The 274,340-nt window shown below is 36.1% G+C and overlaps 1 protein-coding gene across 1 annotated transcript; it reads left to right on the top strand.

The window, feature by feature from the left end:
- Positions 1-58,965: 58,965 nt before the first annotated feature.
- Positions 58,966-211,665, top strand: COBLL1 (cordon-bleu WH2 repeat protein like 1; the record flags this gene model as incomplete). The annotated part of the gene is given in 17 exon segments (XM_081050687.1): positions 58,966-58,980; positions 58,982-59,054; positions 59,725-59,842; positions 154,520-154,708; positions 164,805-165,006; positions 165,238-165,466; positions 166,290-166,328; positions 170,768-170,865; positions 170,961-171,197; positions 188,318-188,471; positions 188,942-189,016; positions 190,216-190,323; positions 194,644-194,878; positions 196,400-196,494; positions 199,867-201,434; positions 203,502-203,678; positions 209,815-211,665. Coding segments are annotated over 17 exon segments (3,699 nt in total). The 3' UTR covers positions 209,902-211,665.
- Between the last annotated feature and the right edge of the window lie 62,675 nt (positions 211,666-274,340).

The raw sequence follows: 274,340 nt of genomic DNA, 5'->3' as shown, positions 1-274,340 counted from the left end.
GAGGCATTCTCACTCCTTGGGGCGGGGTGGGAAGGGGGCAGTCCTCAGAGAGATTCTTGGGAGCTCTTGTTGACTATTCTCCAGAAGCAGATACTAAGATGGAGTTTGGCATGCATGGTATTTATTAGGGATCATAACAATGGGAGAGGGAAGGAAAGCCTGATTGGGAGGGAAAAGTGGAACTGCAGTGTAAGCCAACAAAGCCTCAGCCAAGTCCACAGGGAGTCTGGCGTGTATGCGGCCCATGAGAGTTGTCCGCGTTCAGGAGAAATATGAGGAATCATCACCACTGCCTGCATCAGTCCTTGAAGTTGGGCACCTGTGGAAGGACACACACTTGGGCTTGGCAGCTCTTTGCAGCAGAGCAAACCCTAAAAGAACTGAGACCTCGAGGCTGTCTGCTGGTAGCTGGGGCACCACCTGCTTCCTTGTAGGGGATTTCAGGGGTACAGCTGTGTCCACCACAGTTGCCTTCAGTTTTTAATGAGGGTTTCTTATATCTCTTAATGAGGATTTCATGTCTTCATATCTATGACAATCTTTAAAAGTGACAAGAAAATTTGGGACTATCTGGGTGGCAACCTTATATCAAGTATCACCCAAGATTTTATTTCTTTCCTTTTCATTTGTATATCCATCAAGTTGACAATCCATAGTATTATATAAATTATTGCCAAATAGTGAGACAATATCACAATCAGACTTAATACACACATGATGTGTTTCTACAAATCACAGGCAAAAAAATGAAAAAATCTCACAGAAAGTATATAAAGGATAAGGCAAAAAAAAAAAAAAAAGACCTCACGGGAAGTATAGTATAAAGGATAGTTTTACAGTAGTGTGAATAAAGAAGTGGTGAAAGCTGAGTCATTATGTCTTGAATAGTAAGAAAAGCCTACTGACAACAAAGGAAACTGCACCTTAGCAGACAGAACCATGCTGAGGCTCTGAGTGACTTTTGTGCTTCAATAAAATATCATCCATGACACTAAAGTAATTTAAATTCTATTGTCTGTGTAGATTTTCTGTATTTGTAGATTTGATTTTATGATTTTTTAAAAATCATAAGGTTAAGTGGTTTGTGCCTGATGTTTTAGTAAAATAATAATTCTTTCATTCCATACTGAGGGAATGTAAGAAAATTTTGCAACAGTCTAGCCCTACATTACTCAAGACTGAGAAACACTGACCTACATAGTTATTAGATAAAGTCATGAGAGATGAGACTTCCAAGAGTGTACACAGAGAAGTACGTCAAGGATAACGTAAGTTAGCACTTAACCATCTATTATCTGATACTTTGGGTATTGCTTCAGATATGTTAACCTTGACTCTTCAAGTAAGTGAAAAGCCCCTGGTAGGAACTGAGCACTGCCTTAATGTCTAAAAAAGTATTTGTTCTGGGTTTTTTCCCCCCCAAATCAACTGTAGAACAAGGTTTCCTTGGACCCAGTTATTAAATGCATGGATTACCAACATGTTTCAAATCGTGATAGACTAAATCTTAGAAACTAACATCTTTTGCAAGAATACTTTATTTTGCCACCATTCAGAATTTTAAGAACACCACCATCTAGTTTTGGCCTCAATTTAATGAGAAATTTCCACTGAAACTCATTCCCTTCCTGCCAGTGTTTGCCCCTAACAAAGCAATTTGAAGATTTAAAACCAATTTTTGAAGTTGTCACTACATTTTAACCTATAAAGTGCTGATTTATTTTTTTAAAAAAGAGGGGAGGGAATAGTATCTGTGGGGACAGTCCCAGAGAGCAGTTTCCAGGCTCTCGGCCTCACATGGAAAGGTGCTGGCTCGGTTATTAGATGGCCATCAGCTGTAATCAGATGGCCATCCACTGTGGCTGGGTGGCCATCAGCTATTATTGGTTAGCCATTAACCACTGATATAACTGCCGTGGCTACACTAGAGGGTGGGTTGATTGGTTGGCAGAGAAGCGGAGGGCAGTTTGCGGCAGCTGCTTCCTGTGTCTCCAGCCCAGTCGCCAGCGAGAATATAGTGGTATGAACCCCCTATCTATGGCTCCGTTGGTATCCATTTTTGGCCTCACCATATCCTGCATTCTTGGTCGGGGAGTGGGAGCTAACACCCTGCATTACACTCTCCAACATGTGGCGCAATTGGCAGGGGCAGCTCGTCCAGGGCGAATCCACACACACTTGTAGGTCTCTTTCCTTTTCCTTCACAAGTCTCTCTCGGATCCCCCACGGATTAGGTGGGAACTGATGGTCCCTGATTGGGGCTACTCTCCAGTGGGACTGAAAGGCCAACATCCTCTCCAAAGGGAATCCCAAGGCCAAATGGTGTGAGGCTCCCCTTTTACTCTCTCAATCCCTATCTCCTCTACTTTTGCCTTTTATTGGATCTTCTGGGGAAGCACCTCCAGTGACTCACCAGGTCATCAGTTGGTAAGTGGATATGCCTAAGGATGTCCGGGAATTCCACAGGCTGGTCCACGACCCACTTCCTTAGTACAGGGGATGCTCTCGTAACTACCGGTCAGTTTCTCTCGTTCGCTTCCCCTTGGGTATGCGGTAAAGCACTGGTTAAGTCAGTAACCAGAGTGGGAGGAGCCCTTCAGAGATTCAGGTGGACACTCCTCAATCTCCTGCCCAGCCATTATGAACCCCTGGCCCTGCAGTCATGAGAGGAAGCCCCTCTATTCTCCAAGATTCTCCTCTCGCTGTCTTCTAATTTGACCTCTCTTCTCTAATAATCTTTTTTCTGTAATGTTGCCTGGCCGCAATATAAGTTAAATGTCAGGAGGTCTGGCCAGCCAACGGAACTCTTAACTTTAACACCAGGCCTCTTCCACTCAGGTGGACAAACATAGTCCGAGGCCTTCTGTGTCCAAGACTTAACAGTCGTAACTCAAGAGCTGGACCTCTAGAGACAATGCTACATGTGCTTGGCTACATTTCTTCAGACCCTCCTCCCCCAACCTCCTTGATCTTCTTATCCCACGTTCCCCCACAGCCTGAACAGCCTCTGAACTTTCCTCCTCCCCAGGCTTCAGCAGGCTTCAGCACCCCCTCCTTCCTCTCCCTTCCATTCTTCCGCCCCATCCCTTTCTCAGTCTCTTTGGACCATTTCCCCTCACTGTGCTGCTCCTGTTCTAAATCCTACAGGGACTACCCACGGTGGGATTCATTGTAAGGGAGATGGTCTTTGGACAGGATTCTGCCATCCTCCCAGAGTATTGGCATTCTAAATAAGCCTGCTTTTAAAATCATGCTATCTACATAACACATGCAAAGGTTGCAATAATCAGCTTTACTGCACCTTTCCCCACCCCCAACTACAGGAAAACTTAAAACTTGAGACCAGACTCAGTGCAGTAGTTTGCAGCAGTTTCCGGCAGAGTCTGCCCAGCCAACTCTCTTTAATAAATCTATATTTCTATCTGATTCGTGAATTCTTTCATGGCACACAACTGAGCAGACACAACAGATTGGATGACATCTGTATAATTTGTGAATTGGGTCCTTGTCCATGTCACTTATAATAGAATCTTCTATCTCAACCCTAACTTGAACTGTCTTCAAATATCAGAACAAGTAGACTGCCTTGCCTCTGTTTCCAGTGGTGTCAAGCAATAATTGTTGCCTCCTATCTTTCCTAAAAGGACTCTGAAAGCCAGGTTATTCAACCAAGAAAACCCTGACTAATCCTCTGCTGGAGTCATACTGTACACAGCTACTCAATCAAAGATTAATGTATTGGACAGAAACAGGCATCCTTCTGGTTTATCTGCTGCAATCTCAGAAAAGCAGTACTAGTCTGTTTTTCAGTAGAGCTGGCCATTGACAGGACCCGGTGTTGTCTGGTATGCCAAGAGTCGCTCCAGCAATGACCTGCCAATGACCATGAGGTAGGGTATCTATAAATGCTTCACTGACTGGTGGGATAAAAATTAGCTACACTAATAGATAAGCTCCGTTAAGAATGTATAGTTATTCTAAAAGTATATAAAGGATTTGCCAGAATAACAGAGCAAATATGCAGAGTAGGGATAAAGACACCATGAGCTAGAAAGAGAACACACAGACTGGGCGAGAAAGACAAGATTACATCATTCTGTCAAACTTCAACACATGTCAAAATCACCTTGTTAAAACACAGATTGCTGGACCCCACCTCCTGAGTTTCTGGTGCTGTACTCTGGGATGAGGCCCAAGAATTTGCATTTCTGGAAAATTCCCAGGTGCTGCTGTTGTTTTCAATTCAAAGATCACATTTAAATAAAGTAGAAGGTTGGATGTAAGAGATGCTAGCTGGAACCATCTGTGCAGGTAGAGGATGGGTGAAATACAAGCAAAATGTAGAATGCTGTGCTGGAGCTCAGGGAAGAAGAGGGCTGGCGACAGGAGGGAAAGCTACTTATTAAATGCACTTTTATTAAATGTACTTTTAAATTATTAAATGTACTTTTCCTTTGTCTCTTTGAAAATCATTTGGAGAGGAGAGGAGAAACCTAGACAGTAGGATTAGTGAAGAGTAAGGGGAGGAACATTAACAACAAAGGAGAAAACAGAGATTACGGTCTAAAGTCAACACAGCTGCAGTGGTTAAACTGAAAGCCTGGTTTGGAACTGACAGGCATTCAGGGAAGATTGCCCGCGCTTCTTAGCTCTTAATTATGAGGGAGAAGATATGAGCAAGGTTCCTCAAAAGTACACCAAGGTTTCCTGGGACCAAACCCTCAACGGAACGTCTTAACTTGGAAGTGTAGGGAACATAAGTAACACTGGGTTATCCTCAGAATAAGACCATTCAGATAAAGAATTCGTGTAGCTATCTTTTATAGGTCACTGTGATAGTCATTCCACTAATGTTTGCTCATCAGCAATGGAAATTATCAATAAATTTATCTTTGGAATTTTTATCATATTCATTTATAGCAAAATACTAAAGGCTCCATTAAAAAAACACACATACAGTTTTGGTCTGTCCTTCATTCCTAACTCCCACTGATTCTGGTCTTTATCAACTCACACCCAGACTAATGCCATGATGTCTTAACTAAACATTGTGCCTTCAGCCCCTTCTCCCTTCAAGATGATGTGTGCATAATTCCAAGAATCATCTAATGAAACGGATGCTTTCATAACACCACTTGCTTGCTCAAAAGTTTTCCATAAAATTCTTGTGCTTATAAGATAAAGTGCAAATGCCAAAGCCTTTATTCAAAGCTTTCATAATACGGCCTCAACATTTCATTCTTGCCTTATCTCCCATGACTGCAGGAAGGAACGCCTTACTTTTTTTTTTTTCAATTAAAGTTTATTGGGGTGACAATGGTTAGTAAAGTCACATAATTTTCAAGTGTACAATTCTGTATTACACCATCTATATATCCCATTTTGTGTTCACCCCCCAGAGTCAGTTCTCCTTCCATCACCATATATTTGATCCCCCTTACCCTCACCTCCCATCCCCCACCCCCTGACGCTCTGGTAACCACTAAACTATTGTCTGTGTCTATGAGTTTTTGTTTCTTTGTCTTGTTCCTTTGTTGCTTTCAGTTTTACATCCCACATATCAGTAAAATCATATGGTTCTTGACTTTTTCTGTCTTATTTCGCTTAGTGTAATAATCTCAAGATCCACCCATGTTGTCGCAAATGGCACTGTTTCATCTTTTCCTATGGCAGAACAGTATTCCATTGTGTATATATACCATGTCTTGGCCACTGTAAATAAAGCTGCAATGAACATCGGAGCACATATATCTTTACGGATAAATGTTTTCAGACTTTTGGGGTACATATCCAGGAGAGGGATTGCTGGGTCGTATGGTAATTCTATTCTTAATTTACTTCTTATTATTCCCTTATCTGAAATGTACAAACTACCACCCCACCCCTGTCAAAATTCTACCAATCCTTTAATCTCCCTGTGCCATTCTTGACAACTCTAGCTGCCAGTTAGTTCTTCCTCCTTTAGAATTCTGTAATTCTTATATGAAGAAACCTTGTCTGACCAACAAGACTAAAAGTTCCTTGAGGACAGACGGTGCATATTAAAGCTTCTTTCCACTCTTCATAGCCCATGGCATGGTGCTCTGAACGTAGTAAACACTTGGTTAATTGTACCGATAGCCATATTTCACTGTCTGATCTTTCCAGCTATAATGATTATCATTCAGTAAAGTAGCAATTTAATGTGATGCATTCACGCCAACAAGCTGGTTTAGCTCATTAAGATGGATTTCTTATTTTGCTTGATTATGCATAGAGCCTCAGAGAAATTTTGTGGAATATTCTTAAAAGGACTTGTCAAGTACATAGCAATCAGCACATATCTTTTCACTTGTTTTGACTGCAAAATGTTTACTTGTGTCTTAATTATAAGCTTCTTGAGACCTGAGACTATGTCATATTTAGTTTTGTTTTTTGCCAGTGGATGCTCAGATAGTTTACTCATTTGAGGTGCTTGATACACACTTAATGACTTAAACTTATCTAATTTAGGTGTAATTGACTAAAATTTATAACCCACCAAGAAAACTTACATCAACCCCTTCATTTAATATTGCTAAAGAAACAGAGTCAAAACTTTAAACTGAAATGTGTTTATGGTTTAGATACAATTATTGCCTTGCTTAATCTCAGCAGATAGGTCAGTAATTGGACAGAGCAGGGAAAACAAGAGGAATATAAGAAAACCACCTCAGCAACATACCAGTTAGCAGTTTAAAATTAGAAAGACTTTGGAAATTTTTATTTCCAAGACACAGTGACAGTTACGTATATATAATTTTTAATTTTTGTCTTGCTGGAGGGCAACAAGACAGTTTTAGAAAAATGAATCCAATCCAGCCTTTTTATAGTCAGGACCCATCACATAACCACATTGTTCTTTAATTCTTTAGGTTCTGAGAGAGAAAGTTACAAAAAATATTCTAAGAAAAAAACGAAAAATTATTTTATCCCAGTACGGCAGCCTTTGGGTGACTTCTGACTTTTTTTTTACACAATTTTGCATTCTTATAAAGTCCTAATTTTTTTTTTCTTTTAAGTTACACCTTTTAGTAACTATTGTTTATCCATCTGGAAAATGTAGACAAACTGGTAGTTAAATAATATGACCTTGGGTTTTATATGCTCTATGTATCAAAGCATTTCAAAATGAATTTAGATTTGTTTAAAAAACTAAGAATAGACAAGGGAAGATAATTGACTTTAAACATTTAGAAAAGTAGGGCTTAGAAAACTCTTAGTTTTTGTAGAAGGAGCTACTCTATTGCACAAACACAGTGGGTGATTTTATATGTGTAACTTCAATGCCAGCTGGGCAGGATGCCTTGCCCCCAAGTGATCTGGTTAAACTTGATCTTAAACCCTATTCCACAGTCAGGAGCCTATTCCATAATTTTGGCAAATTCTTCTGGCTTCTCTATGCCACTATAAACCAGTGTTCTTTTGCTCTTTATCTTAAAACTCCATGATAATCCAGATGTAAAATACAATCCCTTCATTTCCCATAAAAATCCACTCAAATCATGCATTGTGTAGAGTTTTTGTGGCTGTGTCTTTTGAAGATTTAGAGTGGTTACAAGGAAGGGTCACATCCTGGAATATGGCTTTCAACTAGTCTTCAGGCTTCACCATCTAAGCTCTTCATTTACTCCTCTCATTTTCCATCTCCTCCAGATTCAGAAGCAAATCACAAGCAAAGGAAGTCCCTCAGACTTCCTCAGTGATGTCCCAGCACCTCCAGGCCTTAGAAGACCCCTCTCGCATGTTACCCCACACCTTATCATTGTGTTTTTCCAACACAAATATTATTTTCTTCCTAAGAAGAATTCAGATGGTAGCTGTCAACACATTCATAATTTTCCACTTTCTTACATACACATGTATTTACTGTCTCATTTTCTGAGTAGCTTTTTTGGTGACTTTGCTCTCCATAAAAAGAGAGCTGTTCTACCCAATGGTAACAGAAGGTTGACCAGCTCACACTGTGGTTTCCCATCACAGTGAACCTACATGGCTTAAAGCTGTGCTCCCACAGGTCCCTATTGCATATTTTCAGCCATTGTAATTTTTCCACCTCAATATCTATACTATTCTCCAAACACCATCTATGTAACTGCCTATTACTTTTGCACTCTGGATAAATCTGGTCTTTTCAGAATTAGATTAGAGCAGGCCTAGCTGTAGTGAGTAGATAATCTTCTGCTTTATAAGTGAGGGTGTTATTGGAGATCAAGTCCTTGTATCCTCTCAGGAAGGCATTGCAGGATGTACAGATATTAATCTATGCAAACAAAGCCAAGCAAGCCATGGATTTATTAAAAGAAAGGAAATATTATCATACTCTCTCAAGATGGCGTGAGAGTGGACAGGCCCAGGAGAAAGGGCAACTCCACTAAAGAACAAAGAAATTTAGGATTATATTTGAATGAGATCATGAAATATGCAGAGTGGTGTTACAAGCACTCTCCGGGCATTCCCAGGGCAGGTTCTCGCTGTCAATGACCACTCCCATGGACAGGTGGGATTCCCTTGCAGGAACTGTCAGGTGACACAGGGTAGAGATTTTTCCTTACGTGCAATGCTAATAGTGTTATAATCCATCACGATTAGCTGGAGCTGCACTTCAGGAATGATCTCATCTCCTCTTTTCTTTGTTTCCCTCACTTCCTTCTTCCCTTCTTTCCCCTTCTCTCCCCACTGCCTACAGTAACAAGGGGAATCCTAAAATGTCCCGACTTATTTTCTCAGATATATTCTATGGCATGATACCAATGATATCTGACATATTGTTGATTGCTCTTCAGTATTTAGAATAAAGACATCTTTTAACACTGGAACATGAAGGATCCAGATTAACAATTAAGAAGTGTAACTGTAAAAGGATGGTGATGTTGCCTTCCCCACTTCTTTCCACCTCCCTATATTCTAGCAGAACTTAAGATTGCTAAGGCCAATGCCTCCTCCTCTGAAAGGTACCCCCAGCCTTCTCCAGCAGACCATAACTTTTCTTCTTCTGCAAAACTAAGGGTCTGAAAGTTTATAGAAGGAACGATCCAGTATAAATATGAACTTTTTAACAATTAGAGCTGGCCGATGTTGGCATGGGCTACTCTTGGACCTACTGAGCCTTCCGTGCCTGGAACAACGTAGAGGTTGGACAGACATGACCCACATGTCGTAGTGGCAGTTTATGTGCTACATAAAAATGTAACTTGGTGATCTTTAAAGGTCTTCCCTAATGCTGAGCCTCTATGTACTTCCTAGTGAGATCTGATGAGGTAAAATACGGAGCTGTTATGGAACTCCTTCATTATCTACTTTTGCATGTCTTTTTATTTTTTTCTAAGTAAATATTAAACAGCATAAGAGCAGTAGTCATTCCTTTTCAATGTTTAGACCACCTTGCACAAAATAAATATTCAAAAAAATGTATGGATTGAACCATGACAGCCTGTTTTGAAGGGAGGTTAAGAAAGGGAAGGGAGGACCAATCTGAGACCATAAAGCAGATATGGCGCAGTCCCACAAAGCATCAGATTTCAAAGGGTTATGTCACGTGGAAGGATAAGTGCTCACAGGGATTTAGCGGGATCCTTCAACAACTGCACTTACTCTGTAAAAAATAATATAAACAGAGCCACTTCAAAAAGGAGTTGGAGCTGTCATCCCAGAGGAACTGCTTTGCATGTCTTACTCTTCAAAACTTTGGAATATTTAAACTGGGCAAAGTAACCTTTGGGCTGGGCTGAACCGACTTTGTATCCCAAACAACTGTTGGCAAAAGCTAACAAGAAAGCAGACATTCTGACTACCAGACTGAAAATTAAAGACATTCTTTAGGATTAGCACCACCATGTACAGCTAGAGCATAACTTAGTTTATTTGCACCAACAGAAATTCCTTCCTTCTATTCATGTAATTATTCCCATTCCCTTTCTCATAAAACCCCCTAGCCTTCACCTGCTTATGAGAATACTACTTGGGTTTCTGCCTGAACCATGGCTTCCTGAATAGCTCTTCTTCTTCTTGTTTGTTTGTTTGTTTGTTTTTTATCTCAAACAAATGCTTGTTGCTTCTCATTTTGGGCTTTTATTTTTAGGTCGACACTACCATTGGGTGTCGCAGGCATCATTGCTGCCCCTGCTGACCCACATGCAAGATTAGTTCTCACTCTCCTCCGTGTCACCCTTCCTGAGTTTCTACTTTTAAGGGAAAGATATTTGCAGGAAAACCAAACAAACTGTTTAATAATTGTGGCAAATAGATCCATACATTCTTTAATTGCCCCTATTGATTGGAGGAAATTGCCTAAAAGCAGAACAGAACCCCAGCACAGACAAGATAAAAACAAATGCCTCACACCCATATTTGGGTTCACAGATGTGCAGCATGCGTTGGTGATGAGGAGCTGGGAGATGGTTTTGCAGCCGTTACCCAAAAGGTAAGATCGGTGGGCCATCAGCCCTGGCTTCCCCTGGGAGCTCTTTAGAAATGCAGAATCTCAGGCCCCAGGGCAAACCTACTGAAACAGAATCTGCATTACTAACAAGAGCCCCAGGTAGTTAGTATTCAAGTTTGAGAAGCACCAACACACTGGGGGCCTTGGCCTTTGGAAGGGGGCTTATCAGAATCTGCTAGGAAACTTAGTTAAACAAGGAACCACCTGCTGGAGAGTTGATTATGCCTTCACTGGGGCTTCTGCTACTGGTGAGAATGTGTGATAACATTTCTGGGGATTTCTGGAGGAAAAACGATTGTCAATCATTGATTCCTGGCTATAACATTTAAGCCCATTTCTGTTTGTTAAGTCTTTTTCCAGAATGATCATGCAATCAAAAAAATTATTATTTTTTTCAACATTGTCTAAAAGTGAAACACATTGGCCATACCTTTTCTTTCGATCATAATGGCAATTTCTTTTTAACTAGGAAGCAGTGCTACAAATGAAGAAAACTTTTAAGACATCTTATTGACTTCTAGTTTGTATATAAAAAGCCCTAATGAGTAAATCAGAAAGTTTTTAGCATGGCAATGTGCTTTGAATTTATGATCTTATCTGTCATCAAACAAATAGCCTGCGGAGGGTGGAGAGGAGTATCACTGCAATAAATGTTTAAAGCCTGAACATAGTATTTATATTTGAATGCATCAAGAGGATACAACTTAATAGATAAATGTATGAAAGTCATTAAAAATACTCTATGTTATTTCTAGATTAAGTGGTTGATTATACAAAATATCCAATGTCATAAGACATGCTTTCCAGTTAAATTGAATACGGCTTAAAATACATTTTAGTTTAATAAAGAGGAACGTGTAATTACATTGTTAACATTGAAAGCTTAATGAAAGAAGTATGCTCTATAAAGAACCAAACAATAACTGATTCATACAGTTTAATTTAAATTTAGTGAGGGTCTGGTATTCAAAGAAGGAAGAATATCTCTCATTCAAGCATCAAGAACTCTTAAACTCTAAGAGTGAGCCACAAAAAGTCATATTTAGGTAAGGGCCACATGGATTTCCTCATCAATGTGACAGGGCATGAGACCTGAGTCCAAAGTTAGAAGGACAAATCTCAACTTTGTCCTTATTCATGTAAGCAAGTGATTTAACTTTCTGATCCTCACTTTTCTATATAAAGAAGAAATCGTTGTATACTAGGTTTCTGTGAGAGTTTTTCCATGCTTATTGATAATTTGAATTATTATGTACTGGATTCCATTTACTTATTTTCTTCCATTGGGGATTTTGCTCTTTTTTTTCCTTCCCATTTTTTAATGAGTTAATGATATCATGTCTTATAAATAATGTATGAAGTAACTTTTAAAAATTTGTATTTACCTTTTAATTTTGTTAATGGTTATTTTATCTACTGAAGTTTTTCATTTTATATAGCCAAATACATTGCTGTTAACATTTTTTAAGTTTTAATAAAAGTTGTTGTTCAACTCAAAGGTAGATAATATTTGACAGAAATTACCTTCTAGTTTTGAATTAACAATTTACTCATGTCTTTTCAATTAGCAATAATCGCGTCTCGGATAAATCTCATTCGCTACGATACTGCCACTGTGTAAAGCTACTCATGTCTTTTAAAATATTTTTATTATAAAAATATAATGTGCACATTATAAATAAAAATGGAACATAGCATGAAAGGAAAATTAAAATCACCACACTGTTAATATTTTGATTTACTACCTTCCAGTCATCTTTCTATATATGTTTTCTCCAAAATTGGGTTAATGCTGTTGTGTGACATAATAAGAAACATATATTTTTGTCTCTGCCTCCAGTTCCTGACACAGATCTCCTAAAACCCTTGGAACTTTATAAGTGATAGGGCTGATAGGAGCATGATTTGTTCTAAGATGTGATCTTGGACCCAAATTCTTGACACAAGACCTTCTAAGACCCTTGGAATCTCTGGAGTAATTAAGCGTCTTTTTGTATGCTAATCAGATGACTGGGGGCTCGAGGACCCTAGATAATTTCAAGTTGGGAGTTAGTTGCCAGAAAGACCAAGACCTGATTAGAAAGTTGAACTTTTATCCTCACCTTCAACATCTGGGGAAGGAGTGAGAGCCTGGAGATTGAGTTAATCACTCATGGCCAATGATTTAATCAATCGTTCCTAAGTAATGGAATCTCCATAAAAACTCTAAACAGAGTTTGGAGAGCTTCCTGGTTGGTGAACGCATTGAGGTGCTGGAAGGGTGGTGTGCCTGTAGAGGGTCTGAAAGTTCTGTGCCACCCATCACCCCCAATACCTTGCCCTGTGCATCTCTTCCATGTTGCTGTTCCTTAGTTTTATCCTTCATAATAAACCAGTGACAGAGAGTAAACAGTTTTCCTGAGTTCTGTGAGCTGTTCTAGCTGATTATCTCTTGCGAAAGGGATTGTGAGAACCCCTAATGTATAGCTAGCTGGTCAGTTAGAAATATGAGAGGCCTGGACTTCCATCTGGCATCTGAAGTAAGGGAAGCTTTGGGGGATTGAGCCCTTAATTTGTTGGAGCTGATGCTAACTCCAGATAGATAGTGTCAGAATTGAATTTTAGGACACCCAGCTGGCATCAGAGAATTGGTCAGTGTGGGGGGAAAAAAACCCACACATTTGGTGACAGAAGAAGTGTTGTGATGTCAGAGAAATAGGTTTTCTTTTAGCTATATATAAAATTTGGGTTGAAGTTTTAAAATATATAATATGAGCATTTCCCTTGTTATTAAAAGTCTTCAGGTAGTTATGATGTTAAGTAGTTGCATAACATTCCACTTTTCATGTTCTGTAATTATTCTCCTGTTTCGTTTTCAGGATATTTTTCATTTTTGTTGTAAATAACATTAATGAACATTTTTTAATGTGAAACTTTGTACATATTTCATTATTTCCATAAGATAAATTCCTAGGAATAGAATTATTGAATTAAAGAATATAGGGGGCCGGCCCGGTGGCTCAGGCGGTTAGAGCTCCGTGCTCCTAACTCCGAAGGCTGCCGGTTCGATTCCCACATGGGCCAGTGGGCTCTCAACTACAAGGTTGCCAGTTCAATTCCTCGACTCCTGCAAGGGATGGTGGGCAGCGCACCCTGCAACTAAGATTGAACACAGCACCTTGAGCTGAGCTGCAGCTGAGCTCCCGGATGGCTCAGTTGGTTAGCTGGATGGCTCAGTTGGTTGGAGCGTGTCCTCTCAACCACAAGGTTGCCGGTTTGACTCCCACAAGGGATGGTGGGCTGCGCCCACTGCAACTATAAAAAAATGGCAACTGGACTGGGAGCTGAGCTTCGCCCTCCACAACTAAGACTGAAAGGACACAACTTGACTTGGAAAAAAGCTCTGGAAGTACACACTGTTCCCTAATCAAGTCCTATTAAAAAAAAATAAAAAATGAAGCAATCTTTTAAAAAAAAAAGAATATAGAAACATGTAAGGTGCCTTTTTTGTTGTTGTTGCTGTTGCTGCAAAACCAAAATCTAAGTAAGTTATACTAATTTAAAATTTCACAAGTATACATATGTGAAGGCCAATTTTACCACACATTAATACCATGTATTACAATTTAAACATATTAACCATCAGAGAGGAGCTATTCCACGTGAATTTAAAACACAGTATTTTGTCTATACATCCCTAGAAAGATATACTTTAAGGACAAAAAGAACATTTAAAAGACTCCACACTTTGATACAATCTTATGTATGATATGTGTGATGGTGGAGACATTTTTATTCTAAGGCTACTATGTGGACATTGTGGCTCAAGGCAAATGAGCAATTATAATGATATCCCTAAAAATCAGGATTTTGGACATGGGATGCAGATATAACGTCAATACAATTTAGTAAAAATTCCTATAGTGTTAAAATTGAATTGAAAGTATCTGTGTGGATTCAAAAAGTATTTTGTCGTCAAAGAATTAAAAACTTACTTCCTAGCGCTGTCCACTACAAAGGCCTAGAGGCAATAAGCAGTGCATAGCATACTGAGCATAGCAATGCCAAACCTGTGGTTTCCAAATACTTTCTCCACTAAAAGGAACCCGGCTCCTTAGAGAAATGGCTTAATGAAGAAGTGGAACAGCAAATATGTGAGGTAAGAATGGAACATCATTTAATGACAGAAAACAAAGAAGCAGAACCATCAAAAGAACTTGGACGAAGGGGTTTGCTCCCATTGGTCAAAGATGGGACAATCTGAGTGCCAATCAGAGTAATAATAGCAGTGATATAAAATAAATCCTGTATGTGTTTAAAAAATCAAAAATCTTATTCATCATCTTTGGGGGATTCAATAGAACCAAAACATTATTCGAAAACTAGTAAACAAGGAGAAAATCAAACATATTTGTAGTCTTTTCTTTACAAGCTGTACTACTGGGTAACCAAAGAATTGATGAAAGAAAGTTCCTCTTTATTAAAGCATTCTAAATAATAAATGAAAAGGGAATAATCGAATTCAAATATCACCATTTTGCAACTTTTTTTTTGATGATCTTTTTTTTTTTTTAAGATTTTATTGGGGAAGGGGAACAGGACTTTATTGAGGAACAGTGTGTACTTCCAGGACTTTTTTCCAAGTCAAGTTGTCCTTTCAGTCTTAGTTGTGGAGGGCGCAGCTCAGCTCCAGGTTCAGTTGCCGTTGCTAGTTGCAGGGGGCGCAGCCCACCATCCCTTGCGGGACTGAAGGAATTGAACTAGCAACCTTATGGTTGAGAGCCCACTGGCCCATGTGGGAATCGAACAGACAACCTTCGGAGTTAGGAGCTTGGAACTCTAACTGCCTGAGCCACAAGGCTGGCCCCCATTTTGTAACTCTTAATGAATGGATGAATGTAAGCATTGATTATCAATAGCTGCTGACACTGCAAAAAAGAGATAACCTGGTATTTCTTGTCATCAGTGGAAAACTGCAACCCCATCTATCTAATAGTCTGGGGGTGGGGGATCAAACATGAATTGTCAAGCCTCTAATTTTTAGAAAAGAAAGAGGACAAAGGAACCTATTATGTAACACCACTGGAATGCAATTAGTGAAATTCAGACTGGAAAATTCTACGGAGCAAATGACTCAGTTTCTTCAAAAACAACAACAAAGGCAGGGAGTGGAGGGAGGAGATGGGAAGAAAGGAGAGGGGAAGGGAAAAGAAGGGAAGGAAATGAAACCCACTGAAAGAAACCTAAGAGACATGTGATGTACCTTATTTTTATACATATACACTCAACTATTTATGGGTGAAATAATGTGATATAATCCATCAGGTATAAATGGAAGTGGATGAAGGTAAAAATGAAACAAGATTGTCCATAAGGTGATTAATTTTTATATAACTGGATGACAGGAACATGGGCATTGATTATACCATTCTTTTTATATGGGTTTGAAATTTTCCACAATAAAAATACTTTTGAAAAGAACAAAACACTTTGGGAGTATCCCCCGTGCCCGTGAGGGGAGAAGAGGGAGTGAATCTAATCATAAATAACCTTCCAGGCCTACAGGGAGAAAATTGCATAGTCTGAACCTCTTTTTTTTTTTTTTTATTTTTTTATTTTGCATTAAAAAATGTGTGAGCTCATACTATTCTGGTCCTTGGGAAGGAAATGTTGTCCTTGCACCAACATCTGTGCCCACTGCCCAACTAAAAGAATAGTATAAAACGATGGAAATGACTCTTGGAACTCAAGTGATACTTATTAATGATACTTATTTTCTTGGGTGCAAAAATGAAATAGAAGTCAAAATACTATCATCAAGTATTCTCCTTTCTTAGCTTTCTATTATTTCTTTTTTAGTGTTAAAAATGTAGCTCGCTAGAATACATACAAAACAAGCTTATCCTTTAACTGTGTTGAAGACTTATCTGCTGCAAATGTTTTTTTTATAAACAGTTTACCACTATCCAAATACAGCTAAAAGACATAGAGTTTCCAAATGGGGCACTCAAATTTAAGGCATGAATAAAAGACTCCTCAATGGTTTCCCCCCCACACTTGTTTTGGACAGGTTTCTGGGTAATCACAAAGCAGGATAGCTTTCCCCAAGACCACACAGGGAGGATTCACTATCTGTCTTTTTTCATTTTTTCCCCAGTAATAACAAACTGTTGTGCTGTCCACAGAAACACAGCACCTTCAGCATGCATTAATATGTACAATTCGCTTAGGATATCAGAATCATAGATTAAAACGTTTGAAAAGGCTCAGAATCTCTATGACAGTATGAGAAAATTTCAGAATACAAATGATATAGCACTGAGGTAATGTGCAAGTACACAGTCTCACATTCCTCACTAAACTTGGCACCAGTTTAAAGCCTTAATCTGTTCTTGGATGGCTTTACTTTTATTCCCCTTGGAGGCAGCTGGCCCCTCCTTTGGCCTTGACCCAGGGTCACTGTCCTTTCTTGCTAGGCCTATCATCATCCCAGGCCTCCTCTGAGTTTTACGTCTACAGATTTCCTAGGCCCCTAGAGTGCCCGGCTCCTTTCCAGCCTGGGGCCTGAGTCAAGTTCTCTGCACTCACATCTCATGGAAACTGTTCAGGTAGCTCCATATGTGAGCTGAGAATTTTCTGAGCAACCGTCCTCTGGAGTCTAGGCAATGATACAGTTTACCTGACTAAGCATTCTCTCATAACAAGTATGTTCTGGGTTTCTCTTAATTATTTTACTTTTCTCCTCTGTCCATCCTATGTTTCACATTTTTAAAGAACTTGTCTTACCCTCTTCGTTTCACTCCTGATCACATACACCACCCTCCAATCCGTTTCCATAAATATGCCCATCTCTAAACGTAGCCTTGGACTTGTAAATTCTGCCTGACAGTTGAACCCTTATCACAGATGCTTTGGTCCAACAAAATATAGAGAATCACATTTCCCAACTTAAATGCGAATTTATGGCAGATTTGTGACAGCCTTGTATAACCAACATCCCGGAGATCACCCAGACCCACTTGGACCCTACTTCAGAGGACTGACCTTGAGCTGCCGGAGCCCCTTCTGCTCTAATTCTTTGTACAGAGAACCAGAAGTGCCCGAGAGGCACTGCATTCCTGGGAAACCCATGGCCAAGTTCTGACTTGTGTGAGAGTTTGACAGCCCCACTTTTAGCCTCGGAGTGAAACAAATCTTAGATATATCTTCCAGAGTCCCATGCAGACTCAGTCTGAGGCTGAGAAGTCACATGCAATTTCTTTCTTGCTTCTTTTCTCCTTTTCAGTCCTGCTTCCTCCATTTCCTTACCTGCTTCTCCAGGAGCATTTCCCTAATAAATCTCAAATAATTCATACATGAAACCTCATCTCAGGCTCAGCTTCTGGAGAATTTAACTGAAGAGTCCATGACATACAAATGGCAATGTTAATTACAATCAATCCCCTGAATTCTGCAAAACTGATCATTCCAGATTTACCAAAATTTGAGAGGAGAAAGCTTGAGCTTCATTCTAGCCCCCAAAATCTGGAGATAAAATTCTCCCCTGCTAATTTTTTATATTGTATTATTTTCTTGGGTGCTAGCATCTTTTATTTATTCATTTACAGATTAATGTTTTACAATTAACATACAATAAACTGCACAGGTTTCAAGAATGCAGTTTGACAAGTTTTAACATGTATGTATCTGTGAAACCATCACCACAATCAAGAAAAGGAACATTTAGTTGTCCTGTCTTCTTAGTCTCCTCCATTCTGTGACAGTTCCTCATGTTTTTCATGACATTGACTTATTTTTTTTTAATATTTGATATTATTTGATATTAATTTCAGGTGTACGGCATAGTTGTCAGACATTTGCATAATTTAAGAAGTGACTCCCCTGACTAGTCTAGTACTTACCTGGCACTATACATAGTTATTACCATATTATTGACTATATTCCCTATGCTATACCCTACATCCCCATGACTATTTTCTAACTACCAATTTGTACTTCTTAATGCCTTCACCTTTTTCACCCAAAACCCCAACCCGCCTCCCATCTGGCAACCTCAAAATGTTCTGTGTCTATGAGTGTGTTTCTGTTTTGTTTATTTTGTTCTTTAGCTTCCACATGTAAGTGAATTCACATGGCATCTGTCTTTCTCTGTCTGACATACTCCATTCAGCACAATACCCTCCAAGTCCATTCATACTGCTGCAGATGGCAAGAACCCAGTCCCTTCCATGGCTGAGCAATATTCCATTGCATATATGTACCACCTCCTCTTTATCCGTTCATCCATCGATGGACACCCAGGCTGCCTCCACATCTTGGCCATTGTAATCAATGTCGCAATGAACGTAAGGATGCACACATCCCCTTTAAGTAGGATTTTGGGTTTCTTCAGATAAATACCCAGAAGTAGGATTACTGGGTCCTTCTTGGTCACTTGTTAAAGCCTTTGTTTTAAAGTCTATTTTGTCTGGTATAAGCATTGCTACTCCAGTTTTGTTTTTTTTCATGTCCATTTTCATGAAATACCTTTTTTCATTCCTTTACTTTCTGTCTGTATGGGTCTTTCAAACTAAAGTGAGTTTCTTGTAGGCAGCATATGTAAGGGTTTTGTTTTCTTATCCATTCAGCCACCCTATGTTTTTAATCAGAGCATCTAATCCATTTACATTGAAAGTAATTGTTGATTGATATGTAGTTATTACCATTTTATTATTCACATTTTTATTTTTTTGTGTGTGTGTGTTAAAGAAGTCCCTCTAACATATCTTGTGATACTGGTTTGGTGGTGATGAACTCCTTTAGCTTTTTCTTGTTTGGGAAGCTCTTTATCTGTCCTTTGATTTTGAATGGTAGTCTTGCTGGGTAGAGTAATCTTGGTTGTAGGTCCTTGTTTTTCATCACTTTGAATACTTTGTGTCAAAATATTCTGGCCTGCAAAGTTCCTGTTGAGAAATCAGCTTACAATCTTATGGGAGCTCTCTTGTAGATAACTAACTGCTTTTCTCTCGCTGCTGTCAGGATTCTCTCTTTGTCTTTAAACTGCCGTTCTAATTATGATGTGTCTTGGTATGGCTTGTTCGGGTTTATCTTGTTTGGGACTCTGCATTTCCTGGACTTGTATATCTATTTCCTTCACCAGGTTAGGAAAGTTTTCAGTCATTATTTCTTCACATAGGTTCTCAATCCCTTGCTTTCTCTTCTCCTTCCGGTACCCCTAGGATGTGAATGTTATTATGCTTGATGTTGTCCCAGCGGTCTCTTAAACTATCCTCATTTTTTAAAATTCTTTTTTATTTTTACTGTTCTGATTGGGTGTTTTCAGCTACTTGTCTTCCAAATCATTGATTCGATCCTCTGCTTCACCTAGTCTGCTGATGATTCCTTTAAGTGCATTCTTCATTTCAGTTATTGTATTCGTCTCTTCTGACTAGTTCCTTTTAATGGTTCCTACATCTCTTTTTATGGTTGCTATTTCTTTGTTGAAGTACTAAGTTCCTTGAGTATCCTCATAACCAGTGTTCTGAACTCTGTCTCTGGTAGGTTGCTTGCCTCCATTTCACTTAGTTCTTTTTCTGGAGTTTTTTTCCTATCCTTTCATTTAGGATGTATTTTGTTGTTTCTTCGCTTTGGCTGTCTCTGTCTCTGTCTCTTGCTGGGTAGCCATATGTACTTGGTACTGTGTGGGGCCCTGGCACAGTCTCCTTGATCACCAGTTCTGGGTGCTCCATGAATGTTCCTTGTGTGGATTGTGTGTGCCCTTCTATTATAGTTGAGCCTTGATTGCTATTAGCATGTCAGTGGGTGAGATTGTCCCTCAGGCTGAATGACTGTGGGGTTTGGCCACGTTCACACCTTGTGGGCTGCTATGCTGGGGAGATTACCACAAAGAGCAGAATATGCCCCAGTGGGCTCTGGTGCCTGTTGAGACCACCCTTTGGGTGTGCCATTTGTGGGGCTAATTGTGCAGTGCTCTGCTGTGGTCTGAAGCCGACTTCCAAGTATGTTGTTTCTGGAGCCTCTTGGGAAGGGCTCTGGTACAGGTCCATGTCACCCACTGGGGAATACCTGGTAAAAGCTAAAAAGCAATCTGCAGTTTGTCGCTGCCTGTGCTGGGACCTGGAAATGTGTGGGAGAGGCCACTCTGTGAACCATGGACATCTGCCACTGTTACCAGGCCTGGTGTAGCTCCACAAAAAGCCAGGACATCCCAAGGCCTGCTTCTGATTGCCAGCTCGGGTAAGGTTCAGACCCCTTAAAGCCTCCTACAGTGGGGAGATGGGTGTGGCGGGGTCTCAGTGAGTCAGCAAGGCAGAGCTGCAAAGCTCATCAGGCCATCAGATTCATATGTGGCTGTAAGTGTAGGAGGGCTTAACCCAGGAAAGATGGAGTCTGCCGGCTGGCTGCTTGGGAGAAGGACCCCACACAGGGAAAATGGTGACTATCTTCTAGCTCACACTCCAAAGCCACACGTCTCAGTCTGCCCCCTCATCTGTCTCTGACACTGCCTGAGTCACTGTGCATCTTCCAGAGACTGGGGTGAGTACCTACAAGTGAGTGAGTCTGTGTACAGGCCATTTAAGAGGATGCCTCGGTTTACCACAACCTTCCATCGCACCCAGATGGTCAGAATCCCCACTGTTTGTTTTTTTGTGTTTTTTTTATTTATTGGGGTGACAATTGTTACTGAAATTACATAGATTTCAGGTGTACAATTCTGCATTACATCATCTATAAATCCCATCGTGTGTTCACCACCCAGAGTCAGTTCTCCTTCCATCACCATATATTTGATCCCCCTTACCCTCATCTCCCACCCCCTACCCCCCTTACTTTATGGTAAGAATCCACACTGTTTTTAACAGCCAGATGTTATGGGGGACTCCTCTTCCCGGCACCAGTACTGGTTGAGGAGCCTAGTGTGAAGCTGGGGCCCATTGTTTCTCTGTGGGGAACCTCTCGTGTGATAGCTTCTTTTAACACTTGTGTCCAATTACATATTTTTAAGAATCAAAACTTACTTGTGTGAGTTTTATTATTTTTTTTAAGTATAAATTGTCAACGAAAAGGAAGGATTTAATTTATACATATAGTAACCTGAACACAATCTTTTGACCTGAATCTTTGCTCTCAAATATTCTGGATTATTTTCCTTTATACTACATGGTTCAGAAATATGATCAGTTCCAGAAGCCATTTCAAAGAAATGGCTTTGGTTTAAGTCAAACTCTAAAAGTTTCCAAATTTGTTATATAATATTTAAATATAACTATAAAATTTCATATTTTGCAGGTTTTCACTTACTATTATATACTTAAACTGTGTTCATGTTATGAACTCATTTTCAAATTATCAAAATCAATTGACACACATTTTCATGGTGAATAAATTCACTTTAATTTTATTTTTTCCCAAGTTTTCTAAACTATGACTATAAAACATTATAAACATTTTAAAACTATGTATAAAATATCTGAAAGGAAATACACCAAAATATTATATTTATGTTGGAATTTTTTCTACTTCTCTATATTTTCTTAGATTATTATTATGAGAATATTCTATTTTCATAATGATAAATTTTAAACACAATAAAATTAAAGAAAATAGAAATGTTTAAAAGCAAAACTTCTTAAACTATGTAAGCTTGCATAATTTTTTTAGATTATTTTTCAAGACATCTCTTACATAAGCCTATAAAGAAAAAATTCTGGATTGTGGTTGTTTATATTGAAAATCACAAGCTATGCTTCCTTCAACTAGTAGATTGTCTAATATGGAGCATAATACATGTGTGCTAAATAAATGGTATTTTATAGTAAAAAATATACGTTTATTTAACTTTGTGTTCATTAACTACTTAAGCAAGATATTTCACAATGAACATCACTAGGCCATGAGAAAGATTTTTCGGTACTTATATTACATGTAGAAATTCAAAATTCATATTCACATGAAAAACCCTCCAATCAAAAAAGGAATATCTATTTATATAAGCAGATTGAACTTTAAACAAAAAATATAAAAACTTAATATTTGTCTTCCCTAAAAGCAAACATCAATATAGTAATGATTTATGTTTGAGATTTATACTTACAATATTATCATAATCTGGCCATCATTTTACATATTTAGTCACTGCTTTTAATATCACAGATCTAAGGAAAGCCTTTAGTGTAGAAAGTGCTTTACATACTGTTGAGTACATTTGACTTCAATTCCACATTCCTCATATTTCAAATGCGAACATATCTTAATCTATTGGAAAGAATGTAGAGACTTATGGGGCTAATTTAAGAAATAGAGCACTTCTGAGAAAAAAGTTGAGTTCTCATATCAACACTAGATAAATAATGACTTAGTGTTGATGTAAAAATTTTAGTCATTTGCAGAAAAGGTTCCACAATTATTCTTTTTCTACATTTTTTAAAGTAAATTAAACATGTGGTATCTCTATATCAACACTCAAAAAACACTAAAATATCAAAAATAGCAAAACATCACCAAACCTTAGCTCCCATTCAATTTTCACTCAGTAATCATTATCACTTTTGTCCAGCTATTCTGTCTCCCAAGAGCAAAACCATAGCAAGAATGGGCAGAATTCTTAGTAACAGAAATGAGACATCAGCTAAAGTTTATAGAACAAACAACAACAGGATGATTTAACATGAGACTGGCTACCAGAGAAGGAGGTTCTGGATAGTCTATCTCAGAGGTTCTGAACAAGAGAATCTGTCAGTGTGTAGTGGACCCATCTGGATTCAGGCTGAACTTTATTATTGTTTCAAGACCTTTCCAATCACATGAGCTTGTAATTGTTCATGGAGGAAAGTCTTTTGTATCATCTACAAAATTTGACCTCTACAACTTTAGGTTTATAGAAAATGTGAGACAAACTTACTTTCCAGGCAATGATTTAAGAAGGAAAAATATTTCTGAGGTACTAGATTGTGATGTCTTGCAATGCAAAGTACAATAAAACAAATGAGTTTTTCTTTACCTAAGAGCTAGTTTATATTTATTCATATTAATATATGTTATATATGTATAATGTATATAAATAATATATATTACTACATATATATTATATGTAACAATATTTATGTGTGTATGTATATATATACACATATACAGTTAAATACACATATACACATTAATGAGTATTTGAAGGGAGAGTTAACATTTTAATAGCACGTGTAATTAATGATGTCTTGCATGAAGTCAAAGCAAGAAAAATCAGTATGAATGAACTTTGAACTGAAAAAAAGCAGATTGAAATGTCTTTAATAATTATTTTGGCTGCATAAAGTCTGAAGCAATGAAAGTTCTTTTACAGAACCCACAGGACTCAATATTAATTCACTAACAGTGAAGTCTGAGAAAGAACTATGGCCACTTATTTAGACTAAACTATGGAAACAAATATTAATAATAACACAATTCTAATTGTAGTCATCATGCATAGCCCACCTTCACCAGCTTCGTGAAGAAATTAAAAACAAAAACAAAACCTTGTTCTAGTAATTTTGATCACTTATAACTAGTCCATGAAAACATCAATTTTTCCTAAGATATTTTTTCGTGCCCTTTATTTAGTAACATTCCTTAGATTTACATATTAATTAATCTTCTTTCTTATTTCTCAGAAACATGAATGCAACTAGATGGGCCAAAGACAGTGCCAAGCTCTTCATACTGCCCCATATTTATTAATCACATATACGAAACACCTAAGATAGTTTGCTACTTAACAGCAGCACTTAGGGTGAAATCCTGATGTGGTTGAATGCCACAGGTATGAAATGTAGAGCGAGCACCTGGGAGACCATGCATTTCTCCCAGCATGTTAAGGCCTGCTATAGCATTCTTTCAGTTTTTGCTGTTTGTTCAAATATAAGCACGCAAGTTGTGACTTTTAGCTCATATATATCCTTGGCCAGTTTCCTTTGCCCTACACTCCTCTCTACTGCGTAGAGATTCACCCTAGCTGCCTCTCCCAACTCTAATAGGAGGAGTACCCTTTATTGCTCTGGCTGCCCACCAAATTTACCCAGGAAAAGCCAAAACAAATAGCACCATTGACAGACATTACAAAATGTCTGTCACTGTGCCAGACCCTCCAGCAGGGGGTCTCGAGGGGTGAGCTGAGTCTAATATACAAGAGGTTCTGGAGATTTCCACTGCCTAAAGATCAATGCTCTTCTCGTAAGCAGGAGGTGAGAATAATTTTAGGATGACTTTTCTGTCTCACAGAGTTTGCCTATGGCCTCTGCATATCAGAGAAGTGAAGACAATGTGCCTTCAAGAAGAGACTGATAGGTAAATAAATGGCTGCCTAGTTATACAAGGAAAGCAAAAGCATTCCAAACACACTGGGTTATTCCTATCTACTAAAAACCTGTGGCACAAAATTTTTCAGTAGTTTAGGACTTTACCAACTAGCAATGGAAAACCACTGGAGGTCTTTGAGAAATGAAGCTGTGCTTTTAAAAGGTTAATCTAAAAGCTCTGCAGAGGACAAAAATGGGAATGAGGAAATGAGTCCAGATTCCACTGGTGCAATTAAAAGAAGATGGCAGCTTGGTTTAAGGCGCTGGTATGTGGGCAGTGGCTATAAGAAAACAGTGTTTCTAGAAGAGTTTAATCTGAGGACCTTCTTTGTAGCAATAATCACGTGGTAGAGCTGATTACAAAGGCCACTTTTAGTACCCCAAAATACAACCGTGTCATCTATATTTAACAGTGTGCCTATAAGCTAACCTCTCTGTACTTCAACTGTGTCTTCCATAAAATGGGCTAAGAGTAGCACTTAACCTTATGAGGTTGTTTTGAGAATTAAAAGCATTAATACATGTAAAGCTCTTAGAGTTTTACACACAGAAAGTATAAATACAGCTGTTATTAACTTTCTATTTTCTATGTTACAGAGTGGAAAATGGGAGTGCATAAGTCAAAGTCTTTCAGAATTCAAATTATATTGGTACATTTTACATTATAATGTAAAAATAAGGTAAAAAAGATGACCTTGCTTTACTTTTACTGGTAAATATTATCTGATCTATGATGAGCCAGTTGTTCTACTTACTGACTCTGGTTTTATGCCACTATGAATGTCTGTGTTAAACAAAATTCAGTTCAGCTCATGGCTGATACCTGCCGGCTGAATCAAAACACAGAAGGAGCCTTTGAAAGACACAAGCCAGATTTTTTTTTTATCCTAACAGAGTGTTCTGTGGGGACAGAGTCCCAGAGAGCAGTTTCCAGGTTCTGGGCCTTACGTGGAAAGGTGCTGGCTCAGTCATTAGATGGCCATCAGCTGTAATTAGATGGCCATCCACTGTGGCTGGGTAGCCATCAGCTGTTACCAGTTGGCCATTAGCCATTAATATAACTGCCGTGGCTATGCTAATGGGGTTGGTTGGTTGTCAGAGAAGCAGACAGCGGGTTGTGCATCATGTGGAGCCTGCTTCCTGTATCTCCCACACAGCTGCTATCAAGAATATAGTGGTATGACTCCCCTATCTATGGCTCTGTTGTTGTTCTTTTTTGGCCTCACCATGTTCTGCGTTCTTGTGTAGAGAGCGGGAGCTGAGTCCCTGAATGACAGTTCCTTACAGGGAGAAGAAGTTAGGATACTTTTCCCCTTCTCTCCTTGTGTCCTTGGGAATCTCTGACAGTGCCCATGTCACCTCCATGGTTCCAGTTCTTGCTAGATTGCACTCCACCCCCACTCCTTGCTCCCAGCAATTACTGGCCCATCTCTCATGGTGCGAGCTCCAATCTGAGTCCAGCTTCTGATTTCTGGTCAGCACACATTCCACCTTTTGTCCTTCCAGTCTGAGGGTGTTTAGAGCTTCTTTGGGTTGCCTTGATGAACACTTTTTTAGCTTCTGTTTTCCATCACCTGGCTGAGCAACTCTGTGTATTAATTCCCTCTATTTGAAAGATTGGGGGTAGTTTCTGTTTTCCCAGCCAGATGCCGAATGATAGAATATTCATAGAGTAGATACAGTGGAACAAATCAGCAAAGATTAGAGTGAACTAGTCACTGAATTATATGAACACTTGGAAGCAGGGCATTTTGGGCAATACTTTATTTCCATGAGCTTTCAAAATAATTTTAAATAATACTTAAAGTTTTGTTATAAAGATAATAGCTGCTTATGTTAGGAAAAACAGAGAAGTGTCAAAAATACAATTTTTTCTATTAGGTTCTAATAATACACCTCTCCTACGGTATATTGCACTTGTGTACTTCACAGCAGTATTTGGGGTGGGGGACGGGGAAGCAGTATTTACATTTAACCAACTAAAGTTCAGCTGGTAAGATTTGAGCTATTTAAGATAGCATAGATACCAATTTAGCATTAATTCTATGATAGCAGAGCTTGAGAGGTGGGGAGGAAAGGAATAGGAATCTATTAACCAAGGCTCACTTGACCACTTTCCTGCTAAAAGAAGGACTCTCAGAAAGCACTGACAGTTGCTAAGGCATAACAACAGACTTTGCAATAATCCAGGGTTTTCTGCTAGCATGGAAGAAGAAAACAGAGGGAGAGAGACAAAATGGTTCCTTCCATGGGCAGAAAGCGTATATTCCTTTGATATACACTAAGGCATTCAACTGCATATTCCACTTTAATTCCCAAATAATTTCTCTTCAGAGACATATCTCTTGAGCTTTCTCTTTTTATCAATGAGCACAGAGCAGTCTGCACACAGCATTCAAGAATACCAGGATGCGCTCATATGACTTTAATTAAATTTTACAAATCAAGTATATTCTTCATGGCAATTGATACATTCCAAAGACCTCAAAAATATAAATTAAATATTTAAGAATCACTCAATTTGAAATAACTTAGCTCCAAAAACATAAGATATTCTAGGATTTGAAAGAATGTAGAGTTTATCACATCTATTATTTAGGGAACCAAGAAAGTCTACTTGCCAACTATCATTATGAATTCATCTAGTAAAATCATCATTAAAAAGTATTACTCAATTTATCTTCTTTACTTGCTTCCTTGTTAGTGTCTATTTGATCACCTAAGATTTCAAGAAGTAACCCAATATCTAATGACGATCTTGTTCTCAAAGGGAAGAACTACCTTAAGTATTACAGAGGCCGCAGACAGTCTCTCCTTTGTGCTGGAAGCCAGTAAAGAGTGAAGCAAACACGCTCTCCTGTTGCTTACTCAGTTGGCAGCTCTCTCTTAATGACTGAGTCCCAAGGCCAAATCGCTCTGCATCTTCCTACTGTATTGGTCTCAGTGCTGTGGAGCCCATGTGTAGTGTTCCATTTTTTAAAAAGATGTAAAATAACACATTTTACATCTTCTATAGTAGTTTAAAATCAGAATATGTTACCAAAGGCTATCTCAGTTTGGTAATAAAGCATCATAAAACATTACAAAATTATAAAGCTGACCAACAGATTATTGAGAAGATACATGGTGTAGGCCATGTTTAAAAGAACCTGGTTTAATTATATTGCTCTTGTGCTTAAAGAGATACTTGATTTTAAATGTTTTCCACCTTAATTCCTAAATAATTTCTCTTCAAAGACATATCTCTTGAACTTTCTTTTCTTATTCATGAGCACAGATCACCGCTTGTACACTGCATATAAGAATACCAGGATATTACACACGTGACATATTAAATCTTGCCAAAATCAATTGTAATTGTTAATATTTTCTACTGGAAGGTCTTTATATTGTTTTCTGCTTCTCTTTCTTCTCCTTTCTCTCTTTTATTGTACTTCTCTTCCTTTCATCTTCCTTTCTTCATGTTTGTATAGCATAAACCTGGTCCCTCAAGTTCTAACTCTAGTCCTGATACCCATTCCTTTCCTGCTCTACAAATTACATAAAATTTATTTGTATTCACTTCCTAGTTCCTTAAATCACTTGAAATCAAGACTTGATCACCACACTCTAAAATTTCAATTCTTATTTGTGGAAATTAGTGACAATATCCCAGTGTCACCAGCAATTGAAAAAAATTGACAACAATGTTAGAGTATTCTTAAGAAAGTTTAATAGCTTTGGAAACTAATTATAATGTACAATATCCAAAATATAATCTATCCACGAAACTCAGACTATGATCAAGTTGTATTCACATGTCGTTTCTGCAGATTATCAGAATAACTCAAATCAAACCAAATTTGAGTTATTCTGTGATAAAATAGGACCACAGTCTCACTGTGGTAAGGCATGGGTGACCCTTAAAATAAATGAATATTTCCGCTGTCAATCATGGGAAATGAGGGAAAAAAGTGTAGAGGAAGGAGGTCTTATGATGAGGTGAGAAAAAAAAAAAGATGTTTGTTTTTTCTCTGTGGTCGGTGGTCTGTTTGGACTCTCAGCCTTACAGAGCCATGGACATTTTGGTAGCAGGTGGGAGAGGCCGGTAAACTGCCCTGGTCATGTGGAGGCCAGGAAAGAAAAAGCTGGAAACCAATGGGTCTGGACCTAGAATAGTTGTAAATATTCTGTTTTCCTTCAATTGTATTATTCTCTACTCTTTTGATCTTTCCTTTAAAGTAATAGCCTGGTCTCAGTTGTGTAATGAGTAATTAGAAAAAGATCTGTCCACCGTATGGAGTAAGGGAGTAGTGAAAGCAGCATTTCCTCCCCCAAATCTGAATAGGAAGAGTGGCATTCTCAGAAGTATCCTCATTTTCCTCAAGGGGAAAATGAGATGGCCAAGCAAAAGAGCCCATCACCAACTGGAGGGCCTTGTTTATAAGCACCCCAGAGGCAATGAACCAAGAAACTTGCAGAAAGAGCTGAAGATGCTGATTTCTACTAGATTCAATGGGAGCTCAAACCAGTGTGGTTTGGGTTACATTTATGTTCACATCAAATTTAAAGAAGATTAAAAATAATTCATAGAAGAATCAGATAATAGAAAACTATGCAGTGAATTTTATGAATTTTAATTCAATGTAGTAAACATTCATAGATTTTTTTTTTTTAATGTACTCATATAGAGAGGGACGAAATTTATAGGCTGTTCTTAAGGAATTTACAACCTACAATAAAAATTCTAATTACAAAGAGGAAGTCATAGGGCCTTAAAAGTATCCCAGAATTTTATGGGAGTACAGAAAACAGAAAAATTTATTTCTGAACATTCAGGTAAGGTTTAATTTGCTCCATGAAGGAGGCAGTGATGATAGTCTAAAGAAGAATCCAGGTGACACAGATGTAGGTAGTAAAGCCATTTCCATCACGCACCAATTAGGGATTGTGCTCAGCTATGAGCAACAGAAAACTCAACGTATAAGTTATCAAAATTTAGTCTCTCTAGCCAACAAGAATTTCTGGATGAGTGACAGTGCAGTAGCTACTAGTACCATCAATATCTCAGGTTCTTTCATCTTTTTGTTCTACCTTCCTTAGTGCTGATCTCTCAACCTGACAGTCCCAAGAGAGTTCCTCTTTACCAGCATCTCAGCCCTAGTAAGAAGGAAGGAAGAGACACGGTACAGACAAACAAAACCAAACAAAAAGTTGTCAAAATCCCTAGCAGACTCCTATTTATGTCTTTTTGGTTAGAATAATGTTAAAAGGCTCACTCCTTGCTATAAGGGAAGTTGGAATATGCAGGTTTTTTTTGTTTTCTTTTTTCTTTTAGCTTGTCATATTGTTAAATCCCTTCCAAAATAATAATAATAATAATAATAATAATAATAATAATAACAATAACAATAATAATCAGGGTTCTGTTAAAGGGAAAACAAGGAAGAAAGAATATTAGGTTGGTAATTACCAGAAGGTGCCACATACCACTTAGTAGCTGTGAAGCCTAGAGTAGAAATCACCAACATTCTTAAATGTCAGTTTCTTCACCTGTGATACAGTTATAATAATATCTTCCTAGTAGGTGGGTAGGGATTAGAAATTATGTACTTAGGATGTTCAGTGTGGCCCTGACATGCTGGGAGTACCCAGTAAACTGTAGCCATTATTATAGTTTGGTTGGTCGGCTGGTTGGTTAGTTAGTTGGTTGATTAGCAATTGAAGAGGGAATCAGAGTTCAATAGGTAAATATTAGAAGAATAAAATTTTAGATGAAGGAAAGAAGATTGCAAAGACATGGAATTGGGAAAAAAACATACAAGAAAATTTAGAGTGTGTTCAGGAAATGTATAGTATAAGAAGACTCTCGTCCAAGTGAAAGAGAAAAATTCGGTAGTAAAGCCAAAAAGTTCTGCTGGAGCTGGGTGTTGAATGTTGGTAATGGGAGCATAGAGAGGTGTAAAAGCCAGGTCAAGGTTGTCGAAAGCCTCCGCTGATAGCGTGGAACCACTGAAGGTTTTGATGCAGGATTAAGTCCGAGCTGTGCTTTATGATGACCAGTTCAGCAGCACTGCATAAGATATACTTGGGAGCTGGAGAGGAACCAAAACAAGGAGAAGGGTAGGAAGACTAATTTAAGCACAACATAATAAAAAATAGAAGTAAGATAGTAGCAACAGATGGAAAAGAGAGAGCAATTCAGAAGCTATTTTTTTGAGGCATTAATTACAGAATTTGGCAGCCAATAGAATATCAAAGGTCAGGGGAAAGATGTTGCCAGGTAGTGAGCTAAACTTTAGGTTTAGCCAGGGAGAAAGAGGACCAAATGAAAAAGAGAGAGGAAAGAATGAAAAGGGAAGTTGACGGCGGTGGTGATGGGGAGATGGAAAAATACTGAGATTAGGAATGTTTATACACGTAAAATAAGATGTATAAAAATGGTCTATTCTATGGGGTTGTTTAATCCATAAAAGGAATTTTCTCAGGCAAATTAATGAATCTGTAACAGCGAGATGCCTAATCCTTGTCATGTGCTACTCTGGCTGTGCCGGGAAGATAGCACCCTTGTACACTGACTGCATTAGCATAGAAATAGTCCAAAAGTATGCAAAGTAGTTTCTGAAGGAAATTCCCACTCCTTAGTTTTCACTCATTAGGATGCAAAATTGTTCCTCTGGAAATATTTGGGCACTGTTTGCCCTTCCTAGAGGCAGAGGGAGAAATTAACTTACCTCTTTGGTATCTCTTGCAATGTTTAAATCATGTGATCATTCACTCTGGGCTCAGTTTCAGCAGTTAACGGTCACAATGGAAACCAAATGCCAAAGCAGACTGGGGAATCGCTGCTGGAATCAAGGCACTTTGTCACCTTGAGAAGAATGGAGTAAGGAACATAAGCAGTCTATTGACGAATTGTTGCTTATCGTTTTTAGCACCAGACATTTAAAACTGGGCAGGAAACACCTTGAAGAATGATAATCCCAAGCACTTTAGAATTAATACTTTCATCTCCATTTCTGGGATTTTTGGTCATTTAGATGTTAACATTGCATATAGCCTCAAATTACCTAAATACATTCTTAAGGTGGCAGAAAGGAATAATTAGATTCTAGAATCATCGTTTTAAAGAATTATTCTGAAAATGATTTTAGTGAAATCTTTTATACAGACACAATTTTCAGTAATTATTAGTATTATTTCAAGTAAACTATTTCAGTAAAATGTTGGTTCATTTTAAGCTTCGGAAACACCTTTTAAAAATGTTGCATGTGTTTTCTTCTAGTATTTTGGTTTACCTTAGAGCTAATCATTTCTCCCTAAATGAAGTCACAGGAATTTACTAGAGTAGTTAATTAGGTACCTGCTCTGCCCCAGGCACTTAATTAACACTGATGTAAAAAGGCACAAGTTTATTATGAATTCTTTTGAGTTCCTCAATTTATTATGCTAAATTATCTCACTTGTAATATGTGACTAGGACTAAATGGTTTCAGGAGTCAAAGTGGTTATAAATAAATTCATATTAGACAGCTGAATGGTAGGAAATCATGTTTTTCTCATTTTTTGAATTTTATTATATGTGAGGTTACAGACCCCATGAGCTCCTGGCACTTAACTTAGAAGCAGTAAAAGTGCGAAGCTGGGTATATAACAATGTTCATAAATCACCAAAGACTATTTGTGACACATCCTCAAGTTGGCAGCTGTCTGGAGTAAAACTAGTCCTCTTGCCTCCTTCATATTCACGGAAGTACTGTTAGTCTGACTCTCACTCTGAGGTTCCCAGCTGCTAAAGTAATAATGTCTCAAATGTATATAGGACCTTCCTTGTAGAGTGTTTTTGACATAAATACCAATGAGGAAATAGGAGATACTTGCTATAACCTCCTCTACATTCTCATAATCACATATTTTATTGATGTAAAAAGTGAGGATTAAGTCTAGATCATTCAGTCAGAGATTCATTTTTTAACACAAAGTCTAGTGTTCCATTCATTACCTTATAGTTATTACCTTAAAATCACACTCGGCATATAAGTTTAAACTTTCTAAAACACAGGTTAGTGTTCGTCTCTGAATCAAGGTAACATGGGTTATAAGCCGCTTGCTTAATAACCCCATTTACTCAGCACATAGCACCCAGTTAAAAGAATTCAAAGAACTCAGATTAGGTTGCTTTTAGTAATTCTCATTATGACCCACTAAATTAAATTGTACATTAAAATGCAGCTGAAATAACTTTGTAACTGGTGATGTTATGGCTAACGAAAACGTTTCAATGCCTAACATCCATTGCCAGGACATTTATTTTTATGAAAGTGAGTTCCACGTGCCAAGTACTAACAAGACATTTGTAGGGCTAAAACATTGTGTTTGAATTCTTCTAAAGAAAAATCACAGCGCCAGGCTCGGAGAAGTGCAGGATATGGATAGGATTTCAATTAGTGCCATTCCAATTAGCACTAATTTCAATTAATGGTATTGCCCTTCAAGTACATGCCAGAACATCTGCTAGGCACCCTTCATGATCATTATGCTATTTAATTCTATCTCAAACATGGTGGGGTAGGCATGGCAATCCCCTCTTCACACATGATGAGATTTCAGAATTCTGACACTTAGTTTGATGGTTTTCGACAAGCTGAAGAGGAGCAAAATAAGTTGATATTGTCTGCTCCTTGTGTCGAAGTCCAAAGATAAGCTAGGATATAATGACATTTTAATATTGATCATGAATTAGTGCATTTACAAATTTGGCTGAAAAAATGAACAAAATGACACCTTATCTGGACTGCGGTAATGGAACAGATTATGGAACTTTATTTCTATAGTGTTCAAATGTTTATTAGAATAAACATTAATGGAAAGTAAAAATAGTGAAAATATGAGAAAATGGAAAATTTTGGTTAGATTTCTTTAAAATCAGGCAACGTCCACTTATTTTAGTTTTATGCTGAGTCTCCAAAATATATGTGGTGGAAATCAATAATATAATAATAACAGCAGCAAACATGTATATTGTACTTACTACATGCCATTTCTGTCCTATGTTTAACCCTCACAAGAACTTTGTGAGCTAGAGATTATTATTATCCCCATATTAGACAGGAGGAAACTGCAGGTAGCAACCGACACACAGCCCAAACAGTATGCCTCCTGCAATAGGCTCTTTCAGCTTTGTTCTCTATTGCCAGACAGGTTTGAACTCCCCTCTAATCTATTTAGTGGTCTGTGGGGTATGTATCATTCTGATAGTTACACTTTGGCATTGAAGTCCCAAATTCGTAATCCTTACCTGATTTAGTAATTGGAAAACCAAATTATATTCAATTTAACACATATTTATTGAAAGTTTGTCATATGCCAAACAATCTTCTGGATGCTTAAGATATATCAGCTTGGGCAGCTGAAGTTGTGAAAAACAGGGGAAAAAAAATTCTTGGCCTGAATTCTCCATAAAGCAGAGCCCGTGATCAGGGCTTAATTAAGTGTAAGTGGTTAATTTAGGAATGTGATCTCAGTAGTTAGGAAAGGGGGGATGAAAGAAGGATAGTGGAAAAATTAATTAATGGATACAATCAGTTGGTCACTACTCTGGTTGACTAAGTGCCCTATCCCACTGGATGCTTTGTGAAAAGCATCCAGGAATATCTGTCTGAGGGGAAAAAACGCCCACCTCCCACTGGCCAAGGGGAGCCTGGCAGGATTAATTCCCGCACTCTCAGGTTACACTGATTTTGTATCCAAAGGCAGGAATTTAAGAGGTGGGTCTGAGATGAAGTGCTGTCAGGTTGCAACTGAATGAAGCTGGTCAGAGCTGTCAGGGAACAAGTGACTGCTGGAATCACAGGTGCGGTCAGCAGGATTGAAAGCTGTGCACAAGCTGTGTTCAGTGCAACAATGAATAGACATAAATAAGTACATCATATAAGTACATCATATGTATTTGAGAAAATGGTAAAAACTATTGGTAAACAAAAAATAAAATAAAGCCGTTTAAGGAGACTTAGTGTGGGGGAGAGAAGAAGAAGGTGGAAGCTTAACTACAGAGTAGCCTCATTAAGAAGGAAATATTTGAGCAATGACTTGAAGGAGGTGAAAGAACAAGCCATGCAGATAACTGAAACTTAAAAATAACCTGAATACTATCAATTATTAAGAACTATTGAATAATTTTCTTCTGTAACCTTTTTACTTCAACATTTGGAGTTGGGGAAGGATTTTGAGTGTTCATTAAAATCTACTACCTAGATTTTAGGTTTGTTTTTCAGGCACTCCATTGACTTCTTTCAATTTGTTCTTTTTTTGTTTCCTTCCTGTCAAATAAAGTAGCTTTCATTACATTTAGGTAAGAAATTAAGACCAACATTGTAGTACTGTAAAGACTATGTTTCCAACCCAGATTTCTCCCTTGGATTCCAAATCTACAGACTGAATTGCAGATTTAGCATCTCCACTTGGATGTCTAATAGACTTTTCAAGCTTACCATGTCCAGATAGCCCTGCCACCTCAAAGGTACTCATTTTACTGTCCAGTTCAGTACAAATCCATTTTTCAGGAGTTCAGTACCAAAATCTTGATGGCATCCTTGATTCTTTCCTTTCTCTTACTTTCCACTTCTGTTTTCTGTTTGTTTATTTGTTTTTGTTTCATTTGTTTGTTTATTTTTAAATTAAATCCTGATGTCTCTAACTTCAAAATATATCTAGAATTAGCCATTTTCTTACAGCCAGAGGGTTGTGTTAAGCTGCCATCATCCCTCACCTGTAATGCTACAATAACTTCCAATGTTTTTCTTACCCCCGCCCTCATGCTCTCCTCCTACAGACTGTTAAAACTTACTTCACATTGTCATTCCTCACTTAAAAGCCTCCAATGGCTTCCTGACCCACCCAGAATAAAAACCAAAGTCCAGCTCTAACCTGCAAGGCCCTGCATGTTTTGACACCTTATTACCTGCCTGACCTCATCTCCTATTCCTTTCCTGTTCCAAGCAGACCCACTCACTTCCTGCTCTTAAGCCTTTGAACTTGCTGTTTTTCTCTGCCTGAAATGGTCTTTTTCCGACATATAGGATGAATCATTCAGATTTTTCTCAAAAGTCACATTCTCAATGAGGCCTCCCCACCCCCACCCCCATGCAGAATAGCCAATTTCCCACCTCCAAAAATTCCAGTTGCTCTTCTTTGTTTCATTCTTCTCCTTCCTTCCTTTCTTCCTTCCTTATCTCTGTCATTTATTGTCTGCTTCTACCACTACCATATAACCACCTGAAACTGTGCCAAGTACATAATATATGCTCAATAAATTTTTGCTGAATGAAGGAATAAACACAGGGTTTCAGAGGCATCTACTTGCCTTCTGGACAGTTTTGATGATTCAATAGAAATCCAAAGGAAAAGAAAATGTTCAGCTTTTGACAACCAAAATGTAATTTTTCAGCTACTCAATAGGCTTAAGTATCAACATTTGTTGGGAAAAAATATTTTCCAAGTTTCTTTAGCTCCTATTAATGTACTAAGAACAAGGTTGAGCAAAGTGGGTGGCAGGGTTTTATTATAGATCATAGAGAAGAGGAAACCCATGATCTGATATCAGCAAGTTTCTTTTGGAAAGGAAGAAAGAGCAGAAGCCTTTCTCTTTGGAGTGGTGATACTGGGAAGGAAAGAGAGGCAAAGAAAACAACCCTTCAGACATATATTAGGATCTGCCCACGCCTCTCAGGATTAAAATCATGGAAGGTGGGATGTTAGTTATGTTGAAAGGAGAGCCAAAAGCAGAAGAGCTTCACCCCATCTCCTGCTTGGCATCCTGGGAATAGGTTACCATGAGCCAGATTCACACGGATACTGGGGAAAAGAGAAGAGAGTTGTAACAGCACTGGAGCAGTGGAGGGAAGTGGTTACACTAGTAGTTACAAAGAGGAAACCAAAGCACTCCTGTAGCAAAGAATTTTGAGGTGGGCACCCAGACCAGGGAGACACCCAGAACAAATGGGGGATCTGCAGTGCCAAGTAGGATCAAGGTAGGATATAGTTAATGGAGAAATAATTAGGTCCTAAGTTAGTCAAGGTAGACAAACCATAATTTTTAGCCATGGATTTCATTGATTATGACATTCCTCACTTAAAACCTCCAGCAAGACTCTCATTGACTGGACCAGACTAACCACATGCTCAAGGATATCAGCTATAGCAAATCCAAGAGCCACACCAGCACAAAGACCATCATGAGGCACTCCACCTCCTCCAATGAGGATCCTAAACTTTCCCGTCATCTAGATGTTCTCGTATAAATGGTGCAAGCATAGGACAAATAGTCTGATAAACAGCTGACCTTAGAATTGACCAAGTGTTTACCTGATCAAATTGTCTTAACTAGAAAGAAACTAAACTGGAATAAAAGCTATACCTTGAACTGGCAAATTGAAGTTTTGATCCCTACCCCCACTGAGTGAATTGAGTGCTTAGGAAAATTTTACCAGGTATAAGTAAATAAAAAGCCACAGTCTTTGCACATCTGTACAATAATGAATTTTCCACCCCACAGCCATAGCAAATACATCTTTCCCTCACTAACAGTTCTGAATTAAAATACTATGGTCCATCCCAAACCAACTAAATCAATCAGTTCTTCATGTGTTAGTTCAGACTGACCACTGTAGACACAGAATTTCAACCTTGTCCAGGGTCGTAGAGTCTACACTTGTGAGAAATGATATATAGACAGGAAAAATGAGCTTTTATAGTGATGGAAATGTTAGCTCTCAACATAGTCAGGGGTGTATTAAATATGAACATTTATATGTAGAAAACAGATATACCTATAGTTTAGTCTACTTCTCCCGTGGTTCCATGGATATTCAGGACATACTTTCCTCTACTTTAATCATGCAGTCTACCAATATATAAAGCAGAAACTGACACCCTAAAGTGTTTTCATATGGAACCCTGACCAAATAAATGGTTGTGTGACTTCAGGTAAAAAGAATGAATCAGAATATCCCTTAATACATGTAATACTTCTAAATGAAATTATTTCCTTTGAAAACAATGTAAAATATCTTGTTTTTATGTAATGGCAGTTTCTTTATGTTTATCTGGCAAAGACTAGTTCATTGTCATCTGTACCAAGAATCTCAGCTTTTGATCATTTGATAAAGGATTTTAACCTGTCATTTGCTGAATCTAATTGCTACTTTTAGAATGAAAACAAGGAGTCATATCCTGTTGTTGTTTTTGTTTGTCAGTAACTGATTAGGAAGAGTTTCCTGTCTAAGTAAGCTAATGCCATAGTAATTACTTAAATTATAGATTGGTGTCTAAGATTCACTGGAGAAAATGGATGGCCATGAAGAGTTATGGACTAACCGAGAACAACTATTTTATCCATCTCATAAAATCTCTCTCCAGAATGAGACAGGCAAGAAAAATTGGAATATACTTTGACAAAATATAATTTGATCTAGGTATTCAACTCATTTGAAATACTGTAACATCACTTGATGTACACATCAAAATGAAAAACATTCTATAAGAAATCCAAAGGTAAAGTGAAATATATACATGTCGCTGTTTTTCCCATCTACAATTTACTAAAAATAGCTCATTTCCCCATAAAAAATAAATTAAAAATAATTCTATTCACTGCTAATACTTCTATTTACCTATTGCTCCTACTGACCACATTTTACACTCAAATCATTCATAATTTGTTCCCCTTTCACTAAAACCAGCTGTCACTTACCTATTTACAGTTGCTCCTAAAGAGTAGCATACCATACTCAAAAAGCATACTCCCCTGGGCTTCTCTAATGTAAAAATGATTAGAAGTGAATGGAGATATCACAGTTAGCAATGAATTTACTGGTTGGAAAAAACTGTTGCAAAATTAAGACAAGAAAAGAAATGATAAATTATCAAGAAACAGATCTGGTGATTTTATGTTAGAACAGACTAACAACTAACTCAACCAGTAGATTTAGAGAAAAGTAATATTTTACTTTTAATTAACGTTACAGAAATGTCAAAGACCAAGAGTAAGGTAATTATAGTGTCTCCTTTAGGATTTAAAAGACAGTGGTTTAAAAAGAAAAGTTAAACTATCTTTATGTTGTAGTAAAATCCCAAAGTTAAAATTTATCAATTACAATAAAATTATAAAAAGTTAGTGAGGCCGGTTGGTTAGCTCAGTTGGTTAGAGTGCAGTGCTCTTAACAACAAGATTGCCGATTTGATCCCCACATGGGCCATTGTGAGCTGCGCCCTCCACAACGAGATTGAAACAACTACTTGACTTGGAAAAATATTTGAAAAACACACTTAAAATAAGTAAATGTTAAAAAAAAAGTTAGTGAAACCTAAAGTAGATTTAATTATATTTTTGATAATGTATCATTTTCAAAAAGTTGAAAACATAACTCTAATACAAATATAGAATAAACATGTGTCAATGATTTATTTCGCTCACTACTGAGGGAAACATGATACTAAATCTGGTTCCAGAGGTAGAAATAGCAAAAATTACCAGTCCAGATCTCAAAAACGTGTTCTTTTCAGGGAACAGAAAATATTTTCCAATTCACTTGAATTCACAAATATACAAATAATCCCCAAAGTTTCTTCTTGGAAACAAAAAGGCTGGTCTCATGTAATCTTGACGTGTGGGTGTAGCATGAGGTGTTAATAACCATGAGGTGTTAATAAACCTCCTTTCTGGGATCAGCTAATCTAGAGCCAAATAGTGTTGAACAAGTAACCAGACCAGAAAATTAATTTCTGTGAAAATTTTTTTAAAGAATCTCAGATTTCATTTTCAATAGTCTCTATTGTTCCATATATATATATATATATATATATATATATATATATATATATATATGTATATATATATATATTTTTTAATTGTTCTTATTGACTGTTTTATTCTGAGGCTAAGAAACTAAACCCCAAAAATTCATCTCAGCAAAGTTCACCTGTAGGAGCTATAAATTTGGGTATATTATTTTCTCCTCAAGGTCCCTAAAACACAATGAGCTCTCTGGCCTGACAAGGAGTGACATTATTTACAGCCTGTAGGCTCTAGAATGCGTATCAGACCAATTTTCTGGTACTGTTTTATGGGCCTTTGTTTCACCTACAAAATACAACCTTTGTTCCTTAATGGTGGACTTATCAGAACTAATGAAATGAGATTTATTCTCATACAAGACACTTTCAGGTGTCGTCTTGATTGCACAACCAATTTATCCAATGATGTCCAGGTAAAAAGGAGGACAGATTCTTATTAAACTGATGCAATGAACAATACTGCCATAAGAAAGCTAAAAGACTCAGGAAAGTTCTCCCTGATGCCTCAGGGGGAATAAATTACCATTTAAAGAATGGTTCATTTCCATTTGCAGAAGCATAGTACACTAAATTTGAGAGCTAGAGAGAAATCAAGAAAAAAGAAAAATATTTTATTCTATTCCCAATCAGAATAAAAGAACATTAAAAATAATATCAACAATTAGATTTCCCTTATATTTGAATCTTAGACATTAGGTCAGCAGTCTGCTTTCATGCGGTTGTCCCCCTCAGAACTCAAAAGAGTTTTGTAAAGTATTGAAAATCCTGATGTGGTCTTTTAGTACCATCTGACAGTTGTCTATGTGGTGACACTTTAAATCCACATCCTGCACCCATAGGTCTATAATCTTGATATATCAATAGTTAAGAGTACGTGGTTCAGTCTGCATTCATTTCCTGGTGCTGCATCACAAATTAGCACATATTTGGCAGCTTAAAACAACATTCACTTACGAGTATTGTCTTACAGTTCTGTGGGTCAAAAGTCCTGGTGGGCTCAACCGGATATAACACTCTCAGGTTCAATGCTGAAATCAATGCTTTGGCTGGATAAAGAATCCCACTTCCAAACTCCTTTAGGTTGTTGACAGAATGCAGTTCCCTGCCTTTTGTAGGTCCGAGGTCTTCTTCGAGGTTGTCAGTTGGGGCCCACTCTGCTCTTAGAGGCTGCCCGTATTCCTTCTCACCTCACTCCTCCATCTTCAAAGCAGCAACAGTGAGTTGAATCCTTCTCACACTAAACCTATCCGGGCTTTGACTTCTGCTACCAGATAGAGAAAGCTTTTTGCTTTTGAAGAGCACTTGTGATTCAATTGGACCCAAATAGATATTTTCCCTAATTTAGGTTAAGTGATCTTAACCTAAAAAAGCTGATTAGTAACCTTAATTACTTTTGCAAAATTCCATTTGTTGTGTAACATAACAGAATCACAGACCTGAGAGCTCATCATAACCATAGTCCTGAGGCTTAAGAGGGAAACCTTGGGGGTTGGGGGGAAGTTAGGAAGCACTTCAAGATTCTGCCTACCACATCATCCTTTTCACAAGGCTCTGAGACGGTCTTTTTTTCTAGCCTGTAGTTTAAAACACAGCCTTCAGAGAAGGAAGAGAGGAAAGGAGAAGCCACTAGTTGATGATATGACTGAACGTTTGAGGTTTAATTTATTATGATAACTAACGATATCAGAATGGATAAGAGTAAAATCCTCTACTGGGGTGCCATGTATAGCTATTTCATATGGATTTGTTGAGTGTTTCTCTTAAGAAAAAGAACATATGGACAATGTGGAATTGACGATTCTACCTAGAAATATTCTGAGTCTTACAAATAAACTACTACTTCATAATTTCCCACTCAATACTCCTTATCTATAAGTGACATTTTCAGACCAGTTAGAGTCATTAAAAACATATTAGTGTGGGAGATTTTTACACATTTTCATACTATTCTTAAACTTCTTTTGACCATATGGAAGATGCTGGGTTTGAACAACCTCTTTGCCAATCCGCATCTTCCTTTCTCCAGCCTCTTTTCTGCCACCCCCACAGAAGATTTTAAAGAAGAAAAAGCAGTTAAAATTTAGCTACATTCCATTTTCTTTTTCTTTGAATTCTTGCTATTACAGTCACACCAAGTCATTCTTTTCTTTTGAAAAAAAAAAAACCAACCAGGTAATAACAATTTCTGTGCTGGAATAGCTTCTTTGTTAAAAGGAAATGTCGCCCCCTCCCCCAACTCCTATTTATTAGTCCTTTGCCCTCCTTTTCTTATCTGTGCCTCTCATTTTTAATTCACAATAATATTATCCTTCCACATCATCCACAGAGCACAAAATGCCCCACACTAGAATAGAACAAATACTGTTGTATTATTTTTAAGGCCTTTAAAAATGTTTAAAATACTCATATTTATTGAGAACCCACAAGGGAAGAGGTGCTTCAAAAATGGTGTCGGATTTGTTTTCAAGATGATGCTAATTATTACTCTCTGTAGGACAGTGAACAGTAAATTATCACTCAAGCAGTGCTGATGAAATCACATACATGCAGTTTTGCACCTTATTTTTTTATGATTGCTGTCCAGAATGCACTGTGACTTTAGAGGTCATGAAACAAAGTGATCCATAAGGTAGGCACTGTAGTCTAGTACAAGAATACGCAGCACTAGACGTTCATTGTCCTTTCCCAGAAATGTTTATTCTAAACCATGTGCCTAGGAGATTTTTATCAGATTTACAGAATATAAATGTTGAAAGAGAAAATATGACACGGCATATTGACTTGATAATTCACTATCTAGGGACTGGCAAACTTACCTGTAAAAAGCCAGATAGTGAATATGCTTTAGGAGTCAAACAGTTTCTATAGTAGCAACTGCTTAATTCTGTTGTCCCATAAATATAGCCATAGACAATACACAAATAAATGAATGTAGCTGTGTTCCAAAAATATCTTTCTTTATGGACACTGAAATTTTAACTTCATATAATGTTCATATATCACACATTATTATTATTATTGCTAGTTTTCAACCATTAAAAAATGTACAAACCTCTCTTAGCTGGCAGTTTATTGAGCCCTCCACCACGCCACGTATTAGGCAAACTCTAAGAGTGCTTTTTAAGCTTGCAGCTCAGAGTTGTGGGGACAGTGGATGCCCTCATGGAAAAGTGCAGCAACAAAACTGGACAACTTTTTGGGATTGATAAGAATGAACAGTCGGAAGTCTGTCATCTCAATTTATTGTATTTTTTTTTTCTTATAGGAAAAAAGTCGGTATATGTTAGTAATTGCCATTATTATATTTGTTTGTCACTCATTCCCAAATGCTGTTGGTACTTATTATGTCACTAGGATAGGTACTTTGAGTGCCTGACATCAAAAGTTTATATATCAAAAAGGAATAAGGGAAGTATGAATACAGACAGTACAAGATATAATAAACTAAAAGATAATTCAGCTAACATCATGAAAAGAGCTTTTCTGTTAGGGGATGGGGAGTGGATTTTAAGGAAGACTTTCTGACGGAGGTACAATTTGACCTAGACTTATAGAAGGGGTACATTATTGATATTGAATATTGAAAAAGGGCATTCTACTTATAATTTAGCTAATTAATTTGCATAGAAAGCTCCGTGCACATGTCCAAATCTCGTCTTAACAACTGATACTTATCCACTAACATTCTGTGAATTCAAATATTTGGAAGCACAGAGAAATACTTCAGGCACCCTAAAACCCCCAAAAGCCTCTGCATAGTCACCAAAATTACCAGTATTAATTAATTGTTAAACCCAGAAAAATCCATCCATCTCTCCATTTAGTTCAATTCAGTGTCTAAACCAGTGAATTTCCATTTTGTGTCTATCTGCATACTACCAGTTTTCGATTTGTGCTGTAAATTTAGTATGTAAATAGTACTGGCTACAAGGGGATATTTGTACCAAACAATAATAGTAAACTACATGCTGTGTAAATAGGTAGGGTTTTTCATTTGTGTATTGTGTACTTGACTTTGCTTTATGCATGAGATATATTCCATTCCATGCTATTACAAAAAACAAACCTTGGGATATATCACAATTTTTCTTAACAATTGTTAATTGACTTAGCAATGTTTCAGAGGTACTTAAGTTCTATTCCACATATTGTTACATTTAATCCTAGCACTTATTTTAAAAGTCCCTCTTACATGCATATTGCTTACATTCTCAAGATTTGCCTGCATTTCCACTGACATTTTTCTCTACATTAGAGGAAGTAGTGAACCTTTGAAAAATCTGATTCAAATCAGTTACCCTAAGTTATGCAACAGTCAGTAGTGATGTGAATTTCCTGTAAGCACTTCTTTAGCTACATTCAACAAATTTTCATTATACATTTTCATTAACATAAAGTTTGAATATTTTCTAATTTCCCTTGTGATTTCTCTTTTCATCCATGAACTATTTAGAAGTGTGTTAATTTTCAAATACTTAAGATTTTCTCCAAACATCTTATTGTTACTAATTTCTAGTTTGAGTCCATTGCAGTTAGAAAATATACTTTGTGTGATTTCAAATCTTTTAAATGTACTGAGGTTTATTTTATAGCTCAGCATATGGTCTATACTGGTGAATATACCATGAACACTTGTATATTCTGCAGCTTGGGGGTATATTGGGTTATAAATGTCAATTAGGTCTTAATGGTTTACAGTGTTGTACAAATCATCTATTTCTTTACTAATTTTTTCTCTAGTAAATTAGAACTAAATGTAATATATCTCCCTTCTTTTGCCCCAGTCAAATTTTTATAGGTGCCATGTTAAAAAAAAAAGAAAAAGAAAGATAGAAAGCAATACAAGCAAGCAGTAACAAGGTTTAGAAGAAGTTTAGAGTAAAAAGGAAAAAGGAAATTCATACAGTTGTTGAAAATGGCATTTTGGTTTTGTGGTTTGTTTTTTTGGTAAGAATCAGGCAGCTGCTGCAGTGTTGCTTAACAAAAAAACTTCAACAATCAAAGACAACAGAGAGCCACTCTTGCATTCTCAAACTTCTCTCAGTTTGCAGCCAGTCAAACCTTGTCAAGTTGAAAGAGGACAGTTTTAAAAAGGAGTGCGAGGATGGAAACAGCTCCACAGAATCAGAAGATTGGGTACCAGCTTCTTTGTTCTTTTTTCTCTCTCCCGACTGAAGCAAGCGGTGGTTGCTGGTCCCTGTCTTTGCCTTGTCAAGAATAAGCACATTCTGCTTGATGCCTCTGTGTGCTTAATGTGTGCTTACTGGAGGATGGCTGAGTCATTCTAATCCTCATGAGGTCCCACCAGTGAGTGACATGGCAGGGATCTGATGAAGTAATCTTGCTGCTCCTTGTATCACTCTTAAATGATTCAGTCTTTTGCAAGGTAATGTCCAGTTTTTCAGATTTCTGTCTCTACAGTGTGGCCTCTGGGCATATGGGGGCTTATGTGAGCTCATGGAGGGAAGGGATGATGGTGCCAAAGATGCACACAGTGCTGTCCTCTGGATCCTGGTGGGCCAGATTGGTGCCTGTACTGATTACCACTATGATACAACAAGACGTTTATTGCAGTTGAGACATCCTCATACACTTGTACTCTTTGTCCTGACTCCAGCCCAGCCTATATTAGTCCCCTGGCTCTTTCAACATCTTCTAAGAGCTTCTGGCCAAGGAAGACTACATGAGGGCAGGAGCACTGCGTGGAGCTTACTTATCTCACCAATCTCTTTCACTAAGGCCAGGCCATTGCACCTCATTGGTATGTCGCCAAGCTGGCTCCTTCCAGAGGCCTCAGAATACAGGCCATGTGCTTTAGTGTTCTCAGTGTTATCTGAGCATTTCTAACACATTTGCCTTTCTGGAATTTCCACCTTTGAAGAGGGGAGATGAGGACACACATATCTGACCATCTCTCTCTGCTTCTATCAGTTATCATGCTCCCTTAGGCGGTGAAAGCTAAGTTTTCTACTTCTTATTCCTCTCTGGCAAGCACTTCAATTTAGTCACAACCTCTTTCTTCAAGGAACACTTAGTCTGTTAGCTTAGCCTTAATGGTAGGTGTTGTGTTTCTCTACTTAGTGCAAGAAACCCTAAAATCGAGGCATATTAGGCATGTGCTCAAAACACAAGCTGCTGCATCAATAGGATTCCGGAATGACTAAGCATGAAGACACATTGGTTTATATTATGAAGACACATTGGAAGTATATTATGACAAATATACTTCCATTACAGATGTTTAAAAGTTTCCAGCATCTGGGAACACAGTTACTTTTTTAAGCAGGATGAAAATATTTGTGGGGGAGACCATGCAATTGATTGTTTTCCTCTTAAAACATGAATGAGGTTGTGGATTACATGAGAATGGGAACTATTTAGTAAGTAGTATTAATATGCCACAGATAATTAAATTATATGTAATAGATCATACTCACATTTAATCAGTCACTTATCAAATACTTATTGAACACCTATGAATTACAAGAAAATTTACATTTGTTTCATTTTTATGAATTGAATTGAATCACTGCCAACCTTCCCCAGCCCAACTAGAGGGAACCCCATCACTAGCCAATTGTTGGATTACTCTCGTGCCATCCCCCATTAATTAGAGCACAACACGTGGATTTAAGCAACCCAGGGAATTAGAGAAGGTCCATTCTTGGTTTGCTTTGGTCAGTGGTGCTTCTCTCTTCTTTCTGCTCAGGCTCCTTCTGCTGTAGAGGATAGTGGTTCCCCAGTGTGAGCCAAGGGACAGATACACAGGTTTTTTCCAGGAACTATTTAAAGTGCGAGAGATAGAGGAGTGTAAAAAGCAATTAGAGTTGCCACCCTTATGGAACTTTCTGGTAAACCAGGAAGGTGTATGAGTACGTCGGACAAGCATAGAAATATAAAATGTATCCTCAGAATTTCATTATGCTACTTAATGAGAATCACGTAGAGATGATTTCCAAGGCAACATTATTACATTGCCTTATAGGAGACACAGTGATCATTTTAGTGGAGTGAAGTTGCTATCAAGAAATATTCCTTGATTTCCTGCCTTATTGGGAATGAAGATACTAAAATGTGTTTCCTGACCACTGTAATGATTATAAAGTTTTTCCCCGCCCCCCAGTGAAGAGGTTGGCGATATGTTTTCCTAATTTTTTAAAATTGGGGAATATTGGGGGACAGTATGTTTTTCCAGGGCGCATCAGCTCCAAGTCGTTGTCCTTCAATCTAATTGTGGAGGGCGCAGCTCAGCTCCAAGTCTGGTCGCCGTTTTCAATCTTTAGTTGCAGGGGGCGCAGCCCACCATCCCATGTGGGAATTGAACAACCTTGTTGTTAAGAGCTCGCGCTCTAACCACCTGAGCCATCCAGCAGCCCCTGTGACAGCTCAGTGGCAGCTCATTGTCTTCAAGGTAATTGTGGAGGGCACAGCTCACTGGCCTATGTGGGAATTGAACTGGCAACCCTGTCGTTCAGAGCTTGCGCTCTAACCAACTGAGCCACCTGTTTTCCTAATTTTAAAATTAATTTTGATGAGTCGTACCCTACTACTGCAATAATGAATGCTTGCTAAACATTAGCTTTATTTGTTCATTGCCATTATATGCAAGGTGATTTGAACCAAATACTAATATATTTAAGGATGGAAAGCTTGAAGTATTTCTGAAAATTGGGAAGAATCAGTAAAAGTTGACAGAAGATTGGAAGGAGGAATGAAGACATCAATTTCAAAAGATGGAGGTCTATGTTATTCAAAAGATAATGACTTATTAGTAATAGGAAAAGTGTGAAACTAGTGATGCACTCAGATTTCAACTTGTGAACTTTCATAATTTAAATTCTCTAACATATTAGACAATTTAAAGGAGTTATTCAAGAAAGGAGAGGGCATAGATACTGGTCCCCTGAATTGAAGTAGGTGAGTAGCCCAAGCCCATTGATATCTAAACTGGAAGAGGGATTGGGATTTTGAGATTTTTTTTCAGGTGGCAGAAGCCTGTGAGTCACTGACAAATATGATGAAATAATACGAAAAAGCTTCCCAGAGGAAGCCTTTGAGAGCGGATAGTGCATCAGACTTGCTAACAATGGAAAGAACCTGTGGGCCTATCCCTGGCTCACACGGAGGAACCACTGTCCTCGATAACAGAAGGAGCCTGGGCAGAAAGAAGCTCTAGGCACACCACTGACCAAAGACGGCCAAAGATGGCCCTTCCCTAATTCCTTGGGTTGCTTAAATCCATGTGTTGTGCTCCAACTAATGGGAGATGTCCTGGAGGTAACCCAACATTTGGCTGGTGATGGGTTTCCCTCCAGGTGGGCTGGAGAAAGTTGGCAGAGATTCAATTTAGTTCATAAAATTTTGTTTAATGTAAATTTTTCCTTAAATTTATAGCAGCTACACAACATGAATTAAGATACAATCTCTGCCTTCAGACAAATATGGTGTCTAGACAAGTATGATGTGATAAATGGAGAATGTCATAGCTTAAGAAAAGCACCCTAAAAAATGTCAAACACCAAAAATGATGACTGTTAACATTTTGATAATATTTGATTTTTAAAGAGGAATCTGCTCTTTTTGTTCTACTCACCCTATAGTCTTCTTGCCCACAATAGTAATGGGAGCTAAGGAGACAGGAAATTGTGTTGCAACCATACATGCTGTTTGTAATTTAGAAATTTGTAGTAACTCAGAGCACAGACAAAATGAGAACTCACCTGTTCTGAATCACGTCATGTTGTTTAAGGGGATAAAAAGTTCACTTTGAATAAGATTCTAAAGTTGGACCAGCATTTTATTTGTATCTTTCACACTGGAGAACCATAAAATTTTCACATCTAACTTATGACTGCAAGCCCTAAAGCAAGGGATAAAAATAAGAGGAAAATCCTGGAAAGAAAATTCACCAAAGACATTTGTGTAATGCCATAAAAAAAGAAAATATGCAAGTTGTATATTTGCATTGAAAAATGCAGTAAATTGCACAGAGCACATATTGACTCCTTTATAGTGTAATAGGGATTAAATTTAGGCCCCCATAGATGAAGAGATTGAAATGAAGCTGAAATGAAAGAGATAAAATGAAGCAGAGGGAGACTAAAGAAAGGAAAGTATGGAAAGGAGTGAGTTCTTAGAAATACAAAATTGATTTGTCTCCTTTGTATCCTAGAATATGAATACTTCTACCCCATCAAGGCCAGGTCTGGGATCATGGAACAAAAGCAGAAAATTTCAGAATTTCAGGAGACATTAAATTTATGAGAGTAATTAATTCCTACTGCAATTAGGCTTATTTTATACTTATTTTCATATTAATGTGCAATAATTATCATTAAAAAAACCCTGAGACATATGATAATTTTTAAGTCATCTGATCCTAAAGACAATTTCCCAATGCCACTAGCTGTTTTTGTTTCATTGATTTGTTGTATATTTCATCTTTATACACAATTACATACTCAACTAGTCCTAAGAGATATCAGTTACCTACATTGTAAGTCACCTCCTCATGCTGTTTGCTCTTGTCATTGTTACAAGATAGAATAAAAAACTGAGCTTAAACCAGGGTAAAGGATCTAAAAAGTTGCAGGTATGCTTATATGCTATGTAGTCTATATATACACACATATTATACAAGCTAGGTCCATGGTTTTGGCTGATGAGAATCTCCAGTTTTTTCCTGCAAGAAGTAAGTTAATAACTAAACCACATGGATAATTGTTATGGGGTAGTGTTTGGCTGTATTAGAGTCATTTAGCGAGTAAGCATTTTCATAACCAGTAGACAAACAAAAAACTGGTTGTCTTGGTTACACATGGTGCATATAAGAATCGGCCTGTTTTCCTTGTGTGGCTTTTTACATTCTGAGTCATAATTATGTTAAGAAAAAGTAATCATAAATGGCAGGTACAAATCAGTAATGGTGTGACTATGATTCATTTTCACGTGTACCTTGCATAAGCAAGAATCTTTAAAGGAACTTTAGAGTCAGAAACATACCTGAATTTATCACTAACTTAACTTTGTTTTTAATTTTATAATGACTGAGGAATTAGACAGGTTTGCTTATTTATTCAGTGTACAACAGTAAATATAAAACAATATTTGCACAACTTTGGTCTCTTAAGTAGATACATACCTCAGGTGTTTCAGTACTACACAAAGAAAAGTTATAATTTCTCTCAGAAGGAAAACTTTTGTCTCGTATGTATATAAAATAGTTGTACAAGTATAGTCATTTATGTCTTTTTTGTTGAATGTTACTTTCTCTTAATGAAAAGAATGATTAACATTACATATTTCCTTACTGAGAAAAATAACAATTATGAAGAAATCTTTAAGTATAGCTACAAAATAAAGTAACATAATTTCTTATAATTGTACCAGTCCAGTACTGGGACTAGTGGATGGAATTTAGACTTCTTGTTAATAGAAGTCCCTATTTTACGGGGTAGTTGAAAAGGACAAGGCCTCTCTCCAATAAAGATCAATAGTTTTGTTAATAAATCAATGCAAATAGAGACCTCTCTGAAAAAAAAAAATTTATAAACTTTAAACTTACCACACAGTAAAAGAGTGGGGTTTGTCCAGTAAAAAAGGGACAGCCATAGAACTCATCTGAGGCACTAAATTCAGATTATACAATAAAAGTTCAGATTATACAATAAAAGTTCAATTACATATTTAACTTAATTACAATTGGAAGTTGGAAAAGAATAAACCTCATTTGTTTCCATTATGTCCGACCAAAGCTTCCTTTATTTAAATATCTTATGTAAAGGCAATCATAGATATTTAATAAAAATACATTTGAATGAGTGTGGGACAGAAATGAAAAAAGCTGGTGAGGGACCTGTCTTTTATTTGTCTGTCATGGGCCATGGCCTTTTCTTGGACATGAAATGCTATGAGTTAGTATTTACACAGAAAATCAATAGCATCTTCCAGTAAGAGCCTATTATAGTGCTGTGCTAACCACCTTACATTTGTGAAAAAGATACCATTGGCTCATTTTCATTATACTATAATATTCTGAAGTGCTTTTTACAGTAGTGATTATGAGTTTTCTCATCATTAAAAGTATTATTTTATAATATTAACCATACTGTGTGTGTGTTTTTTGACTATTAGATAATGTCTAAAAGGCTCTTTATACAGTACCTGGAACCCAATAAGTTTTAACTATCTGATAATTAGTTGCTACTGTGAAAAAGGAAACTTCATTTAAAATGGAGTCAGGAAGCCCTGAAGGGGGAGCTCCCATGCACTACCACTCACCACACCTTCCAGACTTCAACAGGAAGAGTACCCTCAACAGGAAAAAGCTTCTTTTACTACTCGACTAAAAAGGGAGATTTTCTCTTTGCCTAGCAACAGACTCAGCCAATGGGAAGTCACTACACTTCAACCCCCTTGTTTCCCCCAGTGGACATTTTGTTTATAACAGCTCTTTCCAACTTCCCCCTTTTATGAATAAAAGCTTGCTCCTCCATTTTGTTCTCTAGACTTGTCTATGATGTTGCTAGATCCTGCTGTCCCGAATTACAATTCTCTGCTGTTTCTGAATAAACTCATTTTACTGGTAAACAACTGGCTATTTCATTTTTTAAGGATGAGGCTATTATTTTCTTGGCTTCTGTGCAGAAGACAGATGACTTAAAATTGTTTAAAGACATCCAAAGGACTGCTTAAAAAATGACTGCAAAGAAGCCAAGTTGGAAGATTTCAATAACCATTTTAGAGTCTCGTCCTCCCCAGCACTGGCTGACACAAGCCACTACAACTCTCTGTGCATTTGCATTGTTGGTGGCTGCATCAGAGCTCTGTTTCCACACGCATCTCTTTCAAGTGCCTAGAGTTTTCTTTCTGAGCAGAGGTATCAGAGTGCAGCCATAATCTTCATCTTCGAGCTGGCCAAGGTGGACAAGTCTGAGTTCTTTAACGCAGTCACAAAATTAGTTTAACTTAAATGGAAATGTAAATAATATTTCTCCATCATCAGGTTTTCAAACATGATAAGGCAGTGATAGCAAAGAAATAAGACTTTTCTGAAAATGAGTTTGCTTTTATTCCCTAAATGTTCTCCCCCCTTGGAATTGTAAATGTATAATTTTGGTCAGAAACTAATATACACAGGCAACTGCCGGTCTTAGCCTCACACTAAGTTCATTTCAATTTCAAAAGAGAAAATCTTTGCAGAGTCTGCATAGCTAGTTTTTACTGTCGTGTCAGAAAGCAAATTTGAGTTTGTGCCTTCTGAGGGTCATCTTATTGAGTATTTAGCTTAGGTAGCAGTCAATGGTGACCCAGAGATGAGAGGTGAAATGGTGGATGTCAAAACTGGAAGAGACATTGAGATGAAGAAACACCCAGAGAGTGTGAGATTCAAAAACATTACAGAGCACATCAATTTGTATTTTAAGACACTTTAACTTCTTTTCATTTCAACAAAGACATCCATAGCAATGAAAATTCATTAGAAATAACATAATTCTGAACTTTGTCTCAAATTACATACGTAAAACGGATTACATTATTTCAATCTCCAAAAAAGCCTGCTTTGGGAAGCTAGCAATTTCCCTTTGGCCGCTCTTGGGTATATGTGAAATTCTCAAGGCTGCCTCCTAAATATTTGCTCAGTTACTCATTTCCAAAATTATCACTTAAAAAAATGAACTTAGCCTTTTATATGATATACACATCCCACCCTCAAATTCAAATTTCTGCCTGTTTTGACAATATTTCGTTCTTCAGTTTTCTAACAACAAATGCCTTCTAACAACAGATGCCCAGTCCCTTTAGACTGGGTCTATGTTGTCTCTCAAATTGGGAATTCACTTCTATCACTGCTCATTAGGCTTAGCTGTTTCCACAGTTAGGCATGCTTTTTCATCTGCATTTTATGTGTCCAAATTTACATCTGTCAAGGCCTTCCACAGATTTCTAACTCAAACTTGTGCAACACTTGCTCTCTGAGTCACCTGTTGCACTTAAGGATACATTTGTGTACTGCCTATACGTCTCACCATGTCCAGGAAAGGAAGCAAGCTACTAAAAGGCAGGAACCTTATTTTATCTTTTTAGTTTTTTTACTTCACTTTATCAATTCAATATATAATGGACGTTATGCACACGAAACTTTGTGCTAAGCAATGGGAATATGTAAGACCCGGTATTATATTATATTATATTATATTATATTATATTATATTATATTATATTATGTTAGATTATATTATATTACATTATATTATATAAGACCCGGTCTTATATTATAGTAAAATAAGACCGGGTCTTATATTAATTTTTGTTCCAAAAGACACATTAGAGCTGATGGTCCGGCTAGGTCTTATTTTTGGAGAAACACGGTAGTTACCCTTCAGGATTTTTGCCAAGATTATATTTAAATCTTGACATATTTATTGGTGTAAATCATTATAGCAGGCATTTATCAAGTGCCAAATAGTATATTTTGTTTAGATCTGGATATTAATTTTTATTAATATATTTTTATTAAATGCATGAATAGTGCATATTGTGAATAACATGGATAAATAATAACTATAAATAAATAGTAACTGTATAATACTAAATAGTAAATATATAATATTTACTATTTTTACACTAATTATCAATTATGATAACCTTAACCCAATATTAAAATAACTGAAAATATTATATTCCTTAAGTAATTTAAAAATAGTTCCTGGTAATGAGCTAATGTACTGTGTTCTTTACTAAAAATGTGGAGACATCAGCACTACTCCAGTAATTTGAGTGTTCTTGGAGTAATCCTATAGTTGAGCTGCATTTTATTCATCTTTGAAATAAGAATAATTATGCCTTTTCTTTGCCTTATAAGCCTGTCACAAGAATTAATTACATCTTTAAAATACAGAAAACTCTTTGCCACCTTACAAGTAAATATAACAAATGTAAAACATATTATTACTATCACATTAGGAAAAGATTTCCTCTTTCTTTATGGCTTGCCAGAAGGCATCATGTATTGTAGTTTGCATTCTTAACAAAGTCTCTTTTATAGATTTTAAGACCTTTTATTATCATGTTTTCTAATTTCATATTTCAAAGGAGTACTTTTATAAAAGAAAGTTACAATTGGAGTTAGCTGCAACTACTACTCTTGCTAAATAACACTGCTCTCAGAAACAATGATTCTTAGTTTTGGAGGGTATCTAAAACGTTGGTTCAACTTCTGACTCAGGGCAGGTATCATCTTTATAACTTGCTTGATAAATTGACTTTTAACCACAATTTGATGTGTTGCTAGGGAATACTTCATAGGACTGCATTTTAGAAATTTGGAAATAAATAGGCAGTGGATCTCAACAAAGCCAAAAGTTGGATTATTACAAAAAGTCTTATAAAACTGACATACCTCTGGCAAGACTACAAATAATAAAAGAAAGACATGAATGCCTTTGGAATGAAAAGTGCCACATAATTAGAGCTTTCTTAAAGACTAAACAAATAGGATATTATTACCAACTTTATGTGAATAATTTTGAAGACGTATAAATTATTAAATTAGAAATTTATGTGAAAAGATGATAAATGTACTCAAGGAGAAATGGAGAAGCCTAAGAACTTTGGTGACTTCACTAGTTAAGAACAACTCGCGCCCCTGCCTCTGTTTCCAGGAAGCCCCTAAGTGAGTCTGATTAATACACTATTAATAGCACTTCAGTGCTAAAGTCTTGGATTTGTTTAAGCTATACACAAAAATGAATAAGACAGCTCTGGTAACAATAATATAAAATAAGTGACAACAATCTAAAAGATCAAGTTTAGATCAGAATATAGTATAAGATGATTCTAAAGGATTCTAATTTTTATTTTTTCTTAGCTAAAATTTTATTACGCTAAAAAACGACTTTAATTATTGACTAAAAGTATTCAGAAAACATGCCTTGAGGAATAGCTGCTATTCAGTTCTGACTAACAGTGCTGACCACTTGAGCTACTCATGTTTTACCAAAATAAAAAAAGAAACTGAGTTTTCAATATGAGCAGTTTTCAAATTCTGAGAGGATAAAGTAATTCAGCGCTTGGAAACTAGGGTGAATAGATTCAAAGGTCTCCATTTTATATGCTTAGACTGCTTTCAGGTTCTTAGGAAATTATGGTTATGAAATATGGCTATTTTGCTTTTCTAAAACATACTACTATAGAACTTAATCCTTTGTAGGAGTGATCTCTAAACTCCTTAATTGTTCAGATTCTATTCCTGCATCAGCATATTGTTAGCTGCATGCCCTTTGAAAAGAATTATGATATCTCTATGGGTAAGGTTGCCAGACAAAACACAGGATACCCAGTTAAATTTGAATTTCAGATAGACAAATAATTATTTAATATAATTAAATATTGCATGGTACATACTAATGCCAAAAAACATTCATTGTTTACCTGAAATGCAAATTTAACTGGGCATCCTGTACTTTTATTTACTAAATCTGATAATCCTGTTTATACTTCTCAGTTTTATAATAAATGTAATGGATGGTTTGAGCAGATGACCTCTAAGGTCTTTCTCAGAGTTAACGTTGTGTGATATGTATCTGCTAGACTTTCAGATACTAGAAAGTTAGACTAGAAGTGAAAGTTAGACTTTCTTTATAGAGTACAATCATTTGTTATATTTATTCATAATTCAAACCCTGCACATAGAATATACTAATTTATCCCCATCTTAGTGATGAATTAAAAGTTACAAAGTTACTTTCCAAATTTTCCTTCAAATATGGGATTACGAATTCCCACAAATAAACCTATGATAATTGTAAAATAGCTAGCTTCACTGAATTGACTTGACTTTGAAGTTTAAAGAATTTTAATGCTGAAACAACTAGGCAATTTATTGTTTTTGTTTGTTTGTCTATTTTTTATTTTTTGCTAGACTTAGGTAGCCAACTTCAACTGAAACACAGAACTCAAAAATGGAAGAACTATATTCCAAAACTACCATTAGCATGTTCCACCGACTTCTCAAATTCCTCAACTTCCTGTAACATTGGGGGGGGAAAAAGAGTGAGATATTTCAGAAAGAATTGGAAAGAAATTCTTGGGTGTTGAAATAGTGTTAGCAATAGCTCAGCTTGTTCTATAGCATTGACAGATTGTAAAATTTATAAACTGCATAAGAATCAAGCCTGGAGCTAGTGTGAAGCAATACTTAATCCCAATCAAAATATATAGAGAGGAAAGTAGCCTTATATTTGCCAGATATAAAACTATGTTCTAGTGATATTCTAAATAAAAGGTCACTGATTATTGTAAATAGTTCCTATGCTATTTACAATAGGGAGTTCAGAGTTTAAAACTGATATGGTTATGCAGCAGTCCCCCCTTAATCACGAGGGATACCAAGACCCCCAGTGGATGCCTGAAATTGCAGATAGAACCAAACTCTCTCTATATTATGTTTTTGCCTATACATAGGAGGTGTGATCAAAAGATACAATTGATGTTTAGATAAAAAATGTTTATCACAGTGAAAGACACATTGTCATTAATCCCCCTCAAAATATTCCCCCTCACTTTGAACACAGTTATTCTACCATTCTTGCCACTTTGTGAAGCAGTTCTGGAAGTCCTTTTTCCTGAGTGTCTTTATTTCTTCCTCCACCATGACAAACGCGCCATGTCATATCGCATCTGGTATGGCAATTCTTTTAAATAAAAATATTACAGTGTGTCCTCATCTAACTTATTCACTGAATCTGGGACCATGCGATTTCTGACTCTTCCCCAAAGTCAAAATGTCCATGAAAGGTAAACTTTTTGAATCGATTCAGGACATGGAGGCAGCCACGACAGCACAACTAAAGACACTCACAAAAGAGGACTTCCAGAGCTGCTTCAGAAGCGTCAAGAACAACGGGATAACTGTGTTGGAGGAGGAGTATTTAGAGTATTTTAATGCAATGTGTCTTTAACTGTGATAATTTTTTTAAAAAATTAAGCATTCATCATATTTTTGGTCATACCTCATACATACCTTTTCACCTAAAGAAAGCACTATACATTTTTTATTTGGCATATCCGAATTGCCAGCATCACTACTCTTGTACTTTGGGTCCATTATTAAGTAAAAAAAGGGTTACTTGAACACAAGCACTGCCATATTGTGACACTCTGATAACCCTAGACAGCTACTACGTGACTAATGGACAGGGAGGGTATATAGCCTCCAGTGGATACACTGGACAAAGAGATGATTCGAGTCAGGGGTGCAATGGAGCGGGACTCATGAGATTTCATCACACAACTCGTAATGTTGCTTAATTGAAAACTTATGAATTGTTTCTTTCTAGAATTTTCCACTTAGTATTTTTTAACTGTAGTTGACCATGGGTAACTGAAACTGCAGAAAGCAAAACCGTGGATAAGGGGGGGACTACTTGTATACCTAAGGTAGGCCAATTAGTGTGGGCAACACGCCACTCCAATAACCCGACGTAAGTTTATTTCTTGCTTAGGCAGAATCTGTTTTAGGTCCTGGGGCTCTCCAGGACAGCTGTGCTCCAGGTTAATAGTTTAGCATTCTAGGATCCATCTTAATACATACTTCCATGATTTCAATAGCAAGGGAAGAGAGCATAGTCGAGCGTTGACCCTCAAGTGAATCCACCAGGAAATAAAACATATCACATCTGCTCACCTTTACCTACCAAATGCAAGTTACATCACCATATCTAATTTCAGCAGAGTGTAAAGTGTAATCCTTCTCTATATCTAAAACGAGAAGGACGACAGGAAAAATTGGTGAGTACTGAAAATGCTTTTCAGCAGTATGAAATGTTATGAAAACGTATTGTTTCAGATTAGACTAATGGAGTCAATAATATTACTACTATGTCATAAAGTTGAAACTAAACTTTAATCTTGATCTTGTGATTGAAAGTTACAGACGTTAAGTAGTTTCACTGTTACTCAATGTTTGCATTATTGTCTGTGCAAGCAACTACTCATTTAGAGGCAAAACTGATTCATGAAATTATTTAACCTGAGTTGTTTAAAGATTAAAAGTCAGATACATTTAAATGAATCGATTCGATTAATATTAGACAAAATATTAAAACAACTTTTTTCAGATGGTTCCAATATCGTAATCTCAATAAACACCACTTTTTTTCTTGTCATATGTAAAGATATACTGAAAGGATATATCATACACAGGAAGGAATAAATACTAATGATTGCCCATTATAGACAAGTAACATATTATTAGGTATTTAATATGTTACTTAGTTTCAGCAATCTTCTTGGTTGCTACAATAATGCATAAATAACTAAAGGAGCATTTAGTCACGCATTGGTTCTAAATGTCAATTAAGTTTTTACCACCTACCAGATGTTATCCTATCAGTGGGCTGAAGTGGTTAACACAGATTTGTTACTTGATGCTAATACCACATAGAGGCCTCCTGCAGGCTGCGTTTTTACCTAACCTCTCTACAACAGCTTGTTGAAAGATTTTTATTTTTTTTTAGTATATGTGCTGCCAAAGCGAGCACGAAAGATTTTTATTTTTAAACTGTAGTTTAAAATCAATTTCTTAATTCCAAGCTATTTTTCTGAAAGTAAGCTTTTGGACTCGTCAAAATCGTCTTGCCCCTTACAACAATTGGCACTTATGATAATTTAAAGATATCAAATGCACCTGTTTGCCAGGTGTAAAGAATCATCTAAAGAGCAGGCATGCACGAGGGAACTAAAACTTACAGACAGGCATGCAGCTGTGTCTATATGATTCCTTTATTCTTAATTTCCAAGAGGTGAACAAAATCTATCATTTCATTCTCAGTTTATAGAGGCCCTCAGACATACTGCTGTCCAGTCCTCACGTCACGGGAAGAAAATAAATTAATTAATTAATTAACGAAGCAAGCACGCCTCTAAAGACAGGGCAAGCTTAAACATGCCACCGATTAGAAAGATCAGTGTCACAGGTACGCTTCTAACAGAATAGCAATCTGAGAAGTCAGGTTGAAAAACAAAAAAACACCCTGGAGTGAAAGGTCAGACCACAGGGAGGGCAAGCTGCAGACCCCGTTCTGCAAGTTTCTCCCCGCACTTCCACTTCCGCGGCTGACACCGGGATCCTCCCCTCCTGTCTTCGCAGGGCAGGTACCCTCCCTTCTTCCCCACCTGTCCTATTGGGGAGCACCGCGCTTTCCTAAGCGACACCCTAGCGGTGGGAATGGGAACACCCCGCCTGGGAGCTTCCCCAGCCGGACCCCTCGTAAGACCCGAAGGCCTGGGGGAAGGAAATTCCAACTGGGTCCTCGTCCATCCCCGCCCCGTTTCTCTCTCCGGCTGGCTGCCCCTCTCGCGCCGATGCCACCGAGTCTCATCGCCACTTCTGGGTGGCAGTCCAGCGGAGGTGGCGGCGAGCTCCGGGGCTCTGGGCAGGGATATGGGGCAGGGTGAGTGAACCGGTTTGGGGAGAGGCCCCGGAGCGCCCAGCGAGCGCCCGGCCCCCGGCCCGCGGGGCAGGGGGCGGCGCTGCCTCGGCCCGGCCTGCGCTGGGCTGAGCCTCCGGAGGCTGCCGCTTTCTCCTCCCTTCAAGTCCTGGCTTGAGAGCCCAGCTGCGAGCGCGTGGCCCTGGGGGAGGGAAGAGTGGGGAAGGAAGCCGCGGGAGAGAACAGGCGAGCCACTGTCTCCCGAAAAGAAAGTATGAGCCCTGGGTGGGAAAAAAGAAACGAGCCCTCCCCACTTTCCTTCGCGAAAAGTTTTCCCAGGGCGTTTGGTGTGTGAGCCCGGGGGTGCGCCGCAGGCCTGGCGGCCGTGCCTGTACCCCTTACCCCTTGCCCCGCTCCTCCTCCTCCCACCCAGGGCAGCTCCCCTGCCTCCCGGAGCGGCGCCAAAGGGCTACCTAGTCATCCCCGCGGGGCGGGGGCTGCAGCGCCGCCTCCTACCGCCGCAGCTCCGGGCGCCCGCGGGCTGGGAGCCGGGGACCGCAGGTGGAAGCGCACTCGGGAGGCGGGCGGGCCCGGGCTGGGGTGGCTCGGGCGGTCTCCGGACGCGCGGCCAGCCCCCCTAAGGCCTCGAGAAGGCGCGCGTCCCGCCCTGACCGGCTGGCCTCTCCCACCCCAGCAGTGACGCGCCGCCTGGGAGCTGGAGCCCGCGCAGCGGTCCGCAGGGCGATGGACGGCCGAGCCCCGCACGCGCAGGACACCCCGGCGGCGACCACGCCGCCCGCCGCCCCAGCCGGGTAAGCCGAGGGTGCCGTGCGGCGGATCGTCGGGGAGGGCGAGGGCAGCGAGGCCTCCCCCCGTTTCACCTGGCCGGCAACTCACTGCCCTGCCAGCGGCCTCTCTGGCTCACCGACACGCGGCCGAGGGGGCTGCTCCCTCCAGCCTCCTCGGAGACCGCCGGGGTGGGGGCTTGGTAGTTTGTCATTGTTTTCCTACTGGGGCTGCTCTGAGCTGCCGAAGAGCAGCTGAATGCCAGGAATTGGGTGAGGAGTCCGGGAGCAGAAATTGTAACAAAGGGCTCCTTGTTGGGGCCCTGGAAGAGCGGCGGGTGATACCTGTAAGTGAGCTCCTGGGAAGGGGAAAAAAAGTTTCCTTAGTCGAGGGCTGAAGCCAGGCAGGTGAGTAACGTCAAGGTGACTAAGGAAGGGGCTTTCTGCGAGCGGGTGGAGGGCGACGGGAGAACGTGCCAGCTGTCAGCCCGCCTGACAGTTCCAGGACCGGGCGGGGTGCGCGCCTCTGATTGGGGGTGTGTGTGCCTGTGACCAATTGCTGGTGCCAAAGCCTAGCGCGAAGTCAGACTGCAAACAACCATTATTTCCTTTGTATCCTCACGTGTTTGAGGAGAGATTGGAGGGGAAGGGGCTGTCACATGGTGAGTTAATATTAAATGAAGCATGTCTTCCTGCCAGATATGCTAATATCACCTTGCTAAGCCATTGGGTAAACAGTAATGAGAACAGGTAGTTCTGCAAGAGATGGGGGGAGCCTCACAATAACCTTCATCTTGGTTAACAGGGAAAGCTTAGCACGGGTGCTAGTTTAGCTTCTGAAGTGGGAAACCTCTTTGATGTAGTGTAACTGTTTGCTATGAGTGAGTGTTCCCCCAACTCAGTGTCTTTTCTGGAAATCTGATTGCAGAAAAGCCCTAAAGAGAATAGAAACATTCCAGAAATTAAACGTTAAGGAAAAGTCGACTTTGTCACTAATGAATGGGAGCTGTACAGTTTTCCTGATTTAAGAGTAGAGAAGTCATTTTTCCCTGGAACATGACAGGCGTTTCCTTAGAAGCAAGTCACAGCACGTTTACTCATCAGAGACCATGCGAACATTGGCAGTTGTCTAGGGGAAACATGGAAAAGTCTCAAAGCAACATGACTAATATAAAAGATATGTAGTATAATGGGTACATAGAGGAAACTTTGTAGTGTATGAATTAATTCTTTCATTTTGTCACAAATACCCTAGTTATCTTCTCTCCTCTGCAATAGCCCGATTTCTATTGATTTCCGTTGCTATTCTTTCCCCCGTGCTTTCATTGTTTAGATATTATCTTAAATTCTTCCTTCCATTCTCAAATTAGTTTGTATGAGTAAAGAAATACATTGGTAGAAAGATTAATCATAAAAGCATGAGCCTCTAAATGGAGCTGCAGAGTTATGTACATTGAAGATGAGACAGCTTCCAGGAATACTGAAATGTATTCGGGCACTACAAAAGAAGATAGAATTAAATAGGTTGATTTGAAAATTGATTAGGTCAAAATACTAAACAACAAAACAAAACAAAACAACGAACCAAGTATGTGCACATACACAAGATACACTTATGGGTGTTCATTCAGAAATCAGTTAATACTTTTGAGTAAAATAGCCAGGTGAGACCAGATAGCTCTGAGATGAAGGTATGGTAAGCACTTTGTAGTGACAAGCACAATCATAGTTAAGATACGTCAGATTTACTTTTGAGAATTTAAAGATTAAACTAGTAAGTTTTTTGCTTCAAAAGAATGTACAAAGCAAAATTGCTTTATCTCATTTCTCAAATATGAAGAAAATATTTTTAAGGAATTTTGCCCCCCCCTTTCAAATTTAAGAAGGGACATCTGGCATAATACTTCAACATCTTATCTAAAAAACCTACCGTATCGTTTTACTTTACATTCTACTCAGAGAAGGTAATCAATATTTGAAAGCTGTAAGCCAAAAAAAATCACTTCTCTACTTTGTCTTTTTTCACTTGTCTGTCTTGTCCCTTAGTGTATTCCAAGTGCCTATTACATAATATTTATTGAATATTCACTATTGCTTTTGTTCTTTTTCTCAAAAATCCAGAACAGTAAAAAGGTTTTAATTGTGAAAAAATGATCCTAGATGCAGGTATTTGGGAGGTGGCAGGAAGCAATCTCAATACAATCAATCAACATGTTATACTAAATTGTTAGGTTTGGGAAGTAAAATCCTTACTATGAAAGTATCTAAATCATGACTCACTCCTCTAACAGCCTATGAGGCCTACTTTCTTTCATCCTTATCCTTGTATATTACTGCTCTAAAGAATCCCTGTAATTTTCCAAGTCTTAACATTGTTGTAACAGGTCATTTTAAAGAAATTTAGTGAAACTCCCTATTGTACAAATGACAGTCTGGAGCCCAGAGACACTGATTTTGCTGAAGTCCCATAGCAAATTAGGGACAAAACCTGACGGAAAACGTAGGACTCGTTCATTGTATTAATTGCATTTAATCCCGTTCTAACCACAATATGATATATTTAAATTTTAGAGTCCTCTTGGGTACCTTAGCTTTAGAGCTAAGTGCTTGTGTTTTTCACTTGCCCATTCAGATATGCTAAAAAACAACAAAAAAAAACACACACGTGCAAAAAAACCCCAAAACCTCTGAAATTTAAACGTTAACAGTGTAGTTGACCTTGCTTTGAGGGACCTTAATGTTTTGATTCAACAATTTTCAGGAATGGTCAGGAGAAAAAAAGCCTACTACATAATTTTGGAGGGATGGAGTTAATTTAAAGTGTAATAAAAATTAAGGAATGATTTAGCAGCTGTTTTCTTAAGCTTTTATTTCGATGCTTTATTGGGTCTAAAGTTCACTGATTGTATAAAGGGAGTTCTTGGTAGCTAAAATTTATTGACTACTTGGAAGTTGAATGCCTTAGTTGAGGTTTCAACATGAAATTTACCTGGAGATCTTTAATACAAATACCTGTGCTATCGCATGCCCTACCTATTCTGATTTTACCTGGCATGGGACAAGGGCATGGAGAGTTTTACGGTGCTGCTCAGGTGATTCTAATATGCAACCACATCAGAGAACCTTTGATTACATAGATATCAACAGGTGAGATGAAGGTGAAGCCATAAATGGAATGGAGGCTACTATTAATCATTTTTAGGGAACTCAAGATCCTAACTTCCAGTGTTATTTTGACTTTTTAAATTAAAGATCCTTTGATGTGCTTTACAGTATTATTATTTAAAAATATTTTTTGCTACTCCTTTCTGAGGAAGTATATTAACTCTGTGATACAATCGTGGAAACTGAGGCTGAAAGAACGTAATTAAAATACTCAAGGCCACACAACTCTAAGGGATGAAAGAGTAATAGAAACTAGGCCTGTTGTCACCCAGTGTGTTTGGTACCATGGATTATACGAAGAGCTGAAGAATGTTTTTATTTAAAGTGGCTTTACAAATGCCTTGATTTTATAAATGACTTCATTTTTAAAAAAATCATGTTTATATTTTTGAAAAAACTCCTACAGATTTCTAACGCATATGAAGAAACCCAAAACCTAGCATTTAAAAGGAACTTCAATATTTAGTTTATTTCTTCAAGATAATATTTAACATTTTTATGCGTTTGGGATGATTTAATAAGCATAGTAAACTGAAAGCCTTCTTTTGTCATATGACAGTCTATATTCATTTTTGCTATTAGGCAGCTATTAAAGTTATTTATAGTGTAATTTCAAAAAATGTTAATTACCAAATAAGAAAAATAAACTTGTTAAGATGCTGAACTTTTTGAAAAGTCTTATTTTCTCTGAGTGTGTTAGAGGGCAATTGAATAACATTATGACCTTACTTTATTGTTGAAATACCCAGTTTATTTATATAATAATAAATGCCAAGATTCATGTTATTGATACAACTGCTTTCATTTAATTATTAGTCAAAACTTGTGAGTCCTTATTTTGTGTAAAATGTGCTTTTCTAGGTACTAGGAGATTGGCTTCTGATCTTGAGAGCTTTACTAAAATTATCTGTAACTATGCAGGAAAAAAAACTAAGGAATGTGATATTAGTGTAGAAATGGGACTTTGACGCTAACTTTAAAACATTATGATTGTGCTTAGAATTTAAAATGCAATAGTCTACTTCACTGGTAAGCAAACTATGACGAGAAGGTCGAAATGGGCCCTCTACCTGCTTTTTTTTTCTTCAATTTTTTTTCTGTGGTAAATACACATAATGTAAAATTTACCATCTTAACCATTTTTAAATGTACAGTAGAGTAGTATTAAGTACATTTATATTATTATGCAACTATAACCACCATCTATCTCCAGAACGCTTTTCATCTTGCAAAACTGAAACTCTGTACCCATTAAACATAACTTCCCTTCTCCTCTACCCCCAACCCCTGGAAATCAGCATTCTACTTTCTATCTCTATGATTTCGACCACTCTAGGTACCTCAGATAAATGGAATCAAATAGCCTTTGTCTTTTTGTGACTGGCTTATTTTACTTAGCATAATGTCCTCAAGGTTCATCCATGTTGTATCATATATCAAAATTTCCTTCCATTTTAACGCTGAACAATAATATTTGATTGCATGAATACATCACATTTTGCTTATCCATTTGTCTGTCACATGGGTTGCTTCTGTATTTTGGCTATTGTGAAAAATGCTGTTAGAAACACGGGTGTACAAATATCTCTTTGAGAACTTGCTTTCAATTCTTTTGGGTATATAGCAAGAAGTGGAATTGCTGGATCATATGGTTGTTCTATTTTTAATTTTTTGAGGATCGCCATACTGTTTTCCACAGCAGCTAGACTGTTTTACAGTCCTAAGAACGGTGCACAAGGGTTACAATTCTACACATCCTCACCAGCCCTTGTTATTTCTGTTTTTTTTTCTTTCTTTTTTTGATAGTACCCATCCTAATGAGTGTGAGGTGGGATCTCATTGTAGTTTTGATTTTCACTTCCTTAATGATTAGTGATGTTGAGCATCATTTCATGTCCTTATTGTCCATTCATATATCTTCTTTTGAGAAATGTCTATTCAAGTTCTTTGCCTATTTTTCAATCGAGTTGTTAGCTTTTTTGGTTGAATTTCAGGAGTTCTTCATATATTCTGGATATTAATCTCTTATCCTCTACTGTTTTTGCAAAGAGTTTTATTGGCATGTAGCTATAACTGCTCATTTGCATGTTGTCTAAGGCTGCTTTCACATTATAATTAAGTAGGCCAGATGGAGAATATATGGCCTGCGAAGCTAAAAATATTTGCCCTCTGCTCATGTACAGAAAAAGTTGGCTGACCCCCTGGCCTAACTTATGAAATTGGTAAATGATGTAGTGCTTATTTAATTCAAATATATGTATTGGGGGATGTGGGGGAACATCTAAGTATTGAACTTAAAAATAAATTGGGACAAAATGTTTGATATTGTTTACATAAAGCATTATATCTTACAGTGAGAAATTTTGCTCAAGGGTGATTAGTAATATATATTTTTTCAAGTGAATGCTTAGGCTTGACCTTTTGGTAACCACTGTAACATTTATAAGATATTGGAATATATTTTAAAGAGAAGTTGTAAACTTCTGTGCTGGAGAAACTTTCATGAAAAATGATATATGTAAGATGTTTAGAAACAGACGTGCCTAGGATCTGGACCAAAGGTGGAAGGAGTTCCTATTCAGTTTTTTGAGTCCGTACCTATTTTATGAGTTAAGTCAAACTGTCTTTCCAGCAAGCATTTTAGTTGTTGTTAAAGATATTTCATATCTTTAAGCTTCTAGTGCACTGTTAGTATGATAGTTATTATAAGACCTGCTTTTTTGATGACTGCTTTGCTAAATTTTTTTCCCATCTGTTATAGTAAAAACAAACTCAAAGTATGGGAGAAAGAAGTTTCCCATGACTATTTATAAAGGACCAAATGTCTTCAGTTTTCCATACAAACTTCATAGCTGAGAAATGAATCCCTTGGAAAAGGCTCTCAAAGAGTGACTAGCTTTTACAAAAATTCTAGAGTAAACTTTTTTGTTTTCTTTCTTTCCCCCATGTAGTTTAAGTTCTCAGTTCTGTTTATAAATTTCAGTAAGTTAAAACTATTTCTTGACTTTAGACATAAACATGTTATAGAATTAAATTGTAGCGTCGTTTGAGAAAGAAAGTGCTTTGATTGGGAGTCTCACTGTTAAGACAGCAAAAAATGCAAAGGCAAGAAAAATAGTTTAAGCTCAACTCATAGAAATCTGAAAACTTATGATTGCTATTTGTAACTTTTAACACATTTTAAATAGTTATAAACCTTTACAAAGATCAGAATTTCCAAGTTCCATAGGAAACGAGTGAAGGCATTTGAGATTCCAACACGCGTGGTGCCCTGTGATAGGCAATAGCCCATTGCATCTGTGTCTCTTCATACTATGTCGCTCAGGGATACACCTCAGAGGCAGACCTTCAGGAATTTAGTGGGAAGAAACTGAGTCAGTTTTTAAACTGCCTACTCACTAGAAAAAAAAGATGTAGCCCTGTTAAGGCTTTCAGGTTTGTGGTTGTGAGGTAGTGAGAATGGAGATGCTAGGAGAGCAGGGAGAATTATCTCTGAATCCCTCATTTTAATTTCCTCTCATTATTCTTGTTCCTTCCCTATTGCCCCCCCCCCCCCCAATGGCATCAGAGCTTTGGAAATAATATAGACAATTACTTAAAAAAAAAAAAGAAGTATGGAAAGTATGGGTTAATAGGACAGAGGGTTGCCTTTGTAAAATTGCCTCATACTTGTAGAAAATTACTTTGTATAGAATTAAGAGTGAAAAGACCAAAATTTGTGGGGTTTTATTTTTGAAAATACTGGTACTCATAGTAGTCAGAGACAAGCCTCTGAAATGGGGTTAAAAAAAGAACTTGAGTTATAATAGTTTAGGTCCAAAATATGGTTTTGCCTATAAAATAATGATTCTGATTTTCTTGTATGGTGTATAGGTTGACTTTTACATAGGGTTGAATGCCAAAAGCATCAGAATATCTTTTTTAAATGATAGGATTATTGGGAAAAGCGCATTATTTCTCAATGTAGTAACTACTTTGAGGGATTAACACCAAGCACTATGTATGTATTCTGGTGTGTTTGTTAAAATTAAATATACTGTTTCACTTTGTAGCCTAACATTACATTTTCTGTACTTACACCAAGATATATTTGTAAGAAAGTAGAGTCTAGATAACTCAAACCTAGGTGGGACCTTTATCACCAGTCTTTGAGAATTTTTGTCTCTTTAACCTGCACACATGCTATTATTTCTGGAGAAATGGAAGTGAGGAAGTATTAGTTGAGCCCAAAGGGAGTTGTGTGACAGGAGCCAGAGTGTTAACAGCTGCTACAGTCATGTATCAGTTCAGATGTGCTGGAAAAACAGGAAATTGAGTTGTTACATCTGAAAATGGCAACCACCCTTCCATTTGCAGGTCTGATGGATGTGCCTTAGTTTCTTGGCCAATTGAGACTAAGATAATTACAACAGCCATTGAATTTATTTTCTCCTTTGTGCTAAAGTGATGTAAATTATATACAAAGTGGAAATGTCAGAGAGAGGAGCAACCATTTGCTTCTCTTTCATGCCTATTAGTCAAGTATCATTGCTTTAATAGAACTAGGAAAGAGACAGGGTCACTGTCTTAAATAACGTACCTGTATGTTATGATCTGAAGTAGTTCCCATTATTCTCAGGTGTGCATTATTCAGTTGTTAGTTGACAGTACAATTCCTGCGCCAAGTGGTGAAGGGTCTTTTAATTTTCACAGAAGTGGTGTGCCAGGTTATGGGAGTGGTTTCTTCCCATCTTTTGTTCCTACATAATATGCCCACTCACAGGGAGCAGAGAGAGGCTTTAATTTAAAGCAAAAATTATTTTTGCTATGCTTCAGAAGAGCAAAGCTGAAAATGTGAAGAGAAGGATGTTAGCAGGTGAAAAGAAACTAATTTTTAAATTTTCTGTTGTGATCCTACGCTGTCAGCCTTCTAGCTTCAGTTTTCTCTTTCTCTAAAAGAAGGCAAGTTTTACTGACATAGTTTATTGCCTGTGAACTTTTTTAGCCCTTTTAGGAAATTCTTGTGAAAACTATTTAACAATAGTGACCCGAAAGGGAAAATATACTGATTTTTAACCCCCTTACATTTTAACTGAGGCAATTTTTGTATTTAGAACCTATTAGAACCTGTCTAAAAAGAGCAATATCTGAAAATAATTCATACCATCTGTGATCCTACATGTGTGTAGAAGTACATAGGAAATTCATTCTTAGATGATGGTAAGAAAATTAATTCACAAAGTTTGTGCTGGTATGGTGAAGCCTAGAAACATGTTTCTGAAAAACTTACTTCCCTGGTTATAAGTGGTTAGCCTTGACTTTATTTAGAGGTGTTTTTAGAATTTTCTAATCAAATTTAGTATTTCATATACATAGTTAGGGTTGTAACACTTTGGAATTTTCAGTTTTTGTGTGATCACAATTATTTAGGACAATAAGCAGGTTTTGCAAGCTTGAATTAGTAGCATTCTAAAAATTATCCGAAAGTGTTGAGTGAATATTTGCTATAATTTTTGGTAACCCAAATCCATTTTTTTGTATTTTATCTTCCAGATATTAGTATCTTCCAGATATTAAGCAGATGAAAAGTTGAAGTTGGCAGTAATGAATATTTAAAGATCATTACACATTTTGGGGCATTCGCAATTTCCTTTTGTTATGGTAAAACCTAGGCAAGGTAGAGACCAAATTTCTGGAACCCCACAGATAATGGTTTGAATCCAGAGATACCCCAAATACCATTGGTATTAAAGGACCAGCCTTGGAGCTCCAAGAAACGATGTGCCACGCTGAAGGCATAGACAGTATGGGAGGCAGGGAGCGATGTTTACTGAATTTCCAGTGGCCATCTTTTACCACCTATTGGTTTTCACAGGGTATTTCATAAGATTTCCTGTCAAGAAGCAATTTTTTAAAATCCTGGCACTTAGTCATTTTGTTTTAATAGTTAAAGGCTGTCTAGAATGCCTTCCTCTCTGGATCAAACCTAGTCAAAGTCTCTTTATTGTGATGATCGCATGATTATGTGACTGGGGAGGAACCTGTCTCACTCAGGGGCTGAGCCTGTTGTGCATGGCTTTCCACACATTATCTCTTTGACACTAGGAATGTTTCTTCAGAATGATACTCCCAACACAGCTCTATAGTAAACATTCTCGTAGAAATGGAAAGAGAGTGAGAAAAAGAGGGGAGAGCTTAGGAGTTGAGAATGGAGGTTTTTATATACCTTAATCCTAGAGAACCAAGCAATTTAAATGTAACACTGCTAATGAGAAACAGCTTTCACTGATATATGAGCATTTGCATTTTAAATTCTAAAATTGGCTATGCCACGGCAGAAAAATGTTTTGAAATGTTGTTTTAAAAGTAAAATGGGAAAATTGGGAGAAATGGTAATACGCTGAAGATATGCAATTTAATTATTTTGTTTTATATTTAAATACATTAAGTATATCTCAGTTGTGTATATAATATTCATTTACTCCCTTTCATTGAGCCCTGTGTGATCTGCTTATGTTTTTACATTACTGCTTCATGGAAAAAAAAAAAAGATTAATTTCATAGGTTGTGAAGGGGAAATTTTTCCTGGATTTTTTTTCTTTTTTTGGTTAGCCAAATAGATGCGTGCTGTGCTAAATGTAGAGATAATTAAATGTTTTATTTGGGGATATAGATGAAAAAAGGAACAAGAAAATGGGCAAAATATATTCAATGAATGGAAGAATGAAAAACAACAGTCTCTGATGGTGGAAGAAAAGGTGGGCGGTGCTAACTGCTAGACTGGGATGGCACTAAACTAGCATTTTGAGGTCTGAAGACTTTAAATTTTATGTTCAATTGGTAACTCTGATACCATTAGTTTGTGAAATACTTCTGTGATCTTAGGTTATTAGAAGTATTTTATACTAAAGTCCATGTATCATCACTTCAAAAGTACTATATTGCTTTTTGGGGGGAACAACTCCATCCAAAATTAAATTGATAATAATTTTAATGGCAATAATTCTTTGCAGTGGTGTTTATAGGTGACATCATTTATTCATTATTTTAAAATAGTCAATATATTCAAATTGCACAAAATTCAAAAGAGAAACATGACAAAATAGTGAGAGATTACACTTCTGTCCCCCGGTTACTGTCACGCAGGTTTTCTCCCTTGGGGCAATCAGTGTAACCAATTCTTAAAAATTCTGCTAGGATAGTTTTACCCATGCTGTCCAATGGAAATACAATGCAAACTACAAATGTGATTTTAAATTTTCTAGGAGCTACTCCGAAAATTTCAATTTAAATAAAATAGTGAATGATGCAATGGGTAATGTGATTCTAGTTCTACAAAACAAGGATGTTGTTTTTAATAGAAAATATGTTGCATTGAGTCATATTTGAAATTTAAATTAATTACATAATATTTAAATTTAAATTCTTAATCATACTAGCCACCTCTCCTGTGCTGAAGAGCCTTAGGTAGCTATTGGCTACCATACTGGACAGTGTATTTCCTTAAACTCAGGAGCAAGTAGCTGTATGCATGTATATAATTTCTCCTTCTTTTATACCCAGTTAGTGCTGCTGCTGCTTTGTATCGTGCTTTTCTACTTAACATAATGTAACACAATGTTACTTAATGTATTTTATTACATAAAGGGCTCTATTTTTTCCCTGGTTTGTATTGTCTTTGTAGGGTTGAATCATGATTTATATAACCAGTCCCCTGTTGTTGGATACTTGAATTTATCTCCCCTCCCCCTTTTTGCTATTTATTAAGTGGTCATTTTTAGCATCTTTCATGCAATTTATAATCTGTGCTAATAGTCTTTCCTGGTATGTTTGATTAAATTAAGTAGATTGTGAAATCCTGAAAAGCAGAGACCATATTCTTGACTACTACTTCTGTGTGTACTGCTGGGTTTAATTTAATTTCCTGCACATACTTAGATACATAATGATCAATTAGTGGATAGGTATTATTTGAATTTGTGTGAACTTGAGCAAGAGGTTAGAGTTGGGAATGGAGACGAGCACATTACTTGTCCTCTAGAGTAGAAGAAGCTCTAGAAGTGGTTGGCCAAAGTATTGAACTGAGTATTTAGAATTCATTTTTGCAGCCATTTCCCAATGAATTGTTGTTAAGCCACTATTTACTACTACACCATTAAAAGGCTTGTATTAAATCTCTCAGCACTCTATTATGAAATTCCATTCTTGGTTTGAAACTTTCCTTTAGCATATTCTCCGCAGTGGTTTTTATAAAAAGAATATGCATTTCATTAGTAATATAAGTGAAAATTCTGAGTAATGTAATTTCCATCTCAAACTTAGAGAAAAAAAGAAGTCTGGCCATCATGGGCATGGTTTTTAACAGGACACAAGTGCTATATTATTATTTATAACCTAAATATTCCTATTTGAATAATGATAGAGAAACATAATTTATCGAATAAGTTACAGGTTTGGAGAGTGAAGCAGTTATTCATTAGTTAATGCATATGAATTCTACTCATTTGTGTCAACCCCCTGAAATCTAAATTGTCAAGAGTCTTGCATTTTGATTGGGTCCTCCTATTGGTAGAAGAAATTAGCCTTTTGATGTGAACAATAATGGCTGAAGAATAAGGCCGAATAATAAAGTGTATTTTCTTCCAGCTCATGAAAGAGAAGATTGAGAACTTAGAGTTATCAGGAATGGAAGAAATTAAACTGTCGAATAGACACCTAGGAAAGAAAAATCAGTAAGCATGCTCCTTCTCTCAACTGTTTTTCTTTTGGGGGGGAGTTACACTTCATATTGGGTACAGAACTGCACATATTATTGTAGAAAACAAGTTTGTCCAATTTTTTGAAGAATGTTTTTGACAACAGTTGAGATTTTACATTGTCCCCAAATAAGATGAAATTCCAAGCCACAATTCATCAGGAGGAACAAAAAAACCTTAAAAAAATGATCGTTTAATGTATGGGCAGGTGATATAGCATTCCAGAAAACATTTTAAGTGAGCCAAACACTCTTCATTTAATTCTGCAGTCTACCTTACAATTGTCGGATGTGATGAATCAGTACATTTGGCTCTTGGGCATTTAACAGCATTGGTTTTGGTTTCAAATAAAACTGGTCCAGCCAGAAGTCAAAATAGCACTCAACAGGCAGTTGTTGCAGAAGGGACTTGGAGACAGAAAACCTGGAATTGAATCTCTGCTCTGCCTTTCGCTGGCTTAGGTGCTTTCTTTCCCCTTATTAGGCCTTGGTTTTCTCTGTGGTGGAAGAAGATAATTATACAGAATGAAAGTGTGGAAATAATAGCAACAGGTATTAGGCATTCAGTTTATGTTAGGTAAAATTTAAACATTATTTACTTTGTTAGAAAACTGCCTTTTGTAATGCTGGCATCATTATTATACTAATTGGAAACCAAGGAATGAGGGAACACACACCCTGTTCTCATTTTTCTCTCCCAGGAAATGGAAGATGGGGTTGGTTTTCTTCATAAGTCCATTGTGAAAGTCCCCTGTGCCAGATGCAGGGAAAGTTGTTCCTAGAACGCTGAATACAAAAATGGGTACTAATCTTAATGAAAATCGCATTTCCTTTTTAGGGGAGAAAAATGCCCCCTCTGAAGTTAGGAATATGCTACCAAGGTGATTGCAATTATGATGGTTTCCTCACTTCTCCAATTGTGGAGACTGCCTTACCTTTTAATATTCCACTTTTCTGTACAGTGAGAGTAACTAACTGAATTTCTTTGATTTTTGTTAGGACTGATATTCATTGACTGAAAATTTTCCATTGTAATGTCATGCACAATAACATTATTATTCAGGAGAGGGAGTGGGAATTTGAGACACTATTCTAATCATGGGCTATCATATATTGAAGAAAACTTTTCTTTTTAACATGTAGATTAAAATCAAATCTTCCACCCCTTGTAATAAAAAAATGAGACATTATATTTTACCGTGAATACTGTAGAATTAAGTGGCAATCTAGAAACTAATTTTAATTATTTATAAGAGGAAGAGGAATCTATAATTCTTTTTTTTTTTTCCATTAATGTTTAGCCTCTGGTGCACAACGCCACGATCAGGCATCCACACCATCCCTGAGGTGGTCTCTCAAATAGGACGCATGCCCATCGGATACCCAACAAAACCCCTACAACATTATTGAATAAGTTCCCCAAATTAATTTCCAGAAAACCCTGAGGCCATCTTGCGGCCACCAGCCGCCTCCCAATCCCTTCACCTTTCCCCTTATCCCCAACCCACCCCCCACCCCCCGCCCATCTAACAACTCTCGGTTTTTTCTTTGTGTCCTCAAAACTGTCTCTGATTAGTTCATTCACCTATTCTTTTCTTTAGATTCCGCATATAAGTGAGATCATATGGTTCTTGTCTTTCTCTTTCTGACTTATTTCACTTAACATAATGTTCTCTAGATCCATCCATGGAATCTATAATTCTTGACTCCTTCATCCTTAAGGGTGACTGTGACTGTATCATTTAATACAGGGGAGATGAGTGGGCAGCAGCAATTGTCCCAGGCTATGTGAGCTGTAACTCTTTTGGTCTGGTGGCACATGATGGCATAGCCTAAAAATTAACCCTGCACACCCTCCACTGCCAGCCTTTATTAGAGCAAATACAGTTAGTCTTGTTTATTTGTGTTTTCCTGGATTCTCTCTCTCTCTCTCTTTTGTTTTTTTTTTGTAATATGGGAACATTTTCTATATTCTTGCAGGTAAGTTTTGGTGTCAAAAAAAGAAAAGACTAATTTAAGATGTCTTAACAAAATTAAAATCTACTTTTGGTTAGTAAGTATAAGGAAAATTTTCAGGCAGAATGTGTACATACAGACTTTGCATTTGGTGGTTTTTTTTTTTTTTTTGAGCATGAAAGTATTCTTAGTAAATTTACTTTTAAATAATGCGTTTTATGAAATAGTGTGTAAAATAATATGGAGCCTAATTGTTTCAGAGGTTGAATGAATATTTGTAAATTCATTCAAATTTCCACTAATTAAAAAGTTCTGGGTCACAGTAATTTAAGAACAGTGGGCGGTGGTGGCTTGTATGACTGGACAGACAGGTGATGAGCGTTTATTGAACACTGGCAATTCACCAGGTGCTGTGTTAAATGGGTGACATGTGCTACTGCATTTACTAGTCAAAGACCGCTCTGTAAAGTAGATGTGGTTGTTATCCCCATTGTGCATAAGAGGAAACTGAGGCTTAGAGTGTAAGTTGTCCAGCATCACATGGCCAGGCGTCCACAGGTCTGAGAGTGGAACCCAGATGTCATTTAAAATCCCTTTGACCACTTTGCATTCTGCTCCGCCCTCCCCCCCAACTCCCAGGTGTAGCAAAGCCAATATAATAATAAATAGTAGGAGTGACATTAAATAGGACTAAACTTTTTGCTGTTTTTTATTTTATTTTCTTATTTTACAAAATTGATATGCTTATGACAAAGTACTTGAAAGCAATAGGCATTATAAAGAAAAGTAATCATTGTCTAGGCTACTTGGAGATTAACAATGGTTAGTTAACATGATTTGCATTTTAGCGTTTACCGAGGTGCGTTCTGAATAAGATACAAGTTAATGTTTTCTATAAGAACAACTTTCATGGTCAAATAATATTTGGGAAGGTCTAGGTTAAATAAATTAAACTGTTATCTTCTCTTAAGGTCTTCTCAGGGATTTTAGTATACTACTATGCATGACTTCAAAAATGGAAACATGGAAAGTAACATTTTCCCAATTTATTTATTTATATTTTAAAACCAGTGTTCTTTCAGATATAGTTTAGGTAATGCCATGGATAGAATGTATCCTAGACTTTTAAATAGCATTTCAGTTTTTAATTACATGTACTATTTTTATATTCCTTTTATCCAGGATTATATTATACGTTGATTCAGTTATTTAAATCTCGTTTAAAAATGCTTTTTGAAATAGTTGTGTAACAAACCATATGAGTATCTTTGTTTGTGTTTCCTTTTTTTTTTTTTCCCTAACCTTTCATCTGGTTGTTAAACATTTGTTCTGTTTCCAGTGAAATCATTAACCATGATAGGGTAGGAGTTTTAGGTTTGAGTGAATGTGATTCCAGAACTGAAAGACTGCAAAATCTGCAGCAGTGAGGAAACCAGCCCCAGTGTTTGTTACAGCTAGAAACTGTGAAAGCCATTACAAGTTTCAAAGAAATGTGTGTGGGATGGCTCAGTGACTTGCCATCAGGGAGACACATGCCAAAGAAAAGGACATTCTTAGGGGAAATAGGAGTAGCCAGCTATTAGAATGAGCTGAGAAGTTAGGTGTCTGAGTGTGTAATTACCTGCTTGGTTTGGAAGTATACATTTCCTCACGTGCAGCCTGTATGGTCCCCAGGCCAGGCCTGCCTCCTCGCAGAAGCACTGGGGAAGCCTGGAGGCCTGCGGAGTTCTGGTTATTAATCTTTGCTGCGGTCAAGGAAAGTAAGAGAGGGCTGGGATTCCCAGGCTCTGTTGAGCGGTGAAGAAACTGGGCTTGTGGATAGGTATGGGTTTTGAGAAGGAGTTTTAAACTTGGATTAGCTGAGGAAAATTGGGTTTGAAGCTACTTAATAGATAACCCATTGTAACAAGAACAAGATATCTTCCTGGAAGAAGCAATAGTTCCTTAATTTTTTTCTTCATTCAACAGATACTTACTGAAAACTAACTATGTACTGGGCTGGGCAGTGGCAGCTAATTGTATTGAAAATATTACTGTACAGTACGTGGAAATTATATTCATGGAATAAAATCACTTTGGCTGGAATGAAAACATGATTCAATCTTATTAAAAATACACATCTTTGAACAACCTCCAAGGCAGTGTAAACAATACTCTCTCTGTTTTAAAATAAGGACAGTCCAAATCTCTGAAATGCCAGTTACTATGCAGTTTTGAATACTTTTTTTTTTGTCTTGGTTAACATTACGTCTAGTTCCTCAGATGTCTTAATGAACCTTTTCAGAATGTCTATGTGCATATAGAACTTGTAAATGTGGATGTGCCCTCTCCCTAACCTCCTTGAACTTTTCCCTGAGATTAGTTCTTCTCATTGGACTATAGGAAGTTGTTAGCATTGACTTAGTTAGAACCGAGTGTCAAAACTATCTTTCTGAGCCTGGACTTATTTATGGCAAGACTAGAGAATGCTGCCCTCACTGGGGCAGTGGATTGCGAGGTCTGGTGAGGTGCCAAAAGGAAAATTCCTAAAGGGAATATCCAGCCCAGGAGGCCTGAGGATCATTGCTATAGCAGCAAGAGGTGGTTGGCTCTGGTCTGTTCCTTCTGTGTCTGGGGCTCCCAGGGCCCCAAGCTCAGCAGGAACAGGGCAGAGCTGCCAGTTTGACAGCAGGCAGTAGTAGAGGTTATTCTTCATTTCTCCAGACTCCAGCAGTCACCGTTGTTGCATTACATTTGTGACCTACCTACATGAAGTGATGGGAATAGTCTAAGGCACAGGCTTGGCGTTGCAGGCAGACCTGGTATTGAATCCTGGCTCAGCCATTGTACAGTTAGGAAATTTTGGACAAATTAACCTCTTTGCATCTGTTTTCTCTTGTCTTTCTTTTTTTTAAATCTGAAAATGAAGGTATCTGTCTCATAGGCTCATGCCTGGGATTAATTGGAAGTACTTATATGTAAAACATCGAAATATTGGCAGAGTAGTAAAACCCATTGACTATGATATTAATTTCACAATTAAATGTCTGTAGCTAAATTATTAAAGTTTTTGAATATCAGTCATATGAAAAGTTCACAAGCTTGATTTAAGCTGCCCACTCTCGGTTTCTGTGATAGTAGTTGATATTTGGTTAAGGATCATTGTTTCCCAAATATAAATAATGCTGTTTTGTAACTCATTAGTTCATAGAATGTGATTCTCCATAAGCAGGTTTTCTGGCCCTTTACAATCATTGGAAAAGGCTCTGTCTACCCGGTAAGATGTGGAGATAGTGAACATACAATGTGTATATTGTCAACCTTTATTCCTTTTTCCTCTAGGAAAGAAAATAACCAACTAGCCAAATTTGTTCTTTCACTGGACTTTATTGTTGGCAATGGTTCCTAATGAAAACACCTTATCTTTGAGACTACAAGACAATCCCCTCATGTATAAGAAGACTAGATTTTTGTTTCGTACCTTCCCTATTCACCGCTCGGGTTACATCCCTTTTTTCAGGAAACTGTAGTAGCAGAATACAGATGGGAACCTCGGTGTATGACCACTATGTGGTCTCATACTTCCCACATCTGTAAACCATAGATAGGCCCTTTATGTAAAATATTATGTGTAAGATGAGAACCACTTACAAATTGTTTGTTGCTAATACATGAAGTGATTCGGTTGAATAGATTATGTATTTCTTTTCGCAATTCTTGATGAGGTTAGTTCTTTTGACAGCACAAATTCTCTTGGGTATGGAACATGAGGTGACATCTGCATGAAGGTGTTCTTTCTCATCGAGCCTGTTGGTGCCATTTTCACTTCACGCCAGTTTCATTTCCACATGGATACTTATCCAATTAAAAATTGTCAGTTCCATTTCTGAAGGAAGCCAGATTATTACCTTGGTTATAAGGCAAACAGCTGCATTTTTTTTTCTTGTTAAGGTGTCCCAACCAGGTTACCACTGGTCATAAATTTTTGGAAATTGGAGAGAACCCTCAAGTTAATGGAGAAAGCAGGTATGATCGTGAAGAGGGTAGCCCACTGTTGTGTGTTCACATTTTGAACTGGTGTATTTTCTAATTAATGCAACCATTCTTATTCAAACTAGCCGTTATTTGAACAGTATGAATACTTGTCACACATTATTATTTTGTGATTTCAGAGAAATAGGCAATTTTAAAGATTTGTCAAGCATCATTGAGTTTCCTGACAATACTTGTATATTTTATGAAAATAACAGCATCTTGCTCTTTGCACTAAGCTTTTCCAAATAGAGAGTTTATGAAATTAAAAATATATTAAAATATAAAAATATATAAAAATATTTAATTATGAAATGAAAATATATACATATACATATATATATATATATATATATCAAGAGCAAAACGAACTATTTCTCCTTTTCTACCTCCCCTGATAATTAAACAAAAACCTTTAAAAATCTTCCATTTTTTAAAGTCAAGGATGCACTTCAAATGAGAGTCAGTGAAAACCTGGCCTCTGGCTTATAAACAGTAGAAACATATCAAGTTTATGAACAGTTGTTTTCTTCTCTACTCAATATTCACTTTCTGTTTGACACTTTGGCACATTTCTTGACCTTGCTGAGTCTTCATTGCATTTTTCAGCTTTCAGTTTGATTAAAAAAAAAATCACTTTCTACATTGTCAAACCTTGATGGCTCCCAGTCGATGGGGGAAAATGATTGTGATTATTTTAAATTTGTGTTTATTAGCTCATTCATGATGTTTGGAAAATGCTTCAAATGTTTGGTTTTCATTTGCATTTCTCTTAAAAATTAACTTCATGCTCTTTTTTAAATTTTTAAATATTTCTTTTTTAAAATTACAATTGACATACAATATTATATTAGTTTCAGGTATATAACAAACAGTGATTAAATTCATACCCTTAATCTTTGTTTCTATAGTCATCTTTCTCTTACAGATTTTTGTAAAATACTCTTAATATGTATTTTGCTTTTACTATATAAAACATACTGACTTTTTATGTCTTATGTTCTAAATATTTTCCTAGTTTTATTATTTATCATACAGCTTTATTTATGAAAGTATTTTTAACATTCTAGTTTCAGCAGTATCAGTATCAACTGGGAACTTGCTAGAAATGTATATTCTCAGACCCACTCCAGACCTAATTAATCAGAATGTCTAAAAATGGAGCCAAGCCGTCCTTTTTAATATGCCGTCCAGGTGATTCTGATTCATGGGAATGGCCGAGAACCACTGGTCTAGTGGATGAAGATCGGTTTGGAATCATACAGTTTAAAATTCCACATTAGCTCTTTACTCCAGTGAGATTTTGGGTTAGTTCCATATATATTTAAGTCTAGATATCCTCATCTGTAATATGAACTGTTATGAGAATGATCTGTATTATAAGCAAATGGTGTAGATTCTAAGTAGCTATTATATTATTACATTGCTTTCTAATAAGCAAGGGCTGAAGAAGTATACAGTGTGAGTACTAGATAGTAGTGGTGGTGTCTGGGGGAATGGAAGGAAAGTAAGGGGTATTACTGGTTTTGATGGGTTCTACGTAATGGATGATACCAAGAAGGGCATAAAAATTCCTTGTGTGGGATGGCAAGGATAAACACTTTCAGTCTTGTTCAGGTTGGTACCTTTCAGGTGGGGAGACACAATAGCCTATTCATAGGGAAATCCCTGAATTCCATCTTGACAATATGTGTAGAATTAAATCATTACAGTTCCATTGTTATATTGAATGAAATAAAAATTTCTGTCATGTTTCTCTAATTTAAAAAAAATCTCACAGCAGCGTTCTAAGAAATTGAGGGAAGGATAACTAGACTATAAAAGTGATATAAGGATTAATATCTTCATTCAGATGGTAAAGGTTAATTTGTGTATGACACAGAAGTAAATAAATACATAAAACTTTATCAGTTGTTGGGAAACTGGAAAAATGTTAATTTGCTCAACCTATTGATAAATTACTTTGTGCCAGAAAAACTAGGCTAAGTAGTGGGCACAAAATGATGAATAAGATGTTGATATGGCTCATGAGCAGTTCACGATTGGGTGGTAGAAATAGCCACGTGATGTGATCCTATCGATGACCAGGCTAGGAATAAAGGCAGATGTGAATGACTGTGAGACCCCCAAGGCTCCAGGGGGGAGAGAACTCTTGAGCTGTTCTTGAAGGACAAGTGTCCAGCTCCAGGGGAGGTATGTATGAAATGCTGTAAGAGCTTACTCTGTGATTAGTTCTGCTTGAATGCACCAGGCATCTTACAGTGAAGGTGACTTGAAGGATGAGTGGAAGTTGCCACACCAGGAAAGGAAGACGAATATTATAAATAGAGGCATAAACACACCACAGTGCCCTGAGTATTGGAGAATGTGGAGTAGTCAGTCCAGTGTGAGTGAAGCACGTACGTAGGTTGGGCAGGGGCAGGTGAGGCTATAGATGAAGCGGGGCCCAATTGTGTAAGTTCTCCTAATATTATGGTGAACTGAAATATTTTTTTAAGAAGATATTTTGTTTTGCTTTTGCATAAAAGTATTTTATGTCAGTTGGTGCTAGGTCTTTAGCTCTTTTCTCTCTCTCTCTCTCTCTCTCCCCATATCTCCCTTCCTCCCTCTTTCATAACCTATGCCATTACAGTCATATCAGGTAAGGAATTTAGGTTAGGAGATCAGAAAAATGTTCATGTTACAAGTTCATGTTCCTATAACACCATTTTAGTTGTGGTCCTATTCAGCCTTTCTCTGCATTAAACACTTTCAACCTGTAGGTTCAAAAGGTGGTTAGTTGATCCTAACAGAGCCTCTTCTACCAGTGGGGGTGGCCTGGAATTATTCTTGCTGCCTGAAGCTCCCTTGCTAAGTGTGCTCTCAACATCCACATACCCAGGTCTTCCCCCACTGAGCCCGTACATTTTTCTTATGCCTCACTGGAGTCCTGCCCTGAATTTCTGGTAGTTTGGCTGGATCCTGACTCATGGCTAGCTAATCTTTTCTTTGTGGGCCTGGATTTCTGTGGTCTCAGTAACCAGCTGTGAACCTGTTATGGATCAGAGAGACCAAACTGGGAACCCTGACCACGTCCCTAACCTGATTTCGACACATACCACAAGTGGCTTGAGACGTTGGCTATTGTGTTTTATCTACCAGGTGATATCCCTCTATTACAGTATAGATACCCTTTAGAACTGATATTGAACCTATGCTTAGCAAGTTTTGGGGGTTGTTTTCACTTTTGGTCACATGCTGGTCAGCCTTTTTTGTGCCAGTAACATTCAGCCTGCTATTGACTTTTACCCTGAGAGGAATATTTGTGTATTACAAGGATTATAAATTGTTAAATCCTGTGGGCTCTTACAATATAACATCTTTTAAAATGTCCATTTCTTGGTGTTCTAGTTTAGGCCTGGGCTATTTCAATAACCCCTTGTTGCCCCTAGGTTTCATTTTTTAAGATTTAATATACTACATGGATATTTCTAAACGTTGAGTCAATTCATATCAAACTCCCCTGCTCTCCCAAAAAAGTCTTAGCTGACTGTGCAGTAAAGCCAGACTCTAACTGGCATTGGAAATGCATGGATGCCTGGCCCTAACTTTCCTATCTGGCCTCATCACTCGCCATCTCTTTCCACCTACATTTTATTTCACACCTGGGAGACAGACTGGCGTTTCATGAATATTGGAGAATTTCATCCTCCTTGCTTTGGTCTAATGTTTCTTCAGTGTGGAATTCTACTGGCCCAACTCACTGCCCAGAGGAATCCACACATTTTTCAAGGCCTAGTTCCAAATTCCACCTTCTCCTTGAACCTTTTATAGATCCTTGAGCCAGACATATCTTTTCTTTCCTTTTGCTTTTATGGTACTTTGCCTCTAACTGTGTCTGAGCATGCATTACTGTCTGTCTGCTGTTTTTCGTTTTGTTTTTATAAGCTGTTTTCTCACTAAGTTGTTAGTGTCTTAAGAGCAAAATTTGTTCTTTTTATCCACAGTAGCACTTGCTCACATGTTTTTTTCATACGGGTTTTCAGTGATTGCTTTGTCCGTGTTAGGATTTTGATGGCCTAGGAAACTGCTTCTTGCAAAGAGAGGCACAGTGGAGGAATTTGTGTTTGTCTAATAGTTGCCTATTTCTTCTAGCTCTTTCTTTCTCTTCCTCTTGTACACGTCCGAGGCATCTGGGTAGATGCTTGTGAATGCTTAAGGCTGTGTCAAAAGGAATGGTTTAGGAGTGGGAACGTTTCTCATGGGCCTTTAACTAATTAGGGTGGTTAGTAATGCGTTGTTTGAAATTTGATTGAAAATAGATGACAATCCTTATCATTTCTTGATATTATTAGTACCAAGTATTGTGACAGCACTTTTACATACACTGGCCCAGCTAATCCTCCCAATAACCCCATGGGGTTCATGTTTTACTCCTTTTTACACAGGAGGAAACAATGAGGCTCATATAATTGTTTTGTTTTTTTTAAGGGATAGAACCAGGTTCTTAAAGCAGGTCTGTCTGATTGCAAAGCTCACATTCTTCATCACTGTGCTCTCCTTTACCTGAACATTTTGGAAAGGATCCATTTCTGACCATACCTTCCTACTACGGAGATGAAATCAAGTTCAGCTTCAAAATCAGCTTACAGTAGACAAACTGATATCAGTGTGTACTCTTCTTCAAACCAGTGCTTATCAGCTTGTAGGTAATGAAGATATCACTGGGGTAAATTAACCTATCAAATTGAATTGTAAATAAGAGAAAGAAGTTAAAAATGCAAATATTTGTTTAAAGACATGTATATCGTGTGTAGTCAGTCAATGGACATACACAAAGAATTAATTGATTCTGGCGCTTCCTCTTTGTTGTATGATTAGAGGACGGTAATTAAGAGAGCCGGTTGCAGGGTGGTGGAAGATTTCAGGGGACAAGGAGAATTCATAGTTTTCTAGAGTTGGGGGTGATTTACTTTCAAATGAAGAAAAAGCTGTGAACTGAGATAATTTTTGCATGCATGTATGCCTAGTTTTTCTTCACATGCTGTTTGGAAGTTTTTGTTGTTTGTTTTTTGTTGTTGTTTGTTTTGTTTTTTCCTCTTTCTCTTTAACCAGGTGAAGGATCTTTTGTGCTCAGAACTTTTGAATCAAGGCATCATTGTGGGAAAAATAGGATCAGCAAAAGGGATACCTGTTTTCATTCCATTGAGATAAAAGTGAATGGAGAATTGTTAGATGTTATTTATTCAATGAACATTTGATGAGCACTTACTGTATTCCTGACTCTCTGTTAGGACTGAGGATAAGACAAACCCAGTGACTTTCTCAGAGACATGTCAGCAGATAGTAAAGACCTTTGAATTTTACATATGACAACAAGAGTAATAATACAGAAATTGACTGTTTATTAAGACCTCATCAGATGCTAGGTCTTATGCTAAGTGTGTTAAACATAGTAGAGCATTTTGTCTTTATGACAACTTTTGTGAGAATTATTATCTTTGTCCTTGTTTACCAGATGGAAAGAAAAAGCCAAAAACCTGAGACAATGAGAGATGAAGCAAATTCTCCAAGATCATACTTGGTACCTTATTTCTGCGATTCATCCATTCAAAATATCCATGATTTTAGTGTGGACCATGTGAAAGACTTTCTTTAGAGATTAGTTTTCTAAAATTTCTTTAAAAATATCATTCCATCAGCCTGTTCTGATTTTGCCACATAGACTTTGCTCTGAATCCAAGAAGTGCCAGTTTTTTATTGGGTAACCTTGGGCAAATTACTTAACTTCTCAGAGCCTCTGTTTCCTTGACCATAAAATGTGGATTAAGACACATTTTGCATGGGTGTGTAAAGCATACTGTAGTTGGGCCCTAAAATTTTAGTACCCATTCTTTTTCCTCTTTTCTCCATAAAATGACTCAAAATAAACGTGTGATCACATTTAAAAAGATAGTTCTGAATTTTTCAGGTTGAGCACTAACAATTTTCTTCTAAACAACTTGAGGAGGTACCAGCAGCCCAGTAAGTTCAGTTATAGCATTGCCAAGTAAACGTTGGACTTGGAATTGGAAGTTCTGTGCTTAGTTTGCTGCTTTGTTGTCTATTTCTTATTTTAAGAGGAATGAAAATGGTTTTATTTAATAATTAGCTTATGATTTTTTACAACTTGATATTTCAACGGGCTACCAGTTTTGCAGTCAGGCAAAGAGAAATAACACCCTCGATGTTCCATTTGGATGATGGGAGTCGGTTACATAATAGGAATAAAGCTGTTCTATCTCTTTAGCTAAACTAAGCAAGCATGACTGTAGATAAAATATTTCTTCACTGATAAGCTGCTTTACTGCCAGTTTGACTTTATAATTTTGTAACATTTGGTTACCCCCATGAAGTCTTTTGAAAGTTCACGGTTGTTTATCCAGTAGTTAGAGTAAATGGATGACTACAAAACCTTTCTTGTTGATTAAACAATGTCATATAACAGTGTGGATTTTCTTTAGGGTACTACTCTGTTTAGCTGTGCTGAAAAACCAGATTTAAAGTAGCAACTGACTATATATGTGTAACACTGTATTAAATTAACGTTTCCATGTACGTCAATACATTTGATGATATACCTGTTGAATCCTAATTAAAAGTGTATGTTACTTTCTAAAATACAATTCTGGGAAAGTTGTTTAAAACTCAGTTTTTAAAGTTTGGAAATTTAATTTTTGGTCTTATGTACTGAAAGAAATTGCCTTTTAAAGGAATCATGGGTGAAACCTTTGGTGGGTGACTAATCAAGCTCTAATTTATTTGACTTTGCATAAATGAACTTTATTTGGTTTTGCCATATTTATGATGAAAATGCAAAAAATAGACTGGTTCTATCTATCTTAGTATACAACAGGTTGCAACTGCATAATGATACTGAATCAATGATTTTCTTTTTATAAGGTTCATTCTATATTAGAATAAAATCAAGGCCATACTTTTTAACAAAATCAACAAAAAATTTCAAGTGTTTACTATAAGCTAACCATTGCATCAAGAGCGTAACCAACTCAGAGATGGGTGCTATGATGCTTGTTTCGCTATGGGAGAAATTCAGGCAAGAGAGCGATTTGGAAGGTGGTGGGAGCAGCAGTATGGACCCGTTCACATTTACTTAATCACTAGTGTACCATTGCTTCTATAGTATTACGAAATGTTCACCTTTTATTAAGAGGTTTTTTTTGTTTAAATGAAATATACATTTAAGATTTTATTCTAGAATATAAGGAGATAATAGACATAAAGTAAGTAGATTATACAACCTTAGGAAGATAGGGATGATGTATGCCTTACCTACTTTTCTACGTATATGACAAATGCCTAGCACACAGTAGGCCAGTTAATTCATTTTTTAAAATGGAATCACTTAAAATAGTTTTGGTAGAACAGTGATATGGAAAAAGTCATATATATAATTTGAATTTTGTCTATAAAATGCATTCACGATTGAAAGGCATTCAAGTGTTCTGCACTAATTTTGTTTCTTGTATAACACAACAAATGTCAGAAATTAAAATGATTTTTGTTTTATTTGTGGTGGCTGGATTTGGTGGAAATAAGCCTCAAAACACATCTAACTCTTTTTGATGTCTGACAAAAATGCTACCACAGAGAATTATGAATTTATATTAGTACTTGTAAGTAGATGTGTCTGGAGTTTAACTTGGAGAATATAAATGAAAAGTTTTTCCCCCCTGGACTTGTGCAGACTGTTGTTTAAGGTTCTTGATTTATTCTTAGTCTTTACTTGATGACAGGAAGCTGGAGGTACTTTTTGGGTGTGCCATTTTAAAAGCTTATCTAGTATTGACTCTATCCTTAGTGTCTTTCAGGCAGGGATTTTTAGAATGTAACTTTGATTTTTTTTTTTTTCTTTCTGTAAGCGAGAGTACCTTTTTAAAATCAGTAGTCATAGAGCCAAGAAAACCGAGAGAGAAACTGATGCACTTATTTGCATTTGGGTGTGGAAAGTCTAACCAAATATGGAACACTGGTCACACATGATGTATTCTAGCCTTCTAATAGAGTGTCTTTTTATTTGTTTTTTTTTCTGTTTGTTTTGTTTTGTTTTGGGGAATCACACCATTTTGTTGAGTGCCTTCATCGGAGGCTCGGAGGGTTAGAGAGGTAAAGGAGATCCGAATTCTGTCTTATATCTTTGGCCCCTCAGGGATCTCTCCTGCTTCACACCTGACAACAAGCAAGTCCATCTTTAGATACATTGTATTTCACTGAATCTAAGAAGCCATCAAATTTTAGATTCACCTTTTTTTTTTTTTTTTACTATGAAAAGAAAAAACACTGCTAGTTAAACTGGTACATTGTTCTTGACATTATTTTATTAAGGCATAATTTACGTATGCTAAAAATTTTAATTGACCCAGTTTAATATTTAATTCTGCAAGTTTTGACACACACAAGCACCATCAAAATTGAGATATAGAACAATTCCATGCACAATATAGTAACACTTAGTTTTAATGTTATATTTAATGAAATTGAAAGGGCTTTTAATTTGATATATTTTCATCATACCATTCTTGCGCATTAACAAAAAGGAACATACAAAGAAAATAATTTTAAAAATGCCTTACACTTCTCCATATTCAGAGTTTGACTCTTCTTTCGAACTCAGAGTTAATGGTTACTGTTTCACTCAGTCTTGTTCTTAGCAATCAAGAACCTGAAAGAGGATTCAGCACTTCTAGAAATATGTTCTATTGCACCTGGGACTTTCTTTCAAGTTCCTTATGTTTGTTACAACTTGCAGCTACCGTTTTCTTTCTCTGGCTAACTCTAGGTTTTATTTTTTTCTCCACTGAGTAACATGTCTCTGGAAGTTAAACAACTTCTGTTTAAAGTCAGTCAGTACTTCCTGACCAATTGATTCTTGAAGCCTTAATGTTATTCTTGCTGGATGCATGAAGTCATTGGTCTCATCAGCTGTTTGTTGCTTTCAAATATCCTTGTCTTCTCCAAGGTATTTGGCAACTTCTTTGCCTCCTTGTCATTTCGCTTGTTTGGCAGTACCAACATGTGTAGCATAAGGAAGCACATAATTCCCCAAGGATTATGTGGGCATCTGGGACCACATGTGGGCATACCTGCATCATAACTATCACCTGGCCAACATCGATTAAAAAAATGCCACTGAGTATAAGATACAATTAGACATCACACTTGATTAGCAAGTGAAAAAAGTGTGCATTAGAATTTGTAAAATATGGTATTATGTCCACCACTGCACACTTATATGCACAAGTAGATTGAGGTACAATTAGTTTAGCATCATAGAGCTACTTAGGAGCAAAGCTGGGGCCACTCGGCTTTCGTCTGTGCTAGTTTGAAGTTCTTTTTATAATACTGTAGGAGAGATGTTTCGATGTAACGAGATTGGTGTGGTAGCAAAAGTATTGGCCTGGTGGTCAGACATTCTGGTTCTTCACTTACAAACCTGTGACTCTGGAAGTAATTTATATTCCCTGCATCTCATTTTTCTCACTTGAGAAATGGGATGATGATGATACCTACTTCTGAGGATTGTTGCAATGATTTTGTTTAACTTTTATATGGTACATGCTTCATTATCTAATTACTATTAGATTACTTTCTAATAACTTGGATTTTTAGAAATTAAGCTTTTTAAAAAAACAGTTTCCTGATAAATATTTGCTCTGGAAATATGACATATAACACATACTTATATTTTTAGAACGTAACTCTCCCAAATCTAATTTGCAAATTTTTTTTTAAGAAAAAAAAGATCTTGAATTGAATATATCTCAAATACCAGAAGGAAAATATTCCACCAGCAAGCATACAGAGATGTTTGCTTTCATTAGAAATAGAGGTAATGAAAATCTTAAGATTATAGAATAATATAGATTCAGGTTGAGATCTATAAAAGTAAATGATTCATTTTTTTCTTATCCAAATATATTTTTCTCTTTCATACATATGAAAATATATCTAGTGATAAGAATTTAATGTTTTACCTTTTCTGAGATAAGTAACATTTTCTAAACATCTCAAAGTGAGATACATGATTTTTAATGAACTATTGGGCATATATTTTGAAGACTTGACTTTTTAAAATTCTTTGTTAGAAAGTTTAAATGAACGTTACTAGAATTATATGATGCTTTAAATTTAAAAAATCCAGTTATAGTATGTATATGTCATGTGAATATATTTATTGTATGAAATTTTGAGCTGAAGTTTTATAGACATGCTTTTGTTTGAAAGATTAAATATGATCAGAGCAACTGAAAGATGCTTACTCTGGGTGTTTCAAAAATAATAAATAATCTTGTGTTATATTTAATGAAAATGACTGAGTATTATAGTCTGTAATTGAATGATTTATTCAGATACTTTAAAATGAGATTTGTATATAATGTTGAAGCTCAATTCTATAATAGTCCAAGACTATGCTGTGTCCTATTATAGGTACATCAATACATTTCTGTCTATAATTGATAAGTGACAGATTTTTAATGAAAGAACTGAAAGTTTGTTTTGTCACTATTTGTGTTCTTCAGAGCCAAAAATGTGAAGTTTACTAAATGATAAAATCAGTTACTTAGAGGTTAAATGTCATCTTGTCATTGCCATCATTGGGTTTTTTAATGCTCTGAGACTTGGCTATTAGTTTTTGAAGACCAATTCTTTAATTTTGAGCTATTTTACATTTAACCTAGGAAACTAATGCTGTAGAATTTTAGACCACAACACTATTTTTATATTAATCTTCTGATCTTACAGATGAAGAATAGGGACCTCCCCCCAAAGCATGACCTCCTTAGAAACAAGGATTTTGCTGTCTAGAGAAATTTTATTATATAATGTACAAGTGATTCATCATGTTTGTTATTTAATAGAGAATATTTATTTTCTTTGTACTTGGGATTTTATTCCAAAATGGTTTATATGAATGTTCTTAAACACACCTACCAGAATATTAAAATACATAAACTGCATAAATCTTTCAACTTTGTAGCTTCAACAGAAATGTGGGAATAGATTGGTGAAGTTTAATTCTTTTCTTAAAATTTATCAAATATAAATTTTATTCATATCCAATTAAAATGATAGGACTTACATCCTAAGTCAACAAAATATTGTTTTAGACAAGAATGGGAATAATTGAGCTCCTGAATGTAGTGGTACTTTATGATGGCCAGTATAGTCTAATGATTAAAGAATTACAAGTGTGATCTAGTGCTGTTCCTAACATACATTGAGACTATTGAGTGAATGTTGTAGAAAGTACCACATTGTTTAGCTATAAAGAGAAACATTGTTCTTACTTTTTAATACTGTGAATGGGGCTACAAACCAGCTATTTCTGGTAGAAACAGTTTCACTTTACTTAGTGATTGTCTGCTTCAAATGCAGTAATATAGAATACACTATACTTTAAAATACTGTGGACTTTTGTGCTCTATACTTCACCCAAAATTTCAAACTTAAAAAAGACAATGTGGTATTTTTATTTTCTAACTTACTTAAGTACATTACAATTTTTTTTACATAAAGGACTTATGTATTTTGCTAATCTTTACTAAATTTACACAGTACATTGGAAAACTGAACTGAGAATAAGGAAGTAAGTAAATAATGTAAGGTCAGAATAGCCAAAGCAGATGTCACAAAGTTCAAGCATTTTTCTTGAAGGGCATGAACAGATTCCTCACTCAAAACTTACCAAATTTTTAAAAAAACATTTAATCCTAACAGATATGACTGATTTCAAAACTAAAGTCAGATTTTAGAAGTAGTGATGAAGAAAAAATGGAGATGAACTATGACAAATGTGACACACTAATAGCAAGTAGTGATGGCTGAAAGAGAGGAGACAGAAAAGCTATTAGAACTAGACTCAAGAACTCTACGTGAGGGCCCATACATACAAGTAAGGTCACAAGATATTATATAATCCAGCAAGGACATAGCATTAAAAATAATATTTACCAAGATAAGAGCTCAGAGACATCAAACTAAGGTTAAATGTGCTGAGTATATTTTAAAAGGTTGTAAAACTAATTAAAGACTGGGCCAGACGAAAACCTAGTTTATTTCCACAAGTATGAATTGTACAGAGACATTCATTGACTCAAGGATATTATTTAGAATAAAGTTAAAAACCACTCGACCATATGGAAATAATAATTGAATTCTCCTAAATGTTAAGGTAACAAAGAAGGAATCAAAATAACAATTATAGACTATTTAGAAAACCATGCTTATATGATAATAAGCTGTACCCAGAAGCAAATATGTAAGCACACATACTGTACTTTCATTATAAAGGTGGAAAATGAGAACATGAACTAAGAAATTCAACTTATGATGGTAAAACAAAGCAAATGAAAGGAGGAGGTAATGACTAATTCATATATAAGCAGGAATTAATGATTTAACTAACATACAATTAAAAATGATGTCTTTTTTTTTTTTGAGGGGGAGGACAACACAGATCTCTTGCAAATTAAAAAAAAAAAAAGACCAAAAATGTAATGAATTCCAAAGTTTATATGTTACAAGAATACTAGATATAACTTATGATGATAGGCTCAAAATTTCAAACAAAACGGATGACTGTCTAGAAAATATATAAAGTAAAAATTTGAATCAATCAATTATAAAAAAATATATGAAAAATGTTATCAGAAGGCTGTCCTCCAGAAGGCTCTGGAATTAGTCATGGAGCCAACCTTCTTTGGTCTCCTAAGGAATAGATAACAATTAATAGCTTTATGAGCATAGAAAAAGCTAGGAAGTTTCTTAGTTTATTTTACATAGTGAGCACATCTTTACTGACATTTTACAAAGAAATTGCACAAAATGAAATAAGCCATCCTCTCTTATGAGAATAGAGCTGTAAAAATGCAAAACTAAAAATGCAACACAAAGTCCAATTTATCAGCATATTACTGTGTCCTTGAATAGGATTGTTACAGGAATTCAAAAATGGCTTAATAGTCGAAAACTCTTCATGTATCACTTCAATGAATCAAAGAAAAAAAATTGTGCTCAAGAGTACATAGTTTGTAAGAGGCAGATGTAGGTGTCATACTGTTTTATGATGTACCTACAGTTAGCTAGGCACGATCCATGCCTGGAAAGTCACTTTTAGTTCTCCTTACAATTGAAAATACTTAAACTGTAGACTTCTCTGAGGTTGTCTACCCTGCCCTAGCTCCCAGTTTTAGGAAATACCCATCTCACTCATTCAAAGGGCTCACAACCTTCTGAGCCAATCTAGGTCCATGAGTTTATGGTTGTCATTAGTCCGGTGACTTTGCTGGGTGCCTGCTCAGGTATCTGGGGAGACAGGTCAGTAAGAGATGGTTTCTGCCTGGAAAAGCTCCTGCTCTATCAGTACTTCTCAATTCTGTAGAAAACTGTTTTTGAGAATATGTAAGGTTTTTTTTTTCCCCTTTTAATGGTCATTTTTTATTCAACTCTATTAGAAAACAATATCGATTCATTGGTTTGATGTTATTGCTTAAAAGATGTTCAGTTGATTAAAATATATCAGTAACACATTTATGATGCACTAATATGGAGGAAACCTTGAAAGGAAACAAAGATTGAGAAAGATCATGTGGTATAACAGGAGAACTCAGACAGTGAGAGAACTATTCTTTATGTAACTGAAGTGTGCATTCTTATAACTTCTGCTCTATAGTTATATAGGTATAGTTATCTACATATAGGTATATATAACTTTGTCCTCTAGAGAGACAAAACATTAAGTGGTCTTTCCACCATGAAACAGCTCTTCTCAAAAGATGGATAGCTATTCTCAAAAGATGATGGAAAATTAGAAACTTAGAAATGGAAGGATATTGATTAAACAATTGATTAAACAATATGTGGGGCCAATAGAAAATATTATAGTTAATGAAAAGTTAGCGGCTTTATCATTGAAATCAGAAATGAGTCAAAGATACCTGCCATTCATCATTACTGTATAACTTTTTTCCTGAAAGTTTTAGGTGGTGCTATTATATAAGAAATGGCAACGTGAGGTATACAAATTTTAAGGGAGTATCTGTTTCCCCTTCCCCCTTTTCGGGCTCTCTCTCTCTCTCTCTCTCTCCCCCTCTCCCCTCCTTCCCACCCCCTCTCTCTCTCCCTCCCTCTTTTGGTAAATAAGCTACCTAATACCGAAGAGAATCAAGGGAAAACATTTAAAACAAATGAAAAGGTCTAGAAAGTTGTCTGGATATAAAAGTTAACTTGCACACGCTTATTAGAATGGCTAAAAGTCGAAACACAACACCAACTGCTGAAAAGGATACAGAGCAACAGGAACTCTCATTTATTGCTGGTGGGGATGCAAAATAGTACAGCCACTTTGGAATAGAGTTGGGCAGTTTCTTACAAAATCAAACAAACATATGCTTAACCATACAATCCAGCCGTCATAGTCCTTCATAGATTCCCAGAGGAGCTAAAATCTTAAATCCACACAAAAACCTGCACAAGAGTATATGTGCCAGCTTTACTCATAATTGCCCAAACTTGGAAGCAAGCAAGATGTCCTTCAGTAGGTGAATGGATACATAAACCATGGTGTACCTGTACAATGAAATATTATTCAATGATACAAGTGAGTTATCCTCATTTAGTCAGGAACAGATATAGAGGAAATTTAAATGTATGTTGCTAAGTGAAAGAAGCCAATGTGCAAGGCTGACTACTGTATGATTCCAACTCTGACATTCTGGAAAAGGCAGAACTATGGAGACAGTAAAAAAAAAATCAGTTGCTAGAAGCTTAGGATGGAGGACGGAGGAATGAATAAGTGGAGTATGGGATTGTAGGGCAGCGAGCTATTCAGTATGATACAGTAATGATGAACACATCATTACATGTTCGAAACCCATAGAACTGTACAACACAAAGCGTGAACCCCAATGTTAACTATGGACTTTCATAATAATGTATTAATATTGGTTCCTCGGTTGTAAAAAATGTCCCACACTATACAGCATGTAAATAATAGGGGAAACCTGGGGGTGGGCAGGGTACATGAGAACTCTGTACTTTCTGATCAATGTTTCAGTAATCCTCAAAATGGCTCTTGAAAAAGCCTGTTAATTTAAAAATATTAATGTAGAAATGTTTACATCTTTGCCCCTAGGCCATTTTAGGCCATCATCATTTACTTCCTAGTCAGTGGGATCAACAGGGGAGGGGAGAATATGAGATGATGTGAGAAAGAAAATATTAGCCCTTCTATTAATACTGGTAAGTAATATAAAAAAAACCCAGAAGTTAGACTTCATTGATATTTAAAATGTGCATAGGCACTGAGGAGGTCACTGAGTTTGTAGCTCAGTCTCTGTGTAGTTGTGCCATGGGAGGAGAGGTCAGTGTGCAGTGCTGGGGGCGCCGTGCTAGACTCACGTGGTTATTACCTGTCAGCATATTGTCGTTTATGTGTCCCTGATAAGAATTTTACACGTCACATTATTTATAAACTAATCTACATGATGGACAGGTATGCATGTCTGCAAAGAAATCACACACTTAACGTGATAAGAATACAAGCCCAGTGAACTACGAGAAAAGAGTAACGCTGGCGGTTGTGATCACAATATAAGCTTTCTGTCAGCTGTGTTATAAAAGCAGTCAGATTTGATAAGAATTGGAGCTTAAACAAACAGTTATCAGACCATTTGAAATAAAGATTTACATCTACTTTTACTAATATACTATTAATAAATATTTCATTTTATCATATTTTTCAATTTCACTTTAAAAATAAATTTTTCCCATTACGGTTGACATTCAATATTATTTTCATTAGTTTCAGGTTTATAGCATAGTGGTTAGACATTTGTATAATTTAAGAAATGATCCCCCGACTAACTTAGTACTCACCTGGCACTATCCATTATTACCATATTATTGACTATATTCCCTATGCTGTACTTTATGTCCACATGACTATTTTGTAGCTGCCAATTTGTATTTCTTAATCTCTTCACCTTTTTCACCCACCACCTCAATCCTCGTCTCATCTGGCAACCATCAGTTTGTTCTCTGTATCTATGAGTCTGTTTCTGTTTTGTTTGTTCATTTGTTTTGTTCTTCAGATTCCACATATACGGGAGATCATACGGTATTTGTATTTCTCAGTCCGACTTATTTCACTTAGCATAATACCCTCTATGTCCATTTATGTTGTTGCAGATGGTAAGATTTCATTCCTTTCTTGTGGCTGAGAAATATTCCAGTGTATGTGTACCACATCTTCTTTATCCAATTGTCTGTTGATGGGCACTTAGGTTGCTCCATGTCTTTGGCTATTGTAAATAGTGCTGCAGTGAATATAGGAGTGCATATATATTTTCAAATTAGTGTTTTGCATTTCTTTGGATAAATACCCAAGAGTGCAATTGCTGGGTCATAAAGTAGTTCTGTTTTTAATTTTTGAGGAACCTCCATACTGTTTTCCATAGTGGCTGCACCAATTTGCAGTCCCACTAAGAATACACGAGGGTTCCCTTTTCTCCAAATTCTCGCTAACATTTTTTTGTTGATTTATTGATGATAGCCATTCTGACATGTGTGAGGTGATATCTCATTGTGGTTTTAATTTGCATTTCCTTGATGCAAATTTATTTTTATATGTCTGTTGGCCATCTGTATGTCCTCTGGAGAAATGTCTATTCTGGTCCTCTGCCCATTTTTTTAATTGGATGGTTTGGGGATTATTTTGGTGTTTAAATTGTGTGAGTTCTTTATAAATTTTGGATATTAACCCCATATTGGATATATTATTGTGACTATCTTCTCTTATCCAGTAGATTGTCTTTTCATTTTGTTGATGGTTTCCTTTGCTGTGCAAAACGTTTTTAGTTTGATATAGTTCTATTTGTTTATTTCTTTCTTTTGTTTCCCTTGCCCAAGATCAGAAAAATATTACTAAGAGCAATGTCTGAGAGTTTACTGCCTATGTTTTCTTCTAGGAGTTTTATGGTTTCAGGTCTTACGTTTAAGTCTTTAATCCATTTTGAGTTTATTCTTGTATGTGGTGTAAGAAGGTGTCTAATTTTATTTAGTTTTTTGCATATATCCAGTTTTTCCAGCACCATTTATTGAATAGTAGATGGTCTTCACCCCATTGTATATTCTTGGATTCTTTAATCATAGATTAAATGACCATATAGATGTGGGCTTATTTCTGGGCTCTCTATTCTGTTCCATTGGTCTATGTATCTGTTTCTATACCAGTACCATGCTGTTTTTATCACTATAGTCTTGTAGAATAGTTTGGTACCAAATAGCGTGATACCTCCAACTTTGTTCTTTTTTTTCTTAAGATTGCTGTGACTGCTCGGAGTCTTTTGTGGGTTTTATACAAATTTTAGGATTCTTTGTTCTAGTCCTGTGAAAAATGTCATCGGTATTTTGATAGGGATTGCATTAAATCTATAAAATGCTTTGGGTAATATGGACATTTTAATGATGTTAATTCTTCCTACGCATGAGAACAGTATATGCTTCTATTACTTGTACCTTCTTCAAATTCTTTCTTCAATGCCTTATAATTTTCTGAGTTTAGGTCATTATATCCTTTCCTGTCACTGATAGAGTTTTCTGGTCAAATAATATTGGAGAATGCTGGTCTGGTTTACTCCACCTGGCTTTCCTGCCTCTTGTCTAGCTAGCTTTCCTCCAGTTGATTCTCCATGTTAGCAGGGAAAGCACTCTTAAATGTAACCCTGATTCTGTCACTTTCTTGCTTAAACACTTCCTTTCTATTTTTCTTTTCTTTTTTTTATGCTAAGAGCCAAATTCAGTTCTATAAAATACACTGGTGGGAGTCCTGCCTTCTTCTCCAGCCTTACCTTTCCTATCTCAGTCCCTAACTTAGCTCTCTCTCTCTCTCTTACCTGTGCCTAAAGGACTTTCATCTCTTCCGTCACTAGGCTGTGTTTTTCTCATTATTTGGTTATATTGTGCTGTTATTTCTTCCAAAAGACCTTTTCTACCTCTAACCCTGGTGAGGTGTGCCTTTAAGCAGGCATTGACAAGTCAGCTTGGCCAAGACTATTGCTATTTCCTTGTCTCTATTGTGACAAACTTCAGCAAATATCTTTAGGACTTACCACCACAACTTCCCTAGTGTTTGTAATACAAATTTATAATTAGGTAAGTTGATTAAAACCATATTTTGGAAGGAAAATACATGGGAAAAGAACCCTGTACAATGTTGGTTAATAAAAGATATATTATAAACATGTTTATCTCAAAATACATTAGATAAAAGATTATAAATAGTGCTAGTTTTGTTTTTCAGACTTTGTTCTTAACTCTTTTATCACTTTTTAAAGGCAGCATCACATATTATTACTAATGATACATTTATTGAAAGACAAGGAAATGTGCAATATCTAACTTACTTAATGTAAAATAGTTAAAAAATAAGTGTTACTTTCTAACTTATCCAAAAGTTTTGGTTTTTATTCTACGACCAGGTTTACAACCTATGATAAGATCACCAAGGCTTGAGATAGAAAACATATTCTTGTATTTAAGAAAATATTTAGATTATAAAAATTAAATTAAAACTATATTGCAACCTCTCATCCTTGACTGAAGTGGCAATTTCTGTTCTTCAGAAAGAGAAGGACCATTTAACAGTATTATGTCGCGTGGTTATTTGATTTTGGACAATTTCTAGTCATATCTTCCCTTAATTATTCATTTCTGTTTGCCTCCCTCTCTCCTTTCCTCCCTTCCTTCCTTCTTCACACCCTTATTTTAGGTTCGAGTGTGATTTTCAAATGTTACCCCCAATTTATTGGTAGTAAATCTCATTGGATGTTTCTCAGAGAATTTTAGATTTTTAAAAAGTTATGTATCAAACTACTGGTGTTTCAAAGAATAAAACCTGCTAGAATTAAAGTATCTCAGAATGCTATCTTAATTTTGTCGCAAATTTCCAATAGCCTACATCCCTGAACATAATTTGAGCTCTGACTTCCTTCATCACATCATCCAGTGGACCTTACTTGGAAAGTAAAGCAACACTGTCTGATGAATGATGCAATGGAAGCTGGGCACACAACCTCTCTTGCTTTTAGTAACCCCCATCCTGTGCTTTTTCCTGCTGGACTAGGCCAAGTGAACTCAATTTTTCCACATTTAGATCACTCCCTGCCATACAATTCATTAGTGGCAGGTACGTGCACATGTTTGCGTGTATGAATTGTTAAGCTTAGCCTTTAATATTGAGGTAAATGTTTGATCTGTGTCTGGGCATTATGCTGGATATTACTGCTTCACATTATTAGATGATACCTTATATCATTATGACGAGTGCTTCCTATGTGCCAGCTATACTATGCTGAATGCTGTGAGGTCTACAAAAATACAAATCTTTTATTTGTGTTTTGTTTTTTGCAGATTCTTAACTTTAATTCCCTACAAATAATACTTTTGGTTTTGTTACTAGCATTTATGTGTGAAGGTTGATCCGCTACTAGATAACTGAGAGTTGACTCTACCTAAATAGCAAATATAAAAGATGGTAAATATCTTACATCTTTTTTGGCATACATTTTTAATCTGTTTGCTAAACTGTATTTCTGTGTACTAAGCTAAAATGAACTTTCAAATACACTTCATGTGTAAAAATAAAGAATCAGGAAATACATTATTATGTTCTTTTTTTTCTTTTCCTTTTGAATACTCAAGAAATAAAACATATTATTCAAATGATGAGCTGTGTCTGTAGGAGTTTGTACTATAACCCAATGTCCCTTCAGCCTCTGGAGCCCATCATTCTGCTGGAAATATACAGCATATTCACAGGTAATGGAAATAAATGTATTATTTACTTGTGCAGTTGCCGCCTCCTGTCATGGACATTTTTCTTTAAAGTGCAGTAGAGGCAGGAACAAACAGAAAATTATGTGGCAGTCTGGATATTGGTAAAGGTCATTCTATTAAAATATTTCATTACTGTAGTAAAATTGACTTTTACTGGGTGTACAGTTGTAATAATTTTGACCCACGCACAGATTAATGAAAACTCCACCAGGATCAGGACACAGAACAATTGTATCCCTCCAAAAAATATTCCCTCTTGTGATTTCTTTGTTAGACCCTCCACCACTAACACCTGGTGATTACTGATAGATTCTCCACCACTATAGCTTGGCTTTTTCAGAATGTCATAAAAAGGGAATCATAACCTTTTGAGACCACTTTTTTTCACTTTAGTAGAATGACTTTTACGTATATCAGTGGTTCCTTTTTATTGCATAGTGTAGTATTCCATAGTATGGGTGTACTGCAGTGTGTTTATCCATTCACTCATTGGATGCTCCTTGTTTTTCCAGTTTTGAGTCATTATGGATAGAACATCCACATCCACATTTTCGTTTAAACATTAAGTTTTCATTTCTTTTGTGGATAGGAAAGGGATTGCAGAATCATGATAAGTATAGGTTTTCTGCGTAAGATATTTCCAAATGATTTAATAGAGTGGCTGTACCATTTTGCGTCCCATTGACAGTGCATGAGAGTTTTATTTGCCCTGCATTCTTACCAGCGCTTGGTATTATTCATATTTATTTTAGCCATTCTAATAGGTGTGTAGTGATAACTCATTTTGTTTTTAATCTACATTTCTATAATCGTGCTAATTGTTAAAGAGCTTTTCATGTGTTTGTCTGCCATCTTGATATCTTCTTTAGTAAACTATCTAAGTCCTTTCCTGATTTTTAAATTGGGTGGTTTTCTTGCTGAATATTCAGTTACTTATATATTTTGGATATAAATTCTTTGTCTAATGTGACTTGTAATTATTTCTTCCCAGGCTGAGGCTTACCTTTCATTCTCTTAACTGTGTATTTTATAGAGTAAAAGTTTTTAATTTTGATAAGCTCGAATTTATAAAAAATTTTTCTGTTATGGATTGTTCTTTGGTGTTTTATCTAAGAACTCGTAACCAAATCCCAGATCATGAAGATATTCTCCTATGGGTTTTTAAAATGTTTTAAAGCTTTTCATTTGTATTTACATCTGTAATTAACTTTGACTTCATTTTTATTACAGGTATAAAATTTAGAACTAGGTTCGCCCACCTTTTTTTCTAGCATACTGATGTTCAATTATTCCAACATCATTTGTTGAAAAGACTATCCTTTCCCTGTTGATTTTGAAACTTTGCCAAAAATAAGTTTTTTTTGTATCTGTATGGCTCTGTTTCTGAACTCTGTATTGTGTTCCGTTTGATCTATGTGTCTGTTTGTCAGTACCACACTGTTTTGTTACTGTAGCCTTATAGTAAGTCTTGAAATTGAGTAGTGTGGGTTCTCCAGCTTGTTGTTCTTGTTCAAAATTGTTTTTTATTCTCATTCCTTTGCCTTACTGTATATTTTAGAATCAGCTTGTCCAAATCTACAAAATCCTGCTGGGGTTTTGACTGGAATTTTGTTAAATGTATAGGTTAATTTGGAAAGAATTGACCTCTTTACTGTGTTGTGTCCTCTAATTCATGAACATTGTATGTCCTTCCAGTTAGATCGTCTTTGATTTCTTTTACCAGTGTCATGTAGGTTTCAGAATACAGATCCTGTATACATTTTGATGGAGTTATACCCAAGTAGTTTCATTTTTGTATTATTTTAAAAGTGTTCATTGCTATATATAGAAATACTTTTACTTTTTAAAAAAAGAAATAAAAATGCATTTTTCTTCTTTCTCTGGGTTAAGAGACCCCCTTCCTGCTCCTTGACCCTAAACTGCAGGGTTTTTCCTTTCATTCTTTCTTTGCATCCATTATCTGCTTCTGAGTGTTGGGCCGCCTTGAGTCCTGGCTTTATAGTGGAGGGAAAATTGGTTAACTCACTGTTAATTCAGTGGCACTTTGAATTATGGTCTTCTCCAGTCCACTGCTCCAATTTAATTTTAGAGTCCTCAAATTACTGCTTCCTGAATTCTGAGTTTTATAACTGTATTCTGTTCGAGAGACAGGGTAAAGTATGCTTACTCTATCTTTCCTAAAACTAGAACCAAGACCAATCTTTTTTGGAGGACTGAAATTATTTTAAGTCACATTTCAAATATTGTTTGCTACTAGCAGGCAATTCACCTATGTGTTGAGATTTTGCAACATTTCGCCTTTTTTCTGCTGCCTGTCAAGAAAATTACATTATAGCCCATTTCCCAACTGTGAACACCTCCGATCCTGTTTATAGTCTTAAAGTATTTATTAGGGGAAAATAAAACATTTTTGGCTTGAGTAATTGAATATGTGATGTCAGAATAACACATCTCTGACAGTTTGCTTTAAAAGTTATAGTTGTATCTGAAAAATTGTTTGAGTTATTTAATTTAAGACTGCTTCTGCTGGCAGCTTTGACAAACTTTAGAAAGAATTAAAGGATATATATTTTAAAAACAACTTTGAGTGTGTAAAATGTGTGAAATTTGATATTACACACTTAAAAAATTTTATATAAATGATGAAATGTGGAGGCAGATATTTTAGAGGAGGAATAAACTTTTTTAATTTTGATAGGAATCTCAGATTTTATTTTTTATTCTCTACTTTAAAAACTGCTGATTTATCTAGCAAGAAATCCTGCAGAGAGAACATTGACAATTTTAGTGTTGAAATTAGGGCAGATACACTTTCTTTTAAACTTATCGGCCACTTGTGTTTTAGGTATGCCAAGCACAAGCCAGTATGATCATGGATTTCGGACTTCATTGCCAGTAATAACTGATCCTTTCAATGTAAATTTTAATGATTCTATAGTCCAGCATAATAAGTTAGGGGGTAGAGCTATATAATTTCAGTTTTAGTATGAAATGGAACATTTTTAGTAACATTTGTGTCTGCTATAACATGTTCTTTCATAGGGAAAAATAAAGCAAAGAAAAGGTTATTTCTGGGGGAGGGGGAAAAGTACTCACCTGCTTTTTCAAAAATGGGTAAAAAGTGTTCTATATTCCCGCTTGCTTTTTTTGAAGGAAAAATGTACCATGGTCCAAAAAAAATATAATCAGAACTACTTGAAAAGACTAGATGGCAAAACAGTTCAGTTATGCGTTATTTGATGAAGGACAGGAGTCTGAAGGAGGAATGAGTGCATGGTCATGATGAAAGCAAAGAGCATAGACTTTGTAATCAGAAAGATCTGGGTTTGGATCTAAGTTCTGTTCCTAAAATGGTGGATATATTGCTTATAACTGAGTTTCTACTCTTAGGTACAATTGATTTACCTACTTAATTTGTAGGCTCGTTTGATGAATTCCAAGTACATTTGTAAAGGAGCTCAAAATTCACTAGGAAATAGTGCCTTTATTGTACAATTGCTAGAACAAAAGAGTAAACTGTGTAGTAAGTAGCTCTGAGCTCTCTGAAAGATGACTTGCTAATGTACTACCTTGATGAAAAACAAGAAAATGGATTAGTTTATTTAACAGGGTGCCTAGTTTTGGGCCAACGAACTCAGGTTTGCTTACATTCTTTAAGGCTAAGACAGAGAATAATAATGGATTTAGAGCAAGGTTTGGGTGGGTAGTAAGTTTGCATCTCTTGGTTAACAGGCTCTTCATTTTTTATCCTGTAAGATTACTGTTCTGTGAGTACGTGAATGCCATCTCGGAAACACAAATGTTCCCATCTTACCTGTATCACATGATGGTATGATTAGAGACCCACAGAAGATTAATTTAGACATTTTAATTTTTAAGGTGAGCTTGTGAAGATATTAGACTGATAGGAGGTGGCAGAATAAAAAGTAGTAGGGAAGATGGTGATTATGTGAATTTCTCACTTGCATGTGCCTGAGAAAACTGACCATATTATTTGGTATCTCTAGCTGTAATACAAGGTCCAAGAAGGACATAGAGACCACAGTGTAGGTTAAATGGGAAATTAATATAAGAAATTATTAGCTAGGATAAAAGAGTTACCATAGTATATAAGGAAACACTATATCGTACTCTAGGCCGAGGGAGAGTCACGAAGGATGGACAAACTGGCTCAGGGTTCAGACCTCCTTGGAGGAGGTGTAATTCAGCCCCCAGACAGCAGAGAAGCGTGCTGCTTTCGACAGGCTGGAGCTGGTCTGGTGTTGTTGGGCAAATACTTCACCTTCTGCAGTGCAGGTGGGGAACAAGGGTGGATATACAGTGAGCGTCCGAGCCCTGGAAAGGGGCAGAAGTTTTTCCCAATGAATTGGAACAGTAATCACGGATGGGAAGGGTGGCGGTGGAGAAGGGTTAGGGAGCTGTAAAAGCAGCTGCTTCTTTCAGTGTGACTTTCTGGGCCACAGGTGACTATGTGCAGGTGAGAGGGGCCCTGCCCCGAGAATACAGACACCAGCATAGGCAAGAGTCCTGCAGAGCATTCAGTCTGTGTGGGAGCTCTGGAAGGCTTCGGAAAGGTTATTTCCAGGAGGAGGCAGCAAAATCACAGGGGGATGATGTTCTGTGTTCATACGTGGGGCTGGCCCTACCACGTCTTCACCCTCATACTCCCAACCCCTCAGCCCAGACCTGATATTCCAGCCCTGTCCTCTGCAGTGTCCCTCCAGTGCCCTCTGGGTAAAAGCTTAATATAGTGTCTAGTTTAAAGAGATTTGCTTAAAGGAATGCCATTGTTTATCACACAGCCTAATTAAAGGGTACATTTGGAACTAAGGCAGTAAATGTATAACTCACACACAGCATCTTTCATTTTGAAAAGGGGAGGTGTTATGTATCAAATCCATAAACTATGCAAAATGTGAACTTGATACTCATTTGCCTTGCATACAACTTCCTATCTTCTGGAGGAATGATTTATAAAACTAATGAGAATGTAAATCATACCAGTGGTACATGAAAGACTTACTAAACTTTGATCGTAACATCCTTCAAATCTGCTGGAAGCTGTTTAGGTTTGCAGCAGATGGTCTCAAGTATTGGTGGCAGAGGGTGTTTTGGGTTGTAGTTCAAGGGGGGATGCTGCAGTCCCTCTTTGCCTCTCTTTTACCCCTTAACACCACCCCGCCTCCCATCTCCCTCTGTGCCTTGCAGATTTCACCCAGCAGGGACCTCCCAGAGCCCAGCTTGGTAAAGCCTGCACATGAAAGGACTGTCAGTTACATTGACATTTTTACCTATAACTGATGACATCAATACAATTCCTAGAAGTAATGCCTCACTTTTTACTTGTACCCTTGTGAAGAGCATTGACTTTTAGAAGCTTTATATGAAATGATTTCAATGACTTTTTTTTTTCCATCAGACAGTTTTATTACTAAATCCCTTCCCCTTCTTTTTGGAAGGCTAGCAACTCCATCTGTCATCATGCACTGTAAAATTTTATAAGTGGTTGGCTGCCTGGACAGAAACCCACCCTCTTTTTAAGGTTTTTATGAATTATAATACATTTCTATTGCTATTACTTTATTATAAACAACATATACCCACTATAAAAAGTTAAAATATATTAAGAAGCAAAAGGAGGATAAAACACAATTCTCTTGTCTAGATTTATCCTATTTATACTTCAATGTATAGAATTCTAGAGTCATTTATTTCCACATAATGTTTATTTTCACCAAAATGAAATGCTATCTTGGTCATGCTGGTCTTTCAGCTGCTTTTTTCTGCTACTGCTCTTCACCTTGCCATGTCAATACATGTTGATTTGATGCAATACCCAGGCTATTCTCACATTGGCTTCATTGCCACCGAAGACATTTATAGGTACTTTGTCCTAATTAGGATCTAATCTGTGACTTTGCTTTGAATCTGGTTATGTCTGTCCTGTCAACTTCCTTACGTAATTACAATGACATTTTGAAGAGACAAAGCCAGTTGCCCTATAAAATGCTGTGCTTTCTTCATTTTTCAGTTGCTTCCTTTCGGTAATGTTAGCTTGTTCTTAAATTCCTGTACGTGGAAAATTTGGATCTAGGCAACATGGATTCAAGTGAAATGATTTTTGACTAGGATATATTATAGGTAGTGTTATATATATCATAATGTCATATCAGGAAGCACAGTCCAGAGGGACCACCATTCACGTGGCACACTCTTTAAACCATGGTGTCAACTGCTTCTTTCTAAGCCTGTCAAGCTTCTGTTTCTTGTAATTGGTTGAAGGTCATACTTTTTCAGCCTGGTAAAGACCTAACACATTTCCTCTTAAAGTTTTTGTTTGTTTGTTTTTAGTGTCTCTTGAGTGAAACACTGAAATAATTTTTAAAGAAAATGTACATTTTGAGGTTGTAAATACACTCTTTACTTATCAGAGCTTTCTCAAAGATTAAGCGTGTATTATTTTAGACTTCATAATGTATAGCTCTTTGGTCTCAAGAAAATACTGAAGTAACTTAGTTGTATTAGATGTATGTTCTATATGATTTAAAAAAAGAAGACATAGTATGGCAATGTAAGGCCTGTAAGAGGCTGTCACGAAGATGCTGTGTACATTCCTGGAGAAAGTTAATTTAGCTGGGATGGTTCTTGGTCAGTCTATCTACTCCAGGGGGAGGCAGGTTTAGAAGACATGTGCAATGGTAAGTTTAATGAAACATAATAGATAAGTGGAAATAATTAGCGGTAATGCCATGAAAACAAATTTCAGTGGCATTTAATTTTCTAATTCTTGAAGAAGTTGCATATATAATAAAAATAAAAGGTATTTTTCCATTGCAATTTCTTCTGTCTCGGTCTTTTTCCCTCGCTACATATATATGCGTATATCATCACATTGCTCTTCTGCTGAAGAATTTTCAGTTTATATCTTTTTGGGCTTGTGAGTGCTTCAAAACTCTATTGCTTTTTTAAAAAACAATATTTTAAAGGATCTCCTTTTAAAATGCTGTTATAAAGGAGTAACTTTAAAAGAAACATCTAGGGTAGTTTCCCTTTCAAAATAAACATATTTGATTACTTGATATGTGGAAGCAACTTTTCCCTAGAGATGAAGATGAGAAGAGTCCTAGAAGGAAGTGGGGTTAGTGAAGACTGGTAACTGTGATAAGTATTTCTCACAATTCACTTTTGTTTGAGTTGGCGCTTGCTGTTGGCATTGCTTTAGAAGGCTTAACAATTCATATTCTTTGCTTTTCTTCACAATAGTATGTCTTAAATACTAGTAGTTGTTTGGTGGGGAAAAGATTTGTGAGTTTAACAATGTCTTTTGCTCTTATATGTAAATCGTATTGACTCAATAAAAAGAACACTAGCGCAATCAAAGGTAGGGGTAGGAGGTGGGCGTGGGGTATCTGTCTTTGAACCATCAGCCTTTGTGTAGGGGATTGGAATTGCCTTGTGATACCTGGGAAGTTCAAGTACTTGTGCCATATATATACTGAGCCCCAATTAGTCCTGTTCTTTCTCCTCCCTTCTGCTCTCACAACATTGTTTTCAGAAGTGTGTACCTGACTTGACAGTGGAATTTGCCAGATGGTATGACATTTGCTGAGCCATCACTGTGCCTAGTAAAGAGTCTGAAATGTCAGAATTTTAAATATGGCATTGAGTAATCCTTCAGGGTGTGTTGGCAATTTCCCTCATCTGATTTTCGTCTTTTCTACCTGCCTCACCCCAGCCCTCCCCCAAATCACCTGAAATGAACTTTCATTTGTATACTTCTGAAAATTCTTACCAGGACCTCTCTCAGGTATAAAATACCTCTTAAACTCAAGGACATTCTTTTTACCCTTCGTAGGTAGCATTAAGATAAGTTCAGTTTTCTTTGATCTTATATCTATGGAATGATTTACAGTATGCATAATTTAAGCCCCAACAATAGCCCTGTAAGAATAGGCACTGCTATCACCAGGATACAGATGAGAAGGCTGTGGCTTGGCTTCCACCCCTTCAGTTTTGAGGTTCGGATTTTTCCTTTGAAAGAGACTGGCCCATTAAAAAGGCAGACTATTCATTTGCTTAACACAGAGAGCGCTGCTGTTACTGCCCTCAAATTCATTCTTCCTCTTCTATGTATGACTTTGTGCTTATAAATAGAAAACCATATCATTTCGGGTGGGGGATGCTAATGATGATTAAATAATTAAATAACACGTAAAAGTTGTTTTAATCATCTGGCAAAACTTTGCAAAGTGAATTTTAAGACACACACACACATCTCAATCTGTAATTGAAAATTGAAAATTTCTAATAATTTTCGTACGCCATAACAAAGGAAAATATTTATTGTCTCTTTAGTTTTCCGAATAAGCAAAATGATACTAATCTCAGCCTACTATAAAATAGGCAGTTTTGCTTTGTTTTGAATTGTTGAATGGTTCCTCATACAAATATCTTTCTTATTCTATGACATAGTATTAAGATGATTGTGTGTGTGTGTGTGTGTGTGTGTGTGTGTGTGTGTGTGTGTGTCTTGTTTCTTTTTGTGTGTAGACCCATCAACACTGGAAGGGAATTTTACATAGAACTTAATATGAAAACTATTAAAACAAAAGTATCTCAAAGTGTATGTTTCCAGTATTTCCACTAATGATTTCAGTCATAAGGATCTATGCAAAAATTAGGGCAAAATATTATCCTAATAATATCTCATTTGTTTTTCTTCTAGCATTTTCCAGCAAAATAAAATGTATGTCAAAATTACACGCAAAAATACTTGAAATTAAGTTTTCTTAACTAAAAAATATCACATTTGTAAAAGGTTTAGTTGTGGTATTGTTGGAAATCTAAGATGGTATGAAGTCCCCTCTTATTTATTTATTTATTTATTTATTTATTTATTTACTTATTTATTTATTTTTAAAGGAAGACTGAAACCTTTGTTAAAAGGTTTTATAAATCACTGTCATATAGCAGAGTTTGGTCCAGCTGGAAAAAAAATTTTTTTTTTTCTTTTCTACAATTTAAATAGTGTGGAAGTCGCCCTAGAAGGAATAAATTAGGTGTTTTAGAATACATGTACATACAAACTTGTAGTTGACATTCATTATTGTTCAGCTTCAGGTGTACAGTGCAGTGATCAGGCATCTACATCATCCCTGAGGTGGTCTCCCTAATGAGACAGGTGTCCATCGGATACCCTACAAAATCTTTACAACATTATTGATTACATTCCCCAAATTAATTTTCAGACCCCCGTGGCCCTCTTGTGGTTACTGACTGTTTTCTAATCCCCTCACCTTCCCCCTTATCCCCACCCACCTCCCATCTAGCAACCCTCAGTTTTTCCTCTCTGTTTCCAAAACAGTTTCTGATTAGTTCATTGACTTATTCTTTTCTTTAGATTCCACATATAAGTGAGATAATATGGTATTTGTCTTTCTCTGTCTGACTTATTTCACTTAACATAATGTTCTCTAGGTCCATCCATGTTGTTGTAAATGGTAAGATTTCTTTCTTCTTGATGGCTGCATAATACTCCATTGTATAAATGTACCACAGTTTCTTAATCCAGTCATCTACTGATGGGCATTTTGGTTGTTTCCATGTCTTGGCTATTCTGTATAGTGCTGCAATAAACATAGGAGTGCATACAGTTTTTTGAATTAGAGTTTTGGATTTCTCCGGATAGGTACCTACGAATAGAATTGCTGGATCATAAGGTAGTTCCATTTTCAGATTTTTGAGATACCTCCATACTGTTTTCCATAGTGGCTGAACCAATCTGCAGTCCCACCAACAGTGCACAAGGGTACCCTTTTGTCCACATCCACCCCAACACTTGTTGTTTGTTGATTTATTGATGATAGACATTTTTACTGGGGTGAGGTGGTATCTCATTGTGGTTTTTATTTGCATTTCTCTAATGATTAGTGAGTTTGAGCATTGTTTTCATATGTCTGTTTGCCATCTGTATGTCCTTTTTAGAAAAATGTCTCTTCATGTCCTCTGCCCTTTTTTGGAGTTGAGTGAGTTTTTATAAATTTGTGATATTAACCCCTTATCAGATATGTCATTGGCAAATATCTTTTCCCATTCAGTAGGGTCTCTTTGTTTTATTGATGGTTTCCTTTGCTGTGAAAAAGCTTTTTAGTTTGATGTAATCCCACATGTTTATTTTTTCTCTTACTTCCCTTATGCGAGGGGATATATCAGTAAAAATCTTATTCCGGGTAATGTCTGTGAAGTTTCTTCCTATATTTTCTTCTGGGAATTTTATGGTTTCAGATCTTACATTTAAGTCTTTAAGCCATTTTGAATTTATTTTTGTATATGGTGTAAGGAGGTGGTCCAGCTTCATTTTTTTGCATGTGTCTGTCCAGGTTGCCCAGCACCGTTTATTGAATAGACTGTCTTTACCCCACCATACATTCTTGATTCCATTGTTGTAGGTTAAATGGCCATATAGGCATGGATTTATTTCTGGACTCTGTATTCTGTTCCATTGATCTATGTGTCTGTTTTTATGCCAGTACCATGCTATTTTGATTACTGTAGCCGTGTAGTATAATTTGATGTCAGGTATTGTTATACCTCCCACTTTGTTCTTAGTTCTCAAGATTGCTGAGGCTATCCGGGGTCTTTTATGGTCCCATATAAATTTCAGGATTATATGTTCAATTTCTGTGAAAAATGTCGTTGGTAGTTTGATAGGAATTGTGTTGAATATGTATATTGCCTTAGGCAGTATGGACATTTTAACTATATTAATTCTTCCTATCCATGAACATGGTGTTTCCATCTATTTATATCTTTCATTTCTTTCTTCAGTGTCTTATAATTTTCTGAGTACAGATCTTTTACCTCTTTGGTTAAATTTATTCCGAGGTATTTTATAGTCTTTGAAGCAATTGTAAATGGGATTGTTTTTTTAATTTCTCCTTCTGATGTTTTATTATTGGTATATACAAATACAACTGATTTCTGAATATTAATTTTGTATCCTGCTACTTTACTAAATTCATCTATCAGCTCTAACAGTTTCTTGGTGGAGTCTTTAGGGTTCTCTATATATAGTATCATGTCATCTGCATATAATGACAATTTTACTTCCTCCTTACCGATTTGGATGCCTTTTATTTCTTTTTCTTGTCTGATTGCTGTGGCTAGAACTTTCAGCACTATGTTGAATAGAAGTGGAGAAAGTGGGCAACCTTGCCTTGATCCTGATCTTAGGGGGAATGGTTTTAGCTTTTCCCCATTGAGTATGATGTTAGCTGTGGGTTTATCATATATGGCCTTTATTATGTTGACATATGATCCCTTTATTCCCGCTTTCTTAAGGGTTTTTATCATAAATGACTGCTGTATTTTATCAAATGCTTTTTCTGCATCTATTGATATGATCATGTGATTTTTATTTTTCAATTTGTTAATGTGGTGTATCACATTAATTGATTTGTGGATGTTGAACCACCATTGCATACCAGGGATGAATCCCACTTGATCATGGTGTATGATCTTTTTAATGTATTGCTGAATTCTGTTCGCTAATATTTTGTTGAGGATTTTTGTGTCTGTTCATTAGAGATATCGGCCTGTAGTTTTCTTTTTTTGTGCTGTCTTTGTCTGATTTGGGGATCAGGGTGATAGTGGCTTCATAAAAAGTGTTTGGGAGTCTTCCCTCCTTCTGGATTTTTTGGAAGAGTTGAGAATAGATGATAATTCTTTTTTGAACGTTTTGTAAAATTCACTTGTAAAACCCAGGGCTTTTGTGTGTTGGGAGATTGTTGATTACTGATTCAATTTTCCTGATGGTAATCAGTCTATTCAGGTTTTCTATTTCTTCTTGAGTTAGCCTTGGAAGGTTGTACGCCTCTAGAAAATTGTCCATTTCTTCCAGATTGTCAAATTTGTTGGCATATAGTTGCTCATAGTAATTTCTTAAAATTTTTTGTATTTCTGCGGTGTCTGTTGTCACGTCTCCTTTTTCATTTCTGATTTTATTAATTTGGGTTCTCTCTCTCTCTTTTTTTAATGAGTCTGGCTAAAGGTTTGTCGATTTTGTTTATCTTCTCTAAGAACCAACTCTTGGCTTCATTGATCTTTTGTATTGTTTTTCTGGTTTCTATTTCATTTATTTCTGCTCTGATCTTTATTATCTCCTTCCTTGTACTCCCTTTGGGCTTATTTTGCTGTTCTTTTTCCAGATCACTTAAGTGTGAAGATAAACTGTTGATTAGTAATTTTCTTGTTTCTTTAGGTAGGCCTGCAGTGCTATGAACTTCCCTCTGCTTTCGCAGCATCCTATAGATTTTGGGTCATCGTGTTTTTATTTTCGTTTGTCTCAAGATATCTTTTGATTTCTTCCTTGCTCTCCTGGTTGACCCATTCATTATTTAGTAACATGTTATTCAGCCTCCATGAATTGGTGTGTCTTCCAGTTTTTTTTTTTTTTTCTGTAGTTCATTTTTAATTTCATAGCACTGTGGTCAGAGAAGACAATTGGTATGATTTCAATTTTCTTAAATTTATCAAGTCTTGTTTTGTGGCCTATATGGTCTATCTTGGAAAATGTACCATGTGCACTTGAGAAGAACATATATTTGTAGCATCGTGGTGAAATGCTCTGAAAATATTGATTAAATCCAAGTGGTCCAATGTGTCATTTAAGGCTGTGGTTTCCATGTTGATTTTTTGTCTGGAAGACCTGTCCCTTGTTGTCAGTGGTGTGTTGAAGTCCCCCACTATGATAGTGTTACTGTTGATCTCTGTCTTTATGTCAGTCAATATCTTTTATATATTTAGGTGCTCCTATGCTGGGTGCATATATGTTTACTAGGGTTATGTCGTCTTGTCGGATCGATACCTTCATTATTATATAGTGCCCATCTTTGTCTTTTAATATATTCTTCATTTTAAAGTCTATTTTGTCAGATATAAGAATTGAAACTCCAGCTTTTATCTCATTTCCATTTGCATGAAATATCTTACTCCAACCCTTCACTTTCAGCCTGTGTTTGTCTTGTGATCTGAGGTGAGTCTTCTTGTATACAGCATATACAAGGGTCTTGCTTTCTTATCCACTCAGCCACCCTATGTCTCTTGATTGGAGCATTTAATCCATTCACATTTAAAGTGATTATTGATAGGTACATAATTATTGCCATTTTAAAATTTTAGTTAGATTGTTTTCATCTTTCTTCTATTTACAGAAGTTATTTTAGTATTTCTTGCAATGCTGGCTTGGTGGTCATAAATTCCTTTAGCTTATTCTTTTCTGGGATGCTCTTTATCTCTCCATCAACTTTAAATGATAGCCTTGCTGGATAAAGCCATCTAGGTTGTAGGCCTTTGTTTTCCATCACTTTGAGTATCTCCTGCCACTCCCTCCTGACCTTCAATGTTTCTGTATAAAAGTCAATTTGATAGTCTTATGGGAGTTCACTTGTATGTAACCCTGTGTCTTTCTCTTGTTGCTTTTAGGATTCTTTCTTTATCTCTAAGCTTTGCCATTTTAATTATAATGTGTCTTGGTGTGGACCTGTTTGGGTTTATCCTGGTTGGAATTCTCTGCACTTCCTGAGTTTGTATGTTGGTTTCCTTCATCAGGTTAGGGAAGTTTTCGGACATTATTACTTCAAATATGTTCTCAATCTTTTGCTTCTTCTCTTCACCTTCTGATATTCCTATGATGCACATGTTGTTGAGCTTGATGTTATCCCAGAGGTCTCTTAAACCATCTTCACTGTTTTTTATTCTTTTTTCTTTCTGTTGTTCTGTTTGGGTGATCTCTGCTAACTTGTCTTCTAAGTCGCTGATTTGATCCTCTGCTTCATCTAACCTGCTGTTAATTCCTTCAAGTGAGTTCTTTATTTCAGTAGTTGTGTTCTTTAGTTCTAACTGATTGTTCGTTATGATTTCTACATCCTTATTTATGTTGTCTCTAACCTCCTTAAACATTCTTATCATCAGTGTTCTGAACTCTGTCTGTGATAGGTTGGTTACCTCTGTTTCATTTGGTTCCATTTCTGGAGGTTTCTTCTGTTCTTTTATTTGGGACATGTTTCTTTGTTTTCCCATTATGGCCAACTCTCTGTGTTTGCTTTGATGTATTAGGTAGATCCCCTAGAGTTCTTAGTTCTTCCTGGGTTATTCTATGTAGTATGTGTCCTTTATATTTGACTTGCACTACTTTGTTCTTCTCTGCGTGTGCTCCAATGGTGACTCTTGCGATGTGTATATTGTCCTGTTAAAGAAGATCTTTAATTGCTTTTCGCTTGTGAGTAGGTGGGGTTAACTCCTAGGCTAACTAGTTGTGAGACTAGTTAGAACACTACAAGGTGTTCTGTTGCGTGAGGATTGACCACTTAAATGTGGTTTGGCCTCTATGGGCTCTTGCACCTCTAGAGAATTCCCTCTGGGTGTGTGACTTGTAGGTCAAACACGGTAGTACTCTGGTTTTGTCTGGAGTTGGCCTCCGGGTGTGTTGAATCTTGTTCCTGTTATGTTAAGCTGGACCCTGGTAGGGCAATTTCAGAACAAAGCAAATTACCAAGCACAACAACAACAACAAAGAAAGAATCAAATACATTCACATGTAAAAACAACGGACAACCCACACTCAACACAGGCAAAGATATCAAAGATATAAAGACAAAACAAAACAAAAAACAAAAAACAAAACAAAGGAAAAAAAGCAGCACCAGTCTTGGCTTAAGCCCACCAAGTAATCTCCAGGTTGTCCTCTGCTGTACCAAAGAGTCCTTTGTGTGTTGTGCCAGCAGAGCCGGGTGCCCAGAGAGATGTTGGGACTGCAGATTTAGATGCGTGGGGCTGAGGGGTCTGGGTGTTAGTTTCTACAAAGTCAGTGCAGTTTCTGCCCTTGCCTGCGCATATGTGTACTGAGAGTAGCATCACCAGCCCTGTGTCCAGTTCTCCTGAGTCTTAGGGCACTTTTTCTGTGTGTGTGTGGTGGGCGGGAGATTTCTAAGCTGCTGAAAGCCCAGAGCTGCGTCTGCCGCCTACTGCTGATCCTTGGGTGTGCCTCCACAGTTGTAATTGCCCTGCCCTAGGCAGGCCAGAAAGGGTGGGGGCTGGGGGTGGAGGAGTCTCTTCTCTCCTAGCCCAGCAAAAATCACACTCTTCGCAGCCTCTTCCCTGGGTCAGAGCTGCACGCAGGTCTTCCCAGAGCCTGAGCACTAAGGCTCCTCTTTAATCTGACACTCCTCCTCAGTTCAGGGGCCAGTTTAAGTCTCTGGAAGGGTGGGGTGTAGGATTGGAAGAACGGGGGGCAGGGGCCCAGGTATGGAGTTTGTGTTCTTTGTCCGATCTAGGGCCCAACTGGCTGCCCCCTGGGTGGGAGAGATCAGCTGTGGGACGCGGGGAAAGAGCCCACTTCCTGGCTTTTGTGTTCTCTGTTCCGTCCTGGGATCCCCTGTGTCTCTGCAGCTGCGGATGCCGTAGGTGTTTCCACCGCTGCAGGTGTGGGCCACATCTCCACTCCACTCCCTTCTCTCTTCCCCTGCTCGCCCAATTTGCCCACCTTCAAGTAATTCTTGCAGGAGTCTCTTAGCTGTTCTGCGTGTTGAGCAGAGAGTGCTTTGATGGATTATATGTCCCGTTTGTGATAAGATCCAGAGGAGAACTCAAAAAGTGCGCCCCGCTGCCGCCATTCCTATGATGTCACGCCCTTTGCTTTTTTTCTACATTCATGAAATTAGTGAGTGGACAATGGAGTGCTGCTGCAACAAAACCCAATGTCTTCATGACCCTGCTTAGCTCACTTTTTCCTTCCTAACTTTATGCTTGTTTATCTAATTAGCAGACCTCTGGTTGAAAGGGAGTCTGGAAAAAGAAGTATTTAAGGTTTGGGCCCCTGTCCTACCTGAAGACACACAAGAAACAAATAGGTATGGAGACTGAGCACTGGCCCAGCGTGTCCACCATACCATTAAAAAGAATCACAGCTATGGGTGAGACTTTACTGTGTTTCCATGGCCACGTTTCCTGACCTTCCTCACCCCTAGCCTTCATTAAAATGTCACCTTTGGCCTTTCTGGTCATGTGTCCTGTGTTAAGACTTTTTTTGACGTTTCCTTCCCAGTGTTTTGAGTGGGTAGATATATAGGTGACAAAGCAAAACAAAACAAAACAAAGCAAAACCTATTAGAGGCTTTCTCAGTGAAGAAACACTTTAAAAATAAATGTTTGCGTAATCTATGCAGTTATACCCTTTTTTTTTAATTTTGAGAAATTGGATACTATAACAGGTGGGGCAAGCATGCTAGAGCTAAGCTCTATCTCTTAATCCCAAAATATCAGAAAAAAGTAGTTAGCACAGATAACTCTAGGAAAGTGTTCTAAATCTATGATATGTCTGGGGGAGTATTCTGCAGTATACTTTTTCAAAGGTAAGCTGCAGAGAATCAGGTGTGTGTATGCAATATAAACGTATACACACACACACACACACACACACACACACACACACACACATATGTTTCCAAATGAAAAGTAATTAAGATGTGGATTTTCCTGGATAGTTCTGATGGGAGCTATCCTTTGTAGGTGATAGTTCAAGTTATGCAGAAGTGTGGAAAAAAGGTAGTTATTTTTAAGCTAGAGTTGTGTCTTTTGGCATTGTTTTTAGGTCAGGTGCGTAAAATTGTCAAAAATGTAATTAGTTTCTAGAAAGAAGTAGAGTATCCTCCAAAGTACTTTTTCTCATCGATTGAGTGATGCTGTATTACATCAACTGTGTTTTCTTTTCTTCCTTGTGTAGTCTTTCCATCAGTTCTTTATTTATTTTCTTAAAAGCTTTTATATTTACGAGCAAATATAAGGTACTAATTTACAAGTTAAAGGAAAAAATTTAATAAGTCTCTTTGTTCATGTTTAGTTACAAACAGTATTTATACTTCATGTTTTTACTTTGATATTTATATTTTTATCTCCTTCACCTGTTTCCTCTCAATGAATTTATGTGTAAGGAGAAAAAAAACAACTGGTAAGCTGAAAAAAAAAACCCACAACCAAACAGCTTGCTGTTTTGGAAGTATTCAGTTATATAATCGGCCCAATATGTGTAAAACATCCATCAACTTAAAAGCAGGAAAGTAAGTAGTAATCTTAGCTGAGAATTATCCAGTTGTACTCAGTTATTACTTATTTTTGAAAATGTGCTATAAAAGGGGTAGTTGCAGAGAGAATATCTGCAACTACAATCTAGATTTTGATATGAGAGAGGCTTGTTGATCATAGGTTTTCAGATAGATATTTAAGTAGTAATTAATCTTATATTCTCACCTGTTCAGAAATCTGAACAGACATTATGCAATGCTAAAACTATAGACATTGGGGAATTAAAGGACTAGCTACACACTCAGCAGTACCCTCTCAACCTCCATGACAAACACATCTTCAGCTTCACACCTCCCTCTGCTTCCCCACTTGTTCTGCAAGAACATTGCATTTCCTTTGGAAGATGCTCATCCTCCTGATCACAGAGGTGATATTAGTATTGCCTTTTCTCTATGCCCTGTTTTTGCTTCGTGTTCTTCTTTGCTCTTGCAAGGGAAAATATAAACAATCAAGAATTGTCACTACCTTGGAGGTTCATACCATCTGGCCAAACTCTACCACCTTTATAGCTGCCCCATTCCCTACCAGGTTTTCTCAGCCCCTGCTGACCTGTCATCAAGATCTCCATTAGGATGGGGTATCTGACTCCTCCAGTATCATCCTATCTTAATGTTTGTTTTGTTTATTAAAATACACACACACACACACACACACACACACACACAACTTCTATTGTACTCCTGCAAACCATCTCCCTTGTTACTAACTGGAATTAACATACCTCTGAAATGATACATTCCACTTACTCTACAACTTCTTATCTTCCTCCCTTTCTTACTAAACCTATTCTACTGCTCTTTACATCTCTTTAACATTTAAAAAAATTTTTTCTAGTTTTCTGGCTTCGCATGCTCTTATTTCTTTGTGCTATGTAAGCTCAGGGTCAGTCATTTTGACTCCCTTTCAGAGCTGGCTCAATTTCAAGCTTTCTCTTTTCCCTAGACAAACTTTTGCTCAACATGCTACCCACTATAAAACGGAATAAGCCTAAATTATAGTTTTTCCAAGGTCAGTTCTCCAGCTGATGGGTTCCTTTGGAGGGAGAAAGAGGGCCTGGATCACCCGGTGAGAGATTCTTTGCATGTATCTCATGTAAATTTTCATAACTTTCGTGGAAGCTATTGCTATCACCTTTCTCTAGATTTAAAAATAAAAAAATAAGGTACAAAGTTGGGTTTCTGATGCATGATAGCACAGCGTTTTCAAATGTCACATCTGCATGTCCATCTTTCTTGGAAAAGAAAGTTTCTCTCCCTGGTTGTTCAAAGAGACTCCTGGGCTTCATTCTGGACCAGCTTTAAGCCAGTCTTCATAGCAATTCATATGGCCCGAGTATTGCCAGCAGCCTCTAGTTGGTTTGGGCTTGAGGTATTGCCAATCACAGTGTAAGGTTGTGAGATTTTGTTACTTGCTTTAGCCAGTTAGGGCCCATGTATATAGGTAGCTTATGGAAATCGACCCTATGTAGTCACCAGGTCTGCTGAACTGCAAGAAGTATGAAATGGATGCTGGGGAAGCAACTGACAAGACTCTATTACAGTGGCTGCTATTTTATTCAATATATAAAGACCGTCTCACATTTTCAAATTCTAATAGTTTATTTCAGGTTTGGTTACAGAAATTTAGAAAACTAAATCATAAGAGAAGGCAGTCTGAAATCAGTAATGGAACATTTTGCAGGTTTCCTTTCTTTAGAAGTCTCATGTGGTAGTAGGGAAGGTTTTATTATAGTGATTCCAAGTTGGGGTTTTATGAGCCATGTAAGCTGGGAGATCAACTATGCAAAGTAATTGAGACTGTAGGTGAAAATGGAGCTCAGGTGATTCACCACATAGGCTGTAGTGGATGGCGAGGGTACGAGGCTAAGATATTTATTTGAGGGGTCAAGTTCACAGAGCTGAGGATGCTGGACTGAACAGGTACAAGAAGTTATAATCAGAAGATGGGATATTAAAGTTTGGTCTTTCTGGTCTGGTGATGTTTCAAGCAATGACCAAGTCCTGCAGTGGCTGAGTACAGGTGTGAAGTGGACATGAACTAGGTAGGATGTTGAATGGACCATCAACAATGCCGAGGAAGGGTCAGTTTACTACTACGAGCCAGTTGTCAAATTCGTCAATATGGAAAGCAACTTGGAGTTCAGTGATTAACATGGATAAAGTGGCAATATACCTAGCTGGTGAGACCCTTGGAGGAAGAGGAGTGGTTGTTAATGAACTAGAGTAATACGTTAGTGTGGAAGGTGAAGACGGGATTCAGGACAATGCTGACTCTGCTCCATTTCCCTGATATGCAGAGGCAAGAGGAGAACGAACAGGCTCCATTTGAGAAATTTATGATAGAGATGGCATAATCGAGGAAAAGGCAGTATACATAAGCTTCCTGGGAATAGGTTAGCAGTTTCAGAAGTGTGATAGGAAGGGGGACAGGGAGGGGTTGGTGAGAAAGAACCTGAGAGAGTGACACTTAAGTGCTCTGGGTAGTGATGATGGATTGTGGACCTGAGAGAGATGGAGTTGCGAGATAGACTCTTCATTTAGGCACTCTCTGGTGTGATTTGAGATGATGGTGATGATGATGATGATGATGATTATTGTTGTTGTTATTTAAAGTTATCACTGGTTATTGCATGAGCTATTCCTCCTAGACCATACCATAAACTAAGCTGCTTTCTATTCTCTAAGACCCAGTTATGCCTGTCTGCTCATACTTACATCTAGTACATAATGCAGTTTTCCAGAAATGTCTCTTTTAGTCCATCTCAATGTCTAATATTCACATTCCGTAAGACATGTCAACCCTCACCTTCTCTAGGATGTTTTTCTTCATACATCTGCCCAGGTATATACTCTTTGTTTTATTTGGCATGACTTTTAATGTGCTTTGTACCTGTGTTAGTTTGTGTCTTTTTATGGTAGGAGTGCATATTTCCTGTACTATCTAACTTGATGCCTTTTCTTTGCATGTGTAAAATACTTTGTTGAGTATGGCAGTCAGAGGGACTCCAAATGTAATGTAGGAAGAGACCTCCAGATTCCTGGAGTTTTAACCCACATGTTGAAATATTCCTGGTTCACTTCTTCATGCATCAGGTTCAACTTTGTTAACCAGAATTATTTTTATACTTAGTAAAACTACAAATTGAACTTAAGACATATTCATCTGAAAAGTTAGCTTTATTATCCTTTTTCAAATGTCACTGCTTGATTTCAGTCTCTTTATCACCTTAGCTGCCTATTTTATACCTGTCTGGCATAAAACTCCCTCCCCTCCACCCCCTTTGGGAAGGAGTGCGGATTTCCTTTAGCTATTGTTTTAATCAAAGTAGAGCTCAGCTATAGCTCATGTATCAGCTTCCTATTTTCTTCCTGGAGAATAAGCTTTAGATATTACTTTTTCTTTCTTGGGTTCAAACACCGTTGAAACTACCCAGCAAATAAAAAGCACAGTTAAATGATGACTGGAATATCTGCATAAAGTTTATATTTGCTACCATAGCAACTACTAGTAGTTACATTGTCTCCCACTGTGGAGGTTCTAGTTCACATGAAAATATTTGGTGTAACTTTCCATATTAACCCCTGTTGGAAGTTGTGGCTCTCTCCCTCTTTTGTCATAAAGAGTTTTGCCGATTATTATTTTTGCTTTAAAAATACCCAAACAAACAAAAATCAAAACAAACAAAAATCCCCAACTCTTAAATCTCAGACTACTGCAATTCATTTGTGGGATTCTCTAGAGTATTAGCGTGAGTGTCCATATACCCTTCCTTTTGTATCCATTTACTGTTATAGTCACCATTTTAAAAATTATTTATTGACTCTTTTACTGTCAATGGAATTGAAAAATGGAAATGACAAATTGCCTGCCCTAAAGGAATCCACAGTGTAGGAAGGGAAATCGAAAGATGCATAAATATCATAGAGCTTTTATAGTCTGCCTACCCGTGAGTGGCCTCCTCTAACAGCTTCCTGCACACAGGACAGGGGACTAGAGTGTTCCAGTGGGAGGAAGGGGGAGAGACTTAGTGATATGTTCTTAGAGGAATTAACATTAGGCTGGTCTGTAAGAGACAACCAGTACTTTGGACAGTGGATAAGCACACATCACCAAGGAATTCACGGAAGTAGCCGTGTGAAACAGTGATGTTTGTGGATTGAGCACTTTCTCTATGCATCAGCAGTGTATAAGGAGTTTGGGGGACAAAAGAAATATCTATGAATTATTCTTTAAAGGAAGGAACTTTAATTAGAGATACAAACTGCAGGCACCAAAAAGAACAATAAGGCAATCCTGGATTATGAGCAAAGCAAGTGTTTATCAAGTGACTTCTGCATGTTTCGCCCGTGGTGATGGCAGCTCCCTTCTTCGAGGATCTTAGTCTATTGGAGAATATGAAACAGGCATAAATGAAAGCTTAGTATTTTAGTCAGTCCATAAAATGAATATGAATGAAGTTAAGAGGTAAGTGCTGTAAACACTATGAAATGAGAGAAATCTCCATGAGTTGAGGAGAGAAAGGAAGTGTGAGAAGGTAACAGTGGTCCGCTTGGACCTGCTCCTTCCTCTGTCTGGACCCTGGTCTTGCCATCTCTTCCTCATGGCCTGGCTTGGCACCTGCACAGATAGTGTGACAATAGCCACGCCCATCAGGAATGTTTGAGGGTTTTAACTTCATGCTTACCTCTTGCTTTAACGGATGTGTTTGGAATGTCTGGGATGGAGGAGGAGATTTTGGTGTTTGGTTCCGGCCAGCCCACCCAGGGCATGTGTTTCTGACACAGCTCATTGACTGAATGGCCTTTGTCAGGGCCACATCCCACAACCCGAGAGGCATGCTTCCGGCCTTTCTGAAAGGCCATTGGGATTTCGGCATTTATCATTAGATTATTGCTGTGGAAGTCCAAAAACAACATAGCTATCATAATCATATAATAAAGGCTTGTAAGGAAAAAGAATGTTGGAAAGCTAGACAATCTACTGAACTATTGATGTATTTTAAACATAAACCATTTTATTTTACATGTAGTATCCTTCCTTGGGGAAGTTATAATTTTTTTGGTGGTAAAACTCTACTTGCAATGACTTTAAAATATTTCAAACAGCTAATACTTTAAACTCTTGTTAAACTTTAATAATTGATGTTAATAGACATGTTACTTTTCTATTGTAATTGTTATTATGAAGTATAAATCTTTCCTCAGAAATCTAGTTGTTATACTAACAGCAGTCTTAAAATATTTGTGTTTTTCTAAATTGTAGCATAATAAACATAAAGTAAAATTTACAGTTTTAACCATTTTAATGTATATAATACAGTGGCATTTAATACATGTACAGTGTTGTGCAACCATCAACACTGTTCAGTTACAGAACATTTTTGTCATCCCCTAAAAAACCCCACACTCACTAAGCAGTTATTCTGTATCTCATCTCTCCCAGCCCATGGCAACCACTAATCTGCTTTTTGATGCGAATACTTCGATGTCATAGTTTGCAAAATAATGGAAATACGCTGGTTTGATTTTTATTGCTCGGTTTATGTAGTGGTGTAATAATTTTTCTCTACTATTTGTTAGACTCATTTTCTGGCCAGTTGAATATTTAAAAAAAATTACATTAAACAACAGAGTGTTTATTTAGGGATGAGCGCCTCTACTTTAGACATTTTTATTTAATATTAAAACATTAGTAATTTTATTGAGGAAGTAAACAAAACTCACAAAATTAAAAACGAGTAGCAATAGTATAATATCGGTCAGGCATTTTCATAAGCTTTCATAATACTGAGAATTAACTGCTCTAATCACTCTCGCCATCAGGATTATTCGTACCTTTGTTATCTGTGGAAATCTCAAATTATAAACCCTAAAAGTAAAAGGCAATGCAAAGTAACAGGGTGATTAAAAGCATTTCTAGATGAAAAATGTCCTAAATTACAAGGATAAAAAAATTCCCTTATTTACTGAATAGTCTTCTCTGAGGTTAAAGAAATGACACCATTAAAAATAATGCATGGCTTTGTTCAGTTTTAAAAGTTACATATATTGATAATAATGTTATCTGTTATTTCAGAAAGCATTTTTACATTTTCTCTAAACAGCAGTAGTTTGAATACCTTGTTATGCTTTTGTTATCTGTTAAAAAATAGGTCTATTTTATTGGTTTTCTGTTTGCATGTAGTTCTCTTTGCTTTTTTTTTTTTTTTTTTTTGACTTGAGTACAGAGTACATATAGATAAGCCCTTTCACAGATAAGACCTTTGAAACAAAATCAGGTTGGAAGATTTAATTTGGAGCACTTTTGGAATTAAATTTGACTTTAATGGATAAGAGTGCAGGTCTGGAGTCAGACCACCTGGGATCAAATCCTGTCCCCCGGGTATACTATGTCATTGACTAACCCTCTGAATAGTTCTTATCCTTAAGTGTCTTTCACACGAGCAGAGTACCTGTTCTTTTTTCTTTTTTTTTTTTTTGGATACAAGTTTAATATATATAAAAAATTAGAAAATATAAGAAGCAATGTCACTTGCAATAGGAACAAAAACTTCAAGACACTGAAAATACAGAGTGCAAGGTAGTTGCCATCAGCGTCCAGACACTTCTGATTACGGCGAACATTGTTTGGTAGACTTCTGTGGCGAGTGTGTAAACTGTTCCAACACCATCGCACAAGAAGCAGGACTTGCTGCTGTGCGAAACCTCCCTGATCTTCTCTTGTGCACATCACACAGCACCCTGCGTCTCAAACTTATCACGAATGCATGCAGTTGTTAGGTGTGTTGGAGGTTCTGTTGCAAGAGTACCTGTTTATGTGTTGTCGTGAGAGAAGGAAACAGCCTGAGAAGCCCTTTGCACTGAGCCTGTGCAGTGATCCTGGTCTGCAGTCAGTACACAGTGAACTTAAGCAAACGAGGATGCCAAAGCCTTCTTTTATCTAAAAAATTAAAATGTTAGTCCAACATTACTCCAACTTGTTATTAGCAATTTTATTTTTAGAGATCTTTACGAAATCCATCCTCTCTCCATAAGTATCTGTGCTTTTCGCGGGGGATGTTGGCCATTATTGTGCTGTTTCTGTCATATGCGTCTGAGGCACCTAAAAAATATAAGCATTTTTGATAAAAATTGTCTAATAAATCAATGCAAAGAAGCTAAATTTCTGTATTTCTCTATGTAGTATTCATTGTGGTCTACATAAAATGGTGTTGAATCTTATTTTTGTGCTTTTGATTTTTAAAGTGGTGAAAATTAAATAATTAAATGGCAACATTATGACATTCAGAGGGAAACTCATTACTCATTGCTGGTGCAATTCTAGAGGGGTGTGTGTGTATTTTAAATTCTCCCAGGGAGAAGGAAACGCCCAAGGGAAAATATGCAGGTCACAGGCAAGGTATTCTTAAAGGGTGTCTGTCTGTTCTAGAGTTTGACTAAATGGAAGAGCAAATTATTGACTGAGAATTATATTTACTCCTTGCCCAGAGACCTCACAAGGCGACAGCAAGTCTTCATGAAAACACAGCATCTCCACTGTGTGTGCTGCTTACTCTGCCTTTTGGATTTCCATCTTGTGGGTCAGAGACCCTGGCAGCACCGCCCAGGGCAAACATCATTTGGTTTCTAAATAAGGCGCAAAGCTGCAAATGCTCGGAAGTGGAGTGGCTGCTAAAGACACAGGAGTATTGTGGCTCCTGCCCATACTCTGTAGTGAAATGTCTGTGCTTTTAAAGGGCTCATAACCCAATATCATGGGAGCCAAGGAAAATAATCCTTTGCTCTTCAGTTAATGTTTGATTATTCATTATTGGCCAAGAGGAAGCCACACTAAAAGAAGTTTGGTCTACACAAAGCCCTCATGAAAAATCTCAGAACTTTTCCATTTGACTCAATCAGAGCCTTAAAAAATATGTGTGTGTGTATCTTTAAGTTTAAATGGACTGATAACTTGACATTTTTAACTGATTTTTTTTTTTTAAGGGGAGATTGCATAGAATTAATATGACGGTCAAAAATATTTACTACAAAGGCCTGCTTGGGATCGCTTTGGGGGCGTTGGAACATTTAATAATTGTTAGCTATTTCTAGGCTGCAGGAACTGCGCTGATGACTTTTTATATATTAACTTTCTAATTTTTACAGTAACCCCCTGAGTAGGCATTCTTGCTACCCTATTTTACAGATCAGGATCTGAGAGTGAGGGGAAGATCCTTGCCTTACATCACACAGCCAATTAATAAGCAAAGCTGGGAATCAGTGCAGATAGTTGGTCCTGTCTTGCTAGATTGCCTCACATTTAGCAAAATTAGTACTTTGCTTGGATTGTAGGATAGAGGAGAGATGTTGTAATCATCTTTTAAACTACAAAAGGAATCAGAGTAATCATGTCATGTTTTACCTTTTAAAACAGCAGAAGTGCATGAGGTAAATTTGTTTTCTGGAGGTCTCATTTCGGGCCTCTGTGCAACATGAGAATGCTCCCACACATGGAGTCCTAACATCTATGTCCTAGTTGTATATCTCTTACTCTCCCGTTAGTTTTACAGCTACACTAATGGAGCTCTATCACCCTAACTCCTCTGCTATCCTCGTACGATGAATTATTGGGGCAGTCGCTGGTGGAGGGACCCTGGTCTCTGGTCTCTGCTGCAGGAGCGGAATAACCTTGGTGGCAGAGGGGCTTGCAGTGGACCCTCCTGCAGTGAAGAGACAGCCCTGCCTGGCCCTGAGTGTCTGTGGGAGGCTGAGAGGGATCCTGCAATGAAAAGACTGACAAGCTATCTCTTCTCAAAATTTAGATTCTGAGGAGGGGCAGGTTTGGGGAGGATAGCCAGACAACAATCAATCAGTTAGTCTATCAATCCATAAAAGAAAAAGAATCACACTAAATGCTCTGAAGAGAATGAAAATAGGATGATGTGATAGCAACTGGTTTGTTGCTTTAGACAAGATCCCTGAAAGTCTATATGGGAAGGTAACATTTACACTGAAATCAAAGAATTCCAGGTCTAGGGACAACGAAAGGCGAAGTCTTTAAGACTGGGAGGGCTTATGGGTAACAGACCTACGAGAAAGTCAGTGATGCTACGAATACAGTGGGCTGATGAAAGGGGTGTGAGAGATAGGTAGGTCCAAGCTAGTTGGGCTTTATTCACCAGGATGAGGCTTTTGGAGTTCATTCTTAGTGCTATAGGAAGCCTTTGAATTGAGAGTTTGTGTTTTAAAATGATCACCATTGAAAGTTTGGGAAGAGATTGGATTGCAGTGAAAGAGCAGAGGCAGGATGACTGTAATGATGGGATAGGAGGGAGGGAATGGTGGGTTGTAGTGGAGATTAAGTGTATGGATTCAGCATTTACTATGGACTGAATGTGGGCAGTGAGGGAAAGAGGAATTGAGGTTTGTGTGGGCTGTTTTTTGTGATTGGGGAGACTAAGGGAGGAGAGGTCACTTTTGGCATTGTTAAGTTTGAGATGCCTAATAGACAGCCAAGAGGAACTCTGGAGAAAATGGAGAGTAAATCCCAGGTAGGGTGACTGTGTAATTGATTATACCACCTAGGACACTTTTGAGAGCAAAAGGGGGGTTGGCGAGATTTGGGTTTTAAATACTAAAACAAGGATAACAGAGGTTAATTGGGACTCTCTTGGCAAACTGGAATGATTACATGTAAGAGTCTCATTCCAAGCAAAGCTTTCGGAATTGGTATAATAATATCAGATGTTTAGAGTACTGATAAGAAGTCAAGTGAGATAATAACAGAGAGGAGGTCTGTTTTTCAATATCCAGAGCAACATGAGTGTCATTGGTGATAATAAAAAAATAAAAATAAAACACAGTCTACACGATGTTAGCAGGTGGCAGCCAGATCGTAGTGGAGTTTTGAGCAGATATGAGGGAAGGAATATGAGGTAAGAAGTAGAGATGGAAACTGTAGACACCCTTTTAAAGAGGTTTTGCTGTAGAGAGGGGTGTAAGTGAAAAACAGTTACAGCTCTATAAAAGACCAGTGAGTCTTGTCACGACTGGAAAGGAAATTCCAGTGGAAGCTGTTTTATTTTAGGCTATAGCTGTATCAGAGTCAATGCTACATGCGTGAAAGAAGAAATAATGCTTCCATTATTGAAAATAATGTATCGTGTAATTTTGGATCAAAGTTTCTATTGCTGTTATTTGAATCTGTGTTTCATTTTGAACATACTTAAAAAAAATCTGAATTGTTGCAGAGATGATCTTTGATTTATAAAAAGACTGACTATAATATCTAGGTTTTCAGATTCCACTCCATTCACTTCAGGGTCATATCCTTCTTAGCTAGTAGGGGTGAAGCCATGTAACTCCAGTATCAGCTTCCACTGGCTGTACTGGGGTTTTGATGGTGAAAAATGGTGTTTGCCTTGAACCAACTGGAAAAATTCTTAGGGAACTTGCATGGAATTTACCTGTTTGCTTTTCCTTTTTACAAATATAAATGCCTGATGCTCTTCTCTGAATTTTATTTTCATATATCCAGTTTTTTTCAAATGTCATCTTAAAAATAATTTTGATTTTTCTTTAATGTTATATAGATGTGTTTCTTAACACTAACATTTAATGATTAAATTATATAGTGAGGTTGCTCAAAAATTTCTTTAAACTTTTTTGTGTGTTAAGAATCTGCAAACATTTATAACTTTATAAAGGAGACAAAAACATTAAATTCTCTATTTTTTTAAATTTTTGATAAGGAGCGGCTTTTTAAAAAGCTATCTAAAACTCATCCTCTAGAAAAAGGACCTGTGAAAATCTTACATGATCATTCCTGGAATGATTTTGTAAGACTGGTGAATTCCTTCTTTCATGTATTTACCAGTGGTAAGAAGTGCCTGGCGCTAACATACGATAAGCAGTATAGTTCGTAACAAGAGGACAGTTGGTTTAGCTTTCCATTAAGAGTAAATAGCTAATGGAACATTACCACTTTAGAGAGACTCTGAAAGAATTGTAAGTATGTATGACGCGTAAACTTAAAATCATTTAACGTTTTCTAATTATCTACTCTTTTAAATGGTCTAAAATTTTCTTTGGAACGTTATTACTCTTAAACATTTTAATATGTTTGAGGACTCTTTCAGTCAGAATTTTTACAGACAAAGCTGAAGAATGTATGACTTTGTGAATTGATGTTTTAGAGAGTGAATTACATAATTTATTTTCCTTGACATATTAAATGTATACGTAATAATGTAATTTTTGCTTGTTAGAGAAGAAAAAAATTTAAACTCTATACATATATAAAATTAATTATTGCTGTTTATTGCTGTTTAATCAATTTTCAAGCTTTAAGATGTGGTGAAGTTCCTTTCAGATTACCATGAACATTTCAAAAACAATATGATAATTACACTGATTTAGGGCATTCACTTTTACCAAGTACTAATCACTATCCTTTTTAAATACTCACAAGAACACTGTTAAAGCAGACTGGATATTTTCTTCATTCAATATCAGAAATAAGTAAACTGAGATCCAGAGGTTAAGTTACTTCATAGAGAAAGTGAAACTAAATTTAAGCATTTTTATCCCTAGGTTGATGCTCTTTTCCCCTAAAACATCCCGGCATAGGGCCTCTCTGTGTTAACACCCCTTAAGGTAGTGAGTAAAAAAAAACGACATTTATTCAAATTTACCTGAATTAAACAAAACAACAAACCCAACCTTAACCCTTAACACGTTACTACTAGGGCAGACCGTGAATGTAGTATTAACTCTGTCAGCGTGAATCGTGACTAGAAGGTTGCTACTGGAAATTCTGGCTTGGCGGGTACTTGATTACATATGGCTTTGCTCAATTAACTAACCAAAGAACATAGCCTGACTCACCACTGTGCTTATAGTGCTGTACTTCTTTTGTAAAAATATGTGTGCAAGAACTTCATTACCTTTTTAAAGACCACATAACTTAATCCCTTAAATAAATGCCTGGCATTATGTAATCTTAGATGAAATGTGAAAATGAGTCTTTTTGTACATGCCAAAATTTTGGGTCGAGTGTCTGGATAATCAAAATTCTCCCTTTACTTGAAATTCAGTTGGTTTCCGTTGGATGTTTGATGACTTGAAAGAAGTAATGAGATGAAGAAAAATGTCAGCTAATGTTGTCCCTAGAGTAGAAGGAACTTTTTTTCCAGTTTTATTGAGATGTAATTGACATGTAACATTTGGTAAGTTTAGGGTACACAGCCTGTTGATTTGATACACTTATATATTGCAAAATGATTACCACCATAGCTTTAGCTAACACCTGCTTCACATCACATATCACCTTTTTTTTTTTATGGTGAGAACATTTAAAATCTATTCTCTTAGCACTTTTCAAGTATATAGTACAGTATTATTAACTATAATCACCATGCTGTAGCTTAAATTCCCAGAATTTATACATCTTATAACTGAAAGTCTGTACTCTTTGACCAGTGTCTCCCGATTTCTCCTACCCCTTAGCCCCTGGTAGCCCCATTCTATTCTCTGTTTCTATGAGTTTGGCTCGTTCAGATTTCATATATACTGTGTTCCTAAAAATAAGACCTCACCGGACAGTCAGCTCTAATGCATCTTTTGGAGCAAAAATTAATATAAGATCCAGTCTTTATAGTAAAATAAGACCGGGTCTTATATATTATAGTAAAATAAAACTGGGTCTTATATTAATTTTTGCTCCAAAAGATTCATTAGAGCTGATTGTCCGGCTAGGTCTTATTTTCGGGGAAACACGGTAAGTGATATCATACAGTATTTGTATTTCTCTGACTTATTTCACTTAATATAATGCCCTCAAAGTCCAACCATATTGTCACAAATGGCAGGATTTCCCTCTTATGACTGAATAGTTTGTGTGTTCCATATACAAGTATATACTATAATTTGAACACTTAGAATCTTTGCTACCTATAATCAATTGTTGCTTCTCTTCTACGTTCTAAAGTTTTTATAATCTTGTCACTTCTAAATAGACTTCTTTAAATATTAAACAGCTATGTTATAAGCTACTGTCATACATTGTTGGCAGGAAGGTAAATTGATACAGATACTATGGAAAATAATATGGAGGTTACTAAACAAATTAAAAATAGAACTACCATATGATCCAGCAGTCCCAATTCTGGGTATATATCCAAAGGAAATGAAAAGAGAATATCAAAGAGATATCTGCATTACCATGTTCATTACAGCATTATTCACAATAGCCAAGATATGGAAACAACCTAAGTATCCAACAACGAAAAATAAATGAATGAATAACAAAGATGGGACATCTATCTCTCTATATATCTATATAGACATATATATAGACATATATATATAGATATATATCTCTTATTCACGCTGTAGTAGTATTCAAATTAGTGTTAGTACATATAAGACTGGAATACATAGAGAATATACAAGGCTGGACAATTAAGTTCATGAACTTGTTCCAATGATGTTGCTAACCTTTTTTAATATCAGAGAAAGGGATTATTCATTATGAATTTGTACCAACTGGACAAAACAAGTTTACTATTTGGAAGTGCTGAAAAGGTTGCATGTAAAAGTTAGACAACCTGAACTTTTCACCAACAATTCATGGCTCTTGCATCACAACAATGAACCAGCTCACACGGCACTGTCTATGAGGAAGTTTTTAGCCAGTAAACAAATAACTATTGCAACACCTTCCCTACTCACCTGATTTGGCCCCCAATGACTTCCTTCTTTACCTGAAAAAGGAACTATTGAAAGGAAGACATTTGATGACATTCAGGACATCAAGGGTAATATGACGACAGCTCTGATGGCCATTGCAGCAAGAGTTCCAAAATTGCTTTGAAGGGTGGACTGGGCACTGACGTCGGTGCATAGCTTCCCAAGGGGAGTACTTTGAAGATGACCACAGTGATATTCAGCAGTGAAATCTGAATCCTTTTTCTAGGATGATTTTGCGAACTTAATTGTCAGACCTCATATATCAACTTGCTATTGTTATAAAATATGTCTAAAGCCTGGGAAATAATTAGTTCAATAGAATCAGAGTGTTTACATTTTTAAAGAAGGGTAGTGTTTCTGAATACCTTATAGAAATCTGACTTGCATAATTAAAATATAGTTTTCCCACAGAAATAAATACATGAGCTATTTTTCAAATTTCCCTCACAAAGAAACCTTATGACATTTAAGTTTCACATAAATTATAACAACAAAAAATGCAGTTTCACCATATTTTATATTAATGATCAAAAAGATGTATCAAGTTATTATCTGTCTCTGGTTAATTGCTGCTAAGCACACATGGAGGATTAAAAACTAAATAAATCCAGTTATCCATGTAGGCCATGAGGTCAGATAGTTGAGACTACAAATAGGCAGGTTTAATGATGTCGTTAATAAGGAAGAGGAGGATGTGCCTCTGGGTCTTGTTTACTCCCACTGAGCATAGATTCTTTAGAAAGCAAATTACTGCACCGGATGGAATAAGGGAAAAACTAAGGTGTGTAATAAAAGTATTTAACACAAACTCATTATACATTCAACATTAAGTATAATTATATTCCATTTTCACATTTGAAATGATTATATATTAATCTTTATAATTAAATTTGAGTGTTTAATACACAGTTTTGGAATTATATAGCTATCAGTTTAAATGGAGTGTTTGGAAGCCTTTCTATCACTCTAACCTTATAAAAGGAAAAACGGGTAACTATTCATACAAAGACAAATTAAGTGGTTTGTTCATAAACCATATACATACAGATTTACAACTAGAAACACATTCTTTTTTTAAAAAAAAAACTTTAGCCTATTGTCAATTATGTCATATGGATAGCCCACTGATGATTCTAATCAGTGATTGTTGGGATAACTTGTTAAAAGTTTTCACTTTTTGTAAAAATGTACCTAAGTTAATTTTTTTTCAAAAGAAAAACTCTAGAAAGCAGTTAAAACTTGTTTAAACAACAACAACAAAAAATTGGATGCAGTATTAAATCGATGACTGGTTACATTTTGGTTGTTTGTTTTTGAAAATTGTTCTTATGGAATCACATAGAGATGATTTTTTATGAATTGGGAAAAGGTTAAGTTGTTGGTCAAAGTTAGCTGTCATTTCTTGAAGTGCACATGTATTATATTTCATCAAATTCATCAAAAAAAGCAATAGTTCGTCAAAGAGAAAATGGGTAGAATAAAGGATTATTTTTGCTTTTGAGATACAATATAAATAGCATTCTTTATCTTTTCTAGTTTTTATTTTTTCTCTTTTAGTTTTCCTTAAGAAAAGCAGTAGAAGATTAAGAAAACAGTAAAAAAAAAAAAAAAACCAAAAAACAAAAGACATATGAATTATGTTTATGAAATGGTCAGGACAAAAAGTAGAATGTAATGATCTTTTTGTGATATCATTGCAATAAATATATCCTATTGGTTTTTATTTTAGTTACCCTAAAAGCAAATGTGTCAGTTATTATTTTATTTGAGCTCCTTTTTCTTGGCACTCATAATAGCAGGACCGCACCTATTACACCAGAATTCTTGTGCTAAAAAAGTTGTTCTAATGGCTTTGCTATTCTAAGAGCTATTTTTGAACAAAATCTTTGCTAAGATTTTGTGCTGTGTTGCCACCGGTAGTTGGCGTGTTACAAATGCCTTTGTTTCTAGGCCCACCTATTTCCTCAGGAAAAGTTTACATAAATGAGACTACTGTATATTTCTTTGTCATTTCCTTCTGTTGTTTCTTAGGGGGAAGAATTCAATGGATTTTACGGTATTTCTGCACTAAGTAGTTACCTTTCTGTGGAACTGAAATAAATGGTAGTTGGGAGGGCCAGGAATAATATTTTAGGTTGCTTAAACCAGGCAGATGATACATAATTTACTTTTTTAGAACATGGGTGATTTTCTTTGTTTAAAAAGGCTACAGTTTTATAGATCTTAAAAGCATAATTCTGATGAATTAGTCTTTAGCGTACAGATGTCTCATGGTTTTCTTCTGGTGAGTCAGTGCTTTTTTTTAGGTGTTGTTTCAGAGAAAATAATACTATTGTATTTATTGGATAGTTCACGCAATGGTATTTTTTTTTGTTGTTTGTTTGTTTTTAATTTGTCACTCCAAATAGAATTTTAACCTCTGGGATTGTTGCTTCATCCGTGCTGGAAATTCAGTAATAGAATGCCATGCGGGAAAGGAAATGTGAGCTTGGAAATGAACTACCTTGGGTTTAAAGCCTAGATCTGCAATTTACTAAGTGTGACTGAGGACAAGTTAATTATCTTCTCAAGAGTTGGTGCCTTATGCTATGAAATACAGGTAACAGCATCTCACAAGGTTGTTGTAAGAATTAACTGTAAGGTATGCATAACTTTGCGCCCATTGTAACTTTTAGTTAAGGCACTATTGATGTTATTATGGGTGCTTCACCAGTGCTCATTGATCAGTCAAACTGAACAGAAAGGGAGAACAAGGTAACATTTGGGGCTTTTTATGTGTAGGTGAGTAAAATTGTATAATAATTAACTATTAATTTTTTGAGTTCAGGAACTGTTGTATTTATCCCTCTACCCAAAGCCAGTGTAGGTGCTTAATAAGTGTTTGTTGTGTGGGAGTGTGTGTGGGAAAACTCATGTTTTTTCACCTCCTGGTTCAGAGTTCTTTATCATTCCCTTTAACTGTGCACAATTACTCTATTAAGTGAACTCATTTTAATTAATCTATAATTTGACCTTTTTCACAAACAAATATAAAATATATTCTTATTTGCTGATGATTGAGAGAGAGAGAGAGAGAGAGTGTGTGTGTGTGTGTGTGTAGTATATATATACATATATACATATATATATTATTTCTTTGGGAGAGTTGTCAAACTAACAATGTGAGAAAATATTAATAAAAGATAAATGACTGAAAGATTGAGGAGGAAGAGAAAACTTTTAAAGAGATATAGGTGTTAGGAATGGTAATGGTGGGTTGGTTATTTTTATACATTGCTTAATGACAACCAGATTTCTGTACGACTGAAAATAATTTATTACTTATGCAAGTTCTTGTTTTCTGTGAATCAGGGTCAAATGCTAAAAAGAAACTGTCATTTTACGCCAAATACATCAAATGCCCTATTCCAGAGTGCTTTTAAGAAATTAAGCTTTTGTTTTGTTTGTTTATTTTTTAATTGGGAAAACATCTGAGCACCTGATGTGTGTGTATGTCTGAGAGAAAAAATTTACTTATCCAACAATATTTTGTTAAGTATCTTCTTTGTACCAAAAAGTATTCTAGATCCTTCAGGGTATAGTACTAAATCAGAGAGTTAAAATTCCTGGACTCAGCAAGCTTCCATTCCTTGATTAGAACTAATCAGAACTAATCAATAGTCAGAATTGTGAACATTTACAATAAATCGTTTGAACTTTGTTGTCACTGTATGAAAAGTATATTGTGTGTAAACAGAGATTTCTTTGCTTACTATATGTCATGTGCTTGCAATAAATAAGAAATATGTATAAATATTTAAGGAAATGGGAATGCCATCTCTTTCAGAGATGTTTTATCTGTTTGTCAATATTCTTTGTCAATAAATATTATTTGGTTTTCAATTTCATTGTGACTTCAGTTCTGATAGCACAAGTAACATTTTTTAACATATTTTTAAAACTTTTTATTAAGTTAATTTATATATTATGGGATTGAAAATAGTAATGAAAGCATTTAATTAATAGAAATGGGACAATTCCAGATCATTTCTCCCCCAGATAAAAGGGATTATTTCTACAGAAAGATACAAATGATGGTTTCTGAAGAGCTATACATATGTATTTGTATCTTAATACTGCTTAGATGATGATTCTACAGAAAGAATTATTAATATAATTTCTAAATGTGTGATCTTGATCCAGGATATTCTCATTTTTTTGCTATCTTTCTTACAGAATTAAGAGGTAGCTGGTGTGCTTGTCCTTCAGGTATTTGGATGAAATTTTAAAAAATCAAGTTTGGGACCACAATTTCTTAAAAGATTTGTCAATGTATGGACAAAGTTCTCCAGCAATCTGATGTCTAGTAATACTGTAGAAGCTCTTAAACTTCTGTCAACTAACTTACTAGGCCAAGTAGTATTTCCAGTTTCTTAGTAAAACATGCACAATGGCTGGTTGTCCTTGGCACGATGAAGTTCCAAAGTCATTTTCTAGATGCCAGCTCCTGCCTTTTATTACAGTTTATCAAAAATTGGTTTTGACTATTTCCTAACCTGTTAAGGCCTGTTTTTAAATTACTTATTGTAATAATTTAAATATTATAAACATATGATTTGAATTCAATAAGAGAGTTGTTTCTATAAGAGTAAAGTTAGATACTTCATCAGAAAGAATATTTGGTGAGCTACATGCCCCCCAGCCCCCAAAAACAGTACTGTTGAACTCTGTGTAAATGAGATACCTTAAACAATAAAATGAAATTATAAAAATCAAATTGCTTGCAGGTGTCTTGAAATCCTTGGCTTACTTTAAAAAATTGGAAGTAAACAATCAGTGGGTACATTTGCAAATATAAAGCTTTCTCTTAACATCAATGATGAATGAATGAATGAATGAATTGAATTTACATTTGTGTATTTTAATAAAATGTTTAAGGTTTACATGAACTTTTGATGTCTTACTTTAAATGACTTTTTAAATAAACTTCTGATCAGAAATATTAGTGGGTTTTTGTAAAGTTGCCTTCCTTTTCTGATAATGTTCTTAAATCATTTTTCTCAAAGTTTTCTGTGAGATACTGTTAATGTCAATTCTATTTATATCCTATTAAGAACTCAATCTCAAATGAATTTATTTAAATACAAAAGAAAAATACTGAAAACGTTGATGCAGTTTTAAGTGTGAGCTTAAAAGTACACTTTTGAACTTTGCATTGTTGCGTTAAGTATCCCTTTTGATGGAATCCCATCTTTTCTGCGTTTTGGTAGTGAAAATAGCACATAAGTTAAATGCAGTTGTGTTGTGTTTTCATTACACAAACTACCTCTTTCTTTGTTATATATGTTGTTTATTCAATAAGTGCTATTTTGTATATTGTCTTAAATATGTTTGATTATATTTCTTGTATATTTAATGTATATACTAATCCATTGGTCTGTATTTGAAAGAAGAATGGCTTAATGGGAAAGCAGTCTTAATGGGTCTCAAGCTGTTTTAATCATAATCGTATGTTTCTTGGATAATTTGTGTCTGAGGTTGATTTTGTATAATTTGTGTGACTTATAATTCTTGAATATCTATTGGTCTTTCATGAGTATGTTGTAATTTTAAATGTCAGTGGCTTCAAAACAAGTTTGGGGAATTATGGCTTTAAACTATTTCCATGTGTTTGGATGGAAGTGGGAAGAATTACCCTGAATACTGGGAACACGTTGTATTAGTTTTGTTGTGAAGTCTTAATAAGAATGACATACCAAAAATGTGTGTGTGCAGAGACTTTCATGTGAATATTTGTAGTAGCATTATTCACAGTAGCCAAAAAGTGGAAACAACGCCAGTGTCCATCAACTGCTGAATGGATAAATGAAAGGTGATTTAGTCACATACAATGGAATACTATTGGGTAATAGAAAGTAACAAAGTACAGATACATGCTACAACATAGATGAAACTCAAAAGCATAATGGTCCCTTAGAGAATCCAGGCACAAAAGGACATATGTTGTATGACTCCATTTATATGAAATGTCCAAATAGGCACATCTATAGAGACAGAAAGTAAATTAATGATTGTCTAGGGATGGAGATCTGTTAAGGTTAGGGCAAAGATATTAGAAAGAAAAATGATGATCTTTTCTTATTTGAAGCACTTACTAGTAATATTAGAGTGGAAGAAACTTCACAAATATTTCCGCACAAACCCTCATTTTACATATGAAAAGCAGAAGTGACCTTCATTTAGGAGATCAATGTATATTTGATCTTAAATGTATTTATTCTAAATATATATTTTTGATTAGCCTTAGTAGGTTCTTTTGTGTCAATTATTGTTCTATTGATATGTAGCATAGAACATAAGATTTTTTTTACATTAGTAGTCTCAGTGTTTCTCAGTATTTGTTACTCATCACCCAGCTTCAAAACACACTAACCATTGTCAGTCTTGCTTTACATATCTGCTTCCCTCCCTTTATTTTCTTTCCCTTTTTACTTTTTAAGAAAAATCTCACTTATAGCCATTTTACTCATAAAAATTTTTTGTCATATGTCTGTAACTGATAAGTACTTTTGTTCTGAAATGTACCTTCTGTGGTATTATATCTAACAAACTTAACAGTTCCTTCTAAATATCATCTAGTACCCAGTTTTTGTTTCAGTTTCTCAGTCACTATACAAATTGGATTCCGTTTCACGCATTACTTTGGTGATTATGCCACTTATATTGCTCATTCTATATTAGTTCTTGACCCACTTCCACCTCCCACCCCCTTTTCCAAAACCACATTGTCAATTTGTTGAATTGACTAGGTTATTAGTTTTGTAGACTATCTACATTCTGGATTTTGCTAATTACTTTCTTGTGGTGGTATTTATATTGTTTTTCAATTCCCCATAGTTCCTTTATTAGAATCAGATTAAATGTTTTAGACAAGAATCCTTCATAAGTGGTACTGTGTACTTTTTGTCGCAGCACATCACAAAGCACGGGATACCTGTCCAATATTTAGTAATGCTAAATTTGAAAGGTACGTTCAGGTGGTGTCCATCTGATGCTTCCAAAATTACATTCTCCAACAGCTTTTTACCTCTTAGTTTAGAGACCATTGATGAATAGTTGCTTAAAGCCATTTTTGATTATGAGTTGAAATCAATAATTATCTAATTCTTTTATTCCTCCTGTATTTTGTTAGCTGGAACTCTTAAACATTTTGCTTATCAAATATTTTATTTCTGTAGGAACTCTGTATCAGTCAGCACAGAGGCTTGATTCTTTCCCTAAATTTTCAGAGTACTAAGTGGTGTCCTGACAATATTCAATGGTGGCTGTTTATTTTATTATTATCATTAAGACCTCATGGATGTTTTACAAATTTTATGTATTTCAATGTAGTTATTCTTTTGATGTTCAAATTGTTTCATGTCAGGCTGGTGAGAACCCCTTCCAACTGCCTCCTGAGTCCTTTTGATTTGACTTCATTAGTCTGTGGTAGCTCCTCTGATCCTAGAACATCCCGTTTGCTAGAAAGATCTTTTATGCTCCCTGGCCCACACCTGGAGTCAGCCATTTTCCCAAAGCACCCTGGTTTCTTTGGTGGAACATGTATTTACACACCATAAATACATGCTCATTGCTAATTGATGATTACTTTTCAGAGGACAACTGGATAATGTACATTTTTGAAAGAAAATCATGTTATACAAATATTGTCAATCAAATTTAAGATCACAGGGTTTTTATTTAACTCCTTTGATCTTATACATGTATCTCTTTTCATGTAAAAAAATGTTGGTTTATAATGGTATAAATATACTTATTTGTTTTATCTTACCATGAACCCATAATAGTTTCAAAATAAACTGTTAATATTACTACTAATTGTAAGACCACTGGATACAGTTTTCAAAATCAAAATACAGAATTCTTTGTATTTCTATTTGTCTTATCCCACTAGGGATGTACAAAACAGAAAACCTCTTTGAAAAACATTTACATGGTTTAAAGACAAAACTATATTACATAGTGCACAAAAATCTCACTTCTCATTCTTTTTCATGCCTGTAATATTCCATTTATGCAGTAGATATATTATACTATAATTTGACATAGTTCATAATTCATTGATATTTTCTTTATTTCTTATCTTCTGCTATTAAAAATAATGTTACAAGGAGTAATGTTACGTATAACTCTAATAGTTTTAGCTGCTGTGTCTTTGGGATAGCTACCCAGTAGTATTACTAGGTTACAGGGTAATGAAATATTTGATTTTGTTAGATACTGGCAAATTTTTCCCCCATCGGGAAAATTCCTCCTTTTTGCCCTCCCACCTAAAATGTATGAGAATGCTTATTTTCCCTTTCTCACCAATACAGTATGTTGTCAAACTTTGATGGTTTTTTTCAAATAGGGTAGGTGAGAAATGTATCTCTTTATATTATCAAGGATTTTTAAATTGCCTACTTTGTCATCAGAGCTCTGACCCTTTATGCCAGCGATCAGCTAGCTTTTCCTGTAAAGAGTCAGATAATACATGTTTTAGACTTTGTGGATCCTACAATCTCTGTCACAACTGTTCAAACTCTGCTGTTGCTGCATGAAAGCATCTGTAGATAATACATAAACAAAGGAGTGAACCAGTATTCCAGTAAAACTTTCTTTTAAAAATGAGTGATGGGCTGAATTTAGCCCGCAGGCCGTAGATAGCTGACCCCTGCTTTATGCCATCTTCATAAATGTAGACAGTTTAAAACAACCAGGTACTTTTACCAAGCTAGCTGTTTTGTTCTTATGTAATAGACTATGCATTTAGCATATTAATTAAGTGAGATAGCTGAGATTCAGCGTGTGCTGGGTTGATACTGCAAGGCAAGTCTACTGTCTCATGATGTAATCCTCTTTCCCTGGCTCCCCACTTCCCCTCCTGCTTTGCTCAGGATACTGTATATTGGATTGGGTTTCATCCATGGTAGAGGATATGGCAATACTGGCCAAACTTACATTGAAAGTACTTTTTAAGTTGTCATTGTTCACACTTGTTAGCTTGTCCTTGTTGAAACATGCATACTTTTTTGGCTTTTATTTTGCCCAGTGATGCTCGTTTTTGCCAGCTGGGTGGTTTACATTGTCACCTGCAGCCAAGGAGCGTGGATGGTCAGGTTAGAAAGCCCTATAGGAAAGGATTAAGCCTATGATCAAGGATTCCCTTGAAGCTATTATATATATTGAACAGCTTAACTATTTGAGCCTAATCAGAAAATGACTGTAATTTTTCATCCAAAAGAATTTATTTTTCCACAGAGCAGAGAGAAATTGAGCTACCATTTAAGAGCTTGTAGCAACTGTTTAAGATAGAGATTAGCAGACTTTCGGAAATGGTGTTCTAAGACTTGAATTATTTTCTGTTATATTGCTACATTTTTTTCTAGTAATAAGATGGATTGGAGACAGTGGGAAACTGATTCATTCCTCTCTGAGCAAAGGTGAACAAGACCTAGTAGGTGCTTGACATAGAGACACCCAACATAAATGTGAAACCATGGGCTTGGGGTTTAAAATGGGCCATTCTTAGCTATTTCTGTGAATGGTTTCTTAGTCGGGAATAATTGAGGGAAGTCTTTGTGGACTTCTTGGGTTTTAACTCTTACTATGTTGTGTGTGGAATAATATCTAGGTTGACCTTTAAATTACCTTTTTCTAACCAAAGAAGTTAAATCAAATGCCTTGATGGTATATATGTGTGGGGGGCGGGGCAGAGAGAGAGAGAGAGAGAGAGAGAGAGCGAGATTTGTCAACAATAATTCTTTTACATAGAAGCACAGGTGAGGACCTTTAGTAGACATTTAAAAATGTGACCCTTGATTCTCATTGAGGATATGTTTTCCCTACGAGCCTTTGTTTTAATCACATAGGTGTTTTTCTTATATCAGCATTTTCACTGTGTACTGATATATTACGAATAAAGGCATTCGCATTTTTTAAATAGATCAAGGATTTATTTGCATGCCTTTCACTGTGTATATAAATGAGCACCTCTTGGCTCAGTTATGTAGTCTGTAAATGAGGTTTTATGTAGGTAGGACTTCTTTAGTAACTAGCCATTAAGTAGAACAATACATACTAATGGGGATAATCATTTTTCCTTCTAATACCTTGCCTTTATTTTACTTCAGTGTTTCTCAAACTGTAATGTACTGGATCACCAGTATATATCACCTGGACCCCATACGCTGATTCTATTTAAATAGGTACAACATGGAGCCAACCCAGGTAAATCTGGATTAGAAACGAGTCCTATAGGTGTCTCTAATACCCGTCGAATTTTGAGAATCGCTACGTTAGATATGTTTTTATTGTAATTTTGAAATTTTTAAATAGTTTGATTTGGAAGAAGTTGCAAAAATAGTGCACAGTTTCCCTGTGCCATTCCCCCAGGCTTTCCCCGATAGTACTGTCTTACATAACCGTAGCATTATTAAAACCAGTGACTTGACGTTCGTACAATACTATATACAGTCACGTACAGACCTTTCCAGCTTTTGCCAGGTTTTGCATGTATTCTTTACTATTGTTATTATTTGTCTGTGTAGATTTACAATTCTGTGAAAGTTTGTTACCTGTGCAGATTTGGGTGACAGCACCATAATCATAATACAAAACTATTGTATCACCACAAAGGGACGCCCTTACTCGTCACACCCTGCCTCCAACCCTGCAGCCAGTGGTCTGTTTTCTGACTATAAATTTGTCACTTTGGGACTCTTATACAAATAGAGCCATACAGTATGTAACCCTTTGAGATGGGCTTTTATTCTTCACACATCATTCCCTTGAGATCATCCAAGATGTGATGTCAACATTCCATTGCTTTTTATGGCTAATACTCCCACTGTATGGATGCACCACAGTTTGTTTATTCATTCTTCCATTGAAGCACATGTGGCTTGTTTCCAGTTTGTGGTCATTATGAAGAATATATTCATGTACAGGTTTTATGTGCACATAAGTTTTCATTTCTGTCACGTAAATACCCAGAAGTAGACTGCTGGGTCATATGGTATGTACATGTTTAGCTTTCTATTACACTGCCAAACTGTTTCCCAAAGTGGCTGTACCATTCTGCATTCTCATACAGAAAGCCACATATGGTAGATCCAGTTCCTCCACATTCTCCTCAGAACTTGATATTATCAGTAGGTTTTGATTGAGCTGTGTTGTGGTATCTTATCATAGCTCTAGTTTACATTTTCCTAATGAATAATGATGCGGAACATCTTTTCATGGGCCTGTTTGCCATTCTTATATCCTCTTTGGTAAAGTTTCAAGCCTTTTGCCTGTTTTATAATTGGATGCTTTATTTTCTTACTGTTTAGAGGACTCTGTATATTCTGGATATAAGTCTTTGTTGGATATGTGACCTGCAAATATTTTTTTTTCCCCAGTCTGTGGTTTGTCTTTTCATTCTCTTAGGAGGATCTTCCACAGAGCAAAAATATTTAATTTTTGATGAAGTCCAATTTTTCAGTATTTTAAAAATCTTTTCTGGATTGTGTCTTTGATGTCATGTATAAGAATCTTTTGCCTAACCCTTGTCCTAAGGATTTTCTCCTGTTTTGATCTAAACATTTTATTACTATGAGTTTATGTTTAACATTTAGATCAATTTTAGGTTTTAGTATTTCTAAACTTGGAGATGCTATTTCCAAGTAGTTATTCTAGCCCAATATTTGATAAAATCTGTTGCTAGGAAAGTTAGTTTGGAAAATTAATTTCAAGGGCATTTCTTTATCAGTGTAGAGTGAATGTTATGCTTGAATATGGTTTACTCCAACATACACCACTCTCCAACATAGATTTAAGACTTTAACAGAGACTAATGATTAAATTCTGTGTAATATTTACCAAAGTACATATTTGAGAGTAGATTATTGAGATCGTGACTTGAAAGCAACTTTTGCTTTCTTTTATTGTTGGTTAATCAACCAGTGGGCTTGCTTGGCTGACATATACATACCCACTATTTAGTATGAATATATACATATATTTTAATAATTATAATATCCACATTTAATGATTTTTAGTTTCTAATCAAGTATGCTTTAGAAAATTGAAAAACAATTCGACTGAAAAACAATTTTTTAAAGACAGTTTTTTAAAGAGCAGTTTTAGATTCACAGCAAAATTAAGTAGAAGGCATGGAGATTTTCCTTATGCACCCTGGGCCCCTCCCATGCATAAGCCTCTACCATTATCTCATCCCCCACCAGAGTGGTGCATTTGTCACAACTGATGAACCTACATTGACATGTCATAATCACCCAAAGTTCATAGTATGCAGTAGGAATCACACTTGCTGTTGTACATTCTATGGGTTTGGACAAATGTGTAAGGTCACGTGTTAATCATTATAGTATCATGTTGAGTATTTTCACTGCTCTAAAAATCCTCTGTGCTACACTGATTCATCCCTCTTCCCACCACCTCAACTCTTGGCAACCACTGATCTTTTTATTGTTGCCCAAGTTTTGCCTTTTCCAGAATATAGTGGGAATAATATAGTATAATACAATATGTAGCATTTTCAGACTGGCTTCTTGCATTTAATAATATGCATTTGAGTTTCCTCCACGGTTTTTCATGGGTTGATAGCTCATTTCTTTTTAGCACTGAAAAGTATGCCATTGTCTGGATGTACCGTAGTTCATTTGTTCATTTACCTACTGAAGAACATTTTGGTTGCAAATACTAACTTCTAAACTTCCCTTGTGATGAAAATATATTTTTCATATTTGTTATTTTAGTGTTTCAGAGACATAATATAAAACAATCTATGGATAACTTTTGTCTTAAATTTAGTTAGTAGGGGTGGCCGGTTAGCTCAGTTGGTTAGACCATGGTGCTAATAACAGCAAGGTTACTGGTTCGATCCCCGCATGGGCCATGGTGAGCTGCGTCCTCCTTAAAAAATAAAATAAAGTAAAGTAAAAGTAAAAGTAAAGTAAAAGTAAAAAGTAAAAGTAAAAATAAAAAGTAAAAGTAAAGTAAAAGTAAAAAGTAAAGTAAAAAGTAAAGTAAAATAATAAAATAAAATCTAAACAGTTTAAAAATATATATTTAAAAAAATTAAGCAGTAACTTTTTATGTGAATGTTTGTAAGTATTTGACCTCTTGAAAAAGCAGAACTATAACTTCTTTACAATTAGGTTTATATTACTTAATTTTTATGTGATAAAGGAGAAAGAGCTCTAAGAAGTTTTTCACAGTTCTCTCTCCCCATGTTTTTGTTAATCATTTTTGAATTTTTAAATTGTAGTGTCAGTCAAATTTTTATTGCCCTTTTGGACTAATTTTCATAAACTCCTCTGACTCTTCCATACACATTACCTGCAGGCAACAAATACAAAGTGAAAAGGAAGTTTTCAGTAGGTGATTCTGAGCCCAAAGGCTGATGACATTTATTACTTACTGGGGAGAGGTCTGTGCACAGAGTGAATGGAGCAGCCAGTGAGTCCTGGGCATGGTTTTGGAGTTTCAATTTGTTTTTGAGATAAATTATTTGGTAATTTCTATAAATGTATGAGTTCATAGAAAGTATTCCAAAAAAGAATAGTATTTTTAGGTGATTGCCTACGTTAAACACTTGCACACTTATTGATAACTAGGTAAGCATTCAGTTAATTTAAATTTTTGTGTAGGGTCCATTTAGGGTATCTTTGAAATTGTTTGGTTGGATTCATCTCATTTTTAAGTTACTGCGTATCTGTGGACCTCAGATGGTAGGTATTCTGTAATCTACCCAGTTTCTTCCTGTACAACTGAGCACACACTTGGTGCCCAATAAATGTTGTTGACTGTCTTGGGACTCATTGTTTATATTGTTTTCAAGCCTGTTTTTTCAACTTTGTCATTTGTTTTGAATAATTTTTTTTATCTCGTCCTTTGGTATACCCATTTCTACTGGAAGCTTTCTTTATCTTTTCTCTTGCTGATGTTTGACTTTCTTAACTATGCATAAAATAAATATCCCATATAATAAGATATTTAGGAAAACCCAGAGACAAATTGACATTGCAGTGACATTTATGGGACAAATATGAAAAAATAAATATTTAATTTCGGTTTCATAGATACATTTTCCTAGTCTATCTCTTAGTCTCTGTAATAGTTCCTTGAGTGTATATATATGTTTATTTATATTTATACATTGATCTGTATATGAAATATACCTCAATGAAAAATATCAGGGAAATTTATGTTTTCCTTTCTTTCATAAGAATTTCCTTCTTTGATAAAAGGAAGCCAAAATACAATGGGAAAATTTGGACTTGGAAAAATTATTGCTAAACTTTTGGACTACTTTTAAGATTTGTTTTATTCGGTGGTTCAGAGATCCTCCTGAATTTACATGAACTAAATTGACCTAAGTAGCAACCTCCAGGTAGTGTTTCTGAGTTTACAAAGTTCCTATGAAAGTATATCATTAACTCTAATTGAATACCTACTATGTGTCTGGCATTATTATAGACCAATGGTTTTCAAACTTGTCTGTCCTTTAGGATCGCTTTGGGAGATTTAAAAAAAAAAAATCCCCACCAGCCAATTAAATCAGATTTCTGGGAGTGGGATCTAGGCCTCCGCATTTCCTAAAACTCCTCAGATGAGTTGCTGTGTAACCAAGTTTGAGGACCACTGGGGCTAGACGGTGAATATATATTACTCATTTTACCTTCTCAGGAACGCTGTGAGGCAGGCTATGTTATCCAATTCTGCAACTGAAGAAATCTTTCCAGAGAGATTAAATGACCTAATAACTAAATGCAGTCCCAAGCCAAATCCAAGATCTCTTGACTCAATTCCAAATCTTGAACTTTGTCAGCAACTCTTGGTGATTAGTATGTAGGTTTTTTTCCCCTTCATTTGCACGTATATAGTTTTTTTTTCTATCACCTTGTGCCTTTCTGGAATGTCTTAATGTCGTCACTGGAAGATAATACTGTATGTATCTAGTGAGCTAGATATTTTTGTTTTCCCTGATAACCTGCCTCCCCACACCCACCCACAAGAAAAAGGTGAAAGTCAAATTACGCATTTATTTTCTAAAGCACTGTGTGTGTGTGTGTGTGTGTGTGTGTGTGTGTGTGTGTGTGTAAGAGTTTGGCTTGGAATTGCTCAGGTGTAAACTGTTAGCCTATCAACTTTCATAAATGTGATATATTGTGTAGTTATTTCTTCTGTTAGAGTAGATAACTGGTTAAAATAGGAGAAGGGAGCATCTTATGTCTTTCTGGGTGTATGGCAACTAAATCACAGGAAAAACCATCTACTCATACAGACTTCTCCTGGAGCCCCTAGTATTTCAAAGAGATTCGGTTGTGTCCCTGGACCTCACTCTACATAATTGCTAAGCTCCTAAAAATAGTGAAAAATAGAGGGATGTAACAAAAAGTGAATAAACCTAATGAAAACTATTGTTAAGTAGCTTTGTTATGAAAAAAATTGAGCATGCTCTGAAAAAGGTGATGTGTTCATCGGAAATTCAAAAAATGACCTTCAAACTTTCTGGCAGATAAAGTGATGTACATTGAAAACTATGCTATAAGGTACAAGGGAACCTGGAGTACTTTATTTCCAGCACTGCATTTGCTATTTGGCACTTCGTTGCTTTTTTTTTTTACCATACTCTTAAGTGCTGCAGGGCAAGGCCTGCGTCTTGTCTTTCGATTTGCCCCACATAATCTACACAGTGTGCTGAGTGCGATCAATGTTCATGGCTACTTATTAAACAAAAAAATCTATACAGGTGTCCCACTATAAATGCAAACGAGATACTGAAAGATTTTAAAGTAGAAGGACGTCTATGCGTAAAGCAAGAAAAGTTCTTAAAAGAGGAGATGTCCAAAGAGAGGATCTTCACCGGGAGATTCCAAAGAGGGTGTTCTCTATGTGCAGGTAATGGCATGAGCAGAGCGTGCTTTACAGCACAGTGAGTATGTGAAGTTACCGGAACCCGAAACTGACGCATAGGGTTTATGTAGAATCCTACTCCTAGCTTGCTGGTCCAGGAGGGGAGGATGCGATCAAGATGTCAGCTGGGGCTCAAGTCTCAGCTGGGGTGGGATCTGCTTCCAAGCCAACTCTTACAGCTGTCGGTGTGCATCACATCCTGGATGGCTGTTGGCCAGACACATAGTGCAGCTGGTAACATGGCAGCAGGCTTCCATGACAGCAAGCAAAAGAGTGCGCAAAACTGGTGCCACCATTTTGTGGTAACTTAATCTCAGAAGTGATTTCCCATTACCTTTGCTGTATTCTGTTCACTAAATCTAGTAAGTCACTCAATCTAGCCCACACAAAGACATGGGATTACACAAGGAGGCAGGGTCACTGCGGACTGTCTTAGAGGCTGCCTAACTCAGTAATAGATTGCATTTAACCCAGTATATAAACATGATTATAATTGAATATGTAATCAGTATATCAAAATTACTAATAGATATTTAATATTTTGGTACTAAGTCTACAACATACAGTGTGTATTTTATACTTATAGCACGTCTCAGATGCTGAGATGCTGAGATGCAATAGAGTTCAGATACTCTATTTTCATTAGACATACTTGATTTGTATTTAGATGCCATAAATTCAGTTGAAATTACAGCCACATACCCAAGCTGTTTCAAGTATGTGTGTTTGTTTGTTTCAAGTATGTGTGTGTGACATGGCATTGAGTCTGCTCTGACTACTGGTGACCCTGTGAATGAGTGATGTCCACAGTGTCCTGTCCTCGGCAGCCCTGCTCAGCTCCTGTAGATGCATGCCTATGGCTTCCTTTATGGAAGGTACGTTCCAAATATACATAAATGTTTTCTAATAAATGAATCAAGTATCAGTTAAAAAATACACAGTAACATTAAGCAAACTAAGACTATAGTCCCTCAGTCACACGACTCATATTACAAGTGCTCAGTAACCACATGGCTACCATATTGGACAGAAGAATTCTAGAAGTTTGGCTGTAAAAGGAAGGAGTGAAATAAAATGGTACTTGGAAGGAGCAGGGAGGTGGAAATACAGATAATAGAAATCTGTGCATTTTGTGTGTGTCCTGGGGAAAAGGAAAGAAATCAAAGATGACAGAAACATACGGTATAATTAAGGCGGTTTTGGATTATTGGTCAGATTTGAGTGGGGGTGTAATAGGGGCAAAAAAGTTGAATGGATGACTTGTGATAGAGACCTTCTGTTCCAGGTGTTCAAATACAAACAGAGTGTGGGAGAATGAAACCAGAAGCTTTTTAAATTTTTTTTTGAGTTGTCACTCTCTTCATCATTTTTTCCGAGTATGTATGCCAAGAGAGAGAAAGGTGTTTGGAAATGGAACCATTTCCTGTGAGCCTCAGAGGAGACCCTTTCCTGACCAGAAGTGTTCTCAGCAGAGGACGAGCTCCCTGGGAATAGAAGTCCTATCTATGTCTCTCTTCCAACCTAATGTTATTTGTAAATTAGCTCAACCCCCTTGCCCTGCCCCCAGTCCTAAAATGTGTATCAGATCTGAGGCCCCCATTTTCAGTTTCTAAACAAAATTATTATGCAAAATCTTTGTTACGTTAGAGGTGGAAGGGACCTGGGATCATCTAGTCCCATATCTGTATTTTGTAAATTAGGAAATGGAGGACCAGAGAAATCAAGTGATTAATTTAAGGTAGTGAAAGTGGCCATTTAGGACACTGCAATGCCTTTTAATAAAAAATGCATTGTTTCCACAACTCTACCTGGGGAAGTAGCAGCCTGTGTTGTTGTGACTGGGGCATTTGCACACCTGGCACCTGCATTTCTATTTAAATACTGTCAGAGATTATATAGATGGCTCGAGTTATGGTTATCTGGAGGGTTTGGTACTGTGTTCTGTGTGCTCTGGGGCAAATTTCTTAACCTTTGTAAAGCCCAGTTAAACGGCAATGGTAACTTCTTCGTGAACTTAAATGCAGAACAAAAGCAACTGCACAGTGCTTAGAAGTCGATGTACAGTAACTGCTCAAGTTTTTCTCTTCTACCACTTGGCTTTTGCTCATTCATTTTTGTTGTTGTTAACTTATTTTGTATGACTGTTTCAGCTCCTAAAGGGACTGATACGGTACTAATCAGTAGTTAAGAGGCTCTAGACTTGACCCCTTGGGTTTAAATCTGCACTCCATCACTTAGAGCTAAATTCCTAAAGCTGTGCTTCAATGTCCTCATGGAACACGGGACGGTAGCACTTCCCTCATACAGCGCTGTGAAGATGAGGTTGTTAGTACTTGCCAAATAGGACAATTTTCAACACACAGGCAGCACTCAAGGGTTGGCTGTTGTTGATAATGTGATAGTGAAATATAATAGGGTACAAGCTATTTTGTGTGTGTGTCCCCAAGGGGACATAAAGGCATCATATTTAATAAATACTTAGTTGTATGTGAAGAATACCCACTGCCTCTTCATATGGTAAATTATACCAAATGTACCTGAAAGATGATTTCCATTCTTAAAAGTGAAAAGGTAACACAGAATTAGGTTATTCTTTCCTCATAGTAATCATAATCCTCATTGGTCAAGGGAAGCTACAGCCAGGACATCTGAGTTCTGATCCACAGATTGGTTACGTGGCCTAAGGAAAGTTACTGAACATCTGGGCAAAATGAAGGTTTCTTTCCACTCCAGAATTCACTCTATCCCAGTTTAATCCCTCATCCTCTTGTCCCCCCCACAAATGCGGAAAGGATTTAGAATCTTCCTGAGGATTGACTGTTTTTACCCAGGTGGGTCTCTTCGGATTTACTATATCTCTGACTGGTCACAAAATATAGTTTGTGTTACAAAACAGTTTGACACATAGCAACATACCAAGCTGTTACTGTCCTATGAATGCATGGAACTGATATAACCCTCCATCTCTTCCTCTCTCATTTAAACCAACAAACACATATAGAGCACCCTATCTTGTGCCAGTTAAAATTCTACATGCTAGCATAGAATGAGATAGGATAGGTCCCAACATTTACGGAATTTTCATTCTAGAGGTTCAGACCAAATAATAAATAAAGCAGTGAGCAGGATGTTATTAGATAGTGATAGATGTGATGAAGAAAAAATAGGGTTATGTGAAGGGTGTGCTGAGATGAGTGGCACTTCTTTTGATTGGTTAGAGAATATCTCTATGAGGAAGACATATTTGATCTGAGATTTGAATGAGCTCAAGGAGCAGGCAATTTGAAGTTCTGAGGTTAAACTCAATTTGGGCAGAGGGAACAGATGTGCAAGTCCCTCAGATGTAAAGGGCCTGTACTATTTCACAGGGAATTGAAATAGTAATGGAAGGGGAGGCTGAGAGGTGGCAGAGGCAAGCTCAATGGTTTTGTAGACCTTAGCATGCATGGCAATTAATTGGAGGGTTGGCAATGTGGATCACAGAGCCCCACCACCAGTATTTTTGATGATGTAGGTCTGGGTTTAGGGCCTGAGAATGTGCATTTCTAACAGGTTCTAAGGTGGTGCTGCTACTGCTCTGAAATCATACTGAGACCCACTAAACTAGCTCATCTGGGGCCTTATAAGCCAAGAAAAGGTATTTGGGTTTTATTGTCAATGTACTGGGCAGCCAGTGAAGAATCCGAGATGTTATGTGATCTGATTAACATATTTAAAAGATCACTCTGAGGAATATAGAGAAGAATAGATTTTAAGGGAGAAAGTGAGAAAGAGGAGAGAGCAGTCAGGAGGTTATTGGAGCAGTCCAAGCCCCAGATGTCTTAATTGCCAGGGTGGTAGAGGAGCTGCTGAAAAGTACACTGATTGCAGATATGTTTTAGAGTTAAGATCCCACAAGACTTGATAATGTATTGGAACTAGGAGACGGGCAAAAAGGAATCAAAATAGGCCTAAGATTTTTGCCTGAGTTAATAGGGTGGTTAGGGTGGTGTCATTTGCAGAGATGGGGAAGTTACTAGGGGAGGTTTGGATGGACTAGGAATTGGGATTGAAGAGGAAAATCAAGAGTTTTGGTTATGAGATACTTATGGGACATCAAAATGGAGATGACCATGAGATTATTGGGCATATAAGTCAGAGCTCAATAAATAGGTCAGGATTTGAGGTGTGAATGTAAGAGTCATCAACTTGTAGATGGTATTTAATGCCATGGAGTTTGAGGTAACCACATGGTGGTGAAGACTGTAGAAAGAGAAAAGGAGCCCTGGGGTGCGCCAACATTTAGAATTGAGGCAAAGAGATGAGAGTATTGGAGACTGAAGAATGGCAGTGAAGAAAAAGGCAACTATGTTGTCACACAAAGAAGCCAAGGGAAGAAAATCCCAAGCAGGATTTGGCAGCTGTGAAGTATGTTCTTGTTGGAATTTAGGAACTTACTTGAACATGACCAAGATTAGATAGATATTTGTCTATTAGATTTGGACACACACGTAGGTGGTTGATGACCTTGGCAAGAGAAATGTCTGTCAAGAGTTATATGATGCCTTGTGTCTCTCCTTGTTGTCTTTCATTATTGCTTTTGAAGTGGCTCTGATGTATTCACTCTGATTTGATATTAGGATCATCAAGAAAAGGGACCTTTTGTTGTTCCTACTAATTTCATTCCCTCAAGCACATAGCACAATGTTATGCCTACCATTGGAGCAAATGTTTAATAAAATATTCTCTTGTTTCATTAAACCCAAAGAGAGGCACAGAGAAATTGTTTTGAGGAATTGGCCTACACTTTACAGTTGAAATGCACAAGTTAGGGGCCATCAAGACATTGTCAATTATTTTGAAGGACTGCCTCATCAACACTTATCAAAAAGCATCTTCTGTTTGATAGTCCTCTATCAAAGGCAGCTGTTAAATTTCCTTTTGGTCATTAAAATGTAACATTTAAAAGGCCTATTTTAAGATTTACAATTCCATTCTTATATTGTATCTTTAATATTGAAGCTGTATTTTTGTATAGTACTTTCCTGAGTGAATCTCTAAGAATACTATATAAACACAGTAAACACGCGAGATCCCATTGGACTTCAGTAGCTTATTAAGGATGTAAGTATATCTTACATACAATTTAAAGCTGTTTTTTCCCCCAAACCAAGAAGAGGTATTTGAGTAGATTTGCTGTTTTTATTCCTTTTTTTCATTTATTTTAAGATATTAATATTGACAAGGATGAAGTAATGATTACCATGGACAAATGATTTTTGAAGTGCTTTGTAAATCAAATGATAAAAAGACCAGTAGTAACAGCAGTAACTAAATTCTGTGTTAAAATAAGTTTTGATATTTTCTAAACATATTATTGCATAATGTGAAATTGTACCCCAATTTCATTATGAAAATCGAGTGTAATATTGAGATCTTTAATGAATAAAGCAGTATTTACTTAAGCAGTAATTTACTGTGGCTTGTTATTTTTAAGTCTTGATTAATGAATTTTTGCCCTGATCTAGAGAAGTTTTCTGTCTCAAATGTCTTTTCAGTGTAACCTCTTCTCCACCCATCCTTGTGTGCGATTTGCTATTGTTTAATGTTAAGGGTAAGAGCCCCTGAGGAGTAGCAACTGATAGTCAAACTAGGCCACTGGTGAAGGAGAGTTTATGTGAAAATCGCTTGGGTAAGAAAACAGGCTCAAGCATTCCTGTTTAAAAGGGAAGGGAGGATTTAAATGGCAGTTACTGCGATTTAAAAATATTAATGAAAACTAGTGTTGTTAAGCAGTAAATTACAGTTGTTAATGCATTTTTTTGGCATTAACAGAATTTTGATGTTACTTTTTTTGTCATTACCAGAATTTCTTACACTTAGGTTATAAGCTTTGGTTATTTTCACTGTATCTTTGGGTGACATTTAGTTTAATTTTGTTATTGCTTCAAAGCATCTCAACCAAAAGATTAAGAACATTGGCAGAGATGTGAGTAGGTCAAAGGTATGTTAAAAATTTTGCTGGTGAATAAAAGGTCAAATAAGTTAACGAAGTTTTAAAGCTACTTAGAATTCAGGCCAAATGCCGGCCTCTAGCTCGTATTCTTTTCACTAGACTACATTATGTAGTCAACAAACTTTAAATAGAAAGACACATTCTTAAGTTTAATGTAAATAGATCACAATTGGGAAGTAACATATAATTGATCTTACAGGCTCTGCTTGTCTAAATTCTACTTTTTTTTTTAAGAACTTAGTCACTCATGTCTTCTCTTTGAAGTATACCTTGATACCTGTCTGCCGCCACACTCCCACAGAGCTTGTTTCAACTTGCTCTCATTGCTCTGAATTTTCAAGATTACCCATCTGATTTATGACACTACTTCTTCGCTTTGTTTTTGTTATTTAATTCCTTACACATTGTATCTTCCCTATGGGATTTCTAGTTTAGTGTGGAAAGATCTGGGTCTGATTTAGAGATGCTTTCCAATTTCCAGGCCCAAAGGTGACAAATGCTTTATTTGAAGTAATGCTAGAGAACACTGAGATGCTTTTCATTGAAGTTCTGTATAAATAATATGCAACTAGTGCTCTGCTTTTCTTCCTTTTTTTTTTTAAAGGTAAGCTTATCTCTCATAATTAGAGATGGGTTTCCATCACAGACTCAAAGACCCTTAGGAAATAAGGGTCCCACATACACAGAACATAAAACTGTGAGTCAGAGGAGTTATTGCAGTGTGCGGTAGACCGGTAACACATCCCAAGAAGTTGCTATTCAGTCTGGACCTTGAAGGGTAGATAATAGGTGTCAAAGCAGAGAGGATGGAGAGGACATTCAAATGGAGACCAAATGAGCAACACCTGGAGATGGGGAAGTATTCGGAATGATGAAAGCAGGGGATGGGAAGATCAGGGTGGCAGCAGGGTGTACCTGTCAGACCTTCATTCCCGGCCATTCCCCTTGAAAGCCAAGTCCACTGTGGACAAAGTTGTTCCTGCGGCTTTGTCTCCTTGCCTGTGGCAGTGGACTTCTCTATTGGCCTTCCTGATAAAACTCTTATAAAACCCTCAAGTTCCCAGTTATCTCTTGCTAATAAATCTAGCGTGTATTTTTCAATACTTCAAAAAAAAATGTAATCAATTTTTAGAAAATCTAACACAGGTAATCCTGATCTAAAAAATTCACTTTCTTTTTTGATGGTAAGAACTTTTTTCCTTCTCAATGATATGCATAGATACGTCATGTTTTGTGGGAAGTATTCATTGAATTCTTTCATTCAATAAATATGAGTGCCTACTATGTGGCAGGCATTGTTCCAGAGATTCTGTACATTTGCAAACTTGTGATACAGGACAGTGGAGACAAGTCCTTAATCACATGAAATTAATGACTCTTTAATGGGAGAAGATATAGGAAACAAGGATGTGAGTTGCTGCTAAGCCCTAAGGCAAAAAGTAAAGCAGAGAAATAGAGGTGTGATTTTAAGGTCAGGAAGAGACCCTGTAGAGGGTCCTGAGTCAAGAATGTTCTAGGTGTGTTCAGGACGAGACAATAGTCATATGATTGGAGTGCAGTGCCTGGGGGAAAGTGGGAGAGAGTTGATTGGTGAAGCTAGAGGTAAGGAGGACAGATTCTAGGACTCTAGATGTTACTCTAGGTGAGGTCAGAAGCCATTGGAGGGTGTGAGAGGAAGTGCAGTGATCTGACTTATGTTTTAAAAGGATCGCTCCAGCTACTAGGTTGGGACATTGATAATAGAATGCAGAGTGACAATATTGGGACTAGGGAGACCAGTTAGCAGCTTGAACAGAGGTGTTTGGTGAACAAGGCTGTTTGGTAGATTCTAGGTTTATTTATAATACAGTATAGAGCTCGCAGAGTTTGTCAATGGATTACATTGTGTGTGTCTGAGAGGGGATTTTTGGCTCCAGCCATTGAAAGAATTGTGATGTACTGCGATGGGGATACTTGGAGAGGAAAAGATTTGGTTTGGATAAACTGGGGAGAGGAATTGTAAATTCAGTTAAGTTGGAGATTCCAGTTAGTCACTGGAATCCAGATGTCAGGCGTTGGGTTTGCAAATCTGTAGTCAAAGGGAGAGATTTAAGCTAAATATTTGGCATATAAGATTTTCATCCTGTAGATTTTGTAAAATTCTTGTTAAATATTTATTGTACGAAATTTTAAAAATTTGTTTTTTGTTGCTATTACAAAAGAAGGTGTTTTTCTTCCATTATGGTTTCTGACTAGTTTTTGCTTATGTTCTCATAGGTTATTGACTTTAGCACGTTAACTTTGTACCGAGCCACCTTCCTGAATTGTCTTATTTGTAAAAGTTTTTTAGTTGATTCGTTGATTTCTCCTCTCTGACTTCTCTGTGGAATTTTACCAAACTGTTCAATTCTGAGAAGTACTACTTTCTTTCATGGTTCCATTTGCTTTCCTTTGTCTGAAATATCAATTATCGCTTCTCTTTTCCTGTGAGTTTCTATTCATTCTCCCAAACCCAACTTACATTTCCCATCTGTAAAACATTTCTGAATTCCTAGGAAAGCTTCCCTTAGTATGAGCTTCAGCTCTACCACCTGCATCCCTAGATTAGAGCAATCATTAAACTTCATTGTAATTTTGTATGTGTCAGTCCTTTTGGAGTACAAACCCAAACGGGTTGGATCTGGGTCATGGCTTTACATCCCCAGTGTTTAGCTGAATCTGTCACATGATTGTTATAGGATAAATGTTTATTGAACACCTGAGGCGGTCAATTTCTGCATACTAAAAATGTTTTGAAATTGGAGAAAATTTTTTATATGGATTTTATGAACTTGTTATATTTATTTTAACACTTTTAAATATTTATTTTTGTAACTATTGTAAAGGAAATCTTTTCTAATGTGCAATACATAATGAAGTGAAATTCTACTCCTAAAAATTAAAAGACTATTATTTTAGAAAATTGATATGCAATGTAGGAACTTTGCTTCTGTTTTTTCCGTGATGCTTGAGTGCATAAAGGTGCTTAGATTTGTGAGATCTTAAAGTTTAAAAAAGTAAATGGCCAGATGTTACATATTTATTTACAAAGAAGCCCTTTTACTTATTTGGATTTGATTTTTGCCTAGGAAATGGGGAGAGGGAGGAATTAGATTTTCTATTTTTCTCAATGGAAAGCAGTATATTTGTTTTAACAAAGGCAATCAGCCTTTCATAAAGGTAACATTTTCAAAAGCTCTAATTTGTAGCACTTTAAAAAAAAATCTATGCATAATTGCATGTAGTTACTTTATATTTATTTTCATGTTTAATTATTTTCAAATCAAATCATTGAATTGGTTCATGTGAACCTTTTCAGGATGTCTACTACTGTTTCTGTTATAAATCAGTTAAGAGATTGTTCTAATAAATGACATTGAAATATATTTACTATAATTATTTGTAACATTTTTCATTGAAACAAAAATATAATTTATCAAATAACCAATCACAGATCATTGTTCATTGCTAAGTGCAGTAGGAAATACAACATGCTACTTTTTTGCAGGGAGTTATAAATGTAGGCGGAGAGCTGAAACTCGGACTCAGAAAAAAAATGTTAGGAGAGCTGAAACTTGTATTCAGAAAAAAAAAGTTACATTTATGGAATCTGTTGTATGTGCTATGTAGGTGGAGACTGTAAGTAGTAGGAGTGCGGGGGAGGGGTGAGGGTAGTTTCAGCTAGACTTTGAAGGATAGATGGCAGGGTTTATCTGGATAGAGAGGCAGAAGGCATTAGATTGGAAACAAATAAAATGAAAGGCACAAAGGTAAGAGCTACTATGAGGTGTGAGAATGAGATACTGATCTCCATCCTGAACCAGTAAGGATTTTATAATTTATCCCATCAAAGAAAATGTTATACTTTCACATTGCTATAGTGAACACACTTGAACTGAACTTAATGGAGGCAAATGTCAAATTTCTTTGTTATTATGTTTCTTCGTATTACCAAATAATGTAGACATATGGTTGAAAACAAACAAAAGAATGCTGATAAAACAGTTAACATTTTGATGCATTTTTTTCTGTATGTCAAAAACATATACACAAAGATTTTTTGTTTTCATTAAATTAGATCATATTAGAAAGTTACTTTAAAATACATATATTTTATTTTCTGTCTTTTGTTTTTCTTTTAGGAAAAAAACAAAAGCCAAGGCACCACTTCCTCCCGCTGAGACCAAATACCTTGATTCCGCTTCAGTTAATGATTCTGTAGAATCCTCTGCTTTCATCATGGAACAGAAAGAAAGCATGGTAGATAAAGACATTGAACTCTCAGTTGTTCTACCTGGGGATGTTATCAAATCTACTACGGTTCATGGAAGGTATGACGGAGCGAATGAAATACCAGAACTACCCTTTCTTCTGTCATTGAAACTCTCTGTTTTATACTTCTTGATTTTTTCTTTGACAAAATACTTCATTCATCACTCAGTTTAGTTAACTATTAAAAAAATGCTAAAAACTATTAGTTTTCTAACAATGTTTTAATATTAGTACAATGAATTCCATAACCCCAGTGCAGTGACTCTTGAAATTTAGAACTATTTTATATTTTGTTCATCATTTAATATATTTTTTAAAAAATAGTCTTTCCCAGAGGAACAGTCATCAGTTATATTGATTTTGTAAGTCAAAATTACAAAAGCAAGCCAGTGACCCATAAGAAAACCCTCCCCTTTCTCTCCAAATTACTCTTTTTCTCTTAAGCTGTTTCCCGAAATTTGGTTTTCCAGAAGTTACTAACTACTCTTAAAATGTTATGCTTCTTTATGTATCAAAACAGATAAATGTCTATTAAACTTGCTGGATTTTTCACATCATTGAATGATTTAATTAATTTACTAACAATGTGGATAAGTTAATGGAAATGCAAACTTAAATGTTAACCCAGCAAGAAAAAGTGAAGATGTGATTTAAGAGACCAATATTTTTAATACTTGTATGAAAATTGGAAAACTTTAGTAAAGCCAAGTGTAATTTTCCACTTCATTTTGAAGTGGAAAATTATATGAGTTGTATACTTGGTTTTATTCCACCTTTCACCTCCAACCACCCGTTTGTTATCAGGAGCCCTGTTTTAGAAATTTAAGCTGTTTTGACCTTAGTATAGTGTGTGTGTGTGTGTGTGTGTGTGTGTAGACCAACAGAATAAGTAAGCAACATATTGGGTATTATGTTCTTACAATGTGGTTTTGTCTAGAAGAAACTCAACATAACCTTAATCTTAAAATTTATCATTAAGATTATGTGTAGCTTTACAAATTATTGGAAGTACATGAAAATAAAAAAGTTCAGCATTAGCAAACAATAGATAGTATTATTAAATTCTCATGAAATTTAAGTAAAGTTGGATTTTGCCATTTATTTTGTATTGAAATAGTTTGGGCGATCACACTTTGTGTGATTTATGAGGCTGAGACACCTGTGATGGCCCTGGGTGGGCTTCTGCCTCGGGTGCAGGTAATCACCTGAGTCATGTCTCTTCAGGGTGAGGAAGGCATCTTGTAAGTTAGAGACCATGGCCATCATATTCAATCTTTGAAATAATACTATTACCCTGGTTTAGAAAGAATAATGATGATGGGTGTGGCTTGGCACAATAAAGGCAATTCCTTTTCTTTTCCCTCAATTCAAAGTAAGTTAAAAGATAAAGTCAGCATTTTTTTTCAGTTCTTCACTGATGCTGACAAGTAACAATGGTTTCATTATCCGTACTCTAAAATTTCTTCTTGGATGTACCAGTCATCTGTTTATATTGCCGTCTTCTCTGCTATTAGTCTTCTGGGTTCTTCAGATTTTTTTTAACCTCAGTGACTTCAGTATTAGAGTTATGGATTTCCTCTCAACCCTGTCTGCCATCTCAATTATTTTAGACTTTTCCACATGCTACCCTAAGCTAACTTTTCTTCTGTTTCCTTAATTCTGGGAACCTGTATCCGTAGTGCTTCCACTCTCCACCAGGATGGTGGTATCTCATCACTGAAAGCTGCCCCATTACTGAGATCTTAGGGTGCCCTCTTTGCACACAACCTTTGTGACGTCTGATTTATGACTGCTCTTCTGTTTGTTGCATTTTTCTTCATATTGGATTCAACTTGGATTTTCCTCAACTTGGATTCTGCATCAATCATTTCTGCTATGTTTGTACTTACAGGACCCTAGGTTTTCCTCACCCTTTTGACCTTCCAGCATGTTTGCCTCCCAGGTCCTTAAACCTGAGTAATTTTCTATTAATCGGCTTTTTGTTTCTGGGCTGCCCACTCTTGTTGAATTGTCCCAGTTTTCTTATCTATAAAAATGTCTTATAACCGAACTGTTGTTAGGATTAAATGAAATACTATCAGTGCCTGGCACATATTGACTTCTTCCATTTCCTATTCAGAACTTCTTTCCTTAACCCTGTGCTCTCTCCATTTACTGTCTACCCTCAGATTAATCTATAACACCCCTCTGTTTGTGGCACTATTTTGATTAAAACAAACAAACAAAAAACTTCAGGGACAATTCAATACCAAATTGAGGAAATCCAAGCTACCAAGCCTGGAGATTGGCACACCTTATTTTCTTCTCCGATATTAAGTAGGTTTTTCCTTCTCCACTTCCCTTTGAATACCGTTAGCTTCAACCCCATGATTCTCTTGTTCTACAGATACTCTACTTTTCCCAGCGCCACACTTTAATGAAAGATTTTCCATGGGGAGTACCCTGCCACCCACATTTTCTCCAGTTAGTTTCCTTAACTGACGTGACATTTTTCATATAAAGGCTCCTTGATCTCCCCAGAATGAATTATTACCTATGACTTCCAAACTCTTCTGACACTTTATACTGTTGATGGTTACCATCTGCTGTCCTATGCTATAATTTATATGTATGCCTTAGCTTTTTAAATAAACCATAAGATCCATGTGGGCATCGTTGCTTTTCTTCCTAGTGCTTAACACAGTTTGGTGCAATGCAATAGGCATTTAATAAATTCATTACAATGCATATCGTCTCCCTAAACCCTTATATGTAGATGGAGATAGCAACTTAAATGATGTGCTTTGAGAGATATTTGGATGGGCCCTGGTTGCTTTCCCAGCATCTTTTAAAGGAAGATATTTTCTCCAGGTAGATAGCAAGGCAAGAATTACCCAGACTGGGAATGCTCCAAATTCTGATTGCTTTTTAAATTTTGTATAGGGCTGGACATGTTTTCTGAGAGTAGAATTCATTTCATATCATTATTTTTACTAGGGGGTTTGATTTAGGGACTCTGTTCCCAATAGTTTTATCACTCAGGAAACACTCAATTTGCAGATGCTATGACTAATATTTTTATATTGTTTATGATTTAAAGTGGTTGTGTGATTCTAAATATCGTAGGAGTTTGATTCTGGATATCTTTGGGGTGATTCTAGATATTTTAGAGTACAATTTAGGATAACTTAAGAGTGTGATTTGGGGTAGCTTGAATGCTGTAGCTATTGTTGGCCTATTGTTTTTTTTAAAAAAACTATATTTAATGATGACAGCAAAAATGTTCAAATAGAAAAAATATATTCTATTTCTGAACAATGTTAGCTATCTAATATGAAGACCTGTGACACAGATTATAACTTAAATTTCTTCATGGATTGGTTACTAGAATAGGAAAAGTTTCAATAAAATTATAAAGGAATTTGGTAGGGGACTAGGGAAGAGTAATTTTAAATAAGTTGTAGTACATAGGGTTTTCTTAGATAAATCAGAGTTCTATATGTCACTGTGAAGGGTCTCTAATGTAATTTTTGACACCATTTTTTCTTAATTCATCAAAATATTCCTTATATGTTATGTTTGTTTTGATAGTATTATTTTTATACATTTCCTTTGAAGAATAATACTAATATTATACTAAAATAAATGGTTATAAAACTTACATGATTCATTTAACTTTTTAGATTTATTTTTTTCCAAAATATATTCTTGGGGGAAATTTTTAGAATATTCCCTCCCCTCTGTCATCTTATGTAACTCATGGAGAGGTATGCTAGAATGTTCCATTTGAGAGAATGTCTATGTACAGCTTTATCGTCAGAAGAATGCGCTTACTTGTACATAGATTTTTCACCAAAGAGCTTATTCAGATTAGGAAACACAATAAGGTTGGAGGTGGTACTAGACTTCATGCTCAGGGGAAAACTAAAATCTTGTTATCCTAAATTAGGTTGATAGCCTTGTGCTGGCTTAACAATCTTTTGGTACCAGAGCTTAGTGATACTAACTTTTTAATGACCAAAAGTCACCCCAAGTCTTCCATCTTGCTTTTGCAATCCTTTGCTTACATTGAGGGTAGCTGCAGTGCCAGCCTGAAAACTTAGGCATTTCTGTGTATCCTGACATCATGTATAATTGGATTGAAGAAAGGAGGCATTAGAATATTTTATGTATACATACTCATACAGGACACTGTAGTAGAGGTATATATGTGTCTGTATATATGTGTGTATGTGTATATGCATACACGTATCTATATATGTGTGTGTGGTGCTGGTAGAGTGAAGGACCTTTTTCACCAGACGGAGCAGTTCTGTTCCTTACTAACAGTGAACGTTAAAGGGGACTGCTGTTAGAGACAAGCTGCCTAGGGGCTGTCCCCATCAGGAAATGTTACACCATACAACAGCATAAGGGGTGGTATCCACCAGTATTGGGAAAAGTTAATTTTTAATGAAAATGAGCTTATAGGCTAAACTGTTACAGACAGACCCTACATAGAATAAGGAAATGTGTGGGTACATTTGTACATCACTCTAGGTCCTTACCTTATAGTCACGTATCTGCCCAGTATATGGTTTTTCCTTGCTGAAGAAGTATTTGTTCCTTTTTTCTCTTTTCTCTTTCTCTGGGACAATTTTAAATAACTTTCAAATTGGAAAACTTGGTAAAAGACTGCCAGTGAACCTCTTTGTTACCCTATCAGGGGAGCACCTTGTATGTTAATATGGCCATCCTGGTACACTCTCTCTTATAAGAGGGAAGAGTGGAGTCAACATCCTGTCTAACAGGAGATTTCACTTTTTTCTGCCCCTACCATAAATGGGAATTTGTTTTGATTTGAGCAAATCTGCGAATGCCACGAAGGAAAACACAAATAAAGAAAGCATAGAACTTGAAGTTAGAAATGTCAGGCCCTATCGTTGACTCCATAGCTTGCTCTGTGACCTCAAGCAAGTTGCCTTACGGTCTGACTTTTGGCTATAAAATAACCCAAAGACATGTTGCACATGATCTGTGGTCTGATTTGCCTGTCCAGTAGCACCAATTTATAGCAGAGTTAAGACTAACTCTCCCAAGGTTTTGACTGGCACTGGATAGGTGAGGTAATGATCTCAAGAACTTTTTACATGGAGTACAGTGCCACCTGTTGGAATATAGTAGACTCTGAAAAATGGCAAGATACTGAGTCATTTCTGTTAAACACCCTCCGAATTCATTACTGAATTAGGTGAGTTAACTAATGTAAGATGGATAAATTTCAGTAACAATAGGGAATGTTCTCAAAATCCCCATACTATTATTGGTAAATCTAATTGGGTTATTGGTGTGCATTTTCATGGGACAGCTAGAACCATTTCAACTCAACTGTTTTAAAGGTTTGTTGAAAATTTGTAAAACGTTTTTGTTAGGTACTGGGGCAGATTTAAAGAATCATAATAAGGAATAATCTTATTCATAAAGATCAGCCCCTTATCAGGTGCTTGAAATCCATTTGTTCATGATAAATACATCCAACATGCATTCTCATTTTCCTATGAGAGTCCCTGTTTGTACCTGTTTTCCCAGAGTAATTACTAATAGTGCCCCCTTTCACTCTCAGGTGTCCCAGATTGGATGATAAATTAATAGCCACCCTATTGGTAAGTGACTTTACTTAAATATCTCCAGGGTTTGGAAATTCACTGAGGCAGATGTTATACATCTTGCTGATCTGAAAGCTCTTTGATGAACCGTGACCCACATTTTTGATACTCAATGGGATCTTTACAACACGGAAGTGGAAGTCTTGTATTATCTAGCAGGTACAACTAGGACATTAATGCATGTGTGTCACAAATGCATGAAGGGTCACCAATGTATTTTGGGGTGTTTAGTGATGTCATCAATCTATGAAGTACAATTGTAGCAGATAGCAGACAGCCCGTTGAAAACCATCCACCCCATCCTGCATCCTGACTTGCGGTACTATTCAACTTAATGGTAGCTAAAGGAGTACAGTTTTAAGAGTCAGTACATTCTAATCCTAACGGCTCCCTAATTTTACATATGGTCTTCGTCATCTGGTCATCTAACTTCTCTAACCTCAGTTTTCACATTCATTAAGTGGGAGTAGCTTTTGTGGTGGTTGTGGGCTTAAAGGAAGTAATAGATATGAAATTAATATAAAGCATCGTTATTTATTTGTAAAAAAGAAGTAGGAAATCTCACAGAGGTATCTCCATTTTCAAGAAGAGTTTTTGTTGTTTTCTAAGAAGCATTTTTAGAGAGTCTTAAAACAAGTTTTTAGAGAGTCTGCCCACTAGGAAATCATTATTTTACAAAAGAAAAATATGTAAATAATATTAACGCCAAGAAGACTCTGTTAAGTAATATAATGAACCAAAATTCAAAGTTATGTGGTGGTATAGAGGAGAAAGAGACTGTTTCTTTTCTGAATGAGGAAGTTATGATCAAGTTTAGTCAATTTCTTTCAAGTTTTAATGTTTTGGCTCGGGTTTCAGGTGATTGCTGGCACGTGCTCCTCTAGCAAACAGGAAAGCAAGCGTCCTTCCTGTGGTGATCCGGTGGTCGAACCTGTTAGCCAACTGCTGTTAGGTGTTATCAGCTCTGGATAATTATCCTCAAACCAAAACTGTTTTTGGTAGAAACAATTTGGCATCTGGGTGTATAATTCTAAACAACTACACTCAGGAGATGATTTTATTTTCTGTGGGTGCACTTTGTGACTAGTTAATCCCCACAGCAGCCCCCACTGGAGGCAGGGTCGGTTTAAATGTTAATTTCCTCCTTTTATAGTGTTACAGCTCCTTTATGGCAGAGCTAGGCAGTCAGTAATTCTCACCCTCAGAGTCATCTAGGTCAGGGTCATCTCTTCTGTGCTTTTAGTGCCAAAGGCTGAGGTTTCAATTAAATACTTCAAGCATTTGAACTGATCTGAGGCTGTTTTGGCAAAGATCTTAGCTCAACTTAATACTTATATCCCACCTCTGTGTAAAGATGTCATTCATGGCTTTACACACAACAAGGCTGCTAGTCAAATTTGTTAAACAAACAAACAAACAAACAACAGCCTTCACACCTATGTTTTTTTTTTTAAGCATATGAACCTCCTTTCAACAACTTTTTCTTTTATGTGTCAGATATTGTAGAGAACTCAGTTATATATTGTTTGCTGTGTGTTTGAGTTTATGGATGTTTAAGCAAAATTACCTGACATAAATAATCACTGATTCCTATAAATTCCTCAGTCAATGACATTGACCTCACTGTGTATTAGGTCCTGGAAATAAAGATTGCTAAAATGTGGTCCTCCTAGAGAGGAGGTCACATCTAGGTATAAATGGGACCCAGATAACATCTTGAGGTCATTGTCTTTAAGGTCTAGAAATAATTAGCCTGAACCCTTATCCTACTTCTTGTAGAAGATCCAATCCCCTTTATAATACTATTGTAAATTCCCCAGGGTTTATATTCTTGGAGCCACCTATGGCTCCAACTTTATCTTATTTTTTGGATGATTTTTCAGTCTCTAACTTTTGAAATTTTCCTTCTTTAATCCTTCCCAAATCTACCAGGACTTTGGTGATAGTTTGTGGGTTACCAGGGAGAGGTTAGCAAGCATATCACATAGCAAATAATTTAAATGAACATTTTAGGCCTTCTGTTGGATCCTTTCAGCAACCTTGCCACTTTGTGGTATCCCTGGGGTGTGACTACCCATGTTGACCTGCCCAGTTAGTGATTTATGGTCAGATCAGCCTGTGAGGTTGCTTGCGATCACTGAGCTTGCCAGATTGACTTCATTCTATTGTACAGCAGTGCTCTAGAACATAAAGTACATGCAGATGGATTTCCTTTCTGTTTTTTACCCCCCGAGTCATTTCCTCATATTTATATATCTAGTCCACTTGGAGCTTGCTTTAGTGTAAGAAATAAGGTAGATACGTAACATTTTTCATTAGATAGCTAGTCAATTTTCCCAATATCAGTTCTGAAAATTTCTTTCCCCAGAAATTTGAAATATCATTATCATATGCAGTATTAAATTCCCACTGGTCTTTATGTCCGTTACAGAACTTTCTAGTCCGTTGCATTTATCTGGGAATAGGAATAAGTTCAAGACAAAATTGACTTCTGTAATTATTGAATAAAGAATTGAACCTAGAATTATAGAATGAAAGAATAAAGTCATCAAGAAGTTCTATGATTTTTAGTTGCCTTTCGAAGAGGCAATTTTATTAGAAAACATTTAGACAGTGTGGAGTTCAAAAGTCATGATCTATAGCTCTAGTCCGTGTGGAACCTTTTTGTCATGAAATCTGGGAGAGTATGCAAAGATTTGTCAATGTAAGAAACAGCCAAACCTGCGGAGAATTTTTATAAGAGCTTATTTGAGCCTGAAATGGTGACAATTGCTAGGAAGCAAGATCTCAAATGCTTCTCAGAATTGAAAATTTTGCAATTTCTTTTATGCATTTGAAATCAAGGAGGGAACATACAGAAGATTACATAAAGATGGGAGAAAGCAAAACAGGGATTGGATTACAGGATAGTTAACAGGATTATGTGTTCTCTTGAGGTTGGTTACTATTATTTCAAAGGTGTGTTAACCTAGATGCATAACAACAATGGACAGAGCTTTGCTACAGACATGGAAACTCCACTTAGGAGAGTGGGGATGAGGTGCATATGAAAACAGATGTACTAAATTGAAAATTGCACCCTAAATGGTGAGATTCCTAGCCTCATTTCCCTGTCAAGTTCCTGAAAGCCAGTAGCCAGTTTTATGTCCCTAGTCAAGAGACTCGAGAGTTATTTATTGACATTTGTATTTCCCAGTGGGAAAAAAAATAGCCGGCCACCTGATTACCTTCAAGTAAAGTGCATCAACCTGTACCTCAATCCATGAAAATAGGACTTAAATTTACACAGTGTTTCAGTCTTAAATATGAACTAACAGCTAAATATCGCTAGAAATTTCAGAAAAGCACATAATAGAAAATATTTTTTAGTGTCTTTCTTTAAGGGCTCAATTAAAAAAGACTCAGAGACCACATTGTTCTGTTGATGGTGTGAATGAAAACACAAGTCTGTGCCAACAATTGGAATCTGTGAAAAGGGAAGCAAAAAATTGAGATGTGTCTCTGGATCTCAAGCTCAGTGTGCAATTTCCTATAGAAATAAATTCTGTATTATCATTAATATTTAAAATTGAATCACAGTTTGAAACTGTCTCATGCATTTACATGGTTGCTTTTTTTATTGCCCACGAACTTTTTTTTTTTTTTTTGTCAAGGACCAGCTAGTAGATATAATTAGACTTTCTGGGCCATAGAGTCTCAGTCACATCCGATGGCAAATCTGCCATTGTAACGCTAAAGCAGCCCTAATATTATGTGAACAAATGAGCATGACTATGTTCCAATAAAACTTTATTCTCAAAAACAGGCTGTGGGCCCACTTTGACCTGCAGATTATAGTTTGCTGACAATTGGTCTACTGTAGTATTAGAGTATTAGAGTATACTAATGGCAAAGTTAGGAGCCACTACTCTAATACTCTAATACTCCACCTAATAGAGTATTAGACCTATGAGTGCAGCTGTGCCGTAACACTTGCACTGTGTCTTCAATTCCTAGAAAATATTAAATACTGTTTGAATGAATTAAGAAATCTGTACTACATTCTTCTTTAGGATTTTATAGATGCTTAACTATACTTTCTAAAGCCCAAAGGGTGATAGTTCTTAATGCTTTATTATTATGAGAACTTTGGAATATAACCAATTTGTAAGCTAAAAACTGCTAATATTCTAAATAATATTGTGAAGGAGCATCTGCTAAACTAAGGACTCCCCTTGGGTAAGGAAAGGAATTTTCCTTCTCCTGAAATATATAATATGAAGACATTTTGGCAGATAAAACATAGGTAATTTTTAAACCAACACTATGGTCCAAGCAAGCTCTTCTGAATACTACTCAGGACTTTTTAAGTACTATAATTTTGTCTGCTTAAATATCATGTAGTTAGATTTTAAAGCTGCTTTCACAAATACTATTTTGTAGCCTTGTTTTATCTACTAAAACAAGAGACCCTAAGAAAATTCTTGAAACAATAACTTGAACAGTTGTTTTATGAAGTTGTTTTACGATCAGTATTACTCTTGTTTTACAGTAAACCTATGATGGACTTGTTGATATTCCTCTGCGCCCAGTATCACTTAAATCCATCAAGTTACACAATTGATCTGCTGTCAGCTGAAAAGAACTCCATTAAATTTAAGCCAAACACACCAATAGGCATGTTGGAGGTGGAGAAAGTAATTTTAAAGCCAAAAGTTTTGGAAAAGAAAAAACCTACACCTATAATACCAGAGGTAAGAATTTCACTGTAGATTTTGATATTTTATAGAAACAGTTGATACATTTTCTACGAATCTTCTTGAGATTTAGGAAGTAACATTCATCAAAAAGAGAATTTTACACGAAAATTGAAAAATTCTGTTTATGGTATCAATATATACTTGTAGATATCTCATTATTCTAGACATTGAGAAAGTTTATTTCAGTAAATTATGGTATTTCTATGGCTGTAATATGTGTTTCAGAAAACTGTGCGAGTGGTGATCAATTTTAAGAAAACGCAGAAGACAATAGTGAGAGTTAACCCACATGCATCACTTCAAGAACTTGCACCCATTATATGCAGCAAATGTGAGTTTGATCCATTACATACCCTGTTGTTGAAGGACTATCAGTCTCAGGAGCCCCTCGACTTGATGAAATCTCTTAATGACCTGGGACTAAGAGAATTATATGCCATGGATGTCAGCAGAGGTAAGTAAGACGTTTTGTTTTATTCACTTGATGTGCGTATATGTATATGTGTGTATTGTGTTTATATATGGTTATTCTCAAGTTCATAATGACACTTTAATGGATCCTATGGATAGAAGTCAATACATGCTATTGGAAGTAAGAAAAAACTAAATGTGATAAAATTTAGCTTGATTTCAGTTATTGAAATTGGAATGAAAACTTGTCTTTCTTGGCTGTCCTCACATTTTACACTTTTCCATCTACCCATGAATACTTTTTTGGTGAAATTTAACTTAATTCTTTGTGGCTTTGAGATTTAAACAGAGAATAAAAAATTACATCTAAATTCATTGTTGCTCTAATGAACCGTGAATTACTATAGCCTCAGCATGGTTTTATCTGGGTTTTCATGATCATTCAAGTTTGGAAGTTTCTTGTCAAATTTTTTCTAAGTTCAGCACCCAAAATCAACTGGTTTATAAAATGAATCAGTTTAATTCCAGAAATGTTCTAAATAGAAGTAGCTTGCCGTATTTATCTATAAAAACAATTTAATGTATTAAAATTTGGAGATCTTAGATAATGTTGGTTTGCGTGATGTCTAATAAATAGATAAATGCAAGCTTATTTATTCAACATGGATCTGTTTTATTAGGGGAAGCAAAAGTTTAGTGAAGGAGACATGTACTTACATTCTCTATGCATAGAGAACTTCAAACTTTATCCTGAGATTGTGGCTTTATGTAAATACATTGACAACTATTTCAACTCAGTGATGTTGTATATTTGGACAAACATCATCTTTAAGTCAATTTACGCTCTTTTACCCCCTCCTCTGTAGCCACTTCTGTTACTGCCTTCAATAAGTCATCTTTACAAGGTAAGACTAGGAATCAGTAGAAACAAATAATAAAATGAAATCTCTATTCCTATTCGGTAAATTGAGAATAAACTTCTAATTTTACCTGTTTTCTTAACATTACTAATGTGCACATTGTATAAGAGATTTTAACTTAGAAAATCTATGTGTTTTATTTCCTGAAAAATAATTTATAAGGCCCTCCTTGATTTCTGAATTTAATGCAATAATTACACTTCAATAATGGTTTTAAATTAATATTATCCTAAAAATGAGAGGGATATATTCTTGGCTCTCAGACAAGAAAAAATGATTTTGCTAGGATCTTTATTGGGTACAAATGCTGATAGTTTTGTGATACCTTGAAAGGATATTAGATTATTTCCATTAAATAATTATTCATAATAATCAGGGTATATTAATAAAGGAAATTTTTACAGCCATTAAATTGTTTGTGAATATTTTGTAATAACTTGGGAAATGGCTTATACTAAAATTAGCTTTTAAAGCATTTTAATGTGTTTAACACAGTTGTAAAAAAAACTTTAACATGAAATTTTTGAAAATAAATATATAAAAATTTTTTATAGTGGTTACCTTTGCATGTTATGGCTATGGGTGACTTTTTTCATCTTTCTTTTCTTTATATTACAGAATTTTATAATGGGAATGTATTACTTTTATAGTGAAAACTTTATTAAAAATAGCCAATAATAATAAAGTCTAGAAGTCTTCTTTCCCCCATTAAAAAAGGATAGGTTCAGATAATTGATTACTGTAATAATTACCACCCTACTAAAAAAATAATAAAAACACAATAAACTGTACACATTTTGTGTTATTGGACTCTTCTTTCTTTCCCACTTCCAATTTTCCCATAGCACAATGAGCCTCTCAATTCCAAGAACTAAGCCCACATAAGTAACAGTATGATTATTTATTATTTGTGCCTATCATGAATACTAGCCTAATCAAAGGAGTTGAAATTTTGTATGATCTTAAAGTGTGTACCAGTTAAAAATCAGAAGGCAGGTATTTTAATAGACACCACATTGATTGTCAAGCTCATTTGACAAGCAGATAAGGGAAATATCTTTATCAGTCTGGATCTCACCTTCCACTTCTATGATAATAAAAAAGTTGGAAAACGTTGTCTTTGTGGTTCTTTCTGTCAACATTCCGTTACTTGTACTTGGCTTTTGCTCCGAACTTGGCCATTTTCTACATACATGACCCAAAGCAAATTCCATAATCTTGTTGGCCTTATTTTGAAGATGTTGAATGCATTGATTGCTAACAACCCTTCCAACCAAAAACGTGTGTGGCTTATTTAGAGCATTAAATGTTATGAACATAGCATTAAAACAGTGGAAATTAAGGAAAGCTCCTTTTAATGTCAGAATCTACAAGGTCAATCTAATAGCTATAAGTGCCTCTGCCTCCTGATTTTGTCAGATACTATCAGAAGGCTTAGAACTTTGCATGCCATTCCTCATAGCCGCTGTTCTGGAAAAAGGAAACTGCAGTATTTTAGTTGCTTTCTAAGTAAGTTCCAGCCCTTGTTTGTCTTAGTGTTTAACTTTGACTTGCAGTGATCCCTGACACAGAGCATTAAGTGAAGACTTAGGGGTTAGCTGCTGTGAAGGATGACTGGTGCCTGAAAATTACTTTACCAAAAATAGCTATATGGAATACTCTGGTTATATTTATCGCACTGTATCATCATGTGAATTTTCCATCCACTGTTCCAACTAAATTTAATTGTATATCTGTATTCAATTAGTGGAGGCTTCTATCTTAAAATGAAATAAAATTCTATCTTAAAGTGCTACTGCATATTTAAAAAAAATAGAGGTATTATAAATAATCTTTAAATGGATACCATTTCCAGTTCTACCATTTAATGCCTATGAGTCTTGTAAGTTATTCAAATTTTCTGGTCATCTGGGTCATCATATATGTGATGGGGTGATACCACCCACTTCGTTTCTTTACATCCCCAAATTTAGAAAAGGAGCTCAGAATGATAACTTATGATGCCATGTTTCCCCAAAAGTAAGACCTAGCTGGACAATCAGCTCTAATGTGTCTTTTGGAGCAAGAATTAATATAAGACCTGGTCTTATTTTACTATAATACCTGGTCTATAATATAATAAATATAATAAATATAATTAATATAATATAATATAATATAATATAATATAATATAATATAATATAATAATACCAGGTCTTATATTAATTTTTGCTCCAAAAGACTCATTAGAGCTGATTGTCCGGCTAGGTCTTATTTTTGAGGAAACACGAACGATATCTACCTCACAGAATTGTTCCAAAAAATAAATTAGGCATGTGAAAAAAATTTAACCATAATATGCTATTCACATGTTCATTGTTAGTTGTTAGCTTTGCCAGTAAACTCATTGTACCAAATGCGTACTGCTTATTTAAGATTTGAAGCATCAGATTCATAAAATTTTATTTTGTGATATAGTTCTCTAATATGTTATTAAGGCATAGTCCATAAATATTGTTATTGGCATTAACTATCTTTGCTTTCCTGGACTAGCCCCTAGTTGTTATAATTTATAATTTTTTAAACATTTAAGTAAAAATACTATACATTTACCCCTAAGTGTTACTTTAGCTATAACCTATCGGTTTCAATATACAGTACTTTTTTTCCTAGATCACTTAAATTATATTGTGATTTACCGTAAAACCCAGATATTTCTTAGTGGAGATGTTTCTAAAATTTACAGATTCCCCCCTCTTTACCTGTCTTTCTCTCTCTTTTTTTAAATTTTCAATTTATTTGTTGAATAAACCAGGTCATTGGTCTTATAGTTTCCCACATTCAGAATGTTGCTAATTGCACCTTGTGATGCCACATAACATGTTTCTCTATCCTATTTCCTATAAATTGTTAAATCTAGAATCTTGATCAAGTTTGGATATTTTTGCAAGACTGCTTCATAGGTGATATTGGGTACTTTCATTAGCAGACATGTAATGACAAGTTATCTTTTTTTGAGGTTAGCCATCAATAATTATTGCCTATATCTTAGTTAATTAGGAGTTGAAAAATGGTCATAATCTATTGCAAACATTCCTTTAATTATTAATTGAGATACTTCTAAAAAAGCAAATTTCCCCATGTCAGTTATTTATCTAGCTAGGTACAATTCATTCAGAAAAGGCAGAATAAATGTGTAATTTTTTTTCTCCATTCATCAGTTTTTAAAATAATAGTTCCCTAGCATTACACAAAGGTAAACAATGAGGATCAGTTTTTTTTTTAGTGTCACTGTGAATGCATGGAATTAAACATATGAGATATGTTTCAGTTTATTGCATTATTCTTATGGTACCCAAATGTCTGGATTTCTTCCAGTAGAAGCCATATGAGATTGGTTCTGTAGTCCTTTTAAAATGACCCCAGTAGATATTGATTACTTTCTCTCTGGTATGATTAGATATTCCAGGTTCATCTTGCACATCCCTGGATATCAACAAGGAATCAACCATTCTTAAGCAAATATAGTTTGAAATGGTATTTAAAGACAGTCTGGGTCAGGGTGTCTCAGCACTCATGGATTTGTCATTGTTTGTAGGCCATTTCAGTTGACATTAAGAAATACTTTTTGGAAAATGTATATACATATGCAACCTTGAAGTTTGGCATTTACCATTTTGATTAAAATGTGATTTCTCACTTTCGGCCCTATTGACATTTGGGGTCAGGTAATGCTTTGTTTTGAGGGGCTGCCTTGGGTATTTTAATATGTTTAGTGACATCACTGGACTCTACCCAGTAGATAACCAATAATGGATTCCCCTCACCCTGCCCCTATTTGTGACGACCAGAATTGTCCCCAACATTGTCAAATGTCCTCTGGGGATGGGGGTGGGAAGTTGACAAAATCACCCCAAGTTGAGAATCACTGGATTAAAGAAATAACGTTTATGTAATAATTAACAAAGTACTAAGTAACTATAATGAATCATGTTTTGGATAAAATATTTCATGATAATTTAGCTCTAAGACAAAGTTATTCAAAATAAACAAAGGGACAAACTATATATAGCAACTGCATATATCATTTAATTCAAAGTCCCATTTTTACTTCGAAATGTTGGTAACTGTTTATGGAACTCAGACTCTGAGTCACAAAGAATTGAGTTTATGTTGTAGCTCTGTCATTTCCTGATTATTGGCCCTGAATAAGTATCTTAGTTTCTCTAAGCTTCAGTTTTCTCTACTGTGAAACAGGAATAGTAATACTAAATTTACCTGTTGCTTTGAGAATTAAATAAGATATAAAGTGCCTAGCAGACTACATGGTTCATAGTTTTTATAATTAGATACATTTTTCAAAGGGAAATAATTGAGAGAAACCTTGGAGGTGAACATAATAATCCTGTGTACAAAAAAGAAGATGCTTTTCTTCTGTTTTAGAGTCCTGCCAAATATCACAAAACTTAGACATTATGAAGGAAAAAGAAAACAAAGGGTTTTTCAGCTTTTTTCAACGCAGTAAGAAAAAGCGGGATCAAGTAAGTATTTTCTTCTGTATCTAATCTGTTTTTAATTGCATGTGCTTTTTATCTTGAATTTGCATATAGATTTTTGCCTTTCTATTCTTGCTTAGACTGCAAGTGCCCCTGCAACCCCTCTCGTAAGTAGTAATCGCCCAACTTTTACGAGATCCAACACCATTTCCAAGACCTACGTTTCAAACACCTTGCCATCGGATATACCCAAGAAGAGACGGGCTCCACTGCCTCCAATGGCTGCCTCTCAGAGCGTACCCCAGGATCTTGCTCACATCCAGGAGAGGCCGGCTTCTTGCGTAGTGAAATCCATGAGTGTGGATGAAACAGATAAGGTGCGGAATTTTGTTTTGTTTCTTTTTAGGCTAGGGCAGGGGACCATCTCTTTTTCCTCTTATCTAACTTTTTTTCCCCCTATAGTCCACAAATAAGGTTAGTAACAGTTATTAGTATGTAATAAGATGAATACATAGTAGTTACTAATAGGATTGGTAGTTGGAAGAGATTATTATATGTACGGTTCTGCAATGTAGTTTAGAATAAATAGGTCAATTTTAAGTAGCTTTCACATTCAAGCAAATAAATCATCCACATACCATAAAGTCCTGGTCTACTAGTAATAGGCCAACTTTTTTGAACAGCACTTTTTTTTTAAACAGCAACATAATTTCTGTGTCACTTTCATGGTTTTCTGACTAGATACATCTCTTTTGACCTGACTGAGATTCTCAGGGGAGATATTCTGGTGTGTGCCTGGTACATACGAGTACATACTCTATAGTTTTTTTTTTAAAGAAGTCTTTTTATATAGAATATTTTTACTGTTACTTTTATATACTTTTATGTTCAAAGCACTATTCTAGGTGTACTTTTCCCCCAAACTTGCTTATTATTGCTCCTCTTCAATCCCAAATTTACCCGGAGTATGCTGTTTATAGAAATCCATTTGCAACTACTTTTCATGCCCATAAAATCTGTTGTTTCATTGCTTTATTCACGTAGATTATAAATGAAGTTTGAAGTAAACACGATTGAACATGAGGCCATATATTTTGTTGCTTGTAATCAGATAAACAACTGAAGTAACTTTGAGATACTTGAGATACTGAGAAGTTTTCTTGTCTCTAGTTGAAGGGTTTCGTTTCCCCCTGGGAAGCTTATTAAATTCAATGCTGAAGTAATTTCATTCTTCCCAACAAACTAATAAACATTTCTGTGCTTCCTTAACGAATAAAAAGGTAACTGTTGTTGTAATTTATACAGTCATATGTGTCTTTAGAAAGTAAACAGCAGCTCAAATAGATGAAAAATGAACAAAAAAATGCTTAAACTTAGTAGCTACTTGGAAAATCATCTATTAAGCTGTCTTTTTTATTTCTTTTAAGATTCTCATGTCTAATGGTGGTGATATGAAATCTCATCTTCCAGATCAGGAGACTAATTATTTTTTCAAATGATAGAATCATTTACTAACAAAGTTTTCTAGGGTTAACTACTTAGTAGTCGGGTGAAGTGTCACAGAAGAGCTGATTCTTGGGTTGTCTTAAAATATGTGTGGTGGTACATTAGTCAGGTAAGATGAACCCTATTCAAAGATGCAGAATGTGAAGATTCTGGCATGCTTGAGCATGAGTAAGAAACAGAGGTTGAAACTGAATGAGGTAAGCAGAGGCCAAGTCAGGGTCCCCAAAGACTCATTTTGTGGTTGTAACCCCATTACATTTCTTCATAGTAAGTCATAAAAGAGATTTTCAGGATTGTATTCTATTTTAAATTACCATAAAACTACATTATAACAGTAAAAAATATTATGCTCTTGAGTAGCTATCAAAGTCTATCTTTTTCTTTACATGGATAAATCTTAGCTGGTACTCACAAATTTTTATTCCAGCTGTCCTAATCCAATCTATTCCAGCAGTCTTCCTTTGTGCTTGGTTCCCAGAGGTCTATGTTGTCATTCTCAGAGCCTGCTCCTTAAAATTCTAGACTGTGCTACCAGTGACCTCACCAAAACCTGTTTCTTTTGATTCTCACCCTCAGCTCTGTGACCAGTTGATGCCCCCATGTTAAATAATCTTTTGCTTAGTATGTTGCCTTTGGCAAACTAGACATCTTTATAGAGTTTCCTAATTATTCTTTTCTTTTGATCTGAACATCTGGATAGTTCTTTGATGTATTGTTCAGTAGGACCCAGGATTATTTGTTTTTCCCTAGAGAAGCTGAAGAACCATTTTCTGAATTTATTCATTATAAAAATTCTTCACTATTAGGCTGTAGTTCTGTTTGTGAGTGTGTGTATCCATGCACAGAGCACCGTGTGTTCCTGGGAATGCATGCCTTCCTGGGCCTCTCAGACTTACTTACATCAAGTATGACCCAAAAGTTAAAGAAGTAATAGATTGCCCCTCAATCTTGATTTTTCTCTTTTCTTTGGTTCTTATTATCTTCTGATATCTCAGCTCTCTTTTACTGTTCCTCCCTCCCCCTTGGCACAACTATCCTTTACACAGTTTATAAATTTGGAGGCACCTAAATCCATGGTCTCAGCCTATATTTATTGTACTCTTTCAGAGAAAACATCTATTCTTTGTTATCAATTGTCATGGTTTGCATAGTATCCCCCCAAAAGATGTGTCTCAATCCTAACTCTCAGCACTCTGTGAGTGTGACCTTATTTAGAAATAGAGTTTTTTGCAGATGTAATCAAGTTAAGGATCTAGAGATGAGGTCATCCTGGATTCACAATGGGCCCAAATCCAATGACTGGTGTCCTGATAAGAAGAGAAGACATGGATACAGACACACATAGGAGGAGGCCCTGTGGAAATGGAGGCAGAGATTGGAGTTATGCTGCCACACACCGAGAATTCCAGGAGCCACTATAAGCTGGAAGAGGCAAGGAATGCTTCTCCCCCAGAGCCTTCAGAGGGCTATGCACTGCCAACACCTTGGTTTCAGACTTCTGGCTTCCAGAACTGTGAACGAATAAATGTCTGTTGTTTAAAGCCACCCAGTCATAGTAATTTGTTACAACAGTTCTAGGAAACTAATACATCGATTTTATAATTCCAATCCCAATATTTTTCCAGTTGCATTTGAGCTCACAGTTGCTTATTTGACTTATCACTACCTGGAAATCATCATATTTAAAGTCAAACTCACCTTGTTTTCCCCTCCCATATTGAAAACTTCGAGATCAACTTTGAGGCTTTTTTTTTTCCTTTTTCTTTTCACATCCAATTAGTGAGCAATCCTTCATTCAGTCTCCTTTCTTAATGTCACTTTATCACTTACTTCCATTCCCTCTGCTGAAGTCATATTTTAGAGAAATCCAGGGCAGAGAGTGAGAAGACCAGTACTTAGCTTATATCTCCACTTCTTGTCCTCATAATACAAAGAATGTGGCAAGTTACTATTTTTGTACTTTGTAATTATTACTTCCCAATTCAGAGGCTTTGGATAGCTGGCAGTTACTCTCTGAGCACTCAGGGTCCTCTACAAACTGATCACAAGTTTTGAGGGAGGGCTCTACCCTTTGTTTCTTTTATTTCCCTCCCTCCCTCCTTTCCTTCCTTCCCAGCTTTATTGAGGTATAATTGATAAATAAAATTGTAAAATATTTAAAGTGTACATAGTGGCGATTTGAAATAAGTATACACTGTGCAAGAATCCCCACCATCTAGTTAATTAACACATCCATCACCTCATGTATTTATCTTATTTGGTTTTTTTTGTTTGTTTGTTGTGTTTTGGTAAGAACATTTAAGTTCTACTCTCAGAGAATTTCAATTATGTAATACAGTATTATCAACTATAGTTACCATGTTTTATATTTGATCCTCAGCTCTTATTCATCTTACAGCTGAAAGTTTGTCTCCTTTACCATCCTCTCACTATCTCCCCCGCCCTTTAGCCCCTGACAACCTTTTCTATTCTGTTTCTACAAGTTTGACTTTTTTAGATTCCACCTATGCAGTATTTGTCTTTCTCTGTCTGGCTTTCTTCACTTAGTGTAATGTCCTCAGGCTCCATCCATGTCACCAATGACAAGATTTCCTTCTATGACTGAATAATGTGTGTGTGCATGTGTGTGTGACATCATCTTTATCCATTCATCCATATATGAACACTTAGGTCGTTTCCATGTATTAGCTATTGTGAACATGATGCATTAAACATGGGAGTGCAGGGATCTCTTCAGTATCTTGTTTTTTGTTTCCTTTGGATAAATACCCAGAAATGGGATTGCTGGGTCATTTGGTAATTCTAGTCCTAATTTTTCGAGGAACCTCCACATTGTTTTCCATAGTAGCTGCACCAGTTTGCTTTCTCCCAACAGTTTACCAGGGTTGCCTTTTCTCCACATCCTTGCCAGCACTTAACCTCTGACGTTCTTGATGATAACCACTCGAACAGGTGTTGTGTGATAGCTATCTCATTGTGGTTTGGATTTGCATTTCCTTGATGATTAATGATATTGAACACCTTTTTAATGTTCCTGTTGGCCATTTGTGTATCTTTGGTTAAATGTAAATTCTGTTCTTCTGCTTATTTTTTAATTGCATTTTTTTTTTTTTGCTATTGTGTTGTATGAGTTCTTTATGTATTTTGGATATTAACCCATTTTCAGATATATGGTTAGTAAATATGTTCTCCCTTTCTGTAGGTTGCCTTTTTTGTTGGTGGTGATGGTTTCTGTTGCTGTGCAGAAGCACACTTTTATTTTTAAACTTTAATATCTCATCATGTTCAGTATGCTGTTAACTTTAACAAGAAGATTTGACTTGTTGCTCATGCAAAATCCTCTTTCCTATCGTTTCTGAACAGAGTAACCCGCAGCTCTATCTTCATTCCTACTAAGCCATTTAAATTATACCTCTTCTTTTTTCTTTCTTTACCTGCTTCATGGAGAATTTTCTAAAGATTCAGTATAGAGTGATCTTACTTTCTCTGAATTTGTCTCTCGTGCCTTTTTAAAATTTTAATTTAGGGATACATAGAGGTATTATATTCATATGATACATATTTCTAAAGATAAAAGGGAGAATACAGTGAAAATTCCCTTTCCCTACCCTGCCCCCAGCCAAATTATTTTGCCTAGAGGCAACCACTACTAACAGTTTCTTGAGTATCCTTCCAGATACTATGCGTATATTCAAGCCAGTATTCATGCAACATAGTTTTTTTCATTAGATGGTCATATGCTACATACACTATATTATAACTCACTTTTCGGTACATGAATGATGTATTTTGGATATCCTTATCAGTATATAAAGGGCTTCACCTTGTTAAAGGCTGCATAATGTTTTATTGACGTATATGACATGACATGGGGTAAGTACCCCATCTTGTAAAGATAAACGTCAGGGTTATATTATTGTTTAAAGCTTCTAACTTTGTTAATTTTGTCCCCTTTCCCTTTACCCAACCAGAGGTCAGGAATTGTGTTCCCCAGCAAAATTCTGTAATATATTCTATGTATGTGTTCAATTGAATTGCTAAATAAATTTTAATTATAGCTTTCACACAGCCGGGTAGTGTATATACAATGAGAAATTCTATCACACAGAATATCACTAAATTTTAGTATTTCATGTGTATAAGTGATAAGTTTTCAGAAGTACTTGGATAACTTAAACATTGCTTACATTTATTTTATGGTAATCGGTCCAGGTAATTCTCGGAAATATTTTTTTAAGCTTTTACAGAAAAGCCAGAATTTTGGCAGGTTATATTAAAAGCTTAAGGACCAACAACTAAAATGTATTGTACATTACCTAATGTATGTAAATTGTCCCCTGAATTGAAATTGTTTATATAGGCAGATGCAAATATTCAGGACATTTGGCAGAACTGTAAGTTTATGGGTGAATTTTACTTATTTTACTGCTTTCTTGTTTTAAATTTAAAATCAGAGGAGTACAGCATAGGGGATAAGAGTCAGTGGAATTGTGACAGCTATGTACGATGTCAGAGGGGGTGTAGATTGGGGAAGGGGGTGATCACTTTGTGAGGGGTGTAAATATCTAACTGTTACATTGTTTTGTACACCTGAAACTAATAAAAAAAGAAGTTATATAATCAGCCAACAAATAATTACAATAGTCAACCTTATTAATAAACTAAAAATTAAAAAAAATCAAAGGTAGTCATTATCACTATAGACATTTTTATGTCTGTTCGAACAATTTAGTTTTTAATTTATAAATTTTAAAAAGCACTATTTTAAGTGATTGAAAGTAATAGCAGTCTGGGAAAGAAATAACTGGGGGAAAAAAAAAAGACAAAATAATTTCCAAGTCCATGAAGAATAATGGATAGTTTCTTATCCTGTCACTTTTGTTTAGGAGATAAAGTAAACCACAAGGGTGCGCTGTTTAACAGAACTACAGTGTTACGATTTTTCTAATTTTTTCCCCCAAAGCATCCTTTAAAAAAAGCAGAAAGAAAATATTAGAAATAGTTACGTTATATTAGAAATAGAAAATGCTTATCTCTTGTGGGTGATGTGCCAAAAATAATGGAGCTAGAGAGATAAATAACAGTGATAAATGACAAAGTGATCTGTAATTAGCACAGTTTTATTCATTTTGAGCTTTTATTTCATTTTAGTGTTCTTTTAAGTAGTCGTTGGCATTATGTTTGTTTTAGACAGGCTTACAGATAAGTGAGTCTATCTGTGGTTTGGAAAAATTTCAGTCCACCACATCTATTTTATATTTTTTGGCTGTCTATAAAAATTTGCTTCATTCTTTTAAGGCATTTCTCAATACTGGCGAATTAGTGTATCTGGATAGTGATTTTGGAGCTTAAACTGAAAATAAATAAACTGAAAGTGTTCACATGAAAGGCTGTTGATTTTCTGAGCTAAATTTGGCAACCAGTTTTGCAGTTTTCAAAGAGGATTCAGTGAAGATTCAAGTTAGTAAAATAATTTATGCTCACCTTTTTTTGAAACATTTCTGCATGTAAAATTATTTTATCCACCTGAAAAATATATTTTAAAGATTACATAGTTTACTGTCACTGCTACAGTGTTCTTTTCATGTCTCTAAATTTCTCTGTGAAATGATTTCAAGCCTGTGCCATTTTCCTTATAAAGGTGGTTATATACTGTCTTCTATAGAAATGTTCATTTGGAAAAGAAAACTACCTAATTAGAAATTTCTGGCAGTTTTCTTGGTACTTTTTGAGCATTTTGTGAATATGATTCTGCCTAAAGATTTGAAATGCCATTTGTGTCACAACATATGTCAAAGCTGGCTCATGCTGTTATTTACAGGAATCATATCACATGTATTATTGTATGCAATGTATATAGTTATTTACATACGATTGTCATTAATTTCACGTGACAAAAGTCAGAAACACAATGACGTTGACTTAAATTGAAAATGACTTAGATTCCTAGGATTCAAACTAAGTGCAGAAATCCAGTTTCCGTACAATATCTGCCAACCAAATATCTGTGACAAGCACACTTAATAAATACAGTTCGTGGCCAAAGGATGTCCTGGTGTTATTGACACATTAGCCTTTTAAGCCTATTTACATTTGAAGAAGAGAAAGGGAGTTGGACAGAAGTTGTGGGTAATCTTAAACATAGAATTCGGGGAGGCCAGTTTGCTCAGTGGTTAGAGTGCAGTGCTCATAACACCAATGACACCGATTCCATCCCTACATGGGCTAGTGAGCTGAGCCCTCCACAACCAGATTGAAAACAATGACTTGACATGGAGCTGTTGGGTCCTGAAAAAACACACTGTACCCCAATATTCCCCAATTAAAAAAAAACAGAATTCACAGAACCTTTGGGCGAATTCTTCATTTCTGCACACTTGGTGTAGCTTTGCCGCTTGGAGTTATGTGTATAAATAACAGCAAGCAGCCTTTCCCTGGCTACTAGCATGCTGCCTCATTTTTTTCAGGGTACTTGGCTTTTGGCTGAAAACACAGTAAGGGATTCTTTTGATTGGGCTTTTTATTTGATCTCATTTTGCATTTTGTTCTAGACAAACACTCAAATATTGAGAAATTGAAATACTTTGCCATCCAGTATTATGCAAGTGAAATTTAATACTTAGAGTATTACTTTTTTGAACACTGATTTGTTTTAAAAAATACTTGACATGGTTCATCTTTTACCCAATTATATCTTTTAATATTTCTCATAGGTCACAGAAAATTAGATGATAATGGTCATATGTTTTTGAAATGTGCAGGTATATATTTGGTCTTAGTTTCCCTTAATGAATTTTAATCTAGTTTTATGCAGCGTCATTAAGGTGGTTGTAATAGAGCATGTATTCGTAATCTTTAAGAAATATATCTTTTAGTTTTTTCTCCAGATTATCACATAAGATTTGATTTTCCCCTCCACTTCCCACTTATATTTATTATATAGAAAGTGGACCACACATATAATTCTACAATTGCCTAGGAACAGTGGTTGCCATAGCATTTTCAGTTTGATATACGAGATACAGCTGTCTATACTTCCAAAAATATGACTTGTTTCATTCAGTAGAGAAATGCACCAGCACAGTATAATATTTAATCTGTTTCCTCTTTTAAGATTTTCCCAGATATCAGATATACTTTGTCATTGTGGATTTCATCATGTTTTCGAAGGGTCATAATCACAATAGTAAAAGTAATGACTTATGCTTATGTATCACTCACTAATGTTCCAGACAAGGTTCTAAGCACATTACTCAAAAATTTGCTTGAACCATTACTTTTTCAGTTTCTGCCACCTTTACCTCTGACAAGAATGTAAAGAACTATGTTCATTATAAAGTTGTTAAACGTTAAAGAACAGTACTATTCAAAGAACAGTAGGTTATTTATGGAATTAGTGTGGGTTTCTCTTCCTTTTACTAGTATACAAAAGTTGTGCCTCTCAAGTGCATACCGAGTTAACACAATGTCATTGAAAACAATCAGTGTTAGTTTTTCTTTACAAGTTTTCATAGTATAAAGTTTATTCTTTCTACGACTGACATTTGGAATCTCATGGGGGAGACATGCCTTTTCTCTGGTCACTAGTGTGTATTAACAGAGGTCAGGGCAGAGAAAAGCAGGCCTGTTTCTGGAGTCACGGTGATAAAAACTGTGGGGTCACTGGGATAATGCCTGCCATACAGCCTTGACTCACTTTCTGGGGTGAACTGAGTTGGTCCCAGTTTGTTCCCTTAGTTGCTACTTTACTCTGGTAGAGGTGCTAAGCTCAGTTAACCTGTAGATGTGTAGATGTTCCTCCCCTGCCGCGAGCCACCTTTTTGTCTTGATCACTAGGACCAGAGAGAGCCACACAGTTGCCACCATCTTCTGACCTTTGAACTTGATCCTGAGCTCTGATTTCTCCTGGTTCATCTTGTCTTTCTTTATCCAAGATGTACTACGGAGGTAGGCCCTCATCTTTGGGCATTTAAAAAATGTTATAAGTAAGGGGCTGCCACTAATAAGACTTGGTTATATACTATCTCAGAGTATTGTAGGGTTGATGAAATGAAAGCACAGATGGCCTCGGGAAGAGAAATGTAGAAACCTCACTAGGATATAACACAGGTTCTAAAATTTGTGTATTGTTTTTTTCTGATATGAATGGAAAAGGATGGAAACGAATTACATTGTAGCAGAAGAAGCCCTAAACTGGCTTGAGAGATAGTGTTAGAGGAGTCTACTAATAGGTCTATTAAATTCTTCTTCATTGTTGTCATTTTTCTCATTGTCTTCTTTGCCTTCTACCTGGAACAAGCCATTGAATTTCTTTACGACTTGGGTTGCTTCTCTGTAGAATAAGATTTTGTAACTAAATTTCCAAAAGTCTCTTTCAATGCTAGTATTATAAAATTATTTTATTCTTTTGTTGCCATTTAAAATTGACCTTTAACAAATGAAAGTACTTTATTGTGTAGTACTTTGTTGTGTAGACCTTTAGTTTGGTCAGTATTGACCAGGTATTCCTGTTATTATTTTCCTGAGAATTTTTAAACCCGAAAGTACAGTAGCAAAATAAAACTTTGACAGTCTTCTCCTTCAACTCCTGAATGTATCACAAAAATCAACACAAGTGCTTTGAGCATCACTGAAAATAGGTAGAAGATACAAAGTTTGAGAAAGATCTTCTCAATGATGACATTAAAACTAGGTGATTTTGAGAGAAATCTAGTGGTAAGCTCGGTAACTCAGAATACTCTGCAGGAATTTAATTTTAGTTAGTAACCCCATAAGGCCCAAGTTACAAGTGGTGGTGCTATAAGTTCCCTGTAAGTAAATCCAGCTCTAATCGCATTGCTGCCTCTCATAGAATTTATTTTAGCAGATTGATAGGAATACCCTTAAAATTGACATACCAGGTGACTGCTTACATAGTGTGGATTTAAGAGCTCTAGGCCCATTTCTCCTTTCCATAATTATAGTCATCTGGTACCTAAAATGTCACCCCTATTTCTTACATCCCTTCCCTTTAATGTGATACGGTTTTTCTTAGTCTAAGTTGACCTACACAGGCTAAGATTTTCAGTGCTATCAAAGAAAGATTTTAAAACATGTTTATATAGAGGATAAGAAAGTAGAATACATAAATTCTAGTTTTGGGGGAACTGGAAGGAAGTACTAACCAGAGGGGAAATGGGTATAGAACAAGGAGATTCAGGGTAGCAAAATTAAGCAGATTCAGGGCCCCACAAAAATATAACATTTTATTTAAAAAACCATCATAAACAAAGAAAGAAACCGGCACACATGTTTTCATCTCATGTGGGCTAAAATAAGCATGCATGCATGCATGTGTGTGTATAAACAAATATAAAAGATAATGTTTAAGGTTGGACACCAAAATGTCTGTGAGGTAACCCATATTTGTTGGGGTTTACAGTGATTTATTTTTCCTCATCAAGGTATGCATTGTTTACATCTCATAGGACATTGTGCTAATTTTATGATCAAATTAATAAAACTGATTTTATTGTGATAACAAAAACTTTTCCTTCACAGCTTTGCCTATTTTGCAAATTTAAAACAATACCTCATACTTCTATATTTCATTTTTTATATTACAATTATATGTTTTGAAGTTTAAGAAGATTGATTTTGTTGTCTTAAGTTGTACAATTATTTTGGAAAGAATTCTTCCATCAAGAGTTTAAAGAGTTAAATTGTGACCTTCAGTTCTATGAACGTTCAGTCATTGGGATATAATTCAGAGTAAATTAGCATAAAGCTAATGTCAATTATAAGATACTTTATAATATTTCACAGCATTTATTGAGAAAGTCCAGGTTGAAGGATAATACGAGTTTGTTCCTTAAGAAGAAGAAAAATATTTGAGTTGTAAGACAATTTTAAGGGACTGCCTAGTTTCTTTCTTTTAACCTTAACCCTCCCCACATGTGAAAATCATATTATAAACAGAAATAAAACCATAAAATCTTGTAATAGAAACATTTAACAATGTCATTGAAGTTGGACCACTGCATTTCCATCTCTTTATTCAATTTGTTTCTTATTTTTTCTGTTCGTATTCTTTCATTTAACTCTTATATCTGGAGTATAATTATTTCAATGGTCTACAGCTTATAATTTATGATTAATAAATGATCTAATAACTAGTACAGAGCTAGTACTCAGTAAATCTATTGAATGCCATACAATTCTATTTTCTTCAGCTAAATTTAGTTTCATTTTGAGCCAGTGAATTCTGATCTGGGTGTGAATTCTCAGGGATTAGCTTTCTGGCATGGTTTTTAACTTGACCTTGACACTTTCATTACTGTATTTTTTTTCTCTGTGCAGTATTTTCCTTTTCACAGACCATAAAATTCAGTGATATGCATTCCTGTTAGAGGTGCAGTTTTTGCTAATGGCAAATACACTTAGTGACTCTAACTAAAGTAAATAATTGAATATCTCTAATTATTAACCAACGTGTTTTTCCCCTAGTAAGTAGTAAACTCTCTGTTTTCTTGTTTTGTAAACTCTTTGGACTTAAAAATCATCTCAACTCCTTTTTAAAAATTTCAGTTGTAATTCGACCAAAGGAAATGTATCCCAAAGACAGGGGTTTTCAAGGAATAAGAAAGGGCACTTTAGATAATTAGCAAACAGATTGATTAATGACAGGAGTATCAGTTTTGTTCTCATGAGTGATATTAGTGTTCGTGTTCACGGAAAGAGCTTACTATATATTTCTTGTTGCTAAAGACATTTCCAAGCATTTCTTTCATTTGAGTTCACATTAAATTTAGAAACATTTCAAATGTATATATACCATAATACACATCCATGTGTCCATCATAAGATTTAAGAAGCTGATGGTAAATATTTAGGTTTGATTATATTTCTGTGAGGTGTGGTGAAGCTGCCTGAGGTGACTTACGGGTTGAGTTCTTCCCCACACGGGGTTACACACAGTGCTAGTGCGGTGCACTCATGGTAACTGAGACTGGCTCTAACAGGACTGCCACCACTACCATCACTAAAGAAAATGCACAGTTTTGGAACGAACACCTCCTTTCATCCATATTTTTTACTCTTAACTCTGCAGTACCACTATCACTTGCTTATTTTATTGACAGATCTCTTTCACATACTTTAGGCAAATTATGTGCAATAATATTAGCTGATGTTTAATAATTAGCTGACAGAGCGTGTTCCGTGTGCCAGGACTGGTGCTAAGTTTCCACACATCATTTCACCTAAGCCTCCCAATCCCTTTGGCGTAGGTACTCTTACTTTTCCCACTTCATAGAGGAGGAGGCTGAAGGTTGCAGAGACCATAAATGTTGTGCTCCCTGGTTCAAGCCCTGGCATTGTCTCCAAAGCTCTTTTGTTTGGTAACCATTACACTGGGCTGCCTTCCAACTTGCAAACCCTCTGGTAGCCTCTCTTCAGTTTGACAAACTCACGCTCCAAAATACTGGGTAGCTCAACCCCGACTAATGCAAGAGTAGAACTCTTGGGAGACTATTAGGAGCATGCTCCTGAAGTACACAGGAAAAAATAGGGTTTAAGAATGGTGCTGGTTAGGCCTTGGTGGTCTTCCCTTGCCTTTTCTCTTCTTTAACTTTGATCGGGGAACTCATGAGGTGTTTACTGAAATATAATAACTGTGGTCGTTTAGTAAGTCTGCTTACTAGAAGTTATTCTTGGGTTAGGAGCCTGTTCCATATTGTATGTTAGGTAAGTATATTCTACTCATCTCCCTCAGTACACACAAGTTTTCTTGGCTATAATCAATTTAGAACTATCTAGGTCTTCAGACTTCAATGCCATTTGGTTTTCTGCAGGCTTCTACCCAAAACAGGGATGTTTTCAGCAGATGTAGAACATCCATTTCTCAGGGCCAAGAGGTTCTTCCATTTTGGTCTTAATAGTGATGTTTTTAGTTAACACAAAATAACTCCAAGATTGATTTTTATTACCTTAACTTTCCTTGGCTGCTGCTTAGCTGAAATTCTTTTCCAACAGTGTCTTTAAACAAACACAAAACAGCGCTTGCCTTTCTGCCTTAAGGGACAATAAGAAATATACAGTAAGCTCTTTTCTTGAACATAACACTAATATCACTCCTGAGGACAAAACTGATACTCCTGTCAATAATTAACCTGTTGGTAATTATCTAAAGTCACCTTTCTTATTCCTTGACAACTCCTGCTTTTGGCCCATCTTACATCAGTTATTAAATTTACATGTTTGTCATAAGCTTAGTAAGTTTTAACCATTAATCACAGCATGGAATCTACTTTGACAGGTCACATAGTCTACCTGGTGTCATTCGGTGACAGCCACGCTCTCTTCCCCGAATGTTTTTGTTCTTAGTCTTGATCCATTTGCAGCTATAGAAATATATGTCCATTTATTTTCATGATACACCCACACAACGTGGTACGGGGTACAGAATAAAGTCAACAAAACATGTGCTACACCAAAATATTCATGGCTTTTCCCTTCTAACGTGTTATTTCATCAACTGTCTTCATAAATGTTATTGAATTATTTTTTAGTCTAGTGAAACAGAAATCTGTTTTTTGACAAATTTTAAATGCTTTATCCGTAGAAATATAAATGTCCTGCAAAAAAGCTAGTTTATTTTAAGACCTCTAGGGTGATACATGAAATATGAGTCTGTTTTTATTCTGTATTTGAGTTATGGATAGGTTCATATAAATTTGTGAGTCTTTGTATATAAATGTCTCCCTTTTTTATTTCTATGCTGTCCGTTTTATTATATTATAACCAAACTTTAAGAGCTCTAATTCCTAAACGGATAGTATTGTCTGAGAAATTCATGTGTGACTGCTTTTATCCGATAATAGAAAAGACCAATAAATTACAGTGATTGGGAATCTGACTTAAAGGGGAAAGCAGGTTTTAATCATAGACCTCATGAAAGCAATCAGTTAAAACATGGGAAACAAGTTTTCATCATGGAACTAGGAGGACAATCGAATGCTGCCATTACTTCATACATTGAGCAATTACTTATTCATCACCTACTGTGTTCTTACTGATGAACTAATTCTGTGATAGGAATGAGGCACGCTTCAGTAGGGCTTTACAGAAGTAAATTCATCGAGAAAGAAAATGACACTTACTGTCTTCAGTGTTTACAGCAACATTTTAAAAAGCAAAGTGCCACATTGTTTTGGGAGAATATTTGGTCATCTCTCTAATGATTGCTAAATTTGTTACTTTTAAAAATAGAAGTGAAAGTTTTAGAACGCAGAGATATCTCAGGAAGGTTTTTCTTTAAACTTCATATTCTACGCAAGATGACATTTGTATAGTGTCCATCTATCACTACATTTCTTAGCTAATTTATAACCAAGGGCCCTTCTCCTAATTATTTCGAAAGTCCAGATAACAACGAAGGATCCACCCAATTGCCCATGGAGAGGTAGGAGTGACCCTTACATTTCATCAGAATTGGCTTTAGTGATTCTGAATCAAAATGTGGGTTTGGGTGGCAGCTTAATTCTTTTCTTGCTGAATTATGGAGAGATCTGAAGAGTTCTGGAGGACGGACGAGAGTAATGAGGATGGAGGAGGTTGGTGGCTGCAGTTATTTACCAGTTGGTGTGGCAGAAGTTTAATGGTGGGACTGCTGTAAGGGCAGCCACCTGTCCCATCCTTGTTAAGGGCAGCCACCCTGTCCCATCCTTGTTAAGAGGAGTTATCCTTATTGAGAGCTGTGTGCATGCAGTGCCTACCACCTTGGACCTCACTGTGCTGCTTTTCCTGTGTGATGGCCTGCTTTCCTCTTTATACCTAACACAGTGGTAATGATGACGACTAACTCACATTTTTTTCTTTGGGGGCCAGGCTTCCTTTCTTCTCTGGAAGAAATGTTATAAAATTACAAAATAGTCAAATTTGCTTTGCTCTATTTTTCTTAGTGTGTAGCAAGGCAGAAAGATGGAACGATGAACTAGTTCACTTCTCTTAGGTGTATTTGCATTGTCTGGTAAATATTGGACAATGACTCAAGCTTTAGGTACTCTCCTAGTCCAGGTTTATCAAGTCCTTTTATTTACAAATGAAGAAGGCAGTATTTCATTCTTTCATGCATTCAACAAATATTTGTTGAGAAACTTCTATGAGCCACACATTGTTCTGGAGATAACAGCAGTGAGCTGTTAGGAGAAAAATTCCTGCTTTTATAGTCAATGCTGGTGGAAGCAGACAATAAATAAAGTAAAGAAGCCAGCTATAGGGTATGTTAGCTGTTAAATGCTGATCATAAAGATCAAGCTGGGAAGAAGGACTGGGAGTGTTGGGGGTCAAGGAAGAACTCATTGAAAAAGTAGCATTTGAGAAATGACCTGATATTAAGTTATTAGAATAGCATTCCAGGCACAGACAACAGTGCGTGCAACCATCCTGAGATGGCAACACTCCTGGCATATTTGAAGAGCTCCATGAAGGCTAGTGTGGCTGGAGTGGGGTGAGCCGCTCCATACTAGGAGAAGGAGCTGGTGTGAGATCTAGGGGCTAGGTCATCAATGGCCTTAGAAGTCATGCAAGGACTTTGTCCTCTGCCAATTGGGAAACCATTAGCAGGTTTTGAACACAGGGACCTAATCTAAGTTACATTTTAACAGGATCCGTTTGCTGCTATGTTGAGAAAGGACTGTAGGGAAGTCATGTGGCAGCCGAGTCCAGTTGGAAAGTTCCCGATGAATTCATACTCTGTGGTAGCAGTCGAGCTGCATGAGCCAACAGGATGGACTTAGTGTGAGAGAGAGGCGATGAGGGCGACTACAGAGCTACTGGCCTGACCAAGGGGAAGAATGACTTGCTCTTTATTGAAACTGGGAAGATTGTGAGAGCAGGATTATTTCTGATGGGAGAAGGGAAAGGAGAGGTTATCAGGATAGCAGTTCTAGACCTGCCAAGTCTGAAATAGCCTTAGACGTTAACTGGAGATCAAATAGAGGCCCCGGGTGGAGGCATAAGTTTGGAATTCATCAGCATATAACTAATCCATAAAACCAAGTCAATAGAAGAGATTACCAAGAGAGTGGGCATAGATACTAAAGAGAATATCCCTATCCAAGGACTGAGATGAAAAGCAACCAACAAAGAAAACATTTCAGATCTATACAGAGTGAGGAAAGTGATATCCTGGAAGTGAAAAAAAATAAAAAGCATTCTAAGAGTGGTCAACTCTGTTCAGTGCTGCAAATAGATCAAATAAATGAGTTCTAAGAAATAACCACTGATTTAGTTGTGGAGGTCATTGATGAGTTTGACACAAATAGTTCTAATGGACCAAAGTTTGGGTTAAGTCTGATTGGAAGGGTTCAAGTGGGAGATGAGAAATTGGAGACGAAAACTATGAGTAACTCTTTTAAGCAGCTTTGGTATAAAGGGAAAGATCAAGGTGACACAGCCGTGGGCCAGGAGGCACTGGCCAGCCCGATGAGGCAGGATTATTGTGGGAGTCTGCTGACAGCCACATGCCATGTCAATGTGAGCCTTAGCTGTGTAGAGTTAGGGGCCTCAAATGACCATTAGAATAGACATACTTTTTTGAAATACATTAATGCTAAAAAGAGAAAGACTAATCAAGCCACCTCTTAATATACAAATATTCTTCCCTTTTTAAAATATCTTTATGTCTAATATTTTATCCAGATTTTTCTTCGAAAGTTGGTTTTGTAACTGTATTGCTTAGAACCCCTCTACATTATAATTATTGGTTTGCATGTCAGCCTCCCATCCTGGCCTACGTTTCTTGAGAAGGACCGTGTTTTGTATTTCTTTACATATCCATCTCATAACTCAGCTCTTGGCACACGGTAAATGCACCATAAATGGTTTTTGAATGTGTGACTCTTACGTTCCGTATTGCCATATGATGTGTTTGCGTAAAGGTCAGTGTCTGTCTCAAGGTTGCTTTTAATTTCCAAATAGAGATTTTGTTTGGTCATTTTGTTCTCCATAGAGTCCCTGTGGAGCAGGCATAGTGAGGACAGCCTCTTTGAAGCTCAGTAGCTCATCCATTGGGAATTCGTCTTTGAAAAGGACAAAGCGAAAGGCACCTTCCCCACCCTCCAAGACATCCCTGCCTCAAAGTGATGAAAATAGTTATATGACTGGTAATGTTCCTTTTCTCATTAGCCTCACATTTGCATTGTTTTTTAATGTAGATAGTAAAAATGATATAGGATCTAAATCATGTCTTTTTATTAATAATAAGACAAACTTAGGCTTTTAATTCATTTTAATAATACTTAATTCCTTATTATTCTCACTTAACCACCATTTTAAAATCTGCAACATGACAAAATAAAATGAAAAAAATCATACAGCTTCGTTATCCTAACATGAGCATGTGATAATTTGTGAATCTTTTCAGAAAGATCCTGCCATTCCAGGATTGACTACATGTAGAAATGGGAATCTAAGTAGATTTTAGTTGTATCACAGCTGGACACTAAAAGGGCTTCTAACAAGGTTAGGGCTATCTCTTTGTGAATTGCATAAAAAATAACTAAGTTAAGTTACTAAGGGATTGTTTAATTTTGAATGTGACTTTGTAATAAGTTGTGTTGCTTCTGTCTTCTAGCCCAGCAGTCAGTGCACGCGGTGCGTGCAGACAGTGTTTCAGAAGCAAACTTTCCCGAGGGGCTATCCAGTCCAGGTATGACGCCTTTACTCCACAGTATGTAGTTACTGAAAAAGACCTTTCATGACAGTTGAGGAATTAATCTAGTTAAAATGCCCTGTATATGAAAGAGATACAGATGTTTTGACTCCATTTCCCAAATTTTATATGATGAAATGAAAAAATTTCCCCCTGGGTTTAGAGTATGAAACTGGCAGAACTCAAAATTCTAGTTCTGGTACCTTGAGTACTTTGCTTACTAGGTCTCCTGTGTTTTTTATTGTTGTTGTAATGCAATATCAGGTTACCAGTTAGTTATTAATTTCTATCCTAAGAGTTATGACACATTTTGGTGTGTTCAGAAGAAAACTTACATGAAGTTGTAAAGCACTGTTCTTTATCCAACTATGCTAGGTGTGAATTTAATATACATAGTGATCTAATGGTAAAAATTTGTTGTGAAATATTTTCTATTGTTTCACTTTGGATTCTCTCCCAATAAATGAAAGTCCAGTAAAAATAGGGTAATTCAATCTAATACTGATTTCTAATATTTTTAATAATAGCTATTTAGTAGCTATTATAAGTATGATAAAATTTCTTAATCCTTAGACTTAATTTGAAGTTAGCTGTAAATTAATATGACAGGCTAATAAGTCTAATCAAAACTAGAATATTACTATGCCAGTACTTTAGCATGGGGATAATTTGATAAGTATGAAAATTGCTTCATATAATCTTACCTTACATATAATCTTATTTACAATTCGTATTCACAAATACAAGAAAAAAGCAGAAGTACTAAAATGCTCCTGAATCTTTAATCTTTAAGTGATACTTAAGAATTTGGGATTTTAACACATCTTATATAAGAAATCTCATTTCTTCTGTAATTAAAAATGTTACCATTAGATAATTAGTAATGATTTTTTCTTAACTCCTACCCAAAATGATATCAAGATACCGTTTGTTCCAAAAAGGAAATTTATTAAATTGTATCAAGCTATATAAGTGAAATACAAAGATTCTGAAGGATTAGAAAAAGATGTGACTACTTTTCAAACTTTGCTTGATATCTATTTCTTTTCCTTTCCCCCCCCTTTTACTTCTTGTTTAATGCATGGATAATTGTGAGCTAACAAATCTGATTTCTTCCGGAATGCTTCTTGGTCTCTGCTTGCCTTAACTCTGTTGTCCGAGTGCCATTTCCACAGATTTTACTTCTTTGGCAGAAGGCTCCCTTGGCCCTGGGCTCCCCAGTCACGAACAGTGCACTGTGCCCAAACAGGTGGATGAAGCCTCTCTCTCCGAGTGCCCTGGAACGCCCATAGCATCTCTGACATGTAGGTGACGGGCCTTTCTTCAGGTGTAAGATGAATAAAATCAGTGGCTCTGAAGGGTGTCAGATTCTCTCCTATTGGGCTTTCTGCTTTTTTGGCAAAATGTTTGAAATTTATTATTTCCAACGTGTAACTATATACATATAAATGAATATATATATTTTTTCTTTCTTGAACAACTCCTTTGTTACCTAGGTGTGGCTAACTTTCTGTAATATTGCTCTTGATTTTTTATTTTGAAATTATTGGAATTATTTTGTTACCAGATGGTAAAACTTTATAGTTAGGTATTTCTTGAATTTTATCACAAATATTTTACTCAATTATTCAGTGTCTCAGGATGTGTCCTTATCACCTCAAACCAGATATTTAGAACTAGCATACTATCACGCACTGCTTATAGGAATACAGAATTGTGTGGCCAATTTAAAAAATAGTTTGGCAATTTTTTAAAAATAAAATTTCAGCATTTATTTCCTATATGACCCAGCAATTCCACTCCTAGATATTTTCTCAAGAGAAATGATAACCTATGTGTGTACACAAACTTCCATGTGAATTATTATGGAATTTTTATTAATTATTGCCCAAAATGGGAAACAACCTAATGTACGAAACTGAGAAATGGATAAACAAACTGATTGGAATACTACTGCCTACCCATAAAAAAGAATGACTAACTAATACATGCAACAACATGGCTGAATCTCAAATGCATTATGTTAAATGAAGGAAGCCAGACTTAAATGGCTAGATACTGTATGTTTTCATTGCTATACATTCGTGCAAAGGCAAAACTATAAGTATAATGGTTACCAGAAGCTGGGGCTAGGGGTGAGGTGGGGTTAATCACCAAGGGGCTTGGGGGATTTTGGAGATTGATGGAATTGAATTGTTTTATATCTTGATGGTCATACAACTATATATCTCTCTCAAAACTGGACATTCCAAAATCTATTCCAAAAATGATGAATTTTACTGAGTGTGAATGATACTTCAATTTTTAAAAATGAAAAAATAACTGTCTAGCAGCAACTACAATAGTGTCTGACACAGTGAACATTTTTTGAATGAATGAATAAAAACAGTAGTCACCAGACTAGATTTAATTTAATATAATTATATTTTATCAAAGAGAGGTATTTGTCAATTTGCCAATTTGATCATCTCCATGAAAAATAAACAAGATAGCTAAAAGTCTCAGTGAAATTTTAAACTTTAAAAACATACAAGTAAAATGCTACATACTTACAAGAATATCTTCTAAAAGTTTAATATTTAAATTTTACTTAATAGGTATTACATTTTGTGAATTTTGAAGAATTTTTTAATTTTACTTTTTGTTTCAATTTTGCTATCCTTCGAGGGACTGAAAACCTAAAGACAAACATATTCAAATTATATAAAGCTAAGTAAGTGTAAAAGAAATTTCAATAATTATACTTATAAATGATTTTTGTACTATTTTTAACATTTATACTTTGAAAGTCGTTAAATTTTAAAACTTTACTAAGAATTTGAGCACTGTGTACTTTCAAAGTGAATATTCTTTCTTTACAACTTTTGAAGCTGAAATATAATAGCTGTGGTATAACATTTATAAAAATTATTTTTCACAGCCCTCACCCCAGTTTTTTTTAATTGTAGTCCTAAAATGTGGCCATCATATAGGTCTGTTAACCCATGCAAAACAAACTTTATTTAATAATTTTCAATGCTTAGTAGCTCATTGGGTAGTGAGCACACCATGTGATGTATAGATGATGTATTATAGAATTGTACACGTGAATCCTATGTAATTTTATTAACCATTGTCAACCCAATAAATTTAATTTTAAAAAATTGTGTTTCAAAGAGTACAGAAAGTGAAAATATACCCCGCAAAATAGGAGAAAATATTTGCAAATATATAGTCGTTACAGCTGCATGATGGAATTGATACCTGGGGTTCATTAAAAAAAAAAAAAAACAGAGCCTAGGGAAATTTGTACTATTATTCTAAAAACAAACTGTGAAAGTTCTCTTGGATGATTCGAATTTTTTAAAAGAAATACAGCCTTGAGGTCGGAGGGATAGTGGATGGGGGGCGGGGGGTTCACAGTGTGAGGGATATAAATGATGAACGTCTAAGTATTACCTTGTCTTGTACACCTGAAATTAATAAATTAAAAAAAAATTAAAAAAAGAAGAAGAAAAAAAGAAATACAGCCTTTTCTAAGACACTTTATAATAGGTGTACTTTTCAGGCTAGTAAAAAATATATGTTGTGTTTCCCCAAAAATAGGACCTAGCCAGATAATCAACTCTAATGCGTCTTTTGGAGCAAAAATTAATATGAGACCGTCTTATTTTAATATAAGACCCAGTATAATATAATATAACATATATGATATAATAAATATAATGAATATGATATAATATAATATAATATAATGGATCTTACATTTATTTTTGCTTCAAAAGACGCATTAGAGCTGATTGTCCGGCTAGGTCTTATTTTCGGGGCAACACAATATTTAAGCAAGCCTATAAATGCTGCTGGCAACCACTAAGTTATAAAATCCTAGAAACATAATTTGAGGAGATTTTTGAAACACGTAAATCATTCTTCATACTTGTATTAATTGCGACCAGTTTCTCAGTGAGGGTGCCATACTTAAAGAAAGGTTGTGTATTTCTGAAACACTTGCTATGGGCAAGAAAGAAATAGGGATAGCAGTCAATCATTTGCTAAATGTTACCTAGTTAATCTAATTTCCAAAAGAGCTGAATACATACTGAGGATCCATTTATAAAACATACATTTAAATCAAAATGGCCATTCATTTTCTCAATACACAGTTTTCAAATTATTTAAATATACTCTTACTACTTAGGTGCAATCAGTGTACTCTCATAGATACATAACATTGTACACTGGCATCATAATGATTATTTTACATGTTATAGTAAAAAATGACTTTCCTAAATATATATATTTAAAATTATTTAAATTCAATTTTTGAAATATATTTTCTGTTGGATAATCTATTTTTATTTACAATAAAAATGCCATTAACATTCTCCATAGTTTCTTATTAAAACATACAAATACCACAATTTTCTGAGTGTCTAAAGATAAAATTAAATATATTTTAAGTACTTTAAATATTCTTCAAATATGTTAAAGTTTTATTGAATTTTATAGATGTGCTGATCACTATAATCCAATGCCATACCACCTCTTCCCCGTTCAATATGGTAAAAATTAAACTTAGTTCAGCTGCTATTGTGTAAGTAGAAGTGTTGAATTTAAATAACCAACAGTCCAGAACGTCATTCTTTGGTTTAAATAAACTTCACCCAAGTATGGATACTAGCTGCTTAGGATGGCTCCTCTTTTACTCTGTTGGACATTTGTTGTTGGTGCTAAGGAATAATACACCCATTTTTTTATACAATGAAATGTTCACCATAGCTATTGAAAACACACATACACACGCACGCACACAACTTGATATGGGACAATCTCTCTGGTATAGTAAGTGGAGCAAAAAAATGTTAGGTGAAAAACATCAAGTACAGTATGCTTCCATTTATGTTAAATAAACCAACAAAATAGAGAACGAAACATGTGAGTATGCATATCTGCTTATATATTCTTATACTTTCTGATAACATTAAAAAACTGGAGAAAGAAGTTGTCTCTGAGACTTAAACTGGATGGGAATAAAAACTAATTTTCATTGTATAATACTTATTCTATTTGTATTTTTTAAAATTACATTAAGAATCTAAATCAGTGGTTTTTAATCCTGGTTGCATATTTGAACCACCTGAGGAGCCCTAAAAATTCTTGGTCTCATCCTTCAGGGATTCTGATTTAACAGGTGTGGGGTAGGGTGTGAGCATAAATATTTTTAAAAGGGCTTAGATAATTCTCAATTGTACTGATAACTGCTGAGTCATTTTACATTTACAAACAATACAAATATATCATTCTTTTCAGTTACATTTAGAGCTCTTACATAAATGTAAAAATCATTTAAATTGAAGGCATATTATTAAATGAAATATGTAACTTGAAGTTTGAGTTTAAACGTCTTTTTTCTACCATGAATAAACCCTAGAGTGACAGTATATTAATTTTAGAATTGTATGTGTCTGACATAATCTGATAATACGTAACCTGATTATTTACCATTAGAAAAGTATTTCACTATACTTTTTGAACCAGAATTTAAGAGTCCAGCTAAATATTATTTGTAAAATTCCTTTCGCCAGGATTGCATAGCATGAATAAAGCAAACTAATATTTAGGATTATATCTTCATTTCTTTGTAGCTGGAATAAGCTCTGATTATAGTCTTGAAGAGATAGATGAAAAGGAAGAACTGAGTGAAGTGACTAAAGATGAAGCTGGAAATATTTCGGGGAAGTCACAAGATTTTTCTGTTAGATCTACTGATATAATAAATACACTGAAAAATGATCCTGACTCAGTCCTTGGCAATGATACTGGAGAGTCCTCACAAAATTCTAAAGAAGAAAAACAAGAAACTAGAAACACAGATGGACAGTAAGTAGTCTGTGTGCTAGAAGTGTTGGTGGTGGTTTGTTTAATTAATACTAATCTTCTGCAATATAGATCTGATATTTTTAACACAAATATAGTCATCCCTTCAGTTTAGACTCCATCCCTTTTACCATAATTATAAAAATGTTTATTATTAAAGTGTCTATTTACATGTAATTTTTTTAAAGATTTTTTTTTTTAATTGGGGAAGGGAAACAGGACTTTATTGGGGAACAGTGTGTACTTCCAGGACTTTTTTCCAAGTCAAGTTGGTGGCCTTTCAATCTTAGTTGTGGAGAGTGCCATTCAGCTTCAAGTTGTCCTTTCAGTCTTAGTTGTGGAGGATGCAGCTCAGCTCCAGGTCCAGTTGCTGTTCTAGTTGCAGGGGGAGCAGCCCACCATCCCTTGCGGGTGTCGAACCGGCAACCTTGTGGTTGAGAGGACGTACTCTAACCAACTGAGCCATCCAGGAGCTCAGCGGCAGCTCAGCTCAAGGTGCCGTGTTCAGTCTTAGTTGCAGGGGGCACTGCCCACCATCCGTTGCGGGACTCGAGGAATCGAAGGGGCAACCTTGTGGTTGAGAGCCCACTGGCCCATGTGGGAATCGAACCGGCAGCCTTTGGAGTTAGGAGCACGGAGCTCCAACCGCCTGAGCCACCAGGCTGGTCCTAATTGTTTTTAAATAAAATCAAATTCAACAGTTCTGGTATTCCTGTGTCCGATAAACCATTAACATGTAGTTCATTTGTATGACTCAAATATAAAAGTTTTTGTTCGTTTATATTGTGTATATTTTGCTTATTATCTATTTAACTTCAATGAAACATTTCATTTTCATTTAATATCACCAAATTCTCCTTAAGGATTTTCACTGACTAGTATATAAAACAGTTCTGTATATTAGAGTGTGATATTCTACTATTTTTACAGTTAATTTTATGACATAGAGAATGAGCTTTCCACTTGATCCTAAGAATTGAAAGTTATAGTACAGTACACTTATGTTGTTATAAATGCCACACCATGAATAGCGATGAAATTGACTATGCAAAATAAACCATCAAAGTTTTGCTATAATTTTTATGGGATTGTCTTCAAATTAAACTCTTCTATCATCAATAAAACCCAGTGAGGTCAATCCATATCCTGAATTGGCAGAGGTTGACCTTGCCAGATGCAAAACTAAAATGTTTCATTTATTTCCTTTTTCTTTAAAAGACAAATAATCAATAGTAACTCTTTTTAGACAGAGTGTCTAAAAAGACACTCTTTTTAGAAACGTGTTCATTTTACCAAGATTTTTACATTTTTCTTCATAATAGGACCCACCATATGAAAGCTAATGTTTCATAGCAGCATATCCTCTCAGTTGTGGGTTTCTTTGATATTCAATTTTTAGTATTTGGCATAAGAAGATGATTATTTCAGTCTATCTGTCTTTGGAGATTATTGCCTGTTTTCTTGCCGTGTGTGTGTGTGTGTGTTTGAGCAGTGTCAATGTATAACATACAATATATTTTGCAGAGGACCACACTTGCCGGTGTATAATGCAAGCAATGAAGAGAGGGTAGTTGACAGTGTGAGAAACTTGAAGTCGTTGGGCCCAAACCAACAGAATGGTGAGCTCTATAAACACTAATAGGCAACACTTGCATATAACACTTACTATATGCCAGGGGCCATTCTTAACCCTTTATGTATATTAACTTATTTAATCTTGTATATTAACTCATTTATGGGCATTATCTTTAGTGCCATTTTACAGATGATTGAGCCACAAAGATATTATGTGATACCTGAAGTACCACGATTAATATGTGGTAGACCCAAGATTTGAACTCAGGTGATATTACTCCAAAGTGTGCTCTTAACTACTATGTGTATCACTTTTGTTGTTGTTCAATGTTAGAGGTTATCTAACTCAGATTTTAAAGATTTATACTCTATGCATCTACTTGTGATCTGTCTCTTTTTTCCTTGTAGTGACTCTGTAGTTCAAGTCTGTTTTACTTCATAGTCAAGTTGCTATACCTTGGGTGAAACTTGTCTGTTTGATTTTTAAGGTCTAAACCCTCTAATTATGTAAAGTTATCTACCAATATTTCCTCCAAAGCAAGACAGTTTCTTCTCTTTCTCATTATATATCCTTTTTGAACCAGAATTTAAGAGTCCAGCTAATTATTATTTTAAAAATTCATTGTTGCCAGGATTGCATAGCAATTATATTTGATACTTTGTTTGAATTCCTCATAGCACGTAGCAGAACACTGAGATACTGTTAAAATATATACTTCAGATTGAATTTTAGAGAAATGATACTACACAAATAGACGACCATGCAATGAATGCATAATGGTATTTTAAGGGCATATGCAGGAAGTGGCTTATGAATTTTCCAATCTATTATGTTAACATGGAACTAGGTTAAGATTCTTAGAAAACAAACATATTCCTGTTTGGATAAAACTTGGCTCATCCCACTGTCACAGATAGATAGACAAACAGATATGGATAGATAGAGATATGTGTCATTGTATATATGTGATGTGATAGGTGTTGGTTAATTTGAATATGTATGTCTCCAATTCATTTCCCCCATGGTCAATACCACCCAGAGATGAAATACTGAGAAGATCTAAAGACATTTAATTTCCCCCATTCTTTTCCTCTTGATTCACTTTTTCATGACATATACTACTGTGACAGAGTGTTGTCCTCCCTTTTTATCTACCCTGCCTACTTATCTAAATCATCGTTTCTCCAGGGTGTAGATGTTGTTGTCAGTTTTGAGTAGAGAAGGACTGGATAGTACAAAATATACCTTCTCACTCTGCTGGCTCTTCTTGGAAAATGGCCTCACCATTCACTGACACTTGGGTAGCATTGATACCGGTTATATTTAATGGTGGATTAACTAATAAATTCACTAGTGTTTCTAGCTGTCCAGGCCTGACATTCATTGGTAATAATTTTGAAATTTTGATGAGAAATTCAGAGTTAGACAATGGTAAAATAAGTATAACCACCAAAAATGTGAGAAATAGAAATTTGGATTACTAAGCCAATAAATTAAAGTTTGTTATAGGGGATTTAATTTAAAAAATATATTTACATTGATATATTTTCTTTTGGAAAATGTTTCTGTTGTATAACTGGGATACATCTATATTCCGTAGAAAATGAGAAATAAGAAAGAAGGAAATACATTAGTCTCATGTCCCAGTGCCAGGGACCATTTCTCACATTTTTTTGTGCTCACAGCAATGTTGAAATTGGTACTTTTCATACAGATACTGAAAATACTTATGAAACAAGTAAATATGAGCATAAGCATAAATGTACCTTTTCCATGCAACCTAATCACCTGTCCTTAATTTTATAAATCACAAAGTTAGTAATTGTCATTGACAAAAGTGACTCATATGAAGAGTAGACATCCTGATAATCAGTTACATTTTATTTGGGAAGAATAAAAATGAATCGTATTTTAAAATTATATATTCAATATAAGAACCTTGTAACATAATACAAAATATACCATGACCAAATAATTGTACAATTAGGCATACTTTAAAAATATGAAGATGTTTTTAAAAGTTGTTTGTATACAAATTTACCAGGCAACATGATTTTTTTTTTTTGCATGCATATCTTCCTTTATTCTTGTCTTTTTTCTTTTTAAACAGAGGAACTATTTTAAATATCTCATGACATTTTAGGCAGTGAAATAGGTCTTTGTTTTATAGGTAAAAGTGAGCGATGATAAAATTATAGATCAATCCTTGACATCCTTTCACAATTTGACTCCCAAGGCCCACATCTCACTTGCTGTGTAAATTACCATATTTGAAAGAGGAGGCTACTAAGGATTTTGAAGATGAGGGTTTGTTGGTCTTTCAGTAGAAATTATTCTGTGCATTTGACTAGTGGAGCACAGAATATAAATCTCTTTGCTCAGTACTAGACACATCTAAAAACAAAGTCCTCTGAAAGTCTTCAGTGAGGACAACGAACAAAACAATCAATTTAGATTCTGTTTTGACTTCAACTCTTAAAGGTAACGTTTCTACTATCTGCCTTAATTAAAATTGATAACATTGCTGGGATTGCTTCCATTTTAATGTTATGTATAAAATATAAATACACTAAGAGTTATAGAAAAGACAAAGAGAATCGAAATGAAAAAAATAAAAGAATAAATATCTTTTTTGAATTTGTCAATTTCTTTTGTCATTCTTAACAATGACTGAAATATGAAATCTTTACTTATAAGAAGAAACATAGCTATCTTCTATGGAGTGCTTTTTCTGGGCAATTGCCTATCCTAATAATCATGTTACATAAATGATATATAAAATATATAGTTGGTCCTTGAGCAACATGGGTTTGAACTCCACAGGTCCACTTATTTACAGGTTTTGTTTTTTTTTCAATAAATGCTGTGAAAGTATTTTCCTTATGATTTTCTTAAATTTTCTTTTCTCTTGCTTACTTCATTGTAAGAATACAGTATACAATAAATATAACATACAAAATATGTGTCAATTGACTGTTTATGGTATCGGTAAGGCTTCTAGTCAACAGTAGGCTATTAGATAAGTTTTGGGGGAGTCAAAAGTTATATGCGAATTTTCAATCGTGCAGAGGGGTTGGCGCCCCTACTCCCCATGTCCTTTAAGGGTCAACTGTAATACATATTTTCACATGTTTACGTCTGAGCAAATGGAGGCTCAAAGGGTTAAGTACCACGTTGTAGCCACAGAGATTGTAATTAGTCAAGCTGGGTTCCAGACTCAGGTCTCTATGATGTCAAAGCCCATGCTGTTTTCTCTAAATGCTATTACCTGCTTTTGTATTAATTAGTGAGCTGAAAAAGTTCCTGTAGAAATCAAACCAACCTGTCTCACTTTGAGGCAGGAAAGCATTACAAACTGAGGTTTTTCTACTTTTTTTCTATACTGATCTTGTTGATAATTTTTTTTTTCTCTCAGTAGATCAAAATGAAATAATTGCCATTTCAATGAACACAGAAGATAATATGAAAAATGGAGTGAGGAGAACAGAAATCAATGTAGGAGGTGTTGCCAAAAGTGACAATGTGGGCATGAAAGTTAACCGACTATCAAGCTATCAGGTACATAAAACTGAACCTGCTAGAAGTTACAAGGAAAATCGTCTAGCTGCTTCATCAGTACCAGACCAAAAACCGCATCAGCCCAGTGCAGAAAAGACAAAAATGCAAGATGCAGCAATTCAGACGACTCCTTCCTGTAACAGTTTTGATGGGAATCACCAACATCATCACTTGTCTGACTTTAAAGTTGATGAAAGTGTTCAAACTGCAAGTAACAACAAGCCAACTCACCATTCATCTGTAAGTCCCCGAGATGCTGTAGATACCTCAGGAGAATCCACGAGTCAGGGACCCCTCATGGTACCTTCAGAAGATCGGCTCACCATAAAAGATCCAATTTGTGCACATGGTAATGATGACCTTTTGCCTCCTGTAGACGGGATTAACAACACTTCAACTTCTTATGTAAAGAATTATCCATTTTACAGACAAGACTACAATCCCAAGCCAAAACCTTCAAATGAAATTACAAGAGACTACATACCCAAAATTGGAATGACTACTTATAAAATAGTGCCTCCCAAGTCCCTGGAAATATTGAAAGATTGGGAATCAGAAACCACAGGGTATCAAGAAGATCAAGAGATACATACTTTAGGAAAAAAGTACCTTCAAGAGAATGTGAAAGAAACTGCAATCCAAACAGAAGATCATGTTAGTTCTGAAAGCCCCAAGGAGCCACAGATAGATCTTAAACCCAAGCCAAGCCCGAGCACAGAGCATCCAGAGTACAATGTGGAGAGCGTGCCCCGGAGCACCATGGCAAACCCTGTAAAACCTCCTTCCAGGATGATGAGAGACCCTGGCATGGCTCCTTTTGTGCCGAATTTGGAAGACATAAACAATATTTTGGAGTCCAAACTTAGATCTCGGGTTTCAAACCCCCAGGCGAAACCAAGTTCTTTTTTCTTACAGATGCAAAAAAGAGTTTCAGGTCACTATGTGACATCGGCAGCTGCCAAGAACGTCCACACTGCCCCTAACCCTACTCCAAAGGAACTAATAAAGAAAGAGGTGGAAAGGGATCCGATCCCTCCTCCAGAGCAAACTCCTTCTCCCTTAAGTGAAACAACTCACTCGCCTCCACAGCCCCGCAGTAAAAGCACTGATGCTGGCGTCAGCAGTCCGAAGCCCACTGACACCTCTCCTCCTCCCATAGCTCCGAAACCTGTTCTTCCTGCAAGTCACGTCGCAGCACTAAATCTGAAGACTTTGAAAACTTTCGGTGCTCCACGACCTTACTCGAGCTCGGCTCCTTCTCCGTTTGCCCTAGCCGTGGTGAAAAGGTCACAGTCTTTCAGCAAAGTGCGTGTAGAGTCAAGTAGGGATGATGTCTGTCCCGGGCCTCCAGCGGACACAGAGGAAGGGAAGAGTCTTTCCCTAAATGAATGTGTGGACCTCCCACAGCAAAATGTGAGTGATAAGGTAAATGTTACCTTTTTAAAACCCAGGGGTTCTTATACCGCAAGGTTTCAGGGGGAGATAACTAGAACGTTCATAGGTTCGTGTGTTATTTAACTCTGGATTCGTATTAATCTCATTAATGTCAAGCTACCTACCTACTGTAGAAAAAAAGTATATAGAATCTGATTATGTATTCTCAGAATTATTGTAATTCACATAACCTGGTCAGGTATTACTGGAGCGTCATCATTAAATAATTATATCATTAGCACATATTTTAATTTAAAGTTTCTTTGCTTAGACATTTGTATAATGCCCTAGTTTATAGTTCTGACTATATTTTCCTGTGTTTTTCTTATCTCAATGTGTTTATAGCTGTTCTGGTTTATTTTTTCTCTCCAATTTAACATAACTGCAAAATAAATACTTTTAATTATATGGAAACATAAGTAATAGCAAAGATTAGATAAAATAACCAAATGTCTCTCAGCAATGTATTTTCTGTTGTATACACTCAACCTCAGCTTCTCAAACATTTTTACATATAAATAATTTAAATTGAAACCAGAGTTTAAATACGTAATTGTCTTAATTTCTTATTTTCCTAATTCAGTGTCAAGTTTTCCAGTTATATGAATGTTGACCAAAATAATCATTTAACTACTGGCAAGCCTTAATAATTTACCAAAAAGGGTGGATTTTTTAACTTAGTATTTTTCTCAGCTGTTATAATTTGCTAGCTTCAAATAGTCAAAGGAGAGGATGAAATTCATAGTATGAATTAATAGTAATCCCCATGCAACTAAAGAAAATACTTCGTATATTTCTACTCTGTTAGTGTTTAAAGAATGTTTTCATATTTGTGTGACAGTTTCAGAAGTATTTTATACTGCTTTTTCAAACATTCCTAGAGTAACAGAACATGAACCGTATTGCCAAGTAAAGATTGTTCCATAATTTTAAAGCAATATTTATCTTGCAGAACATTTCTTCATATAGTTCACATTTTTTAAAATTTATTGGGGTGACAATTGTTAGTAAAATTACATAGATTTCAGGTGTACAATTCTGTATTACATCATCTATAAATCCTATTGTGTGTTCACCACCCAGTCAGTTCTCCTTCCATCACCATATATTTGATCCCCCTTACCCTCATCTCCCACGCCCAACCCCCTTATTTTCACATTTTGTTTATTACTTTGATATAATGTCAGAAAGAGATGTATGATACAGAGATTAATTCTTTACTTGGGAACAAAGCCTGTGTTTTTCTTAGAAAGGAATACCATTCCTGAACAACAAAAGCTTGATTTAGATAATACAGTTTTTGAGCCACTGCCAGAGTTCTGTTTAGCTCATCATTTGTAGATATTTATTTGACAGTTTAAAAAAGACATTTTTAAGATTATTTGATAATAGTTGCCTGTTAAATTAGTTACTAGATTTTCCTTCCTAAGAAGTTTAATTAAATTTTTGATTTTTAAATTTGGAAATTGCTAATATTTATTTTTAGTCTCATGGGAAAAATAAAGAAAACTTGGTCATCACTTAGTCCCTGTGATTTCCAGACACTCAAGACAAAAGGTTACGTGTAGTATAGTCATTAATATTCCATTATTAGAAGATCCATTTGGTTCAACCAATATGAAATTGCCAATATTTGTCCATTTTGTACTGTTTCAAAAATAATTTCACAACCTAATATGTTGGAACTGTGAAAATGAGTTATTTTTTAGTTTGTGGAATATTTTTATTATTCATTTGGCTCTTTTAGCCTACTCCGTTAGAGAAATCAGCATTATTTGACTCAAAGACTGTAAAATTACTCTGCGTTCATGAAAAAGAGGTACGACTTTTCTTCCTTAGCGCCCCCTGTTCAAGAGAAGGGAAATTAATGCCCTCCTTTTCCAACTGAGCTCTGGCAGCAGAGATAATGCAGTGGTAAGGAAATAGAGCTATGTCTGGAACACCAGTGAGGCAAATGGTAATTCTTAAAGAACTGTTGGTAAAGAAAATTTCTTGAAAAATGGCCCATTCTTCACGTGGTGTTCATGTAAATATTTTGCATTTATTTTATTTTTTTAGGAAAACAACTCTGCTCATAATGAACAGCATTCCCAAAGACCATCCTCAACTGACTGCCCATCATTCACCCTTAAGAGACAAAGTTCTTTAACATTCCAAAGTCCTGACCCAGAAGAGATCCGACAGAGTTTGCTGACTGCAATCCGTTCTGGAGAGGCTGCTGCCAAATTGAAAAGCGTAAGTTTTCTTTATCAGATGGGTGACCGTGGGTTTATTTTCAACATTGTCAAACTAATACTTAGGGGAAATTGTTTTCTGGCATTTAAACCTGTATAGGGCAGATGCCAGAAGTTACACTTTTATGTCAGGGGTCATTGTTGAAGTATAAGCTGAGAGAGTCCAGAGTCTTACACATCCTTAAAAACATGTCAGGTCTGTTTTCCACAACATGGGCCAGGTACAGAACGTGGCTTTTGCTCACTGTTATGTAACTATATCGAAAAAATGCCTGGGCTCTTAAGAAATTATGTTAGCCCAGCAAGAAAGATGCTTTTGGAAAGAAATTATGTTAGCCCATTAAGAAAGATGCTTTTGGAAAGAAAATCCCTATCACAGAAAACCTACACTAGACTAAGTTACTATCGTACCTGGGATTGGCCAGGGGTGGATAGGGAGGAGAGGGAGTTTTATAGCTTAAATCAAAAATGTAGAGATAATCTGAAGAATTTAGATAAGACCTAATGGAGAAATTCAAGTTTAAAAAAATACCCTGCCAGAGTTGTTTAGCTTCTCCTTACCGAGGTGTAGGAGAGCTTCAGGACAGGGGGTATGATTATCCTGGCAGACACTAACTAGGTGTCACAGGCAATTATGTGTAGGTGCATGTCCTCCCTCTGTCACCTTCATCCACTGAAGGAGGACGTGGGCAAGCCCCAAGCCTGGCATTATCACTTGGACTTCCCAGACGCTGTATCTCCCTAAATGTCTTTCTTGTTCTCCCTTTCGTCCTCTTGCTTGCAAGTTCCTCAACACCCAAAACAAGAAAAGTATTCATTATTCTACTGACTCCCTAGGCATTTCATTTTGTGAATTCCTTCTCTAATCATTTTAGAAGCTATGTAGAGAAGAGTAAAAAGATTTGTTGAGCAAAACGCTGAGCTCCACAGAAATGAAATGTGTGAAGGCACAGGAATGCTGCAAAGATAGAAAGAAAACGGAAGGCATCTGAGAGACATCACTTGGCCAGCCTCACCAGTGCTGCCCTGTGTTTTGCTCCCTGTGTCTCAGCGGAACTGAGTGGCAGCCGTTCTCATGGAGGGTTTGGCACTCCCATCTGGTCACAAATGGAGGCATGGCAAAGTGGTGCATGCTGTGAAGAGTGGAGAAAAGTGAAGGAATCATTCAGGGGGTTAGGGTTGAATTTTGTAGTCTACATTTAGGTAGCAGGCAGCAAAAGATTCAGTGTAGCTTTGAATATTAAAATTGGTACTTCACAGGTCATGACACTTTTATTTTTGTGCGGCAAATATGCCCCTATTAAGTCGTACATTCTCCTTTATGAAAATATTTTTATTTCTAATCGTGTAAATTAAGGGTGAATTTCAAATAAGTCACTTCCAATGTAAAGCTTTCTCCATGCAATAAATTTTGGCAAGCATTTTTAAACACATAAGTACCAAACATTTTACTAGATATTAGGAAGACAAAAATGAGTATAATGAAGCCTCTGTCTTCTGGGTGTTCACTGCCTGGGACTAACAAACAGTGATACGTACAGCCCACCGAAGAACCAAGTACCTAATCAGAAAATAATTGCAGTGTCTTTGTACTAAGCCAGGAGACATATTAATCAGTTTCAATGCACTAACTGTAGAAAACAGTGCATTAAGTTGAAAATGCCTTTTAGACCAACGGAATTGTACAGGCAAGCAGCTGTGTGCTTGGTGTTTGATGGGCCCTGATTTGGCAGTCTCTTCATATAAAACTCTTATTGCTTCCAGAATGAGCTGGATGTGAATCAACACAGAAAGCAGGCCCTAAATGATGATCCTGTTTATAACTCATTACTTTAGGTTTCATTGAGTCTAAAATTTTATCTCTTTCAGTAGGAGGTTATTGATAGCTCTGAGTCTATATAGTGCCAGCTCCTAAAATGAAAATTCTGTACATAATCCATTTTATTCTACTAGAAATGGACACTGGGTCTAGTAAAATTCACGGTATCTACACTTCACAATCAGCTTCCACTCCAGGCTCACTTCTAGTCATATACTCTAAAAAATATGTGTGCTTGTGTATCAGGACTCACATATAAGAATATTCATTGAATATTGTTTGTGAAAGCTCCAAAGAAATATGACCTTAATATCCAAATATAGTAGAATAAATAGTAGTATATTGAAAGAATGGACTATCATCTGGCAATAAATTGTACAAAATACAGCTAAATGCAACAGTGTATGTATATAGAAACATAAAAATCCATATGTGTGAAGTTTGACAGCATGTGAAATATACTAAATTATATTCTTCAGTGATGATACATGCGTAGGTGTCAATTATTTTTAAAAGCAAGGAAATAATTATAAAAATCCTGATAGTGTTACTTCCAGAGGGGAGAGGTTGTTAGGGGCTCATGGGAGTAGGGCAGGCACACAATTTAAGAGGGAACCAAACAATTAAGTAATCAAGGTAAATATCTTAATGAATTATTTTTTAAATGTCCAAATTAATGCAAAGTCCATAATGAATAAAACGTCAAAATGTTAAATAAAGACAAGGTCATCAAGGATGTCTTGACCTGGGTGGTAGTTTATATACATGTTTGAATTTTTTTTCATGGGGCTATTTATTTAAGATCAGTGCACTTTACTGTAAAAGTATTGTATATCAAAAAGTTGCAAAAGGTTGTAAAAATGGACACAAGAAGGCTCTAATTTCTTGTGATATTTGCTTATGTTCCATATTTCTGTTCTGTACTGAACATTTCTCTTGGTTGTTTTAAATTCTAAATTTTTTTTAATAGAACAACAGTTATAGTGCCAAATAAAATCTCCAGTGATTTTGACAGTAGTTTTAGTTTGTTCATCAGAAAGTTGGCTCAGTGTTTGCCTATATTTTGGCACCCAAATGTTCAATTTAACTTCAGGTACCAACCTGCCTTATGGCTCTAGTTCATACCCGAGCAATTAACCTTCATTATAATAGTTGGTTCACATTAGAACAATTATCTAGTTGATTGCTCTAGTGTAAATGTAGTCATGAACATACTGTTGTTTTTTCAGGTCTCTTAAGTTTTTTTTCATACCTTACTCCCACTTGACCCCCATGCAGTCACAGAAATTTGTATGCACATGAAGCATTAATAAACCTAGCTCAGTACTTTATAAAATATGTTTGATGTTAACATTTTTATATGAATCAGCAAAGTGTTTTCAGAGAATAAGACAGATTAAGTAATTCATTATTGTTGACATGTGTTGACACCGAGAACTTCTTGTGCTGCTTTCAGTTCCGGATGGTGTTTGAATTACTACAGGTTATTGTACTATTACGAGTAGAATATAGGTGTGTACAACTAAAGTCTGAAAATAAACTGACAAATGATATTTAGTACTTGATATTAAGTATTTCCTCAGAATGTAACACTTATATTTGGCTAGATACAAATCTGGAAGGAAGAAAATAACTGGATAAGTCACCGAGAATCGTGATGTCTTGTTTTGTTTAATTGGTCTGCTTTTTATTAATATTTCCTTGATTTGAATTTAAGCAATCCAGGGGTTTCAGATTGGCAACCCTTTCCATATATTTTTAAGGTAAAATAATGATAGTTTTATAGTTATCACTTCTTATACAAATAAGAAAGCTATGTGAATATTCCTGAAAATTCTTTAGACTTCAAGTGTAGATAATCAACTAGTACATGCTTACATCAGTAAATTATTAAACGTTCCATTTTAAAAATACCTTGATTATGAATGTCATATGTTCATTACTCAAAAAATTAAGCAATACTTTTTAACTTTATACATTTGTAGAAATTTACGATATTCTGTTCAAAAAATATTCTTTGTTCTACACTGTGCCAGGCACTAAAACAAACGTGATTAAAAAGTGGCATTAAAACAGACAAGGTCTCTGATCTCACAGAATTTATAGAGTAGTATTCTAATGGTGTTTTCTCATGTTTGATAATTTAGTAAACAAATGTTTAAATACTGAACAAAATACCGTTCCCCCCAAAGTAACTGCTCTTGATAGATTACAGTGTAATCTTCCAGACCACTTTTGTAGTATGTAAACATACTTAATTTTACCTTTTTATAAAAATAGAATCCTCTATAAAACATTCATAAACGTGTATCTTTCTGGTGCTCTCCACCTTTTTATATTTAGAGAGGGTGCCAAAAAGTTGTATACACATTGTAAGAAAGGAAAAATTGTATTAATTGTAATACTCAATATAAATGGATAACAAAAGATGAACACAAGTCACGTTTGACTTCTGCAATTACAGGAGGTGCTCAAAGTGGTTACCATCAGTGTCCAGACACTTCTGATTATGGTGAACTACTGCTTGAGCATCCCCTGTTTCCCTGAAAATATGTCCGGGTCTTATATTAATTTTTGCTGCAAAAGACACATTAGGGCGTATTTTCAGGGGATCTCTTATTTTTTCATGTACAACAATCTACATTTTCAAATACAGTTATGTCATCTTCTTCTGTGACATCATCATAACGTACTAAATGCATCTGCCTGGCAGACGACCTTAACTGGGGCTTATTTTCGGGGTAGGTCTTATTTTCGGGGAAACACGATAGGTAGATAACATCTCTTAAAATGTGTGTACAGTTTTTAGCACCCGCGGTATATATACGTGTGTGTGTGTGTGTGTGTGTATTCATTTAAGACTCCATAGTATTTATGATATGAATATACCATAGCTGATTTGCTCCTTATTGGTGCACACTTAACTGGATTCTAGTTTCGCACTATAAATGGGGCAACAATGAACATCTTTTACTTGTAGATATTTGGAGCCATCAGTATATTTTTTAAATGTTTAAAACAAATTTTCCCTCTTTACAAAGAATTGTGAGAACTGCAATTTGGCAGTTCTCCTACATACAGAGACTTTTTGGACCAAGGTTACATAATGAAAGTCATTACCTGTTGTTTGTTGACTATACTCTGAAAGAAATCCCACATGAATACTAAACAGGGTTCAGATGAGTTTTTCTTCCTCTAGTGGCAACTTTTTTTCTTAGCTGTTTTGTTTCAGGTGGATAGTGTCAACCACTCTACTCCATCCTGGACTCATAAGACAGTCAAGAAAATTGACTAGTTTAGATGACCAATCTTCGTTTAGTAAAAGGCAGGAAACGAAGCACAAGGAAACCAAATCCAAACTAAATTTGCTTTTTAATTTTGTTTTCCTTTTCACTAACTTACTCTGTTGCTAGGCAGAATCTGTTGCCTTTGGTACTTTAGTTCCAGTGAGAAGATGATAATGTTTGGTTATTAACCTAAAGTAGTCAAATTATAATCTAGCGAGTAACTATTTTTCTTAAAATATTGTCATATTTTATATATTTCAAAGCATTACACCTATTCGCTATTTAAAACCCAGATGATTTTTTTTTACGTTTTTCTAAGTAATGTTAGGATTGCAAGCTGTTTAGGAAATTTTTGTTATAGTGTTTTTGATTTACTTAGACTTTATAAATAGGAGAGTTTTGCCATGAAATTTTGGAACTTAACAAGTTTATTTACTAAAAAAAAAAAAAAAGCCACACACAACAAAAAAACCTCCTTTTCATTCTGTAATTGTTTTGGCATAACAGTCATACATTTGACTTTTTTAGCCCTTCATATGAAAGCATTTTAAAAACCAAAGCTGTTTTTTTTTTTTTTTAATAAATAAGGGGTACCTGTGAGGGGAACTTCAAGGTAACATGCACCATCAGTACAAAAATTGTAAAATTCATTGCTTTGTGGAATTTATTTGTCTGCATTCTCCAAGGCACTTTAAGGGAGCCAGAATTAGTCTAGTCAAAAATGCTCTTTAACAGCTTGGCCTGCAGTCTGTTTGTGCTCTTGTCCTTTGAGTTGATTTGGCAATTTTGTAAAGACTAAGATGTGTTAATGGATTATTTAACTTGTTTGTTGTGGAAATACCAACTCTTGTTCTAATTTCATGGTAGAGGGAACATTTATTCTCGATTATTTGTAATTTATTGCATAATAAATACTAAATGTTAGCATTTACAATTAAGCAGAAGTTAAAATGTGTTAATTGTGAAAAATGAAAATTCGACAGCTGTCCCGTTTTCAATTGAGAGATTCAGGGTGTGTTTCTTTCTCTTAGGTTACTATTCCATCAAATACAATATCTGTGAATGGAAGGTCAAGACTCAGCCATTCCATGTCCCTTGATGCCCAGGACAGCCATTAAACGTTGCCCTACCATACTGCACTTCACCTCCTTCACTTCACAGAACAACTTTATACTTATGGCGAATGTTGGCAAATGTATATTCAGATGTACACTAATATATTATCTATTAAAGTGTAAGAATTTGTGCTAAAGCTTTTAATGCTAAAAGAAGAATTACCAGAATTTATAATTTATAATATTTTTGAACTTTTTTTGCCTTAAGAGCCGAATATGCTGCTTTAGAACTTTCAGACAAGGTGTTAGTGATTTTCATTTTTTTTCAGATGAGGAATAGTCACCTTTTTTGATTCTATTTACTTATTGACACATTCTCTGCAATGGTGACTTAGACAAAAGGATAAGTTAATGATCATAGACTTATATTTGTATGATACATGAATAACTAGGCAAACCTAGATTTGACATTGGCTGCCTCAGTGTCACAGTTTAATTGCAAATGTTTATAAGTTATATTAAAGTCTGTTTTGTGCTGAAAGTATGGGCTAGGAAACTAATGATATCAAATAAGTGTATTCAGTTCTACTGTTAATTTCAGTGATGAATCATTTAGAGTGCAAGTCTTACCTTGTGCATTCTTTGTGTAATTACAAACTCAGTGTGAAATTTATGGGAAGCACATAGTATTTTAATATTTTATTAACATGGAACACATTTTTTTTAATCTTTAGAACTTAAATTGCACAAGGAGAATTTTAAATATTTTCTGTATGTAATTATGACATTATTGTTACACAGATAATACACATTTTATGTGCCGAAGCCTTAAAAATCTCTCTGTGAAAATGTTGCTATATTGTGACAATTATTTCATATTTGACATGTAGAGAGGAATAGGGGTTAGTTTATGTCCACATTGGAAAACTTTAAAGACTAATTGGAGATTCCAGAAATCTGGTTTTAATTAAAGTAAAATGATAAAATGAAGTCATTATGTAGTTCAGATGCGAATATTCTAAATAATAATATATATTTACATTAAAGCTAAAACTGTTAAGTAAAACAATGCCTAATTTGTTGGCTAATAACTGTTTTGGGGTCTAGAGTTTGTTGATGTTCTATTCCTACTTTAAGAATTTAATTTTCACTTATTCTAAAAACTTTGTCAAACATGCTGATATTAATATTAAGTTGGTTTTCACTAAAGCTACTGAGAAATCTGCCTCTTTGGAAAATGTGTTGATTTTTTCTCTCTGTTTAATAAAAGCAAGTTATATATTTGGAATGCTTTTTTTTAATGCAGTTTATGTCAACCAGCCTATTTGAATACTTCATCTGATGAATACATCTCTATTAGCCAGTAAACAAACAAGTAATCGTAATACCTACCATTTATCAGGGTTCCCTAGTGTAAATGTAAGCCCAGATATTATAACTCCAAAATGCATGATCTAATAAGCATGTAGAATGCTTAGCATAGTTCCTGACACATGGCGAGTGCATGTTAAGTGTTAAATGTTGCCTGTATTTCTTTAAATCAGACTTGGAGAGACCATCGTATATGGAAACTTGTTATGTCATTATAAGCCAGTAGGGAAAGGAGTGGCTTTTTGAAAATTGTGTTTATATAATTGATTTTCCACTTGGAAGAAAATAAATTTGGATCCCTACCTCAAACCATAAACAAATAAATTTGAGTTGGATTAAAGACAACTTTTAAAAGTAATATTTTAAAACTTAGATGAATTTATTCAACATTTTTAGACCTCACCATGAGAAAAATCATTTAAATAAAATACAAAGGCACAGTCATAAAAGAAGCGATGAATTAAAATATATGAAAATTTAAAACTTATATGTACATTAAGTACTATAAACGAAAAATAAGCCACAAGATGTTTTTAATGTATAAGGGATAATTTATAAAAATGTAGAGATTCCTAAAACTCATGAAAACACTACCCAATAAAAATATGCACACACTGAAAAAACAAAAGTATTTCTTAAAAGAGAAAATCTTAAAGGCCAACACACTTACGAGAAAAATGTTCTTCACTAATTGTGAAAGAAATACAAATCAAAAACACATCACACCCATCAAATTTGCAGAAAATGTAACTTTCAAAATAACAAGTATTGTCAAAGACAACGAAGCAGTGAGAGCTCTTTTAGTGATGGTGGGAAAATACACTGGCACAACCATCAAACGTGGAGTATCTAGTGAAATTAAAGATCGCTTATCATGTTACATTAAAGAAGTATTATGCATATACATAAGGAGACATACAAAAATGTTCACAGCTGCCTTGTATATAATAGCAGAAAGAAGTCCGAAGCGGCACTCAACATTGGTAGTATTTTCATGTGATAAAATTCTGTTAAAATGACAAGTTAAAAATCAACTAGAGTTATAAGTGTCAATATAAATACATCTTAAAAATAATAAGAATGGAAAAAAGCAAATTGTAAAGTAATGCATGTTTTATGATAGCAGTTATATAAAGTATAAAATATATGAAATGAAGCTACACAATGGTAATATATATATAGAAAAATAAAATACACAGGTTTGTTGGTGGGACCCAAGAAATGAAGATTGGATTGGGGAGATACACAGGAAGCATCAATTGTATTTGTAGTATTTTATAAACTGCTGTTTGAAAACAAGTACTATTGTTTTACTCCAGATTTTAGCATATTGGACATAGGTCGTGATTCAATTATTTTTAAAAGATGTCCTGGGACTGACGGAGATATGTACGTGAACAATGAATACACACAGATTCTGAAAAAGTTGCCCTATCCCCACCATTTCAAGAGAAAAAGATGTGCTACCCTCTCTTCTCAACTGGGAAAGAAATTTGAGACAGTAGTTTTCACCAGTCATATCCTCACGTAACACCAAAATTAAGATACAGGAATGATCTAGAATCAATTTTTCATTTTCATAATTTTAAGATTTTTATTAAAATGCAGCTAACATACAATATTATATGTTTCAGGGGTGCACCAAAGTTATTCAACATTTATATACCTAAAGAAGTGATCGCCATGCTAAGTCCAGCAACCATCTGACAGAGTACTACGCTATCACAGTATTATTGACTATATTCCCCCTGCTGTGCGTTACATCACCGTGACTAACTTTGTTTTATACTTAGAAATTTGGACCTCTTATTCCCCTTCACATTTCCCTCCCTTTTTAAATTTTCAATTACAGTTGACATTCAACATTATTTTACATTAATTTCATGGATACAGCATAATAATTAGATATTCATATAATTTAAGAAGTGATCCCCCGGACTAGTCTAGCTCCCACCTGGCACTACACGTAATTATTGTCATATCATTGACTATATTCCCTATGTTGTATTTACATTCCTATGATTATTTTGTAACTACCAATTTGTACTTCTTAATCCCTCCACTTATTTTACCCTGCTCTCCAACCCCCTCCCATCTATCACCCCAACAAATCTAGGACCCGTCTGACACCAGACATAATTAGTACAATATTATTGACTATTGCTTATGCTATATCCTACATACGCATGACTGTTTTGTAACAACCAATTTGTATTTCTTAATTTTTTACCCTTTTTTCACGCACACCCAAACCCCTCCCATCTGGCAATCAACAAAATGTTTTCTGTATGAGTTTGTTTCTGTTTTGTTTGATTATTTAGTTCTTTAGAGTCCACATGTAAGTGAAATCACATTGCATCTGTCTTACTCTGTCTGACACTCCACTCAGCACGATACCCTCCAGGTCCATCCATGCTGCTGCAGATGGTGAGAACCCATTCCCTTCCCAATATCCAATTGTATATATGTACCACCTCCTCTTTATCCATCCTTCCATCGACAGACACCCAGGCTGCCTCCACATCTTGGCCATTGTAAGCAATGCTGTGATGATGTATGTGTGCATATGTCCCCTCAAAGTAGCATTTTGGGTTTCTTCAGATAAATACCCAGAAGTGGGATTACCGTGTCCTTCTTTGTCTCTTTTATAACCTTTGTTTAAAAGTCTATTTAGTATAAGTATTGTTACCCCAGCTTTTTTTGATTTCCTCATTTCCATTTTCATGACATATCTTTTTTTTTTTTTGACATATCTTTTTCTATCCTGTTACTTTCCATCTGTGTGCATCTTTCAAGCTGAAGTGAGTCTCTTGCAGGCAGTATATGTAAGGGTTTTGTTTTCTTATCCATTCAGCCACTCTATGTCTTTTGATTGGAGCATTTAATCCATTTACATTGAAAGTGATTATTGATAGAGATGTATCTATTGCCATTTTATTATTTATAATTTTGATTTTTTTTTTCAACTTAAAGAAGTCCCTCTAATATTCCTTTTAAAACTGGTTTGGTGGTGATGAACTGCTTTGGCTTTTTCTTGTTTTGGAAGCTCTTTCTCTCTCCTTCAATTTTAATTGATAGCCTTGTTGGTCAGACTACTGTTGGTTGTAGATCCTAGCTTTTCATCACGTTTAATATTTTGTGCCAATCCCTTCTGGCCTGCAAAGTTTCGGTTGAGAAAGCAGCTGACAATCTATGAGAGCTCCTTTATAAGTTACTAGTTGCCTTTCTCTTGCTGCTTTTAGGATTCTCTCTTTGTCTTTAACCTTTGCCATTTTAACTATAATGTGTCTTGGTGTGGGCCTGTTTGGGTTCATCTTGTTTGAAACTCTTGTGCTTCCTGGGATTATCTATTTCCTTCACTAGGTTAGGAAAGTTTTCAGTCACTGTTTCTTCAAATAGGTTCTCAATGCCTTGATTTCTTCTCCTTCTGGTACCTCTAAGATGTGAATGTTGTTATGCTTGATGTTGTCACAGAGGGCTCTTAATCTATCCTAATTTTTTGTTTGTTTGTTTTTTATTTTGTTTTTATGATTGGGTATTTTCTGCTACATTGTCTTCCAAATCACTGATTTGATCCTCTGCTTCACCTAGTCTGCTGATTCCTTCTAGTGCATTCTTCATTATTGTATTCTTCATTTCTGACTGGTTCTTTTTTATGGTTTTTCTGTCCTTTTTATGCTTGCTATCTCTTTGTTGAAGTTCTAACTATGTTCCTTGAGCCTCCTTATAGCTATTGTTTTGAACTCTGTACTTGGTAGGTTGCTTGCCTCCATTTTGTTTAGTTCTTTTTTCTGGAGTTTTCTCCTGTTCTTTTATTTGGAACATATTTCTTTGCTTCCTCATTTGGGCTTTCCCTCTGTTTCTAAGTATTAGGTAGATCTGTTATATCTTTCAGTCTTGGCCAGGCAGCCTTATATAGTAGGTTCCCTGTGGGGTCCAGTAGCACAGTGTTCCTGATCAACTGCACCAGGTGCTCCAGGAGTGTCCCTTGTGTGGGTTGCTGTGCCCTCCCATTACAGTTTGGCCTTGATTGCTGTTCGCATGTCAGTGGGTGGGATTGACCCTCAGCCTGATTGACTGTTGGGTTTGGCCATGCTCACAGCTTATGGGTTGCTGTGTGTGTGTGTGTGAGGGGGGAGCTTACCCCACCGTGTAGGATTCCTCCTCCCCCCTAGCAGGCTCTAGAGCTAGTTGAGACCACTCTGGGTGTCTACTTGTGAGGCTAATTGTGTGGTGTTCTGCTGTGGTCTGAAGCCAACCTCCATGTATGTTGGTTCTAGGGCCTCTTGGGAGGGGCTCTGGTGCAGGCCCAGATCACCACTGCCTATGACCAGCTAGGAGCTACCTGGTAGCTACAAAGCGATCTGCAGTTGTACATTGCCTGTGCTAAACTGAAGGCACATGGGGAGGTCACACTGCAAACCAAGGATGTCTGCCACCATTACTGGGCCTGGGGTAGCTCCACAAAAAGCCAGGACACCCTGAGACACCTTCCAGCTCCTGTGAGGCTCAGCCCCTGATAAAACCTCATGTGGTATGCTAGTTGGGTGAGGCAGGGTCTCGGAGTTACTAGAGTGGGAAGTATTGTGGGCATCAAGTTTGGTGCCAGTGAACCTGAAGCTAATCAGCAAGTCTTATAGCACACCAGGCCAATATCTGCCCACCTGGAGACTACAGACCCTGGCAGTTTTCCGAGAAAGAGTGCAATAAGGGCATTGCTGGCTTTTCACCTGGAAAGTGCCTCAGGCATTGGAGAAATTGAGTGGGATCAGCTCCCAGTGAGTCAGCAGGGTGGAGCAGTGGAGCTCACCAGACCAATCAGATTCAGATTTGGCTGTGTTGGGGGTGGGCTCAACAGAGGAAAGATGGCTCCCGCCTGCCAGCTACATGGAAGGAGGACTCCACACAGGGAAAATGGGGACTATCCTCCAGCTGTCTCTCCAACGCCTCGCATATCAGTCCGCCTGTGTGCCTCCAACACCCCCTGAATCACTGTCCCTCCACCGGAGCCTGGAGTGAGTACCTGAGAATGAGTGGGTCTGTGCGCAGTCCCGTTAAGTGGATGTATGAGTTTTCCTCAGCTTTCTGTCTCACCTGGATGGTTGAAATTTTCACTGTTTTTCACCGCCAGATGTTGTGGGGGCTTCTCTTCCTGGCACCAGTACTCCAGGCTGGGGAGCCTGGTGTGGAGCTAGGGCCCTTCGCTCCTCTTAGGGGAACCTCCGTGGCTGAGATATCCTTCCTGATTCTCAACTGCCACACAGGTTACGGGCTAGCCCATTTCACATCTTTGCCCCTACTAACAGTCTCAATGTGGTTCCTTTTTTATATCCTTAGTTATAAAACTTCTGTTCAGCTACACTTCAGATGGTTCTCCAGGTTGATTGTTCTATAATTTAGTTGTAATGTTAATGTGTTCATGGAAGGAAGCAGTCACAGTGTTTATCTACTCAGCCGTCTTAGATCTCCCACCTCGTACTTAACTTTTGATATCTAGGCATTTTGCTTTTCCATTTTTCTTCCATCAGGTTATTTTTATAAATAACTTAAAATTATCCAGACTCTATATAAATTATAGGGTATGAAATGTAATATGCTCTTTTCTGTCTCCAGCATCACACATCCCCCTTCAGAGGTAACCACGGATAGTGTTTTGATATATATCCCTATATAGATGTATTTATAGCCAATACACATTTCTAGGTTTGTTTTGGGCTTTTGTGTTTGTAGATTTCTGTTGTTGTTAATTGTTGTTTGTAACATTTAAAAAGTCATACTCTAATATTGTTTAGCAAGTTGCTTTCACAACATTGGTGTTCTAGAAAAGACTTTCTTTTTGCACATGCAGATTTGCCCTGTCATGTTTCAGTTTCCCATTTTGTTTCTTGATGTGGTACACAGTTTTAGCCAGAGTCAAGATACTTGGGTTCAAATCCTAGGTCTGCCACTTACAAATCATGCAATCTTGGGCAAATTACCTATTTTCTCTGTGCCCCAGTTCATTTCTGAAGTATTGAATTAATATTATAATATACCTTCTTCATAGGGGTGGTTGTAAGGAGTAAATGAATTTTAAAAGAGTTGGCAAACAATTCATTTTTAAAAGCTAGCTATTTTTTTAGAAAAGAAACAAATTTATTAAAATTTAGGTTTATTTAAATCAAACATGTTAGGGATACTAACAAGAGTTGTATTGTTGGATTTTAATAATTGAAGTGCCATCATATAATATATATTCTATATATATTAATATTATTTTTATTTAGTGAATTTTAGTTACTTTTTTATTTTTATTATTAATTTTAATTTGTTTAGCTATTTAGTGTTCCAAGTATTTAATTTTGTAGTTTTCAGTTTATTTTCAATTACTTTTTTTTCAATTAGAAGTTGACATACAAAATTATATTAGTTTCAGGTGTGCAATGCAGTAATTAGACATGTATATAACTTATGAGATGATCACCCCAATAAATCTAGTATCCATCTGACACCATACATAGTTATTGACTATATTCCTTATACTATACCCTATGACCCCTTGACTACTTTGCAACTACCAATTTGTACTTCTTAATTACTTCCCCTTTTTTACTCGTCCCCCAACATCCCTCCCTTCTGCCACCTATCAAAATGTTCTCTGTATCTATGTTTGTTTATTCCTTTATTTTGTTCTTTAGAATCCACATATAAGTGAAGTCATATGGCAGTTATCTTTCTCTGACTTACTCCACTCAGCAAAATATCCTCCAGGTCCATTCATGTTGTTGCATATGGTAAGATTTTATTTTATTTTTTATAGCTGAGTAATATTCCATTGTGTATATACGCCACCTCCTCTTTATCCATTCATCCATTGATGGATACTCAGGTTGCCTCCATATCTTGGCTATTGTAAATAATGCTGTGATGACATACGGATGTACATGTCCCTTTGAAGTAGTGTTTTGGATTTCTGCAGATAAATATCCAGAAGTGGGATTACCAAGTCCTTCTATGTTTCTTGCTAGTCTTTGTTTTAAAATCTATTTTGTGTGGTATAAATATTTCTACCCAGTTTTGTTTGTTTATTTCCATTTTTATGAAATATCTTTTTCCATTCCTTTACTTTCAGTCTTTGTGTATGTGTCACTCTGAAGTGAGTCTCTTGTAGGTTCTTGTTTTCTCATCCATTTAGCCACCCTACCTTTTGATTGGAACATTTAATGTATTTACCTTGAAAGTAATTATTGATAGATATGTAATTAGCATTTTATAATTCATATCTTTTATCTCACTCTTTTGTTTTTTTTTCATCTTAAAGAAGTCCCTGTAAAATTCCTTGCTATACTGGTTTGGTGGTGATGAAAATCCTTTAGCATTTTCTTGACTGGGAAACTCTTTATCTGTCCTTCAATTCTAGATGATAGCTTTGCTGAGTAGAGTAATTTCAGTTGTAGATCCTTACTTTTTATCACTTTGAATATTTCCTGCCAATTCTTTCTGGCCTGCAAAGTTTCTGTTGAGAAATCAGCTGCTAGTCTTCTGGGAGCTCCCTTGTAGGTAACAAACTGCTTTTCTCTTGTTGCTTTTAAGATTCTCTCTTTTTCTTTAGCCTTTGACATTTTAATTATGATGTGTCTTTGTATAGGCCTATTTGGGTTCATCTTGTTTGGGACACTGCACTTCCTGAACTTGAATATCCATTTCCTTCTCCATTTTAAGGAAGTCTTCATCATTATTTCTTCAAATATGTTTTCAATTCTTTGCTCATTATGTTCTCTTTCTGGTACCCCTATAATGCAAATGTTGGTGTGCTTGATATTGTCCCAGAGGCTCCCTAAACTGTCCTCATTATTTTGGATTCGTTTTTCGTTTTGCTGTTCTAATTGGGTATTTTCTACCTTATCTTCTAAATTACTGACTCAATCCTCTGCTTCATCTAATCTATTGATTCCATTTAATGTATTCTTCCTTTCAGTTATTATATTTTTCATTTCAGGCTTTTTTTATGTTTTCTATGTCCATTTTTATGTTTTCTAACTTTATGTTGAAATTTTCACTGAGATCATTGAGCCTCATTGTAACCAGTGTTTTGAATGCTGTATCTGGTACATTACTTGTCTCTATTGTGTTTATTTCTTTTTTCTGGAGCTTTGTTCTGTTCTTTTATTTGGGACATGTTTCTTTGTGTCCCCATTTTGGCTGCCTCCCTGTGTTTGTTTCTATGTATTAAGCAGAGCTGCTATGTTTCCTGGTCTTAGTAGAGTGGCCTTATATAGATGTCTTATGGGGCCCAATGGCTCAGTCTCCCAGTTCACCTGAGCCAGGTGCTCCAGATGTATCCCTTATGTGGGTTGTGTGTACCCTCCTTTTGCAGTTGAGACTTGCTTGCTGTTTGCACATTAGTGGGAGGGATTAACCTTGGCCTGATTGGTTATTGTGAAGACTGGCCATTACTACAGTGGAGGAGCTGATGTGCAGGGGCTGCCTCTATGGAGAAGGATTTACTTTAGCAGGGCTCTGGTCCATATTCAGTCTGCCATGTGTGTATCATCCGTGGAGGCAACCAGTTGGTGCTCTAGCTTGGTCCGAAGCTGGTCACTGGATGTGCTAGGTGTGGGGCCTCCTGGGAAGGTCCCAGCCACAGGCCCAATTCAGCTGCAGCCTGTATTCTGCAGGGGCAACCTGAAATGAGCCACAGATGGCTTCCATGTGCACTGCGCTTGGAGATGCCTGAGAGAAACCAGGTCTCTAACCAAAGCCAGCTGCTGCTAATGGTGGACTTGTAGCAGCTCACCAAGAGATATGTTGAACGCTGAGGCCAGATGCTGCTTGTTTGGGGTTTGTGAACCTTTGGGAGATTTTAGGAAAGTCTGAAGATTGAGCTAAGAGACACCACTCATACAGAAAAGCCACTGGAAGAGGCTTGGGTATGCCTGCAAGTTGGGTGGGGCAGGCTCTAAGGGCAGGGGCACAGAGTTAGGTTGATGGAGATTCAGTTATGGTGCTCACCTAATTCTACACACTGGGTTGCGGGGGAGGTCTCAACAAAGGAACAATGGCTTCTGCCATCATTTCTGTCTGGGAAAATCTCTCCCTCCAGCCCTCCCTCTGAAGCCAGACAATTCAATTACTCCCTGTATGTCCCTGGCATCTTTCAATCTGCTGCCCCAGCGCTGGAGCTCAGAGCGAGTCCAGCAGTAAATCCACACATGGACCCTTAAAGAGGAACACTTGGGACTCCAGCCACACTCTGGCTCATTCATCCACAACCTCTGCTATTTTTCACAGCTAGAAATATGGGGACTTCTCTTCCCAGCACTGGCACCCTGGTCTGGGAAGCCTGGTGTAGATCTGGGACCCCTTGTTCCTCACAGGAGACCACCATAGCCAACATATCCCTCCCAATTTTTAACTGCCACATGAGGGTGTGGGGCTATCCCATTCTGAATCTCCACCTCTCCTACCAGTCTCAGGTGGCTTCTTCTGTATATCCTTAGTTATAGGACTTCTGTTCAGTCAGCTAGTGTTCATTCAATTATCAATGATGGTTGTTCTTATAGTGGCTGTGAAAGGATGCAAGCACAGTGTTTATCTGCTCTGAAATCTTGACTGGAAAATCAAAAGCTATCTATTATTAATACTACTATTACTGAAGCGGTATTATTTATCTAATATACTCCCCATCCTTCTGAGAAGTGACTCTCCTTCCCATTTTAAGGCCAGATCTGGCGTTGGCCACCAGGGATGACAACAGAGTCCAGACTCTGCTACCAGATCCAAGTCCTTGAATGAGACCAGTAATTTTCCTGAGACCTAAAGTAGCTTGTACAATTAAGCTTTGAATAACACAGTATCAGGGGCACTGGTGCCCCTCATAGTGAAAAATCTGCCTGTATCTTTTGACTCCTCCGAAACTGAACTACTAATAGACTACTGTTGACCAGAAGTCTATGTTACTGATAACATAAGCAGTTGATGGTTTGCATGTTGTATGTATTAGATACTATATTCTCACAAAAAGTTAGAGAAAATGTTATTATGAAAACCATAAGGAAAATACATTTATAGTACTATATATATTTATTGAAAAAATCTGCGTATAAGTGGACTTATGCAGTTCAAACCCATGTTGTTCACGGGTCAACTGTACTTGAAACTGAGATTCTAAAGTGATAGTTATTTATCTAGTGCTGGTTCATTTTCTACCCACTACGAGTACAAATACAAAAAGAGCTAAGAATCAAACTCATTATTTTTATAGTCTATTGCCTTTTATAAATGACTTGAAAGAAAATGTGACTTGCAATTAGAGGTCACAATGAAGATTTCCATGGACAGAGATATTTTTTAGAGGTTATTTTTGATCTACACATAGCTCATATTTGTTTGGTGCTTTAGAGTTTACACAGAATTTTTGCTATTTGATCCACATATAGAACAAAAAATTACACAAAGAGATTGCTACTTTTCAAAGGTCACAAAACCAGATAAATGGCAGAAGCTCAATGTGATTTCCAGTATGCTCTTTCCAGTGGCCAAACTTTGAAAATGATGAATAAAATGGTGCTAGATTTCAAGTGACAGCATAATAGTAGCCTATTTTTTTCTGGATCTTCAGTTGGTCTTCCTTTTCTTTTAAATGTTACCACTTTCCTGCAAATTTTCATCCTTAACACCTCAGACTCTTCATATGGATAGATATATTTTGTTTATGGCAAGAAAAAATGCCACCATGTGCTCCCTCAAAAGAACTTTTCTGACAGGTATTTCGAGAGGAATTGTGAAACATTCTGGTAATTTGTGTAGAACTGTTGGCATTTCGGCTTCACAAACTGGAGAAATTCATTCGGAACTCTTGCAAATTACTCGTCTAAGAGAAGAAAACATACTACAATTCCAAACAAATTTATAGTTTTCAAAACAAGCAACTTTTTTACTTCCCAATTTATTCTTTTATTTCTACCTACCCCTATTGCTATATTATAGTGATGGTCCTGATTCTTTACCTCACCTGCATTGACACCTTTTGACAAATGACTTTATACTCTTTCACTAAAGAGACGGAACCCATTTCCCCCCACATAGAAGCAGCTATTGTGAGTAATAAAATGAGGTGAAAATGACACCATGCCAATTCTTAGGCTAGGCCTCAAAGGTTTACATATGTTTGCTTGTTCTCCCTGTGCCCAAAATGTTGATGCGAGAAAGAAGACACTTCACGGCTAGCTGAATGAATGGTCCTTAGAAGAGGATGAGAGATGCATGGAGCCGAGCTCCCAACTAAGGCCAGCCTAGAGCATTCAACAGTCAGACCCTCAAACTTGAGCAAATTCAGCCAAGATCAGCAGGCCTACGTAGCCACCCCCTAGCTGAATCTGATGTGTGAGCAATTAATGTGAGTGAGTAATAAATGCTTATCCCCAGCTATGCCACTGAGATTTCATGGTTGGTTTTTATACAACGTTAGTCTGTCAATAGATGTGATACACCCTCTTAAATTTATTCACAGGTGACTCCACCCTAAACACAAATTAATCCAATCTATTCAGATTCATATACCCTATGTTCCCTAGAGTCCCACAGACTACAGACTATTTGTTAAATTCAACACAAATACACCTCAGACAGTCTGTTTAGCTCCCAACCCAGCTCAAAACAATTCTCATTTAATAACTCCTTTATTATTTATGATACAGAAAAAGTATTTTTCCCTTTCTCTATCATTCTCTCTCATATTATCTTCAGACCTGGGAGCAAGAGAGCTCAGATATTAAAAAGCTCCACAGCCCCCTCAGAAGCTCTTTGGATTTGTCTATTTTATAGGATACCCACTTAAATGTGGATTTCAGGTAAACAACAAATTACTTTTTAGTGTAAGTGTGTCCCATGCACTATTTGGACATACTTACACTAAAAATAGTAATCATTTTTTATTGGATGTCCTATATTTTTTCTTTGCTGAATGTGACAACTGTACTACTTCATTGAAAATCTGGAAGGAGTAAATGGAAGCAAGAAGAAGCTTCCACCATGTGTGGAAAAAAGAGCAACTCAGGCTCAGCTAAGAAACCAAGAAGTGGAATTTTTGAGACAGCTAAGAAACCAAGAAGTGGAATTATTGTAAGAGAGTTTGATCTTTGGTCTGTTTGATAGTTCGTCATCAAAGAAACTCATGTAATGAATGGGGAAAGGTTCATTGAAGAGTTTACAGTGAAAAAAACCCTTTGGGTGACTTCTGCTGGTAGGTTTTAGATACGTACAAGTTATTGGGAAATAATATACTTAAGGAATTCTACTAATGGCCTTATTAACCTCAGCGTAATTATTATGTTAATTATTATAACAATTGTTAAATTTAATGAGAAGTATGTGGGTTATAATTATACATGGTTTTTAACTTTTCTGCATTTTTAAAATTATCCATAATAAAGTGGGGAATAAATTACTGAGACACTCCTGTTATAGCAACCAGCTGTACTGTACACATGTGGAGAGGGAGAGACTTAATTTGTGGTCATTTTTTTCCCTTCCACCAATTAAGTATTTTAGGCAGTTCAGGGTAGATGATGTGATACAAGCATTAATTTGCAAAAACAACTTGTATTGGAAAAGTTTATAGAAGAGTTTTATTGTTCAGTCTTAACTAAAAATAATATACTCCAAGTTCTGATTGAACACAGCATTATTTGTAAGAGGGATGAGAGAAGTAAGGAAAATAAAATTTGTTAAATACAACTCATGCACCATTTACTCTGCTAGGTAACATTTGAGTTAGGTTTTATTATCCCATTTTATACATGAGGCTCAGACCAGCTAAGAAACTCACCTAGTGTGGTGCTGAGATTGAAGACAAATATTAAATTTCATGGCTCTCATTTTTCCCACTATACTCGGCTGCCATTTTCCAGTCTTAAATTTGTACTTCAACAATCAATCTTCAAAAAGATTTTTTGGGTTTTTTTTGTGTTGTTTTTTTGTTTGTTTGTTTGCAATGAGTAGCTCTTATAGAGCACATCTCTAGTCTTTGTAACCTGATCTCAATTGCCCAAACCTGGGAAGAACAAAAAATAAAGTGACCAATATTTCTTTGACACCATTTATTCTGCCATTGTGAAACATGAAGGATAGATGTTAATTTCTACTAGGTGTTGTGACACATCCTCAGTAAGTATTAATTGAGTATCTCACAAAACTGTTCTAGATACTGTAAAAGAGTATGGCCCCTATTCTCAAGAAGTTTACAATGTAAGCCATGCCTTTCCCCCTTGACGTGACACATCTCCACCGTTTTTGAGGTTCCCTAAATTAATGTCTGTTTGGGTTTTTTTTCCTTTTCTTTTTTTCTGTTCCATCAGTTAAGATGTGTAGCCCTTCACCAATATCATACTGTCTTCATTACTATAAGTTTATAATAAGCCTTTATACATTGTAGCCAAGTAATTCCTTTTATGTTCTCCTTCAGAAATGCCTTGGCTATTCTGGGCTGTATACCCTTTTACATAAATTTTAGAATAAACTTGTTAAATTACACAACACATGAATGAGAATTTTTTTAGACAAGTTATTGTTTTTGGCTAATAAACATGAAAAATAGCTCAGCTTCATCAGTAATCAAGGGAATGCAAATCAAGACCACAAGGAGATACTATTTGAACCTACTGACAAAAATTAAGTTTTAGAAGGAATACGGATCAAAGAATATGCACTGCTGGTGGGAGTGTAAATTGGTACAAACATTTTGGAAAATAGGATGGATTTATATACTATTTAACACTTGCATATATCTTTTTACGTCTCCAACCTTTTCCACCCTGCTCTGTGTTCTTGGAAGCTTAGCTTTATAGACTTCATCAATGGTCTCCCTTGTATACTGGCTTCTCTTTGGGCTCAGCCAATGAGGGACCTTGGCAAAACACTGGAGAGAATGGTGGAAATTGAGGTCAGGGTTTTTTGTGAGATCAGCTAGCTCTCTGTCAGGCTGTTGATTGTTTGAGTTCTAGTGAAAGCTAGAGCTCTATTGGGTAATCCTCTCCTACAACTGCAGCTGCCTTCTTCAGGTTTCGGCAATCGCACCCTTCTCTTCAGGGATAGGGATGGTTATGGCTCCTTGCCCTTTCTAGTCTTAGCATGCTTCATTATCCCATAATTGTTCCTTTATTAAACTTTCCTCAGTTACACAATTTGATCTGTGCCTGCCAGGACCCTTATTGGTACAACCTAAAACTCAACAATTTCACTCTTAGGCACCTACCCAAGAGAAACCAAAGCAGGAATGCTTTCCAGGAGACATGTTCAAGAATGTTTGCAATATACTTTGCACACTTTAGTAACAGAAGAAAAAAACAAAAAAAGGAAAGAAGAAACAACCCAAAAACCAATTGCAATATATTCATCCAACATAATATTACACAAATTGAAAACTAATTATAACTACATGCAGCATTATAGATGAATCTTAGTAACCACATATTAAGGGGGAAAAATTGATGCAAGCCACAGAAAGCATATATAGCATAATAAACTTTTTATAAAATTAGAGATCTATTATTTATATATACACATAGGTGCTAAACGTTTTAAAAAATGAAGCATAATAAAACACCAGATTTCGGCAGGGGTTACCTCTGAGAGTAAGGAAGAAGCATAGGATTAAAGCAGGCACGGAGCACATGGGGTAATTCTTGGTGGTATTTTATTATTATCTGTTATGAATTAGATGGTGGATTCAGGGGTTAAAATCTATTCATAAATCGATTAAATAAAAGCAAATGTATAATTGATTACTGTTAAAAATAAAAAGTAGGTTTAGAAGGTCTGGAATTCCAGGCTAAGAATTTAAACTCCAAGTAACCTGAACTTTTTGAGCAAAACAGTGACATACATAATTGTAAATTGAAATTAATCTGCCAGAAGTGGACAAAGGCCGAAAATCCTTTCTCAATTCCAAGTGTGAACTGATGGAGTTCTGGTTCTAGAGTGAAGGCATTAGCATTGGAAGAGAACTGGAAAGAAAGGGAAGCAGGGGTGAGAATTGATAGTCTTCTCGGTAGAAACACAAAAGGCAAAAACAAGAGAACTGAAATATGAAGCCAAAAGTTAATAATCTGAGACAGATTTTCCATAACAAAATTTTTGACACTATCCTTTTAAATAGTCTTTTAAGGAGATATGAAATTTAAACCATTTGACGCTATCTCTACAATGGGTAAATTTATGCTAAATGATACTAAATGTCTCCATTTCTTGGGCTCTTCCAAGTCCTTACTGTTTACTGAGAATTAAATACAAGAGCAAAGCTGTGACATTCCAAATGATGCTTAGGTTTTTTGCTACATCTGCTAGATCCGTTATATATATATGTAGCTGACAGAAATTATCCAAGCTTGGTGTTGGTCCTTTTTGTATTTTTGTTTGTTTTTACAGTGGAAAGAGTACTATTAAAAGATATAAAGGGACATCCCAGCTAAAAAGGTTAAAGAAACCCAAATCCAAATTGCAGTATAAAGTGTCATGGCTGGCATGGTAATCATTTTAAAATTTAGAATATATACTTCTATAGCCAACATTTCTATGAGATAGTTAAATGGTACCCTATTTCCTGCATTTAATAAAAATAACCCATCTTATTAGTGCATTTAATCCTGTGGGTTGAATTGTTAGTCCCAGTACTCTATTTATACAATTATTTTTTTCAAGTTTATTTCCTATTTTTATCTTGTCCTTCAACAGCAGTATAGTTCAGGGTTGCCTATTTTTAGCACACTCAAGTGCCACACAGCGGAAATGCTTTAACACTTCACCATATAACTACCATGGCAATCCTGCACTGCATCTTCCTCACAGCAGGCAGCTCGGATTTATGTTGTCTGTGTATTCCAACTTAAAGTGAGTCCCAAGTTTCCTATGATTCACCTGCTATAAAGAATATCCACGTTATTGCAAGAAGAAGAAAAGCAGTACAATATTTTGATTACCCCTGGATTTTAGAAGAGACCTCAAAAACCTTGTCTAAAAATAAGATAAGACATTTAATGCAACGGCCAAAGATAAAGTAAATCATTTTTTGTAACCTGGGGACTTTTAGTTCACTCTGTCTAGTCTCGATTTCAGGAATCCTGGTGTTAAAACCCTTTTGTTTTATTTTGTAAGAAAAAAAAAATCAGAGAAGTAAACTTGACTTCTTGAAGATTCTTTGACAGTTTTTTTTTTTTTTTTAATCCTTGTCTAGATGAGCTGTGGAACAAGCTGACATTCATTTAAATGACTTTAAAATCTGCCTCAACATCTTTGATATTCGAGTGGGGGCCAAAAGGCCAAGTGTGTTTATGGATATCTAGTTAATATTTTTGGAGATTATCCAAATCTGCTCACTTCTAGAAGGCTGAGAAGTAGGATCAGAAGACAAAAAGAAATGAATATGTATTTATGACGTGATGTTGGGGGGATAAGATAACAGTGGCTGGGTAAATGGGGTGTATGTTTCCTCCTCCTTAGCCATCAGGCTGTCGATGCCATCTGTTGCATAATGTGAGGAACAACTGAGTTCCTCTTCAACAAACACTGCCAGTTGGTCTTTTCATTTCTTCCCAGCATACTTGTCTTTATTAGAACAAAGGTCTCTGGAGCATCACAGAGATTTTTGCTTCAAGGAATGTAGCAAGATGAAATTAGGATTGCTTTCTTTGAAACTTCAAGTGGTCATAAAGAAATGAGAAGAAAAATGGAAACATAAATTATTCCAACAATGTCTCCCTAACACCATGTGAACTTCCACTTGCTACTCACTTGAAAAGGTATGATTTAGCAAGGATTCTGAGCCTCAGTCAGCAGGGTGTGTGTGGAATAGCAAAGTAAAGAGCGGTTTCACTTGGTTGCAAGAGCAGATGAAAATGACACATGAACATTCAAAGAGATGTTACATCCATGTTACGTTATTCACATATACTTCCCCTAGCATTTAATATCATTATAGTTTCACAGTTATTTATCCAGTTGTTTATTTAATGACTATTTTCCTCCTAATAACCTTTATTCTCCATGAGGACAGAACCGTAGCTATCTTGTTTAGCCTCCATCCATAGTCCATAACACATAATAGTAACAGCAGCTAACAATTTACTTTGCCCGTACCATATGCTCTTCTAAATGCTTCATTGGTATTTATCACGTGATCTATAACAATAGGCATTATTATTATTACCTCTATCTTACAAATGAGGAAACTGAGAAACAAATTTCCCAAGACACATCTCTAGTAAATAGAAATATCTAGTAAATTATAAATAGAAAATCAGAACATAAAGCCGGGTACTCTGACTTCAGAGTCTTCATTTTCCATATTGCCTGTCATATTAGGCATGCAATATGAATATTTGTTGAAAGAATGAATGAGCAATTCAATAAATTACTTTTTTTTAGCTTGGCTAAGTGAGAAATAGATCATTTAAATTTTTCTTCAACTCTCTCATTAGAAATATCAATCCACCTCCCTACAGATATTGTAAGATAATAGTGGCAGTCAATAGCGTAATATTATTGATAACATAATAATATGACAATGGCCAAGCTTCGATCTTGACATGACGATTGCAGAATTTTGTCACTTTCTAAAGAGACATCAAGGAAATTTTGGTCATTTACATTAAATTTGCTCAAAGTTGTCTTGCATTCCATTTAAACATATTCTACCATAAATGCACATGAGTACATTAGAAAGCATAGAACTCTTTCATAATACTTGTAAATGTGGCTTACAAATTTAGAACGTCCTATTAATTAATTCATTTAGCATTTTTAAAAACGTTCATTAAGTGCCCACTCTGTAAAGTATGATGGCTTCTCACCAATTTCCCACCTCTCACCAAGGCCTTTTATTATTTCTTCTATAAAGGAGAATAACTGAATGGCTACTTTCTCTGAATTTGTATTCATTGTATATTTTAAGCTTGGCTTGATTATTACTTGTCCTCCTTTTAATAGATTCCCACAAGGTAACAAACTTCACTATTTCATAAATTGTAAAAGTCTCTAAGAATCATAAGGAATAATAGACATTATACTAGTAAATACATTTTGCGTGTCCCAAAATTCTAATTTCATGATAAAATTACAGTAACATTTAACTGAGGAGAGATTTTATTGCTTTTGCTGGAATCAGTTTCATTCAGTAGGGCAGAGAGTCTTACGTAAGGCAGTGTGATTTGCAGGGACCTCAGTTCTAGTGCTGCTGATGCTCCAATTTGCCATATCTTATACAAGGCACTTAATTTCTCAGAGCTCAATTTATTCACGAGTAATAGTAAGTTTCTGTTAAATGACCCTTGTCTCTCCAGAAAACATATTTTAATGAATCATCCATCACACCAGAACTGTGAATTTAATAGTAACATGTTTTAAAGTAGCCATTTTTAAAGGGAGAAAAAGAAAAACATCCTTTCTGGAAATCTAGATTCCCTATAAGTGATACTGTTTCTCTATGAAGAAATAAAATGAGCTATGGTGAAGTGACTTGTGTAAATGATCTCATTCAGGAGGCACCGAGGGGACAGAAACTTGTCATTGCCAAGTAAGTCACATTTAAATTCCCTCAAGCCTTGAGAAATAATGTGAGGGAAAGTGCAAAAATAGCACAGTCATTCCTTTGGACCAAGTCGACTCCTAGGCCTCCTGAGAGTGCCACAGCTGTGTATTCATCTATATGCAAAGAGAAATAATAAGAATCATCTATATTTGGCACATGGCACTTTGCTGTATACCAGGGTGCTCATGTATCAATGTATTTTTTGCTGAGCCTTTCGGTAAGGAAAGATCCACCACGCACACTGCCTTAGCTACAGACATGTATTGAAGATGCTTCTCTTCCCCCCACCCCCCCAGCAATAGAAAAATTGCAAGAGCCCATAGCCTCACTAAACCAACCAGAATGAAACCAGAGGCAGCTGTATCTGATTGAAACCATGGAGAGAATTGAGATTGACAGAATCGCAGGGCTAGGAGGTTAATGAGTCCATAGTCCTGCCTCCAGGCAGAACTGTCCGGAACCATTCCAGGCAAATGACAGCTCAGCCTCTTAGGAAAAAAAAAAAAAATCTTTATAACATGCTTCGGTAACATATTCCATTGTCTAAATGTCCTGATCTTCATAAAGTTCTGAAAGCAATATAAGTCCACACTCTTCTCTGTTTAATCTCCATGTTGACAGATATATAGAATAATAAATTGACAGAAACGTCAAAGATGACGAGAGCCTTAGAGATCTGTCACAGAATTGATTATCATCACCTTTCCAGAGATCTCAGAGGAGAGAATAATTAGAAAGTTTGTGGACGGTTACAATAATGTATGGATCCAAGTATTTGTTTGTATAAATAAGATCTATTTATCATGAGTCACTAAATGCAATTTTGCTTTGCATTTCATAGCAAGAAGGACCATGGATTTAGCAAACACTATCTTGAGTTGAAACATGTAATCAAAGAATAGGTTCTTACATAAAAAAGCGAAGAAAGTATACAACCGGTGTGCAAATAGACCCCTACTGCTGTATTTTCTAATTTGTTTGTTACCGTATTCAAATTTATGGATGCTTTCTTACATATACTACTCCCAATAATAAGTTACTACCTCTTTTTTACTTTTAGGAGTTAAAGATAATGACTGTGCTGGCAGAGTCATATAAGAGAAGAGTATGATCTTTGGAGACCCAGGTTCAAATCCCTTGTATACTACTTATCAGGTGCATGGTCTGTAGTAAGCTGCTTGATCTCTCAGTTCTATTGTTCTCACCTGTAAGGTTGAACTAGTAACACTTATTTCACTCTGGTCTTGGAAAACAAAATGGGATAATAGTGGTAAAAGCATCTAGGGCTTAGCAGGCACTAGAATAAATGTCACCTGACCATGAATGCGATGTGTCACACATTGCCTTTCTTTCCTCTTCTCCCTTCCTTACAAGTTCTGAGAAGTGATTGAGTGAGAGACAAATTTGCGTCCTCTGAGAGTGTCACCAGACCGTGTTTCTGCTTCTGTTAGGCCTCTTTTCTCTGTTGCTGAGCACCCTGCAAACTCGTGGGGGTATGTCCCTTAGGGACTAAAGGGTAAGGACAAGGAGACCTTCTGATGCCAAGTTAAACCTGATGCTGGGTCTTTGCTTGAGTTTTAAAATATCTGTACATGTTACATTTGTGCTAACAACAAGTAGATGGAATTCAGATTCTGAAACACTATATTCATTTTTAGAAAGCTGTAATAGAACTGCTTTGTGCAAAGGATAAAAAGGCAGATTCAAAGATAGGCTTTTAGTTCACATGAGTGAGCAATAAGAATATTATTCATTATGAAGTAGAAATGTTATATGTCCACAATTAGGAATAGATTTAGGTAACTTTCTATCAAAGAAATATGTTCGTATTACAAAAAACAGATAAATCTAGAGACATTTTAAAGCATTACTCCTAATTTTATGACCCAGAGCCAACCACTGATAATATTTGGGTACATTTCTCTCTTATCTTTTTCTGCACACATTCTGACAAGCAAGATTGCTTTCAAGTTCAAATTCTGCCATTTACTAGTTGGTTTTCAGCAGGTTATTTAGTTTTCTAAGCATCTGTCACTGCATCTGAAAACTGGTATCAACTTCATAGTTATTGTGATTAGTGCAATAATGCCTACAAAGCACTCAATATTATATATGGTACATAATACGCATTCAATTTTGTCAGCAACTGTTATTATTAGCTTTGTTATACATTATGTTTTAAATGAAAAAATGGCAATTCAAGGAGAGGAAATGAAGGTCGCTAGCAAGCTATTGCGACCTGGGCTTTTGGAGTCTGTGCAGTACAGAAAGATTTCTCACAGAACAACATAATAGACAATTTATTGAATGCTTTACTATGTGGTTTCAGATATTATGGTATTATAACTCATTTAATCTTTACAATAGTCCTGAGACGGGTGGTATTATTAATAGCCCCATTTTACAGATGAGTAAACTGAGTCAAAGTCAGGTTAAGGAACAATCAAAGTCTCACAGATAAGTGGCAAAGCCGGCATTTGGATGCAATCAATCTAATTCCAGAGTCCATTTTTGTGGACAGATATAGAAGAGTTTACTATTGAACAGGTATTTTTGTAAATATCACAGTTTAAGTCAAACATTCTACAAAGCACATGATTTGCAAGCAATTAGAAAACGACTAGATAGATAAATACCAAGAAAAGAATTAGAGGGATGTCCTATTCTTTTACACAGAATATTTTGCAATGTTCCCAATAGGCCCATTATGCCCATCCAGCAGTTACAGGGCCTCACATTCGATCCATTTCTTCTGAACTTTGTAGGTGGCTAGAAATGGTTAGACAGTAAGCAGCAGTGTTCTTGGAAAAATAGATTTGTATTACCCTTGGAAACAGACTGTGTTGCAAGAAATTCTTTGGCATGAAATAAGGCTGAGTATACACAGTTGTCTCTCAGATGGTGTGGGTTTGGAAACATAAGTGGACAAGCCAAACCCTTTCAGTCTTCCTTTTCCTTTGAATTGAATTCCAGAATGTGTTTTTGATGTCACTATGTAGCATTTGTGTTTATACTTATTTATTACTGCATACTATTTTATTGAGTGCATATAACAATGGCTATTGAATGAAAACAAAAAAGATTCCTCAGTCATTCCAAACTAAGTAAAAGTTCCATGCTCGCCAAGTTTATCTACTTATCCTTTTTAGATAGTAAGGAAAAAAGAAAAGAAAAAGCATGCCAAAGCATGGGTGTGGATAATGATAAGGTGAAATCGCTCTCAACTTTTGGGTAAAACTGGTATGTTCAGATATTGCTGATGAAAATGTAAATTGGTATATTTCTTTTTGAAAACAACTTGGCAACACTTACAAAGTGTACTATAAATGTTCATACCATTTGGCATAGTTCCTCCTATTCCTGGGAATTTATCCTAAGGCAATAATTAAAAGAAAAAACAAACGAAATGTAAATGTAGACAGAATTGAACTATAGTGGTAATTATAAACAAAACCTAAGGAGCAAACTGTTCAACAATAGACAAATAAGTAAACATTCATGGAATATTCTGTTCCCTCTAATAATTATAAACATGAACTATATAATAACACAGAAAAAAAAAAGTTAAAAAGCAGAGCACTAAATGATCTGTATACTTAATTATACTGTATGATGTGAATAAACTGGAAGGTAACATTGAATAATGGAAACATTGTGTTAAAATAGGAATAAGATCTATGTAATTTTTCTTCTTAAATTTCTTTAAATGTTATTTGAGATATGCAGAAGAATTAACAAATAAAATTAATGGATAAAGAGATTTCTCCACCATTAGAAGAGCAGGTAAATTTTTCTTTTCCCACCCCCCAGTGACTGAAACCAACCAACCAACCAAACACATGAAAAACCAAACTACTTGCCATTTGCCTTCAGAGAGCTGGTGTGTTTAGGGATTACATGTGAAATAGCCACACCAGTGAGAAAAGAGATTGAAAGAAGTTTTGGAGTTTTGCTTCAATTTGCAGATTTCACTTCAAAAATTAGATTGTAGCTGTTCTTTTCTTTCTTTCTTACCTTCTCCCCTTCCTTCCTTCCTTCGTCCTCTCCTCTCTTCTCCTCTCCTCTCCTCTCCTCTCCTCTCCTCTCCTCTCCTCTCCTCTCCTCTCCTCTCCTCTCCTCTCCTCTCCTCTCCTCTCCTCTTCTTCCTCTCCTCTCCTCTCCTCTCCTCTCCTCTCCTCTCCTCTCCTCTCCTCTCCTCTCCTCTCCTCTCCTCTCCTCTCCTCTCCTCTCCTCTCCTCTCCTCTCCTCTCCCTCTCTTTCTCCCATTGTTTTTCTATTTTTGAAAACTCTGACAGCAGCAGAGATATTGCTCCTTTCTTGCTTCCCCTTAACAAATTGCTTTCCCTTATCATCAACATGGCTTTAAGGCTCCCTTCTTAGTGTGTGTTCACTTTTTACTTTACTTTCTATCTTGATATGAGTATTTTACCTTTCAGTTCTATTTGTTATTCATAGTTGATTCTCTAATGTATTTTTACTCTCACCCTGGCTGACTGGCTGTATTTTCATTTTCAGTAGTGGACATAAGAAAAGTTTAACTCAACTCTAGCTCTTAAATAGTACTGTATTTGGTTAAATAATTTCTCTGAAAAACTAAATGATAATGGCTTTGTGTCACTAAGATCATCTTCTAATCATTCCTGTCTTTGATTCAAATTCTCTGTTGCAAATAGAGGGAATGCTTTAAATCTTTACATTTCTTCAGTATAATTAGATGCCTTGTGGGGAAATTAACTGTTCCTTTCATGTCATTAAAATAGTTTTTGTCACTTGGTTTTCATAGTTTGTCTTATAGCTGATTAGTATTTCTACTTTTTTCACGTATTGGAGTAAACTAGTTAGGTGTCTACTGTCTGTAGTGATTATTCCCTCATTTTGTGTCGCTAGTGCTTTATTGTCTGAGTTATTTAAATTGAAATATTTCTTTCCGAAGTGGATCATTTCCCTAAAGCACTTTTCAACTTAATAAATATAAACTGGGCTTTTCCTTTCATCCTGAAGTCTTGCTTATAGGCAAGGTCTCTAATTTGACTCTGTTGTTTGACTTAGATCTTTTAGCATTTGAAAATACCAGATATTAGGTACAGAAAGTTATGCTTCTCCAAATGGAAATGTAACACCATGGGCTGATTTCTATGTTTATATAGGTGACATGTAAGTGCACTTCTGAGGCGTAATTTAACTATCATAGGTGAAAATTTGAGCTGTGTCATCATGGAATAATATGCAAATACTTAATATTCACTTAACTATGATCACTGAAAATCTACTGTGTTAGGCTCAATGTGAGGTCCCCAAGATACAGGAGGAAGCAAAACTTTACGCTCTCCACATCTTGTACTCTTCACCTGGAAAATGGGAAACTGATACTTTATAAGTCCCTTCTTGAGTGTCAAATCTCTAATAAATCTGATTGATTTTATTTCAAGAATCATAAAAGATTACACATTTTAGTAAAAGCAAAAGTGTTTTTTACATTAAGTGATACATGGCTTAATATTTACTTTACCACAGTCGACATTAGTTAGCTCGTGAATGTTTGGGTTATCTTTGAATATGGTTATAAATATGTGTATTTATATTTCCCAAATTATGTGTATTGCATACAGAAATTTAAATGTGTAGGCTTTCCTATGCCCTCAGAAAAATTGAACAAAGGCAATGAAATATGATAAACATAATACAAAACAACAGGAGTTAGAGGTTTTTACATGGAGACTAAAACCATTCCCTGAATAATTCAAGCATACATTGAATATTTCTACCATGACACTGAGATGAAAGGATGGTCCCATAATATTATACACCAACTCTTCAGAAAATCCATATTAAAAATTCTAAATATATAACAGGAGTAAGTGTATTAGTTCCATGTTATACCACCGATCATTTATAGATTTTCTTTAAAAGGAACCATTTATGATCTCTCCACTAGTACATTTATAACATGATTCCATGTGTGCAATTTTCATTTCTGTGCAATTTCTCAGTAACAAATCTATTGTGTAAAGCGCGGTCTACTTGCAATCTTCTTATACTGTACTAAGAAAGGCTGAACAGCCTCAAGGTCATTCATACTGGTTTTTGGCTTCTGTGTGAAGATAGCCCCAAGCTATTTAAGGAATATCTGGCTGCTAGAGAGCTTGGAGCCAAATTTGCAGCTCATCACTAGCAAGTGTATGTTTTTGAGATGTTAACCTCACTCCTGGCTCCATTTAACTTTTCCATTCTTATTTTTCCTTTAAGAAAAAACTGCCCTAAATTGTTGGTGCACATCTAGATATAAAAATAAATAAATAAGGGCTAAATCATTTGGGGGATTATTTGGAAATCAAAAAGAGCAGAATTCTGAAATAATCAATGCATTAATTGGGTTTATGCTAAAATAGAAAATAAATAACCATAAAAAAGTATCACTTTTTAACAGACAATAACTCATATATTGATGAACACAAAGAGCTACAATGGGAAACTGACTTATTTCAATATATGGTTTTCCTTTAAGCAATCCTAATGGTATTTATTTATAAATTAAATTCTAAAGAGTATATGAGTCTGTATAAGTAGACTAAGACATTTGAAAATTCCACTTCAATCCTTAAAATGGTAACTTAAAGTTGATTTATAAAATGATCTTCGTGAAAATACCTGATACCTACATTAATACAGTGAAAAGTTTGTAATCAGTGAAGATTCTGTGATTTCCACATGTATCAACAGTGGCACATTGCTTAATGTAACACTCAATTACATCATGTTTAATTTATGTGGAAATATTTGGATATGCCTTAAATGTCTGTGGTAAATCATTTGGGGATCTTAATTGAACATTTTTTCTGTGATAAATTGCTTTGTAAACACTGAAATAATATTCTTACATAACTACCAATTTATTTTGAAAGACTCCAATGACCTCAAATCATTATATTGTTTTCTTTGTATGATCTAAAGCTTGTATACTTCCGGAATTTATTTTTTATCCAGTAGAAAATAATTCTAACATTTATAACATATTTATTTCCATTCCATACCTGGTTAGCATTTTTTAAAATTCAAAATATTTATGTTGTTTTAACATGTTATATATCATAGTGAGCTACAGTCCCTCCAACAATGAAAAATGCTTAGAATCAAAATTTGACACACTTTTCCACAACAATAAGCTACCTAATTTAATATACTAAAGTAGTAGTTCTCTATTTTCAGATTCAATTAAACCATTATCTAGAATATTTAAGAAAAGAGTTCAATTTCATGGTGGACACTAGTTGAAATTTTATGTTGATGTTAGTACAGGAAATGCTTTCTTTTTAAAATTAGTTTCAGGTGTACAAAAATGTAATAGTTAGACATTTATACCCCTTACAAAGTGATAACTCCCTCCCCCAATCTACTATCCCTCTGACATCGCACACAGCTGTTACATTTCCACTGTCTCTATTCCTGATGCTGTACTCCACTTCTTGTGACTCTCTCTCTCTCTCTCTCTCTCTCTCTCTATATATATATATATATATATATATATATATATATATATACACACACACACACATATATATGTATGTATATATATGTATATATATATATACACATATACATAAAATTATAGTTGACATTCATTATTATTCAGCTTCAGCTTCAGGTGTACAGTGCAGTGATCAGGAATCTACACCGTCCCTGAAGTGGGACCGGATATCCTACAAAATCTTTATGACGTTATTGGCTATATTCCCCAAACTGTGCTTTGCATCCCCGTGATTACCAATTGTGTTTTCTAGTCCTCTCACCTTCTCTCTCATCCCCACCCCCACTCCCATCTAGCAACCCTCAGTTTTTCCTTTATATCTACGAGACTGTTTCTGATTAGTTTGTTCATTTATTCTATTCTTTAGATTCCACATATAAGTGAGATCATGTGGTATTTGTCTTTCTATGTCTGACTTATTTCACTTAACATAATGTTCTCTAGGTCCATCCATATTGTTGTAAATGGTAAGGTTTCATTCTTATTTTTGGCTGAGTAATACTCCATCGTATAAATGTACCACAGTTTCTCAATCCAGTCGTCTACCGATGGGCATTTTGGTTGTTTCCATGTCTTGGCTATTGTGTATAGTGTCGCAATAAACATAACAGTGCATAAATTTTTTTCAAATTAGTGTTTTGGATTTCTCTGGATAGATACCTGGGAGTAGAATTGCTAGGTCATAAGGTTATTCCATTTCCAGTTTTTTGAGATATCTCCATTCTGATTTCCATAGTGGATGCACCAATCCGCAATCTCACCAGCAGTGCACTAGCGTTCCCTTTTCTCAACATCCTCGCCAGCACTTGTTTGTTGATTTATTGATGATAGCCATTTTGACTGGGGTGAGGTGGTATCTCATTGTGGTTTTTATTTGCATTTCTCTAATGATTGGTGAGGTTGAGCATTTTTTCATCTGTCTATTTGCAATATGTATGTCTTCTTTATAAAAATGTCTCTTCATGTCCTCTGTCCATTTTTTAATTGGGTTATGTGTTTTTTTTATGTTGAGTTGAATGACTTTTTTGTGAATTTTGGATATTAACCCCTTATCAGATATATCATTGACAAATATCTTCTCCCATTCAGTAAGATGCTTTTTTGCTTTTATTGGTGGTTTCCCTTGCTGTGAAAAAACTTTTTAGTTTGATGTTATCCCATATGTTTATTTTTTCTCTTATTTCCCTTGCCTGAGGGGATATATCACTAAAAACACTACTAAGGATAACATCTGCAAACGTTCTTCCTATATTTTCTTCTAGGAGTTTTATAGTTTCAGATGTTACATTTAAGTCTTTAATCCATTTTTAATTTGTTCTTGTATATGGTGTAAGGTGGTTGTCCAGCTTCATTTTTTTGCATGTGTCTGTCCAGGTTGCCCAGCACCATTGATTGAATAGATTGTCTTTACTCCATTGTAAATTCTTGCTTCCACTGTCATAGATTAAATGGCCATATAGGCATGGATTTATTTCTGGGCTCTCTATTCTGTTCCATTGATCAATGTGTCTATTTTTATGCCAGTACCATGCTGTTTTGATTACTGTAGACTTGTAGTATAATTTGATGTCAGATATCGTGGTACCTCCCATTTTGTTCTTATTTCTCAAGATTGCTGAGGCTATCTGGAGTCTTTTATGGTTCCATATAAATTTTAGGATCATATGTTCTATTTCTGTGAAAAATATCCTTGGTAGTTTGCTAGGAATTGCATTGAATCTGTATATTGCCTTAGGCAGTATGGACATTTTAACTATATTAGGTGCAAACTTAGCTGAAATTTCGATTCTAGTGGTCTATTCTATCAAAATTCAAAGTTGGAAAGACAAAATAATAATAACAATAATAATAATGGAAAGCAAACAATTGCCACATGAGTCAGTAAGTATAATTCTGAGAAGCCCATCCCAGTGTTGAACCCTGGGATTCCAGACTTTTTATATTTTGGTCAAGGGGAAAAATAACTTCCATATGGTAATCATTTGTTCTGAGAATAAATCATATCCTGAGAGACAGTACCTCAATTCCTGGGTTGTTGACCCTTAGTTCAGCTCATCTGACTCTTCAATGACTAGTTCATTTTAAATAATCCAGTGTGCAATCATACCAGTGAATCCCTTGAACATAGCCCATTGCCTTGCTTGTTTCTTTAGAAACTGAAGCTATTTTGCGTGGGATACCGTGGGCTTGCATAAGGCAACCAATTAATCTAAGACAGTGTAATCACAAAGAAAAATGACTAGAGAAAGCAAAACAAAATCGGAATATTTACTGCAATAAAGAACAACTGATGCTGCCCATTCCCCATCTCCCCAAAATGATAGGTATTATACATAGACAACTTGACACTAAATAGTTATTTGGTTCCCCAAGCCGTAGTGCTTTTCAAGGAGCTCATGATCAATTACTGATAATAGAAAGTGGAACATTCATCAGACCTGTAGCCAGATGGCCTTTGAGGAGAACTCCATGTTGTTGAAACCATAGCTAATTTTCATTCCTCCCATGACAAACATTTGGTTCTTGAATCCACTGGGATGGCTGAGAGAGGAGATTGACTATCTACTGAGTGGGTCACCTTATCCATAGAGGCCTATGATAAACATATAACTTCCTGAGAAATATACACATATATCTTCAACATAACCTTTCTCCAAACATCCTCCACAGTCCCCTAATCCTGCTCTTTCCAACTGCCTGGCCATCTGACCAGTCCATTAGTTACTGAATTGATGTAGGTTCCTATTCTGGTTATCTTTTCTGTGTTAAAGAAAAAAAAAATCACCCCACAATTAGCTGCTTAAAACAATCATTTTATTATGATCATGGACTATGTAGGTGAAAAATTCAGGTGGGACACAGTGGGGCTTTTCTCTGTTCCATGGTATCTGTCACCTCAGCTAAGAAGTCTTGAAGTTTGGAGATGATTCAATGCATATGCCCTGGAACAATCAGAAGACTCATTTACTGACGTATCTGGTACATAGACTGGGCTGACTCACTGACTGGGAGTGTTGACTGGAGCATGACCACACAGCACAATGGCCACAGGATAGTAGGCTTTCCTTCCACTGACCACAGGAAATAATTGAAGTAGCTGTTTCACTTTTGCATGCTAGAATCAGGCAGATCTAAATTCCATCCCTGAAATGACTAAGTAGGATTTTCAATTCCTTCATCCTCAACTAGTCTAGATAAAAGCCCTGAATTCTGCCAATTTCACTGACACTCTGTGCTGCAACTCATGACTGGTAACAATGTCAGGGTCTTGGTTGCACAATAGAAACGGACTCTAGTTCTACTAAGCAGAAAAGGACTACACTGGAAGAATATGGGTTGGCTCAGGTAGTCCATAAGATGGCTAAAGAACCAACCTCAGAAAATAGTCTGAATGAGAGTCTGGGAAACAAACAATGTAGCTAAGCTCATATCTCCGGATTAGCCTGGATAGCACATTGTCACTAGCAGTGCCACCCCTGAATCCTTGTTGTTGCCAACATGAAGACCTAGCACCACTGTGATTTGACTTAATTGCTCCATTGACTCCAGTACAACCCCCAACAACCCATGATTCTGTTGCTTCCTACAGATCCAACATTCCTGCATAGAGCTTCCTGTTGGCTAAATCAAAGTAACAAGCCTGCATTTTAATTCTCAGGGTAAGAAGAGAGGATAAATGCTCCTTCTAGTTCCTGGAAGGAAGTGGGGCTTTGCCTCACCACATTTTCACAACATAATGCCTACCAAATAGAAAGGGAGCTTAGATTATGAGTAGAGAAAAGCGAATATTTATTGGACATGCTTGACCTGATTATTTAATAATTAAAATGAATGAATGGATGAATTAACAGTAAAATTTAATTGGTTCAAGCAACTACTCTAATAAAAAGAGCCTTCCTCCCACAAATTCTAGCCTTGATGTTATCGTGTGACTGAGTAAATCATTTAAACTTTCTGGTTCTCTTTTCTCATATATCAAACGAGGGTTTGACCTTTGATCTCTAACTTTCATTGTAACCATCTTCTTTCTAAAAGTTGTTGTCAGTGTCATTTGCAGAGGCTTATCCACATGGTGGAGCTATATGCCTAAGACTTGGCAGTACCCACTGGACTAGTTTTAAAATATTAAAGAAATTCTTAGTGAACCAAGTTGGCTACTTTATTTTTAAGTTACAACAGATCACATTTATGTCTGTATATAAAGATACAGTGAAGTAGTACTGAACAAAATTGGTTAAATTTCATGGTAATGCATCTGATTTTCCATTGTGTGTGCAGAAATTTGGGGATTTTTTAAGGCATCGTCTCATTTTATTTTCTGAATTCCAATACAACTTGATTGTCTTGAGATAGCCTGGCGATCAGGAAACTCAGGAACCACCGTTCCCAAGAGACTGTGGGTTCTTGGTACAGAAATCTTCAGGAGAGACTTTGTTCCAAGGTTATCTATGAGAAAATTTGGGAACTTTCCATTTAATTCACGTCATGTGAGTCATTCCTTCAGTGGCCTAGATGTCACCTCTGAGGATTGCCCCAACTTTTCAAGATAACACAGAATCTCTTCTCTCCTCTTTGGAAAAGATCACACATATTCTTTGGAGGAAAAGATGATGGCACTCCAGAGTTGTCTGGCTTTCCCTTTCACAGTGAATCTATTAGGGAGTTTCTCAAGCTTAGAGGGAATTCCCCTTGATCCATCTTTTGGCAGCCAATGTCAAACGGAAGCTAAATCTTCAGAGATTTTACTCACAGTGGCTCCCCCACTGCCCTCCTATGTGAATGTCCCAGAACTTTCAAATGGAGAATTGTCTTATGAATTCAGAGAAACATGATTGATTTTTGGACAAAAAGATAATTTGCCAACATTTTCAGTTTTCTGGCAATTTACTGTAGGATGGACCCAAACTTCCAAGCAAGGTTATGACAGAGAAATCAGACAAATGGAAAAGGCATTCAGAAATGGGTGCACCTCTGGCAACGTGAAATTCCTATATGTAAGGACTTTGGGTTGTATTTACCTCACCTGAGTCATGCCTGTGTTAAAGGGAAATTCCCAGTGAGGTCCTGGATGTGACCACTGGGTGTGGTCGAGCCTCCTCAAGCCAACACCAGGTCCAAACAGGACCTCATTCAAGGAGGCTTACACTCAAACTGGCTCCCACAATCTTGCTGTGGGACAGACTCCATGGTTACAGGGATTTTCGCACAGCAAGGAGATGCATTCAAAAGTTGCTTTATGACCAGCTGCACTAAATGCCTATATTGTGGAAGCCCACGGATGTATTTTATCACTCAGAGCTAAAGATTACTGGTTAGTTGAATATTTAATACAAACAGATGATGGGTAGTTTTCATAAGTTACAGTGTTGCTTGAAACAATTTAGTTTGCTCATAGTGCAGCAAAATTACAAAATAATTTTTTTTAAAGAAAAAAATCACAACTGAAGAGATCAGTACTAACAATCTGTTTACTGAGCTGATGAAAGGAAAAGTTCAGAGGATAGTAAATCCTCCCACTGTGTTAAAATTCTTTACACAGTGCCTGGCATCAAATGATCATAATAGTGGATTAATATTTATGTTAGTTCACTTTATGACATAAGCATATTATTGCATCTATTTTCTGGAGAGAGAAACTGAGGTACAAAAAAGAGTTACAATGCCTAAGTAGATAGTACTAGTTAGAGTTACAGTGCCTAAGTACATGGTGCTAGTTCGAGTTGTATGTTTTAAGTTTTTATAAATGCACTGTGTGTTCCTCTGTCATTTTTTTTAATATAAACTTTTCATCCCTCACCTTTCCCTTTATTGATAGATTATCTTTAAAATTTGGGCATATGTTATCACATTTTTTGCTATTCTAATAATAATTTAATCTAAAATGGAGATTAATGGCTGTTTATAACATTGACCCTGGTGGAACTTGTTAGAATATGAAAAATCAGAACCAAAAATACAGGCGGGACTATAAGTTGGGTGAAGACATGAAATACAAACAAAAGGCTACTCATTTTAAAGATGAGGAGGTGAAGGTGTGATATTGAGAGTTCCAAACTTGGCCGTACAACCAAGGATAAAAGACAGGCACATCACGAGAGTAAGTGACCACATTTCTAAAAGTTCAAAGGTGTCCTTTCAGGGATGGACTCGGCCATTGGACACTAGAGAATACTAATTAGTTGACATTTTCATACATATCATGGGTAATATTTCTATGAAAAATGTTAGTTTTCTCATAATATTATCAATGTTACGAAAAATCAGAAGAGAAGAGACTGCTAAGTATGAACAAGTTAATGACCTGATGGATTGATTTGGCAGCTGGTAATAGGGATCCTGAGTTAAAGAGGCCAAGGTTCAAAGAAATGTGAATGACAGGCATTGCTGGGTGGAAAGCCCAGGTGTAGAAATTGACACACAAAGTGGGACAATCCGAGACAAGGTAGAGAGAGGAATAAGATCAAGGAAGAGAATCACAACCTGGAATCTGAGTTATCAAGGGAGAGACTGAAATTTGCCGTGAAATCACCTGAATTTTGAGTTCCTGACAGCATTGGAAAAACAGTCACAGATGAGTTTCTTCTGCTAGGGAATTAGAATTGGCAGGGAAAAGAAAAAAGGGACAGCTGTATTATAAGGAACATAAGCTAAGAATGAAGTAACACCATAGTTAGATTATATATTATTTTTTATAAAGTGAAACCTAGGTCTTTCAATTTATTCATTTAAATTATGTCACTATTCAAATTAATTTATGAGTCATCATTTAGAGATCAGTTGATATTTAAGTCCTTTTAATTAAAAATACAATTATGGCAAAGGCATATTTGATTGTATAATGTATGTCCTAAAATCTTGTACTCATTCCCTGTTTGGAGAAGCCCATCTGGTCATCTACTTAGCCTCACACTTTATCAGCCCATCACTAAATCCCCCGAATATCTCGCCTTATTTACTTTCTCCCCCAGTGCCTCAACTTAGTACAGCTCATCATCTTATTTCATTTGGATTATTGGAAGTTCTTCTCAAACACATTTTTCACATCCGAGTCAGAATGATCTTTACAAAAACAATTGCATCATGTCCCTTTTGCCTTTAGGAGCCCAGCTCCATTACCTCTTAGCTGTGCAACTTTGGCAAAATGCTTTTAGTCTCTGGGCCTCAGTTTCGTTGTCTTATAAAATCAGAAGTAGCAACTGTACCTAGAACATATATCTGGTGTGAAGACTAAGGGAGATAATTTCAGAACCATGTGGAGTCCCTAGCAAGCACTAGAAATGTATTACATATTACTCTTATTATTTAGAATGACATCCAAATTCCTTTGTAGGGCATTCAGCACCCTTCATGATCTGGCCCTTGCTTTCCTGTCTGGCATGAACCCCCATTACTCTATCTACCATTCCCTCCCTGCCACCAGGAACTCTCTGCATTAGCCATACTAAATTACTTGCAGCCATTTTGAACCTTCCATTCTTTTTCTTGTATTAGGGCCTTTTCGCATGCAGTTGTTCTATCTGTAAAGTCCCACCCTGAATAACTTGTCCGACTAAATTCTGTTCTTCTTTGGGACGTAGCTTCATAGTCCTTTTCTTTGCAAAGGTTTTTCTGGTCTTCCAAGCCTGGCCTAGATGCTCTTTCTGCCTACACGCCTTATAGTACCCCTGTTTACACCTACTTTCAGAAAATTCCTTTGTAACAACTGCTTGCTTTTTTGGCTGTGTCCCCCACTAGTCCATAAGATTCTTGGATGCAGAATTTTCTGAGGGCAGAGCTGTGGGGACAGAGCCAGGAGAGCAGTTTCCAGGCTCTCTTCCTCACATGAAAAGGTGCTCACTCGGGTAGTAAATGGCCATCAACTGTGATTGGATGGCCATCAGCTGTGGCTAGCTGGCTGTCAGCTGTAACCAGTGAGCCATTGGACACTAATATAACTGCTGTGGCTACACTAGTAGAAAATGGGGGCTAGCAAGAAGATGGTGGCTGAGCTGGCAAGAGCGGATTGCAGCTAACAAGTGAGGTTGGTTGGAAGAGAGAAGTGGACGGCAGGTTGCGGATAGTGTGGCTCCTGCTTCCTGTGTCTCCAACCCAACCGCCTGCAAGAATATAGTGGTATGACACCCCTATCTATGGCTCTGTGGGTGTTCCTTTTTGGCCTCACCATATCCTGTGTTCTTATGTGGGTAGCGGGACCAGAGACCCCGCATGACAACCTGCATTACAAGAGCCTATGACAGTGCCTCGCGCACAGCGTACATATGATTGAATATTTGTTGCTTTCATGAATGAATAGCTCGCTTAAGACATAATACCTTTGTTATTTCAAAGGTGAAATAAAGTAAAGCAAAACATTGGTGGCTATTATATTAACATCCTATCTTTTTCCTTCCCAAAATATTCATGCACACTGGAAATACATCAGTAAATGTGGCAGTTGGAGTATAAATATATCTTATTCAATATGGAAGTTTGTAACTATTATATATCATGCATTTTTTAAATGTACTATAAAATGCATGTAATGTTACAGGCTACACATTACAGTGCCAGACAGAAAACATGAAATTGGCAAATTAGCTAATTATATTTCTATTTATAATTATATAATTATTTCTTACTTTTTTGTTTTTCTTTTTCAGTTAGGGTCTCTCTTTTAACTTTAAAACAAACATGTTCATTGAGCATGACTTATTGGACTGTAACCCAGGACCAACTGAATCAAAGCACACTGGGGAAAATACAAATATGTATTTTTTTATCATGGCAGATGCTCTTTGAAACTTGAATTGTGAGAACAGAAGTTAGACTAATGTGTTTCCCATTTGTTCTTCTGACAGATAGAGGCCAAATGACACAGTGGAAAGAACCTCAGCTAAGTGTTAAGAGAAAAACTTGTGTTCTAGAGTCCTCTTTGCCACTTAAAATAGCCTTGTGATTTTATGTGCGTCGTCCATCATCTCTGAGGTTTAAAAATGAGTAAGACATTTTGTAAGTGGCACAGCATGGGTGGTTGAAAGGCTCTGGTATGTAGGTGCTAAGGAGTCCTGGTTTTGCCATTACTACTTGAGTAATGGCAACCACTAGACCATCTGTTTCCATTTTCTTTTTTATCATTTGCATATTAACAAGATCATACACTGATACTGTGTTTGGGGTCTCAGAATGAACTATGTATCTCTCATCTCCAGGAGCTCAGAGTTCAGTGTAAAAGAGAAATACAAACCTCTGATAACATCATCTCTAGCCACACATCTCAAACTTTTATGTGCATAAGAATCACCTGGGGGTCTCCTTAAAATGCAGATTGTGATTCAGTAGGTCTAGGGTACAGCCTAAGATTCTACATTTCTCACAAGCTGCAGGCTGTGGAGACTGTAGACCAGTGTACCTCAGTTTAAGAATTAAGTGCATTGAAATGTAAACAGAGAGATGCTACTGCACAGAAGAAAGGAAACTGACTCAATGAGAAAGGCTCCACAGAAGGAATGAGATGGAGTTGAGGGATGAGTAATCAAAGGTGAAAGGAAGTAGTAAATGCATTTGAGTAGAGATAATATTTTGTATAGGACACAGAAGTATGAATGACCATGGTATGGGTATGGAAAACCTATAAGAGCATGTGGTAGGGAGACCAATTTCCAGGAAGTGTCATAATTCAGATAGGGAATGATGAAGGCCTAAATTGCCTTAATGAATTCATCTTATTATTCACAGCTCAGTTTTGTAAAAGGTGTGTGTCGGAGAGGGCCTAATGAAGGTGGAGACAGTGAAGAAGGAAAACAGGAAACAGATTTCTCTCAATATATCAGAGGTAAAAAAAATGACAAGACCAAATCGCTGACTGAGTGTTTTTGAAGGTAAAAGCAGGAGGCATGCAAAGGTGTTTGTAGCTTAGGTGACAGGAAAACAGGGTTGTTTTCTAACTCAGAGAGGGAAGCAGGCTTGAATTGGATGGGGGAAGGGAAAAGTAAAGATGAAATGAGTTATGAACATGTAAAATTTAATGACAGAGGGATAGAGATTCATACCCATTCAGATTTAAAAACCTATTGTTGCTCCCTTTTGTTAAATCCAGTGTCCCTGCATGCTGTATAGAGTCACCATTTTCTATTAGTAATAAATAAGACAACAACTTTGAGAACAAATTCACATTTTACCCTCATTTCAGGAGTCCCTTCAGGGATTTTCTTTTCTCACATATAAATTCTCTTTGTGTATTCCTTAAAAGTTGACTCATGTCTTTTCATAGTATTTTGTGTGTGTGTGTGTGTGTGTGTGTGTGTGTATGTGTGAATACAGCATCTTTTTATCTTGTCCACAGTTGGGTCATATAATACAGTTTATTTTCTGTTTCTTAATTATTGCCAGCATCATTGCAGCTGCTTTTGTTGAAAAGTGATTATTAACTTTCTTTTCTCCTTTGACATTACCTTTTTATTTCTCATGGGCTATATCATGGATTATATTCCAGACTCTAAGTAAGTCATTCTGAAACAGTGTGTCATAAATAAATTCTTTTTGGTAGTAAATAAAATTGTTATTCTCAAAGAAAAACTATACAACAAAATGAATTTAGTAAACTTTGTCTCTATCTGTAGAGCTGATTTTTCTTTTCTTTTTGTTTTTTAATAATAGGAGTTGCAAAATCATAAATCATCAGGCCCAGAGAAGTACTGTAGTGAACAAAGTGTGCTGAGTATAAGAACGAAGTGTGCTGGTATTTTGATGCTGTCATAACTAATGTTGAGTACTGAAGATGGAATTTGCCTTCGGTTTTAACTGAAGTTAAAACTTGGCCAGGGAGACATTAGTGACCAGTGTGAAGTGTAGCAAACTTGGAGAGCACAGACCCCCCCCAAAAGAAGAAGATATCTGTAAGTTCCAGGGGATTGATACCATATGGGAAGGCAGATCCTCTCTTTGGAGATCATCTGATTTTTTTTAAAAGAGAATTGGGAATCTAGATTTTTTATTTGAAGTCTACTGAATAATGTTGGCTCAAATATTTAAAAAATATTATTCATAATTGTTATGGGTTGAACTGTGTCCCCTAAAGATATGTTGATGCTCTAACTCCTAGTACATGTGGATGTTACCTTATTTTAAAATAGGGTGTTTACTGATGTAATCAAGTTAAGATGAGGTCATTAGGGTGGGCCCAAATACGATATGATGGTGTCCTTACAAGAAGAAGAGAAACACACAGGGAAAAGGCCATGTGAAGAAGGAGGCAAAGATTATAATGATGCATCTATAAACCAAGGAAAGACAAGGATTGCCAGCTATCACCAGAAGCCAGGAAGAGAGGCATGGGTCCAATTCTCCCTCACAGCCCTAAGGGGAAACCAATCTTGTTGCCTGGTAGCCTTCAGAACTGTAAGACTATTCATTTCTGTTGTTTTAAGCCACACAGTTTGTGGTACTTTGTTACAGCAACTCTGAGAAACTAATACAATAGTAAATACACATGCATGTGAGTTTTATATATATACAGTTTGTTCCTATGTGATATTAAGTAATTTTGTTACAGATAAAAAACAAATAAACAGGAATTTGTAAAAATACCGTTTTCCTGAAAATAAGACCTAGCTGGACAATCAACTCTAATGTGTTTTTTGGAGCAAAAATTAATGTAAGACCTGTATACATACCTGTATTATACCTGTGTACAGGTATAACATATACCTGTAAGGTATATATTATATTATATTAATTATATTATATTAATTATATTATATTATTATATTAATTATATTATTATATTATATTATAAAACCTGGTCTTATAGTAAAGTAAGACTGGGTCTTATATTAATTTTTGCTCCAAAAGACACATTAGAGCTGATTGTCCGGCTAGGTCTTATTTTTGGGGAAACACGGTACATATCTTGGCTATGCTTTTCTGGAATATGGCAAGTTACTTTGTGTCATTATCAACATCTCCACTTTTAAAAGATGTCTTAAACCATCATATGACCAGAAAATTAAGTATTTGAATTTATTCCTTCAATAAATATTAAGCACTAAGCAAGTTCCAGATATTGGACTAGGTGCAAGGGGTAAAACTATGAATAAGAACAGCCTTTCCTCAAGAAATGTACCATTATAACTGTAATTATAATACAATAAATATAATGACAGGAGAATAGCAGAGGTTGCTATGGGAAAGCATAAGAGGGGCACCTAATACCAACAAGAGGCCAGGAAAACCACCCAGTTGTGATGTGCACAACTTAATGGTGAAGAAGGAGTGACATGTCAGCTACTTTGTCTTACAACTAGTACAGAAATGACTTGAGATTCCCGACCCAGGACCTCTGACCCAAATCTCGTTCTATGTACCTCACCAAACTACTATGGTTTTTTTATCTTCAAAAATGAGGATACTGTTAGTCCTTAAAACTTTTGTGAAGGTTAAATAAGGCACATGAAGCACATCAGCCCAATGCTTGGTCATGTCAGATCTCACTAGTGCCTACTAGAATCTGGTTCTCCTACCTGTTGTTGATCCATGGAAGACTCTATTTCCCAGACTCCTTATCATGGGAATAGTTCCGGCCAATGGGTCAAAGCACATTAGAGCCAGTATGTGATTTTCCATGCTCTCTTTCCCTGATGCTAAGGCCACAGATACCATGTGTTCTAGACGAATGGAGCTGCATATGATGAAGCTTCTTTCAGCCAGAGTCTCTGAGCAACTATTAGAACAGGACCCCTGCCAACCTATGATGGAAATAAACCTCTGTTTTGTGAAACTACTGGGATTTGAGAATAATTGTTTTTTTTATATAGCAATTTATCTTAGTCTATTCTGACTAATGCCCTGGTCCATAATACACGCTCCACAAATTTTCCTCTTTCCTTTGACAATAATTTAGGTCACAGGGTGATAGAAATAAGTTTTAATTAAAAAAAATAAAATCTAGGGCAAGTATTACCCAGATGCATAGAATATATTATTCCTGCAGGTCCTGAGACAAACCAAAATCAGCTTACAATAGTTAAGAAAGTAACTGTGTCCTAGGACCAGGTGAAATGAAAAATCCATTCGCTGTCAGAAAAAAAAAAAAAGTCACCTTTCATTAAAGATCATTTCTCTCATTCCTCCAAACCAAATTCTTTAGGGTTAAAAATAGCAAAAGGGCCTTATGAAAAAACATATAAATGCTAAAAATCCCAGCCTGAGGTTTCAGCCACTATTCTTAACATACCTTCAGAGGGGTTTAACTGCCATTACTACAAATAGAAGACTTCCAGGAAAGAATTATTCAACAAAAAGAAGTCTTTTATTTTCTCCACAAATTCGGGACATAGGGAGAAAGATGAGAGTAAATATAATTCCAAGTTTTCCATTCAAACGAATCTAAATGCTTCTGCCTAGGATTCAACATCTTGGTGATATTTTCTCATTTGCTAACTAACTGCATTTCCCACTTTTTTTTTCCCAACATGGATTCCATTTTAATCAAGTCTCCTCAAAGTCCACAAACAAGCCATATTCATCATATTTTTATACTTTTATCCATTTGCCTGAAATGCCCTCTCTTTTACTTGGAGAATAAGCTCTAGGTCTGCTTCCTGTATTTTGTCCTCTAAGATTCAATACTTTTGTTGTTGTTGTGGTTGATGATGATGATTTTATTTTATTTTGCCATTGTTTTAAAAGTTCATACATAACATTATATTAGCTTCAGGTGTACAACATAATTTAACACATGTGTTTATTGATAAATGATCACCACAGTAAGTCTAGTTAGCATCTATCAATGCTTTTTTATGCCTACTAATTTTGTTTCTTATCTGGACCATAAGTTCTCCAAGAACAGGAATGATTTTTTACATTTCACCTCCCAAAGCTCTGGCACAGTAGTGAGCACAACATCATCAGTAAATAAATCTTCTTGGTTGATCAATTTGTGAGTATTTGTGGGGGTGGGTAGATAATGCAATTTGATCAGGGAGCATGGAAAATTGAAGAGGTTCCAGCAGAAGAACTCGTGACTGATGTGAAAATCAGTGTCTGGGGGTGGGATGGAGGACTTGAAATCATCTTCCATAATTTTTTTTAAAGCTGAGTATTACCAATTAGTATCCATTTGACAGTAGGTTTTAGAGAATGAAAATAGGTAATGAGGCACTTCAAATATTTTCCTGCTTGGGAATAGCTGCAGGTGGCTGGTGAAGGAGGCCCCCAAAATGATACTGTTTACATTTTAAAAATTAGACGTTGCATTTTCTGCTGTTGCCTCCAGTTTTGAGAAGCAGATAGATGACCACCAGGTATATTATGTATTATGTCATTTCACTCAGGCTGTTACCTAAGTTATAGATGCAGCACAAAGATTTTTTATGTAACAGCCGAGTTTCAGTTAGTAAAAAATGTTGTGACACATACTCACGTGAAGTGTATCGGCACCAATAAATACAAACATTTAAGATGTTTGGGTAGGTTTTTCTCAGCTACCTAGTTGTACTGCACTATCCTGTTATGATTGTAGTTTTCAGATATATTTTATTAAACTAGGTAGTGAATTAGATTTCACATTCATTAAAAGCAAAATCACATGGTAGACAGAGTTAAGAACTGAGCTGCTTGAATTAAGGTAAAGGACAGATTGAAGTAGCTATTAAATTGAGCCCAGTTGGGAATTTCTGGTCAAGATGACAGAGTAAAAAAAAAACTGTGCTTAACCTACTATCATGACTACATCAAAAATACAACTACACTACAGAATAACCATCATTGAGAATCACCAGAAGTCTAGCAAAACTGAAGCCCTACAACTAAGGACATACAGAAGAAGCCACTTTGAGACTCGTAGGAAGGGCAGAGATGTGGAATAGGCTTGTTCCACATCCATGTGTGACCATTAAAAATCAGGAGAGATATCTCAGTTGTGAATGTCCACCCCTAGAGGAATGAGGGGTCCCAACCCCACACCAGGCTTCCCAGCCCAGGGTCCCAGTGCCAGGGAAAGAAGTCCTCATAACTTCTGATTGTGAAAACCAGTGGCTGATGAAGGCTACACTGACTTCAGTTCCAGGTGCTCCTCTTAAAGGGCCCACATGTGGACTTAATGCTGATGGACTGACCCACTCTGAGTTACATTGCAGAGGCAGCAGCTCAAAAGGCACCAGGGACATATTAGGAGGAACAGAGTTGCTTGGCTTCAGGGCAAGGACTGGGTGGGGAGGGGCTTTCTGCCAGATGGAGGAACTAGAAGAATCCATTGTTTCTTTGTTGAGCCCTCCCCAGCATGCAGAAATAGGCAACTGCCTTAGCTGAGTCTCCATCAACCTGGTTAACATTGTTTGTTCCCACCACCCTGTTGATTCTGAGGCACCACCCCACCCAACTAGCAGCCCACTCAAGCAGCTTCCAGTGGCTTTTCCATGCAAATATCCTGCTGTGGCTCATGCTGCAGACTCTCCTAAAATCTCTCAAAGGTTCACAAAATCCAAACAAGCAGCATCTGGATTTGGCATATCCTGTACCACTTGCTGAGCAGACCTAAGCCTGGCACTAGCAGCACCCAACCTTGGTTCACAGTTGGGCCTCTTGAGGCACCTCCAAGCACAGTGCAGGCAGTGACCATTTATGGATTGCTTTGTGGCTCATGCTAGGTGGCTCTGGGCAGAGCACAGGTTGAGGTGAACTTGGCCTACAGGGGTTCCCCTCCCAGGACACCTTGGGGCTGGCACACCCAGTGACCAGTTTCCGACTAAGTCAAAGCATACTGGCCACCTAGAAGGATGACACATCCAAAGGGAAGACTGGGCAGGCATCAGAGCCCTGCTAAGGCAAATCATGCTCTATAGGGTCAGCCCCTGAACACCTCCTCCTGTAGTAATGGCTAGTCTTCACAAACCATGAGCTTGAGGGTCAATCCCTTCCATTGATGTGCAAATAGCAACCAAGGCTCAAGTATAACAGGAGGACACACACAACCCACACGAGGGACACACCTGGAGCACCTGGCTCAGGTGACCAGGGAGACTATACTACTGGGCCCTACAGGACACCTGCTACATAAGGCCACTCTACAAAGGCCAGGAGACAGAGCAGGCCTACCTAATACATAGAAACAAACACAGGGACATGGCCAAAATGGGGAAACAAACAAACAAACAGTCTCAAATAAAAGAACAGAACAAAGCTCTGGAAAAAGAACTAAACAAAATGGAGACAAGCAACCTACTAGATGCAGAATGCAAAACACTGGTTATAACGATGTTCAATGTTCTCAAGGAGAACTTCAACATAGTGATTGGAAACATAAAAATGGAGATAAAAAATATAAAAAAGAACCAGTCGGAAATGAGTACAATAACTGAAATGAAGAATACAATAGAGGGAATCAACAGTAGGTTAGATGAAACAGAGATTCAAATCAGAAGTTTAGAAAATAAGGTAACAGAAAATACCCACTCAAAACAGCAAAAATAAAATAGAATCCAAAAAAATGAGGATAGTTTAAGGGGCCTCTGGGACAACAGTAAGTGCACCATCATTCGCATCATAAGGATACCAGAAAGAGAAAAGAGGAAGGAATTGAAAACTTATTTGAAGAAATAATGATGGAAAACTTCCCTAACCTGACAAAGAAAATAAATAAACAAATCCAGGAAGCACAGAATCCCACAAAAGATGAACCGAAAGAAGCCCGCACCAAGACATATCATAATAAAAATGCCAAAGATTAAAGACAAAGAGAGAATCTTAAAAGCAAGAAGAGAAAAGTAGTTATAGTTACCTCCAAGGGAGATCCCATAAGGCCGTCAGTTGATTTCTCAACAGGAACTTTGCAAGCCAGCGGGGATTGACATGAAATATTCAAGTTATGAAAAGCTAGGACCTACAATCAAGGGTGCTCTAACAAAGCTGTCATTGAGAGTCAAACGACAGATAAAGAGCTTCCCAGACAAAAAGCATCTAAAGGAGTTCATCACCACCAAACCAGTATTACCAGAAATCTTAAAGGGACTTCTTAAAATGAAGAGAGAAAGAGAAAAGAGAGGGAAGTAGGGAGGGAGGGAGGGATAAATATGAATAATAAAATGGCAATAACTACGTATCTATCAAAAATTACTTTCAATATAAATGGGTCAAATGCTCCAATCAAAAGACATAGAGTGGCTGAATGGATAAGAAAACAAGACCTTTATATATGCTGCCTACAAGAGACTAACTTTATATCGAAAGACACACACAGATTAAAAGTAAAGGGATGGAGTACAATTTGTACACCTGAAACTAATAAAGAAAGAAAGAAAGAAAGAAAGAGAGAGAGAGAGAGAGAGAGAGAGAGAGAGAGAGAGAGAGAGAGAGAGAGAAAGAAAGAAAGAAAGAAAGAAAGAAAGAAAGAAAGAAAGAAAGAAAGAAAGAAAGAAAAGAAAAGAAAAGAAAAAGTAAAGGGATGGAAAAAGATATTTCATAAAAATGGAAACAAACAAATAAGGAAAAAAGCTGGGGTAGCAATACTTATAAAACAGACAAAACAGACTTTAACAAAACAGACTATAACAAAAGACAAAGAGGAACTTAGTAATCCCACTTCTGGGTATTTATCTGGAGAAACCAAAACGCTACTTTGACCGGATATGTGCGTCCATTTGTTCATTGCAGTATATTTACAACGGCCAAGATGTGGAGGCCATTGTAAATAATGACTGGATAAATATAAAGAAAAGGTGGTACATATATACAATGGGATATTACTCAGCCATCAAAACAGAATGAAATCTTGCCATCTGCAACACCATGGATGGACCTGGAAGGTATTGTGCTGAGTGAAGTATGTCAGAGAGAGAAAGATACAATGTGATTTTGGAATCTAAAGAACAAAACAAACAAGAAAACAAACAAAAGAGAGAACAAACTCATAGATATAGAGAACATTTTGATGGTTGTCAGAAAGGATGGGTTTGGGGGTGAGTGAAAAAATGGAAGGGATTAAGAAGTACAAATTGGTTGTTACATAGTAGTCATGGGGATGTAGGGCATAGCATAAGGAATATAGACAATAATATTGTAATATATATTCATGTTGTCTTATGGGACCTAGATTAATCGGGATGATAGATGGGAGGGGATTTGGGAGGCAGGGTGAAAAAAGGGAATGGATTAAGAAGTATAAATTGGTAGTTACAAAATAGTCATGGGGCTATAAAATAAAGCATAGGGAATAAGGTCAATAATACAGTAATAACTACATATTGTGCCAGGTGGGTACTAGTCAGGGAAATCACTTCTTAAATTATGTAATTGTCTAACCACTATGCTGTACATCTGAAATTATTATAAAATACTATTGAATATCAACTGCAATTGAAAAATCAAAAAAGGGAAAAATCCCCCTTTTTGATTTTTGTAAATGTATAGAGAAATAAGAGGTTCAAATTTCCAAGTATAAAACACATAAGTCTTGGGGATGTAATATACAGCATAGGAAATGTAGTCAATAATATTGTGATAGCATGGAGTGTTATCACATGGTTCCTGGACCTATCATGGTGATCACTTCTTTAGGTATATAAATGTTGAATAACTATGTTGTATACCTGAAAGTATAAGATTGTATGTTATCTATATTTTTAGTTAAAATATTAAAAAAAATAGTTCCACTCTGAAAATGTGTATATAAATGAGCTTTGTGATCTTTGAAGGTATATCTTCTTCCAAATAGTCATTTTTTTCACAATAGTTTCTCAGTTTAAATTACCATTAGATTTAATCACCCTCAATTGAATAAATAATGTGATTATTTCCCAAAGAAAAATATCTAGACTTTATTTTTCAAAAAAAAAAAAATCACTTCTGAATCGTCTATGGTAACTATGTATCAAAATATATATTAGTTATAAATACAAAGTCTGGAATCAAACTGCTTGGGATCAAATCCCAACTCAGCCAATTACATAACATCTCTATACTTCAGGTTCTTTATCTGTAAAATGGGTATAATTATTCATTACAATACCTATTTATAGGTATGCTGTGAGGATTGAGTTAGTGCATGTAAAAGCACTTAGAAATGTGCTTGTTACAGAACAAGTACTCAATAAATGTTTATTAATTGTGGCTACAGTTATGGTTATATATAGTCACGGCAACATAAAAGATAAATAAATAAATAAAGCCAAATTTTTTATTCCATATGTATTTCTTGAATGCCTGGCAGTTCTAGGCACTGAGGAGCTACAGTTGAACAGGACAGACATTCCCTCTGTAACCATGAAGTTTATATTCCGTTTGGGTTGATAGACAATAAACAAATGAATAAATGGTCAAGAGAGATTCAGACAATGGTAAATACTAAGAAGCAAATAAAATAGGGTGTTGTAAGAGAATATTGAGGGAAAGGGAGGCAAGGAAAGACTGTGGGGAGAGGACATGTAAGTAGAGGCCTAAATGACACAAAGGAGCATCTTTACCTTAATGTGGGAGAGAGTGTCTCAGCAAAGTCCTTTTGGCTGGAGTGAGCTTAGTGTGTTTCTGTTTGAAGGCCAGTGTGATAGGAACATGGCAAAGGGACAACGAGGAGGGGATGGAAAAGAGAGCATGGGATGGCTCAGCCCTGTAGGCTATAGGAAGGAGATAGGGTTTTAATTAAATTAATTAAAGAGTAGACCTCCTCACTACCTGGCTTGTTTTTGTTTGTGTTTTAATTCTAGTATTGTCTGCACATGTTTGCTATGTGTTCCCAGGTCGTAGCTTCAGGTCCATGTTCTCCCCTTTCTTTTATCCTAGTTGCTGTTGTGAGGAATCTACATTTTACAAACAGGAAGACAATGTCTTTAAGGAATTACTTGGAGAAAATACGTATGTTGTAACGACATTAACCCTATACATTATAAAGTATATCTGGTCCTCATGTGTGGCTTATTTTGCACCAAACAGAGTACAGTAATGAAACTGAAATCTAAATATAAGAAATTTTATTTTATCTCTTATGGTATTGGTACCAGGGCCAATTTATCCATGTGCCGCCATACCTAGGGCCCACAATACTTTTAGGGGCTCATAAAAATGTTTTAATTTATCTTAAAATAAAAAATAAATAAATAACTTTTAGGTTAGAGAAAATAAGTAATATTAATATATTCATTAGGGCCCATGAAAGTCAATGCAGCCCTCGTTGGTGCTTATATGATAACAGATACAAGGGTACAGTTTATTTTATTCTTCAATGCAATTAATACTGTCACAGAAAAACATTTTATTTTGTTCATTCTAGTTTATTAATTTAGTGGACTGTAAAGTATTCGAATGGTGAACCCATAATAGTGAAAAAAATTTGTGTATCCTGTAGGTGTATATTTATTTGTAATATGTATACTACTGTACTATTACATTGTATGAAATATAACATATACTTAGTTATAAATATATAAATATAAAAATTTAAAGGCTAGATTAAAGATGAAATAAATAATTTTTAAATAATTTTAAAAGTTTTTAATGATACGTAAAATCTTTCCTCTTAATAAAGGAACTGATAATTATTTTTAGTGAAAACAATATAATTGAATATGCTGAATTTATATGAAAGTCATATTTTAACGTTTAGTGATCTGAGAGTTAAGCTTTTAAACTTGGTTTTAAGGGCTAACATAGCTGAAAAAGATCCTTCACAAAAAAATCTTCCTTATTCCAATGGAACAAATACATCAAAGGAAGCACTTAGGAAATCATCATACTCTTTTTTCAATCCCATCTACCAATTATGCAAACACTGTATTGAAATTCAGCAGCACGGTATCTTCTTGGGTACAAATCACTTGTTTTTGACACCTAATCAGAAGTTGTTGCGTTGTTATATTTTTAGCAATGAGTTCAAGATCCACTGAAATGTTCATTTAGAAAGTTTTTGGACAGATTATAAAATGTTAGTTATGTTTTAATTAAGAGCAGCTATGAGAGTACTTACAGATGACATATTTATATCTGTTGTTAAAGTGCAGCAAAACCACATAACAATGGAAACATCTCTGAAGATTCATTTTTAAAATGCTTTCTCTATATTAATGAGTTTTTCCCAAAGACAGGTAGTGAAGAACTCATTGTTAAATATCAACTTTATCCTGAGGGGATGGATTAAAATATTTATTTTCTCAAAAAATATCTACAAGGTAGTATTTTATTAAGATGTGCCTACTTGTACTGCAGCAAAGTTCAGCAAATTTGGAGCACTAATTTAATTTGTAAAAGAAATGTGTATAACTGACCTTTAATTTCAACAACAAGTGCTTCAATGTAAAATTTGTGCACTTTTTAGTAGGAAAAGACAATTTGGTGGTTATTGTCCTCCTCATTAGAAAGTATTTAAAAGTTATAATACTTAAAGTCATACATTTTAAAGCTCATTTAATGGGACAAGGAAATTGCAATACATGGCAAATACTGAAAGGGAACCCAGGAGTGATGGAGTAATTCTCAAAAAACTTTGGATGTCACAATATGCTCTCAGTATACCCTGCACACATTGCATGATCTATTCCTTGCTGATATATACAAGAAGTGAGGATGCACTGTAAACATCAATATTAAAGACTGGTATGACCAAATTCGTTTTCCAATTTTTAGGCAAGAAATAATTACAGTTTTTTCATCTTCACTATAATGAGTTATATGACTTTGGATATCACTCTGTTAAATTGCCATTGAGTGTTTCTCATCGTTTTTTTTTTTTACTTTTTATTGTAGTTGCCTTCTCCTAAACAGGTTTACTATGATACTGATTCCTTTTCTTATTTTTGCCAATCAAAATGTTCTTTAAAAAAACAACAACAAATAAACATAGACATTACGGACACTTTCTAAATAATCTATGCATTTATACATATTCCTTTCAGGGGTTTTGATATCAGTTAAAATTAATAATAGATACTATTATTGAGGTTTGTTCCAAAGCCTTTATTATTCAAATACAACAAGCCCAGATTAGCAAATACATTTTAAAAAGCTGTGAAATATGCAGTCTTACTAAAACTGAGTGAGTAAATTTTGATCTTGAGCAATAAAGTTATTTTTTTCATTTTTTTGTTTGCTTTCTATAAGAGTATCACATACTGAAACAATAGAAATATTATGTGTGATTATCAAAAATATCTGAATACAGAATAGCATCTCTGTGACTTAAAGCATTATGAAAAGACAGAGAAGCATATATTACTTACGTCAAATTGGAATTTTTAAAAAGAAAAATGACATTATCTAACTTATTAAAGATTGGAAACCAGAGGGTAAAGAGGGATTAGTATTTCAGAGACAAATATTAGAAAAATAAGAGTATATTAATAGCTGAGATTAAAGTCATTCAATTTATTATTTTCAATGCAAAGTATATTATAACATCAATCGCTAATAATTCAATTCATATTTGAATCAAGCAAGTCTAAAGCTTGGCTTAGAATATTCTGGAATGTTTTAAGAATTAATGAGGAATCCATCATCCATTAGCATTGCCTATTACTTTTATTCAAAATAGGGGGTGGAAAGCCTGGGAAAATAAACCAGTTTTGAAGTAGCATTGTAAAAATTGTTTTAAAAGTAAATGGCCACAAAAAAATTCTATTCAGCTCATCAAATTTGCCTTGGCCTAATCCATATTTACCAACTTACTTCCTCCTAGCTATTTTCATCATCTTCTATCATTAAATGAAGACAGTAGTTCTCAGTCTTGAAGCTAGCAGAAATAACCCCCTGAGGGAAGTAATAACTACCTACCTCTTTGACTGCGCCTTCTCTGTCTACTTTGAGGCTTCTCCTTCTTCCTTCTGCTCCCTAAATGTTCCCGCCTGAGGTTTGTTCAAGCCTTTACTCTTTACTTTTCATACCCTGTCTCTGATAATCTCATTTACCCTATGATTTCAATTATTGCCTCCCTGCAGGATCCCAAATAAGTGACTCAAGCTGAGATTTTTCAAGCTACAGGCTCACATTCAGACTTTCTGCTGGTCATCTACATGTGGATGTACTGCAAGTAATACAAACGTAATGCCTACAAAACCAAAAGCATGATCTTCCTCCACTATCAATTCAAGTCCTCTGTTTCTGGTAATGCTCCATTTGCCTACCTATGTTGCTTTGAGACTCAGAGCTCTTTGAATCCTCTGCCACCTCTCTTATGGTCCCATCCTTACTATCATCACATACACTGTTATCCATAACATATTAACTAGTCTTCTTATTTCCAACCGAGGAACACGTCAATTTGAAGCATAGTTTTAATTATGTTTCATATCTTCTTTCATAACCTTCGTTAACATTGGATTACTTATGGATGAATGTTCAAATTTCTTAGTCTGCTGTTCAAGAATTTAATGATGTTATACATATCTAGATTCATTGTCCATCATCCTATCACTTATAGCTTATACAGTTACATTTTATTACTTAATATTTCCCCAATATAACATGCAGTACCTTGTCCCTTCATCTTTGCTGATGTCATGCATCCTGTCTCTAGCTTGAAGTAATGCGCAACCTTAAAAACATAGTTCAAATTAAATCTTTGCTTAGAAGCTTTATCTGATAAGGCGATCGAGCTTAACTATGATCTCTACTGTTGATTTATTCCTATGGGCACCATGATGTAATGGAAAGGATATGGGCTTTGGAACTTTCGATGTCTAGATTCCAAAATCATTCTGTTAGCTTTGTGGCAATATGAAAGTTATCTAACTACTTTAAATCTTGGTTTTCACATCTATGAAATGGGAATAATACAGTTTAACGAGAAGTTCAAAAGAAACCCTGTGTGGTGTCATTGATGTCATCAGGAAAGAGGCCAATTAAATGGCTACAAGAAGCCTGAGAAGGTAGAATTTGCATTCATTCAGATATATCAAATGCCAACAAAGGAGCAGACACTTTAGAGTGTGATAAACAAGATAAACACAGTCCCTGCCTTCATGGAGCTAACAGTATTAGAGTCTAAATTCACCTCAGCCTAGAATCTAGTCCTCTAGATTCAGAAATGACCTGGAATGGATTGGATTGACGGATACGACTCTTGTTAACAAGACCCTTAACACTGATGTATGAAACCATAAAAACAATTTCTTATTTATACTGAAAATGTAACTGTCAAACAAACTGACCCCTCAACATGGTCTAACCAGGTAGCTGTATGGAATCAGAAAGAGAAGTAGAAAAGATTTAAATGTTTGGTGGACTTGGGTCTGATAGCCAGATGGGTCAATCTCTAAAACAGGAAGATAGACTTTTTTTCTTAATATATTTGTATAAAGAGATTGCACCAGGAATATCAAGTTCAAGAGAATAATACCCAGAATGATACCATTCTCCGATTTTCCTCAATTTCTGAAAAAAATTTCAGAATAAAGAGGTTTCCAACTATTTCTATGGATCTTAAAGGTAGGAATGAAAGTGCTTGCCAGAGATCACTGTACAAGATGTTATCTCACAGTGAGGCTGAGGATAATGAGAGAAAGGAATAGAAGTCTGGACTTTTGATCAGGGCTTATGAGTCCTCAAGTGACAAAGAGAAATCACTGCATAAGAAAAAATGAACTCAACAGAGTATCTGCCATTAGGCAAAATAGCAGCTCAGGGTCAAACATTTTAGCACTGAGCCTAAAATGTCATTATTTCTACAACTACTTTTAAGTTGTGGATTGTAGTCCTGTAAAATTATGCGTTTGCCAATCTACTATCTAAACTTCTTGAAGGCTGAGACAAGGCCTGGTTTGGCTTTCAATTAGAACACCATAGCCAGTAGACAATCCACTCTGCATGTACATTTAAGAAAGCAATGAATGACTCATCTTACCCTTAAACAAGGGCATGCATATTATCTAGGCATCATCTGCTTGTTGGGTAAACCCCCTTATATAAGACAGATGTGGGGGATGGGAAGAGGACATGCGAAGCAGGCCTTAGTTGGCATGAGACTTAAGTAGTACTCAGGTTGCAGCAGAAGAGAGATTGAACTCTTATCTCTAGTTCCCCCTATACCTTTGATGTTTGAATGTTCAGTAAAGAGAGATCCCCGAGACAAACTGACTGGGCATGGGGAGAAGGGAACATATAGGGGCAGAACAACCTTAACAAAACAATGTTTCTCTGGCTTTGTCCATACCCACTCTGTAGTCCATTTAGCTGTTCTAAAAACTCGAAAGTAGGTAGTAATAATTACAAGCTGTTAATTATTACTGCTAGGCATCACATAACAATGTTTCCGGCAACAATGGATCACATATACGATGGTGGTCCCATAAGATTATAATGGAGCTGAAAAATTCCTGTTGCCTTGTGACGTAACCATACTGGAGAGGTCCTAGAGCAGGCATTACTGTTTTGTCCAGCTCATTCTATCCATAGTAGCACCTGGGGGCGTTCACCTGGGACCTGGGAGCTTCTACAGATGGCTTCCCCTTCCAAACCAATGTGACAACTGGACCAACCCTTATGGTTCCTATTATGATTGCAAGACACCCTTCAGCGATAACTGTTAGGAAACTTGGAAGAAAAAAAATAATTTCTTACTTACAGGCCTGGGAGTGTACAAGGCAGGACAGGGGCACAGAGCGAGGCAGAATGAGCAGGAGGCTGGGGCTCAGCATTGTTTGGGGTTGAGGTTGGGGGCCAAGAGTTTTACAGATTCACTCTGAAATGGTCAATTTAAAACATAATCATTTAAAGTGTGGGAAGAGGAAAAACAAGTAGCCCCCAAAATCATCAGTTATCAAATCAACCAAGACCTAAAACAAAGGTGTCTCAGTGGGAGAGGTGGCCTGGTTCTTAATCCTGGCTCTTTATCAAGTCCAGTGGCTGGCAAGGTGTTTATTCGAGATAGCCTTTGTCGAAGTGGATGTCTTTGAAGTGGAGGCCTGGGCAATCAAAGCTTAAGTCTCTTTTTTACAAAAAGAGAAGGCCAGGGCTCACACTGCAATTACTCAAGTGTTTGTGGTAATGCTGGTGTAGACAATCCTACCTTCACCCTGCCAGGCATATAAAAGTACCGCACATACAATTACAGGAGTACGTTATACCATGTAGGTTTGTGTAAGTTCACCCTATGATGTTCGTACAACAAAGAAATCACCGATGACTCATTTCTCAGAACATATCCCCACCTTTAAGGAGCGCATTACTGTGTTGTTATATATCCATCTATCCATCACTTGGTTCATTCCAAAAACATTTGATTGGGGTTGAGGTTGGGGGTGACTTGAAAACATCCTGTAAGATAACAATAAAAATAACAGCAACAACCAAATATATGCAGCAAGAAGTCAAAAATCAATGCTGACAATAAGGAAAGCAAAATAAATGAAAGCCAAGGGTAGTGATCACACACGGAATGCGAACTTTTGGGATCTGTATACATACTTAAATGTACTACGATATTGACACTGAGACTGACTACACAAGCATTCCAATTTTGCAGGTATATTCTGATTTCCTTGGAAAATCTAAGTTCCTTAGAATGTGCGCTAAAAGAGAATCTTTAGAAAAAGAAGTGTATGTTAGCATTTCTTTAGTTATACTGTCAGATTTCCGTAAGCCTGAACACATGGCGCATTGCTGGTTTAAAAGCTGTTACTTGAGATTTCAAGTCCTGCAGAATGTTCCTTAAGTGAATTTTCATGTCTATACCTTGCCCCATCTGAACTTTTTGCTTTTGCTTTTTTCAAAGTAACTTAAATGCTTAAGACATTCACTCAAAGGCTAGCCTTTGGTTTTCCTGGCATTGCTGTTTAAATAAGACATACTTAATTTGTTTACTATTTCAAAAAATAATTGATAAGAAGGGAACTACATCCAGTCCCTGAAAGTATAGAATATATAAGTTGAAATATAGAATAGCTGCATTTTACACTTTAAAAAATCAGTGGCAGAATCTCTGTGACCCATCTGTAGCTGAGGGGTCTAAGAGAGTGCACGTTTTTGACCTAATAAAGGCAGGCATGCACAGGTGTGTTGATAGGCACTCACTAAAAATCACACTTCCAAGGCTGGAGAATTAAGCATGCACTCGGGAGTACTGCTGTGGTTTTCTTTTCCACTTTAAAAAAAAATATATTGTACTGAATGTAGCTCATAAAAATGTCCGACTGATAGTTTTGGAGTCACACATTTCTTCCAGCAAAGCAAGAACAACACTGGCAGGAATATTATACATTTGCTGAAACACTTGTAGTAATGGGACTTACTTGGGGCCCTACAGGAACTTCTAACCATGCAAAATTTTTACATAAATTGGGTTGAGCCTCTGAAGTCCGTCGTAGGAGACAAACGAATAAATATAGAAGAAGGACAGGTAGCTTTGCATGTGAATTCATTTATTGCTCCTAGAAGTTTCATTTTAAATTAAGCACAAAGATTATTTAAAATGGCCATTCATGGCAGAGGGCCACTTAAAGAAGATAATGGGATCCCCAATAGAGTGTGTTCTTATAAAGTAGGTCCTGCACTAGCTGACCACAGCACCACCTTTCTGTCTAAAAAGAACTTAAATTGTTAGTGTCACCCTCCCGTGCTTTATGTTACTCAGGTGTAGACTTAATCTTTTAAGAGTCACTGAAAAAAATATGGCTCCTAGATCAGATGGAAGATGCTTAACTCTTTCCCACAATTACAAATTGCTTTGCTAGCAGAGCTAGCTGTAAACAAGGGGGCTATAGAAATCCTGTCTAACGGAATAAAATATAATAGGTTAAAATCTGATGAAAAGACATCAAATAAAGCATTTATCGATTCTAGAGGATAGTAAGAAGGCTGAGCAACGTTTCATGTTCTTGTAAGGGCTATGACAATAGGGCATTATCAATGCAGAGAAAGGAGGTCTGGTTAACACATGTCGATTTCGGATGCACTGGTGGAGTGATGGCAAATCAGAAGCAGGTAAGTCTTTTAGGGGACCTAGAACTCAGCTTTGCGTCAGCTCCTGATGAGGTAGCTCCAGAGTGCTCATGCTTTAGGAACCCAGCAGAAGTAATTATAATCTTTTCTAAGGGACGCTAGAATCACCCTAGGCCTTCAAATATTTCTTAAAGTTATGAAAATACATAACCAGGTGCTCAAAGAGAAAATAAGACATGAATAAAATATAGCTGAAAGAGCAGACACACAGTGGCTTCAAATATTGGCATTATCAGTCACATATTCTAAACAACACCTATGATTTTCAAGGAGATGAAATAAGATTGAGAATTTCAACAGGTAAGATAACCAAAATTATGTATTTTTGTTATGGGTTTATTAATATCTTGGACTCAGCTGAATAAAGATTTGTCAGGAAAAAAATACCTAGAATAAAGCAGGAAGAAATTAAAAAGTTGATAATACAGAAAAAGGTTAAAGACAAGTAAGGTCTAAAGTGTGTATAATTAGAATCCCAGAAAGGGAGAAAAGAAAAAAAGGGCAAGAAGCACAATTTAAAGAGATAATGGCTGAAAACATTTCCAAATTGACACACACACACACACAAATTATGTCACTATTTAAGAGCACTTACAAATTGTAAGAGAAATAAATACAAAGAAATCCTGACATAGGTATGTCACAGTAAAATTGCTGAAAACCAAGAAAAAATGAAATCTTAAGGGGGTCGATAGGGGTCAAATTACATTAAAAAATAATGACAATATTATACTGAGTTGATTTCTCAATATAAACAATTAAGCCAGAGCAATTCAGGAATATATTTAAAGTGTTGAATGAAAGCATTTCCAACTAAGAATTGTATAGCCAAAAAAATCATTTAAATACGAAAGTGAACAGAAAAGAACATTTAACAAAATCCTACCCTTTTTCATAATAAAAACACTCAAAAATTTGGAACAGAAGTTAACCTTTTCAACTTGATAAAAGCGATATGTGAAAACCCACAGCTAACATCATCTTTAATGCTGAAGCTTGAATATTTTCCCCTAGACAAGAGACAAGACAAGGATATTTGTTTTCACTACTTCTATTCAACATTGTATTGGAGGTTCCTAGCCTGGGCAATTAGGCAAAAAGAAAAGAAGGAAAAAGAGAGATCGGAAAAAAAAAGTCTTTAGATTGGCAATGAAGAACTAATATTGTCTCTATTTGCAAATGGCATGATATTGTATTCATAAAATACTAAGGAATCTAGTAAAACAAAAACAAAAAATTATTAGAACTAATAAATTAGTTTGGCAAGATTGCAGGATTCAAGCTCAATATACAAAAATAAATTTTATTTATATAAACTAGAAATGAACAATACAAAAATGAAATTAAGAAAACAATTCCATTTACATTAACATAAAAAAGATGAAGTACTTAGTAATAAATTTAGAAAAGGAGTACAACATTTATAATCTGGAAACTATAAAACCCATTGTTGAAAGAAACTAAAAAAGAGCTAACGATGAGAGATCCCATGTCTATGGATTGGAAGACAATATTTTTAGGAGGACAATACTTCCAAAATTGAACCACAGATTCAACGTAATCCCTATCAAAATCTCAGCTGGCTCCCTTGCAGTAACCGATAAGCTGATATCAAAATTCAAGAGGAAATTCAAGGGACTCAGAATAGCTTAAACAATCCTACAAAAAAGAACAAAGTTGTTCTCACAATTCTCAATTCCAAAACTTACTACAAACCTACAATAATAAAAAGTACAGTACTAACATAAGAAAAACATAGATCAGTGGAATAGAATAGAAAGTTCAGAAATAAACCTTCATATTTACAGTCAATTGATTTTTGACAAAGATTCCAAGACAATTCAATAATAAAACAAAACAAACAAAAAATCCCCCCCAAAACAATAACTAGTATTTTCAATAAATGATGCTGGTACAACTGGACATACACATGTAAAATAATAAAATTGGACTCCATTCTTACATCATATACAACAATGTATCACAGACTTAAATGTAAGGGCTAAAACTCTAATATTCTTAGAAGAATATATAGTATATCTTTGTGAACTTGGCCTTCTTAATGTTGACACCAAAAGCACAAAGAGTCAAATAAAAAATATAGGATTTTATCAAAATTAAAAACTTTGTGATTTAAAGATGTCAAAAAATGAAATGACAACCCACAAAATGAGAGAAAATATTTGCAAGTTACAAATCTGACAATTGACTTGTATTTAGAATATGTAGAAAAATTTTACCAGTCAATAATAAGAAGACAAATGACCCAATTAAAAAAATGAGGAAAGTTTCTGAACAGACATGTCTCCAAAGAAGATATATAAATGGCCCATAGGCACATGAAAAGATGTGCAATACCATTAGCCACCTGGGAAATGCAAGTCAAAACCATAATGAGATTGCACTAGGGACCCACTGAGATGGCTATAATCAAAAGACAGATAATAACAAGTGTTAGTCAAAATGTGCAGGAAGTGGAATTCTAATACATTACTGGTGGGAAAGTAAAATGGTGAAGACACTTTGGAAAATATTTTGGCATTTCCTCAAGAGATTAAACATAGAGTTACCATATGGCTCCGCAATTCCAAAAAGGAATGAAAACATATGTCCACACAAAAACTTGTATGCAAATGTTCATTGTGGCATTATTCACAATAGCTAAAAAGAGGAAACCATCCAAATGTCCATTAACTCATAAATGGATTAAAAAATATATATTAGGTCTGACACGCAAGTTTGCGAACTCATCCTAGAAAAAGTGCTACGTACCTAATTGCTGAATATCACTGCAGTCACCTTCGAAGTATTCCCCTTGGGAAGCTATGCACCAACGCCAGCTCTTGGTCCACCCTTCAAAGCAATTTTGGAGCTGTTTTTCTGGAATGACCATCAGAGCTATTGTCATATTACACTTGATGTCCTGAATGTCATCAAAATGTCTTCCTTTCAATATTTCCTTTATCTTCGGGTAAAGAAAGAAGTCACTGGGGGCCAGATCAGGTGAGTAGGGAGGGTGTTCCAATACAGTTATTTGTTTACTGGCTAAAAACTCCCTCACAGACAGTGCTGTGGGAGCTGGTGCGTTGTCATGATGCAAGAGCCATGAATTTTTAGCAAAAAGTTCAGGTCGTCTAACTTTTTCATGCAGCCTTTTTAGCACTTCCAAATAGTAAACCTGGTTAACTGTTTATCCAGTGGTACAAATTCATAATGAATAATCCCTCTGATAGCAAAAAAAAGGTGAGCAACATCTTTGTAACAAGTTCACAAACTTAATTGTCATACCTTGAATCTTGGATAAAAACCAAATGAGCAAAAAGTCCTAATCACATGTCATTTAGAAAAGACACTTCTAAAATTATGAGATAAAAAAATATTGACACTGAAAGTGTGGAAAAAGATTACTTACCGTAAAATATCAGCCAAACTGATTAATACAAAGACTTGAAGGCAGAAAAGTTACTAGAGATAAAGGAGGACACTTAAAAATATTAAATGCTTCAGTTTACCAAGGAGACCTCATAATTTTAAATTTGTAAATTAATATACTAAAATTAACCTCTAAAATATAACCTTTGAACATACAAAGCAAAAATAACATATAAAAATAAAAAGCGTACAATCATAGTGGGATATTTTAATATAACATCTCTCAGGAAATGATAGAACAAATAAAATCAGTACAAATACAGAGAATTTAAACAACATTGTTGACACATTTGACCTAAGTGACATATTACATATAACAATGAATCTAACTGCGGAACACACCTTCTTTTCAACCACACACATAATATAAATATTAACCTTATGCTGGGCCATAAAGCTAGTTTCAACAAGTTTCAAAAGACTGAAATCAGAGAATATTCTGTGACAACAAGGTAATTAAATGATATATTTAAAAAAGAATAAAACAGAAAGACAGTAGAAAAATCTTTACTACAATGGAAACTATAAAATATTCTGAACTGAAGGATAGTGAAAATACAACTTATTACACTTGAGGGATATAGCTAAGGTCATACCTGGAAGGAAATATATGTCTTAAAATGTGAATATTAGAAAATATGATGAGCTAGATATTAATGAGCTATAAGCATCCATGTCAAAATTTAGGGGGGGGAAAGAACAGCAAATAAAGACAAAGCAAAAGGAGGAAAATAGAAAAGGTAAGAATAGAAATAAACAAGATAGAACAAACAAAGTAAGATCATTCCTGAAAAGCTTTAAAATTGATAAATTCTGGTGAATATAATAAATAAAAAAAGAGAGAAGGCACAAATAAATATCCAATGTTAGGAATAAGAGCAACACAATGAAGACTTTAGGTACTAAAAGTTAACAGAAAAATATGAATAATTTTGTACTAAAACATTTAAAAATTTCAATGAAAGATGCATTTCCAGAAAATACTGTTTGTCAAAATTGACACTAACAGACATAATTCAGAATACTCCTCTTAAATTATGAAACATTGAGTCATTTATTAAAAGCTTTCCCACAAAGAAAACCACAGGGCCACATGGCTTTACAAGTAAAGTGCATCACCTATTAAGGAACAAATAACCCCAATATTATATACTCTCTGATGAGGCCATCACAACCCTACAACAAACCTCATAAGAATATTACAAGAAAGGAAAATTACAGGCCATTCTCATTTATGAATATAGGTGAAAACATTATACACAAAATACTAGCAAACTTATCAAAAATATGTAAAAAAGAATGAGTAGGGTTTATTTTATAAATGTAAGTTTAGTTTACCATTAAAAAAACCAATATAATTCACTACTTTAATAGAATGAAGGAGGAAAACCATATAATCAACTCAGTAGGTGCAGAAAAGCTGTTTAATAATATTCAATATCCATTTGTGATAAAAATTCTTAGCAAATAAGAAATATGACGGAATCTTCTCCCCTTAACTGATAAAGGGTATCTATAATAAAGGCATGACAGTATTATATTTAATATCTATCCTTTTGAGGTCAGAAATAAGACTAGAATCTTTTGTACTGAAATTCCTAAGCCGTATAGTAAGACTAGACAAAGACATAAATGATATAAAAATTAGAAAGACAATAAAGAAAACCATCATTAATTATAGAATGGTCATGTCTACAGAAAACCTAAAAATGTTTTTAGTTAAATTTTTAGAATTAAAGTGTGAAAGTGTGGATTAAAAAGATCAATATAGAAATCAGTTGTTTTTCTCATCACAACAAATGATAGAAAACCAAATTTTAAAAAGTTATCTAAAATAGTATAAAAAATAAAAAATAAATAGTATAAAAACATCAAATATCTAAGGACTTGTTTAACAATACATTTGTGCAAGGTAACTATGCAGAAAACCATAAAACATGATTGCAGCAAATTAAAGACACAGTTGACTCTGAGAAAATCCATGTGTAATTTTTGACTTCCCCCAAACTTAACAATTAATCGCCTATTGTTGACTGAAAGCCTTACTGATACCATAAACAGTATATCAATACCTATTTTGTATATGTATTATATACTGTATTCTTAGAATAAAGTAAGCTAGAGAAAAGAAAATGATATAAGAAAATCATAAGAAAGAAAATATACTTATTGTACAAATATTGTACTATACTTATCCACACTTTCCATTCACATTGTCTGTTTTAGGCTACACAGTTCTTCTGGGAGTTTTTTTCAAATTGTTGATTGAAAAAAAATGCGTATAACTGGACCCACACACAAAAAATCAGTCTTGGATGGATCAGAGATTTAAATGTGAAAGGTAAAACAATAAATTTTTGGAATATTTAGAGAAAATTTCTAAGCAGTACATAAAACAATTATAAAAAGATAAATTTGCTTATATTGTACTTAAGAACTTCTGTTTATCAAAAGATACCATAAGAGGTCTAAGATGCAAGACACAGAATGGTATTATATGCTTACAAAAGGTAATTAAAGAGCTGGTAACTAGAATACAAAAAGAACTCCTAAAAAAGAATAAGAAAAACACAGACAACCCCATCATGAAAATGGGTGGCAGGCTTGAATTAGTACTTATCAGAAGAGGATGTCCAAATGGCAGATAATCATGTGGAAAGGTGCTCAACCTCATTGAGTCATAAAGAAAAGTCAAATTCCACCATGAGATACTGCCATACACTTACCAGAATGTCTATTGTAAAAATCCTAATTATATTCCAATTTTCAAGGATAGAAGAACTTGGGAAACTTATGTATTGCTAGTGGTATGGAAGTTGGTATAATTTATTTATTTTACTATAAGACCCGGTCTTATTTTACTATACGACCAGGTATAATAATATAATAAATACCAGATTTTACATTAATTTTTGCTCCAAAAGACGCATTAGAGCTGATTGTGTGGCTAGGCCTTATTTTGGGGGAAACATGGTATCACAACCTGTGTTAAGCGGCTATATAGACCATCCTGAAATGCATGCACTTGTGTACCAAGAGAAGTGTGCCAAATGCTCATTGCAGCAGTATTAATAATGGTCAAAAACTGGAAATAGCCGATGTTTTTCAGTAGAATGGATAAATTGTGGTATTTACATACAGTACAATGAAAAAACTGCACCAACTTGTAAAAGCATGGAAGAATATCGCAAATAGTATGCAATAAAGGGTCATACTGTATGATTCCATTTATATAAAGGTCAACACCAGACAAACTACTCTATTGTGCTTAGGGATGAATACTTATGGTTATGAGTTAAGAAGATCTGGATTGGTGGGAGGGGCTTTTGGAGGACTAAGAATAATGCTTTCCTAATCTGACATCAGTGTTTGCCTTGTGGTAAGTCATTACGCAATTTTGTTTGTGAACTTCTTTTCTGTATGTGTATTATCCTTCCCAATATAAAGGGTTAAGAAATTTGATTTGATAAGAAAGGGAGAGTAAAGCAAGGACACATTTTTCTTGAGAGCTACCAAGGTAGGATCCCTGGGGAGAGACAGGTGAGGGAGCTGTAAAGGGGCAAAAAAGACTCATAGCGGGGGAGGAGCCAGGAGACAAACTGCTTCCTTTGCAATTTTATAGGCTTAAGGTAAAAGGAACAGCCACTCTGGGAGAACTTGTTGGGTACCAAAATATTTGCCTTATTGTTTCAGCAAACTTTGTCATGTATGGGCAGGAAAATCTCCTTTTTTAACTCTCCTTTTGATAAAAGATGTCTCTCTGCATTCTCTTAGACTGTACTAGGTCTGATAGTCTTCTGCACCTTTTACGTTGCATAATGCTTTATTTAGAATCATTTTTTGTAAACCTCTTGGATTCAAAAACTAATTCTTTTGTTGGCTTGCTTCAAAAATGTGAGTGAGCTATTTTTAATAATTCTTGGTACAAATCCTCAAGGTATCTGGGCATAAATTAAATATTTAACAATAGTTTACAAGACAAAACTATTTAGGTTCTCATTCCTTAGAGACTTCTTTTCTTTTTGGCCCCTGATCATTGTAGGTATTATAATTTTTACCCATAGGGATTAGAGGAGGAGTATAAAGCCTGTAAATGGATACTCCTTGGATTTTTACAAAGTGAGAAAATGCCTGTAGAGGGGAGACACAATTGAGATCTCATTCCAACCAATGAATACTTTTTCTTGAGGTTAAAAATTTATGCTGGGAAGTAGAGCACGATACAATATTTACAATACTAGAAAAAGTATTTCTAGTGATTCCAAAGATATACACAGCTGTCACCTATCATTTAACAAAAAAGACCAGCTTGCTGTGTGTGTGTGGGGGGGGTGGTGGGGGGGGGTGGGGGGTGGTTGTTGAAAGTAGGGAGAAAAGAAACTTCAGCTATTGACTCTCCTGTTAGAATGCTCAAACTGTATCATTTTTAGAAGAGAAATGGCTGCCTGCAAGAATTGGATGAAAATAGGGATGTTGATGATGATGATGATAAAAGTTTACTTCTTTCGCTATGTCTTTAGTTCAAATTATCCGCAAATATGCGTACATAACTCTTTTTCATTTTACTGGAATGACCTCCACATATCTGTACACTTTTACATTTCATCGTTTAAAAACCCATAGAATCTAGACCATAATTCAGGGAATTGGATGTAAGTGAGGGCTTTGCTTGGCACACAGTATCAATAGATGTTAGCTATCCTCATGATTAGTATTATTAATTTTAGCACTCAGGAGAGCTACTGTTTTGTCCTGGCTTGGCAATTACATTGTTATAAAGCGTCCTGGAGATCACACCCACCGTGTGACCCCGGCCAGTACATACTGCTCTTTATTGAGTTTTAATTTTGGCATCAGAAAAATGAAAAACTTGGATTCCATAAGCTCTTTGACTCAGATTTTCTGCCTCCATGGAGCTTCCACTAGTTTCCTCCATGTAAACTCTGGGAGTTAGTAACCCCTGAGTGTCCGCAGTGATTGGTGCCATGGCATGGTGTGTGTGTGGTGGGGTGGGAGCGGTGGGGTGGGGGGAATGCACGGATATGGAGGGGGTTTTGCGGGTTTCTTCAAGAGGTAGTGTTTGCCTTTCCTGGGTGGAGGTTGTAGAGGTTAAGAAAACCTGGTGAAATGGATGCCAGGGACAAATGTTACCTAATTTGGTCAAAGAACAAAGAGTGTGTAAACCATTTGGAAATCCTCAGCAGTGAACTGGGATGGGGGCACTACTGGGAGAAACATACTATCACCCAGAATTTCAGAGTAGGGTCGCTGCATTTCAGAGGGTGAGCATAAGGTAATTACTATTTCAAATAGTCTGGGTTTGAGAAGGAAACTGGGTTGGAAGCTTGACTGCACCAATTACTAGTGCTATGTTGCAGAAGGTACTTGATGGCTTTGTTCCCCAATTTCCGTATCTGTAAAATAAGGGTACATATCTAACTTATGAGGTTGTTGTGAGAGGGGATAGGAGAAGGCAGAGTGGGGACTCATTAAACGAGAGCTGCTCTTAGTAAAAGAAAATTAACCATTTTTCTAATTCTCAAGACACCATCAGGCTTACTCATGCCTTACTAAGAATTCTCAAACACCTCAGTTTTCTGTACTGACTGTACTCCCGGCTCCGCCACCCCCACCCCCCATTTCCCCCGCCCCTGTCACCGGCCATGGAGTGGAAGGAGGCAAAAGCACGTGGGGGACGGACTGGGGAAACACTAGCCCCAT

This window comes from Rhinolophus hipposideros, assembly GCF_964194185.1.
Source record: "Rhinolophus hipposideros genome assembly, chromosome: 6".
Lineage (NCBI taxonomy): Eukaryota > Metazoa > Chordata > Mammalia > Chiroptera > Rhinolophidae > Rhinolophus > Rhinolophus hipposideros.
Note: the sequence above shows the minus strand (reverse complement) of the source record. Positions and strands in the feature narration are given on the sequence as shown.